This window comes from Rhizophagus irregularis, chromosome 13 (assembly GCF_026210795.1).
Source record: "Rhizophagus irregularis chromosome 13, complete sequence".
Classification (NCBI taxonomy): domain Eukaryota; kingdom Fungi; phylum Glomeromycota; class Glomeromycetes; order Glomerales; family Glomeraceae; genus Rhizophagus; species Rhizophagus irregularis.
The window spans coordinates 2,760,396-3,007,638 of NC_089441.1; the positions used below are offsets into that span (position 1 = coordinate 2,760,396).

The following is a 247,243-nucleotide window of genomic DNA, read 5'->3' on the forward strand; positions in this document are numbered from 1 at the left end:
CATTAAATGTGGCTAAAAAAGATCTGTAATGCAAAAATTAGACTAGTCTCAATTTTAACTAAATTTTGTCAGTATATTTAAATTACAGATTTTTAAACAGCTAAAATTTAGCCAAAATTTAATTTAGAAAAAAAATAACCGATAATTTTTAAAGCTAATGATCATATCTATAAAAATTATCGGTTAAATTTTTTACTTCAATATAAAAAAATTTTTTTTTAGAAATTTATAATCAATCAATTGTTACTATACATAAGTAGTTGAGTATAGAGGTTCTGCACTATATCAAATATTTTAGCAGTTCCACGTATACTTCTATTATTATTTTCATAATAATGCAATATCATTAATTTTTCTCTTACATTCCATTGTCTTCGTTTCTTTTGTGGTAAACGATTGCGTGTTTTTTTATTTTTCTTGTTGCCAATAACTACCATTTTACTTTTAGCAGAAAGAAAAAAAAGACACGTAAATAAAGACATGTAAATCAAACAAAGACATTTTTATGTATTAATAAGGGTATTTAGATAAGTAATTTTATGTAAAATATCTTGAAAAAGTATCAAGATATGAGAAATAGGATACATTTAGAAATTCTTAACGAGAGATTACATCATAGTGATTATCCACAATACCCAGATATTATACACAAGTACCCCAGATATTTTAAAAATCCTGTACCCCTATGTATAGTACCCACTCATGTAATATACCCCCAGATACAGGTCCAAACGTCCAAAATTTGCAAGATACCCGGGGTACTATGACCTGCGATATACGGTAATAGTACAAATATACCTAAAAATAGAATTTTATATACTGTTGATTTTCTTCTCAAATTCGACTATTAGATAGGGGGGTTATGTTAAACATATAATCAAATTGGATCAGCCTTAACCCTTTTTTAATTTTTTTTTTTTTACCTTGACTTTTCTGTTGTTGCTTCTTTTATTTCTTTTTGTTCAGTTTGGATTTTATCTGCAGTAGCAGTGAGTTAAGAAAGGACGTCTCTAAGATATACTTACTTCTCTAGCCTAAATCCTTCACTGACAGTAAGTTAGCAGATAGTTTAGTTCTTACTTCTTAGTGTTTAATTAGAATTTTTGACATGTATTGTATTACTTCAAAATCTTAATAAAGAATTATATGCATTGCAGCAAAAAAAAAAAAAGAAAGAAATTATTTTAGTTGGAATGAAACTATGTCAAACTCACTATAATAAATTTATTACTAATGATTCCAAAGAGATTAATTTCAATTTTAAATTTAGATGAAAGCAATTTCTATTTGTACACAGAATGTTCAAACATGAGTCATATAATCCATGATTTTTTTTCCAAATTAAACGTTAACCCGCTTACTTTTAATAGAGGTCTCCTCACAAAATTTCAGATTTACTAGTAATTTTACCAACCCTTTCTGTCTCATAATTTTACCTTATATATAGTGTGACCTTTTAAAATTATATTGAATTTTACCTTAAATTTTTAAATATCTAAATTTTCTTTAAAAAATATTTAATTATTAAATAAAGTATTTTACAATAGTTTAAAATTTTTTTAAACATTTATTAAATTCTTATTAATATAAAATTTTGGATTAATTTTACATTCATATTCGGTGAATTTCACCTTGATCTGCAATGCATTAAAATTATTAAAATTTTAAATTTACCCTGGTGAAATTCACCAGGTGATTTCATATTACACAAACACGTAATGCATATTTTGTTTTTTGCTTTCTTGTAGTATTGTTTTCAAAATGACCAGCTTTTACTTTTTATTTTCTTATTATTTCGTTAGTTTAATGTTCTTTTTCTCTTATGCTAACTTGTTAACTTGTTTTTCAGAAAACAACAATTTCAAATAACTTCAAGAAGTTAAGGTAAGACTCACTTTTATTGCTAGTATTTTTATTTTTCTACCATTCCCTTTGCTTCCACTTTGTTTTTAATTATCCTTTTTATTTATCATTATCCCTTTCGCTCCTATATTATTTTTCATCACTCCATATCGCTTCATATCATTTTTCATCACTCCATATCACTTTTCATCACTCTATATCGCTCCATATTATTTTTCATCACTCCATATCGCTCAATATCATTTTTCATTACTCTATATCGCTTCATATTATTTCATATCAGTTTTCATCACTCCATATCACTTTATATCATTTTTTATCACTCCATATCGCTTTATATTATTTCATATCGGGTTTCATTACTCTATATTACTTCATATCACTTTTCATCACTCCATATCGCTTCATATCACTTTTCATTACTCCATATCGCTCCATATCACTTTTCATCACTCCATATCGCTCCATATCATTTTTCATCACTCCATATTGCTCCATATCGTTTTTCATCACTCTATATCGCTTCATATCGTTTTTCATCACTCTATATCACTTCATATCATTTTTCATCACTCCATATCGCTTCATATTATTCCATATTACTTTTCATCACTCTATATCGCTTCATATCAGTTTTCATCACTCCATATCGCTCCATATCATTTTTCATCCCTCCATATTGCTCCATATCATTTTTCATCACTCTATATCGCTTCATATCATTTTTCATTACTCCATATCGCTTCATATCGTTCCATATTGGTTTTTATCACTCCATATTGCTCATATCAGTTTTCATCACTCTATATCGCTTCATATCAGTTTTTATCACTCTATATTGCTCCATATCATTTTTCATCACTCCATATTGCTCCATATCATTTTTCATCACTCCATATCACTTCTTATCATTTTTCATCACTCTATATTACTTCATATTGTTTTTTATCACACCATATTGCTTCATATCATTTTATATAAGTTTTCATCACTCCATATTACTCCATATCGTTTTTTATCACTCCATTTTATTTTGCAACATTCCACTTTATTTTTCATCATCTCAATTCACTTTGTATTATTTCATTTTGTTTTACATCATCCCATTTCTGTTTTTATTAACCTATTTCACTTTCATTTCATTTTTCATTATTATAAAGGATTATATATTGTGCATTACTATAGGTTTTAAATTAATAAAAAAGCTGGATTAAATGGTTAGTGGATGGGTGTAATAGTTTAATTAAAGTTATGTTAATTTAAAAAGAAACTTTTTGTCAATAAAACTTTAAAAATTTATGGTCAATAGAAAAAACTTTTTTTTACATGTTTATTCAAACACAAAAAAATTTTGATGTGATGAATTTTAATAAATTTTAATATAAAAATAAATATCATGTGATATGGTGAAATTCACTCCCGGTGAGCATTAAAATGATCCTAAAATTTTATTTTTATTATTTCTATAAATAAATTTTAATATAAAAAAATACAAAATATAAATTTGCAAATTATTGAAAATCCAGTGATCAGATTTTGATAAATTTTATACCATTAGAATCATCTTATTAAGACAATTCTAATGGTAGTAAAATCATCTTTCTAGGTTTAATATTGACTGAAATAAGTTTTAATAAATTTTATTAATTAATTAAAAAATTATTAAAAAAATTTCTATGCTAAAATGAAGTAAAATTAGTTATTTAATATAAAAATAATACTGAGAAATTACAAAATTTTTAAAAAAATTTATGAACAATTTTCTTCTCCTTTACTCCACCACCACATATAAATTTTTGTTGTTACGCTATCATGTCTAAAATAATTTCTATTTCATCTAAATTTGTTTATATTTTAATATTTAAATTTGTTACACCGTTACGTCTAAATCTTATTGTAATTTCATTACGCCGTTATGTCTAATTCTTTTTATAATTTCATTACACTGTCACGTTTAAATTATTATGTGTTATTTATTACAATTAAGGGGTAAATTTTTGTGTTATATTTATTTATAAAATTAAAGATTTAATTTATAAATCAATTTTACCTTATTATATACTTATAAAACCAGAAACTTATTTTAACTTTACCTTACATATCCGGTTTATTATATATATAATTTTACCCTTGACTATTAAAAGACCTAAAATTAAATTTTACTATAAATTTTACCACAGATTTTTGGACACTTATATTAGAAGTAAGCGGGGTTCTAAATGAACATAAAATAATAAAAAATCTTAATAAAAAATCTAACACTTTGTATATACACTACACTTTATTTATTGTAATACTATATAGAATGCTATATAATATAATAAAATGCATATATCTACACAGTATCTACACTATAACGTATTACTAAGCATTTTGACACGTCCTTTGTTCCATCTTCTACTACAATATTGTTGTCCATTACATTAACTCACACACTATCTTTTAACACCCTTTTTTCCAATTTGAAGCTATTTCTATACTTGATTTAAGCCATTTTGGAGGTCATCTTTTATGCTTTACAATATTTGGGTTATTAATGTCTTTCTGAATGTTTTCATTCTGCATATCATAAATGAAAGTCTTTAATACTCTCATTAATTCATGTCATTTGTCAGTCTTAAGTATATAATCAATAGCCTTCCTTAATATCCCAAATAACTCTGCATAAATAGCTTTACTGGAATTTGCAGTCGAATGGAAACTATGTGAATCAATACAAAGTAAGAAAAAGTGTTGAAAATTAACGACTATACTAAATCACACTACTAGTACTCAACACCATAATCACGTGATTACGAAATTTTTGATTGGCTAGTTTTTTGATTTTATTTGATCTGTTACATTACAATGCATTACATGATTTATAAAAAAAATTTTATGATATAACTGATAGCTGATAAGTTATAATTGCATAACTTTAATTTTAATGCTGTAATGCTATAATGCAAATGTGCTGCAATATATAAAGAAAGGACAAAAAAATATAGTAAAAAAGGACAATGAAAAAAACTAAGGGAAATAAAAAAAAGAAAAGATAAATGAAAAGGGTTGAGTAAACGAAAAGTGATATAAGCAAATGAAAGATAAACAAAACATGATGAAGATACATGAAAGATGAACAAAAGAGATGTGAAAGATGAATGAAAAAAATGAATAAGTAAAAATGATATAGGGAAACAAAAGATGAATGAAAGAAGATGAAGAAAAATAAAGATAACCGTAAAGGAAATGAAAAAAAAAGTGAAGAATAGTAAAATGGAATAAAAGAATTAAAAGGGAAATAAAATTTAACAAGAGAAACAAAGGGGAATAAAGAGAAGCAAAGAGAAAATAAAAAAAAACAATGAAAAAAATGAAGGGGAAATAAAAACAATGAAAGAAAAAAGAATAAAATACCATGAGAGAGAGATGAAAAAAAATGAAAAGGAACAATAGAAGAACAAAGAAATGTAAGAGAACAAAAGGGAATAAAAAGCAATGTGAAAGCAACGAAAGGGAATGAAAAATAACAAGAAATGAAGCGAGAATAGAAAACAATAAAAGAAATAAAGGGAATAAGAACAACAAAGGGATGAAGGAAACGAAACATAAATAAAAATCGATGAAAAGAAACAAAATGAACAGAAATGGATAGATAAAAACAAAAATAATGAAGAAACAAATAAAACGAAAGTAAGAAAATAAAAGTAAAGCCAGAACACCATCCATAGAAAAAGAAAAAAATAATTAATATCATTTTAACAGCGATAAAATGATAAGAGAAAAAGATGAAAAAAACTTACTCAGATTTTACTGAAATGGTACACATTCAAAAAAGAAACAAAGGTTAATAAAAGAACAGAAAAAAGAACAAAAAGAAAAACAAAAAAAAAGAAAAAGAAAAGAAAGTAAGATTCACCTTAAATATTTGCTGAAATGAAAACTAAAAATAGCCATGCCTAAAAAAAAGAACAAGCAAGTTTAATGAATGAAAGAAAGGAAAATAGAAGCAAAAAAAAACTTACCTATAACCTAATCCCAAAGCTTAAAGATGGTCATGTCTAAAAAAACCTAATATTTATTTATTTATTTATTTTCTGTTAAGGTCAGAAAAACTAGTTTTAACAGACCATTTTGTAATAAAAAAAAAAACTCCAGTCCAATAATTAGTCTGCATATTCATGCTCTAAGCCTCTAACAGACCTTCTCTAAACAGAAAAAATAATAAATTGTGTCAAAAAAAATAAACTGATCAGTAACACATAATCACGTGATGTGATGTTTACAACATCACTGGTGCATTTTATAATTTCAAAAATTAATACTATTAACACTTTGCTCTATTTCTGGATCATCTTCCATGCCACATATTTGGATAAAAAGATAACGTTGCGAGAGATCATTGGCTTGAATTTCAGTATCCAAATACCATCAGTTTAGAATCATACTTACATGAAATCTTGCATTGTGAGAATAAGTACCAACACGAAAAAAGTGTCAGCATATTAATCCTTTGTTAATTAGGAGAAGACAGGTGCACAAATGCGTTCCTTCATTAAACAGCAGAACTACATAGTGACCTGTTCCTTGCCTACCAGTTGCTCTAACGTTCTATACTTTCATGATAGATTCTAATAGAATAGTTCTAATTAATGAATGAAAGAGAATCTGCTATGTATCTTGTTTCTGTTCTCTGATCCTGATATTCATTTCTTCATCATCAGTTTCTGCCTAAAGTAAATAAAAATATGAGATATGTCAAGATTATGTAATGAAACATATAAAATACTACTTACTTCCAGTAATTGGATACTGTTCTATTAGCTGATTCCATTGGCGTTAGAATAATTCTTTGCACAAAGTGAATTTTGGCAAGTATAAAATTTTTGTTGAAATTCTTCAAACTGTTTACCTAATTTTCCTTTCAATTTTTTTCTAAAATTAAAATTGATATGAAAAATACATAAGAAATGATGGGTATTAGCATAAGAAAGATATCATTAATTTATCAGATCATTGATAGGTCAGAGTCAATATAAATAACTTCAAGTAAGACACCCGTTTCAGTAAGAAGATTATTAAGAATCCGCTGGTATGTATTGGGAATTTCGTCCTCAATAATAACACACATAATGATTTTTGTTCTAAAATTGTTATCAATTACAATTATAATGCAAAGCATTATTTGAAATCAGTTAGTGTTATATGTTGTATCAAAAATAACAACATCGTTATACTTGATATATAATTCTCTTTACATGGAAGACATCCACATAAAAGATACTAATTTCCTTGAGATGGGATCTAATTGAAGCTTTACTACCTAGAGTGGATCAGAATCCTTCAACTCTAATAATTGTTAAACCATTTGGGAAGTATCATTATTTCCTGAGTTGTTTTTTTTGACGAAATTGGTATACCACATTATACAAATTTTTCCTATGGATAGAATGATCTGGATAATCATGCTTAAACAAAGGATATATAGATTTTGAATTTATTCATCCTTGGATAACATACTTCTCTATATCTGCTAACATTTTAGAAGTTAACTTACGAAAATGCGGTGCTATTTCACAAATTGCTAGGTAAGAGGATGATTATTGTGATTGTTGTTAAATGAATTGATCTTTATAACACTACTTGTTTTTGGATAAGTTTCCAAGGGCAAAGAATCCAGCATTACGATGTTTAGTTGGATCAGAACTAACAAGTGGGTTATGAGAACTGGTAACCCTACATGTTATTTCATCTTGGTCCTTTTCACTCGTTCTTATCTTATAATCAAACCCTTCTTTTAATGCAAATTTACTTATCCAGATTTTGAAATCATCCCAACTAGAAAAAGTGAGACCAGGTTCTAAGACTTCTACCACATCATTTTGCGAAGGGTCATATTCCAGAGAGTTATCTTCCAGAAAGTCATCTTGCGAAAAGTTGGTTTGCAAAGAAGTATCAGTTTGCAAAGTGTCAGTTTGTAAGGTTTATATTGCAAAAGGTTGGTTTGCAAAAAGTTAGAAACTATTTTTGAAGACTAGATAGAAATCCGTAAGTAATATTTTGATACAACATTATCATAAAGTAACAAGCTTGAAAATGTAGGCAAAGCCAAAGGGTAATAAATAACGAACTGAATACTAACATTATTACGTGACATCTTGGCGTACTAACATCATTTATAGCATTTTGAACTTCATCATTATTTTCGTGTTCTTCATACACTTTATATGACATTTTCTACAAAATAAAATAACGAAACTATAGAATAAATAGAATGAAAGGTAAATAGAAAAGAGTTGGTCAGTAACAATCAATTCTATTGTTATTAAAGCAATTCAGTATTGTAATGTTCAATTTATACAAATAAGGTAACTACTGTCTTCTTAAAAAAAATGTGTTACCAGTTTTAGCATAGTTATCAATTTATACAAATAAGAAAATTGGGTTTATTGTAATGTTTACATGCTTTACATAATAAATATTTATTTATATCACGTGATATCAGATTTGAACACCCCGTGTAAATTTTAAAATACTCTTAAATGAAACTGCTAAAATTTGTAGCTTATGCAAAAAAAGGACAGATAAGGATCCTGATTATAATAAGTTAGAAGAATATAATGCACCAATTTCTAAAAAAAAAAATGATGATGATATATTAAATATAGGAAATCATACATCAGGAAATTTGTTTAAACGTAATTTAGTGTAATATTTTTGGAGGTGATGTAAAATTTCAATATATTACACTAAAAACGTAATATTACAAAAGTTTGCTCAATCAAGACGATCTATAGCTCATTAGAATCAGCTCATTAAGATGAATTGAATGGTAGTAAAATCACATCTTTATATTTAATAGATGACTTTCTATTAATTTAAAACTTTATTGCATACTATAGAACGTTCTATCAACTGTAGAATGCAATTTTACTACCATTCGATTCATCTTGATAAGCTGATTCCAATTAGTTATAAATCGATCAGTAGATAGTAAAATATTATTAAATTGATGTAATTATTCAAATTTAAAAGCGTAAACTTTTGTAATATTACATTTTTAGTGTAATATTTCAAAATTTTATACCACCTCCAAAATATTACACTAAATTACGCCTAAACAAATTTCCTGATATACTTATTCATTTTAATATTACTGCCCAAAACTCATTTAACAATAAAATTCAAAATCTAAAACTCAAAAACTTTATTTTTAATGAAAAAATTGGTAAATCCAAAACTTTTTTAAATTATAATTAGTTTCAGAAAAGCATAAAAACAGTTTTGACAATTAAGTTTATTGTAAAAAATAGTTTTAGATTGAATTTTGATTTAACTAAAATTTTGAAAAAATAGTTTTGGCAAGCATCCTTAATTTATTTAGAAAAGATATTTTATACAGTAAAGAAGAATTAAAACAGTTTGAATCAGATTATCAAAAAATCATAATACAATTAATTATTTCAAATGAAATAAATTTAAGTAATAAAATCAAAAAAATGTCTAGCATTCTTTACAAAAAACAAAAAGTATTAAAATAAAAAACAATTTATGATCCTAATAAATTTGAAATTATGTTAGAAGAAGCAGATGCAGATTTAATTGGTTTTTTTGATGAATTGTAAAAGAAACTAATCCTAATACAAAATCTGAAAAAACCAATAATAATAATAATAAAAAAAGCTAGTTTCTTTATGTTATTCTTTAGCTAGTATTAAGGTTGCTTGTCTAAACCTCTTCAAAATCCTACGATTAGTTTCGTCAAAATTTTACTATAGATTTATTATAGTTTCGGCAGAGTTTCGGCAGTTTCGGCATTTATAATAAGTTTTGGCAGTTTCGCCATTCTCCAAAGTTTCGCCAGTTTTTTAATATAACTTTAATATAGTTTCGGCAGAATTTCGCTTTTCGGCGAAACGCCATCTTGCCTAAACCCCTAGGTTTCGGCAAGCAACCTTAGCTAGTATTAATAACAAATATATAAATGGAATTAAAGCAGATATTGGATTATATTTAGAAACTTCTGAAGTATCAGCTTCTTCTATTGATATACTTGCAAATATAGGATTATCAGTATCTAGAAAAACAGTAAATCGACAAAAAACTTTTATTTCAGAAAATCATCAGTATACTGTAAATAACTACTGTTTACAAAATATTGAAAATATGTTTATACTTAATATTGATAATTATCATTATATTTATAGAAGAAATCAACTAACTCTATTAAAAATATATGACATTAATCATTTTGTAACAATTTTATTAAATTCAAATCCTAATATTCCTAAAATACCTTATTATGAGTTAAATAATATTCCAATTCATAATCCTAAAGATGTTGATTTTAAATTAATTATAAATTATATTAATGTTAACTTTATAAGTAAATTAGAAAAAGTTTCTTATAAAATAAATTGGAATTTCTTACTGTTCATAATTATAATAGACGTGTTTAAAATCAACAGGAATTAAGATCAATGAAAAATAATAAATTAGTAGATTTTATTTTATATCCTTTGCACAATACAAAAGATTATATTGAATTTGCAAATATTTTATTTAAGGTATTTGAAAAAATAGAACAAAAAGATTATTTTAATAACTTTATAATACCTACAATTTGTGATTGACCTGGTCAAGTCAATCTAAAAAGAGCTATTACACTACCTACTTAAAAGTTTAGGACTACCCTATATTTTGCAATTTTATAATAATTAAATGCATTTATTCAACCTAAAATGTTTTAATTAAAATTTAATAGTAATATTTATCATTAAATGTATATTTTTTTATATTTTTTTATATTATTAATATAAATATAAATTTAAGTAAATTACCAGTCTACTTTTATAATTAACAATTAATAAAAATTTGACTGTAAATAAGATTGTTAAAAAGAATAATTTTAATAAAACTACACTAGATTCAATTTCTCCTAGTTAAGAGGATCAAAATAAGCTAAAGTTTGTTGAAATTGGTGCAGTAGATAAGGAGAAATTGACTGTTTATGACTAATCATTTATATATAAAAATTAAATGTAGATCATTTTATATATGTAAAATATCCTAAAATGTCGATATTTAGCAATCAATTTCTCCTTACTATCTACTGCACCGATTTCAACAAACTTTAGCTTATTTTGATCCTCTTAACTAGGAGAAATTGAATCTGGTGTAGTTTTATTAAAATTATTTTTCTTACCAATCTTATTTACAGTCAAATTTTTATTAATTGTTAATTATGAAAGTAGACTGGTAATTTACTCAAATTTATATTTATATTAATAATATAAAAAAATATAAAAAAATGTACATTTAATGTTAAATATTACTATTAAATTTTAATTGAAACATTTTAAGTTAAATAAATGCATTTAATTATTATAAAATTGCAAAATATAGGGTGGTCCTAAACTTTTGAAAAATTCTGGAATTTCACCTTAAATACTAAGTATAATTCCTATGATTAGTCCACTACATATTTCTTTAAATAGTAAAGAAACATTATTTCAAAAATATCTCTTCTTTTTTGAAATGATATATCATGATCTCTTTGGAATTAACAAGATTTTAGCACAAAAACCAAAGCCAAGACTTATTAATCTTATATTAAATTTAACTTATTATGGATGAAAAAATATTTGTAATTTAATTGTTAACTGTTTTAGAAATATAAAAAATATTGAATATTTAATGATGATAGATTTATTAAACAATTCTTTACCACTTACTTTAGATATATATATTAAACTTTTCAGATGTGGATTTTTTAGAAAGTATTATAAAAATTTGGATTTTATTTCAAAGATTATATAGACATAATTATAATAAAGCACCACTTATATTTTTAAGTGATGTGTTTTATTGGACATTAAATAATTATCCAATACTAAATATTTTAAAAAATAATTTACCAATTTTTAATGATTATTTTGTTAAAAATTTTCATAGTTCTCTTAAATATCAAACAGCTGAATCAAATACTAATAAACAAATTATACAAAAAGCAAAAACTATTAATCTTGAAAGAAACGATAATAGATTTAAAAACACTTTTGTTAATACAAGAGATGTAAATATTTTAAAGGTTAAATTAATATCTTTAGAGAAAAAAGTTTTATTATTCTTATTATTTCTTTTTGACAAAATTTATCATAATATTGGAAAATCAAATAATAGTAACAATTAGAGTTTAGAATCGGTTGCACTAACTGGTTTAAAAATCAGTTTCAACCGATTTTTTGGCAATTCAGTTTGACCTGAATTCATATTCTAAAACTAAAACAGGTGCAACTGGATTTCCAACTCGGTTTGATATTGAAACTTTATAGTGCTGGCCTGAATTACGAATTAAAATCACGTGACCACAGCTAAATAGTTTAACCACTAGGTAAATTATATTACACAAAATTTTATTACAAATAATTTTGTCCCACAAAATTTCATAATGTATTACACAAGGGTTATAATTCTGGCCAGAATTATAACTTGGCCAGATTTATACTAATCACATTTAATTCTGGCCGGAATTATCAAATATATATAATTCGGTTATTTAATTTCAATTGGGTTTTGCAAAATCGATTTGAAATGGATCGAACTGGTTGCATCCGTTTTAAATTCAGTTTTTGAAAATAGAACCAGTTCCAAACTCCAGTAACAATAATATATTTAAACTTCCAAATTTTAACAATAGAAATGTAGAATAAGTACAAAAAAATTTTTTTCATATATGTATAAATTTAAATTTTATATAAAATTTTTATAAAAAATAAAAAATCCAGTAATTTAATATAGGTTTATATATAACTTTATAAATATTCATACTTAACTTGATAAAATTAAATACTTAATAATTCTATATCTGCAGAACAACTTTATTTAACCCTTAAATATGTGTTTACTTTGAATAAGCTGTTGTAATTATATTAATAAAGTTAAAAAATAAGCACGCACTGTAATTTTTACTATAAAAACTCAGTTTATTGTTAAAGCATAAATGATAAATAAATAAAATCAACGTGTGATGTAAGGGGGAATAGGATAAGTAACATATATCCTAGAAACAGGTTAAGATTCCTCCACTGGGATGTTAGATCGATATATTTACCATAGTAACACTACCAATTTTATAATTAAAATTCACTCTCATGTAACCAGTGACATTTAAGAGATTATGAAAAAAATAATTTTGGAAGGCAAAAAAACTAAGTCCCTCAAATAAATATAAATAGTGAAAACGTGGTAGGGTGTGGGTCATGTGGAGGTAAAAAATTTAGTGGTATTACTGGGGAAGATGATCGCAGAGACCCAGATTTATTCTGATATTAAATCACAAATTTTTATCATGATAATGGAAAAAATTCTGATTTTATTCTAATAAAAAATTACCAATTATAGTAAGAAACATTTAATAATTCTAGCCGGCTTACATCTTAATGCAGGCCAACTTAGGTTATGCTAGTAACATGACAATGATTTTAGCCAAAAACTGTATAGATATTGCAAAATTGCAAAATCACATTTTTTTATGATTTTTAACAATTTTATTCCGACACGTGACAACTAGCCAATCATTATTGCATATTTTATTGACTATATCGTGATAGAAGTTTCATTTTATTCCATAATACAGCAAAAATTCCGATATATTCATTTATTATAAAAATGGAATTTTCCCGGGTCTCTGGATGATCGATACACACAAGTCACGTGGGGGTGGGAAATTTGATAAAAAGGCACGAGTGACGTAAATATATAATTAGAGGAAAACAAACAGTTTTTCATACCTATGGCTAATGGCTTTTCGTGGTTATGGAAAACCAAAAACAATTTAGTTTTAAACCTATATCTAAAAATGAAACTTTCCTTCTATCATATGACGAAATGCAGGATAAACTTAGCGAACTAGATTCTGTAAGCTTTTCTAGAGCTCGAAAAAGAAGGGAAAGCGCCGCAATTTTTGATAGATTAAATGAAGGTTTGTAATTTGAATTTGCTTAATCTTTTATTTTATCCTGCCTTATTTTTAATGTATTTTATGAATAAAAATAGACACTAGTATAAATTTGTTGAATGACCCACTTGAATTACGGACATTTGAAGAGGAAGACGTCTTTGAGTTTCTGCCTAAAGAGATTCCTACGCCTGAAGTGAAATTTATTAATTACAAGTATGTTCTATTTTAATGGACTATTTTTTTTAATTATTATATTTGTTTTTTCTTTTAACAAAAATGTAGCCCTATAGGAAAGGACGAGGAAATTACGTGTTCCACTTCGCAAAATGACGATGTAAACGCGTCACAGAAGTATTTAAGCATTTCTTCGAATACTTCGGAAAATATACGTGAAATGCCAAAAAATACATATTTTTCCTTGAATGATGAATATCAGCAAAACGCGCAAGGTATCAATTTATTCACAATATTTGAAATTGGATCATAATATATTTACATGTTTGATATTAATTATCAATTTAGATATAAATAATTCTCTCAATAATGAAACAAGACGAAATGCCTCTACTCTACAAAAACGGTCAAATCAAGGTTTGGCATCAACCGATAACACAAACGACGAATCACTGCTTATTGAACAACGTGCACGAACTACTTTGAACCAGTTTAAAGAAGTGATGTCTAAATTTAAAATGACAAATGTTAATGCGCAACCACTACCCGTTAAATCTGCTTCAAAACCGGAGTTGGTGGCAAACTTGTCTCATATAAAATGTCCGGATGATGTTGTATGTTTGGTTAACCATCATTTGTATTCTCCGATCGGAATACATAGGACTTATCCTGCGCAAGAAATTAAAATACGAGAGCAACTCAACATTGATGTTAATGATAATGATTCACCATTAAGGGAACATGCTACAAAAGAATTTGACCAATCTAGACTTTTTACAAGATATGAGAAACGAGAACTCTCAATTCAAAAAAATGAAATAACAAAGGTATCTATGGATTTTCAACAGCCAGTACTTTTGGGAAATATATCTAGGGAATCAACCATTGATAAAGGGATGATTCTAAGATGTGAAAACAAATTTAGTTTGGATTCTTTGATTCATTCCCAAAAGCCTGAGAATAATTCAAAAAATAAAGGAATGACATCAAAAGCTTTATATAAATCTGTTTCAATATCAAATAACGAAAAGCAAAGAAATATGAAACCAAATAATGAATCATCAACTGAAAATTTAGATGAAAGAAATGAATTTCGAAAAAGAAAGAATGAAAAGCCTTTATCACCACATTTGAGTTATATAAACGATTCAAGTAAGATAGTCTACATAATTAAATTCGGTAATTTGAAATCAATAATTTTACATTTCCCTTTCGTTTCAGATAAAATTCAAGCCATATCAGGCATATCTACAGCAGCCAAAAAAGTGAAGAAGACTCAACCATCAAATTTGAGAGCACCAACTTCCATCTCACGTTTGAAAAAGAAAGTTGGCTCTTTGAATAGCTCAAATATGGATGGTTTTAAAGCCTCAACTAATTCACAATTGCGTCGAACCTCTAATACTAAACAATGGAAATAAGTTTATTGTGAATGAGTTTAGTTAACATAAAATGGGATGTTATTGCTATACACTTTCTCTGACTATTTATAGGGTTAATATTCAATTCGTTAACTCGTTAACCATTTGCAATTGATTAAAAAATAATACGTATTTTTACGACAAAATTCTGTAGAAATTCTTGAACCTATGCTCGACTAGTAACAATTAAAAATCCTAAAAAGAATCATTTTATGGCACAAATTTAAGCATTTTTTTGGTTAAAGTTAATATTATTTATATAAAAATTGAAGAAATAATTACCCATTACGGACCGAGTTCATAATTTCTTTTTTATCTTATCAGGTTTTTGCACTGCCTTCTTGTCTCCTAGATGACAATGAACCAACAACTAAGGCGAAAACCAGTGGTATATTATCGTCCACATATGTGGTATGAGATATACGTATATACACCACAGTTTATCTTTGTTTATTTATATATATCAATCACTGCGCATGTAATAAAATTTAAGGGCAAATTTTTCTTATATTAAAAATTATGGTGCCGACGTGCTGTATAGTTATTAATTATATACGCCCTGTTCGTATCGATCGGATCGGAAAAAAAATTAACCAGTCAAACTACAGTGCACAATTTGTATAGCTCGATCGGATCATATCATAAACAATAAATATGGTTTGTCACTAGGCCAGTTCATAATTGATTGAACGGGATATTTGGTCGGTTGCACTAAAAATTCAGACCAATAAATTTAACTGTAGAATGATCAACTGACCGTTCAACGTGAACCACCAAAAACGTAGGTCGTTTTGGTCGAGTAGACAAAAATACTGACAAAAATAAACAAAGCCATAACTATTGGTTGCCTTATGTTTATCAATCAAACCAACTCAAAATTGAACTTTGATCATGAGATTAGTGTAACATGACCAAAAAAGCCGATCGAACAATTATGAACTGGCCTACTGGCATGCGTCAGTCGCGTTATTTTCGAATCCATAATTCTGACCAAATTTTGCTTAATTGAATAAATTTTTAAATAAACCCAAAATCTAAAAAGAAAAATTTCCTTTTTTTCATTATATTTGTATAATAGTATTATAAATTCTTTATTATTTCAATAATTTTAATTACAAAACAAACTATTTTCTAATTTAAAGAACAATCTGAATATTAAAAAAAGATGAATTAAATAGGAATTTAATATTAAAATATAATTAGACAAAAGTGGATTTACTAAAAATAATGAAAATTTTGTAATTTTTTTTAATTTAAAATAAATATATTATTCAAAAAATAATAAATAAATTTGGGTATTACTTAGGGGATGGCCAGAAATGACGTAATTTAAATTTTAGGATTTTTGACCCCCCTCCTTATGTCATCATTCATTTTAGGAAATGTAAAATTAAAACACAATTCTGGCTAGAATTATATTAACTACAAGTGTCTAAAATGGAAGATGTGTAACATCATCATGGTCTTAATTCCCCTCCCCCCCTAAGGAAATAACATCATTTCTGGCCATCCCCTTATCACCATATGTAAAATATTTTTGAATTTTTAAAAATTTTTGACTGAGATATTATTCTTATTATAATATAAATATCATTACTATTTGCTAATTTATAAGTAGAACAAGTTTCCCTTAAATTATAAAGGCTGTTGTTTAAATAGTTTTTGAGAAAAACAGGAAAGTTTAATTTTATAAGTAAAATACAATTTTTTGTTTTAAAAAAGATTTTTTTTAGTCAAATTTTCAAAATTTTAGTGTGACTAGTATTTACTCAGATTTGTTTTACACATTTATTATTTAAATTGAAATTTTTTAAAAAAATTTATAATGTGTTTTTTAATTTTAGCCAAAATTATAATTTTAAATTTTATCATTATTTCATATTAAATTCAATAATAAACAAAAATCTTATTGGTGATTGAAAAGTTACACCTAAAAATAAAATATTTATTATTAATTAAAGGATTCTTATTAAAATTTTATTTCTTTTTTTATTAAAAAATCAATTTTTTTGTGTTTATGCAAAAACTACCTGAATAACTATTATTAAGCCCTTAGAAAATCTCAAACTTTTAAAAGGATTTCAAAAAAAGTTTATTTTTTAATATAAATTTCAGAAATTAGTAAAGTATATAATGTTTTATCAAATTACTTAGTAATTTCTATAGAAATTTATACATATTTAAAAAAAACCCTAACTCTAATTCTAATCCTATATCATAAAATAAAATAATTCAAATATAATTACACAAATTTTCTTTAGTATAAAAATGATTTTATATTACATGTATGATGATTAATATATATTAATATTTGAAATGTATAGTAAAAAAAAAAACTTTATATTTATCTATTTTATTTGTTTATTTTTAAAAAACTATTATAGCTTTAATTTATTATAAAATATTTTTCTTTTTAAAATTTATAAATTTCCGTTTATACTTATTATAAACTTTTAATTTATTATAAAATATTTTTCTCTTTTTAAAATTTATAAATAAAAAAAATAGGATTAATTTTACATTCACCTCCGGTGAATTTCACCAGGATGAATTTTGCTATGATTTGCATTATGCATAAATTTAATAAATTTTATGGTGAAATTCACCGTAGGTGAATTTCACCTTGATTTTCATAAATTTTTTAAAATGGTTTCCCCTGAATATACCAAGACGCCACTTTTCTCATTTTGTTATTTTTTTAAAGAAAATCCTTCTTTCTTAATAATAAATAACTTTGAATAGTTAGTTTCTTTAATAATAATATGGAATTTAATGCTTTTTGTTCTGATTATCATAATAATAATTATGAGACAAGTGCTTTTATTTCAACATATTCTGAACCTTTTAATGATAATTTTACCAATATAAACCTTTCACTATATTCCGAACCTTTTAATATAAACTTTTTGCCATCATCTTTGGAACTTTCTGAGCCACCTTTTGTATCACCTGTATTACCATTTGTATCACCTGTTGAACCACTTTTAACTTCAGATGATAATTTTACAGATATAGAAACTTCGTTACCTTTAGAACCATCTTTTGGTAATAGTAATTATCAATATAATTTGGCTGTAGGAGATTCTTTTGATGATTGGTTATTAGTTGATACATTTATGCATCAATATTGCTTAGAACGTGGTTTTGGATATCAAATTTTCTGTAATGATAAAGATCCTAATGATTCAACTATTATCAGACGTAAATCATTTCGTTGTTCATCAAGTGGTAATTATGAACCTAGAAAATTAATGGATCAAAAATTACATCGGTTACGTGGTACGATTAAAACCAATTGTGAATGGCATGTTAACTTTACATTTCCTAAATCTGCACATCAAATGAGATTCTTGTAGCCGTTAAAAGATGTGCGTAATCATGAGGTAAATCCTGCACAAATATCTCATATTATTGCTAGATATAGACGTCTTGATAGTGAAATGATTCAAGATTTAAAGTTTTTTTCAGATTGTAAGGTTGCGCCAATTACACAATTAAGAGACTTTAAAAAAAAGTATCCAGAACATGTATTTCACAAGCAAGACGTTTATAATGCAATTTATAAATTGCGTCAAAGTAATAGAGATGAAAAACTGGACTCAGTTTTATTTCTTAATGTACTTTTAGAAAAAATGACTCAAGACCCACGTTGGAAGATTTATATTAAACATTCTGGTAATGAATGTCGTTTATCAGGCATCTTTTGGATGTCTCCCTCTCAACAAGAATTATATCAACGATTTTCTGATGTAGTATTAAACGATAATACTTGTAAGACCAATAAATACAATATGTATTTGAGTGTGTTAATGGTAAAAGACAACTATGGACGATTTCGAAATATAGCAAATGCACTAGTGGAAGACAAAATGGCATCTACATACACATGGATTTTGCAATGTTTAATGAAAGCTACTGATAATATTGCGCCAAAAGCATTTTGGACAGATTCAGAGCCAGGATTAATTAATGCAGCTTCTCAAATTTTTCCTACAACGCCACATTTTTATTGTTTATTTCATATTTGGCAAAATATAATTAAGAATCTTAAATCAAAATTAGGATTAAGATTTCATGCTTTCAGTAAGGCTTTTTATTCATGTAGAAACGTACTAAGCATAGAATTATTTGAGCAACGTTGGGCATTTATGATAAATGAATTTCCAGAGTGTGAACGTATATATTAAGGGCGTTATATGGTAATAGAATCAGTTGGGCTAAAGCTTATATGCCATTCCAGTTTAATGGTGGTATACAAAGTACCCAAAGTGTAGAATCGTTTAATGGTATTATTAAAAGGTCTTTAAATTCAGCAAGTACTCTTTGTGATATTGCAGAAACAATTGATAAAAGACATCAGGAGGAGTTTAAGTACTGTCAATTAACAGATATTAAGGCGAAATATACACCAATTGGATTACCACATCTTTCATCTCAATTTTTTTCAAGTGTTGATGCAATTATTGTGAAATTTTTATCACCTTTTATATTATCTTTACAACGATATCAAATTTCACAATCTTTTACATATGAAGGACAGTTAACATCATACTTATTTGAGGTATGTTAATAACACGTTGAATTAGTTTGTTAATAAGTTGAGATAGAGTTTAACATAAATTTTTGTTATAGAATTTACAAGCTGAAACCATTGATGATAATTTCATAGAAGAAGTGGTAGATGAACCACAAATAACATTGAAGGTTATACTTGATGGTATAGATACGTCAAATATTATTGAAGTATGGAGAATTATTAGAATAGGAGGTATTTCTAGTAAAGAAAATCTGGTGGCTTTTTTTAGTGAGTGGGACTCATATTTGTACGTGTATGGAATCTATTACAAAAGGAATTATTTGCCATCACTTTTGGCGAGTAATGCTTTATTCAAGTACTGCAAGATTCCATATTAGTATTATACCTATCAGATGGTATAAAGATGAAATTTTAATGAAATTAGATGATATTCTTGATAATTCACCAGTACTTACAGCATTAGAGTCATCTACTGAAGTTAATACAACATCACGAACAGTAGATTTTACTCTTCAAAGTCTAAGACAACTTCAAGGATCTTATTCATAAAGAAAAATGCTCAGAGAATTATTCCTCAAAGATATCGTTTTGGCGTAGCATTTTCAACTGCTAAAACTGCAATTAATATTGCATTAGAAACTGGAAGTGATACTGAATTAGTAAAATTATTAAAAGATTTCATTTTGAATAAGCAAAGGAGTCGTGATGGTGATGGTATTGAATCAGAAATTATTAATGTAGTTGTGGAAAGTAATAGTCAAATTGTTTCCTTACAGGAGAATTTGATTAATCAAACTACAAATCCATATGTTACTAAAATTCGAGGAGCTCCAAGTAAAAAAAGAATAAAAAGTGCTATAGAGATTTCAGGAAGGAGTGTGATACATGACATTACAAGTCAAACTAATATTCAACAAAGTAATGATGGTGATATAACGTCAAGATCACAACGAAAATGCAGTCTTTGTGGAAAACCAGGTCATTATCAGAAAAGATGTCCAAATGGTAGAGAGTAGATGCGAAATCAACATATGATATAGTGTAAGTTTGTTAGATTATTTGATTATCCAATAGTTGTTATAGTAATTTATATATGCGCATTACTAATTAATTATTGAATTGCGTTACGTATTACTTAATTAGAGCGAACGCAAAATTGTACAATGTTGTGATACGTTTTTTAGGGGGAATTAAAAAGGTGGGTGGGAGGTTTGGGAGGTTTGGGGAAAAAAATAAAGTCTTTTCCGAATAATTTTTTTTTAATTGATTACTTCTAATGAAACTTGATCAATTTTTACTCAATAATTATAATAAAATATTCATTAGAAAGGGGAGAAAATTTTACATATTTTTATTCATTTTTATTGTACTTTTTATTGTATTTTTAATTACATAATATCATGTTAAAAATTGTACTTTTTTTAAAAACGAATTTTAATATAATAATTATAAATCACGTGATATGGTAAAATTCACCTCCGGTGAATTTCACCTCCGGTGAGCATTAAAATGATCCAAAAAAATATATTAAAATTATAATTAAATCTTAGTTAATAAATTTTATTTATTAATTGCCGATCTGCATGTAATCAATAGAATTTACATAGTAAAATGCAGTGTTATATTAATTAATAAAAAAAATGCTGTTTGAAATCTATGTTTCCAGGACCCTCTTACTTCTAATAGAGATCACCCACAAGCCTAAGGTAAAAATTACATAGAAAAGTCAAAAAAACTGGTTGAATTCATAAGGTAAAATTCTTTATAAATTAAAAAAAGTAAATGTAATTCCATGGTAAATTTTTTTTATGTAACTGTTAAGTATATGGTAAAATTAAACAGAATTTTAAAATGTAACTTGTAATTATAAGGTAAAATTTATGATTTCGTAAAATTTATTAGTATATACTATTTTTAGCACAAAGTTTATTACACAGACACGTAAAATTTTATTACACAAACACGTAAAATTTATTATATTATTTTTAGCATAAGTTCATTATACAGACACATAAAATTTCATTACAAAAATGCAGATACATATAAATTTATTACACAAACACGTAAAATTAAAAAAATAAATATGTAAAAAAGAATTTTTATAGATATCCGTGTAAGGGTGGTTGGGGGTGGTAGGTAGGATAAATTAAAATTATTTTTTTTTATTTTTTTTGTCAAAAAATAATATATATATATCTATAACTATTGATCAATTTTGAATTTATTTTAAATAGGAACTTTTTTACATTTTTTTAAAATAATTATATCTAAAAATTAGGCCAATTTTAAAAGAAATAAAAAGTACTAAATGTATAAAATAAATTATGTTTTATATAATCTATAATTATAAATGTTACTGAACTTGTAAGATAAAAATATATATGATTTAAAAATGTAACTGAAAAGCTGGTAGAATTACTTAGTAAAAGGAAAATTTGGAGTAAAGTAAATTTACATATAAACCTTAAAAATTTTACGGTGACCACTATTAGAAGTAAGCGGGGTCCTCTATTTCCCAAGAAATAACAACGTAAAATACATACATAACACCAAAAAAACGGGTGCTATTATATCAGAATTTCATTATTATGGCTATATTTATATGACTTGTTTATTATTTTTTAAGAAAAATTCAAGATAACTATTCCTATTTTGAAATTACATTAAAACAGGATCCCAGATAATTATAATTGAGGTCATATCTTACTATGTTTTAAATTTTATTTTTCTTTTAACATGTAATTTTATTAAGTTAATATTATTTTTTACCATAGAAAAAAATGTTTCTTTTGAAGAGAAGAATCTTTTGATACCAAAATCTTGCAAATTTCCTTATTAGAATTTGAGATAAGTATCATTACACAGGCAAAATTTGGCAAAAAAATATACGCTTTTTCACTATCAGTATACATGAAAATATACAAAAAAATAAAAATTACTATTATTAAATATTACTTTTTAAGTAACAAAATTATAGATAATAGGAGGGCAATTATTATTACAAAGTTTTGTATTTATAGTTTTAAAAGTAAGTTCAGGATGACAAGGGTAAATTTTTAGCATAGAAAATATTAGAGCTCCGAAACCTGACCCGACAGATCGGGTGACCCGACGGGTTGACCCGAAATATTCAGGTCAGGTCATCAAATTCATGACCTGACACGGGTCGGGTCAGTGCTAGTCGGTACCCGACCCGACCCGTTGACCTGACATATATTTGGGTCAAATAAATTAAATAACGCCGAAACTTATAATGATTCCGGCGTTTTTACATGTAAAATCGAAAAAAAACGCTGGAACTAATGATTCCGGCATTTTTACATGTAAAATCAAAAAGAAAAATGCCAGAACTAATGATTCCGGCGCTTTTACATGTAAAATCGAAAAAAAAACGCCGAAACTATCAGTTTTAGCGTTTTTACATGTAAAATCAAAAAGGAAAAACGCCGGAACTAATTATTCCGGCGCTTTTACATGTAAAATCGAAAAATAAACGCTGAAACTATCAGTTTCGGCATTTTTACATGTAAAATCAAAAGAAAACTGCCGGAACTAATGATTCCGACGTTTTTACATGTAAAATCAAAAAGAAAAACACCGGAACTAATGATTCCGGCGTTTTTACATGTACAATTGAAAAAAAAACGCCGAAACTATCAGTTTCGGCATTTTTACATGTAAAATCAAAAAGAAAAACACCGGAACTAATGATTCTGGCGTTTTTACATGTAAAATCAAAAGGAAAAACGCCGGAACAAATAGTTTCGGCGTTTTATATATAAAAACAAAAAGTAAAAAACATTACAAAACGTTTTTTTACAATATTTAATAATGAAACTTCGGATAACCCGAGTTACCCGAAGTGACCCGAATACTTTCGGGTCAAATGGGTCAGGTCGGGTCAGAACGGTTTACCCGACCCGACCTGACCTGAAAAAAATTTCGGTTCGGGTTAACCAGGTAACCTGACCCGACCCGACCCGTTCGGAGCTCTAGAAAATATGACCTTAATTATAATTGTCCAGGTTCCATTAAAACTTAATAAAAGCCCTTTTATTATTTATATATTTCATTATATTTATATTTTTTACAAACTGAACGTATTTGTAAAAGAAAAAGAGATATAGAAGTGCATAGTGTTATTAAAAATGTAATAGTTAACAGAAATAATAATCAAAAAAGTTTTATAAGCGTCAAAAGAAAGTTAAAGAAATAGAAATCGATTATACCATTTATATTAGTATTCTGCACAAATCGATTCGTGACATGATGTGACTCTGATCACTCCCAAATAATAAAAACGTATTTTACGAATAACTTTTGATCTAGCAGTCCAATTTTGATGATCTTTTTTTATTTTGATCAGGGCCAACAAGACCTATCGATTAAAAAAAAATTATTGAAATTGGATCACTAGATCTTGAGATAATAATTTTTGGAGGTCAAATTAAGTCTGAATCGAGTCTGAATCAAATCGAATTTCAGAGGAGAAATTTGATTCGTGCAGAACACTAATTTATATCATAGAAGTAAAATACTATGAAATTTCTGTTTCCTACATATAAAACTTTATAGATTGCAAAGAAAAAAAAACTTATAAAAATTTTTTTTTCTGAGATCTTAAACGTATATTGCAGGTGTTAAATTATGCAATTGTATAACAATATAGTTGCATTTTATTTGATATAAAAAAATGATCAATATGGCTTATATATAAATGTTACGCCGCATTTTATTATATAAATTCTATCAATCATATGCAAATCAGCAATTAAGTTTTTATTATTATAATAAAGTATGAATATTTATAAACTATAGATTTAATTATTATTGAATTTCAATTTATGCTTTTTTTTAAGATGTTTTCTTAATGCAATTTCATATTTTTTTAATATTAAAATTTACTCTTGATAAGTTCTTCTAATTTAAATGATGATTTATTTTCTTTATATAGTTTGTCATTCTTATTATCATCTATTATAATATTTTTCCTAGGTCTTTCTTACTACTTAATTATACTTTTGCTTATATTTTATAGGAACTGACTTTAATTTTTTAATTTATACTTTAGTAATAATAAATTATTAATTTTAATTAAAAATAAAGGTAATATTATATATAATCAAATAATTAATCAATTTACCTTAACATTTATTGAACTCAATATTATGAATAATGAGTAGTATTCTAAAAGAATTAGGTCAAATTCAGATCATTTAACTTGATTCATGTTTAATTATTTGACATGAGTCTTATATTTAATCTGACTTGTCAGATCAGACCTTTTGCTTAACTTGGGTTGACTCAAATTGACCAAATATTCATATTTAAAATATTTATAAATATTTATATTATATGATTTTTAATTTTTAACTTTATTTATATATAGAATAAGTGAGGCTGAGAAATTAACTTTTGGAAAGCAAACTTATTTAAGAAGTTTAAAAAAGTACTTAATCTTTAAACAGATCAAAATCAAGATGTTCTACTATGATAGAAAATATATGATTTAATAATATTAGTATATTATATTAGATTTTATTAATTCGTTATAAAAATATATATTATAGTTAAATATAATAGAGTATTTACAATTTTATACCTAACAGTAATAATAAGAAATTATCTTGTAATTATTGAATAATATTAAAATTGGTTAAATTTTTTTTACCTGTAATTAAAAGTGTTATAGTTGAAAATTTTTCTGAAAAAACTAGCTAAAAGAAGTAATCTAAAACCAAATACAAATCACATGTGTACTATGCATTTAAAATCAAGCTGAATATAAAAAGAATTTAATAAAAATTATATATTTTAAATATCTAAAAATTTTATTTGGATTTAGATTATCTAGAAATTATGAATGTATCCTCAAATCTAATCTAACTCGACCCTTTTAAAATACTAATAATAAGGTTTTTATTACATTTTCTATAAGATACTAATGAATATACCCTTTTTTTATCTAATTTACATCTCCTATAATAAGAATTATTAATTACATTAATTATAAGTATTACTATAATCAGTGTTATTATGAGATACAGATATGGACATGGGACAGCCGGAATTGGACAGTTCCTGTTTGTGTCCTGTACTTTTTATGTCCTGGATATATTACAGATATTATATATAAATCACATGATTATTTTATTTATGATTTAAATAAAAGTTTATATTTAAAATAATGATTATTGATTAATAATTAGTATATTTATGTTTAAATGTAAAATAACAATTAATTATTTATTATTTTGCAGAATTAACATCAAAGACACAGCAAATTAATTTACATCAATTATTAGAATGGTAAATTTACATTTATATTATTAAAGAGTGTTAACAAATTCCATTTAGCACTAATATCATTAGCAGGATGAGTAACATCACCTATTGGTGTATTACTTTGTTCTTCAGTTTCTTCATCAAGCTCAGCATTTTTCTCGTTCTTTAGCATTTCAGCCCAACCTTGAAGATATTTATTAAAATCATTTTCTAGCTAGGGTTCAGTAATTTCAATCTAGCCTAGCATTACCCAAAAAAAAAAGCACTGGTCATATGACTTTTTAAAAATCATCGCATCTGTCACACTTCTCAGTGTTTTTATTATTTATATTTATCTGAAGGACTTGGTTTTTTTCGAGTTGATAAAAACTTATTCGTCACATGTTATATGTCACTACACTATTCATATGACTATGCATAATTCTGCATAATGCCGGCCACCAGTACTTTTTTTGGGATAACGCTAGTGTAGTTGTAATTTCATCATCTAAATTATCTTCTATTGGTTCAAAATTAATTTCTAAATTAGCAGCTGAACTATTATCTCTAATATTTTCCAAACCATTTATATTATTGAAATGTTGATTAATATCAGTTTCATTTGCATTATTAATATCTAATGTAGGTTTAATAGATAATGGATTATTATGAAAATGATGGGCATATGTAATTTCAGCTCTTAATTTGCAGCTTTAGATGACTATATATTAAAAAATTAATGTTAGAATATATATGTTTTTAATAAAATATAAATATAAAATATATCATTAATCTATTACACCAGTTTGTTTGTAAAAACTCCATGCAGCTCTAAAGCCTTTTTATAGAAGCATTTATACATATATTAAAAATTTTACAAGCTACAAAATCCAATTCATTTGTAGAAACACTAATATAGTACCAATAACACCAAATGTTATTATCAAATTGTCTATAAGCTTCAAGATCAAATGGATATTTAGCTAGCCAGAAATCATTAAATTCATAGAGTATACATTTTGGTTTTTTTTCAGATCATGTACAATAATAGTACATTAGCCACTTTTCAAATGCTGAATAATTGACACTAGAAATTGTATTATTAAATTTAAATTGATTCATTCAGTATTCAGGATATAACAAATAAGATAGTAATAGGAGTGATTATTCCTAATCTTTCTAACATTTTTCCAATTATCTAAAAATTTGCTTAGCAAGTGTGTAATCTGAATAATTCAACTAAAATTGAACCAAATAATTCATATTATATACTATCAGAAAAAAACGCATCTTATCATATTATAGTAAATTAAGTAATTTACAATATAGCAGATAGATCAAGAATTTTATTAATAAGCATAATTTGATCCTAGAATATAGAAAAGTTAATAATCTCAAATATTTCACGTGATAAAGTTGGTGTTTCTCCTTGCTGACAATGTATTTCAACAATTGGTAATTTAAAATTAATAGTTAGAATCTAATAAAAAAAATTAGAATTAAGTTTATATCTATTGCTAATTTTTAATTAATTATTAAATTATTTAAATATGCTTATTACTTGTTGAGTTTTTAAAAGACTAATATATATATTATAAAGACTATATATTCCATCATGTCTCTTTTGGAACAGATATTGCAATATGTTTTTTATATGTTTCATTTGCTGATTTCATAAATGTCCAATAAAGTATTTATGATTTGAATTGTTAAAATAAGTAACAAGCTAAATACTATGATTAACAGTAATTTTAAATTCAGTAGATTCTTTAAAAATTTTGCCTACATAAAGTCAGATTTATTGATTTTCTTGTAAAATTTTTGAAGTTAAAATATAATAAAAGATAAAGTCATAGGACTGTTTGCACAGCAAAAGGATAAAACTTACCAGTATCATGCAATGAGTTTAAAGATGAGTAGGCGGCATATTTCTAGCTTTAGATCAGCCTTAAAAGTAGCCTGATGGGAATGTTTTTTACCACAATTACTGTCTATTTGAGGAATTTATAAAATACTCAGTAATATAGATGACCTCTTGAGGATAATAGGATACTAACCCAATGATATCTCAAAAAGAGGTAAAGGAAGACCTGGCCGTAAACTAATAGCAAAATAAAAAAGTAAAAAAATAAAACTAGGGGTTGATCACTTTAGTGCAGTTGTTAAAGCGGCACTTCTTCATATAGCCTGAGTATGATAAGGTCGCAGATAGTGTTACGTACAAATCAAATTTCTTCTCTGAAATTCGATTCGATTTGGATTTGATTTGACCTCCAAAAATTATTATCTCAGAATCTAGTAATCCAATTTCAATGATCTTTTTTTTAATCGATAGGTCTTATTATCCTGATCAAAATAAAAAAGGATTATCAAAATCAAACCACTAGATCAAAAGTTATTTGCAAAATACATTTTTATTATTCAGGAACAATCAGGGTCATACCATGTCATGTAAAGCTTCGCAACTTAATCTGAAAGATTGGATAACCCGACAGGTTGATCTGAAATATTCAGGTCAAGTTATCAAATTCATGACCTGACACTGGTCAGATTAGTACTAGTCAGTACCTGATCCAACCTGTTGACCCAACATATATTTGGGTCAAATAAATTAAAAAATACCAAAACTAATAGTTCTGGCGGTTTTGTATATAAAATCAAAAGAAAAACTGCTAGAACTAATAATTCTGGCATTTTTACATGTAAAATCGAAAAAAAAATGCTGAAACTAATAGTTTTGGTATTTTTACATGTAAAATCAAAAAAAAATGCCAGAACTAATGATTCTGGCATTTTTATATGTAAAATTGAAAAAAATGCTAAAACTAATAGTTTCAGTAATTTTACATGTAAAATCAAAAGGAAAAATACCAAAATTAATGATTCTAGCATTTTTACATGTAAATTAAAAAAAAAATGCTAAAACTATTAGTTTTGGCATTTTTACATATAAAATCAAAAAGAAAAACACCAGAACTAATAATTCCAGTATTTTTACATGTAAAATTGAAAAAAAATACTGAAACTAATAGTTTTAGCGTTTTTAAATGTAAAATCAAAAAGAAAAATGCTGGAACTAATGATTCTGGCATTTTTACATGTAAAATAAAAAAATACCAAAACTAATAGTTTTAGCATTTTTAGATGTAAAATTAAAAAGAAAAATGCTGAAACTAATGATACTGGCGTTTTTATATATAAAATTGAAAAAAAATGCCAAAACTATCAAAACTATCAATTTCAGCATTTTTACATGTAAAATCAAAAAAAAAAATGCTGGAACTAATAATTCTGGCGGTTTTACATGTAAAATCAAAAAAATACTGAAACAATCAGTTTTAGCATTTTTACATAAAATCAAAATAAAAAATGCCAAAACTAATGATTCTGGCATTTTTATATGTAAAATTAAAAAAAAAATGCTGAAACTAATAGTTTTGGCATTTTTACATGTAAAATTATAAAGAAAAATGCCAAAACTAATAATTCTGACGTTTTATATAATTACATGTAAAATTAAAAAGAAAAATGCCAGAACTAATAATTCCAGTATTTTTACATGTAAAATCGAAAAAAATGCCAAAATTAATAGTTTTGGCATTTTTATATATAAAATAAAAAGTAAAATACTGGAACTCTTGAACCTGACGTTTTTTGTATAATTAATAAAAAAAACATTACAAAACGTTTTTTTACTTGAAATATTCAGTATAATAATAAAACTTCAGGTAACCTGAGTTACTTGAAGTGACCTGAATACTTTCAAATCAAGTTGGTCAGGTTAAGTCAGAACGGTTTACATGACCTAACCTGATCAGAAAAAAAATTTCAGTTCAGGTTAACCAGGTAATCCAACCTGACCTAACCCGTATAGAGCTCTAGTGTTATAAATCAATTCATGCGGAATACTAACACAAATTCAGTTCTACTAATTACAGAAATTAAAATAAATTTTATTGCAGATGCTACCATCAATAGCGTGAAGGTACAGGGATTAGTATAATTAGACTAGAACCCTGCTTACTTATAATAAAGGTCATTGTAGAAAATTGGCCCTTTACTGATAGTTTTTACCTTACTTTTTTCTTAAATTCTATTGGTTAATTAGCTAAAAGGAAAAAAATCATAACAATGTAACATAAAATTTCCTTTTATAGTAGAAACTGCAAAGAATTTTATATATGATTTTTACTTTAGGCTTGGGGTGACCTATCTTATAAGTAAGCAGGATCCTATTAGACTGCATCATCGTGAATTAGTGTGTACAGTTAAGTTGTATATTTTAACAAAGGGTTATAATATCCTTCTAACGTTCCCTAAGAGGCTATTGGCATCTCTATAAAAAAAAATATTACATTTAAAATATATTTAATTTTCTTTAAAATATATTTAATTTTCTTTAAAATATACTTAATTTTCTTTAAAATATACTTAATTTTCTTTAAAATATACTTAATTTTCTTTAAAATATACTTAATTTTCTTTAAAATATACTTAATTTTCTTATTTTATACTTAAAATATACTGAAAATTGAATTTTCGCAAAATTTGAATTAAATTGTATTTAATATATACTTAAAATATATTTAATTTACATTTAAATTTTGCCTATTTCAGTATATTTTAAGGATATTTAAAATAAGAATATTTAAGTATATTATTATATACTTAAATTATACTTAAATGATATTTAATTTTTGCCTATTTTAGTATATTTTAAGTATAAAATAAAATTTTAAATATATTTTAAATATAAAATAAAATTTTAAATATATTTTAAATATAAAATAAAATTTTAAGTTTATTTTAAGTATATTTTAGCAAAAATATTTTTTATAGGGCATGTGCACAGTCTTGTCTTTAAGGTCACTACTATACCTTGGAGGAACTTCCTATTCAAATAGTCACTTCATGATACCGTTTGGAATCTTTAGGGACTAAATGGTTGTCTTAAATGATAAAGCTAAAGATGCAATATCTTTGTGGTAGTTTGACCTTCTATTAGGTCTTAGATCAACCAAGGTGTTTATGCACAAAACAGATAGTTCATGGTTATGGAATTCGATTCCCTACTCTTTGGGTCCTAATTGGTGATTCCTAGTGATTGATACCTATCTAAGTAGTCATTACAAAGTATATTATTTGAGGTAAAAAACTGTATTATCGTTGTTGGGTAATTGTGGACTGTAGTGGCCTTTGAGTGAGACTTCGTATCTAAAATAGTGGTATGGATAATGTTACGATCTGGATGAATTCATCATTTGTTCAATTCAGTCTGAAAATAAATGGATGATCTGGATGAAAATCTGGATTTAATTCAGATGAGAAAGTTATATGTACAATCAAAATGATTCAGATCCAATCTGTTAAAACATAGAGGTAACAGATAACGGATTGATCTGGATGAGCAAAAAACAGATTCATAGATGATCCAGATGGGTTTCAAATCAGATAAATCTGCGGATTGATGAATTGACAGATTAACAGATCGCAACACTAGGTACTATGGAAGGGTACTAAATAGTTGATGTTACCTGTAGAAAGTTCTCCATGACAGTAAGTATTTATTAGTAAGGTCATTAAATAATAATTGAATACTAGTATCATGCAATGGGTATAAAGATAAGTAGGTAGTGTTCCAAAAAAAATCTGATCTGATTCGTATCCGCGGATCTGATCTGAAATGGATCGGATCAGATCAGCTTTTTTATGATCCGTGATTCGATCTGAATCAAAAAAATTTGATTTGTTTCAGATCGAATCGGATTAGATCAGCTATTTATTCAAATCGGATCAGATTGAATCAGATTCAAACAGATTTGGATCGAATCTGGATCAGATCTGAATCTTAAAAAATAAAAAATATTTTGCGCAACGTTTTTTATTAAGACAATTACAAACTGTTGCGAAACAGTTCATTTTAGTTAAATAAACCATTTCGCAACGGTTTATATTAAAACAATTTAAAAAACTGGTGCACAACAGTTTTTTTTAGTTAAATAAACCATTTCGCAATAGTTTATATTAAAATATTTTAAAAAACTGTTGCGAAATAGTTCTTTTTAATTAAATAAACCGTTGTGAAATGGTTCTTTTTAATTAAATAAACTATTTCGCAACGGTTCTTTTTAATTATCGCCATTTTTAAAATGGTGTATGCAATCAGTATGCATGTAAAAAATTCGATTTTGATTGTGATTATTCAAATGATCGACATCATGTGATCAAACAAAAAACTTAGCCAATAAAAATTTATCGATTTTTAATCATAAAATTATTATAGTTCGCGTCTATAATAATTCAAAGACGCGTTTTGCTTCTTTTTACGTTTTAAAGTTCATAATGACCTTTCAAGAATACCTCATTGGCACTTGTCTTAGTTGCAAAAAATGCCTTTACTGTGGAGTTGAATTCAGTATTCAGAAAAAAATGTGTACATGTGATAAAACTATCAAACCAAGTACAAAAAACTGAACGGAACAAGTAAAAATTGCATTTACTCGAATTTCAAAACCTACTTTACCACTGAAACAACGTGAATATATTCAAGAAAGCATAACTCGATTTGGTTATTCTTTAGATATCACTACAACCTTCAAATTTTCTTTTTGTCTTGCATGCAATAGCGCTTTTCAAAGAAAAAAGTCCAATACTAATTCAAAGTCTTCTACTCCATGCAAGATAAGCTTAGAATTTGATTCAAATAGAAATAGCTCAGAAGATGATAAGCCAGCTCAAACAAGAAGCAATAGTATTGATTTGAATGAATCTGATGACAAAGATAACGATAATATTGAAATAAGTGAAAAATCAGATCATTTATTCAGATGCAGAACAAGTGATATCTTTTAACCTAATTATAAAACCTTTTACCGGTCCAGCATTACCATCTAAATGGATGGAAATAGAAGTATCATCATTAGATGATATTCTTGCAGATATTCACCTTTGTGTTAAAAAACTAACTGGTAATAAAAATATCATGCATCCGGATTATTTAGTATCATTTAAATCAGAAAAAGCTATAGGAGCTGGGACGCAACTAGTTGATTTGTAAGATTATAAAAAATTTCTTTTGGATTACAAAAAATTAACAGAAAAGAATACAAATATGGCAGTTATAATGTCTTTAAAAAATGATAAAAAGAAAAAGCAAAGAGGACGAAAGGTATACTAACTATTCAATTATAACATGTTTTTACAAATGTAGCTATGTAAAATAATTGTATCATCTTTAAAATTTTTTAGGAAAATTTATATTCTGAAGATTCAGAAGATGAGAACATTGATTTGCAAAAAAAGAAAAGGAAGGAAATTCCAAAAGTAGATAATTTTTCTGAAATTTTACAACAAGAAGGACGTATAATTCAGGAATTAAGAAAACAATATAAATGTGACCAACATGATGCATGCTTTGTTGATAATGGAAGACATATAAAGCTTACTGCAATGCATCTCCAATGCTGGACTAAGGAAATTGTAATTTTTCACTTTCTATGATCAATTATTGAATAAAACTTTAATTAATATTATTTATTTTTAGATTCGAGGAACTACAGATAATACACAAATGCCTAATTTACCTATTTTTTCACAATCTAATAGCGTTAAAACATTTACATCTACAACTCCATCTACAACTTCAATGCCTATAGCTTCAAATTCAAATTTTAATACACCATTTTTTTTTGCTATTTCACCTCAAATGTTTTCTTTTATGCAAAATCCAACTACAAATAATTCACCAAATTCACCATCAAATGTATTATCTTATCCAAGACAATCAGTTCCATCTCTTGATGAATTTTTTATTAAATTAGACGAATCATTAGATGGTAATGAAGAGTTTACTACGAAATTTAAAGATATTTTTAAAGAAGAATGAATTTCTGTTAGTCAAATTTGTGATCTTACAGATATAGAATTCGATTAATTAGGTGTAAATAAAATAGGATGGCGTAAAGCATTCAGGGCTGTGGCAAAATCTTATAAATAATCTAATCTTTTAATCAATTTTCTTATTGTGTAACAAATAATAATAAAAACTCTGCAAATTTTTTTCATATAATAATCAAATTTTATTTTTTGTAATATTCAAAAAAATTTATAAATTTTTGTCTATAAATTTATACTACATATAAATTGAACTTTTGAAAAATGACTCAGCTATTAATGGAGTAATTTGAGAACATGCTATTAAAAGAGGATATTTAGAATCACTACATGAATTAACAAAATCTCTATATCTTTTTAAAAATGACTTTATAACAGAAAAACAGGTTTCAATAGGGTTAAAGTCAGGAGAATAAGGAGGCAAAAATTCAACACGACCACCAAATGCTTCAATATAATCTATAAGATCGTCATCATGATGAATTCGTGCATTATCAAGTACAAGAACACTTTGTTCATTAGGATATGCATTCATTTGAGGTACCTAACATAAAAAAAACAATCGGTTATTACAATTGTAGTGATAATATTAACAAATAGTAGATTAAACTTAAAATTCAACATACCACATTTGAAATAACAAATTCCCTAAATTTTTCTTTTGTACAATTACCTTCCATTATATCCACTGCAATAATACCTTGTAAAGATAAAGCAGGTAATATTGTATATCGTATTCCTCGTACAAATACATTTTTTTTAGTAGCAAATATATTTTTAAGAGAATATCCATACCCACGAGATAAAGAGCGTTCATCTTTAGCAGCTTCATCCATAAATATAAGCTGTTCAGGTTTATAATTGCGTCCAACTTTTGCAATAAAAGTACTTCTGAGAAGTTCATTTCATTCATAAGCTGTTCGATGTAACTGTATAAAATAAATTGCAATAAAACCCAAATAAATAAATATAACATAAACTAGAAGGAAATCTAAGGATTAAAATATACCTTTTTCCTGCTAATTCCACAATAAACTAAAGATCTCCAAAGAGTTGGGATTGAAATTAGTTTTCCTGTTTGTAATTCAAGTTCTCTTACTAATTCATCTAAATACCAATCTACTTTATCTTTAACTAATTCTTGTAGTATCTAAATTGACAATGTAATTAGTAATATAAAGATACAAAAAAGATGCATTATATTCTTTTCTCATTCACAATTACCTTCATTTCATTTCTAGTTAGTGTTTTATGGCATCATGGTAGTTTTTGCCAAGGATTCACTACAGTTCCCCATTGTACATATATTTGCAGAACTTTATCAACAGTGGCTTTACTTATATATAATAACTCAGCAATTTTTTTTCGTCTATGACCATCATGATAAAGATAAACAACTCTCCACTTCAGGTCTTCGCTGAAAGAACGAGCCATTAGAAATAAAATATGAAAATCTTTTAAAATTGAAAAATCTCTAAAAAATCGCGAACTTTAAGCGAAAAAAACATCAAATAGTACACAATAACTTGGCCTAAAACTCAACAAGAAGCCGTAAACAAACGTAACAATACAAATATTGCTGAATAATCTTAAATATTCACCAAAAAAGACGCGTTTAATTTATGAAATTTAAAATATTCGGCAAAAATTTAAAAATTTTTTTTATTTGATGATCAGCATTGCATATACCATTTTGAAAACGGCAATAAATAAACCGTTTCGCAACGGTTCTTTTTAATTAAATAAACTGTTTCGCAACAGTTCTTTTTAATTAAATAAACCATTTTGCAACGGTTTATATTAAAACAATTTAAAAACCGTTGCGCAACGGTTCTTTTTAGTTAAATAAACTGTTTAAAAAACTGTTGTGAAATGGTTCTTTTTAGTTAAATAAACCATTTTGCAATGGTTTATATCAAAATGTTTTAAAAAACCGTTGTGAAACGGTTCTTTTCAATTAAATAAACTATTTCGCAACAGTTTATATTAAAATCTAAGGTTGTTTGTCTAAACCTCTTCAAAATCCTACGATTAGTTTCGTCAAAATTTTACTATAGATTTATTATAGTTTCAGCAGAGTTTCGGCAGTTTCAGCATTTATAATAAATTTTGGCAGTTTCACCTTTCTCCAAAGTTTCGCCAGTTTTTTAATATAACTTTAATATAGTTTCGGCAGAATTTCGCTTTTCGGCGAAACGCCATCTTGCCTAAACCCCTAGGTTTCGGCAAGCAATCTTATTAAAATCATTAAAAAAACCGTTGTGAAATGGTTTTTTTAGTTAAATAAACTGTTTTGCAATGGTTTATATTAAAATATTTTAAAAAACTGTTGCAAAATGGTCCTTTTTAATTAAATAAACCGTTTTGCAACGGTTTATATTAAAATCGTTAAAAAAACCGTTGCAAAACAGTTTTTTTAGTTAAATAAGCTGTTGCAAAACGGTTTTTTTAGTTAAATAAGCTGTTGCAAAACGGTTTTTTTAGTTAAATAAGCTGTTGCAAAACGGTTTTTTTAGTTAAATAAGCTGTTGCAAAACGGTTTTTTTAGTTAAATAAGCTGTTGCAAAACGGTTTTTTTAGTTAAATAAGCTGTTGCAAAACGGTTTTTTTAGTTAAATAAGCTGTTGCAAAACGGTTTTTTTAGTTAAATAAGCTGTTGCAAAACGGTTTTTTTAGTTAAATAAGCTGTTGCAAAACGGTTTTTTTAGTTAAATAAGCTGTTGCAAAACGGTTTTTTTAGTTAAATAAACTGTTGCAAAACGGTTTTTTTTAGTTAAATAAGCTGTTGCAAAACGGTTTTTTTTAGTTAAATAAACTGTTGCAAAACGGTTTTTTTTAGTTAAATAAACTGTTGCAAAACGTTTTTTTTTTAGTTGAATAAACTGTTGCAAAACGGGTTTTTTTAGTTAAATAAACTGTTGCAAAACGGTTTTTTTTAGTTAAATAAACTGTTACAAAACAATTTTTTTTAGTTAAATAAACTGTTGCAAAACGGTTTACATTAAAATCATTAAAAAAACTGTCGCGAAATAGTTCTTTTTAATTAAATAAACTATTTCACAACGGTTTATATTAAAATATTTTAAAAAACCGTTGCGAAATGGTTCTTTTTAATTAAATAAACTGTTGCGAAACAGTTCTTTTTAATTAAATAAACCGTTGCGAAATGGTTCTTTTAATTAAATAAACCGTTGCAAAATAGTTCTTTTTAGTTAAATAAACCATTTCGCAATGGTTCTTTTTAATTAAATAAACCGTTTCGCAACAGTTTACATTAAATTAAAATCATTAAAAAAAACTGTTGCAAAATGGTTCTTTTTAGCTAAATAAACCATTTCACAACAGTTTATACTAAAACAATTTAAAAAACCGTTGCGAAATGGTTCTTTTTAGTTAAATAAACCATTTCGCAACAGTTTATATTAAAATGATTTAAAAAACTGTTTCGCAACGGTTTATATTAAAATAATTTAAAAAACTGTTTCGCAACGGTTTATATTAAAATAATTTAAAAAACTGTTTCGCAACGGTTTATATTAAAATAATTTAAAAAACTATTGTGAAATGGTTCTTTTTAGTTAAATAAACCATTTTGCAATGGTTTATATTAAAATATTTTAAAAAACTGTTGCGAAACAATTCTTTTTAATTAAATAAACCGTTTTGCAACAGTTTATATTAAAACAATTTAAAAAACCATTTCGCAACAGTTTTTTTCGTTTAAATTAAAATAAAAAATGTTTCGCAATGTTTTTTATTAAATAAATCTTTAAAAAAATATTGCGAAACATTTTTTTAACTTCTGATTCAGATCGGATTCAGACTGGATCAGTTTTATCTGAATTGAATTCAAACCGAATCGAATCAAGCTTATTTCGGATTTAGATCAGATCGAATCCAATTATTTTTGATCTGAATTTGGATCAGATCAAATCCAACTTTTTTTGATCTGAATTCAGATCAGATCGGATTCATCTCAAATCTGATCTGATTCGATCTGTTCAGAATACTATAAGTAGGTGGCGTATTTCTAGTTTCAGATTAGCCTTAAAAGTACACTACTTACTCAAAAGTTTAGGACCACCCTATATTTGCAATTTTATGATAATTAAATGTATTTATTCAACTTAAAATATTTTAATTAAAATTTAATAGTAATATTTAACATTAAATGTATATTTTTTTATATTTTTTTATATTATAAATATAAATATAAATTTGAGTAAATTACCAGTCTACTTTCATAATTAACAATTAATAAAAATTTGACTGTAAATAAAATTGTTAAGAAAAATAATTTTAATAAAACTACATCAGATTTAATTTCTCCTAGTTAAGAGGATTAAAATAAGCTAAAGTTTGTTGAAATTGGTGCAGTAGATAAGGAGAAATTGACTGTTGATAACTAATCATTTATATATAAAAATTAAATGTAGATCATTTTATATATGTAAAATATCCTAAAATGTCAATATTTAGCAATCAATTTCTCCTTATCTACTGCACCGGTTTTAACAAACTTTAGCTTATTTTGATCCTCTTAACTAGGAGAAATTGAATCTGATGTAGTTTTATTAAAATTATTTTCTTAACAATTTTATTTACAGTCAAATTTTTATTAATTGTTAATTATGAAAGTAGACTGGTAATTTACTCAAATTTATATTTATATTTATAATATAAAAAAATATAAAAAAATGTACATTTAATGTTAAATATTACTATTAAATTTTAATTAAAATATTTTAAGTTGAATAAATACATTTAATTATTATAAAATTGCAAAATATAGGGTGGTCCTAAACTTTTAAGTAAGTAGTGTAGCTTAATGGAAAATGTTTTTATATAAGATTCTGTGACTTCTGTCTACTTGAAGAATTAAGTACTTAGTGGTATAGTTACCCTTAGGGATGATAGGATACTGGCATAAGGATGTCGTATGTAATTATTTTTAGAAGGTTGTAAAGTTGCAACAGGACCCCTGACATCACATATATTGAGTTTTAGCAAATTCAATCAAAATTAAGTTAAACTCATAATTTTAGATAGAGCAAATTGATTGAAAATTAATTAATAGTCATAATTATGAGTTTTAGCAAATTGTATTGATTTTACAAAGTCATATTTTATATTTGAGCAAATTGGTACTTTTTTTTAAATTTAACTTATCCTTTTTTTTAAACTTTATAAATAATATTTTTAAAAATATTAGTTTCAGAGTCCAGGTTATATTTTGGCCAAAATTAAGTATAATTCTGACCAAAATTAAGCATAATGCGGGCCAAAAACCGTCCATTTAGTTTCGCAACATTTTATTTTTTAATAATTATTTATTTAATTTATTATTTTTATTAATTATTATTTTATCTATAATCTACATATTTTAATTATAAAAATTGGCAGTTTAATTTATATTAATCATTTATTTTTTTATTGATAATAAAAGAAAAGATTATTAACTCATATTTTGAGTTTTAGCAAATTAGTATAGATTTGAATGTAATAATTTGATTTTTAGCAAATTAGGTCTATTTTAGCAGAAGCAAAAAGTACTTAAATTCATGCAGATCAGTTATGAGTTATATATGTGATGTCGGGGTGACCGTATCAGTTGCAACTATTACTTAGCATATGCAACACTTTTGTTGTAATTATAACACAAGTGTTATTTATGACATAGTGTTGTAATTACAACACAAGTAGTATTTACAACATAAGTAGTAATTACAACACAAGTAGTATTTATAATACATTATTGTAATTACAGCAATTACAATACTAAATTTATGATTTTTTATTATTATTTTAATTAAAACCTATACTATAACAATTATTAATCAATTATTAATATTTCATTATTTTTTTACTAGATCTGCAACATCAAAATCAGATTCACCATCATCATCACTAAAAAATCTGGTACATTGAGAAATAAATGTAAGATCTATTACTACCCATGGTAATAAATCAACTGTTTCTTCAATATCTAATTGAGTAATAGCATTAGTATTTTGAGATAAATTAGCATCAGATCCTTCTTCATCATTTAAATCAGTTAAATCAGAATCATCTGGCAAATCATCATATTCATCATCATTATTAACAGTTGTCATACTCACTAAATTTCTAATGTAATCTTCTTCATAAGTTTTAATATAACTTAATTCCTTTTTTGCATTACTTAAAATATACTGATGTACCTTTCCTAATGATTCTACTGTTTCAAGATTTAATCTTTACCGACGATTACCAAAAAACCAGCCAAATGAAGAAAATTGGCGCTCACAACTTGCTGAATATAAAGAAATACTAAAAAGTTTAGTTGCAAGTCGTTGTAATTGATTATTACCATCAAAAATAGTTAACCACTAGTCAATAAGTGATTCAGAAGAGGTGCTAAAAAATTCAGTATTATAAGAAGCTTTTTTGAGTTTTTATGCCTTTAATTGTTCTAAAAGATCTTTACATGATTTTTGCTTATGTCTTCAAAATTTCCAAAGTGTAGCTGCAGCGGTGCTTAATTGTAAAAACATTTCATCTTTAACTCTGCCATCTATAAATAATATTTAATAATAATAAAGTTAATATGATATTACATAAAATAGACCTAATTTTGTAATAAAAATATTACCTTTCCATGCTGGATGTAAGAAAAATGCCAACAAATATTGCAGATCATTAAATTCTTTATATCTATAATATATAAAAAATTTAGTGTTTCAGTTGTTAAATCAACTCAACATGATTTTAATAAAAAATATCAAATACCTTTTGTTAAAGATATTAATACAAGCCTGACGAAATGCTTTATAATCTACAGTACTAGTATTTTTTACAATTGCTGCAATATGAAATAAATGTACCATACAGTTAACTAATGTTGTTTTTTTGCTTTCTAAACTTAAAATTGCGTTTTTAATAGGTAACAAAGTATTACTTAAAACTTGAAGGTCATCATAAAATCTTCATGCCATTAAAATTTGAACAACAATAAAATTATTAATTTCACTACAGTTGTTTTCAAGTATCTATATAAATGTAATAATTTAATTAATTTTTTTAATAAATAAAATTTAAGTAAATATTAAAATAAAAATAAAGGAAAAATGAAAAAACAATACTAAGGAAAACGAAAAAAAATAAGAAAAAATAAGAAAAATAAAAAATATAAGGAAAAATGAAAAAAAAATAAGGAAAAATGAAAAAAAATGAAGAACAAAAAAAAAAAACAAAAAAAAATGAAGGAACAAAAAAAAATGAAGGGAAGACGAAAAAAAACAAAGGAGAATAAAAAAAAAGAAAAAAAATGAAGAGGTTATGAAAAAAAACAAAGGGAGGACGAAAAAAAATGAAGGAAAACAAAAAAAAAATAAAAGAGGAACGAAAAAAATGAAGAAATGAAAAAAACGAGAGAGGACAAAAAAAAATGAAGAACAAAAAAAAACAAAAAAAATTGAAAAAATGAAAAAAACAAAGAGGCGACAAAAAAAAATTAAGGACAAAGAGATGAAAAAAAATGAGAAGGATAAAACTTACATAATTAAACACTTTTTTGCATATTAAAACTGAATTAATACAGTTATATGTGGTAGTCTACTGGGTTTTTACAAAAGTTTTAAGCGTACCACCTTCGATATTTTTTTTTATAGTATCACGTAGTAATGATGCTGCAATATGCGATGCTTTAAAAAATGTGTCAACTATATTGCAGCGATAAAGTAATTTTTCGGCAAAAGGAATTTTAATAATATCTTGAGAAATAAGATTAAAACAGTGCGCAATGCACCTTAAATTCATAATATTGGGATATTTCAAAGAAATTGCTTTTCTAGCTGCCGAAATATTGGCAGCATTATCTGAAACAATTGCTCCAATTTTTTTTGGTCCAATTTTTTGGATCATTTTATCAATCTTATTTGTTAAAAATTCAGTTGTATGATGTTCTGAACTGAAATTTTGCAAAGAATATAAATATTCTTTGTGTGATGGTGTTATTAACATAAAATCCAAATAGATTGTTGTTTAGGGTCTGTCCATCCATTGATTGCTAAAAAATAATTGTTTAAATAAATAAGATAATTATTTAATTTAATATATATATAATATTCATTATAAAATACTTACCTATAGTAAAATTTCATTTCTTTCAATAATTTGATCAACTTTAGCATTTACTTTAGCAACTTCAGTTTCCAAAAGAATTTCTGTTAAACGTATATGAGATGGTAGATTATAATTTGCATTTAAACTTTTCAATAAGTTAATTATCAAGGGATTTTCTATGATCCAAAATGAAATACCGCAGTAGATGAACGCTCATACAAGTCCACAATCAATTTCATTAATCCAATTACTATTTAATTTTTCCTTTTTCTGAAAGTGATTGTTAATTTTAGCAGGACAAGCAGAAGCTTTATTTTTTTTATTTTTCATTATTTTTTGTTTTTTAAATGCATTTTGATAACTTTTAGCTTCATTATCAGATGAATAATATTTTCTTTTGTTTTCATTTTCATTTGCTACAACTTGGATAAAATATGATCGTACATCAGCTGATATATTTGTAGCAGTACAATGATTTGCAATATGTGCTCTAAGACTAGCTGGTTTTCCTCTACTCCATTTTTTATTACAAAAACTACATGTTGCTTCATAATGATCATTACCACGGCTTTTACCTCTCTTTATATATTGCCAAATATCTGTAAAAGAATATCCAGAATTTTTTTCCTTTGGGTTATTTATTTCATTATCACTAAAAATTACTATATCACCTTGTGATTAAGAGGGTTCTTCCATTAGCTTAAACTTTAAAGTAGTGCTTAATAAATAAAACAAGTAAAGTGATGTAAAACAAGTAAAAAAAGAAACACATAATGTGTAATGGTATAGTAAATCAGTGCATACGTTTATATTTAAATATGTACAGTGTAGATCAGAAAATCAATATATTACAATAGTATTACAATATTACCTTATAGCCGTAATATTACTACCTTAATACAACACTTTTTAGACTTAAGGTAGTAATAGGTTGCAATCTTTACTACCTTAACACAAAGTAGTAATAACTAATTATATACTACATCCTTATACTGGCCTAATAATACTTCATAAGAGGTAAAAAAAAGCCTAATCATAAACTAATAGCAAAATAAAAGGATAAAACTTCTAACATTCTCTATAAGGCCATTGGCATGTATGCAGTCCTATCCTTGAGGTTACTACTATACCTTGGGGAGGACTTCCTGTCTAGGTGGTCTGAAAGTATAATGTCTTTGTAGTAGTTTAACATTCTGTTAGGTCTTAGGCCAACCAAAGTGTTTGTGCATAGAATAAGTAGCATAGTTATGAGATTCGATTTCCTACTTTTTGGATCCTAGTTGGTGATCCCTAGTAGTTGTTAAGAGGTAATTCTGGACAGACACCTGCTACTTACTGTTCAAGTAGTCACTATAAAGTATACTATTTGAGGTTCACATCTGTACTATCAGTATTGGGTAATTGCAAGCTGTAGTGATTTTTAAATGAAATTTCGTACTTAAAATAATGGTATGGAAGTAAAGATGGTCGCCAGTCGTAGAAGATCGCGATGCTTACTGGTCACCTGCCTTAAAAAGACAGACCAGTCCGTCTCGTGTAGAACAGTGTGCTTTCAGTCTGAATTTAATTCTGATCAGATACGTAGTGTTGGCTGGAATTACCAAATATGGCAATCACGTGATCCTGGATAAATAGTTTAGCCACCAGGCAAAAAATTTTTTACTGGTTCTGTCATTGTAACACAAAATTTTTTGTGTTATACTAACTTGTAATTCTGGCTGGCACTATAAGTTCAGCCTGAATTAACAGCAAGATCGAAAAGACTAAAAGACCATGGTCCGTCTTAAGACTGGCAGTCCTAGGACTGAGTAGGACCGGTAGAACTGATAACCATCTTTATATGGAAGGGTACTAAATAGTTAATATTACCTATCAAAAATCCTTTATAAAAGTAGTGCTCAATCTTTAAGGGTTATAAAATAAATTGAGTATTATGAGTAGGTGACGTATTAGGATCCAAAGAATACATATAATACTGAGATCTAATTTTGTATAAACTTACTATGTAATTTCTTAATAAGTCATATGTTTGAAATTGTATAACCAAATAGCAGTTACGCAAAAAGTCAGATTTTTATTTGTATAACAATAATGATTTTTTACTATAAATAAGATTTCATTTTGTATAACAGATATTAAAATTTTTTTTATATACGTTTAAAATTTTTTATTTTTTTTATTTTTTGTTTTAAGAAATTTTTAAAATATTTTTTAATAAAGAGTTTTTTTATTTATTTTAAAAAACACTTGAAATATTTTTTAATAGAAATTGTTTTTTGTTTGAGAAGTTTTTAGAGGTTCGTTTAAAAACATTTTTTTAATAAAAATGATGAAATTTTTTTAAAATTCATTTATAAAATTAAAAAAAATACATTTTATTACATATCTCGGCATCCAGTGATCATAGAGAAATAAAACACAGCTTGTTAGATTTGTCTCAATATGATGAGTTGAATGGTGGTAGTTCATATTTCTAGGTACAATAAATGCCAAATTATGTGATAAAATGTAAAAATGCACAGTAGATGAAATACAAAGTGCCGATGTGTGGTATAGCTCAACACCTATCACACCTAAAAACACGAAACTACTACCATTTGATTCGTCTTGTCAAGATGAATCCAATGAGCTGTGTTTCATCTTTTTACAATCACTAAGTGGTGAAATACATAACAAAATGTATTTTCTTTTATTTTGTAGTATACGTCCAAATTTTTGCATAAAACTTATTATATTATACATATTGGGCATTAATATCTATAAGGTATTTAAAATTTTAACATGCAATTTTGTTTAAAAATTTTATTTAAGTTATTTTTTAATAATTATTTTTAAAGAAATTTTTTAAGTATTTGTTAGAACACTAGTCAAAATAATAAAATTCGACCTTAATAAAATTTGGCCTATATTCGACCAAATTCAAAAAAAATTCGACCTAAGTATATATTCGACATTGTTGAATTATGGTCGAATAGCATATTATAAAAAAATATGTAATGTGTTGATCACGTCGCGTCGCGTATCACTCGTGTACCATGTAATTAAGCACGATTAAAAGTTTAATTTAAACTTTCCTTCATGCTTTTTTCTTTGTCCTTCCCTTTTTCTTCGTCCTTCCCCTTTCCCTTGTTCCTTCTTTCACTTTTTTAAAAAACTTTTATAAAGTTTATTATATTTTATTTTTTTTTTAGGAAATTGGCTCCGAAGTTTAATATTCTAATAAACATTATTAACTTTTCTTTTTTTTTCGGAATGCATTAGGAACGGCCTCTTGGAACGATTTTGTGACTAAGAATGTGAAAAATGTGGAAGGTTAGTATATTCGGTTTTTTTTAAAAAAAATTTTATTATTGTTTTTTACTTACCTTATTCTTATTTCTTTAGGAACGGTCTCTTCTTTTGGGATGGTGATCGGGAATAGAGGTAAATGGGAAGTAGGTTAGCGGGTGTATTGGTGTGTTTATTGTAATTAAGAAACGTTCTAACGTTTCTCTTCTTTTTGTAGGATACTATTAAGCAAGCCGAAAGAACTAAGATTCGTCATAAGTATTACGAATCTTATTTTTTTTTCATTTTTTTTAATAAAGTGTAACGGTTCACTAACCGTTCTTATTTTTTTTATAGGTTTCAGTGGGCTTCTGACGAATGGAGGGACCAAGATTCGTAAGTAAGTACGAATCTTGGTTGTTTTTCTTTTTTTTTTAAGATTGTGAACGGTTACTAACTGTTCATTTTCTTTTTTTAGGTTTCGGGTGTCTCCAACGAATGGAAGAACCAAGATTCGTAAGTAAATACGAATCTTGGTTGTATTTTTGTTTTTTTTTTATAATTATAGAACGGTTTACTAACCGTTCTTTTTTTAGGTCTCGGGTGGGCTTCTGATGGATTTTGTGAGTATGAGTGAAGATGATGCAGATTATGTTATTATATGAAAAACCTATTCGTGTCAATAAAGTAAGCGGAAACATTTGTTGGAGAAGAAGAACCTAATTGAGAAGTTAGTTTGGTTTTATTGTTTGCTGTGTAGCATTGATGCTTCGTCATATTATTATTAGGCAAACCAGATAATCAACAGAAGTTAATTGTCAAATCTGGAAAAGTCTCGAGTTCTATTAAACACGGCCAAAAATCTGAATTATCAATTTATGATGAAGCTGCGGCAAATCAACAAAATCACAGATTCTTAGTCACGCTTCAAAAAGAATAGAGTCTAGAGTGTGTGGGAACCCTCTTGGTGAAGGGCGTTTTGGTCGTGTTTATATTGCAAGAGAAAAAACAAGAAAATTGTTGCTATCAAGTAATATTTAAAAAGAGTTTCGAGAAAATATTATGATAGAACAACTAAAACGTGAAGTGGAGATTCAGTCGTATTTGAAATATCCTCAATACGTTCATGCGTGCGCTTTTGGTGTTATCGTACGGACTCCCAACTCCCAAGGTATTAATATAATAATCAAATATCAAATTTATTTTACATATTTAATTTTATTAAGTCAAAATATTTAATTTAGATTGCATGAGATCCCGATACCGGTAATAGTAAAGGGTATGGGTTTATTTCATATTATAATTTCGATTCTCAGATGCGGCAATTGATGCAATGAACGGGCAATTTTGAATAAACCAATTATTGTATCATACGCATTCAAAAAGGATGATAAAGGCGAAAGAAATGAAAGTGCTGCAACTTCTGAATCGAATATATTACTTTCGATGGGTGACTATTTTTTTTTATTGGCATACCTTAGAACGGTTATTGGCAGCCCAAGTGAAGAAAATCAAAGTCTTTGATTGCAGATGTTCGTCCATCTACTGCATGCGCCAGGGACAAACACAACCATCGCTTAGACTATCTATGATAAACGGAGCGTCAGGAGTATTTTTATTTGATATGTTGTTTATCAAGAAAATGGATATGAAATCTATTATAATATAATTTATTTACATTACAATGCTATATCACTTAATCATCTCCGAAACCTTCTTTCTCTCTTCCCCTCTCACCCTTCCCTCTCCTTTTTTGTTTTTCCCTGCCATTCCTCTATCTCTTACTTTTGTAGGACGTTTCCTTGAAATTTTCTTCAGCTTCGGTAGATTTCTTTAGTAGGATGTGTAGATCAGGCGTCTTGGAATTGGGAAGTTTTTTTTTTTTATTATTAATTTTGATTTTTTTTATTAATTTTTTTTATCTTATAATTTGTAGAAATCAACAGTTTCGCACTTCCCGGATCGAATTGGTAAGTTTTTCACTTAAAAACTTTTTCTAAAAAATTTTTTTTTTATTATTAATTAATTTTTTTATTGTTTTTTTTTGTAGTTTCGGCTTCCTTATCCTGGATGATAGTTTTTAAAGTTTTGTTTTTCCAAATTTTTATTTCAGATCGAACTTGGACTTTATTTTTTTTCTTTAGTTATAGTGAGATGACTTTTAACATTCGTTTTTTTCAAAGATGCGATCATGTGATTGTGAAATTGTGTATAATTATTATATATTAGATAGATGCTAATATACATGTACTGTATATTTAAGTGTTTTAATAAATTAATAAATTTGAAATTGAAACTAAATTAATAAATAAATATTGAGACTTAAAATTTTGTGTCGATAATCATCCGAACTGCGCCTCAATTTGACGCCACTATTAGACCTAAATTCAACCTAGTCAAATTTAGGTCAAATGGTAGTGTAATGATGGCCGAATTTTCTTTCCGAATTTGAGACGATTGGCACCCTAAATGCGCCCGAAAATTCGACCTCAATTTGACACAGGTTAGATCATCATTCGACCTATATTCGACCTGGTCAAATTTAGGCTGAATTGTCCTTTTTCAACTAGTGGAATTTTTCAATAAAATTTATTTGAAATTTTTCTTTAAAAATTTTTTTTTATATAAACTCAGATTTATAATTGTATAATTTATAATAAAATTTGAACTTATGTGATGATTTTGTATAAAGCTTCTAATAAAATTAGACGTATAAAGTTATATTAATATTTTGGGTCTGGATCTGAGTTGTATATGTATTCTTCAGGGTCCTGGCGTATTCCTAGCTTCAGATCAGCCTAAAATGACTTGATGGCTTATATAAAGTTCTGTTTACCTGAGAAATTAAGACTCAGCAGTAGTATATTCTTCCTTAGGGATGATAGGATACTGACCTAATAATCAACCAAAAGAGATAAAAGGTCTACGTATGCTTACTATGAAAGTAAAAGGATAAAATTACCGATTCGATTTGTCTCAGTGAGACGATTCTAATAAGCTATGGTTAGTATGGTACATCTTTGTACAATTATTAGATGCTAAGTTATTTAATATATTCTTTATATAATTGTGATTATAAACAATTCTTTTTAATATAAGATTTTTGAAGATAGATGTGATAGTTAAGGTTGCTTGCCGAAACCTAGGGGTTTAGGTAAGATGGCGTTTCGCCGAAAAGCGAAATTCTGCTGAAACTATATTAAAGTTATATTAAAAAACTGGTGAAACTTTGGAGAAAGGCGAAACTGCCAAAACTTATTATAAATGCCGAAACTGCTGAAACTTTGCTAAAACTATAATAAATTTATAGTAAAATTTTGACGAAACTAATCGTAGGATTTTGAAGAGGTTTAGACAAGCAACCTTAGTGATAGTAACTATAGATAGATTGTGACTATATAGAATAGATTTTAATAATAAAGTGTTTTGAACATTCAATTGGTGTAACTATATAATAGAATGTAACTATAACGGAAGTAATTATAGAGGAAATTGGCTGTATTTATATTTATTTTTTTTCAAACTTTATAATATAATTTTAGCACTTTAGTTAAATAAAATACTGTACTATTCAATCCTTTTTTTACTATGAGATGTTTAATTTTGGGTACTTTTAGATAAATTATTAAATTGTCTTTATTAACATGAATTGTCAATATAAAAATAATTTAATAATTATCTAATAATTATTTAATATTACATTGTGATATTTATTATGTAATATGATACAAATTAAATATGAATACTATACAATTGTCACTGGTTATAATGAACTTGTTTGTATTGAAAATTTGTTATACTAAACTGGGTTTTATAGAACTAATTTTTTTTATAGTAAATTACACTGGATATAACAAAATCAAATAATAAATTGCTATATATCACATCTAAACTTATTATAGCTAATCCAAATATATTAAATGCATATTTAATATACTGAATTGTCACGTGACTTATATAAATAGCTAATACAGTGACATCTCTATAAGTGCATCCTTTATAAGTGCACGCACTATATAAATTTTCTTTAAGTGCATGGTGGCTTTATTGGTGAGTTTAGTTTCAACTTATAAGAACTCTTAATATTTTACTCTCTATAAATGCACATCCTCTCTAAGTGCACATTCTACTATTTTTTTACTATAGTTCTAAGAAAGGTGCACTTAGAGAGGTGTTACTGTATAAAGATAATTGCATTACTAAGGTTTAATAGAGAAAAGAAGTTAGTCTTTCTACTAAACAAAGTGCGAAATTTGTAAAATGAAAGAAAAAGGCTTAACATTTCAAAATGTAAAATTTGTGCAAAAATATAATGTTAGAAAGTTTATAATTACTGATATTTTAAGAAAAAGTAATTATTAATTTACAATTACAGAAAATCAAAAGAATACTAAAAAATTTTACAAATTAAAATGACTACAACTGGAAGATGCATTTAGTTTATAAGTTGATAATGCATTTTTAAAGGTGAAGGCAGGTTATTTTGCTGAACAATTTTCAATAGAAGGTTTTTATCATTTAGAGGGTTGGTTAGATGGCTTTAAAAAATAGTATAATTTATGTCAGTTTAAAAGCAAGGTGAAGTTAAAAGTACTTTTTTGACTGAATTAATAGAAAAAGATTATTTTATTTTACAATAACTCTTTACATCTTACAACCCTAAAGATATTTGAAATGGTAATGAAACTAGCTTATTCTAAAAGATGAAACCTTTATTTTAGAGTTTTAGCATATAATTCTCTATCAAAACATAAAAAAAAGAAATTTTATATTACAATATTTTATACAACTGGCAGTAAACTAACATTTATTTATAAATACAAAACTTCTTGTGTTATGAAAAACATTAATTATAAAAACCTTCCAATTTATTACTTTTGGAATAAAAAGCATGGATTTAAATTAGTATTTTTAATGAAATTTTTCTTAAACTCAATAAATAATAAGACAAAAAAAATGAAAAATAATTTTTTTAATTAATAATGTATCAATACATCTCATTTTAAATGAAATTTAAGAAAGTTGGATAGTATAGATGTGAAATTTCTTTTACCAAATATTACCACTAAACTTCAGTTTTATGATATAGGGATCATTCATTTATTTAAGTATTATTACAAATATTTTTTCATTCAGAATAGAATTGATATATATGATGATGTATAGGATAGTAAAAGAACTTGCAAATTATACTATTTATGATGTAGCTGAAGCATAGTTAACAGTATCTTCTTAAACAATTTTAAACTGTTAGAAAAAAATGGATATTAAATATTAACGAAATTAAGAATTTTCTGATAATGGTTCAGTATTTTCTGATGATAGATATGCAAAACTATATAATATAATTTTTTGAAATTAACATTAACTTCTATTTTTTTTAGTTTTGATATAAATATAATTGATGAACTTGAAGTGTTAATTTTTTAGCTTTCAAATAGTAATCTTAATGCATATGAATATCTTCATATTAAAGGTAGACTTATAAATTTTGAAATAATTAATACTATACTAAATGCAAATAAGGAAGATATGATAGATAAAATCAAATTTATACTTATATTAGAAAAAGTAAATCTAACAGATGCAAAAAAAGCTATAGATAAAACTATAAAATTTTTGTATAAACAGAAACTGGAATTTGATAATGCAAATAAAGAGTTAAAGATTTTAAAAAAATTGCATAAAAAAGTAAAACTTTTAATTGTAAATAATTTTAAACAACTTGTTTTTCATTATTTTCAATATAATAATAATGTTTAAATAGCCAGTTATAGTTGTTAATAAAATAATATTGTAGTACATTGTGCATTTTATTAATTTTAAATAATAAATTTAAATATAATGGTTATGTGCAGCTAAACTATTGGATAAAATTTATATACTGAACAGTTTAGTATATAACATAAATATTATATATTGAATTTATTATTTACTGAACCAAATCTCTTAGAACAGCTAATTTATTATATCCTATATAGCAATAGCAAATTCATTAATTTTGATGAAAATTAATAGCTTTTAAAAATTTAAATAATGATATATAGCATTAAATTGTTTTTATTGTAAATTTAAAATTTTATTGATAAATTCATTACAATTTAGTTGAAATTTAATAAATATTAATTTAATGGATCATTTTAACGCTCACCAGTGGTGAAATTCACCCAAGGTAAAGTTCACCTATATTACATAATTTATTAAAATTTAAATTGTTTTGTTTTGAAAAAAATAATAATTTTATTAATAAAAATATTTATATAAAATATATAGTTTAAATATAATAATATATTATACAATAATTTATAATTTAGTATTATTATAAAAAATGGATAAATCCTATAAGTATTAAGTAGATTTTATACTGCTAAACAACTTTCAATTAATAAAGGAAGTAAATTTCATTTGACTAAAGTGGTGAAATTACACTCTAAAGTTAGTAAATGGAAAAAAGAAAAATTCGAAAGTTAGTACTATGATGAAAATGTAGATTTCTCCATATGTATTATACCTACACCCATGAAAATTAATATACAAGTAGTTTCGACCTTGCTGAACAATTTTCAATTAATTTAGTAAGTCGATTTCATTTGACTAAAGTGGTGAAATTACGCGCGGAAGTTAATAAACAAAAAAAAATTTCAAAAGTTAGTACCGTTATGAAAAATGTAGATTTCTCCATATGTATTATACCTACACCCATGAAAATTAATATAAAAGTAGTTTCGACCTTGCTGAACAATTTTCAATTAATTTAGAAAGTCGATTTCATTTGACTAAAGTGATGAAATTACGCTCTAAAGTTAGTAAACAAAAAAAAGAAAAATTCGAAAGTTAGTACCATTATGAAAAATGTTGGTTTCTCCATATATATTATACCTACACCCATGAAAATTAATATATACGTAGTTTCGACCTTGCTGAACAATTTTCAATTAATTTAGAAAGTCGGTTTCATTTGGCTAAAGTAGTAAAATTACGCTCTGAAGTTAATAAATGAAAAAATAATTTTGAAAGTTAGTACCATTATGAAAAATATGGGTTTCTTTATATGTATTATACCTACACTTATAAAAAATAATATACAAGTAGTTTTGGCTCTGTTGAACAACTTTTAATTAATAAAAAAAATTGATTTCATTTGACTTAAGTAGTGAAATTACACTCTAAAGTTATTAAATAAAAAATATAAAACTTTAGGAGTTAAACAGTTAGTAGTGTTATAAAAACACAAATTTCTCTATAAATTTCATTTCTAATTTATGAAATTGAGTTGTATGGGTTTAATAGTATGTTTGGAAAAAAAGGTACAGTTTAAAAAAATTCATAAAAAAATTTTTATTTACGTGTATGAAATTGTAAAACGTAATACAAACAAAATTAATATAAAACTAAAATTATCATATTACTGGTGAATTTCACCAGAGGTAAATTCACCCCTGGTGAATATAAAATTAATCCTAATTTAATTATATAAAATTTAATGATAAAAGTTAATATTAAATTAATACTACGTACTGCTTAATTTTGGAATGGTATGAACCAGGACCCCGAAGAATACATATACAACTCAGATCCAGACCCAAAATATTAATATAACTTTATACGCCTAATTTTATTAGAAGTTTTATACAAAATCATCACATAAGTTCAAATTTTATTATAAATTATACAATTATAAATCTGAGTTTATATAAAAAAAAATTTTTAAAGAAAAATTTCAAATAAATTTTATTGAAAAATTCTAACAAATACTTAAAAAATTTCTTAAAAAACAACTATTAAAAAATAACTTAAATAAAATTTTTAAACAAAATTGCATGTTAAAATTTTAAATACCTTATAGATATTAATGCCCAATATGTATAATATAGTAAGTTTTATGCAAAAATGTGTATACTACAAAATAAAAGAAAATACATTTTGTTATGTATCTTACCACCCAGTGATCGTAAAAAGATGAAACACAGCTCGTTGGATTCGTCTTGACAAGACGAATCGAATGATAGTAGTTTCGTGTTTCTAGGTGTGATAGGTGTTGAGCTATACCACACATCGGCACTTTGTATTTTCGTCCACTGTGCATTTTTACATTTTATCACATAACTCGGCATCTATCGCACCTAGAAATATGAAACTACCACCATTCGACTCGTCGTATTGAGACGAATCTAACAAGCTGTGTTTCGTTTCTCTACGATCACTGGATGCCGAGATATGTAATAAAATGTATTTTTTTTTTAATTTTGTAAATGAATTTTAAAAAAATTTCATCATTTTTATTAAAAAAATGTCTTTAAACGAACTCCTAAAAACTTCTCAAACAAAAAACAATTTCTATTAAAAAATATTTCAAGTGTTTTTTAAAACAAATAAAAAAACTCTTTATTAAAAAATATCTTAAAAATTTCTTAAAACAAAAAATAAAAAAAATAAAAAATTTTAAACGTATATAAAAAAAATTTTAATATCCATTATATAAAATGAAAATCTTACTTATAGTAAAAATCATTATTGTTATACAAATAAAAATCTGACTTTTTGCGTAACTGCTATTTGGTTATACAATTTCAAACATATGACTTATTAAGAAATTACATAGTAAGTTTATACAAAATTAGATCCCAGTATTATATGTATTCTTCGGGGTCCTGAACCGTATTGTAAGTTTAGAAGACTTAAGTAAAGTTGTTTAGCATATTAGAGATCCTGGGCAAAACTGAAATATTTAGTCATTTGATTAAACTGAAATAATTTAGACATTTAAAATTAAAAGACAAAATGCCAAAATTTAATATTCTATAGTATTTATAGATTTTTTATAGATTTCCATGGATTTTTAATTTTAATAATTACTTATAAAAAAAAAAATTTATATTTTTTTTTTTCTGCAATGCATTTGATAGTTTATTAAACAGTAAAATTGACTTCAGAAAATACATAAAGTATAAAAAACTCTTAAATCTAACTATCTAACATCATTAATTACCAAACCACTCATCATGCTTAAGGTTACTTGTCTAAACCTCTTCAAAATTCTACGATTAGTTTTGTTAAAATTTTACTATAGATTTATTATAGTTTTGGCAGAGTTTTGGCAGTTTTGGCACTTATAATAAGTTTTGGCAGTTTCGCCTTTTTCCAAAGTTTCGCCAGTTTTTTAATATAACTTTAATATAGTTTCAGCAGAATTTCGCTTTTTGGCAAAATGCTATCTTGCCTAAACCCCTAAGTTTCGGCAAGCAACCTTAATCATGCTATTAAAGCACCCCACGTGTGTACTGTTAGGTGAAGTTTTTGCTCAAAGGGTATAGTTTGTGTCGTCGTGTGAAATGGCCATTCCCAGCGTAAATGCCGTTTTTATTGCCAAAGCTTATCGCAAGACCCTACTTTACATTGCAAATAAAAAAGAAAAAAAAAACAAATTTTAACATTGTGAATGAATAAGACCCTGATGTATAAATTCCATTTAGATTGATCCTTTCACAAGTGTCCTGAAAGTGTAAGGAGAATAAAGCTCTGCATGAAATGAAGTCAAGCTATGGTAATGGGCTTTTCGAAGCTCAGCTGAACCTGAACCGAGCCATGACAATTGGCTGAGAATGCGAAACCAACTCGAAAAGAAGCTCGAGAATAAAATAGCTCAAAAAAGTTCAAAACTGTATAAGTCAGCTCAAAAGGCTCGAGCTGACTTGTAAGTTATCATACAAAAAATGTTGCGAAACGTTTTTATATTATAATATATTAAAAAAATATTTCACAACGTTTTTTTTCGATATTCTAATAAAAAACAGGGTGAAACATTTTTTCGTAATAATATATTTAAGAAAAAAACGTTTCGCAACATTTTTTTCGATATTTTAATAAAAAACGTTGTGAAAACGTTTTTTCAAAATATTATATTTAAAAAAATGTTTTGCAACATTTTTTTTGATATTTTTAATAAAAAAACATTGTGAAAACGTTTTTTATTAATAATATATTTAAAAAAAATGTTTCGCAACATTTTTTTTCAATATTTTAATGAAAATGTTGCAAAACATTTTTTTCAAAGTATTATATTAAAAAAAACATTTTGCAACGTTTTTTTCAATGTTTTAATTAAAAAACGTTGCGAAACGTTTTTTCGTAATAATATATTTAAGAAAAAAATGTTTCGCAACATTTTTTTCGATATTTTAATAAAAAACGTTGCGAAAACGTTTTTCAAAATATTATATTTAAAAAAAACATTTCACAACATTTTTCGATATTTTTAATAAAGAAATGTTGTGAAAACATTTTTTATTAATAATATATTTAAAAAAAAACGTTTTGCAACGTTTTTTTTCAATGTTTTAATAAAAACATTGCGAAAATGTTTTTTTCAAAATATTATGTTAGAAAAAAATGTTTCACAACATTTTTTTTCAATGTTTTAATTAAAAAACGTTGCGAAAACATTTTTTTCAAATATTATATTAAAAAAAAAACATTTCGCAACATTTTTTTTGGATGTTTTAATTAAAAAACGTTGCGAAAATATTTTTCTTAATAATATATTTAAAACAAAAATGTTTCGCAACGTTTTTTTCAATGTTTTAATAAAAAACGTTGCGAAACATTTTTCTGAAGATAAAGCTTGAGCCTAGCTTGGCTCGAGCCAGGTTTTTAATGGCTGACTCACTTGCTTCGAGCCAAAATTTTTTAAAATTTTTTATGGCTCAGCTCATTCCGGCTCAGGCCAGAATTTTTTTTTTGAGCCAAGCTGAGCCAGACTGTGGCTCGGCTCAAGCCAGCTCGTGCGGAGCTTTAAAGGAGAAAGTAGCATTTTCTATCCGAGTCATAGGATCTTAGAACGCATTATAAAACCAGAACTGGTCAGATAAAGCGAAACATTCCCAATTCTTGGAATTGTCCAATCGTATTTGGCCCCATTACATTTGGACCGTTTACAAGTTGTATGTTGTATAAAAAGGCAGACTCTAACATCAGATGTCTATTGTCATGACTTAAATGTTTGAACACTGTAAGCTGCCAACCATCATCATTCCCATTCAACCTAACAAGGTAAGCTCTATCCAAATTTATAAGGGAAAGTAAAGAAATAATGCTATAACTATATCTAAAAAATTTTACTAAATAAATGTAGTGAATAATAGAAAAAAAAATTAAAAGATGAACAAAAAAGAAAATCTGGGTGCCATAATATTGAAGTTTGTTTTTATCCTACTTTCTCTAAGGTGTATATGCATAATCGAAAATGAGATCTAAGGTCTTTATCAAAGGTTGTTTAAAGAAAAACCAGATTCAGTTAGTTCCACAATATCGGATAAAGGATGGACCAAACATTATACCAAAAAAACCATCAAAATTCCATAAAAAGTAATCCGTTTTGTAAGTTGTTTCAAAATAGAAGTTTTCTTTCAAGTTGTGAGTTATTTGTTGTTGTGCTAGCAATTTGCGAAAAGCAACCAAAAACACGTCAAATTTATAATATGATTTGATCTAAAATTCTTCAGATGGTGTCCTAATCGGAAGTCTTATGACTTGATGAATAGAAAATACTGACGGGTATGAGTAAATAATAGGCATTGAAGAAGGTGTAGAAGGAGGTAAAGGTATGTATAGTTTAAAACATTCGAGTAAGCTAGTTAAAATCTCCTAGAGATAGTATTGTGTATAATGCTTAAGTTGTTGTAGAGCTGTCACGTATTTCTTGATAGCCTGGTTGAGTATCTTGAATAGCAAGAGTCCGTTGGTGTAAAGAAAATGGTTGTGGAGAAAGTCCACAAAATCTTTATTATTTAGAAGTTCGTTGATTATTCTTTCCATGTCCAAGGTTTATTTATTCCGCTTAAAAAAGATAGTTTAAGTTTGTCCTCATCTCGTCATTATCCAAAGCTTGCTTATTCTGGACGGTACGCCTCTCCAAACTGTCTTGAGTCCAGAAACCTCACAAAGAAAAGAAAAACGCGTAAGATAAGAAAAAGGTGAAGAAAAAAATTTTCTAACTCTAAAATAAACCACTACAGGTTCTTTGCTATCAATCAAGGCTATGCTTGAAGTGTATAAAATAAAATAAAAGTGTATAAAATATAAGCGAAAATAATAAAAAAATAAAAAAAATTATATTGAAAAAATATGGTCTAGACGTTTAGGAAAGAGTTCAAAAAAAAAAAATTTATATTAAAATATAATATTTTTTAAAGAAATTTATAATATATGTATAATATAATTTCATATATTTTTATAATAAAACTATAATTTTATATAATTAAAATTTAAACTTAAAAATTATTACTATATAGTTTAGTTAATGACAAAACTGAAACTAGTTGGTGATAAAACTGAAATTTTTGGCAAAAAGAGTTTAACTAGGTATCACTATAGCATATACAGAATTATTCTATATACTGCTAAATAGATTTTTCACTTTATAATATAAATTTAGGTTTAAAAATTAAAGTAAATTCATTCTGTTTCAAATATAAATTAGGGGCGTGCCAGAAATCAGCTGATTTGAAAGGGGTGGGGGAGTCGGCCATCCTTAACCTGATCCACCGGTCCAGATGCTTATTCTGGACCAGTCAACTTTTGATTGGCTAATCAGCCCTTTTATTACATAACTCCGGCATAATTTATTTTATCTCTTACTCTTCCTATCTTTCACTCTTTCTCTATTCTTTTTTGTGGTATGTTAGTACTTAGTATTTCATATTTCATTTCAGTTTGTATATTTTAATTTTAGTTGTATTTATTGTAGTTTTATGATAATACTAAATGTTTTTTATTTTCTTTTTGAAGAGTTTTATGATATATTGATATTATTCTGGAAATCAAGTGTTTTTTTTTTAAGTTTTGGGGTTAAGCAAAGTTGTTGAAAAAAGGTTGTAAATTACGCATTTATAACAAAACTTTTAAAGCTAATATAATACTATTACTTTGTACTTTTGTTTTGATATTAACGTTAAAATAATTTTAATAATAAAATTACAGTAAAAAATAATGTAAAGACCTTTTTTATAAAGTTATATATGCAATTTTACTTATTTATTAATAAAGTTTAATAAAATGCATACCAGAGTACAAATTTTAAATAACATATTACTTTAAAATGGTAGTATTAAATGCTTTAAAAAAAGGCATTTCGTACCTTTTTTTTAAAAAAAAACGCGAATTGTTTTTTTTTCCAAGACAAATGTTACACAAAACAATCTCATCCAATTAGATTTGCTGGTCCAGGATAAGCATCTGGACCGTGGCCCAGGATAAGGATGCTCGGGGGAGTCAAGCTTTAGATCAGGTCTATATATATCACATGACATTTATATATTTAAATATAGGGTATTGCTAAATATCACCAGTGGTGATCATTACCACATGTAAAATATTTTTTGAATTTTCAAAAATTTTTGACTGAGATATTATTCTAATTATAATATAAATATTATTACTATATGTAAATTTATGGGTAGAACAAGTTTGCTTTAGATTATAAAGACTGTTGTTTAGATAGTTTTTGAGAAAAATAGGAAAGTTTGATTTTATAAGCAAAATACAATTTTTTGTTTTAAAAAAGATTTTTTTTAGTTAAATTTTCAAAATTTTAGTGTAATTAGTATCTACTTAGGTTTATTTTACACATTTATTATTTAAATTGAAATTTTTGAAAAAAAATTTATGATGTGTTTTTTAACTCTGGCCAAAATTATAATTTTCGGCCAGAATTAAGTGGTGTGGTGACGATCACCACTGGTGATATTTAGCAATACCCTTAAATATAAATGTAAGTAATTTAATTATTTTTATATAATTATTATAATGCAATTATCTTGACTTCTAGTGATCCAATTTTAATAAACTTTTTTTTAATTTATAGCTCTCATTTAGCTCTACAAATCTAGCTTTACAAAACAAAAAAAAGTTTGTTCAAATTAAATTGCTAGAAGCTAAGATATTTGTATTTACATTATAATAATTATTATAATGCAATTATCTTGACTTCTAGTGATCCAATTTTAATAAACTTTTTTTTAATTTATAGCTCTCATTTAGTTCTATAAATCTAGCAATATTTAATAGTAATAATTTTTTTAGCCAATCAGATTTCAATCAGGGTTAAGGCTACTAATTGAGAGAAATCAGCTGATTTCTGACACGCCCTTTAGATATTAATTTTATTAAAATAATTAAATATTTATTTAGTAATTAGCATTTTTTTTCAATTTTTATTAAAGATTTTAAATAATATATTTGCTTATTAAATTTAATAAAAATATTATTTTTTGAATTTTTTTATTGTAAAATAAAATAATAATATTCTATTCTATAGTTAGTTTAAATTTATTTTAATATTTAAATAGATAACTTACAAACTGTATCTTAGACTTTTTCTTTTTTTCTTTTTTTTCTTTTCCTTTTTTTTGTCTTCTGATAAATATGTACAACATAAGCCAATCAAAAAATTTGAATGCCTATTTGTCACCTCCTGTAAGTTGTATGAATTTTATGCATATCCTAAATGTGTGACAGATTATGCCGATAATAAATTTTACTTTTTTTGGAAATGATTGACAAATGTGTCACAGACAGTTTTCTACAAAAATAAAAAAACTTATGTTCAAAAACCTTAAAATTATATAGAGGGATGTAATTTTGCCTGCTCTGCAATTTTATTTACATACTTAAACAATATGTTCGGCGTAACCAGTCACACATTTAGGACGTGCCATTTAGGACGTGCCAATTTAATTAAATATTACGCCATTTATATAATCAATTCAAAATTAAATTTATATTTATACAGTTACAGTATTTTGATAATTCCCCTCAGCTTTTCAGAATTTATGTTGTCATACATTAAAGTAGTTAGCTAACAAAAACTTATGAAATTATTTTTTTCTAAATATAGTAAAACATCCGTTAGACAATTTAAATCCTGTACTTTAGTATTCAGTCAGGCCAACATTGTTTAGATTTAAATGACATAATTATTTATTTTTAGAATATTCATCATTGAATTCGATTTTGCCGTAATACAAATATTGCGTGTTCTTTCGTGATTTTCTAATCATAGTTCGCACTTTCTCTTGCTACATAAATTCAAAAAAAAAAAAAGATTATTTGAATAATAAGCTTATTATAAAATAATAAATTCGAGTATCGGATATTTGCAAACTATAAAATAAAATGTTCAGTACACGCGAGAAAGTAAAGTGGTACGATACAATTTTACCTTGTAAAAGATCTGTTGTGCATATGGATTGCATCGAGACAGGTAATTTATTTTTCTTTGTATGGTAGCTTGATGCACAAGGTAATTTGGTACTTGATACAGTAACACAATTTCAGGTTTAAATTTAGAAATAATAACTATTGTGTAATTTCTCGCCTCTAATTTATATAAATATGCATCAACCCCTCTATCAAACTTCGAGTAAAAAAAATTTTAAATCTTTTTCAACCGTTTAACAACTTTTTATAGCTTATCGTTATAAAAGTGTAAAATATAGAAACATCGAATAGTATTTGAGAGAAATTTTGTATCTCTTATCTCTTGTATATAAAACTAGATTTCAACATTTTTGCCTTCCTGACATTACTTTGAAGCATTTGCTGGACAATCGCATCATCCCTTATAATATCCATTATATCACTCCTAAAATTTTTTCATTAAAATTATGCAATTTACAAACGAGGGACAAAAGTCTGGATGGTTGACAAAGCTTGGAGGAAACTCTCTAAGAAAAACTTGGAAGCGTCGATGGTTTGATTTAAGAGGAAGTTATTTATATTATTATCGACAACAGGTTTGTGTAATTTCGGGTGGCTTGGTGAAGTTTACATCTATACCTAAAATACTTAAATTATTTAAATTTTCAGAACGACACAGAACCTTCAGGAGTGATAAATCTTTCATTATTTAACTCAATATGCCAAGATTCGTCCGCCACAAAAAAATCACAATATTGTATACGTATCGAAAAGGTTATACGTGAATCTGATTCGATTAATTCTAACATAAGCTATCGAGAAACAATTTCCATAAAAAAAGCAACTTTATTTCTTGCATTCGCCGATAGTGAAAGTGAAATGCAGGATTGGATTACGATACTTGAAAAACGTTTGGGTGGACGAAATATTGTTGATATTGTTCTAGATAGATTAGAACTTTTTAACGGTATGGGAATACATAGAAGACAAGGAAGTTATGGTTCATTGAATTCGTTTTATTCCAGGAATAGCAGCTTTTATTCTTCAGGTGGTTCGACATCTGAATCAACTTTATCTTCTAGACGTCCATCTTTGGATTCTCTCAGCATAGATACTCCATCTTTAGACTCTAGGAGTTCAATTGATTCATTTCATAATGGACAAAGTAGTGTTGCTAGTACAACTATTTCACAAAAACAATCATTTTCTCGCCCAGAGACTCCTTCAAGTTTAGTTGAAAGACTTGGAATAGGACAACCAATTCTTCGTAAACCTGCTTCACACTCATGTTTGCAGGATAGACGTAACGTAAATGGTCACAATAGTTCGAATAATAGCAAACTTGTTCGTAAACTCTCTCTTACTTTCAAAGAATCACCAAATAGAATTCCGTCAGCTCCACTAATTATGGTACATGGAGAAAACTCGAAATTTACATCTTCGCCCGATGTCGTTTACTTTCCAAAGCATTGTAACAAAAAGAAAATAGAGGAAGATAAATTAATTGGAAATCCGAGTCCACCTTCACCTGCTACTCCAATTGCGAATGTATTTCCGAGCCATTTAGCAGATAATTAATGAACTTGTCAAAATATAAATATAAATACAATATGTTTATTTTAAAAAAAAAAAAATTTAACCATATACATGATTTTTGGATTTTAAGGGGATAAATGAACAAGATGTCTCTCCTTTTTTTTCATTTGCAAAGTTTGTACATATGCAATACCATTAATACCATTTTACCAGTTTGTAATTTGCTTATCATAAAATTTTTATTCTAAAGTAATGTTTCCCTTTATATAGACTTGTTAAATATTATATTCCTCCAAAAGCATTGCATGCATTTTAGTTTTCTATTTTCGTCTACTTTATCGACGACAGTTTAAGATTTATCTTCTTAATAGATTTTTTATTATTATTCTTCAAAAAATTATCATCAAATAAAGCATTGGTGACTTTGTAGAAAGGTTGAATAAAATTTATAATGATAGTATTTGCCTGTAACAAATCTTTCTAATTTCTAATATGCGTTTTTTTATTTAATGATACAATAACTTTTATATAATAGTTATTGTGTCAGACAGTCAGACAAGATCATGCTGAAAATATAATTAGGTGATGTTTTGATGAAAATATTATCTGTTATAGCCTACATGATTGCAAATATTTAGCCATTAACAAAATCACTATCCTAATAGACTGACCAATAAATTATTTTTTTAAAGCATTATAAATTAACTTAAATAAAATAAATAAAATACAATTATTTCATAAAGTAATAAATCACACGAAATATTCTGATAATGATAAACTAAATTAATCTATCAAAATTGGTAACCTATTATTATATAATGAACTATTTTATTTAGTATTAGTTTTCGCTAAATCCCGAACTTCTAATATCATAACTTATCTCGTTACAACCTCATCGTAGGCAGGTGGCAGCTCATCTGGAGCTACTGGTGGTTGTCTAGCTTCGGTGGAAGTAGAAATGTTACGAGAAGTTGTAGCGTCAACAGATGGCTCAAGGCTATTGAGAGGAGCTCCTGATGATACAACATTACTGCAAGATGACGTTGATATTTGTGCTGATGAAGAATTGTCTTGACGCGGTGTATACATTGGCAACGGTTCAGTATGTTCTACAGGAGCGGTTCCCTCGTTCTCTATTATTATTGAAGATATTACTTGATATGCATTATGGATTGTTAATAAAATATCATTTTAAATATAAACCCTACCAAATAATCTCAACATTAAGTTTTTATAAACTGTGCTGAATTCAAATCCGCCTATATAATTGATATTGATATATAAGTACTATATTAATAATTATTTTATTAAATGTAAAGGATCGAATAATAATTTATACCTCCTTCTTTGAAGGTAACTTTTAATTGTCCTGGAGCTGGTAATCCTCCATTCAGAACCTAATATTATCCAATATAAAGTTTTATTTAAACAAATATCAAAATAGAAAAAATTTTTCAATCGCGAAATACATACCGGAGTTACAACAGCTTGATAATAATTTGCCCCAAACCAAGGTTGTTGAAGCTTTCCTTCTTTTAAATTTAAAAGAGGTATACTCAAAGATTTAAAGTGTTCCAAGGATGGTTGTGAAATAAATATTACCTAGAGAATGATAACTTTAAATACTCTGAAATTCAACTTAAAGCGAATCTAAACTATACTTTTGGAAATATACATACGCGTTGGTTTGTTAAATATATGCCTCCGTCGGCTTTAAGAGTCTCTGCATTACCTGGGTAACCACTAGCATATTAAGTAAAAATACATAATAGAATAAGTTTTTTCTTAAAGGAAAATTAAAAACAAATAAAATAAATAAACAAGTGTATACCTTCCCATGTCCAAGATAAGGGAAACTTTGTCCTGTCTATAGTTTAAATATATGTATGAGTTGTAAATCATATTTGATTTCAAAGCGAATTATATGGCTTACTCTAAAAGAATCTTCTCTCCAGGAAGAGGTACCGGACTTTTCCCATCAGAAGCGACCATAGCCCAATTCAACGCCATTGTGAATTAACTAATAAAAAAGAAGTGTGTCAATAAAAGTATTATTGACATCGTACAGATCAGTGACTTTATTAGTATCCGCAGTAAAAATTAGATATCTTTGATCGGTCTCCATTTTTTTGAAAAGCAATTTTTTTTTTTTAAAAGTCGAGGTATATATTGATTATTTTTTATTTGATACCCAAATTTTATATGATGATATGAGTCCATATAGTTTCAGGTGATTTTAATGAGCCAAGAGACAAGTAAACATGCACTACCATCTGAATAATAACAAATATTTTGAACAAATACAATCTTTTAAACTGTAATTTAATATTTTAATATATTGAATTTTTTAGGTTTTCAAGAAAATTGTCTTTATAAAGGTATTTATTCGAAATAATTTTTTTCACATATTTTTGATCCTTATGATGATATTCATAATTATACAGTTCTGCTTCTGATATATCGTGAAGTAACAATTACCAAACTCAAGTCTGATGTTGAAATTCATTCGTAATAATTATCTTTGAAAGTGTCAGCATAACTAATAGTACATTTATTTATTCAGGAACATCGTATTAAATTCGCTTTCATATAGGTACATATTTAAAAAAAAAAGTTTTTTTGATTAATTCGAGATGATGTTTTTAAATCAAAATCCGTGTTTCAGATGAATTTACCTTTATGATTATATTTTTCTTGATTCCTGATTGTAATGATTACCTTTGGTTTCTCTTATTTTTAATTATTATCACTAATTCATTTTTATTGCCAATAGGATGCATAAAGATGAAAGTTCCTCACTATTTTGATCACGGTTTAATTGTATTTTAACTAATTCCATCATTTTTATAATTATCCGTCGATAGCAATGTAAGTAGATAATTTTCTTTGAATTGTCTATTTGATATGATGAACTATAGTTACATCCATTCGATGATTGGGAATCACATTGCGTACAACCATCAGAGTGACATTTTTTCCATCGAAGGTTCTCTTTGATAAATTGATGAAGCTTACTGGCTAATCGCGATGGGAGATTTGTTTAGTTCATTCTGATTTTTATGAATTTTCAGATCTCTTCTGTATTCCTGCAAGATATGAAATAACTTCTGAGATATTTATTAATTCATTATTAATTTTTTTTCTTTTCGAAAAATATTAATAAATTTTATCGTTTTTAGGTATTAAATTTTAGTCAATTATTTTAATACGAAGTTAACTGTAATAATTTATTAAAAATTATAAAAATAACATGATTACAGTAGAAGTTGTGACTATTTTGGCGCTTTTTTCTATATACTGTATTAACTATTAAATTATCATCAAATTTGGGTTATGAATTGTGATATAATTTCTGCATAATTTGATTTCGTCTACGTGTCTAAACTCTAAAGGAGGTTTATCGACACATATTTCTTCATTTGTGTTTCCTCCGCTCTGCAAATCTATAACCAACAAGGTTAGCTCGGTCATAAATAATCACCTGTCATTAAGGGTGTTTATGTTGCCATATCTGGAATTTTCTCAGCTCGTTCATTATATATAAACGAAAGGGCGCTATTACCTTTTTTTTCATACCTTTAGTTAAATAAATGATCTCTCATTTCTTACACTTCAATTAACCTTTGTTGCAAGTTTATAAAGGTTTATTGCTATTTATTATTATTTTTTTATACATATATCTTTATTCTTACATTTTCGACAATCCGTTTCATTTATTTTTTTTTATTCTAGAATGGGTGTAATACTTTCACGTTTTCGGTCGCAAAGTGATGATAATTATGAAAAAATTCTTTCAGAACTCGACGATGATATTGGTCGAGCTGAGGTTCGCTTACGTGAGATAAGAATTCGTGAGCGTAGTGCGTTGATAATTTGGATCGTGTATTCTATGTTGGCCTACGTTGCATATGTGGCAGGTTATTGGTACTTTGTTTATATGTCTATTGAAGAAGAAGGGTGGGATTTTATGAAAATTGCACCAGTCTTTACTGGTCCTTTTTTCATAGTAATTGGGTATAGATTTTTGGCCTTATGGTATAAACGAAAAGAAACAACTGAAATATCACAACTCGAACACCTAAGAGCTAAACAAAAGTTAAAAGTAGAAGAGCTTAAAAAGAAAACCGGATATTATACAACTAAAACTTTACTGGATCGTTATGATTCGTCTAAAGGGCAAATAAATCAACAAAATGTACCTGTACGTCCCGTACAATCTATTAATCCTAGTCTTCGTCAACGAAATGTTCCCAATCCTCAAGTACCAGAAATTAATAGTATTAATGGAGATTCAAGAAGTAACAATATAGAACTTAACATTGGTGGTAACGCACCACGTCCTAATTCTTACGATCCAAATAGTCCAAATTCAATTACACCTCTTCAAAGGCGGTGGTATGATAAGTTAGTGGATGTGATTGTTGGTGATGATGAACAAAAGTATGCATTAATTTGTCAAACCTGTTTTACGTGGAATGGATTAGCTCATCCCGCAGATTTTGAAGATGTTCAATATTATTGTAAAAAATGTAATCATTTTAATCCATCTCGGCGAAGTCAACGTAATGAAACATCTTTAAGCGCACCATCCAGTCTCACAAATGGTAATGATAGTAACGGTAATAATAATCATCTTAACATCACTAATGGTCACTTCAATAAGTCAAATGATCCATCTCAACTAGGTGACCCTTTAACCCCGCGAAGAGGACGTTCAACCACGCCAAGACCCATGAGTCGTAGCAATTCTTCGGACCCCGAAAAAGTAATCGATAATGATGATTATGATGATGATGGTGTAGCTGTTAGTAAAGCTTTGGCCTCTAGATCTAGCAGCCGGAAGAGAAGGAGCAGTCGAAGTCAAAATAGGGTTGGAGATAGTCGTCGTGGAAGTAACGATGACGTTAAACCATACTCAACCAGTGATGATGAAAACGTTTCTCGCGAAGAGTAAAATTTTTTTTTCTTTTGTTGATAACCTTTTACAAAAGAGAGGGAAAATGTCAAAAAAAAGGAGAGAAAGAAATTAAATTTTACGATTTAGATTTATATAGCATTTTGGCGCGGCAGATGAAAATATATTCAAATAGTTCTTTTTATATTTTATGTTTTTTAATTCCTAAATCAAAGAAGATAAGAGATAAATTTTCATTATTGAAATTACTACATTCACAATATACTACATATTTGCAAGAAAACAACAATAATCTTATATATATATACATATGAACTATTAGACGAGAGGATTGTTCGTATAAACGATTAGACCTATATACTAGGCAAGATACTGATTTTCATAATATAATTTAAGGTTCGTAAAAAAAAAATTCTCTCTCTTGTTTATTTGAAAATTTGGACCTATTATAAGTAATTTTATAAATAATAAGAGCCGAGAAAAATTTACAATCAATTACCCGGACAAAAGAAACAATAAACAAAAAAAAATCAATTTGTAAAAATTATAAAATTATTTACATTTATAATTTATAACAATGGCAATAAATACATAAATTTATAATAAATTTTTCAAAGTGCGATCAAGTCATGACATTTGAATTAAATTTTGTTGACTAACTTATTTTTTTTGACTTTTTTTTAGTTCGAACGAATATTAATAACCAATCAGGAATTACAATTATTAAGGGGTTAGTTGTCTTCTTTGAGGCAGCCTAGGTCCGTTAAGGCCGTCTTCTAATATAGAATGCTTAAAACTTTCCCGTGTTTCCTTTAGCGGTGCAATAGTTATACTCGCACATGGACGTATACTCCAATGATGCAGTTTATTCTTAAGCCGGATAAGCCGATTTCTTAAATAGAACCAAGCTAGTCAACCAAAAAGTATAGTATGTCACGTGAAATAATCTACTCTACAAGACAAAAAAAGTCTTTCTCGTTCCACATAAAAGGAACTATTATTTTCGCGTATATAGAATAATATTTCGCAAAGTTACACACCCAAAAGAAAAATATCATCACTTATTTTACACGAAAGATATTATTATCATCTTTGCTCATTGTTTCACACGAAAAATATTATCTTGCACTATAACTACAGTCAACCCTCTCTAAGTGCACCCCCCTTAGGACCAGACATGAACGTGCACTTATAGAGGGTGTGCACTTATATAATTTTATAAAATTTCATGTGATATATAAAAAAATTATACTTTATTATTATTTATTATATTATTGTTTATTTTATTATGTTCAAAACTATTATTATTAAGATCATTATACTAAAATTAGTTATACCAAAATTATAATTATTAATTAAAATATTGATTTATAGTAGTTGAATTTCTCTCTTTCTTCCTGATAAATTTTTCAATCGTATTCACCAATTTAAATGTTCATATGCATATTCTTGCTGTGTATGCACTTTTTTCAAGCTTTTTGATGTAACACTAAAATTAATAACTTCTTCTTCAATACTATTATCAATTTCATTTAAATCATCATTAATATTTTTCTCATTTGGCTTTTTTTTCAATTTCTGTAATAATTTCATCATTATCAAGAATTTATTCTCTTCAGGAATATTGAAAAACTCTTCCAATTCCATCATATCAGAAAAATTAAGAGTTTTAAGAGTATTGGTAAACTCATTAGACATTTTGTAATCATCCAAAGGAAAATTTGGGTTAACATTAGTATCAATAGAAAGAATCTTTGTATACTGCCAGCAATTATAAATAGTTTCAGCTGTAACATTATTCCAACCTTGAATAATATATTGAATTGCTTGCAAAATACTCATCTTTAAATCTTGTACATATTTACTAGTTTGAACTTGCTTCAACTAATATTCAGCTAAAATCATAATGTTAAATTTAATGAAATAAATAAAATAAAATAAAATTTATAACTTACTGAATAGGAAAATAATGGTAATGTTTCTTAAAAAATATGATAATTCTAGCATCCATTAGTTAAATCTTTGAAGTTATATTTGAAGGTAAAAAGTAAACTTCAATATGTGAAAGAACTAAACCTTTTAGTTTATAACTTGTACAATTATCAAAAAATAGCAAAATACATTGATTTCCATACCTGATAACTCTTTAAGCCACTCTTGAAAAAGAATAATAGTTATTCAAGTTTTATTATTGTCTGATACATTGTTGGTAAATTGTTAAGATTAACATTTTTAAAATATTGTAGCTTTGCAAATTTTTCAATTATTAAAGAATCCAATTTATGCGACCTATCAGCATTTGCACATAAAGTAATTGAAAAACACTCCTTATTTTTTTCGTTCAAAAATATATTTTATAGCTAGTGTTTAATCTGATTCTAGCTATTTAAAAGATTATAATTATAATTCTAATAAAATTGCAAAAGATATATATAATAATAATAATAGTTCTGATTCACTATTACTTTCTGATTCATTTTTTTTTTTTTAACTGCAATGCATTTAGTAGTTTATTAAATAAAAATTAAAGCAAAATACATAAGTAAATATAATCTTAAACTACAATCTAATATTATTAACTACTAAACCATTCGTCATATTAAAAAGCACCCCACATATACATCGTCAAAGTGATACATTTTACTTGTAGAAGAAAAATGTTTAAAACTTTCTATTTTAATATAAACACCTTTCTTTCTTTATAAGGTGATTACAGGATTCACTACATCATGATTAACCAAAAAAAAAAACATTTTTTATGCAAAGCAATTGATATTAAACAACTAGATAGATCTTTTCACATATACTCAGCTAAAACTGATGTTAAGCAATTTCATTTAATCAAGTTATAGAATCCTGCAAGCATAGTGTAATAATCAAGGACTAACCAGCTATAAACAGAAGAATTCATACGCTTACTAGTACCCTATAAAAAGTATTATACTTAAAATATATTTAAAATATATTTAAAATATACTTAATTTAAAAATTGCAAAATACTTATCCCTTCGTTTGTAGACCTTGGCAGGCAAATTTGCCTGCCAGCAAAATCATGAGCCATTTAGCAATCATAGAAAAATGAAATATATCTTATTAGAATCGTCTCACCAAAACGAATCCAATGGTGGTAAACACATGCCTTTAGGTGTGGTAGATCAGTTGCAAATTGGGAAAAGATTAGCAGATCAGCATAATTATATGCTTTATATTTTTTCAATTTATGACAGATTTATCATACCTAGAAATACGTGGTTACTACCATTAGATTCGTCATGATGAGACAATTCTAATGAGCTGTATTCTACATTTTTATGACTAGAATTTTTGCTTAGAAATTTTACAGACAAATAAGTTTCAAATAAGTAGGTAAATTTGCCTGCTAAATTTCTAAGCAAAATTATGAGCCATCTAGTGATCATAGGAGGATGAAATACAGTTCATTGGAATCGTCTCATCATGACAAATCTAATGGTAGTAACTATGTATTTCTAAGTGCAATAAATCTGTTACAAATTGGAAAAATATAAAGTATATAATTATGCTGATCTGTTAATCTTTTTCCAATTTGCAACTGATTTATCACACCTAAAGGCATATGCTTACCGCCATTGGATTCGTCTTGATAAGATGATTTTAATGAGCTGTATTTCAGTTTTCTATGATTATTGGATGGCTCATAATTTTGCTGGCAGGCAAATTTGCCTGCCAAGGTCTACAAACAAAGTGATAATATATTTTTAATATATTTAAACGACATTACTAAATCACACCACTGGTGCCCAACACCGCAGGTGTTTAGCACCACATTTTTTTTTATAATACATTTTATAATAATTGTAAAATTGTGCGAAACTAAATTATGCATTGTAAATTATTTATAAATTATTTAATAAAATAAATTTTATGAATCATTCAAATCATATTTTATTCAAAAAAACTATGCAACACATTCTTCATCTTTTTTATTCGACAAAGACTTTAATTGAATTATGACCTTTTTGATTACAAACACGGCATTTTCTTACATTGCTTCTGCTATTTTCTTCCATACCATCATCTAATCCAGGATCTGTATTATTTTCATTTGACTTGTCCCTTAATACTATACAAATTCGTTTATGAACTTTTTCTTGATTTTCTCTATCACTATCATCCTGTTTATTTTGATTAAAATTTTTGGATATCACTCTTTTTTTGCCCTTATTTGTAGTATTTGTTTGATTTGAATCTTTGGGTTTTCGTTTTTTTTTCCTGATGTGAATTGGATTACTAATGGTATTAGCAAAATCGTTGCAATTACCTCCATTTATAACTTGTTCTGAAATTTCATCCTCAATCTCTTTGGCAAATCTTGCATGTATTTCATAAAGTTCATCTATTCTACCAGCTGCAATTGCCAAGTTTAATGTTTTCTTCATTATACCAAATCCTTTTCCCCATTGTTATTTATGTGTCATTTCTTGACGAACTTCTTCTGTAAAAACATAACTACCACGAATACTTTCTAGATGTAAGAAATCCATTTGTATAATATATTCAATTGTGTCAAATTTATCATTTGAACATACTGAAAGAGCTGGTTCATTTAAAAAAGCTGAATTTCCTTCCATAATTAATGCATCTGCATTATAGTTGTTTCCGAAATTCAATTGGCAAATCCGAAATCTGAAATTATGAAATCGTAATTAATTACGTATTCTGAAATTCCGAAATTTGTATAATAGTGCGAAATTGCGAATATCTCGAGATCTAGTGATCAGATTTCGATGATCTTACTACCATTCGATTCGTCTCATCGAGGCGAATCTAATGATATGTGTTTCATTTCTATAGCACCGATATTGATGGAGTTAATTTACTATAAATATTTAATGAATTTTGGTGTCGGAGCACGATCTAGTGATTAGATTTGAATGAATTTACCACCATTCGATTCGTCATGACGAGACGATTCTAATGGCGGTAAGATCATCTTTCTAGCATTGAAATTAACGGAACTATTATGCTATAAATATTTAAAAGTTATTGGTATCGGAGCGCGATCTAGTGATTGGATTTAAATGATCTTACTACCATTAGAATCGCCTTATCGAGACGAATCAAATGGTAGTAAGATCATCCAAAACGGATCACTGGGTGCCGAGTTATTATTTATTAAAGTTTTTATATATAAATCGGCCAAAATTAAGCTAATTCTGGCCAAATATTTTCGTAATACGAAATTAATTACGGAGTCTGAAATTAATTACGGAATACGGAGTTTTTCTAATGAATTACTTAATAATTACAGAATTACGTAATTACGTATTTCTGTAATACTAAAATAATTTCGGACACAAGTATAATCTGCATACCAGCGTTGTGATATAAGACCAATATGAAATTTAGCATTTGGGGATAATAACATTAATGCAAAGAAGTGACGACATACAAGACCACGATTGATTAGTGTTAAACATGTACACAAGTGTGCAGCATTGTCATACAATATAATAAAGTGTTCACTTTTCCTGTCTATTGAAGAAATGCGCCAAAGTTCAGTAATTCATTTCATGTCAAGATCTGCGATTAGCTGTTTGAGTTCAATTACACATGCATCAAACATTTCTTCTGAGAAAATTCCATTTGGTATTTCAGCAGTAAACTAAAGTACATGTAAATTTATAAAATAAAAGGTTATAGTAAGGAACGAGCAGGATAAAAAATAAAAAATAGTTAATACCTGCTTTTCAAGTTCATTCTCCAAATTAGTAATGCAGCATCGATAATGCATACTGCGATTCATTTCATGTCGCTGAAGTTTAAGAAGAGCTGGCGTTAAATAGCGTTGGCAATATATATCAATTTTTTTATAGTAATAATCATGATAATCCTCTTCTCGGGATACAGGAAGTTTTCCAATTGTATTGTTGAGTTGTGCATATCGGCTTTCTTTTATGAGTAGCCTTTCAATAGTACGTTCAAGTTCTATAAGAGATGATGATCCATTAATGTTATTCTTAATTATACCATTATACGATTCAACACGTTGTGTACTCTGCACCCCTGCATTAAATGCACAATGTGTAAAATATAATGCCCAAGCTTCTCTACACTTATAAAGATGACGTTGCAAATAATTAGCGGCATCATCATACTTTTGTAATAATGCAGCCCACTTTTCTTCAAAAATAAACTCAACATGGCTATTACGTGTACGACAGAAAGCTGTAAAAAATTCTTTCCATTTCTCTCCACCATATTTACCAAGAAAATGTTTTTCCAAATTTTTTCGGATATGGAACAGGCAAAAATGATGCTTTGTTGTTGTCCAAGTACTGCTTGCTGCTGTAACCATCGCTGGGTCAGCATCTGTGTAAAGTAATTTTGGTATCAATCCATTTGTTGCCTTAGAAATACTTGAAAATAACCATGAAAAAGTTTCTTTTGTTTCGTCTGAAACAAAAGCAGTTGCTACAAGGCGGGAACGATTGTGATTATCTATCAGAATAACAACACACAGTATCATGGAATAACGATTTGTTTTTGCTGTCGTGTCAAGTAAAACTACATCATGAAAACAACTCTACAGTTGTAGTTGACTAGGACTCATCCAACAAAGTCTTGTGAGATGATTATCTTGACCTTCAAAACACACGTTCACATGAAAAATTGGATTTTCTTGTTGTTGTTTCATAAGTTCAAGGTACATTGAACCTGCATCACTACTTGTATTATTTTGGTTTCAGATGGTTTGAACCATATTATAAATGTTTCGAGAATAGATGAACTTGTCCGGATATTTAACTTGCAAAACTTCTATAATTGCGTCAGCACGAACACCACAAGTTGCAAGAAGTTTTACATCGTCATGCATCTCAGGAGTAAGCTTACGATAGTGGGATGCAACTATGTTGATATTTTCCACAAGCGGATGATTATATTCACCATTGATTTTCGTGATATAAACAAGATTATCTCTTTTTCTGCGGTAAGCATTAATATAAAATTTGCAATCACCCGAATGATGTCCTCTATCACGTTCTTCATTGATATGTGCTTCTTTTTGTGGTACATATGCTCGACCCTTTGTACATGCATAAGTACGGCGTCTAGGGAAACTGTCATGTTTATCCCCCATCGCTATGAGTAATTGTAAAAGCAAAACCTCGCTAATCCATGCTTTATCGCCTACCCAAGACAAAATGATAAAAAATGTTAGTCTATTACAATACGACTGAAATTTGCACTTTATATTTGAAAATGTGAAGTATAAGAAATTTGAACTGTAACTATTGTAGTTTTCTAACAATAAATTTAGTTCAATTATATCGCTAGTGTACAAAAACAATGTTTTTGACTGTTTATTTTTGCATTTTTTGTGAAATTAGCCAGTATAATATGCTACGTTTAGTTACTTACTTGTCAAGTTTTTTCCAATCTGTAAAAGCCATTTCCGGTGCCACTTGATACAATTTTTCTTAATTTTCAACTTCATTTTCACCAAAAAATTCATCAAAAGACTGTTCATTATCAGTTAAAAGGTCTTCCAGAATTTCAGTTTCGTCAAGTTCGTTAAGTTTATTAAGTTTGTTAGACATTATTAAGTGGAAAAGGGAAATAAAATATCCAATAGAAGGGCGGAGAAACGGATAAAATTATCTGATAAACAAATAAAATACTGACACGTTTTATTTCATGATGTCATAATATAATCAAATAATCACGTGATCACGTGGTGTGGTGTTTTCGACACCAGTGGTGCGATTTATAATTTTCGTATTTAAAATAGATTATTGCTAAATCTCGCCAGTGGTGATTTTCACCGTTATTAATGTTGGCAAAAATTATGATTTAGCCAGAATTATAAAAAATTTTTTTGCAAATTTTTACCGAGAAAAAAAATTAAATGTAAGTAGTTTTTTTAAATATTGAACTAGTGTTTGGAATCGAATATATTTGAATATACTCTAGTATTCATTTAAATTTATAAAGTGTATTCGAATAATATTCGAATAAGTTAAATTTCCTTTTATAGTAATGATTTACATAATTTTTAGCCTGAATTATGATTTTAACTCAGTTAAATTTAAGGATTTAATGACAAATTAGAATTTTAACTATACTATATCTGGCTAAATGAATACTCAAATAACCACTATGCTTATTCGAATACTCGAATATACTCGAGTTATTCGAATAACTGTTACATGATTCCAAACACTATATTGAACATGTTTTACTTAATAAAAAAACTTAATTTATTTGACCAAAGTAAGGAAATTACACTTTAAATTTAATAGACAGAAAAAAAAAATTTGAAAGTTAATACTATTATGAGAAATGCAATTTTTTCCAAAAGTATTACATTTACACCCATGAAATTTGATACACAACTAGTTTTAATCTTGCTGAACAATAATTTTATTTGACCAAAGTGGTGAAATTACACTCTGAAATTAACAAATAAAAAGAAAAATTTGAAAGTTAGTATCATTATGAAAATGCGATTTTCTTCACAAGTATTACACTTACATCCATGAAATTTTATATACAACTAGTTTCGACCACGCTGAACAACTTTCACTTAATAAAGAAAAACGATTTCATTTGACTAAAGTGGTGAAATTACGCTCTGAAGTTCACAAACGGAAAAAAAATTCAAAAGTTAGTACTGTTATGAAAAATGTGATTTTTTCCACAAGTATTATACTTACATCCATGAAATTTTATATACAACTAGTTTCGACCTCGCTGAACAACTTTCAATTAATGAAGAAAGACGATTTCATTTGACTAAAGTGGTGAAATTACGCTCTGAAGTTCACAAACGGAAAAAAAATTCAAAAGTTAGTACCATTATGAAAAACGTGATTTTTTCCACAAGTATTAAACTTACACTCATGAAATTTGATATACAACTAGTTTCAACCTCGCTGAACAACTTTCACTTAATAAAGAAAGCTGATTTCATTTGACTAAAGTGTTGAAATTACGCTTTGAAGTTGGTAAACAGAAAAACAAATATTTAAATATGTTTTTTTTTTCATAAATATTATATCTAACTTTATGAAATTGAAATATACTCCTATGGGTTTAATAGTGTAACAAAAGTATTAAAAACACGTAAAATATCAAAAGAAAAGCAAAGCAAGCAAAGCAAAAACAAATTTCATAAATACTAGTGTTCACTTGTTGTCTACGACAACAGTTAATATGTAATTCCGGCCAGAATTAAAAGATCTGCAAAGAATTTCCTTTTTTGGAAATTTGAGCAACACAATTTTTTTAATTTCTCTGAAAAGTAACAGAAGACAAAATTTCCTTTTTTGGAAATTTGTGTAACCGACAATTTCCTTTTATGGAATCCTGTATAACTCAAAATTTCAGTTTTTCGCAAGAAATAAAATTCCTTTTTTGGTCTTGTGTAACATTGGCGACGAATAGGAGTAGGGTTACACAATTCAAATAACTTATTTATATGGTTAATCTAAACATAACGCCCACGTGATTGCAGTGTTTTTTAATATATAGAAGAAGATAGATAGATAGATGATAAATATATGCATGTTATGTTGTGTAACATAAGTAATCACATGATCACATGACCGGTGAAATTACCACCAGTGAAAATTTTAAATTATACTTAAAAAAATACATTTATATCATACTTAAACTTTAATTTAAATATATTTTAAGTATAATTTAAGTATTTGGATAAAATACAAGTATATTAAAAATATATTTTGAGAGTATTTTAAATATATTTTAAGTATAATATAAGTATAATTATAACTACCTATTATAATTTGTAAATGATATCACCTGATTATTTTTTTGTTTATCAGTTATTTATTTATCAGATAATGAATAACCTATTTTTTAATGTTCTTTAATATCTTTTACCATTTTTGATAACCTTTAACATTTTAATGTCTTTTAATATCTTTTAATGTCTTTTAATACTCTTTAAAGTCTTTTCTTTCTTCTTAGACTTTTGAAGGTAAGCTTTTTTTTATAATATTTGTTTATTTTTTTATTTGCTATTGTTCCTTAATTACCCATTTTCTTTTTGTAGATTTTTTAACTTTAGCATTCTAGTAAATGTAATAAATAGTAAATTTCAAGTTTTTCAGAATTTCAGAAGTCTAGTTTCTTTTTGGCCAGGTTTTTTTTTTGGACTTCTTCTTTGTATTTATTTTTGGATTTCATTGTATTTCTTTTGGATTTTTTTTTTCAGGTTTTTTCTTTGGATTTCTTTTTGGGTTTCATTAAGTTTCTTTTGGGTTTTTTCTTGGATCTTTACTTTGGATTTTTTATTTATTTTTCTTTAGATTTCTTTCATATTTCTTCTTTGAGTTTTTTTTAATTTTTTCTTTGAGTTTCTTTTTGGATTTCTTATGGACTTCTTTTCCTTTGGTTGGGATTTTTTATTTTCTTTATAAGATTTCATTTTTACTTATGTTTGATTTGGTTTTATTATGATTTTTTGATTCATTCTAATCTTATATATTTTTATTTCTAATTTCATTTAATCTCATTTAATATTATCTTTAACTTCAATTATTTTTAACTTTAGTGGTGGTATTAAGGGTTATCATATGAACCATATAGCATGATTATAGATTTTTCTATTCACAATAAATGTGTTTGCAAAAAATTTATTTTTATATGCCAAAATTAAGATTTTCATAACATTTTAATAAGAATTATGTTTCACAAGCTTAAATTATATGTGTTACATAATCAGATGATCTAAATCTATCAAAAAATAAATAAAAAATTTTTAATGTTTATTCAAAAATAACAATGGCAACTACTTTCTTTTTCAATCACTTTTCAATCACTTTTCAATCAGATTTTTGTTAGGTGACTTAGAAAAGTTTATAGGAATATATAGCAGGTTTTTTTTAATCAGTAAGTAAGAAAACAAATATTAATAATTTATATTAATAAGAAAAATCTTTTTTCATTTATTTTTAACCTTAGTTCCTTCTTTTTTTTAGTAAAAATATATACAAAATAAAAATGTGAGTTATGATTTAGAGTTTTTGAGATGTTTTTTTTGTTTTTACTATACTGATTTTATTCTACTTGTTAATTACTTTTTAAAATTGATTTTATTAATTTATTCAATTTAAAACAGAAATAGCAAATAAAACCTTGTTAAGTAAAGTAAAAAGAGCTCAATAATACCTGTAAAGATCATCTTTTGGTAAGAATTATAATTTTAAAAATTTTTGTGTCGGAGTTTTATTCAATTAACAAAATCGTTAATATCTTGGTGTACATGCATGCTAAACACATATATTTATATTCATATGAAAGCTCAGAACCTACTCTACCTGAACGAAAAAAGATCATTCAGATCGAATTACTAGATGTGAAGATATTAATGATCAAAGTCAAAAGTTAAAAATAAATATATTGAACGTAATTATTCAGCAACTTGTGATTCAATTAATGTGATATTTGGTTTATGGATAGCTCTTGGTTACCTCTTTCTAATGAATATAAATTCATTCATCTAGCACATATACACGTTAAGTTATTCAATATTTTGTCATGACAATTATATTTAAATTTTTTAATTTTAATGATATTATTAAAAAAAATCAAAAAATAATATAATTAAATCAATTTTATTTATGTCAGCTGGTGTGAATCCATCATTTTCAACTTATATTTGCATTTGCTTAATAAAGTTAGTTTTTTGAATATAAAAACTTAATTCCATAAATCAGCCCATATGTATTACAAATATATTCACGTTAAAAAAAAAAATGATGATTGATAAATTTCGTATAAATTACTTTTTTTGAATGGAAACCAAACTTTTTTTTGTTTAAGATAAAAAAATTTTATACATGATTCATTATGTGTGAAATCACTTGATTTTAATAAATTTATATATAGGTGAAATCACCCGGAGAGCAAATTAGCAAGATTCTTAATGTCCAAGGTTAAATTATAATACTGTATAATTAATTACATACTAACCGTTCAATTATCTGTTAAAGAAGAAAAAAATTTTTTATATAATAGTAATTATTAATTTTTTCGTGCCACAAATAAAACATACTGTCTATTCAAATTCTGAAAATAATTTGCGATTTTAGATATTTAATATAAAAATACAATTATGAGTAATAGGAATTATTTATGGAAGTTAACACTATATATTATAATAAAAAAAAATATTAAATGATATGAAAATGCAAATTTTCAAACAAGTGCATTAACTGATGATGATATATATTTTCTCGTGCATGCAAATGAAAAAATTAGTTTAATTATAAGTTTGATATAACAGAAGCGGACACGGTTTTGCAGCACAAAATTTTCTCTGATACAATTGCTACTTTTCCCTTATAAAATATCCTAAACGAGCTGCAGCTGCAGTGAAAGAAAAAAAGATAAGTTAATAACTTATGGAAAGAATTTTTTTTTTTTTTTATATTTGTACATACATAATTGCTTGGTGCTATACCAGTTGAGCCATCGGCCTTTCTTGCTTGCCACCATTTGCCTTTGTTGTCGGCAATATCAAGTATTTCTCCCTTAGCAAACGAAAGCTCACTTAAATCATCTGGATTTGCTTGGTCTATTAAAAAAAAACATTGGAGAATGTTCAATAAGCATTCCTCATCTTTTATATCAGATTTCTGGTATAATAATCTATTCTCGTTAATTTCTTGTATACCTTTCACCCAAAATAATAACATCAAGAAATGGACTTACAATCATATAAAGCCTTTGCTTTGTAAGCATAATCAGCATTTGGAGAAACAGCAACTGTATTGTTTACTTGTTGCTCCTGCTGTATCGAAGTTGGCATCATTGCAATTGGACCAGATGGTGGGAAACCACGATGATGTGTTGTATTTCCGTCAACTTTATTTATAGCTAATGAATTTATGCTGTTTACTACAATAGAACCTTCCTCAGATCCAAAACTAAATATCCATACAAACTATTTTAATTATTAGAAATTTAATTAGTATAGATATACATATTTACATACGTAAATATTCCAAACCATTTATAAATACCGTCACAATAGAAAGGAAAATTGAACCAGCCGCAATTGCTTGAAATGCTTGAGGATTTTGAGCACTTTGAGCACTTATGTTAATAAAACTGGGTGTACCATTAACTGAGTCAATAGTTATTACATCTGCTGCGATTATGAAGGCAAGACTAACACCTAAAAATGTTAAAATCTAAATTGCAATTAAGTGTTCAAGATAATTATAAAGTATCGTCGAGAAATAAACTATTTGAAAAAAATCTCTTTAATATAAGGATACAGCAAAGCGATAATACTTGACAGAGTCTGTTGCGATAGCAGCAGCAATGCCCAAAATGATGAATAACTCGAAAATTATAAAGAACCATGGAGCACCTGATATTTTGGCTGCGGCAGTACCAGCAAATGTAATGATCCAACCAATCTATAAGAATTTAAAATGAATAATTAAATGAGGTAAATTTAAACATAAAGAATTAAACACCAATTTACCAAGGATAACACTAATGTAGCAAGGTAAAAGGGATTATTGGCGATTAATGAAAAGTCAAACATTTTGCGTAGTCTTCCTCTGAACAGCTTTTTTTAAACAAGGAACAAAGGAATTCGAATCGTTACAGGAGGAAAGAGAAAAGGAAAGTATTAAACCAAGGAGTCAACCTTGTATTTAGTTGTGTCAAATAAAGTAATACGTAAGAAGGAGCAATAAATAATATACGGTCTGCAATAAGTAAAAATAAAATAATTGCAAATAGAAATATAAAGTAAGTTTAAAACGCTTTCAAAGGAATTTAAAAAATAACGCTATATGCAGCGTAACGGTTTTATTAAATAAAAAATGAATGATTACTATTAAAGGAAAGCATGAGAATAGAACAACAAATATATTGTCGCCCACTTATGTAAAATTTTTAGAATATCATTTGAAACAAATGAAAAAAAAAATTCTTACGTTTAGCAGTATAAAAGGGAGTCGGATTTAGTGGAATAGTTAAAAGAAAAAAGTGAAGACAGCAACTATATAAATAATAATAAATGTCAGTAACGAATGAAAAAGATATGGTTTTCTTTTTTATGATGTAATAGAAAATGAAACGTAGCTATGTCCACAAACAGGATAGAAATTTTAAATTGCTGCGGATCATTGGTCGTAAATTGCAAATTTCTTTCACAAAAGGGAATACACAGGAATACACATGGAAATTATTATGCTCACATGACTAATGATTACTTAATCTTGTAAGTAAAACTGAATTTACATATTTAACAGTTTTTTCAATATACATTTAATTTACCAATAATGAGTCAAATTGCACAAGTTATTCTAGAAACTCTTCAAAATAATGGTATTTGTACAAAAGTTTTGAATAAAACGGCTTTGTCAGGGGGTTGCCTTAATGATGCATTTAAGCTATCCACAGACACGGGTAATGTGTTCGTAAAGACAAATAGTGGGTCAAATTCTCGTCTAATGTTCGAAGGTAAGTTAAGCTACCTTGAAAAGCCCATGTATAACAAATAGATTATTTAATAAATAATAATTTATTTAGGTGAATCAGAGTCGTTGAACGCGATACATGAAGCAGTTCCAGGATTTGCGCCAAAACCATTATGTTTTGGAACATTGCCTAACGAAGGTGCATTTATTGTGACGACATATATACGACTCTCAACCTCGAATTCAGCGTCGATACAGATATTATTTGCTAGGAAATTAGCTGAAATGCACTCTTCACAATCTCCAAATGGAAAATTCGGATTTCCAGTTATGACGATGTGTGGCATTACAGAACAAGATAATACATGGGAAGTTGATTGGCCAACATTTTATAAAGAACGAAGATTAAGACCTATATTAGAGAAATGTCTACAAAATAACCCAGGGGACAGTGAATTACGTAGACTTGGTGAAATAGTGATAGATAAAGTTGTTGATCATATAATGAAAGATATCGAAATTAAACCTGTATTAATTCATGGAGATTTATGGAGTGGAAATTGGGGCGTTAATTTAGATGCAAATGAACCAGTTATTTATGATCCTTCTTCTTGTTATGGTCACAATGAATACGAACTTGGTATTCTGACTATGTTTGGAAGTCCCGGAAGTGGTATTTGTAATCTACTATATATTAAAATATACTTAATTATATATACAGTATATCACAAGAATTAATTTTGGAACTGATTTTGTTTCGTGTTTATAAAAGAATTTTTCCGAGAATATCATAAATATCATCCACGTCAGGAACCTTACTTTGAACAACGACAAGGTACGATTTATGAATACCTTTTATTTATGATATGCTTATTTCATTTAATAATTTGTATGAAATCTCAGAATTGTACCAATTATACCATTACTTGAACCATTACTATTTATTTGGTGGAGGATATCAACGAAGTGCAATTTCGATCATGCGAAGGCTATGTGATTTGGTATAATGAAATTTGTACTTAATTTTTTTATTCATCATACAATTTAAAAGTCGAAAATTCCTAATCTTGGCAGCAATGAGGGCGTAAATGTCATGTGACAACAGAACACCATTTGAATAAGCACAAATAAAAAACCAAAGGATTTACATTTTACATAAACCTAAAGTCGGCTAACTATATAATTCGTGTATTTTATCATTACCGCAGTAATTGTGAGATGCTGTTTCATCATTTCTTGGTATCTTTTTGTGAACACCTAATTTGTCAGTATTAAAAGTTAAATGTAAAAGTTCTGAATGGAACACGAGCGGTCATTTCACGGTATCACGAATATTTATAATTATTACACGACAATTACAACATCTCCTACAATTAGATATCAACCATCTGTTAACAAAGTTGAGAAAAAAAAATTCTCTTACACAAAAAAATGGACAGATCAATAAATCTAACTTTATTTTCTTTTCTTTGTCCATTGTAAATCACGGAAAATATGGTACAATAAATCAAATCACTTCCTTTGAAAAAAAAATTTCTTACTATACAAAAATACTTTAAATATCGTTATCTCTATTTCTTCTTTAAAAGAAATGAATAAAAAAGAAATGAAGAAAAATATATATATTATAAATTACTTGAATATTCGGGAATCTTTAATGTATTTATACTTTATATTTTTTTTTACACTGCACTCGTTACACAATTTGCTTAGACATTTAATCCAAATTTGATTTAGTCCAATTTTATTAAATAAACCTCAAACAAGTTAGAATACAAACCTGCGAAATGTTACAATTAGAATTATTTTTATTGTTGAAAGGAGAGAGAGAAAGTGAAAGTGATGGTGGTAAGACTTGCAGTAATTTGTTTGGTCTATTATCTTCTAATAGAACTCGTTAGTCGTTACATAGAAAGAATAAATTTTCTATTCAATAATGAAATTTGTTCTAACCTATAAAGAGATAGCAACAAATGTAAAATAAACCGATTAAGTAATCCGGCGGAAATTTTACTTTATAAACTCATTAAGGCACAGAGTAGTTTTATCAACGTCTCATCTATCTTTCTATCTGTTGTTTTTTTTCTGTTGTCTGTTCTAATATAAAAAACAATGGCGATCACATGATTATACAAAAAAGTCGGGCAATTTTTTTATAAATTTACTCATACAACCAACGCGTTTCCTTACATAAAAATAAACCCCCTTCTCTTTTTTTTTTCGTGGAACTCAAAAGTCCCACGAAAAAAAAAACTAATCTTTATTATAAAACCACCACATATTATAAATAATTTCCCGCCACAAAACTGACCCATCTATTACTGTAAAACGATTTCTATAAGAACTTATAAATACAATCATCATTTCAATTATATGATTCAAGCATTCCTTTAATTATTATTAAAGAAAAAAAAATTTTTTTATAAAAAATTTTTTTTTCTCCTTTATTTTTTCTGTCTATTATTTACTAATGGCTCCTCGCCAAGACAGAACACATCCTCTATTTGGTCATTCGGCTACTAATGCCCGCTTGACTTCTACTAAAGGAGGATATTATGGTTGTGGTGGCTGCGGAGGTATAGAAGGTGGTTTTAGAGGGTTAAATGACTTACGAGACAACATGTTCTTTGACATTTTAAGCAACGTAAACTTTGAGCCAAAGAAAAAGAACATCCTTAACAATAATAACCTGCTGAATAAACGTAAAGTCAGGTTTAATTTGGCTCATCGTGCTATCATACAGGAACGAAAACATAAAGTAAGTTCACTTGTGAGCTAACATCTAGGCCAGAAGTTGTTTTTAATATATGTTATTCGCCTTTTACTTGAAAACTTTCAGTATTGCGTATTAGTTGTTACATCTGTATTCTCAAAACTAATAATATTTTACTTTCCCTTATATGTAGGGATCTCTTCAGGAAAGAGATGAAATAAGGGCTTTGGAAAAGGAAGCTATTATGTATAAACTTAAACGTCAAGAAATTCAAGCTCAAACTAGAGAATGTAAGTTTTTTTTATTCGCAATTATGATCTAATTAATCTATTTTTTCTAAATTTCTCCGTTTAATTCAAAAGTACGACGTGAACTTTATAAAAAAAATCAAGAGATCCGTCGAAAGAAACAAGAGGTAAAGTGTTTAAAAGCACTTGAAAGAGATTTAATAAGATTCCTCGACAAATGTGACAATCAACCAGCAGATATACAACAGCCCTTATCAAATAATTTACAAATCGCTGCTGTTGCCCCTTCCGCATTCAGAGTTAGTATTTTATAGCTTTCGTAAAGAAATAATTTTGCATTAAATGTATTTATTAACAATTTCTTTAATCTAGGCCAATCTATACAGGATATATGTATTGTGCGCTGCTTTATTTTCTTTCCTCTTAGTTCGAGTTGTTTCATATGGCTCTATCGTAGTCAACCGTGTGTGAAACACTTGAAGTGCTATAATAAGCATTAAAAATCCCTAATCAATCACCACTTTCAGCATTATTATACGATAAGTGTATTCACTTCTTTGTATCTCAATATGCTGTTTTACGCACTGTATATCAAAGGTGCTATACTGTTTATATTCATTATTTTTATATAACCTGGTGCTCATGTTATTCGTGCAACATCAGTATCGCCTTTGAAACACCTATTCACATATATACATATATAAATATACATATTAGATAATTTTCCTTGATATTATAGTTAGCGGATATTAATAATATAGTCTTTAATGGGAAGTAAAAAACTTACTTTTGGCCTTAGATCTGGTTCTTTGATTGTGGCCTTATTTTTTCCTCTTGTCATCCGCAAATTTATTTTTTTTTTAAAAAAAAAAAAAAAAAAAAAAAAATTTTGAAATATTGAAAAATAATATTAAAACCGTTTGTTCAAATTTATTATTGCCAGTAATTTTTTTTTGGTTCATTGCTATAGAATTTTGACATTCAAAATATTGTTAATGTACAGAATGGTGTGTGTATAAATTATTATACACATCATTGCGAAAGAACTTAATATTGCACGCGTTTTACAGATTTTTCTCCTTGTTGAATCTCGACATCCTCATCAGTTGACAATGATCTTTTCAATTTAGAAAATCCTGGCTCCCAACCTTCACTTTTTAATTTTTCCAATTGGTATTTGGTTTCCAATGCCGTATGGCGTACACGTAAATCCTGCAAATTAGAGGGTAATTTTACATCATTGATAGAATTTTGAAACAAAGTTGGATTCAAATATATATAATCTAAAAGTTATCAAAAAAAAAACTAATTTAACAAAAATAATAATTATGCAAATTTATGGACGCTAAATAAAATTGTCTTCACATTACCAGGTTTCATCTTATGTAATGATTTGATAACATCTACGACAAGGTTTAAATCAAAAATACCAGGATTCTCCAATACCATACCAAAAACATAAATTATTCGCATTTCTGACTTCTCTATAATGATTTCTTGAAAATTAGAAATTAACACATCTCGTAGATTTTGATGAAGTGTGTATTGAATATAAGTTTTATCCTAATGAGAAAGGGATGTATGAAATAGTATGTAATTTTAAGATAATATTTATTTACTTATAAACATACCAGGTAAGCAAATACGCTGCCTAAAATATCTGTAGCTCTTGCATGATTAATGGATATCTTAGCAAAACTAAGAAACCAAATATCTAATTGTTGAACATTATTCAATTGGTTACCAAGTAAGTGAAGAGTTTCTTCGATAATTGAAGTCAAGTCTGAAAAAAGTCTTTTATGAAATCCTTGCCAACACATCCAATATATACTCCTAAATAAGATGAATAAATAATTAATTTAACCACCAAATATGATAATTTGTTTTCATATCGAATACCTGTAAAGTTCTTCATGTGAGTACGTGTGCAATGGTCGGTCAACTTGAAGATCAGCTTGCAATGCATGACGAACAAATCCTGAAATTTGAGGCCAAAACGTAGATTCATATGTACATTCCGTAATTTGAACTAAGAGTTTTTGGTGGAATTTAAAGAGACGTAAATTAAAGCTTTTGACGACTTTGACTTGAAAAAAAACGAAAATTAAGTATTATACACACCAGGATTCATTCCAAAACTTGGACCAATAGTATTAGATGAAGTTCTTTCGTTCATTACAGTATCCATCGAAAATTTATATTAAATATGTATTAATGTATTATTAGACCTTGAAAGTTGCTTGTTCAAACAAACGCAAAAAAAAGCAAAAATTGAGGAGCCGATCATTTTGATCAAAAAATATTGATTTCGTCATCATTTCATGTGATTGATTTCTAATACGCAGAATTAATAGAGCCTTTTTCACAATTTTAACCCTGAGAAATGAATAGTTCGAAAATAATCTTTTACGTTTATTATATCAATTAAATCAAAGCATATATACTATATCTATCTTAGATACAAGTTACTCTAAAATAAGTTTTATAATAAATCTTTTCGATTGATCATTTGATCACATGTTCAACAAATAATCAAATAAAAGTACAGAAGTAAAGGACAGCTCATTAGAAAATATCGTGTAGTCGATGTTTTTTTAACGGGAGGAAACATATACACGTGAAGAAACGAAAATTTCGGGAAAATCTTCAATCAGTCGTTTAATTATTAGTGAAACACGCAGAAATAATTTGAATTGCGTGTTAGCTTTTATTGAACATGATCCCAGAAATATTTGGTTTAATTGATTTATGTTAGTTAAATGAAAAATTTTTTATTGTTGGGAAATCTTGCGGGAAATAAGTATATATATGTAAAACCAAATATGTAACTTGTTTTTTTTATTTGTCTTCTCCTTAATTTTTTTTTTCTTTCTTTCACGATAACATCCATCGCGACTTTTTTTCTTTGGAATTATTTTAATGATTTTATAACGTGAGTTTTAATGATTAATGGTATAGTTTTTTTTATTTCATTACTTTGTTCGTTGATATTTTTTTTTCCATGATAAAACATGTTTTAAACTTGCTATTAAAAAAAAAATTTTTTTTTTGTAACAAATGAATTTATTGTGCTGCTTCTTTTTTAAATTAAAATAATTATAATAAAATTTTTATAATAGAAAAATGAATGAAAGCAGTTATGTATATGTGTGTGCGGCGTTTTCTGCTATTGGTATTGTATTAAATTTCGAATAAATCTTATAAATCTTGGAATTTTTTTTTATTTTTTGATAAATAAAAATTTAAAACTTATATAGGTGGTTTACTTTTTGGGTATGATATCGGTAAGTAACGAAATTTAGATTTTTGGCGGGAATTTTTTTTTTTTTAAGAAAGAAATGATGATCGATAAAATGAAAGTGTCAAATTAGACTTTGCATGAAAATTTATATACAGTATATGTAAATCCTTTATTTCGACGATCAAAAAAAAAAAAAATTTCTGTTAATAGGTGTCATATCCGGAATCCTTACTATGTCTCACTTCCGCGAAAAGTTTCCCTCTGGACCTGCAAAAGAAGGATCAATTGTATCTTCGCTGTTAGCAGGATGTTTTTTTGGTAAAGTACAATATTAATTTATGAGGCGCAGTAACCAGGAAAAAATCTAATTATTTCATGTTTCATAGGCGCACTTGTTTCAGGATATTTTGCTGATAAAATTGGTAGAAAATTCTCGATTCTTGGTGCATCTATGGTGTTTATTGTCGGTAGTGTTTTGCAAGCAACTGCTACGACTTTTATTCAATTGTATTTTGGAAGAGTCGTTGCTGGCGTATCAATTGGGTAAGTTTATATTAACGTGTCTGTCTTATTAATCACAATTAGAAAATTGAGTACATAAATAATATTTTATGCACTTTATTTTAGTATACTTTCTATGATCGTACCTCTGGTAAGTGATAAAATTAATTGCATTCTACGAATTACACGTATTTAAAAATATAAATAATAACCTACACCTACGTAATGTAATTATAATAAAGTATCAATCTGAAATAAGTCCAAAAGAAATTCGTGGTCGTTTAATATCTTTTCAACAATGGTCAATTACTATAGGGTAAATACAGTATATATTTACATTTCGTTAAGTGATTTAAGCGAAATTTTGATTTTTACTTGTATTTTTTTTTTAGGTTTGCAATTTCATTTTGGATTAATTACGCTACAGAAAAATTTGATTCATCTGCACAATGGAGGATTCCATTATGGATACAAAATGTTCCAGCATTAATACTTGGTATTTAAATAATACTTTTTTTTGCTCATTGTTCATATTTCATGACGATTCTTTTGTTCGTTAGCCTTCGGGATGCCTTTTCTTCCATTTTCACCACGCTGGTTGGTACATTCCGATCGTGACGAAGAAGCAATAACAGTATTAGCAAAATTACGAGCCGGTGGCGATAGAACTGCAGTGGCTGTACAGAAGGAATACACGGAAATCAAAGATAATGTGAGATTCGAACGAGAATTTGCTGCAAAAAATTATTCTGAATTGGTTAAAAGAGGGCCCGAAAATATTCGTAGAAGAGTATTATTGGGAATCTTTATTCAGATTTTTCAACAATTGAATGGAATAAATGCTATTATGGTAAATAAAACAAAAATTCGTTTTTTATTTCTCAAAAAAAAATCTACATTGCTTATTTGCTTTCGATCTTTTGTAGTTTTATGCACCTCAAATTTATAATAATGCCGGAATTGATCTTTCTACAGGAATTAACGGTAATCACGTGATCACAAAAAATTTTAGTATGCCATGTTTTCATTAGATATATTTATTTTTGTAGGGTTTGTAAACATATTAGCTACAATTCCTGCAATACTTTGGGTAGATCGTTGGGGACGTAGACCAACTTTGTAAGTTAAAAGTAATCGATAAATGTGGTTTCATCCAAATTTGTTTTATATTTTGAAGTGACTCAATATTTTTCTCCAAGAATATCGGGAAGCATAATAATGGGAGCATCAATGTTGGTCATAGGAAGTATATTAGCAATAAATGGAACAAAGTATTTTGATAGTTCACTAGGAAAAAATTTCATAAAATTAGATAATAAAGCAAGCTCCTTAGCTGTTATTATTTTTATATATATTTTTGTGGCTGGTTTTGCTTATTCATGGGGTCCGGTAATACAAAATTTACATTTCTATAATATATTAGTTTTTTTTTAGATAAAATTTATTAAATTACAATTGCTATTCCTAGACCAGATGGATTTATCCTGCTGAAATCTATCCATTACGGTAAGCTTATATAGTTTTTTCTAATTAGTTTACTTATAATTAATTGAAGCTATAATATTAGTATTCGAGGTAAAGCAATGTCTATAACAACTGCGTTTAATTGGTTATTTAATTTCGTTCTTGGACAAATTGTACCGATTTTATTGAATAGGTAAATTTTTAATTCAATACTATACGAATTATTTTCTTTTATTAATTTAATTATTTATTTTATAATAGTATTACATGGGGGTAAGAGTTTCTTTTGTTAATTAAAATTTTTTAATTTAATAGTTTATCTTTATTAAAAGTTTTTTTTCTTTAAAGTACATATATAATTTTTGGAATATTTAGTATTATAATGGCAATATCTGTACACATATTTTACCCAGAAACAAAGGGAAATTCATTAGAAGAAATGGATAGTATATTCAGTAATATTCATCCAAATAATATTTCTATTTCAAGACAACATTATCCACCATCTCCACTTAATAGTGAAAGTATTAATATTGGTCAACAAAGAGAAAATTTTAGAGACCTGGAAAGTGGAATACCCGAAGAAGAGGAAGAAGAGATTTATTTATCTACTTAACAAATATAATTAGACCTTTAAAATAAGATAGCTGATGAATTTGAACCAGTTATTGGTATTACATATTATCATTATAATACTTTAATTAAATCTTAGATTCAAGATTGTTACAATTATATATACTTGTTTCAACAAATACATCAAGATTGTATATTAAAAGGATATATTAGGTGATGGATTAAGAGCAGACAAATTATATATATTATTGTAATTACATATATATATTAAAGTAATTTTTTTTTAACAATTTGTAACTACTATTTTAATAACTAATTTTTTAATTTTATTTCTATTTTTATTTTCATTTTTAGATAAATAATTTTCTATATAATTAATCAAAATATAAAAATAATTATTAAAAATATAGAATGAATATTATTTTTTTTAATTACAGTACATTTATGAATTTTGTAATAAAGAACTATTTAAATACATTTATTGGTCAGTTTAATAGGATCATACTGATTTTGACAAACTGATATTTTTTGTTAATAGCTAAATAATTGATATTTTTTTTTTATTGGCTAAATATCAAATATATTTGCAATTACATTACAGTTTAATTATACTTTTTATATATTCTTACTATTAGGAAATGGAAACCATTGTAAGTCTGAAGCAAAAACTAAAATTTGTAATTTTATTAGGTAACGATTACATGGTGGACAGAAAAATTCATATGATCAATTTTTTTTTCATAGTACATAAACATATATATATTATTCTTTACTTTGCTTTGAACAATAACACAATAATTATTATTTATAATAAAGCAAATATTAAAATAAAAAACTAATTTAACTATAAATTATCTATTGGCTATTATTCTAAAAAATCCTATATATATACTGATATACTGTTAAATAGTTAGTTTTACTAAACAGGTAAAATGAACCAATTTAGCTAAAAAGTTCTGACTTTTAAGTAAGGTCAACTAGATAATTACAAAACTTGCTATAGCCTTACTTTATAATTTTTATTGAAATATATTATTTATATATTCAAAATTATTCTATAACTTCTATTAACATTTATTTCTTTGATAAACTTAAAAAATGGTTTGTATATATATTATTAAATTTAAACATACTTCAATAGGAATTATAGTAAACTAATAAGCTTTACAGTCAATTCTTCTTATAACAAATTTTGATATAATGAATTTTATAATATAACAAATCTTCAGTATGATGCAGATTTTAACATATGAAAAAATCTCATTATACCGAATTTTACTAATTAAATGCCACATATCATTTAATGAAGTAAAATTTATAAATTGTATATGAAAAAGGGTTTAAAATTTGTGCGCACCTGCGCATGTGCGCACCCCCATGGATATATTATATATAAAAGTCAAAAATGACATTCTAAACCCTTCATGGCTCATTAAGTAAAGTTGTAGAATGGGCAAAAATACGCATAATAAATAAATTTTAAGGCTCTATAATATGTACGTGAGAGTTGCGGTATGAATATTTAAAAAAATCGAGATTTTACTAAAGTCACGTGATAATTGATGATTGACAAATTTACTATATAAAAATTACCAAAAATGGAGGGGTGCGCATATGCGCGGGCGCGCACAAATTTTATTTCCTATGAAAAATACCTCTTTTAATAATGAATTTTCTTTTATAACAAATTTTTTTTTAATATAACAAAATATTTTATGTAATTTGTGGTTTTATATTACAAAATACAATTATTATACAACAATATATTCTAATATACCAAAATTTTTCAGGTTATACCAGATTTTCCCATTATATTAATGAATATTCCTATAACGAAAGCCTGATTAACTCAGACATCCACTTCATTATATTAAGAGTTGACTGTATAGATTTTTTTTACTTTTTCAGTTAAATAGATTTTAAATAAAGTTATGATACTATTAGTGATAAGACAGAATTTCACTTACTTTAATAAAGATTTTTAAAAATATAAGATAAATTTATATTAAAAAAAAAAATTAAATCTCTTAATAGTTTAAAGTAAAATTATATATACAATAAATAAAGATCTTCAAATTTATAAGATAAAGTCAAAGTAATTCTTTAGTATTATAAAGTATATATTAAATATAGTAATGAATACAACATATTATTATATTACCATCAGATCTAATTTTTATAATATAAGTTATTTATTTAAATTGAAAATTTTATTTTTATTTTATTTTTTTTTTGGTTTATTTAAATCAAAATTTTTGTTTTTTTTTGATTTGTTTAAACTAATAATTATTTAAATAAACAAAATTTCCATTTTTGCACATTAAATTAAAAGCTAAAAAAACTAAATAAACTTAATTAAATAAAATTTTTCTATTTTTTTTTTATTTATTTCAGTTTATTATTTATTTTTATTTTTTTTTTAATTTATTTAAATCAAAATTTTATTTATTTAAAAAACTCTTTTTTATTAAAGTTTTAAATAAATACTATTTTTATTATTTCTTTTTTTTAAAAGAATATTTCTAGTATTTTTTTTCTATTTTATCCCTTAAACTGTTTTGCAGCCAAATTTGCCTGCAATTTTGTTTTTTAATTAAAGACACTTTTAATATCTTAAAATATTTTATTATATAAACCAATATTTTTTTAATAAATTTTATAGTATTTTCTAAGTAAAAATAAAAAAAAAGTTCAATTTGATTAATGATTTGTTAAAAGTAAATGATTGACAAATTATAATAAATAGTAGTTAAATTTTTCAAATTGAAATATCTTTTTATCCATTAACCCTAGAAATATAAAATTACCACCATTTGATGCATTTTAATGAGAAGAATCTGATAGAAATAAAATTGTCCTTCTACAAATATTATGTAACAGTATAACTTATAAAATCTAAAAATTTATAAATTAATATAACTTTTTATCTATCAATTTTAGAGTTATATGAGGACCCCGCTTACTTCTAATAAAGGTCTCCGGGCAAAATTTCAGATTTACTAGTAATTTTACCAACCTTTCTTATCTCATAATTTTACCATATATATATAGTGACCTTTTAAAATTATATTAAATTTTACCTTAGATTTTCAGAGACCTAAATTTTTTTAAATATTAAATAAACAAAATATTTTATAATCATTACAATAAATTTTAAAAATTTTTTATTTTTACTAAGTTTAATTCTTATTCTTTAAAGATAAATAACTTTTATTAGTAAAAAAAGTACTTTGAATTACAAAAATACTATAAAAAAAATCTTAAAGACACACATCTTTAACTTTACTTCGAAACTATTATTCACTTACTTTCTTTAAAAAAATCTAATTAATTTTTTTTTAAAAAAAATAAATTCGTAATTGGTATTATTATGAAAAAATGCTCGTACCCCATAAGTATTAATCCAACTGCTATGAAAATATTTATCTAAATATTTTCGACCTTGCCGAACAACTTTACTTAAGCATGAAAAAGTGATTTCATTTGACCAAAGTGCCCAAATTACGCCCTATAATCACTGATCGGGAAAATAAAAAAAAATTAAAAGTGCGAAAATTGCTCGTATTCCGTAAATATTAAACTGATTCTTATGAAAATTAATATTCAGGTAGTTTCGATCTCGCCGAACAATATTACTTAAGCTTAAAAAGGTGATTTCATTTGACTAAAATGCCCAAATTACGCTCCGAATTTAATAAACAAAAAACGTAAATTTTAAGTTAATATTAAAATAAAAAAATGCTCGTATGCAATAAATATTACTCCAACTGCTATAAAAATTCAAATATAAGTAGTTCGACCTTACTAAACAACTTTCTTAGATAGTAAAATATGATTTGATTTAACCAAAGTACTGAAATTAAATTCTGAAGTTGCTAATTGCTGTACGAATTTTTATATTTTAAAAGCTAATTTTTGTAATAATTTTCAAAAAGATAGTGCTAATGCAAATAAAATTAAAAATATAAAATGGTTTTTACAAGTATAAAGAAGAGAATAAATTTTTTATTTTGAGAAAAAATTATAAAACGTATATTACCAAATATTGTAATAATTGTTGTACAATATTTCAAATTAGTATATATAAGGTAAATATTAAATTTTATATACAATTTTACCTTATTATTTACCGAAACATTTGTAAACTTATATTTGATTTTACCTTATAAAACCGGAAACCTATTTTAACTTTACCTTACATATCCGGAGACCTTTATTTGTCATATATATAATTTTACCTTTATCTATTAAGAGACCTAAAATTTTTTTTTAATATAAATTTTACCTTATATTTTTGGAGACCTCTATTAGAAGTAAGCGGGGTCCTGTTATATGATTTTATTACTATTAAATGCGTCTTAATAAGAGGAATTTAACAAATATAATTTCATCTTTCTATGATCACTAGATCTTAAGATATTTTAAAAATTCAAAAATTTTTAAAATTAATTTTAACCCCTACAGTTTAAGAGATAGGTTTTTGTATTTCAAGTTTCCAATTATAAAAAGGTAAATTTTACAGTATTTTTACTGTAAAACTTTTTTTTTGTTTTTTTTATTATTAAAAAAGTTATTTAACTATTTTAAAGTTTTATTTTTTTTTTATTTTATAGAAATAGACTTTAACCTTAATTTTAACATAGCAATAAATATTAAATTCATTAACTAGACTTTAATCTTGAGGTTGAATTTAATGAATTATTATTTATATTTATTATATTATTATAATGTAAAATATAAATGATATGTATATGCAATACATATATTTAAAAAAAATATCTAAGTTAATTAAAAAATCTATCTTTAGAAAATACTATCATAATAAAGATTAAATTAGCATTTTTTGTAATATTAAAATAGGATTTAGTTTATTTGAGTTTTTAGAATTTGCAAAAATAACAGATATATCTGTACAGTAAATCTATAAAAAAAGGATTTCATATATGCCGATTTTCAGAATTAGTCTAAATTAAGATTTTTATAAAAATTTAATATTTTAGTAAGATTAACATTACACAAATCTAAATTAAATATGTGTTGCATATTTACATAACTCAGATTTAATAAAAAATAAAAAAATTTTTTTAATCAATATTTAAAAATAACGGTAATAACTACTTCTTTTATCCCATCACTGCCCGTCACTTTTCCATCATTTTTCTATTCACTTTTATTAAATGTGACAAAAAAGTTTATAAGCATATATAGCAGTTATTTTTAAGTGGTAAGTAAACGAAAAAACTTAATATTTTATATATATAGATAAGACATATTTTTTCATAATTCTTAGCTTTAATTTATTGTTTTTTCTTTGTAAAAAATACATGCAAATAAAAAATAATTATGATGTAAAATAGTTGTAAAATGAATAATAAGATATTTTTTTTTTAAAATAACTAATTATATATTTGTTTTTTCATATCCGCTGATTTGCAGAATTTGCCAATCATCAGTTATGTAGTGCAGTACTGATTAAAATCGATCAAAACCTGTTCCTACGTAAGAAAAAATGTCAAAAAATATATAAAAAAAACTTTTAAGACCTCTCCCAAAATATTTATCTCTTTAACCTGAAGCCAGTAGAAGGAGTTTCTAAAAAAAAAAAGGAAAAAAATATTATAAAGTTAGTTTATTAAAAAAAAATAAAAGAAAAACTTTACAAAATTCAGAATATTTAATGATTTAACGAAAAAAAATTAACTGAAAAATAATATAAATTTTAATTAAACAACTAATCAATACATAATCTAAATTCGCTAAAATATCGTTATTAATATTTAGAGTTATTTATTTATTGAAAAGATTTTTTTGAATGATTTTGCTTTCTAAATAAATTTTTTTTATAAACTATAAAAAAAAAATAAAAAAACAGCTCCAAGTTGTATCTAATATAAAATAATTACAAATATACTTGCAAAAATTCTCAACTTACTTGATGTAAAAACTGTTTGAAAAGTTGATGGGAAGTTGATGGGAAGTTTAATAGGGAATTTACAAAAGAAAAAAATTTTTTTAATGCTACTTTTTGTTGAAGTAATTTCTTAATATCTGTCATATAATCATATAGCACAAGTGTGATCATTTTTGCAAAACTTAATTTACCTAATTTTTATTAAATTATTGTCAAATTCCTTAATTTAGACAAATTTTGTTAATTTCGCAGATCGGCAGATATGTATCTTTTAAAATTATTTTATTAGATTTATTTTATTAAAATCCTTAAATGGCAAATAAAATCTTTTAAATAAAGTAAAAGAATTTGGGATTCTCTTATGAAAGTATTTTTTGGTAAGAAATAAAATTTTCAGATCAGATTTTATGCAGGTGATAAAATTGTGTATTATTATTCCTGAAGTATACATGCTACCCAAATTATTTTGGGCTGCCGTAATTATAAGTAAAATCCCAAATTCAATTATGATATCCTAAATTATTTTGGCATTTTATATAGTAAATTATATATAAATTGCATGAATTACGACATTCCAAATTATAATTATGGCATTCCAAAATAATTTGGGCAGCATGTATATCCTGGAGATATGTTAACATCATCATTTTACATTCATTTGAAAGCTGAGAATTTGCTCTATCATAAGAATCAAAGATCAGAAAAATTAGATTACTGGATAAGGTGTAATTAACGATCAAATCAAATCAAATTTAAAAATTAAAAATAAATATATTGGATGTAATTATTCACAATCCAGTGATTCAATTCATTCAATTTTAGGCTTATTAGATAGACCTCAATTTTCTTTTTCAAATGAATATAATTTCATTCATGTAGCTTACATCTACAAGTATTTAATAAATTTTTTTATATCAGATTTTATCAAATTTATAAAATTTTATATTAATAATATAATTGATGATTCCTGAACATCTACATATATTAAACGAATTATTTTAAATTTATTTTAAAGATAAAAGTTGGCATTACCTTAGGGAGCAAAGATTATTCAAATTGAATTACTACATGTGAAGTAATTAATGATCAAATATAGATAAAATTCAATAAATATACTGAATGTGATTACTGAACAACTAGTAATTCAATTTACTTAATTTTAGATTCATTAGATAAATCTCAATTTTCTCTTTCAAATGAATGTAAATTTATTTGTATAGCATATTTTTACAAAGAATTATCAATAATTTTGTCATAAGAGTTATATTTGATCTTTTAAATTTTAATAATATCTTATTAAAAAAAAATTAAAAATTATATAATTAATTAGTTTTTTTTGCATTATTTAGTATAAATTTATTATTCTTATATAAATGATAATTTATATTTGCTTTAATAAAATTATTTTTGTGTAAAAAAATTAGATTCCAAGAATCAGCCCATATGTTTTAATATTTAATTTAAAAAATGTACTAATATTTTTTCTTTATTTTATAAAAATTGTTAAAATAATATATTCTGTTTATTATAATATATTACATTTATAAATATGATTATGATTACATTTAATATAGATGTTATAATATTTGGCAATTCAAATTTTAATTTACAAAAATATATAATATACAATAATGAGCATAAATACAATACAATAAATAAATAAAAAACTTCTATAATAATTAATAAATAAATACAGTCATCCTTCCGTATAGTCTAAACATGAGGCCCAAAACCTCTGAGAGAATTTCTAAAAGTTTCAGGTTTTGAAATATATGAATCAAAACCTCACCTGAAACCTTAAACAAGTTTCGAAACCCTAAATAAATCCCAAAATTCGAAATTAATTTCGGTTATCTTGAAACTAATCCTGATATTCCAAACTCATTGATTGGATAATTACGTAGCAATTTAAATAATTAATAGATCAATATTTAATATATCGTGTTTGATAACCATTTTTACTTTTTACATTCAAGCCTTTGGCTGTCTCACATTAATTCACCTGATATAGTTTTTCTTTGAATTTTATTAATTTTCATTCTTCTTTTAATATAGATATCATTTCCCTAGTATAGTTTTTACTCCTTACTATGTTATGGACTAGCAGGCCATGCCTTCTCGTTTTGAGAATAACTGAAAAGGTGGGCAGCTTCTCAAGTGGAAGTTTTATGCAATTATATATTTTGATTAGTATTCATATTTTATTATGTAATGTCTTAAATCTCTTGTATGACAGTTTATCTATAACATAAAAATAAAAAATAAAAATAAAAATGTTTGGACTTAATTGAGAAGTCTTTTTAATAAAATGTCAGATAGTAATTCAATATTGTTATAATTTTAGTTATTTTAATAAAAATTAATTAAGTAAATTAATAGGTTTCAGTTATATTTCGGTATATAAAAGTTTTGGGAATTTTGGGTCAGTTTTGGGTTTTGAGTTTTGGGAAAAAACACCCATCCCGAAACTAAGTTTCAGTATATACCAAAATCTAAAGGGTTTCAGAAGGTTTTGGTTTTAGGCTCCATATTTAGTATAGTCACCCCCTATATAATCACAACTTCCTTATAAGCATATTTCAAGTTACTAATAAACTTATTAAAAAAACCTTCCCTTTAATCACATCATATATAATTTTTATAGTCACACCATTTTTTTTTTGGTCTTGAAGGGTATGACTATATGGAAGAATAACTGTATTATTAAACTATTATAAAATGGTTTAAAAAAAGGTCTATTTAACTTTAGTGCAGTTATTAAGATAGTACTCCTTTATATGGTTTAAGTATAATGAAATTATAGCATTAATTACAGAAATTAAAAGAATTTTATTATATTAATAATATGAAAATATAAAGATTAAAGTATGGTAAATAAGTACTTTTTGGAAATAACTTTTATTTTTACTTCAAAGAAGTATTATATTTCTCTGCAAAAGTATAAAAAAAAAAGTAGCTGAATTTATTTTTATCATTTATATCTAAGTACTTAAAGTTATTTAATAGAAATTTATATTTTTTCAAAGTGATCAAAATTTACAAATTTCAGACAATTTTAAAATAATTAAAATATTAAGAACTCATTATTAATAATCCTGTAGAACTGAAAAGATACTTTAAAAAACTGCATAAAGACTTTTTCTAATATAGGTTTAATACATTTACAATATTTATATATTCTATATTTAATAGCAAAGTAGCTATTTTTCAATAGTTTTTTAATAAAATACTAAAAAATTTTTTATGAAAAAATAGTTAATGTGATTATTAAAAAAAATTCTCTGAATATTAAATATAAGAAAAAATGTATTTGTAACAGCCTGTTATATATCTTATTTGTAACATCCTTTTTTTATTTTTTTTTAATAATAAATTTAATGTGTTTCACAAATAAAATTTTTATATGCAAAATTTAATTTGAAAAACTTTTACTTAATGTATTTAAGACAGTTTCATAGACAAAATTTTAAGTTATAAGCAGTTTCTTGAAATTTTTTAAAAAATTCTTTTGTCTTAGTTACACAACTGATCTTTTGTTTTTGTTTACATTACGCCTGATCTTAAATTTTAATTGGATAAAATTGGGGTTATTACAAATAAGATGCGTAACAGGCTGTTATAATTAGATTTATCCTAAATATAATACCTATTTATATAAGATTTATAATAAAAAGTATAATTAAAATTCTTTTAGTTTTAGCCAAGATTTTAGTTTTAGATTTCAGCTAGTTTTAGTTTCAAAACTTTTTTCAAATCTAAAATTCTGGCCAAAATTCAAATTAACTGATTTAATTTAAATTTTTTTTTACATTCTATTATAAATATTTCTTTTAAATTAATATAATTCTTAGCACTTACTATATATGTTAAAAATTTATATCTTAACTTAAAACGTAAATATCTCCAGATCCAGTGATCTAATTGGCAAGCTCTTTTTTCGTTCATATAGACCAGATCAAGGGCTTTCCAAAAAGCCTAAATTTATACAAAATAGATCAGTGGATTCCAAGATATTTGCATTTAAGCAAGTTAAAAAGTTCATACCTCAACTTTAAACGTAAATATCTCCAGATCTAATGATTCAATCGGTAAGCTCTTTTTTTGCCTATAAAGTTCAGAACAAGAGCTTTCCAACGAGCCTAAAATTATAGAAAACGAATCAGTGAATCTTGATAAATTTGTGTTTAAAGATGGTAATACAAACTCTGACATAAAATAATTATTTTTATTGTTTGAAAATATTTATTATGGTACTATCTTTTATATGATATTTTTATTATGGTTACAGTACGATTTTCTGAATGCCTTTTTCCTGAATATATCTTTTCCCAAAGTCATTTACCTGAATGCCAATTTTCTGAACTGAACATTTTCTTGAAATATACAATTTACCCAGAATATTTATTTCGCAGAATGCCCATTTCCTGAAGTCTAATTTCCCAAACCCTAAATCCCAATATCCTGAATCCCAATATCCCGAATTCAAATATCCTTAATTCTAATATTCTGAATTCTAATATTCCGAATGGACAATTTCTTTAATTATATAATAAACTGTATATTTTCGTATGATTTATAAATAAACTATATAATAAATTTAAAAAATAAAGAACTATTAATAACTATAAGTTTTATTATTCAAATATACAGTATTCATAAGCAGATATAATCACAGGTCGAAATGCTAAAAATCGGCAAAAAAAATGGCGTGAAAAGCAGTGGCTATTCTTGGCTATTCTTGGCTATTCTTGGCTATTCTTGGATATTCTTAGCTATTTTTGGCTATTTGCGAATTAACCTATACTATTTGTAAATAGTTTATATAAATTTGCGAATAGTTTATGCAATTCTAGCCATTTTTTTTGCCTGTTTTTGGTCATTCGACGTGTGAATGTTAACAATTGTAAAAAATTTTTTAAGTACTGATTATTAAAGACTGTTAAAATTCGATTTTCATGATCTATTAAATGCTTGCGTTTGTATGGTAAAGGTTCTTCACAAAGAATACTTTCTGCTAGCAAATGAATTTGATGTTGCTCTTTGCACATCTCTGCTATAATTGTATAAATGCCGACATGTTATATGTAATTTGGTGAGTGGCTTTTTCAAGCATCTCTTACCTGTACAAGTATTACAATCAATTAAAGTAAATATAAAGTAAACATACTAAAACAATATACAATCAATTAGAAAATATTACATTTTTAGCTAATAAAATTTTTCTCCAATCTACTGAGTTTAAGTACTTGATAATATTTTCCTAAACATCAAGTAAATATAATTAATTTGCATTTTAAGAGAAAAAGATTTGGTACAGATATAAATTTCAAATAGATACTTTGATTGAATAATAAAATCTACTCGCTTTTGCATTATTTATTTTAAGTATTTGTTTTAATACAAGTTATTACATATTATATTTATATACATTATATATAATTTATTGATTAGTATACTAAATAAAATAAAGGTTGAGTTTATGAAATTAATAATTCTAATTTATGATGTAAAATTATACAAAATAATATTAAATTCAGTAAAATGTCTATTCAGAATATTAGAGTTTATGATATTGGAATTTTGGATAAAATAATTCAAGATAAAAGAATTCGGGAAATTGGATGTTTCCAGAAATTGAGATTCAGGAAATTGGCATTCGGTAAAATGGAGTTTCAGGAAATGATCAATTTCTAGAAATAGGCATTCAAAAAATTGGATCGGAAAAAGGTATATTCAGAAAAATGGTATTCAGAAAATGGTTTGACAAGGTTTTATTATACTTTTATAAACATTTATAGCTATTAAGGCTATAAAATTTTTATTTTACTTTATATTTTATTAAAATATACTTACTTTTTAATAATATATGTTAAAAATTCCATATATACAACTTTTTTACATTTAATAATTTAAGTTTCACAAATATAAATTTTTGTTCAATTTATTATTTAGTCAAGTGATTATCAATCAGATGATTTTTTGGTATTACAAAACAATTTTGAGTAACAAAAATTGTGAAAATCAATTAATAACTCTTTTTAATGCAGGGTAAACAAATCAGCACATATGTATTAACTAATATTAGTTTTATAAGAAGTCTAATTCTTTACAACTTTATCAAAACCCTACATTTTCCATTTACTTATAATAAAAGTTACTGTAAAAAATTGGCCTTTTACTAATAGTTTTTACAGAACTCAGAAATATATATATAGGGGTCAGATAGTGAAAAATATTTTTACTATAAGCTGTATACAAAGACTTTTATATGAGTAATATGTATAATGATTGATACCTGATATTGAAAATCCTGCAAAAATACACAAATAAAATTTCAGACATTAAGTTATTAATTATTTTATCATGGCTTTTATATTATTTATAAACCCAAATACTAATATGAAAAAATAGAATTTACCATTTTTTTAATAATATTTTTTTAAAATTTCACTTTTTAACCCTTAGAAATTTTTTTAATTAATATTAAATATTACAATGTGATTAATTAAATAAGTACGTACAGTAAATATAATATATATATAAGATTAGCCAAATTTAGGCCAAAAATATGCAAACTAATTTTTTACATATAAAAATTTTGATAAAAAATATGCAATCTTGATAACCTAACTATAAATGAAAAATTCTAAAATTGTACGCAAATTAAAACTTTATTCTATCTAATTTCACCATGATGGTGACACATCTGTATATCCTACTCCTATATACAGTAACACTTCCATAAGTGCATTCTCTATAAGTGCACATCTTCTCTATATTAAGGTTAGCCTAAACCTCTCCAAAATTCTACAATTAGTTTCTCCAAAATTTTACTATAGTTTTATTATAGTTTTGGTAAGGTTTCGGCAGTTTCAGCATTTATAATAAATTTCGTCATATTTCACTTTTTTCCAGAGTTTCGCCAACTTTTTAATAAGACTTTCATATAGTTTTGGCAAATTTTTGGCATTTCGGCATTTCGCCAACTTGCCAAAACCCCCTAGTTTCTCCAGCAACCTTACTCTATATGCACTCAATAGTTTAGTCCTAAGCTTGAAATTTAGAGCTAAGTGCATTCCCCCTATGTTCTACACGTACAAGTGATTTTGAATCTTGGGTATATTAAAATACCCTCTATAAATGCATTCACATGACTATTAACCAATTAGTGATGGCTGTTTAGTCACTATTAATTTTTTTTAAAAAAAGATAAATTTATTTTTTTTTAAATTAGACAAATTTATATTAGAAATTAGATAGTTCATAAAATATATTGGTTTTTATTGATTTAAAATGTATTAAAAGTACTTTGAATTTAAATAGTTAAAAAGAAAACTTTAAATTAAAAGTTTTGTAAGATTTTTAATTGTCTATTTTTCTATTGGCTGTTCTTTAAATGTACACCCTCCTTAAGTATTCTATTGGCTGTTCTTTAAATGTATATCCTTCCTAAATGTACATGTATAATCAGCCCTAAGATGTGTGCACTTATAGAGATATTACTGTATATATTTCTGAATCTTGTTTTTACCTTACTTTTTTCTTAAATTTTATTGGTTAATTAATTAAAAAGAAAAAAAATCATAATAATATTACATAAAATTTTCTTTTATAGTAGAATCTGCAAAGAATTTTATATATAATTTTACCTTAAGTCTGGAATAACCTATCTTATAAGTAAACAGGATTCTACTTTACCTTAAGTAAGATTTTTTTTAATTAATAATATTTTAAAAATGTTTAATTTTGTATTATTAAGAAAGGAGAAAATGTAGAAAAGGAAAGGAAGAATAAAAGGGAAGGGAAGGGAAAGAGAAGGAAAAGGGAAGGACAAAAGGTATTATGTAAAATTTTGCTTTAAATTAAAATATTATTACTAATTTAATTATTATTTGAAATATTATTATTATATTTGTTGTTTATTATTGAATTATTATAAAATATTATAATATAAAAAAATTCATTGTATTTTATTCATATTAATTTTGAAGCATAAGATCAAATTATATAATTAAAGGAAAACTTTTGCATTATATTAGTAATATTTAAATTTAAATTAGGCATAGTAAATTGAATTTTATTGGTTTATAAAGAATCAATTGATATTCAAAGGTAGTAAATATAGATGATAATAGAAATAAAATAAATGAAAAGGTATAAAATTATTCCATATCTTACTATTAATAAATGTAAAACTTAACAATAACTCTTCTAATTTAAAATATATATGACTTTTATTTTTTATATGACATTTTTACTTTATTTTAATCAAAAGTATATAAATCAATTTTTTTATCTGTCTTTATCTGAATAAGAGTAAATTCTATTAAAATTAAGCTTTTATCACCACCAGATAAATAAATTCTTTTTCCATAAATTTTTAAATTGAGAATTAAACAGAATGTTTTAATATTTTTAAAATATTAAAATATTTAATTTAATATTTTAAAAACTGATACTTTATTAAATAAAAAAAAATAAAGAGTAAAGATAGCAATTGGAATACTAAAAACTAATATTTATTTATAATGTGATTTGTTTTAATACGTAATTTGTAAATTCAGTTGTAATATGTTAAATAAAATAAATTTGAATTTTTATAATTAATTATACTAAAAACAATAAAACTATATGGGCTCTTTGCAATAGAAAGAGGGAAACTACCAAAAAAATTAAATTTATATTTATATACTAAAAATGCTTTAAATATGATTATAATTTGTTCAGAATTAATTATATGGGCTGATTTGTCTACTTTTAAATAAAATATTGATTTTATTACATTTTTATTATACAAAATACTATATAATATACAGTAAATTGGGGGTGAGTATTAAAAACTTTTATTTAATGTTATTATACTATAAGTTGGTAAATATTTCTTTTAAATTAATATAATTCTTAGCACTTACTATATATATTAAAAATTTGTATCTCAACTTTAAACGTAAATATCTCCAGATCTAATGATCCAATCGGAAAGCTCTTTTTTCGCTCATATAGACCAGATCAAGGGCTTTCCGAAGAGCCTAAATTTATAAAAAACGGATTAGTGAATCCCAAGATATTTGCATTTAAGCATGTTAAAAAGTTTGTACCTCAACTTTAAACGTAAATATCTCTGGATTTAATGATTTAATCGGCAAGCTCTTTTTTCGCCTATAAAGTCCAGAACAAGGGCTTTCCAACGAGCCTAAAATTATAGAAAACGGATCAGTGAATCTTGATATATTTGCGTCTAAAGATGGTAATACAAATTCTGACATAAAATAATTATTTTTATTGTTTGAAAATATCCATTATAATACCATCTTTTATATGATATTTTTATTATACTTTTATAAACATTTATAGCTACTAAGACTATATAAATTTTTATTTTACTTTATATTTTATTAAAATATACTTACTTTTTAATAATATATGGGGACTGGTCTAGCAAAACAAGGGATTTGGTCTCAAAAAAAAATTTTTTTGTTTATATGATAATTATATGTCAATTTCACTAAAAATTACAATTATAATAAAATCTCAAAAAAAATTTTTTTGGTCACAACTCCTTGTTTTGCTAGACAGGTCCCCATATGTTAAAAATTCCATATATTTGAGAAATGGGTTTTTTATTAGTGAAATGGGTTTTTTCGCAAATGTAAATTTTTGTTCAACTTATTATTTAGTCAAGTAATCATCAATAAGATGATTTTTTGGTATTACAAAACAATTTTGAGTAACGAAAATTGTGCAAATCAATTCAATAACTCTTTTTAATGCGAGTAGACAAATCAGGCCCATATATAGGGTTGATCGCTTATCTCGATGTTGGATTACTGAGACCTCATTAAGCCTCGAGTATGGTGAGGTTGCAGGTTCGATTTCCATGATCACAGAAATAAAAAGAATTTTACTGCGGATGCTACTACCAATAGCGTAAAGATACAGGAATTAGGTAGTTGGACTGCACTATGGTGAATTAGTGTGTACTATTAGGCCGCACATTTCAACAAAGGGTTATGATATCCTTCTAATGTTCTCTATGAGGTTATTGGGATGTTTGAAGTCCTGTCTGTGAGGTCACTGCTTGCATACCTTGGGGGTAATTTCCTGTCCAGGTGGTCACTCAAATGATACCGCTTGGGGTCCAATATAGCTAGATGGTTATTATAGATGGTAAAATTCTGAGTGCAATGACTTTGTGGTAGTTTACCTTCTAATAGATTTAGGCCAACTAGGATATTCCAAAACAGACAGGTGTACTAGGTGAGGTATGGAGGTTAGAGCTTTCCCTTAAGGCGGGTGCGGATGGCAGGCTTGGGTGGTAGAGACTACTGGAAATAATTCCAAACAAGCAGCCTGCATTATCTCATTGTCTTCTTCGTCATGGCGTACTACTATACCATTGGGGGATTCACAACTGTACCTTGGGGCTAAGGAATCATGGGGCTGGTATTAGCGCTTAAGTGGCTTGGATTCAGCTTGAAGTGTGAATGTTAAGAAATACGGAAGGATTTCTAGATAATTGCCATTACATCTGACACTGAAAGTCCTCCATTACTAAGACAGGCCAGGGTGGCATAATATAAATTCAAGCTTGTCTTGCCTTTAGAATGGATAAAGAGTTATAGCTAGCCAGTTAGTATTCAGTTAATGGATAGGAACTATCCTGAGGCCAAATTAAAATGGCAGTTGTAGTGATAATTGGTCAGGTTGCACATACCAGTTGGTTGGTATACATTAGTCAACTAAATATACCTATCTACCATGCTATAAATAGGTTCTTAAATGTGAACCTTTACCTTGAGTCAAATAACAAGACAAATCAGCCCATATGTACTAACTAAAAAAATTTTTTTTTATCAGTTTTCTCTCTTTTTATTACAAAGAGCTCATATAATAAAATGCAATCTATATATAAAATTAATTACACCAATTATGCAATAAATTGTATAAAATAGCATTAAACTTTCCAATTTTTGTAGTATATATATGAATTTTTTTTATTTTAAAAAATATACTAATAAAATATATTTAAAAGTATATAAATAGATGCATAAATAAGTAATTATGTCATTTAAAATTGTTTAAAACTTATACTTAATTTGGATATGTATTTTTATTGGTAAATTTTATACACAAATATGTGATGATAATACTATTTTAATTTAATTGTATTCCAAAAAATTTACAATTGCAAATAATCTGTAAATCTGCAAATAATTTACAAATCTGTTAAAAATAAATCAAAATATATTAGTATCAAAAAGTTAAAAATTATAGATCATCTTTACATGATTATTTTTTTGTAAAAAATTTTTACTGAAATGAAAAAATTTTTTCGCTAAAATATAAAAGTATTATTTTCAAATCCAATTAAATAATAATAATATATAAGATTATTCAGCTATAGTTAATTATATTATACATTTTTTTAATAATTATATTATATCATTATATTAAATTATAATATATATAGTTTAGTATATTAAAACTTTACTATATACAGGTTTATTATATCAAAAATTGACTGTAAATTCTTTTTTAACAATGAATAGATTTACCAATTTTAAAAACTAATGAATTTATGATTTTAAATAATATAAAACAAATTGTAGATTTGTTTTTATATACAGTATATTATTTATTTATTTATTTTATGAATAGTAAGAAGAAAATCATAAAAATATTCTAATAATAAATATAACTGGAAAACATTATAGAATTTTCCCAAAACATTAAATTAAAACTTGCTAAAGCAGGTTCTTACTAGTAAAAGAAGAGAAACTATCTAGAACCTAAATAGAAAATTTATATATATATATATATATATGTAGTAATCTTTTAAAATTATATTGAATTTTATATTTCCAGAGATATAAATTTTTTAATATTAACACATTTTATAATAGTTTAATAGTATTTATTTAAAATAAGATTTTAAGTTTTTTATTTATTTATTTTTTTATTATATTTTTGCCTATTATTGTATATTATATATTTTTGTAAAATTAAAATTTTAAATTGCTAAATATTATGACATTTATATTGATTATATTGGATAAAATATGATACCAAGAAGCTGTTGGTTTAAACTAGTAAAAGGTTAACCTTTTGGTCTTAGTTTCTTAGATATAGTTTTAATCTTTATTTGTATTAGCAGATGGAAATTTTAGTTTCTTTTGGAATTTTTTCTTTTTTTAGTTAGTATTCTTTTTCTTACAAAGCGTTTTTTTGTTTTGGTTTGAATGCTCATAAAGTATATTTTATTTAACAATAGATCTTATAAGGTAGAACGCAAATTTTATTTTTCATTACACCATTTGGGATTTCTAATAAAAGAAGTGTTACTCTTTTTTCAAAAAAGTTAAAAATGTTAAATTTGGCATTTTTAAATGAAAAAACTTTTTGTACTTAAAAATGTCAAGTTTGATAGAAATTTCTGAATGAAGAATTTGGTTAAAGTTCATTAGTTCTTAAATTTGTGATGCTTTAATTTCATTAATTTGATTTATTTTTCATTTATTTGGATATTTTAATTGATTTCTTTTTAAAAATGTATCAAAAGGTCTTAGAATAAATTTAATTACTTATTAATTTAAGGATTAATTTTATATTCACCAGTGGTTAATTTAAAATATTTGATTATTTATTAAAGTTTAATAGTATTGAGACTTGTTTTTATGAATGGTAAATTTTTTTAAAATACTGTTTATCGAACAATAGTATAGCAGATAATGATTTGAGTCAAAATTACAGGTCAAAAATTAAATCAAAGGTTAGCTTAGAAGCCGAATATTCTATTAAGACTGGGCTCAAAGCTCAGTTCTAGAGTCAAACTAAATCTAAGATTTTTTCAACTATTATTTTATTTTCAAATTCAAAAAAATTTTTTTTACACCACCTATACTGTATATTAAATATATATTAAAAAATTTATTAATACAGTATTACGTTACTTATTAGTAGGATCAAGCAATAAGTGCTTTTATCTTGCGAAGTATCATTTGAATATATTCATTCCGCGTTTTATATTTTATGGCCTATATATATAAGAAATACAATTATTTAAAAATATTATAATTAAAATATTATTAATATAAAATTGAACTTACAGTATTCTTCTCAAAAGATTCTAGTTTCTCTAATATGTCTGTCAAGACTAATTTTGCGTCTTTTTGTAAAGCCGTTTTATCAGTATTCCCAAGCGATGTTGTAGAGATTCCTCGAGTAAACTTTGTCATCATATAATGGTCAAGATGCCGCCATATTAAAAGTAAAGAGATCTCTACGTCATCTTAATATTAGGAAAATAGAAATCAGATTGCTTTAGAAAAATTATAAAAAGTATAGTAAATAACAAAGTTCTTACATGAATGTTGTGTAATACACTTCGACGTTTTACTAAGCTGTTCCTGTAAAGTACGCAATGCTAAACTCTTTCGTTGTGAATCATTTAAATCATCAACATCTTCATTACGAAGCCCAGATAGAATCTGAAACAATAATATAAAATTAAAATAAGGAAATTTTGTGGTGCAATTTTGAAATTACCTCTTCAATGTTATCGCCTTTTTCAAGTTTGATAGATATTCTCCCGAAATTTTGCATATGGTGATTTAAAATATCTATAGAAGTGCGAACGTAATTTATGCATATTGAAAGTTCAGGTTCCTCTATATTAAGGATAATAATAAGATTAAACTGAGTGTATCAATAAATTTTAATCTTAAAAAAAAAAACTTACTAAGATCGCCACGATAATCATTATCAGGCCTTTTGGCGTATTCAAGGATCGCTGTAAAAATCGGTCTAAAGTCTATTATTTAGATAAATAAAATAAAAATTGATATAATTACAAAACTAAAATAAATTTAAACAATTAGATTAAACTTTTACCTTGAACACCTTTTGTGCTCGCAGTCACTATTTGGCACCACCCCAAAAAATTCCTATTAATATTTTCAATTTGTTCTTGCGCATCTTTAAATAAAATTAATTAATACTAGTTAATAATGTTGTGAATTATCATTTTAACAAGATCCTTATATGTAATTACATTTTATGTCGGCTTCATTTCCTGTTGTCATTGTCACCAAACTTTTTCGCACCGGAAAAAATCGTATCATTAATTCTTTTAAAATTTCTTGAAATGTCCGTTGATGTGTCTCTCGACGCTATAACAATAAAAATTTCAATGTGATTAATAGTAAAATAAAAGAAATTTATACTATAAATGTACTTACTACTTTATCGATAGCTTCTAGCTTAACACCCAAAAAGTAAAATATACGAGACATTTCGTGAACAACTCCAATACTTAATATAGCATTATCTTTGACTTCTACATTTGGTGAAACTAATAAATCGACTGGAGAAATATCTGTCAATATTTCTAACATCAATCCTTGATGTCTACTTACGAATCTTGATGCCTAAACACGAAAATAAGATCAAATCATTGAGATATATATAAAATCTGAAATTCAGCATAAGAAAAAAATCATACTTTTATTAAAGCAGGTCCGCTTTCATGTCCTATGCTCGTAAGGATACAAGCAATAAGACGTAGGATAATGATTAAAAGCTCATGATACCGTTTGAACTCAGGGTTATCATCGGAATCTAAAAAAAAAAAAATACCGGATATTTATTATTATTATTTTTAAAATATATTTGTTCAATCTTAAAATTTACCATTTGCTGTTTTATTAAATTTTGGTCTTTCATCTAGAAATGTTAGTTCATCCAAGTACTCAAAAACTCCCGATTCCATCAATTTAAGAGCGCAATCACGACGTTGTGCTATACGAATTAACAATACCACTCTGGATTCAAATACATGTTTTGCTTGCAAAGCAGATTGCTCTAAAGAAACAATTTTACTAAGTATGATTTATCGTAATTTTTAAAATGAATAATATTAATGCTTACCAGGCCTTGGTCTTATTGCCTTTAACAATAAATCATTATGATTCTTTAAACTCTTTACCACAGTACTTAGGAAATGTGTCCGTACAATATAATCAATGATGAAATTACTCTTTTCGCGTTTTCCCAGACTGCATAAAGCGGTAAGGATATTTAAGGAACAAAGTTTCCCTTCCACAGGTCCTTCGGATGCATCTAAGCGTATAATTTCGAGTAAACGATCACCACAACTATGAAGTACTGCAAGGTTACCACCATCAAGCGCAGATCTAGCACCACCTAGCGTTAATGCAAATTCGTGCTGAGGTCTCGATCCCATCGTAAAATTCGGATCAGAGTCGATATAATGCAAATAATTGAACATTGTACAATATATATGGTTGCGTACTTCAGGTGGAAATCCTGGCCCAATGAGACAATCAAGAATCAATTTGAATATAGAATAAAGTCGTTCAGAAGGAACCCTCAATTGTGCAATATTCGAAAGGCTTGTCAGATGTAAAACTGATTGACGCTTGCGATCCAAACGCAGTGCGGTTATTATGGTAAGAACAACTTTACTAAGAACTCCCGCAATAACATCATTCTCATTTTTCATTATCGTTAATAATCCCATCAGAATATCATGAAATGTAGATTCTCGAACCTCAAATCGCAATAAATTATAATGTTTAATAACTGTCATTTCAATAATTTCTCTCCAAGCTTTAAAACATTCGTTCCTTGCATGAACAAATTCACGATTACGATTATGAAAAAAACAAAATTTCATAATTTGTTTTATTTCGTTTCGTAAATTTTTATCATCGAATGTAACTCCTCGCTTATGGAAATGTTTATATAGTTGATATAGCTCAGAGAAGACATCTTGCAAGCGATATACTTCAATTCCTCTCTCATTACGATATAACCATGTCTCGATATTAACTTTCTCAAAATAATGTTGCTGGGGTGGTTGCATTTGCCATGAATCATCCCAGAAAAATTCCAACATATTTAATATATCGAGGATTTTCATAGTTGAGGGACTATTAACATCTAAATCCATAGAATTTCTGTCTTTCGATTTAACTACTTCAAATCCATAAATTAAAGCCAACAAATTTTGGATACCACTACGAGTTTGAACCTTACGTAACTCTAATGAGACCATTTTCATCAACCAAGTCCGTTCATCAAGATTGGCACAAAGACTGACCCAATCGATTTCAATTTCCTGTTTATCCAATCTTGTCATAATCCCTTGATCCCATTTTGGTTCTAAATCCGGCTGAACAATATACAGAGGCATTGTTCTAAATTGATTTGAAATAAACTTTTGACTTCGCAAAAATAACATCGTAGCATCTGAAGTGGTGTTATCAACACAAAGTCTATAAAGAATTTGATAACAACGTGCTACAAGTGAAGGATAATTCAAAAGTTGTTTATTGATCTTATTACTTTTCTCAGTAAACTTATTGATGGGATGACCAAGAATTTCCATTACTTTGTGTAAACAAGACTCTCTATAATCATCAGCAACATATTTAATTACTGGGACTTGTAGTGATCCACGGATATCATAACCCAGAAGAAAATGTGAAATGGTAGGTTGAATTCTACCGGGTCTAAGATTTTCCAATATTAGGTCTAATATAGCACAACTGACTGTGGAAAGTGAAATATTATCTTCTTTTGACAATGATTCTGCGCTAAATTCTTCCTCATCGGGTTTTGACAAAGATTTAAGGCACAGTTGAACAAGCTCAAAATTTCTTTGATCAATACTAAAATCCCAGTAATCGTCACCCCTTAATTCTAATCGTTTGACAAAATTATTTAGAATTTCATTCGCAAATTGACTAGTCTCCAAAATACTAGACAATCTATTAACTCTACTGGCTCCAAGATTATCCTTGGAATTAAATATCGTTGACTTGGAAAGACAAGTTAATATTTTGACTGCATAAAAACAGATATCGGCATTCTCACTATCAAGTAATAATGCAATCGATACAATGATTTCTTTCTTTGAAAGAAAAGCATGTTCAAGATATCCTGGAGTATTGCCATTAACAAGTGGAACTAAAGTTTTCAAAAATCTATCTTGTTTTTCCAGTGCAATCCACAGAATCTTTAAACAACGTATAAGAGGTTCGATAATGTCAGAAGATGCTTCGTATTTATCAACCAATATATTCTTTCCAGTGGCTATAATTTCTAAAATAACTTCCATAAGTCGAGAATTAGTCAGAAGCCTTTTCATAATGTTATATCCAGGATGATTTCTTAAATATTCTATTTCGTCATTATTGAAGACTAGATCTTCTTCTTTATTCATTCTTTTTTGTATTTGTATTTGTTTTGTAGATTTTGCAAAATAATGGTTTTTTTCAAATAATGGCCCGGTTAAATCAAAAGAAATCAGGCATTTTTCAATAATTTCTAAAGAATTTGCTATAATCTCCCATTTTTGGGAATTAAAAATATATTCTCTCGTAGGTGCTTTTACAAAAATATCGTCTACTATAAAACTGACATAAGGTGTGATTCCAGGTGTTCGATAATCAAATCCTAATTGTTCATGTATGGTAGGTGAACGAACTGGAAATCCACACCGTAAAGTAATATGCTGTTCAGGAACGTAAATCAAAGTGCTAATAAGCTTAATAAATGCCAATGTTTGAAAGAAAATTTTTTTAGAAGATTCTATCTCCTCTATCTCCTTCCTGATGGCTGACATATCATGCGTTTGAAAGTTCGAAGGCTCCACCGTTGAAGTTGTCCCTATTTTAAGATTTTTTGGTACAGTTGGAACGATTTGTTCCTCTTCAAGTATTGTCCAAACTTTTAAAATTAATTCAAGATATAAATCATCGTTCGGAACACAGAAAGCAGCAACAGCATAATAAAGTTCAGCCTTTAATTCAGTTGGTATATGCTGTGATACCAAACTAAAAAGAAGCTTTAAAATATTACGTTTAATAAAATCGACTCTTGCTTGAACACAGTATTTAACGACTTGTCTGAAAACACGTAAGAAAGAGATCAAAAGTTGCACTTCTTCTTTAGGAATTTCCACCATTTCATCAACCATATCAATATTATAACTCTCCATAGCATTGAACAAAGTTTGCCAAGAACACCATCCTCCGCTTGTTGAAGCACGTGAAAGAAATTCATAAGCATATGTACTACATTCATTACCGGTTGCAAGTGAACTTAACATTTCCAAATAAGCACACATCATTCCAGTTTCTTGAAAACTTGCTCCCCAATTAATCAATGATTTCGTTTCTACCCAACATTTTAGACCTTCGTCAGGAAGATTACGGAATAAAGTCGCAATTAAAATAAAAAAGGCTTCTATATCATGACGTAATACTGAAGTCTTCTTTGGTTTCGAGCTAGGAGTGGAAGGAAATTTACTCGTGCTGGGAGTAGCAGGTTCTGTTGTAGCTGATTGAATTGCATCTTCCTCTTGTCGTCTAATCTTTTGTAGATAACTCATGTTCTTACTAACTAGTTTAAATACAAAATGCTCAAGCTGTTTACGAAGATTATTTTGAAAGTCCTTTTCAAGCCCACGAATAGTTTTTGGTGTTTTTCCCGGAGGTATAAGTATAAGGCCACAGAAAGATATTTCACCGTTGTTTGTTTTATGCCAAACATTTTCAACGTTTGGGAGATTCTCCATAAAAATAGATTCCGTTTCAGTCTTTTGAAATGAAAGAAGATAATGTGTTATAAATTGAAAAGCATCGTTAACTACAGCTCGATGAAACATTTCTGATAAATGTTCTGACTTAATATTCAAATTTATTTCTAAACCGGGATTTTTTTTTATCGAATCCCCTATAAATATACTCCATTCTATCAAAACAGCTGCTTTAGCGGCATTAACCATCCATGTATCTTGATTTATAATATTTGTAAAATTATTGATAAAATCCGTGTCTTTCATTAACTCTTCAAATTTCTCTTTTGCGGTTAAATCATTAAGAAAATGATCCGATGAAGTGTTGATAATTGCCAATAGTGCAGCGATTAAATAAGGGTAGACATTATCTTTAAGATCAAGATTTTCAAGCATTTTGCATAAATACAAAATTTCTTGAGTTGAAAAAAGATAAGTAAAAGCCATCTTCCATATAATATATGCAAGATATTTTCGATGTGTGGTAATTGAGGCCATTCTTTGCAAAATGACTTTCTCGTCAACTGAGGGTAGAATAGCACCTTCATTTAAATATAAAAATTGCTCTGAAGTTATAACAGAACTTCTATTGTTAATGAGTTGTTGATAACGTCCTTCCAGATCTAACATACGAGATCTCAAAATCTCAATAGTTTTCATTAATTTAATACCATATAAAAGACCTTGATTTAAATTTTCATATGATTTGAACAAACCATTAATGAATGTTTTTAAAGCATCTCTTACTTTTTCTTTAATCTCAGTATCATAAGCTTTACTGAAAATAGTCAATAAACTTAACAACATGTAAGTCTTTTCATCATAATAAAGAGCAATTGCAGTTTCAGCGACTGGTTTATTATATCTTGACTTAAGTTCCTTTGCATGTTGGTGCATTGTAGCTGCAAAATCTTCACTGATATTGAGACTGTGAGCGATATCAATAATTTCGTAAATTTCTGTACGTGAAAACCTATATGGTTTGCCTTTTATGAACACCGGTTCGCCTAATATATTATTGATGTAAATGATCATATTCCTGAATTATAAATATATTTACTCTTCATGAATTTACTTGGAATAAATAACCTGCTTTCGATAATGTAAACCTGCGGTTTATAAAAGGAAATCGGTATAAAATATAAAGACTAACCTTGCTTAATTGCATATTCTTTCTCTAAATCTGGTTTTGGTTCGTCAAATAATAGAAGAAACCATGGTTTATATTCAATTAAACGAGGATTAAGTTCCATTAAGACATTATCGGTAGCAATATTTATTGCCTGTTGAATTTTATTATATAGGATTTTGAAACTATCTGGAGACCATTCTGTGTAATCAAGCATTTTTTTCGTAATATAAAAATTCTAGGTAGTGATATTTTATGTTCTTAGTTCTTATAAACCTGGTCGTTAGACTGAAGGGATCAAAATCAATTTTTAATCAGATTTTATTTACGTCACTCGCAATCTTTGTTCCCCCGCAGATAAAACGCGTATAAAGGAACACCAGAATATTGCAAATCGTTGCCTTTTATGTAAAGTTAATTTATAATTTATCACATTTTTTTTATTATTCATTTTTTTAATTTTTCCGTCAATTCAGGAACAGCAGTGAATAAGTCCGCGACGAGTCCATAATCTGAAATCTATAAATTATTGAATTCATGTTATATTAGATAATAAAAAGGGAATGTCGCAAGTTACATGAAAATGTCTAATCAAAATACCTGAAAAATAGGTGCATCAGGATCACTATTAATTGCTGCTATCACTTTACTGTCCTTCATTCCAGCTATGTGTTGTATTGCTCCACTAATACCTACAGCCAAGTAAAATTCTATAAAACGAGATATATCATTTAGAAACATACTTTTTATTACAAAAATGTTTAGAAATAAGAAACCGTACCTGGCGCGACAACTTTTCCTGTTTGTCCAACTTGTATAGCATTATCACAATATCCTGAATCTACAGCAGCTCTTGAACCTCCAACTAATGGAATTTAAAAATTATGATGTTGAAAGGAATTATATATCATCAAAAAGAAAAAGCATCAACTTTACCAGCAGCTCCAATTGAATCAGCAAGACTAAAAATTAACTTATCGAAATTCTCTCTACTTTTCAAAGCTCTACCACCCGATACAACTTTTGTTGCTGTGCCAAGTTCTGGTCGATCGCTTTTTTGAAGTTCTTCACTAACCCATTCAGTCAAAGCAAGTTTCTCGGATTCAGGCGCGGCCTCAGATGAAACTCCTGCCTGATCTCCTACAGGAACGGGAGGAAATGCTGTTCCTCTAATAGTTAAAACTTTAATAGGATCTTTTGATTTTACCTTAGCGATAGCGTTCCCTAAATTACAACTATATTTTAAGTTCATTTATTAATCTTAGCGTGATGTTGTTAGTAAAATTAACAAACCTGCATAAATTGGTCTCACAAAAATGTCTGGCGACTCGATATCAATAACATCCGAAATTTGAGCAACATCTAATAATGCTGCGGCGCGAGGCATAATATTTTTGCCAAATGCTGAATGAGAGGCAACCAAATGTGTAAACTTTAGTTGTTTCTGTGCAGAAGCTAGCAAAGGCGCATAAACTTCTGCAAGTCCGTGTTCATAAGCTTTATCTTTTGCTACGAGAACTTTGGAAACGCCATTAATTTTGGAAACCTCCAAAGCTACATGCCCGGGATCTTCACCGGCAACAAGAGCAGTTATATTGTTACCGAGTTTTGAAGCAGCTGTGAACGCATTGAGTGTAGAAGAAGCAATAGATTTATCTTTGTGTTCAACTAGAAGTAAGGTCGAAACGTCTTGAGAAGTTGCATAACCACGAAGGACAAGAAGAGGTCTAATCTATTTTTTTTAAAAAAAATGAGCACGGGTTCGATATTGATCACATTTAAGTTAATTACCGCGAATAAGGATCCTTTGCTAGCGATTTGAGCAGAGATTCTTCGCAGGGAAATCATTATGGTAAATTGCGTAATTTCTGTGACAGGGCTTGGTGAAAAATCCGATTTACAGCTGTCGATCATTTCGAAAAAAAAAAGTTTATCGTCTAATTCTAATGTCACGAACTCGCTCAATATCACAAGAAATTTTAGTTCATTTTGCATCAAAGATCCCAGAAAAACTTTCTTCAAAATGGACACGTTTCGTTTGTGTTAGCGATACTCATAATAAAATTGATCGGGATAAATATCAAGTTCCTAACGGAGATGTCTTTCGTAAATATTTAACAAGTATAAGTTTACAAAAAAAATTTTTGATTTTAATGATTTTTAATACTGTAGTTCATGCGGGAGATATGACCGGTTTAGGTAAGGTGGAACAAGTAAGAGATACGGTTAACTGGATTAAAAATCTTCCACATAAGTAAGTGGGAATTCATTTTTCAGATCAAATAATTCAATCTTCACTCATGATAATATGATGTTTTAGATATAAAGTTATCATTGCGGGAAACCACGACTTAACGTAAGTTGCATACGTAAGTGTTTTTATCATTTGTGTTAAATTTGTAACTGATCTTAGTTTATACTTTCATATCAGGTTGGACGAAACTTTTTATGAAAAAAATTGGAATAGATTTCACTATAATAAAGAAGATCCTAAAGAAGCAATTAACATAATAAAAAACGCTGGTAATGGAGTTGTATATTTAAATGAAGAATCATTTACAATTCCTGACAAGGGAATTCAAATATGGGGAAGTCCATGGACACCAGAGTTTTATGAATGGGCTTTTAATGGTCAACGTGGACAATGTTTAAAAGGTAAGTGAAAGTCATGGAAAAAAAAATATTTACTATATTTTATAATAGAATACATGTTAATTTGCTGCAGAAAAATGGGGACAAATTCCGCAGACTACACACATATTAATGACACATGGTCCTCCTTATAATATATTGGATAAGACACATCATAGTGGAGAAAACGTCGGTTGTGAAGATTTATTAGAAAGAATAAAGGTTATAAAACCTTACGTTCATATATTTGGGCATATTCATGAAGCTTATGGTGTACTCGAGAAAACTTGGGAATCTACTGATCAAGATAGGAAAAAAACTATATTTATAAATGCTTCGACAACAACTATAGAATATGAACCTGAAAATGCTGCAGTTGTTTTTGACTATCCTCCTACACATCCTTTATAATTCATCAATAAAATATTTTTAATTTTATTATCAATTAATGTTATAATAAAGTCAATAAACGTTGTTATAATCATTTTGATTTATTCAAAGATTTTCTTCTTTTTATCTCTTTCTCATAAATATGGAGGATTCTATCTCACCTTCATCTACGCCACCCATTCCACCATTACCACCGCCGCCTCCTCCTCCTCTTCCCGAACCTCCATTAATTTCATCCTCATTGCCCACTACTAGCTTAACCTCTAACTGTATAGTTCCTGACGAAGATACAAAACTTACCGAAACTCAAAAAATGTTGCAACAACTTTTTCAAGATCCTTTGCTTTCAGATCTAACTAAATACATTAGTAGCGATAAAAATAACCGTGCTTTACTCAATAGAGGCATAAATAAGAACAATTCTAGTATGACTGGCGAAAGTTCTCTAACTACTACGACAACTTCTTTAACTCTTGAACATGTTGATACACTTATTGCTTTGGAAATGGGAACTGCATTTGAGATTACTATTTTGAGATGTGGCCTTGAAACATTAAGTAATTTTCAAAGAATTTTTTTTTTATTTGTAAAGAACTCGATTTATTTCTGATATGTATAAATATATATTTTTTTTATAGAAATGGTGGTACGACAAAATGCTACCATTTCAGATATAAAAAATTTAATTGTTTTACAAGTAACAAGAGATCTTAAAGAAAAGGGCAGAAGGAATAAGAAAATAAGTTGGTATGAAATATTAGTTTCTATTTCTTAATAATATGTATACGTATATTAATTATTTTTTCATTACTTTTTTTTTAGGAAATATATATGGAAAACTTATTGTCTCATGTTTGAAGGACAAAAATTATTGGAAGATAAAGCTAGAATTCAGGAGATAGGTATTCGTAGTGGAAGTGTTTTGAGATTTTCAAGATATGTCAATAAAAATAAGACAGAACGCGGAAAATAATTAAACATTTATTTGTATTATTTGTAAACTTCTAATTTAATAAAGTATCCTTTTTCAAAATTTTAAAATGTAGCATTTATTGACCTTTAGTTGATTTATTTGCATCAAAATTATTTCTCAGTTCTTTCCAAGCTTTCCAATAATCATGTTGAATATCCACTTGATTAGACATTCCCCATTCAGTTATGCCGAGCATTAATGATGACTCAAACATGAATGCTAATTTAGTAGATATATATATTAGTTGCACATATTTAGAAAAGAGCGGAAAAATTATTTCGTACTACAACATACACATTGTACCGTCAGCTACACGAACGGGCTTGAGATCATCGTTAGACGCTTTTTCAAAGGTAGCTGAATCAGGACCGTGCGGAGTCATATGACTATGAAGGCTATCGAAAAGATATTAATAGCAATTTCAAATTTAAGAATATACATAAAAGCAAATATACATAAATATACCTAGCACCACCAGGTAAGAAACCTTCGGATTTAGCCTCATAAGCACCGGATATTAGTCCCATAAACTCAGACATACAATTGCGATGGAAATATGGCGGTCGGAACTTAAGAATCATTCGAACTTTTTTTTATTTATTCTCATGTAATTTAAATGTTAAATTATATGTTAAATTATTATTTACTCACGGTATGTTCTTGGACAGCCCATCTAGGTGGGAAAATTACAAAATCTGCGATTGCAGTACCAGGAAAAGCAGATTTTGATGTAAGTACTGTAAATATGGATGGATCCTTTACAAATAAAGGGGGCATCAAAATAAAATATAATTCGATTAAAAGAGATATATTCCTTCAGGAATTCGATCTTATTGAGAAAAACTTACTATATGATCAAAGGATACCGAATTTACTGTATTAAATTTTCCAAGATCATATTTATAGGGAACATAATTTCCATGCCAAGCTACAACATCAAATGGCGAATGATCCTTAAAATATAATCATGGAATAAATATAATTTTCCGTTTAGGACTATAAGACAAGTTAGATCTTTCTTACTTGTTTAGAAACAAATAGCTGTCCAGCATATTTATTAATTATCGTATAATCGCATTCTTTTTCCTCAAATGATGCTACTGGCGTTAGGAAATCACGTGGATTTGCTAGTCCATTTGCTCCTATTAATAAATCAAAAGACTATTTAGTAGCGAAAGATTAATAAAAATAAAATAAACAATATGAATATTAGCGCTTAAACCTATCGGTCCAAGATCAGGTAATTCAAAGTGATTACCAAAGACTTCGAGAACATATCCACGGCTTACGTTATTAAGTAAATATATATTTTTTTTTAGTGAAAATGAAAAGAACCATAAATTAATTTAATTTGTCTAGATACCTAGGACCGTCTGGAAAATTAATGGAATATCGAATTCCGCGTGGAATAACAACAATTTCATTAGAAGCAACCATCAAACAACCAAATTCGGTGATGATATCAAGTCTTCCATGTTGTGGAACAATCAAAAAATCACCGTCAGAGTTATAAAAGGCCGTGTTATCCATATTTGCATTTGCGGTGTAAATATGAATTGCTAAACCATTTTTGATGGTTGGGTCACCCGCGCCAGCCAACGTATGTAATCCATGAACAAAATCTATATCATTAGAAGTTTTTTTATTGTCTTCTAACAAAAGTTTATTAAAAGGGCTCCAGCGAATTTGATTTGGAATATGATGAATGTCGCCTATGCCGAATTTATTAGCGATATGATGGGATTTTGAATCGAGTTTTGTAAATGGCTGATGACAAACTGAAGGACGAATTCGGTAGAGCCAGCTGCGCTCAAGACACAATTAAATAAATCATGGATCAGGCCGACCAGACCGATAAGAACGATCATTGAAAAAGATTAGTATTATTAAATCTATACCTTCGTTGATTGTTCTTACGGTCTACGGTAAACGCCGTTCCTGAGAGTTGTTCGGCGTAAAGGCCATATGGACATTTTTGTGGAGTATTCTGGCCTAATGGAAAATGTAGAATGGTTTGAAAGTTATAATACAAGAAATAATTTGTAAAATAATGTAAAATTGCACCTTTTGGTAAAGCATCTTGCAATGCTTCGGAGGAGAAATGATTTCCAAAACCTTTCATGTATTTATATGGATCAATTTTATTAGTCATTTTATTTAAAGGGTACGTATAAAAATGATCTAAAGCCAATAAATATATATTCAACCTTGTGCAACAATGTGCAGGTTTATGAGTATTGCAACTAACTTAAAATTAGTTTGTGTGGCTGATTTTAGTTTTTTTAAAAATCTCACATTTTGACAAATATTTATTATCCCATCATATTTGTTTATATTATATTATTTATTGCCAAATTATAAATATTCTCTAATAAAATTTAATTTACTTAGAAAATTTTATTATCTGTTACTTGTAATAGGCTAATAGCATAAAGTAATTGACAATTAATATATGTTACAAATGAAAATTTATCCAATAATAGTGTAAAACTTAATAAATAATAATATAAAATGTGGCATTAGTTAATAGAAATATTATTATATGTTCATTAAAGAAATTAAAATCTAAAAATTAGAATTTTTTAGGCCATTTTTTATTTCTTACCTTAAAAGAGCAATAAAAAAACCGTTACAATTTAAAATAGAAATTAATTTCGCTATAATTAAAATTGATTAATAGATCCAAGTCTGAATAATAAATAAAAATTTTCTTTTTGCGAGAAAAAGTAACGGAATGTATTTCCGGAATCAAAGTCTTATGTAAGATCAAGCAAGTAGTCGTAGTAGATCTTTTCTTATTTGATGTTACGAAGTACACGGGATCTATTTCGATCCAATTTGGACACAGCAGTATATCGGTTGCAATATATTATCATGTATTATTATAAGCATTTTATTTAATCGTTATATCCACTGTATCAGCTTTTAAAAGTATAAAGCGAATTATTTTGTGAAATCTTTTTAATTAGTTATTTTTAGACAAGTTGGTTAAACTAGCAACCATTTAATACAAATTTAATTGCAACGAAGGATAAAAAGAAAACCTAATTTTTTGAAAATACTTTTTTTTTAACAAAAGAATTATAAAGAATTTTTAAAGAATTTTTTAAAGAAAACAATCAAACGTCTCAAATAAAATAATCCAATCTCTTGTTTCGTTATCATTATAAATGAAGATAAATTAAACAAGCGATGTTAAATCTTAACAAAGGCAAAAAAAAGAAAAATTGCAAATAATTAATGTTAATACACAAATAAAAAATCTTTGAATACACAATCAACTCAACCATTCGTATTTTTTTTAAAAAATAACGCATAAAAGAACCAAAGAGGTCATTTTAGCACCAATTCATAATTTGACAAACTCCTCTCTTAAATGATCATGAACTCCATCATCTTGCAACGACGAAGCATCATTCTACTTAATAAACAAAAAAAAATGATTTGAGAAATTTCAGTAAAAGAGAAAAATTTAAATATAAAATTAATTATTTTTAATAAATACCGTTGCTTTTGAAGAAGAATTAGCTTCATCAGGTAGAAGTAAATTAGATAAAGACATAGCACTAGAACGATTAGCAGCAGTAACATCTACGACATTTGAATTTGCGTCGACTAAATATCCATGATTTCTAGCTTGATTTGCTAAAACAAATAACTGAGCAGCTGCTCTAACTACTTCCGGATCAACTTTTGCTTGAGCTAATGCACTTTGTACCAATGCATTAATATCGAAATTATAATAATTTCCTGCTGTTTGTTGTTGTTGTTGTTGAGCACTTACTGTTGTTGTTGTTGCTTCTTTATCAAGTTGTTGCTGTTCTTGTCTTTTTTGTTGTTCCTGAGAAGTCATTGTTGTTGTACGCGAACTTGAGGTATTAGTGGAAAACGTTGTTGTACTTCGAGGGGTTGATAAATTTTTTTGTTGTTCTCCAGAATCCATATTATCATAAGTTTCTTTTGTTGCTTCGTTACGAGTAGTTTGTTGTCGCGAAGGTGACATTTTACAAATGAATATTTCAAATAAAAAAACTACTAAACAAAGACAATATAATTTCTTTCTTTATTAAATAAACAATAATAACTTTTTTTTTCTTTTAACTTAAGAGAAAGAGAGAGAGAGCAAGAAATAAATTTGCTGAAAGGTTTTTTCTGAAAAAAGAACCGATCATTTTATATCAATTCTACTGTGATCAAATAGAACTAGTAGAATTTCATTCAACTGTCGATGACGGGATCGTCAATAAACATGTGTTACGTAATACACTTGTGTTACTTAAGTAAATAAGTCTGAAATGAGAATTAGAGAATATCGAACAATTTTAATTGTCTATCTGTAAGAACATATTCTTAGTATAATGCTTTGTCGATTCTTTTTTCATTATCTACGCTATCATCTGATCGAAAACGTAATGGTTCTCTCCATTATCAACTAAATCAACTCGCATTAAAAAAGACTAAATGGCTACAAAAAGAGAATTTGCTATTGTTCTATTCTTTACACGTGGTCGTTGTGCTAATAAAAGTACCACTGCATAGAGTATTGTAATGTTGGTGAATTTATTAGGTTTTGTGGAGAGGACAAATTTACTTAAACAATGAACACCCAATCATTTATCGAAATATGTTTTCTAGATCCTAACTAATCGGGGATAGTTAATAATGTAATTTATTGGTGCATTACTAATACACTAGATGACGAAATCATTTAACGTTTCAAAAAAATCACGTTTGATCGGATACTCCTCGATTTAAAAAATCTGGAAATCAATTTAAAATTTCTCGTTCTTCACTGCAGTACAAATAAATCATGGTGGTGTGTATTAATGATTAATTTTTGATTTCATTGAAAGAATTTTTTGATGGTTGGCATTAAAAATTGGATGATACCAATTTTTAGATCCTCCATTTAATGTTAAATTCCGGCTTAGATATTACTACGAATTTTTATTCTATTTATAAATTTAAATCAAGCTTAACAACTTTTTTTATTATGTAAAATAGTTAACTGTAGATCTTCTCAATCCAACTCCTGAATGCGAAAAGCGCCAGCACAAACTTAAGAGACTTGTGCAAAGTCCAAACTCTTATTTCATGGACGTAAAATGTCCAGGTATACTACAAAATAAGATTTAATTTTTTCGATCATTTTCTTACTAATTTCTCATAATGATTATAGGTTGTTTTAGTATCACAACCGTATTTAGTCATGCTCAGACTGTCGTGCTGTGTGGTTCTTGTGCCAATGTATTATGCCAACCAACTGGTGGTCGTGCTCGTCTAACTGAGGGTATAGTTTGATGAGAATTAATTAAATGAAGTTATATAAATTTCTAACTCGATTCTCATGGTTATTATATAGGTTGTTCTTTTCGAAGAAAAATAGGTTAAAAATCATCGGTTTCCATTAATAATAGTAAAAAATGTATAAAAACCAAAAATTATTATCTTGATATTTTTTTTATTATATTTCTAATAAAAAATTTATGGTTTCTTTGTAACGAAATAAACCATTAACTTGCGACATTAATTGGCTAATTTTCCTTATTTGACAAATTTTAACATTATTGACTAATTAGTAAATTTGATTATTAAGATGTTAGGATGGGTTGAATTGATCGTTAATAACATAATAAAATAGTAATTACTGTAAATGCACTATATACAAACAGTCCCATCAAACAAAGCTAAAGAAAAATCTTCGAGCGCCATTAGAATCCCTATCCATCATTGCTTACATTTATCACATCTTTTTCGCTTTATTATACCACCGTATATTTCGGTCTTCATTTATAGATAACATCCAGTACAAGGATCTCAGATATGACTCTCATTCACGCAGATACAAAGTCACCAAGAAATATCATCAAGCACAGACGGACAAAAATATCAAGCACAGATGGATAAAACCATTAAGCACGTACAGATAAAAACATCAAGCCTTTTTTTTCTTTTTTTTTTATATAATCCGATTTAGCTCCGGAAACCACGTGATCTACCTAGGATTTTATCTACCCTGTGAGGTACAGATAATTGCCAATACCTTGCTGCGTCAACTTTTGGATCTATCGAAGCAAATGTGTTCTTTTGACGATGCTCATGATGCAATAGAAAGAGAAGGGGATTATCCTCTTTATGATGAATTGATTTGATAATCTTTTTTTATAGAGGAGACAAACGCCAGTTCAGAAAAAGAATATTAATAATAATTATAATGTCTTTAGAAAGTTTAAATATGAAAAACAATTTTTGTGAACAGTTATTGTAACATATACCTTTCCTTTAGAAATGATGACGTTTGTTGCTATTGAGTTCATTAATTCGACAGATAATTTCATCTCGGGCTTGAATAGAAATATGTAATAGCATGCTCAAGTACTTAAGTACTTCATAAGTAAATGAAATCTTGAGGCTAAAGAGAAATCAAACCCAAAATTTGGGAATGCAACCATCCTTTATTTAGTTTTTTTTATGATGAATTCGAGTACATTATGATCTTTAAAGAGCGCTTTATTTTAGAATTTTGAGCGGCAAGTTGATTTCAATGGTTTCCTGTCCATGCCATGCTCTTATCAAGAATGAACAAGATGTCAGACGTTAGAAGAAGCGCGCAATTATTAGGCTTCAATGTCTACAGTGAATATCAATATTATAGGATAAATAAAGGCTGAATAGACAATGCCCGTCTGCTTTTCTTGAAAAACATAATTGCGCGATTTAAAATATTTACGGTGCCAAGAAATATACATGCTGATCAAGCTAATCATGATTGGTCAGAAAATTTATTAAGTATTGGTTGCTTTTTTTTTAAATAAAATTTAAAACAAAAATGATAATTCCGGTACGCTGTTTTTCTTGCGGGAAAGTCATAGGAAATAAATGGGAGTTATATCAAACGATGTTGGAAAATGACTATACTGAAGGGTAATTTTTCCTTTGTTTAAACAATTTTCTTCCAAAAACGTGTTATATTTGCCAGTAAATTAATATTTGAAAAGCTCTGCAATGGACGCGATCGGACTTCAAAGATATTGTTGTCGGCGTATGATCTTAACTCACACCGATTTGATCTCTAAACTCCTTCAATATAATCGTGAGTATTAACTAAGTTGACGCACTTATTTTTATATAAATTGGCTAAATTTTCTCAACTAATAACAGCTCAGGAAAGAAGTCGTGAACAATTCAGAGCACAATTCCGACAACAACCAAGTCAAATAATAGCTATTAGACCTGCTGCAGGTTCAGCTACCCCTGCAAGGCCAACATAAACTTAATTTTTATTTAGGGTTCCTTTTTTTGTTTCTTTTTCTTTCTTTTTTTTTAAAAAAAAAAAACAATGGAAAACAATTGATTTCAATAATTTGATTAAAAGGTTATGATTATGTTTAGTCAGTGTTAACAAAATATTGAAAATTATATCAGTAAATAAATAGTAATTAATAATATGCTATTTCTATAGTGAAATCTATACGTTCCAATACAAAATGTGTTTTTTATAAAGTTCTTTTGAAGTTAAATAATTAACGCGACTTGGGCGTTTCCCGTACCTTCCCTTTTTCTCTTGTCTTTTCCAATAATAATTCTTGTTCTTCTTCCTCCTCCCCCTCCTCCTCTTCCTCTGATGTTTCTTCTTCATTTGTTTCTTCATCTACAGAACTTTCTTCTTCCCCTTCGGAGGACTCACTCTCATCCTCACTCTCATCCTCACTCTCATCCTCATCATCATTACTTGTCTCCTCATCATCGTCTTCCTCATTTTCTGAAGTTTCGTCTCCGATAGAATCATAACGAAGACCTAATTTTGATAAATTTATAAAGTTAGAATATGATAAATTTGAATAGGTGTGCTGAATTTCAAATCATACAAACCTGAAGCTTTTGCACGTAAATTATCATCGTCTGAAGAATTTTCTGAATCATAAAAGCGGTCAAGGTCATATACCTCTTTTCGGTTATTAGTGTTTAAAGGCTTATCGTAAACAGATGGTGTATAACCACCAAACGAATCGCTTCCGAACCCTTTCACAGCCTGTGATCGGCTGTATGTTTCATCCTAAATATAACGATTGTCCTTAAATGAAAATTATATATAAATATATAAATATATAATGTTTTATTAAATTACCAAATTGTTCCGCGCCGAGCCATCAGGTTTTTCAGTCGGCCAATCAGGTAATGGCTCATAGCCAGGTATAGAATGATTTAGGACGAGAGCCATTGATCCAATGGTGAAACGATCTCGCCCTTTAAAGAAAAAAAATCATATTATAAATCAGGTAAATTCTCTTCGTGAATACTTTGCACGTTCTGAAAAATGAAATATAAACCTGCAGATGGACTCTCTTCGGACGGAGCTTCTTTTTCACATAGAAGAATTTGTTTTAAATTCTCTTTCAAAATATTACTTTTAATTGAATCAGAAGACTGTACTTCCCCAATTTCTCCATTATCAGATGTTACATCCTTCTGTTCATTTTTCAAAATTAAACCTCGCAGAAGTCTTGCGCGATCCCTGATATCGTAGTTCAGATCATATCGTGCAAGATTGAGAACATATTGGAAAAGCAAGTTAAGAACCTGATCTGATGGATTAAGTGAATATAATTTTGCGCCTAAATTGATAATCTGTAGTTTAACTATATCATCCTCATTTATGAAAGATTTAGCAGAATTCCTAAGTACGTCTGGAGCAACTTTTTCAAGGTTTTGAGCATATTGACCGACTAGCCAAAATATGCTAGCTCGAGCCATTGGCACAGTAATTTGATCAAGTGCTTTAGTCAGTTGTATGATTAAATCTGCATTATCCTGAGGCCTTAATTGTAAAAGTCTTTTGATAACTACAACAGATTCTGCAACAACAGCATCTTAAATTAAGGAAATACAGAGATGAATAATTAATCATTTTAATATAATGATATTCTTGTAAATAAATATTTACCATTCTTACTCCACAGCAATTTCATCAACCCACTAAGGCAACTTTCCGCCATATCTGGCATCCCGATTGCACATCGGCCAATAGCTTGAATAGCCGCAGTCGCAAATTCCTTGTTAGGACTTTTGACATATTCCTGCAATTCTCTAAGAAGAACCGTGATATTGTTTTCAGTTGCAATTAATGTCATAATTTCCAATTTAAGATTTCGAATAAAAGCTGAATCTGTTGAGCGAACAAAAAATTGCTGAAGGTGAGGTTCAAACAGGTGCTATTCGAGTTACCATGAAAAATTAGTATAATGAATATGAGAAAAATGAAAATAAATTATTCTCTACATACTGGTCTTTGGGTTGCCATAGTAGCGATATTTGCCAGTACAACGTATTGAATTTCTCGATGACTACGTAGTAACCTCACGAGGGGCCTACTCAATTTATATGTTTCTTCAACTGGAGCCAAATGATAGAAAATTTTCGCAACTGAAAGAACCACCTGCAGATATTAAAAAACGATTGAATAAAAAAAATAATGCTTTTAGGTAAAAGAACTTGCAATTTTATAATTCAAATAGTTATCACAGTACAGCACTATTTCGGCTTTGCAAAAGTGGAAGACAAGATCGCAACAGTAACTCATGATCTGGATCAAGGATAAACGAATTTTCAAGGGAATCATCTGACTTTTCTGAATCCTCATCCGAATAAAAAGCTCTTGATCTTTTCTTTTTAGATGCACGTGGTTCCTTCAAGACAAAATATCGTTAATACAGGAAAAGCTTATATCAAATTATATTAAATTGTAAATATTTGACTTACATTAGGATTTGGATTCAAGAATTGAGTCCTATGTACCATAAAAGCAATTCCATATTTTAATATCTCACGTGACAAATATAAAATGCATATAGTGCCCATACCTAGCGTATCTTAATAATAATCCAATAATAGCAACTTGCCCCCATTCATCAGCATCAATTAACATCCGGCATAATTTTCGAAAATGTGGATGAATTAAATCAAATCTATGAGGACAAACTTCATTAAAAGCCATTATTACACTTCCAATTGTAAATGAAGAATTATCTTTTAGTAGGGTAGTGATTATATCAACCAAAGCATCTTTCTGAGAAGGATCCAAACTATTGAAAAATGAGTAAATGAATGGAGCAATAGAATATAAATTCTTAAACAACAATAATAAAATGATAAAGTTACAATACCTATAACACTTTGGAATTGCGTGGGCTGCAGTCTTTCTTACATATGCTGATAAATCAGTCACACATTTCTTAATTGCCAATAATACTATAGGACTTATAACGGGCACTCGGATACCAGACATAACTCGTAAGGCCATCGCTCTGATCAACTGGTTTTGATCAGTCAAATCTTTCTGAAAGGTATTGATTGATAAAAGTGCAAGATCAGGTTCTTGCTCAGCATATCGAAGGAGATATATATACACTAGTTTTCGAATTTCGAGGTTTTGAGATGCCACATTCTTTACAACATCAGGAAAGAATTCGGATACATCACGTCCTTTAGAGATCATCTAAAATTTAGTTTAATTTCGGGAATTTTTTTTATTATATTGTTTTAATAGGTATAAATACGCGTTAATTAAACTTGACAGATTATTCCGGAAATTTTTTCGTTTCCATGAATAATATTTCTTATTAATACATACCGCGATCAGTCTTTTCAGCCCATCCATTTTCTCTCTGTCATGCCTTGAATCTAACTGTCGCTTAATATCTCTCATTTTTTCCTCGGAAGTATCAAAATAATGACCTGAGGAAGTAGCTTCCAGCCCAAATTCACGCGCATTTTCCACAATACCTTCCGAAACTTTTTTAGATAATTTGGCTGCATTTTGCGCAAAAGCAGCCGCTTTTGATAAGTATTCTGACATGCTCGTTAAAAATTAATATTAATAAGCTAAACAGACGTTAAAATTTATCAATTTATCAATAATTTATACTATCAATTTGATCAAGTGCATAGATCATCAGTAAATATCTAAATTGCCACGCCCACCTTCGGAATAATAATGGTGTCGGATTAAAGATTTTTTTCGTGTATTCTGTAGAGAAATTTTTTTTCTGTTGGTAAACACTTCCAGAACTGTACATTAAGAGTCGCCTTTTGTGTTTCCGTTTCAACCTTAAAATTTACAGATAAAGATAAAATTATTGAAATTTATCTCATGGTTCGAAGGAGGTGGAAAGCTCAAGTGGCAGTATCATAGAACTTAAAAAAAGAAAAGAAAAAAAACTTTTAATGGGTTTTCTTGAAACGGAAGAGCGAGAATCACTCGAAATAAAGTCACCTCGTTATGAAGTCGACACCTCACAAAACGAACAACATCAAGGAGATAGAACTCCTTCTCCAGCATCATCGGAGAATTCAGCACTTTTAAATAATAATTTTCCAAGTAATATTCAAACTTTGACAAACTCTTTTATAAGATATTCTTCTACCCCGCGGAAACTTAGTGCTTCATTATCAATGCGAAATGCTTCAGCTTCACTTTCATTTTCTTACTCCATGATAATTATAGGAGTATTAACAATTATTTTGGTTGGGATGATTATGGATTCATTTTTTAACCGTCAAAAAGACTCCAAAGGGTGTCATGTTTCGAGAATGTACCCTTGGTTCATCAAACATGATAACTTTGATAGTGAACAATCAAAATTTGCCGGAAAGTATGGCTTGTATCTATACAGAGATAGAGTATACGATTCTAATGATCAGGTACGAAATCGTTGTTAAAAAATTAGACAATTTAAAATGAATAAAAATTTATCTAAATCTTTTTCAACAAAAAGCCAACCGGCATTCCAGCCCTTTTTATTCCAGGCAATGCTGGTAGCTATAAACAAGTTCGTTCAATAGCTTCAGAGACATCAAAAATTTTCTCCGAAATTGTTTCGAGAGATCAGAGATCATTAGAGATGGGAGTTAGAGCACTTGATTTTTTTACAGGTAAAGAATCTGATTTTATCGCATTGATTTATACTTTTATTTATTCAAGATAGTTTTTTATTCTTTGACATCACATCCATAGTTGATTTTAATGAAGAATTTTCTGCACTTCATGGACATTCTCTGAATGAGCAGGCGGAATATCTTAATGACGCTATTCGATATATTTTATCATTGTATCCGTCAACACGAAAAATTCTGAATACTAATTCACCGCATCCGGATCCGACTTCTGTTATTATAGTCGGACATTCAATGGGTGGTGTAGTTGCTAGAACTTTATTTACGATGCCAAATTATCAACCTGGATCCATAAACACCATTTTGACATTTGCAACACCACATGTTTTACCTCCTGCCCCATTTGATTGGCAAATAAGTAAGATTTACACCGATATTAATGAGTTCTGGAGAAATGGATATTCTCAGAGTGCAACTTCCGAAAATTCTTTGGCGGAAGTTACTTTGATATCTATCGCCGGTGGGAATTTGGATACTGTCGTATGTTCAGATTCTGCAAATATAAACTCAATCGTTCCTGCATCTCATGGCTTCACTGTTTTTACTACATCTATTCCTAATGTATGGACTTCTATGGATCACCAAGCCATTCTATGGTGCGAGCAATTAGTCAAGGTTGTAGCGACCTCTTTATTGAGTATTGTTGATATTAGGCGCTCCGGGCAAACGAAACCAAGCGCAGAAAGGATGGCGGCATTTCGAAAATTTTATTTAACTGGACTTGAAGATCCAATTGATTTAGGATTGAATAAGTCAAAAAGAGGTAATTAAATTAAAAGTTTCTTTTTAGAAAGTAATATTTTTTCTTAATATACATGAATTTAAATTTGTTTATCAATTAGAATTTTTTGGAATAGTAAATTTGGAGAAGGTGCCCCACAAATTTTTAAACATGGGCCAGAGAATAGTTTTAAATCATTTAAATCTAACAACACAAGTATATTTAATGCCAATACCACCACCAGAACCACTTTCAACATTTTCTTTATTGACGGATCAATACTTGTCAAAAAATCCTGGAATAGAAATTCTTTTATGTGATGTTATGCCAACAGAAGTTCCCGATCAGCAAAATAAAAAAGATCTATCTTTAAACATAGATTTACCCACAGCACCAAGACTTTCTTGCCACATAGCATCTAATGAAGCATCTTTATTGCCAGCTTCAAGAAGAGATTTGAAACATCCATTTTCTGGTTTAACCTTCAATTATTTAAAATTAAATGTCAGTGATCTGGGAGATTATCAATATATTGCTATTATGTTTTATAATAAAGTTTCTATGGAAGGATTCTTAATTGGAGAATTCTTTGATGAAAGATTAACGATTATGGAATTAAATAACTCGTCTATGAAAGGTTGTAGATCTTTTCTTTTCTTTTTTTTTGTTTTTTTTTGTTTTTTTTTTTTTTGAAAAAAAAAATAATAATTTATGAAGTAAAAACACATTATTTTTGACCGTTCAGATCTTATAATTGATGGCATTCATATTGATGAATTTCCTGAACATCAAACCATGGTATCTTATTTGCATATTCCAATTATTGATAGTAGTTTAATGACATATAAAATGTCAGTTCGACGTGTGGGATGTGTAGGTAAACTAACGTTTTCAATAATCTTTAGGTAATGTAGTGGTTTATTTATTAATTATGTTAATTTATATGGTTATTGTTTTTTAGAACATTTTGCAACATTTGCACGTCAATCTATTTCGTCCATGTACGAATCTAAATTTCTGGTCAACGTCGATAATGCGGATTTGAATATTCATGGACAGTCTCCTTTTGTGACACCTGTTAGTGCGCCTAATTTTCGTAGAGGACTTGAATTACAATTTTGGATGGATCCTACGTGTTCAATTCCATTATCAATTGATATTGAATGGGATTTTTATGGAAGTCTTGGTAAAATAATTATGCGATTTCAAACTGTTCTCGTTGCTTTTCCTTTCATAATTGTGATTATGACTTTAAGGACACAATTTAGAGAGTACGATCATGGTGGCAAGTTATTTAATTATAATTATTACTGTTATTATTTAAGATATTCTCTTTTTTGTTTACTTTATTTTTCATTTTTTGTAGAGACCTTTATAAGCTTCGGGCATGGGTTAGCACTTTTCATTCGACAAACATTCTTGAAATTTATTATTTTTGTGTCAGCATTGTCTATTTACCAATCAGTTACTCGAGCTTCAAAAACATATTCATTAGCAGATTTATTTCCGATGGATTATGCATCAGGAGACATGCAAAAAGCTATTAAAGCCAAATCGTCATTTAATGTGAATGATACATTACTTGGAAATCAGGATCCATTTTTCTGGTTTCTACCACCGTTATTTTTTATAATGAGTATTGGAATAACTATAGTTAGTTGGATATTATTAGCATTTATTGTAAGAGTTTTGGCTGGAGCTGCTGTATTTATGAGTCGACGGGATTTATTTGTAAAAAATATAGTTAATAAGTAAGTTATTTATGAGTTGATCTGATGTTAATTATGTAAAAATAAATTAACGTAAAGTTTATATATATAGGCCTTCGGAATCGAAGTCAAGATTGCGAAGGCATGTAATAATAACATTAATACTTTTTATTCTTGTTGCTTCTTTTGTTCCGTACCAATTCGCGTTTATTGTCGCATTTTTGGTGCAAATTTCATCGTGTGTGAAGTCTTTAATAATTGCTCGATCAGTGGTAAGAAAGTTGTTTGTTCACTTTTCTTATTTTTAATTTGTACTGATATTTTTTTATTATTTTTAATAAATTTTTTAGTATAAATCGACATGTGTACAAGAAAGTTGGGATAATTATCATTATTTACAATCAATATTAATCTTATTTTTTATGTTATTGCCATTTAATGTACCTGTGTTAATGGTATGGATAAGAAATATGTCAGTTAATTGGTTTGCGCCATTTTCATGGGATCATAGTATATTGGCCATAGCGCCAATCATATTTTATGTTGAAATTATAACCAATGGAAAAATGCTGCCTAGATCAACCGGAAGGTGTTAAAAAAAAAAATTTTTTTTCTTTCTTTTTTTTTTTGATTCTTTCGATTGATTCTAATTTATTTTTAAATAATTTTGTAGAAAATCAAGATTTGTAACTAATGCAATACTGTTAATAATAACTATTTATTCATTATTATATGGAGTAAGATATACGTATTTATTATATTTTTCCTCACTAGGATTTATAACATGGCTTATTATATTACATGTTAGAGATTCATGGATTGGTAAAACAATGGACATTTATATGCAAAGTATATTCAAACGTAATATGAAAATTTCATGACAATGTGAATTATTTATTCTAATTTTTATTAAAGAAAATTAATCATATTAATTATATTTTAATATATTTTTTTTTTGTCTTTTAAATAATAAAAAACAATAAAAACAATTTTGGAAAAATTTAATTGACGACGTATTATTCTCTTTATTTTGATAAATGAAACGAGTTATGATGATTCAAAGCTTATCCCCAATTAAACTAGTATCTATACGTCAATCGTACTATACCTGGTACCTTGATAATTATTCACTAGTTTTTATCAAACGTAACTACAGAAAGTACTTGGAGAATTCTTATGTTTTTTTGAAGATATATCGTCATTATTGCTATCTACATATTTTCTTTTAGTTCGTTCAAAATGGACTTCTTCATCATCCAAAGTATCACTTCGGTAATTTTCTCTTTCCTTATAATTTCCTTTCATTATAATAGCAATGTCTTCTTCATTAAGACTAATGGCCCCATCTGAATCATGTCGTGGTGCTAAATAAAAAATTATTTTATATTTTATGTTAAGATAAATCGACAGAAAATTACGATAACTTACATTCAGGAGAACCAGGACTCCATTCATTTGATTCAATCTTAACTTTTGTACATCATGTGATTTAGTATATATCATAATGTAAAATATGATTAGGTGTAAGAAAAATACACAAACCACATAAATCATTGTTTCTATGGTTTCTCTGTGAAAAATTCCATCCTTATTAAAATTAATGAATGAAACCGCGTTAAAACGCGAAAAAAATAAAATTATAACAAGATTAATATTAACATTAATCACCTGGAATATCACTCATGAGTTTATATTGATGCAGCGGAACAGTTCGAATATCAACCGAATTACTATAAAACGTATATCTAAAACCCTGTATGATATTTGTGTTAGAACCCTTTAAATTTCAATTTTTTTAAAAAATATTCTTTCTAAAAAAAAAAAAAAATATTCACGTTCCAACCAGGATGGTCAATATGCTTCGGTGTCTCTTTAACTTCCATTTCTTCGCAAATATATTTTATCTGTAAAGAATGTTCTTCTAAATCGGTTATATTTTTAGTGTAAGTGAAATTTTTTATTGTTAAAAAACACTCGTGTTTGTTTTTTGAAGAATCGATTTCGTGAGAAAATGTATAATCTCTTATAATGATAAGCGTCCCCACCATATAATCAATACTATGTCTATAATTATCCGACGCGTCGTAATAATAATAAAAAAAAATCTTTTAGTATAGTGAATTTAGTGAATTTCACCGCAGTAATCAATTTCAGGTAATAAAATTTTTAAGGTTAAAATTCTCGTGTTTTTTATTAAAGATTAAAAATTCTTTCTTAATTTAGATATAAAATATATAAAATCATGATTTTAATTATGAATTTATAATAGGATCTTAATAAGAAAATTATTTCTATAATAACTTAAATATTGGATTGTTATAAATTATAAAGTTAAACAAACCTGTTGAATTCATAAAGACTTTCGTCAGTAAAAAAACATTTTATATAATATTGATTATCATGAATTTCTGCCGACATAAGCTCATTTGGTTCTAATTCTTCATAATTTATAAACTAGAATATGCAAAAAAAAAGTTTGAATTCAACATATTCAGTATTGTCAGATATACATGCACCTTTAGGAAAATAAAAAACTTACTCGTATAACTTGTGCTCTAATTGCTCTAACGGGTGTTTTTTGATATTTTTCCTTATCAAATAGATAACTTAATACTTCCTTCTTTATCCAAGGTCTTGCAAAGAAATCTCGAAACATTTTAAGGATGTTAAAAAACAAGAAAGTTAACTGATAACGAAATAGTAAAAAAAGAAGAAACGCGAAAAGTTCTTCGCAAACACGTCGTCACCATAAAAAAGAACGAAAACAAATTACTATCAAGTATCAGCAGTAAGTAAACCAGTAAACCCCTTGTTAATTTGGGGAAAAGAAATTTAACCTTTTCGTTTGTAGAAATATTACATGATAATTAACCCTAACCCTACATCATGATCCATTCGATTTTATTCTCTTAATCTAACTTTTTTTTAAATTTAACTTTTATATTCTCGTATCGAAGTTTCTTTTTCATGACTCGCACTATATTTTTTTCGGGCTATTCATTTATCATTTAATTTATAGTCGTTCAACTATTATTACATTAAAACAAAACATCTTAATTAATAATCGCAGCTTACGTAAACGGTCAATCAATTTATATAATTCTCGTGACTCCATACTTTGGTAAGTTAACACACGTCTAATTAAATTCGAAGTTTCTTGCCTGAAACATGAAGTAAAATCATGTGAATCATACTTGTTGAATTCTTTTCTCGTGTTCATCACAAGTTAAAATTCCGGGAGACCAAGTTGTGAAATCTCGGAAATGTCATTCAACCTAATTACAATATTTTACCACGAGGCACGAGACAGATACAAAGGCATCCTTAAAAGTCTTAATTAATAAAATCAGGAAGGAGGCAGGAAATTACGTCTCATATTCATTCCTCATAGTAATAGCATATTCACTTATTCACTAATACATTTCTTTACTGATCTGCAAAAAACCTGTATTTTTTGTATAATTATTGACCAAATTCAATTCCATATTTATACAATTTGAAATTTAGATCTTTTTACATTGATAATTTTTTACTAATTCTATTACCTTTTCGCTTTCTTTTTGTAGTTGGTCCTATCATACTTCCATAATTCCCAACAGAAAATTCGTTCATTATTTCAAAGTTCCTTTTCTTTATATTCTTTTGATCATCATATGAATTCTTTTTTTCTTTATTAAAAATCTTTTCCTTTTTATGATCATTCTTGTTATCTAACTTCTTGGAGGAAACAAGATTGTTATTAACATTTGATGGCGCTTCTCGTAGACCAAAACTTTTTGCTATGTGACCCAAATGTAATTTTTTTACATGAAAAATATGTTTTTCTGTGGATACGTGCGTTGCATATGCACGAATATGTGATGAATACGCCTTTTGGGCTAATGTGGTGCGCTTTAAATAATAAACAATCCCTTTAGTTGAAAACAACATTATAATTAAGTTTATGGAAAATTTGATTTACCTTTGAATTTGAAAGAACATATCTTTCAAAATTTAATTGAATATCTGTCGCTACGACTTCATATTCATTTTTGTTCCTCTTATTTTGAGTTGCCAAACTTTTTAATAAAGTTTCGACTCGAACAGGCTCGGCAAAAATTTCTTGTGACTTTAAAACATTAATATACTCAATTTCACTTGGTAATATGAACAATATAGCTTCACCTTCTTTACCTAACCTTGCAGTTCTACCAACTCTGTGAACATAATCTTTTAAATCTGTTGGCGGATCATATTGAATAATCTCTGCGACGTCAGGAAGATCAAGACCTCTTGCAGCAACATCCGTACAAAATAATATTCCAGAATTTGAACGACTAAATTCATTAAATATTTCTGTACGAACATTTTGTGTAAGGTCACCATGTAATCGAAATATTTTCGCAGGGATAATAGTAGAAATTGATTGATCATTATTCTTTAGTTTATCATCATCAGAATTTTCATCATCTAATTCGTTAATTTTTCCAGCATTCATAAATAAATCAAAATGAAAATCTACAGAATCACAACATGATACAAATACTATAATTTTACGATTCATTAAATTTCTAATTTGTTTGAAAGTTGATTTAAGGATTGCTGTTAAAGTAACTAAACGTAATTTTGCTGGCGTTATAATATATGATTGTTTTAATTGATTTGGTGTGTTAAACTTTGCATTTTTCTCACTTTTTTCTTCTATAAAGGAAAAATCGTCATTTCCTCCAATAAAAATTGGATTAAATAAAGTATATCCGGCTAAACGTTTAACATCATCTTTTAAAGTAGCAGAACAAAGAATAATTTGTCTTCTTTTTGGCCAAAATTTAGAAGATGAGAAAATTTGATTTTTTGTTTCCGAGTTAATAGTCTTTTCATCTAAAATTTTTATAATTGATTGAAGAGTTTCTTCAAATCCTAACTCTAAAAGACGATCAGCTTCATCAAGTATGAGCCAACATAAATTTTTTACCAGAAAAGATTTAGTATTTTGTAAATGATCCAATAATCTACCAGGAGTACAAACTAAAATATTTATTCCTTTACGTAATCTAGCTTTTTCAGATTGCTTTTTTTCGCCCCCAATAACATTGCCAATAACAATCCAATGATTTAAATGACGAGAAGTAAATTTTGAAGGTGGAATATTAATTAAATATTTCAATACTGATACAACCTGAATTGCTAATTCACGTGTTGGGGTTAATATAATTGCTAAAGTTCCAATTGAACGTGAAAGCAATCCATTATTTTGTATATCAATTGTAATATTTATTAATCGATGCACAATTGGAAGTAAATAAGTTAATGTTTTTCCAGATCCTGTCTCAGATTGAACAATAACATCAAATTCTACGTTTTTGTTGATAGAAGACATTAATATAGGAATTGCTTTGCTTTGAATATTTGTTGGTTTCTCAACTCCTAATTTATTTTTCATGTTTTCAACTAAATCATTATCTAAGCCCATACTTTTAAATGATGAAGTATCATCAATTGGTGCATTACTTGGTTTATGATCCATTTGTTTTGAATTATTATCATATCTAACATTTGGTATTTCAGGGTTATAGCTAAAAATAGAAGAAATAATTTGTGATTTATTTATTAAATTCTTTTGAGAATTTAAATTATTTTCTTGAATTGAATTATTGTTATTTACTGCTATTGTTGTTGTTGACTTTTGAAAAAATTTATGTTTATCGGTTGAATTATTCTGAATCTCTTTTTTTAAAAATTTTCGAAATTTTTTTTTTTCCTTCCAACCTCCTCCAATGTTCTTTAATTTTGATCTCAAACTAGCTCTTTCATTATCAGAAGAATTTTCTGTAACTAAATTTAATATTAGATTATTTGACCCATCCATAATTTTTAATAAACCAGAAATTTTTTTTTTTTTTAATATCAAAAATCTGATTATGCAGTGACTTTTGAAAGATCTGCATGCAATATGCATGTATGGATATTATAACACTAAAAAAAAAAAAAAAAAAAATATTTTGACAGCGAAATGTCAAATTTAATACCAATTTCTGAGTTAAATGAACTATCATACGAAGAATTTATTAATAAAATCAATATATTATTTGAAACAGCTTTACCATTAGCAAATGCATTATATTCTTCTCGCCCATTCGCATCTTATACTTCTTTAATTTCTTCAGCGACAGAATTTATTCAAAATCCTGAATTACCATTTTCACAAAAACTTGAAATAATTAATGCACATCCACGCTTAGGTGAAAATAAAAAAAATCTTTCTTCATTATCTTTAAAGGAACAAGGTTATTCAACAAATAATGATTTAAGTCAAAATGAATCAAATACCGTAAATGAAGATGAAATTGTTAATACAATACTACAGGAATTAAATTATAAATACGAAGAAAAGTTTGGTTTTCGGTTTGTTATTTTTGTTAATGGTAGATCAAGAAAAGAAATCATTCCTATATTACAAGATAAATTAGAGAATGGAAATCGAGATGATGAATTAAAAAGAGGTTTATTAGATATGATGAATATTGCCAATGATAGATTAAGACGTTGCCAGAATTAGCAATGGAAATATACATATATATACAGTATATTTATATATATATATATCAATATATGTATATAAATATACAATTTAATTGTAACTTTACTTTTATTTTTATTTAATTACTAATTAAAGTAACTAGTTTTTATGATATGAAAAATTTTGAAGTATTGAAAATAATCATATAAAACATATATATAGATTCAATTCAATAACTATGTAAACCATCTTATTTATATAAATAAATTAATTATCTAATATTCCGAAATATTTATATCTATATTAGTTATAATTGTTATATATATTATGTAAATAAAATTATGTTGTTCAATGGTATATTCAACTATTTACAATTCAGATTCGTTAAAACATTTAAAAGTACAATTTATTTATTAGCTTAATGGTTTATAACTAAATCAAAAAGGTAGATAAGTATCAAAAAATTTTATATAATCGAAAGTTTAATCAACATTATTTTATTAAAAAAAAACAGATAGGTGACATAATACATATATTATTACAATATTACGCCCACAATGCTGATATAAACCATTCAGCAACATCAGACTTTCTTTTCTTTTTATCCAACGATTGACTTGGAACCGCGTCACTTTTATCAGTTTCTTCCATAGGACCAATTTCTTCCTCTTGTTGTCGTTTATCCTCTTTCTCTATGTTTTCCGAATAAACAAATTCCACAATTCCTTCATTTTCAATAGTATAATAAATTGTAATATTTGCAGCAATAGGTGATTTTACAATTGTTAATTCTTGTAAATTTGGCGGAAATAAATCATTTAATATTGTAAACTTCAAATTCGATAAATTTCTAATGTGAAATTTATTCATCATTATACGTGTAGTAACAGAATGTGCCCATGTATTTCCTAATGCTGCTGTGACTTCTGGCCCTATTCGCAATTTTTTTTTAAAAAAAATAATCAATTATTTTTTTTTATTTTTCATTTTTTTTAACAAAAAAAAGAAAAAATACCTTCCTCGCGTGATTTTTTTATTGGACGGAAACATTCTCTTGGTAATACCGTTTCACTTCGATTTCTGGTGATTACTTGATTAGTTACTACTACAGGTATACGAAACGATTCAGCTAGATATCTACGAATAAAGAAATTACGTCTTAATCGCATATACACGAAAAAAAAAAAATAACTCAAATCGAAATTTTAAAATTAATAAATTCTTCAGTTTTGAAGCCTGTTGAAGTAATATATCGTTTCTTTCCATTAAAGGTCCTCCCCAACCACATTTCTTTACAGGATTCTGATATTCTTTTCTAACAAGAGATCCAATCGAATCTACTATTAATAATTTAACATCATTTTCAATTATGAATTCTTGAAGCTCATCCAATCTAGAAAAAGAAGATAACTTTAATAAGCGTAAAATTTTTGATGTAACAGTTTCTTTTTACCTTTTTGTTAATTCCTTTGAAGACGTGATATCCATTTTATGGATGGATGATGTCATTTTATCAAGATTGGCTTGACCTCGTTCATCTTTACCAAAGTACTGAGGAAATCGGTTCTCAGCTATGACTATTAATCTAAATTAAACAAATTTTCGCATAAATAACCAAAAAAACTGGTTTTTTTACGCGTTGTTCGCTTTTTACCTATCCGCATTAAAACTTCGCTCGGTGTCAATGTAACACACTCCTCCTCCAAGTCCACCCATGGTTTCTGGTAATGTCGTTAACATTGAAAGTGTCAGACAGAGTTGTGTTTTACCAGATCTAGTTGGACCAACAAGTTCAGTTATGGAAGAAAATGGTATTCCACCACTTAAAGCTTCATCTAACCCTTTTAATGAAGTTGCCAAAAATGGTGAATTATTTTCTGTCATCATATCCAACACCTATTACAATCAAAATATTTATTTATTTATTTATTTCATATATAAAGTTATTTAAATTTAAAAACGTGATATCATACGGATACGAATTCCGGTACGATCCATTTGGCAGCTCGTTTTTGGATATTTCTTGCAGTTTCGACTTTAAAATTACAACATTCTACTAACTCAAGTTCAGTACGACTAAACAATTCTTTTGTTGTATTAACTGGTGTACGCGGAAAACTATTGAGTTTATATATTGTTTTTTTGCCTAACTTAGGATTAAGTCGCGTCAACTTTCGAGTCGAAGACATGTTTTAGAGATAGAAGTCATGTGATAAATTTAATTTTACTCGCGAAATCTTGATGATCATACTGTAAACTGAAATCATAGTTATCTGTTTATAAAATAATGGCTTCAATAATACCAAGTATACCAAGTAAAACGCGCTTGTCACAATTAGCACAATTATCCGCTAAAATATTTAATAATGTATATAATCCAACAGGGGAAAGAACTGGAAATAAAATACTTCGCAAAAGACTCATTGGATCTACCATAACAGGGTGGTATCCACATAGAATAATAACTTTACGTAAAATTACTGATACGTTTCCGGGTATGAAATTAGTTAATCAAGAAGAGAAATTACGACTAGAAGAAATTGCTAAAAGAAAGAAACGTGGTAAAGGAGCTCCAAAGAAAGGTATGTTAAGTTATTTTAACTTGTTATATACATTGAATTATATCAATTTATAATTTGTATTTACAGGTCAAGGAAAGCGTGCTTCTCTTGGAACAAAGAAGCAAAAATAATTTTAATTTAATTTTCTTGTAGTAAAATTAAAAAAAAAAATACATAAAGAAATTCCTAAAAAATCATTAAATAGTCGGTCTATAGACTTTTATTTGAGTTGATCCTCTCTTTGTAAAATTTCTTTGTCTAATTGGATAAATATAGTTGTGCGTAAGGGGAAACCATCAATTGGCAGCGTATGAGCAGTAACTCGAGAAGGCTAAATAAATAAACAAAATTAGATATTTAAGGAAAAAAATTTAATCAAAAAATTAACTTACGAATTGAGCCCCATCCAATATTGCTTCAACAATTCCTGCTAGAAACGAATTACAATTTAATTCAGATAATTCTTTGGGTACTGAAATATACTTACTTATCAAAGGATCATTATCTGAAATCATATCTGTCCTCATAGTTAAGATATATAAAATTATTATTTAAATATTTAAGAAAACCTTATAATAATATCAAGGATACATTCGTTTTCATTTTCTGTACTCTTTTCTAAAGTATCTGCTTGTTTACCAAATAGTGTTTTCCAAACCGTGGTATGAATAAAATATAATATACCTAAAACACGTGTCTCCCTTTTACTATTTTTATCTCTCCAAACAATTAATTCTAATAGACGAGTTCCTACCCGATATCCAAAATCATTCAATCTTTCGTTAATTAATTAGGTAATTAGTGAGATAATTGTAATTGATTGTTGACAGATAAACTTCCTTTAAAAACTCACTTGCGTTCAAGATCTTGAATCCCATGTACTCTTTTTTGTGCATACTGTAGCATTTCTGAAAAAAGAAACGCAAAAGCTCCAAGCCCAACCTATAAATTAAAAAGAGTAAGAAGTAAGAACAATTAAATGTTGAAAACTCGAACATAAGCTTTTTTTACCTCTGCTCCTTTTGTTTTATTCAAATTCCTTTCTACAATCGAAACACGCTTAATTAAGCGAGTCTCATTTGAAGATAGTACCGACGATATTCGGGAATTTTGAGACATCGAATAATTTATTCTCTTTAAATTGAAATTGCTGTTGTATAAAGCTACTTAATGATTTACGAAGAAATCACCTTATTTGTTATAAAAACGTGACTCAAAATCGGGTCGATAAAAATTGAGAAATTTTAAATTTTCACAATGCTTCAAAAATGAATAAACGTGAACAAACTCAAAGGTTTAAAATCGATGTTAATAAGAATAATGATATAGCTAAATATTATGAAATACCAAAAATCAAGATACTATTTCATAATGAAGAATTCTTGGTTATAGATAAACCGTAAGTAATGAAAAATTAATGCTATTTTAATTAATATAATTAATATTAACTCCAGTATATAGCTATGATGTTAGGATTGATGGTGATACGTCGAAAGGACATACAGGTAATCAAAAAAAATTTTCAATTTCGAATTTATACATTTTTTTTAAAGGAATATACAATATTATTTATTATGTATATAGTTTTATCCCTTCTTTATAATCAAATTCCAAATTTACCAAAACCATTAAGAAATGTACATCAACTTGATCATGCAACATCAGGTTGTTATTGTTTAGCATTAACAAAAAAGTCCGCTGGTATAGCGAGTGTTGCTTTTGCTAAACGTAAAGTTGATAAGTATTATTTAGCTATCGTCAGAGGTTGGATGAAAAATGATAGGTAAATTTTAAAAGAACAAACACGAAAGGATGATCTCGTATTAATTCTTTTTTTCTTAGTTATGTGGTTGAACAACCTATTGCAGATGTACCAAATAATAGATATCGAATGTGTATTGGTACAGAAGATAATCCAGGAAAGGTAATATATCAAAAGTTATATATTTTATTTCAATTCGAACTATTTCATTCTTACGTTTTAAAAGTCCTCAAAAACAGAAATAAAAGTCCTTCGTCGAGGATATTTTAATTCTTCTTTACCGCCATCCTCATCAACAACACCGCCACTTTCACCTTCAGAATATATACAAGTAACATTAATTAGACTTCACCCTATAACAGGCAGGAGACATCAATTAAGATTACATTGTCAATTTTTAAATCATCCTATTGTAGGCGATTGGCATTATGAAAGACAAATTATGGATTATACCGATACTTGGCGTATGATGTTACATGCTCAGAAATTAGTTATACCGTTAAATAAAAATGAAGAAGTTTTGGATGTTGATGCTGGAGATCCTTTTTCCGAATTAGTAACTGAAAATTCTGGATATGATTACGTTGATGAAGTTCAGCGAGAAAATAAATAAATATCGACCTCATTTTGCTGCTTGTACTTATTCTTAATTAAAAATGTTAAAGCGAAAAATGTAGATGGGTCTATCCGGCTAATCAGCCACTTTATTCTATCCATATATGAATATTCCTTTTTGAATATTACACCGTTTTAAGGATAACTTGGAGCTAACCGGATTAACCGGATTGATATCCGGACAACCCAGCCATCGATATCGGCTTATCCGTCATACGGGTTACGGGTATACGGATAGATCAATGTATTTTTGCAAAAACACGGAATAATCGAATTTAGTAAATTATTTTATATGCTTTTTATTTTGTATTACCCTCAATTACAATTTCTAATTTTTTATCAGTAGCAATTTCTTTTGCCATAATTATACACTTATTGTCTATATTCACCTCAATAGTAATATCAATTTTTAATTCGTTAGTTTTTTTCTCTGGTAAATTTTTTAAAACCATTTCAGCCAATAATTTATCCGGTACATTTATAGGACGTTGTGGTATCTTAATTTCTCCTTCTCCTTCCTCCTTTTCATCATTCTTTTCCTCTTCGGCTTTTTTTTCATCTTCCTGGTGTTTTTGTACACCTTCCCAAATAGTGATATAAATTTCTTTCTGATTTTCTAAATAATTTGAAAATGTAAAATTACGACGAACTGGTAAAGGAGTATTTTCTGGTATCAATGTTATAAATTCTTGCTTAGCATTTACGATTCCAATTGATTTTAACAAGTGTGGTGTAAAAGTTGTTGAAGAGTTAATACTGTCATTAATTAATGTGTCCGCATAATTCGAGATTAATGAACCTTGAAATGCACATCCATATGCTACAACTTCTTCGGGTTCAAAATCTTGACGAATTAATGTAGAAGGATTTACGAACATTTCACGTATTTTCGATTGAAGTTTTGGAATACGTGAAGCTCCTCCACAAAGAATTACCTATATAATAGTAAGAGAAATCTGTTAAAAAGAAAGAACAAAATTGTTCTGGGGTGGTTTCGCGTACCTATTTTCAATAAAATTTTAAAAAACTTTCATTAATTAACTTACTTCGTCAATCGATTGAGGTTCGAGACCATTTTCCTTTAAAGCCTCGGAAATAATTTCCAAATTTTTAGAAAATAATTTATTTGCCATAATTTCAAATCTTGTCCTATTTATATTTCCATGAAAATCAATTCCTTCAGCCAAAGATTCAACAGAACAAGGGGCAGTTGAATTAGAAGATAAAGTTTTCTTTGTTATTTCTACAGCATTTCTCAATTTAACTAAAGCTCTTTTATTATCCATAATATCAATTTTAGTTTTTCTTTTAAATTCACTAGCAAAATGTTTTACTAATAATTCATCAAAAGCAGCACCACCAAGATCAGGACCATGAGTTGTTCCTAGTACAGTGTACATTCCTGATCTAACTGACATCACTGAAACATCTAAACTATCAGATCCTAAATCTACAATAACATCGGTCCTATCATCATATTTATTAACTGTCATTAATTTTTGTCCACTATTTGCGACATATCCTAATTCATATGCTAATGCTGCTGCACTTGGTTCATTAATTAATTGTAATACTCTCAATCCTGCTTTTTCTGTTGCTATTTTTAATGAATCTTTTTGTTCTTCAGTAAAATAAGTTGGTATTGCTAATACAGTTCCAGTAACCGATTGACCTAAAAAATTCTCGGCACTTTCTCTTAAGCTTGTTATATACTTTGTACATACTTCTTGTACTGTTACTATTGTTTCTCCTTTAAATTCCACTTTATATGCTGCTTGTCCATCTTTGTCAACTAATTGTGCTGTGCCTGCATTTGCTATTGATTTACATTCTTCATAACTTATAAAATAAATGGAATAAATAAAATTGAAACAACTTCTAAAGAAAAGACGTGGAATAAAAATACCTTTTCCCGATAAAATTACGAAACTGAGTAATTGTATTTTTTGCATTACTTAGTAATTGTACTCTAGCCTGAGTTCCAGTAAGCTAATTAAAAATAAAGAAAAAGCTTATGATAAATTACAATTAACTATTACTTGATTCAACTTTAAATAACTCACCTCTTCTTCACCGGAAAATGCTACCATTGTAGGTATTTGACGTTCTCCGTCCTCATTAGCAATGCAATCTGCTCTTCCATCCTTGAAAAATTTGAAAAATTTTAATTCTACCCGATTAATACTTAAAAACATAAGTGTATACGACGTACCTTATTAATGATTGCGATACTAGAATAACTTTGGCCTATTCTTAGGCCTATAATAACATGTTTAGAATCCGTTGCTGAGGGCATTTAAAGATTTAAATTCAAAAATGTACTATCAACCTATCAACAAAATAAAAAAAAAGGATTTTCCTGATAATTAGATCATTACTATATATGTAAAAAAATATTTATTTCTTATTGGCTAACAAATTCTGGTAGTTGTTGCATTACGTACACATAATATAATATCGAACTAGCGCGTCATGTCTTGAGAACGATTTTAATGATTTTAATTATTTTTAAAGCGCGATTCGAAAAGTAAAAATGATACAAAAGTAAATTAAGAATTTAATTGTATTAGCGAATAAGTTAAATTATTTTGGATAAAATAATCTTAAAGAAATTCTCATATTACATTTCGGCATATTACATTTCACTTTACGACACGAATTCTTTCTTTTAGACACATATACATAAAAATATGAAAAAGAATTATGGGAATTTTAATTTGGAAAAAATTTACATTATTTCCACCATCCAGTATTTTTTCTAAGCTTTGGCTTTTCCTTTTCCATCTTCCAAAATAGTATCTATATCATTCTTTTCATTCATCTCATCATCCTCATCCATAGGTTCATCTTCATCCTCAACAGCTTCGTCATAAGGATCTGGATATTCCACAGAAACATTTTCCCATTGGCCTTTTATATTAATCATTTAAATTTTAACTCGTTAAATAAGATCTCAGTCGAACAAGTATCTTGTTTTTATAATTAAAAAAGTTAAAAGAAGAACAAAGAAATTCTTAAAGAATTCATTAAACATACCCAAATTATCATCCCACAAGCATAAAAATAGAACCTGCTCATCTTTTAACCCTGATTGAGCAACAGTATCTTCATCTCTATCCAGAGAAGAATAAGAAAGTGGCGGTTCAGAATCATCTGTGGATATCAGTAATTTTATTTTTTTTGAATCTAATTTTTCGGAATCTAATATTTTTATAATATTTTTCTTTAATGTTAATATTTTATCAGTTGTTTTAGCCGGTAAAAATATTGTGGATTTATGACGCTTGACGCGAAAGTAAACCTGATTTGGAGGATGCTGTTAAGAGTTAAATATCAGAAAGAGAATGAGAAAGATAGAAAGTAGGAAAGTAAAAAGAACAGAGAATAAGTTAAAGAAGATAAAATACCTCCATTGTATAAATTTTTTTTTAAAAAAAAGAAATTTTTAATACATTTATATAATTTTAAAATTTATTAGATATATTTTACTAATTTAGTGTTAGTGTCACCTTGATTAAAACTTGTTATCCTAGATTCAAAAATTTGTTCTCGCCCATACAAAAATTATGTCTTCACAAATTTTAAAGTTAGCTTTCGTGCATCCGGACCTTGGAATAGGTATATATCATTCGAATTTTTTAGTTTTTAACTTATTAAACTATTTTTATAATAATAGGTGGTGCAGAGCGACTAGTAGTCGACGCAGCTGTTGGTTTACAAACTAAAGGTCATCAAGTCGTTATTTACACTTCTCACCACGACCCAACACATTGTTTTGAGGAAACCAGAAATGATACACTTGAGGTCCGAGTTCGCGGAAATTATATTATACCACGTACATTCTTTGGGTCATTTTATATTATATGTGCTATATTAAGACAAATTCATTTGACCCTTTCGATGATATTTTGGGATAGAGCAAAATATGACGTTATATTTGTGGACCAGTTATCCGCAAGTGTGCCATTATTAAGATTGACTGGTGCAAAGGTACTGTGTATAGCAATTTATTTTTAAGATTTAAAAAAAATCATTCACATTCTTTTAATTCTCATAAACAGGTTTTATTTTATTGCCATTTTCCTGATAAGTTATTAACACAAAGAGAATCATTAATAAAAAAAATTTACAGATATCCGGTTGATTTAATAGAAGAATTGACAACTGGTAAGACTTTTTATCCGGAATTAGGCTATATACTGTACTGCATTATTTATTCATTACCCATTTTATTAGATATGGCGAATTGTATAGTAGTTAATAGTAAATTTACTGCAAAGATATTTCATGAATCATTTCCCCATATAAAACGTACACCACGAGTGCTTTATCCGGGGATACATTTTGATTCATACGATAAAAAAGTTGATTTAAAAGATAAATCTGTTGAGATATTAGAAACGTAAGTATTAGAACTCATTTATTTTCTTTTAAGAATATTAAACAATTCATCCCTTTTTTAGATCGAAAAAGATTATATTATCAATTAATCGATTTGAAAGAAAAAAGAATATCATACTTGCAATTCACGCCTTTGCAAAATTACGCGATGATAATTTAATATCAGCCAATCAATTTAATAATTTACGGTTAGTTATAGCTGGTGGATACGATTATCGTGTCCAAGAAAATGTGGATCATCATAAAGAGTTATATCAAGAGGCATCAAAACTAGAGCTAAAGCCTTCTACATTAATGCCAGGTTCAGCAGAATTACTACCAGAAAATTCAGAAAATTCTCAAGTCATTTTCTTATGTTCTTTTAATGAACCACAACGAACTTATTTGCTTTCAAAAGCATTATGTCTTTTATATACTCCATCAAATGAACATTTTGGAATTGTACCTGTAGAAGCAATGTATGCTCGTTTGCCAGTTATAGCAATTAATAATGGTGGTCCAAAGGAAACAGTAAAAGATCGCATCACAGGACTCCTTTGTTCATCTACTCCTATGGCATTTTCACAAGCAATCGCTTCTTTTATTAATGGTGAATATGATCGTGACAATATGGGAGATCAAGGAAGAAAACATGTTCAAAAAATATTTTCTTTGGAAGCTTTTGTTAATACTCTAGAAGAAATTCTTATGCAATTAATTAAAGATTCTTCCCCATTTTCTTTACTGAACCCTTTGTCATTATGGCTCTCATTGACTATAGCTTTAATTTTATATTATGTTTATCAATATCCTTATATATTCTAAAATTACCGGCATAATATAAATATGATACTGTTATCGGTTCTTGGATTTTCCTCTCCCGCCACCGCCACCACTACCTCCTCCACGGCCACTAGAGCTTCCGGCTCTGCTTCCTCCTATAAAAATAGCTAATTAGTTTAATAAAAAAAAAATTAGCGACGAAAAGGACAAACCTCTACCAGTATTTCCACCACGAGAACCACCTGTTCAATTAAATTTTTTTTTTTTTAATATAAATAATTAGATTAAGAATAATAATGAATATTCAATCGATTAGAACTACTTACGTCCTCGATTTCCACTGCTTGGCCCTGGTCTTTGTCGTAAAGTATCCTCCTTTACCATTTCCATGATCTGAAATATTAAATAAAATAATTAAATAATGATTAAGAGAAACCATTTTAAATCAATTAAATACAATACATACCTCATCTGGTACACGCAAATATTTAATCTAATTTAATAAAGATCAAAACAATGAAGTCAATACGGAATATAAATTTCAATAAAAATAGTAATATTTACCGTATTCCCTCTGATATAGCATTCAGGTAATCGCCAAAACCTATCTCCTTCCTGTTTACAAATAAATGAAATGCCCAATTAAGATAAGGTTCTAATTTTTTGGATCAAAATTATATGAATTTTTCAAACGATCTTACCGGAGAGGTTTGTATAACTTCACGTAAAGTTAAATTCATCCAATTGTCACAATTTACTAAATGACCATTAAATGTTTCCCCGTTTTTTAATTCTACCAACTAATCAATATAAAGAAAGATTAGATCAAATTAATTTGGTAGATCATCGACTCTATTTTAAAATGTTACCATAGGGTGTCCTTGAGCTGTGTTTAACAAAGAAAGTGGCAGCTATAGATTTTTTCCAAATCAATTTTTTTTTGGAAATTTTAAATGAAAGTATTAAGTATATGGCCATTGAATGTAATAAGTATAGATTAATTGGAAATAAAATACCATTTTTGAAAAATAATCTTCAAAAATATAAATAAAATGATTAGTAACGAAAAAAGAAAATTAAACTTTGTCAATGGTGATAGATTAATTTATATGATAATACTAATTATGGTAATGACTAAAAATTCACAAAAAATGAAAATGACCTTTTTCGGTAAATTTTATACTGTTGCTTTCTATAGAATTTTAATAGTAAAAAAAATTCATAAATGGTGGCTATGGGAGGCTTACACGATTTTGATGAACACGAAATATGACTCATAAATTGTCGATAATCTAATATTGTTCTGTTATCAGGTTTATCTAAAAAAAATTTATCTTAATTAAAAAAAATCTATTTAAATGATGAAATTTTTTACATTGAAATCTAATAAATTTTTTTTTCCTAAAATATACTTAAAAATATTAAAATAAAATATGTCAGAAAATAACAGAATGGCTGTTCGCGATGGTGTGTTCATAGGAATAAATTAATGAATTTTCTTTTTTTAAAAAAAATTTACGATTAAAAAATTAATCTAGTTTTTCTAATTGTTCCTTAGCTCTTAATGAGCTTGATGATAAACGTATCAAACAAATTAAACCTCTTATTCCACCTCAAATCTTGATGGAAGATCTACCTTTGACAATACAAGCAGCTCAGAGTGTTATAATTGGTCGTGCAACTGCCGAAGCCATTATAAAAGGACAAGACGATAGATTGATCGTAATTGTCGGCCCTTGTTCTGTACACGACGTCAGAGCTGCTATTGAATATGGTTCATAATTGTAATTCTTGCCCATTTTTTTAGTCTTTATGTAAAAGTTACTAATTATATCAAAATCTCGTTATTCTTATGCACTTAGCCGGAAGATTAAAGGCTTATGCTTCTGAAGCTAGTGAACTTTTCATTATCATGCGAGTCTATTTTGAAAAACCAAGAACCACAGTGGGTTGGAAAGGATTAATCAATGACCCTCACTTAAACAATAGGTACATGACAGTAAACATATTTATATCAAACAGCGAGATTAAACTAAATTCTAAACCAATTTTAACTTTTTCAGCTTCCAAATCAATAAAGGATTACGTATTGCTCGTAATTTGTTGTTAGAAATAGTACGCGGTTTTTTTTGTGACTCATTTTGACTTTATATTGGTATCATGTGATAAATTTATTAACTTTTAAATAGAATAAAATAGGTATTCCATGCGGATGCGAATTCCTTGATACAATTACTCCTCAATATATAGCAGATTTAGTATCTTGGGGTGAGATATTTAATCGAATTTTAATGTTTTTGTTCGCTTAACTTGAAATTATGTTTAATTGATTTTCATATAAGGAGCAATTGGAGCGAGAACGACAGAATCTCAGGTTCATCGTGAACTTGCCTCCGGTTTATCTGTTCCCGTTGGTTTCAAAAACGGTATAAATGAATAATATAATAAAAATAATAAAAAAAAGTAAATTGGAAATTTTCTGAAAAAAATTTTCCTTTCATAGGAACTGACGGAAACATAGGGATTGCTGTCGATGCCATAAAAGCAGCCCGCAGCGGGCATCACTTTTTATCAGTCACAAAACAAGGATTAAGTGCAATTGTGGAAACAGATGTAAATATTTTTATTTTAACCTCTTTACCTTTAACTTAGATTAAAACTTTTAATTTTTGTACATTAGGGTAATGAAAGCTGTCACGTTATTCTAAGAGGTGGCGCCCAAGGACCAAATTATTCAGCTGAGCACGTCCAAAATGTGGTTCAAAAATTAGAGTCAGAAAAATTACCTGCTCGCATAATGATTGATTGCAGTCATGGAAACAGTTCAAAAGTATTCAGTCGTCAAGTTGATGTGGCTAAAGACATCGTAAGTTCAACTTTGCCACTTGGGAATCGTAATATTTAAGGAATTTGAGGCATTAAGTTAATCTGACAATTTCTTTACTTAACAGGCCGAACAATTAAAATCATCTCCAACAGGACATAATATTGTTGGTGTAATGATTGAAAGCCATTTAAAAGAAGGTAATGAATGCAAAATTTTCAAAATCTTTGCTTCAATTCCAATCTCACACATATTTTATTAGGTCGTCAAGATCTTCCAGTAGAAGGACCATCCAATCTCGTTTATGGTCAGTCTATTACAGATGCATGTATTAGTTGGGAAACTACAATTCAAGTTTTGGATCTTTTACGTGAAGGTGTTCGTGCAAGAAGAGCACGTAACAATAATAAAAATGGATATAATGCTTTTAACGAATAAAAAAATAATTTTATTTTTCTTTGTAACAAAAAAAAAATTAATAAAATTATGATCATATTTATATTTTACTTTCGCACGATGCACGTGATACAAGTATTTTAAAAAATGTATGATACACAAACAAATATAGTAAATTGGTTTTTCGAAAAAATGAAATTTTCCGAAATAATAAAAGAACTTTTACATGATAAAGCACAGGAGAATTCGGATAATCTCGTATCGTGGCCATCACTGTGTAAAGAATTGTTGCGAGAAGAAAATCAAGTATAACTTATTTTTATCAAAATCCTTGTTAGTTTATGCTTTTGTACTTAAATTACTAAATTTATTTTATCCAGAATGAACAGCAATTTGACGAAATTACAACACATTTATTTGATTGTATAAATATTCCACAACGAAATCAGAATTCAAGATTTAAAAATGGAATCATTGAAAGACCATTTTATTTAGCATTTATAGAATTGCTTTACAAATGTTTTGAAAATGGTAAATTTCCAGTGGAATTTAAAACAAGTCAGTTATCTATGTTAGAAAATAAAAATTTATCAAGGTAAATTTTTTTTAAATTTTCTGAACTCTTTAATAAAACGTATATGTTGAACGGAAATTAATCGTATAAAAAAAAACATTTTCGATTAATCAAAGTCTAGATTGGAACAAATAGAAGATGAAATTAAACGTATAACAAATGAATTACCTCAAATTTCAACTTCACTATTTAATGAATCGCATAAAGAGATACTTCAAGAATTTCTATTTACGTTTTTAGATCCTAAAGATTTAAATACATTTTTAGGATTACGTACTACAGCAGGATCATCTAATCAATTACCTCCTTCATTGAATGATTGTATAAAATCTTTTACAAAGCGTTATAATAAAAAGAATGCCAAGCCACGAATTAAAGGTTCGGCTGCAAATAATTTTCTTACCGTAGGTGCTAAAGCTTTTTCTAAACATTTTCATAGAGATCTTTCAAATTCTTTTTGGGGAACTTGTAGTGGAAGTAAGTTATATTTGCTTTATAAGGATAAATCATATTTAAAATTGATTCAATTTTTAATTTTAATTTTAGCTGAAAAACAAAAAAATGAGCAAGCTAACCGAATTTTGGCAAAAATTATAATGGATGCCGCATGGATAAATTTGCATTCAATGGTGGTAAGTTGAGCAAAAATTCATTTAACATTTCATAATTTCACTAAAATTACCAAGTATTCGATTATAGCATGATACACGCGTTTTTGAAATTCGTAATTCGGAAGGTTATGGTGCTCGTTGGGAAATTCAAGATTCTAATACACAACCGTCATCTCAATCTTTGCAAGGTACAATATCATCTTACGCGAGTGATGACAAACCAATAATAATTTTTCGCGGATTTCTAGAACCTCAAATGAAAGATGGCCATATTAAAGGATGGATTCATTAAATATATCAAGGATGTAAATCATATTAATAATTAATAGTGTAGTAGATTTTTTATTCAAGAAGATTTTACACTTTTTTTGTTAATTCACGCCCCTTTTGTATTTTAGAATTTTAAATATTTTCACGAGGTAAAAAAATAAAAATGAAATTTCGCAAATACATTTATTAAAAGGAAATTTTTTTTTTTAAATAAAATGTTTATAATTATTAATATTTATTTAACCCACTATTACATTTTTAAATTTGGGCACAAAATGATTGGATCACGTGTTTATAACTTATCAAGGTATTTATCCAAGCTAGGAATCTATAAATTTTAATTATTAATTTGAATATGATCACGTAAATGAAAAAAACATAAACATTCGACATAATGAAATGTAATACATACTTCTTCGCTGAGTCCTTTTCTCTTTCTTATTCCCCTTACAATATCTGCTACTTTACCGGCTTCTAATGGATTTCCATTCATAAGTTGCCAATGAGAGAATACACATTGAGGGAAAGCTTGTCCTCCTGTGTTTGAACGAAGATCTGCGGTGAAACCGAAGGATTCATTTACCTACAGCATAAACATTTTAAAAAATTAGATTAAATTAAAAATTACAAATACACATTTATATAAACAAATTACTACAATAAAACTTGCACTTACGGGTAAGTAAGCTTTTACGTTGTACAATGGAGTACCAGGACGCTGTTCTTCAGTAAAAACGTGGCCACGACGTCTATTCAAGACTCCATAGATACCGCCCATAGCAGTTTCTGGGCATTGTATTTCTGCAAGAAAAACAGGTTCCAAGAGACCAGGAATAGCTGTTAAAGCTGCTGCATATATAACACGACGACAAGTAGGGATGATTTGGCCACCACCACGATGGATAGCATCAGCGTGTAACACAACGTCAAGAATATTGAACCGGCAAGAGCGCATGTTTTCTTCAGCGCAAACGCCCTCCTTTGTAGCCCATTGGAAGGCAGCAATACAAGAGTCCTTAATTTCATTAAGATATTGGACTCCCTTAGTCACATCGACCAACAAGTTTGCACCAATAGTTTCAGGACCAAAACACCAAATCTTACGAGCATCAGTAACTTCCCAACCGAATTCTTCAGCAAGAAGACGTGCACGTGCCTTCAATTCATCACGTGGAGTAATTTTTCCGTTTTCAATAGCATTAGAAAGTTCCTCCTGCATTGGTAGAGCTTTCATAAATATACGATTATGTTTATTTGGCGACTTAGACAAAGCTGTTATTGATGATTCAGCTTGGACAGTCTCTCTATAAGATACCACTGGTTCACCAGTTTTGATTGGGACTTGAGCATGATCTTCTTCTAAATCCTTTAAGCAAATTTCCAAATGTAATTCTCCTGCGCCGGCTACGATATGTTCACCGGATTCAGAAGTACTAACTTGAACACAAGGATCTGATTTAGAAAGTCGTTTTAATCCTTCAACTAATTTAGGTAAATCGTTTGCATTCTTCACTTCAACAGCAATTTTGACGACAGGTGATACTGAAAATTTCATAACTTTCAAATTATGAGCAGCTTCCGAGGTGGTGATAGTACCGGATTTAAGTAAATATTGATCGACACCAACGAGACCAATGATGTTGCCAGCTGGACAATCTTCGATAGGTTCAACAGAACGGCCCATCATAAGAATTGTACGTTGAATAGATTTAACGAACAAATCGTCTTTTTTACCAGGTTGATAATTTGGACCTTGGATACGAACTTTAAGACCAGATTTAACGGTTCCCGAGAATACACGTCCAAAGGCATAGAAGCGACCCTTATCAGATGTCGGTACCATTTTAGATACATACAACATAAGAGGTGCATTAGGATCGCAATCACGTATACCTATGGCACACTCGTCATCAGCAGGACCTTCGTACAACATTTCAGCACGATATTTTTGAGCAGCTACAGGCGATGGAAGATGAATTACTATCATTTCTAGTAAAGCTTCTGCGGCAGGCAAGAATTTTTTCATTACGAGCTTAAGAAGGGGTTTCCCTTCTAACTCTTTTTCTTCACTTTTTAGGGTAATTTCCAACTTTTCGAGCATTTTTGTAGCTTCCTCCTTCTTAAAGTTCATAATAGCATCAAATAATTTAAAGATAGGATCCAAAACGAATGTACAGAAAGCACGTTCAGATAAATCGCCTTTATCATTTACAGCCGTTGGTTGTTTGGTCCATTTCTTTGTTTTAGTATTAAAATAGTTTTCACCCCATAGTTTTTGCATCATCTTTTCTTTGTCAACACCGAATTTTTTAGAATAACGTTGGGCAAATTGGCGAAGAGTGAAACCCCAACCATGAAGACCGGATCCAAAAGCAACAGTACCCTTTTCAGGGTAAACTTGAATATCACCAAGAGCCTTATCGAAGTAAGTTGAAATGATGACGTTTACTGATTCGATTGTACGTTGGAAAGACTAAATACAAATTGATATATATAATTAAATATATATGTATTCGTATTAAAGAACTACAGGAAAAAAATTTTAACTTCATATACAAACAGTATATAAATCTTCTTTTGTAAGCTGTAATTCCAACAAGGCACGATCAACTTTGTTAATAATTACTACGGGCTTGATTCGTTCGGTAAGAGCTTGACGCAAGACGGTCTCAGTCTGTACACATACACCCTCAACACAATCAACAACCACTAGGGCGCCGTCAGTAACTCGAAGGGCAGCTGTTACTTCAGATGAAAAGTCTACGTGTCCGGGAGAATCGATCAAATTGATTAAGAATTCATTACCTGATCAAATAAAGATAACAAAAATATTATTAGTAATTCTAAGTTAGCATTTAATCTCAAATTTAAGGAAATTGATGATACCATCAGTCTTTTGTTTTACATCTGCTAAGTCATCCTTTTGCAATTCAAAATACATTGAAATTGCCGTAGATTTAATAGTGATACAACGTTCTTGCTCATCTGCACGAGTATCTGTGAAACGTGCTTCACCAGCTTTCTGCGCAGAAATAATACCGGCCTTAGATACCAAGGAATCGGTAAGCGTAGACTTTCCGTGGTCAACGTGTGCGATGACAGACATATTGCGCACGTTGGTAGCCCGATCCATCTAATTCATTTGAATTCAATGATACTCAGACGATTAATTTTTTTTTTTATAATAATTTGCTCTTTTTAATATTTTATATTTTATTGAATGCAAAAAAGACTTTTTTTAATTTATACATACAAGACCGCGAATTTGGTCGACTGTAAAGTTCACCTAATAAACATTTTTATCAAACAAAAAAATTAAGAGAAAATAGTCAGTGTGATGAAATAGTCTATTTCTTTTTATATGATATTAAGAAATGAAGAGTACATTTTCCGCACAAAAAATTAAATTGTAAATAATATTATAATGAAAAAGAAAACTCGAGTGTGATATCTTACCATTATAATCAACAGATAAATTAGCCAAAGAGATAAAAAGAGGATGGATGGGACCAAGTGAAAGGTACTGTTCGTATGAGTATTGTACGATCCACCTTTTTATATCAAATACGAAATCTTCCGCAGTATTAAAAAATTTTTTGTCATAAAATTGTTCTAATATCATATTCTCCGAAAATAAGCAACCCCAAAACAAGTAATCACAGCTGGAATTTGACGATAAATTCTGCCAGAATTATTTATTGCTTATTTAAGAGGAATACCTATAAATCACGTGGATAATTGCGCACTCAATAAAAAATTGAATATAACCGCTGCGGATTTAACTGCGGATGCTTACTGCGGTATTTATTATACTTCATTAATTTGTAATCTATTATTATTTTAATAATATAACAATTGTCTTATACAAATTACAATCTGTTTGATTAATAATTAATAGTTCACATTCTCTCTAATGGTTTTAACCCTAATAACTTAAGGGCATTCCCGAGCGTTATCCGACTAGCCCAGTACATTAATAGTCTAGCCTCTGCTACTTTATGTTCTTTTTGTCCAACGACCCATAAAGTCTCTAAAGCAACAGATATGGTATGACTTAACTTCATTGCATATGTTACAATCGTACAAGGTTCTAAAGTATTCAATGCACCTTTGACAAAATCAGGATATTGTGCAACCATGTCGATAAGATCTAATGCCGATTTTTCTGAAAGAAGACTAATATCAATATTAGGATTAATTCCAAATCCGCAGTTTCGCTCTATTGAACAAAGACGAGCGTGAGCATATTGAAGATACGGCCCAGTGTCCCCTATAATAAATTTTAATATATTAGTATGAGCTTATAAGGAAAAAACACTAAGTCGTGCGTACCTACCTTCAAAGGAAAACATTCGATTCCAATTAAATGCATAATTACGAATTCTAAATAAAGATATTTTTAAATATATAATTATCAAGTGAATATAACTTATTAATTACGATCATTACCTTTTAGCGGCCATATCCTGAATCATTACCGCAGAAATACCAATTATATCCGCTACTTTATCAGGATTCTCAACTTGTGAATACTTTTTTTCGTTCTGCTTCATTACTTCATGCATAGACTCCTTAGTTTGTTCTAAAATGTCATCCAAAAAAACTGCAGTTCCTTTACGAGTGCTCATCCCACTAACCATACCAAAATTAATATGTTTACATCGTCCTACCCACTCAATGCCCATTAATTCTAATATCTTAAAAAGCTGCTTTAAATGTAAATCTTGTTGTGAAGCAACAAGATAATACATTGCATCAAACTTATATTTTTCATATCTTTCTATAGCAGCTCCAATATCTCTAGTAATATATAATGTAGTACCATCCTTCTTTTGTACAACGGCAACATCCAGTTTATACTGATTCAAATCAATAATTAATGCACCATCTGATTCTTGTAACATTTTTTTCTCTTTTAATATCTCCAAAGCACGATTAATGCTTTCATTGCTCACTTGAGATTCGCCAGAATAAATATCAAAATTAATATTGAGGCGGGCATATGTATCCTTATATTTTTCAATGCTGAGATTTCTAAACTTTTTCCATAAAGAAAGTGCCGCCTCGTCACCTGAAAATATATCAAAAAAAATATTAATAATTATTTCTAAAAAAAATAAATTTTAATTCAACATACCTTCTTCCATTTTTTTAAAATAAGCACGAGCTTGATCATTTATTGTTTCATTCTTATCAGCATCTTCCTATAATTTATAAATAAATTAGATCTCACAATTATATTAAAACTAATAAAATTTCAATAAGAAAACCTACATTAATTTTCACATATACATCATATAAATGCTTAATAGGATTATTAAGTAAATCTTCCTCAGATCCATATTTTTCAAACCCAACAGCCAAAAGACCTTAAATCGGTAAATAATATACGTATTATATGTTAAAAAAACATGTAATGTTCAAAAACGCGAACACAAAGAATATTCATTAAATAAGTTTACCATATTGTTTACCCCAGTCTCCAAGATAATTTAAACCAATTGTTTCCCAGCCATTTGCATCATGTACATTTTTAACAAAGTTGCCGATAATAGTACTACGCAAATGACCGGCATGAAATGGTTTCGCGATGTTTGGACTACTAAATTCTACAAGAGCTTTTTTACCAGCTCCTGACTGATTTGTTCCATACTTTTCTTTTCGTTTATATATATCATCAAGAAGAATATTAGCAAGGAGTAATTTATTGATCTTAAAATTTAAGTAATGTCCTGTTGCAGTACATGAAGTAATATATTCATTAGGAGAAAACTATAAAAAAAGAAATATATTAACAAATAATAAATCACAAAAAAAATATATAAGCAATCAATAAATGTTACCTTTTCTACCCATTGTTGGGCTATTTGTGCTGGATTTCCTTGTACACGCAATCTAGGAACTGCAATGGCAATATCCCCATGTTCAGGATTTCTCGGGACTTCTAATATTGCTAAAATATTATCAGCTGATATCCCAGAAAACTCAGCAACTATTGATGCTACAAAGCTACGAAACGAATCTAATTTATTATTCTCTAAATCTGCTCCCTTAACTTGAGGAACAGGTGTCACCGGGTTAAAACTCATTAATAATGGTTTATTCGCGTTCACCGAATAATTATAACCGCGTTCTTTTATACTTTTAGAAGCTAAAGAACTTATAATGCTCGACGTAAGGTTTACTGTATTCAAATTTAGCAGATCTCGAGCATATACGAACCGCGACGCAACTTTTTTTAGTGACCCGTAGAGTCGCCCGACCATTTCTGGGAATATTTATATTATTGATTTTTAATATGAATAATTATGACTCATAAATTATAAGCCATAGTCCAATCGAATTATTATAAAAAAAAAATTTCATTAACTGCGGCGTGATAAAATTTTTTCATAATTAATGCAACAATTTTGATAATTTATTTATATAACATTGAAAATTAAGAATATCGAAGTAAAATTAAGATTAACCTACAGAAAAAATAGATAAGTAATTTAATTAATGTATTTACGAAACAGGAATATAGTAAATTTAATATATTTACGGTAGGATTTTTGATAGCTATTTAAATATTTAAATTAAAAAAAAAAAAAAGAAAATATTGTAAATAAAATAAATATATCAAATAAATAATAATAATTGCAATAAATAAACATTATATACCGTGCACGAGCACCTGGACCTCCAAACTTCTTTGGTTCACAACGACGAGGATCAGCAACTAATAAACTTCTGTCATAATGGATAAGGGTATCCTTGATTTCCTTTTTCTGAGCTTCATCTACATACTTTTGATAGAAGGCAACGATTGCTTTTGCAATCGCCTGGCGGATAGCATAAACTTGGGAGGTATGGCCACCGCCCTTTACTCGAACTCTGATATCTACACCAGCGAATTTTTCTTGTCCCAAGATTAAAATAGGTTCGTAAACCTTGAACCTTAAAATTTCTGGCTCAACTAGATGAATTGGAGACCCATTAATCTTAATAAGGCCTTTACCACGTTTACAATGTGCAACAGCGGTCGCAGTTTTCTATATAATAAATTAATGAAATTAATTATACGAAAATAAAAGTAGGATTGATCTTGATCATTCTCATTATAAATCAATTAAATATCTAACATGATAAATTTAATCATAACCATGATGTTCTTATTTTATATGAAGTTATAAAGAAATGTAGAAATGTGGAAATGGAATTAATACTAACTTTACGACCATAAGTCTGTACAGATTCCGTCGTCATTCTCGCAACTCTTAATAAACAAAAATAAACTGTTCTATATTCAATAGAATAAACAAAGTCGTAAAAGTAAAAAAAATCTGCTGAACGATGATGAATTTGCCCGGGATGGATTATTACAAATCACACTAACCTTCAGTTTTTGCGATATTTGAAAGAGGAGAAAACTTTTTTTCTCGATATAAAAAAATAGAATATGTTAATCGAAAAAAAAAGGGTCCTAAAAATTTGGGGTGATGATAGATTTGATTGGCAGATTGGTCACCGATAGACAATAGTTTTTTTTCTTTACAAAATGTTGACTCCACCTGAACAATTTGGAATTATTGAAAAGGGCGTATATCGCTCGGATATGTTACACCCCTCTCATTTTTCTTTTATTAAAGCACTTCAACTGAAAACAGCTCTTGTATTATCTCCCGAAGTTCCTACTCGTGCTGTTTTGAACTTCTTGGAGGAAAACAATATTAAATTGGTAATTTTTTACCAATTCTTTTTTTTGCATTCTTTTTATTACTTAATATTACGTTATAAAGGTTCATTTAGGCCTAAGTATTTGGAAACCGAATCTCGGATGGCGACCTGTTAGTGAAGAATTAATAAAGGATGGGTTGGAAATGGCATTGGATGTTGGAAATCATCCAATACTTGTTCTGTGCACGTAATATTTATACAAAACTTGTTTTCATTTGTTATTTTCTTTATTGAATTATGAAGTTTGAAATATAAATGCATGTAAAGGTCAGGTATCCACGAAACTGGAACATTTGTTGGATGTTTGCGTAAATTACAAAATTGGAATTTTAGCTCAATTGTTGCTGAGGTAAAAATTGTTATATTAGGCAATTCAATTATTTTTGCAAATTATAAAAAATGATCTGTTATTTTATTTAATAAAGTATCGAAGTTACGCAGGAAATAAAGTTCGTTACGTAAATGAACAATTCATCGAGTTATTTGATATGGATTTAATCACTTTGCCTCATAATTTGCCTTCCTGGTTTATAGAACAACAACAACTATTGGTAATTATATTTCATAAAATTTGCAACGTAATTAATATGTACGTTATTAAATTATAATTTAATTTAGCAACAAGAAGAAGGAAAGGAATCATAAATCTTTAATGTCTGTCTGTTAAAATCTTATTATTATCCTGCATTCTTGAGTTTCTTTTTTTTAACAAGTATTCATTAATAGAAAAGATGTAGTCTGTATGGTTCAAATTAAATGATTGTAGACTAGATAAATATAAACTATGTACAAAAGTTTGTAGCATCACGAGGACGAATCACTCAATTTGGTTTTGTACTTGTGAAAATGAGATGCCATATTTATGTTCATTCAGTGCAACTATACGTTCAATATAATATGTTCCATTGTCTTGAAAAGTAATTTTAACTCATTTTTTCGAGGACGCGTATTTTTTATTTGAAGAATTGTAGGCTTCTATTATTAAATTGAAAACTTAAACTTCTTAGCAAATACGACGATTTATATATTATTTATTATTCACATTACTTCACGCGAAATATTCAATACGAATGGCTATTAGAGAAGTTTGGGAACAATACAAAAAGCAACGTGATGGTGATCATTTCACTGACAATGCTTCATTTGTTTTCGTACCAACTGCTTCTGGTGCAAGAGGTTATGATGCTGTTAGGCAGTTTCTTTCTACAGCATATGACTCTCGCATAATTAGTGTAAAAGAAAAAGTGATTATCCAAACTATTGGAGAAAACTCTGTTGTTGAAGAATCGGAAACTACGATTAATTTTATTAGTGGCGATGGTGCTTGGCTCGTACCAGGCGTTGATAGTCGATATACGATTGAAAATCAAGTTGTAATTCCTACCGTAAGTTCTATGTTAAGATTATTGTTTTTTATGTAGTACATATTAGCTGACCGTGATATTAATTTATTTTTCATATCGTAGATTACTTCTGCATCATTTGAAGGTGATAGAATATCTTCCATAGTATGTGATTATCTCGTAACATGATATTTTAATTATTTTATGATCTTTGTGACTTATGTAAAATTCTCATTTATCTTATTAATCATAATTTATTTTATTTATCATAATTAAAAGCGTGTATATTGGGATCAAGCATCTGCTTTGAAACAACTTAGATTGTAAATATTTGAATTATCACGCAGCAAAATATAATATGTCACTATAATTAACTATTCAATATATCATACAGAATTTCCGATAAGAACTCTTGGCCTATTGTTAGTGATAGACAAGTTGATGCAATACGCGATATATCATCTGCTCATCTCAATCCATTTGGTAAAACTGATCATTTGTCTGCTGGTATTGGGAAAATGAACCTTAACCGTAAGTTTGGTAAATCATTTTTTTTTTAAGAAAAGAAAAAAATAAATTATATAATTTAATATGAAACAATAAATATAGAACCGGCTGGTCGTCGACCTGTTCATACGTCTAGTCGCGTCAATCAACCCGGCGGTACTGGCGGTAAATCTACTATTTTCGATGATATGAGAAGTGATGCCCATGAGGATAGTAAGTAAATACATCATTTAATCATTATATAATTTAAGTTTGATCATTAAATACTTTTTAAAAATTTCAGTTGTTCAACGTGGCAAGCGTCATACTAGTCGCGTCAATCAACCTGGAGGCACTGGTGGTAAAACATCTTCGCTTTTTGGTGATAGTGATACCACTTCCGAAGATAGTAAGTAAATATGTTAATATTTTATTAACTTAGTAATTTAAGTTTGATATTAACAAGCAAATTTTTTTTTTTTTAGATACTAACCGCAGGTTCAATTCAAATAAGAATGTTTCTCAGTTCTCTATTGGAGGCGATGATGATTCGCAACATGATACTTCTTCCATAACAGGATCTTCAAGAAGACGAGGAAAATCTCAGATCGAATCATCCGTTGAATTGGGTGACGATGGAGGTAATCCACCACCGCAACGTTCTTCTGTTAAACCTTCAAGTCGGTGAGTAGAGAGTTATGTCGTTTTGATGATAACGTTAATTTATGTTAATCAAATATTAATCCAAACTTTGTTATTAGTATTTTGAGACCTCCCGGTGGTGGTGGTTCTCAATTTACTTTTGGATAAATGAACTCCTTTATTTTCATTTCATCCTTTAAAAACAATTTTATTTAAAAGAAAATTTCTATGAAATAATAAAATAATAGACTTATCAATGAATAAACTAGAAGTGATTACTACTGTATATAAATTTAGTTACAGTGCTGGCAAAAAATGCAAAAAAATGCGATAAACGAGAAACCAATGATTAAATTGCTTCAAATTTTGTAGATTTGTTGCCAAATGTATCACTATTACGTATATAAATTATCAGCCTTTTATCTTATTTATTTGTCTCACAATTGATTTTTTAATTCAAAAAAAAATTGTAAAATATTTAGTCTGAAATTCTGATTTAAAATATATGAAAAATATCAATTAAAACAAGTGTAATATATCTAAAATCTTTATTTTAATGATTTTTGAGTCAACTTTAATGTCAATTTATAGAAAAACTAACTAATTAAGTAACAACCAAATTTTTTTAATAAATCAATATTTTTATGTTTATAATTTTTTATTATAATTATATTTTATTAAATTTTTACCTTGCTTAAAACTTTTAATGGGTTGTTTTGAAAAAAAAAAAAATCGATTATGAGACAAAGAAATAAGATAAAATTTTATACAATTAGTTCATTTGGCAAATTTCCGATTACTTTTTTGCCGCATATAGTAGCAAAAACTAATCAACTAAATTGCGCGAAAAATTTTACTTAAAATATCCTTATCATAATGCATCCGCGTGATTATTGATTTTTCTTTACTTTTCCTTTACCCAAAATTTTTCTACGTTGACCAATCATATGATTATACATTGTATAAAATCCTGGTACATAAATTAATAATAATATAACCAATATCCAATAAAAAGATTGACTAATCCTTATAGCGAACCGTAATGATTCAAATACTAAAATTGATTCACTACCTGCCCCAACAGGATATAATATAAAAAAAAATGTATACCTTTACGAAAGGACAGATTTAATTAATAATTTATCAAAGGCAATTAAAAAAAAAAGGATAAATTACCTGCACCATAACAACCAGCCTGGTTGGTTTCCTATAAGATTTAAACCATAAAATGCATACCGAATACATTCAGTTATACTCCATGCAATTGTCATGCTTGTAAATGCCCAATGAGATCTTACCTAAAAAGAATTAATAATTTTAATAATCTTGGTCTAAATTTTAAGTAGGAATGTATTTTACCTCTGGAAATTTATTCACAATTAACCAAACGAGAGTTAGACGTGAACTAACTTGAATCACTGTAGTTATGAAAGGAGATCTTACAAGTCCTATTAATATTAAAATAAGATCAATGAATAGATTCATCTTGATATATATATATATATATATATATCGATTCGAGATTTATTTGAATTCAAAATTTACCTAAAAGAACATGAAATATCTGTAGTATTGTATAGCGAAATCAAAAATTGGTTATTTCATAAAAGCTTAATGTACAACAATCATTTGAAAATACCTCCAAGATAGCAGCAGTTTGTACTAGTGTTAATGTCCACCCAATTCTATCATATAATTTTGTAACGTCCCCTCCATTTTTAAATAACTCCAACACAGATACTGTAAGAACGTAAGTCCAACCAGCCCAGGAAGCTGCATTATAAAGTAATAAATAACTATTTAAATTTCCTTTAGCTTTTCCGTTAATTTTATTGCTACCGCTTGAAGTTTCTGCTTTAGTTTCTGAAGACATTATGGAACAAAATTTTTTTGCAGCGATACAACAAAATTGAATCGTAACATCATTTTTAAAGATACGAATTAAACGAATTAAATAAAGAAATGATTTACATTTGGCAACGCGCTGCCGCGTTTTTAAAAGTTTCGGCCCGAACGGCCCGAACTATATTATTAACAAATAGGAATCACGTGAAATAAACTTTATTTATTTAAATTTAGCCGTTTCAAAATTTTTTTTGTAAAAAAATTATAAATATGTATAATGCTACGCAATCCATAAATTACCTTTTAATCTCTCATTGTCCTTCACGTTTCCTATATAGTATATTGTTTCGTTAATAATTAAATTAAGATGTATTTACGAAATAAAATTTATCGTACCTTGGCGCACATCGAATAATATCATCTACGCGTAAAATCATTTCTGCAGCCTCTGATGCACTAATTAAAATTTGTTGCTTAAGCTTAAATGATTCAGTGACCCCTTTTTCACGCACATCTCCAATATTGTTATTTTCCATATCTAAAAAAAAAGAGTAAGCATTAACATATAAACACATAAATAAAATATATTACTATAAAATTGCTAACCTAAGCCGTACGTCGACTTTCCCTCGTTATGAGCAGCACGCAGTCTAGAAACTAGATCTGCACTATCATAACCAGCATTATCAGCCAAAATAGTAGGAATCTAATTTGAAATGATAAAATTATATATTATGATGAACTTTCATTAAAAGAACATTATAACCGTACTTACTTGTCTTAAAGCCTTTGCAAAAGATTCAATCGCAATAGCTTTCTTACCAGCAGTTTTTGCTGCCATTTCATCAACTGCTTTAGACATTAACATTTCTGAACAACCTCCGCCTAGCACTGTACGTGTTTCCTTTACAGTTTGTGATAACACACTCAATGCATCATGCAACGATCGTTCAGCTTCATCTAACAATTGATTTGTAGCTCCACGTAGTACAATCGTACAAGCTTCGCCGGCGGCTACTCCGGAAAATTTTATCAACTATAATTGTAAAACTAATTAGAAAAGTATAGGAAATATACGATGAAATTGAAGGATAAAAACCTTGTCTTCTCCAATAATAGTTTCTTCAATAAGATCACAATGACCAAGTTTTACAAGTTCGGGATGATCAAATGTTGATGCAATTTCACCGCCTAATTAAGTATATATAACATTATAATGGAGATCTAAGAATACTCCGAACGTTTATGTCCTATAAACTTACCGGTAACTAAAGCTAATCTTTCAACACCATCAAAGTCCGCATGCTCAATTGACACGATACTAGAATCAGCAAATAGTTGCTCGGGCCAATTATAGATTAATTGACGATTGACAAAACAATTTATGCCATGCGACTTGATCTTTTCAACTTTTTCCTTCATTTTGTCCTGTCAATTTTTTTAAAAAATAAAGGTTATTTATTAAACCCTATTACATAAATTGTATAAATAATTTCAATAGAGACATACACGTTCAGCCCTTTCCAATTCTGCTAATTTGCCAGTAGCATCAACGCGAACACGCGCACCAAAGATTTTAATCTTGTCGGTATCCATCGCTAATTATATTTTATCGTAAATAGCTAAGCATTTTATGAAGTAATTTTTATTCAGTCAAATAAATAACACAAACGTGTATTTGCAATCAAAATTTTTGCGTTTTCAATCCTCTTTGGCTGGTTTACACCGATTTTTTTGTCCAGAATAAATCCTATAAAATAGGAAATAATTGAGTACTTTGTTCATAAAATGAAATAAAAATATAATAATGTACCGACCTTCATCAAGATAGGAATCAATAAGTCTACCACCAACCTTTTTGATGATTTGAATGTGTTCAAGATTTGTACTGCCCTATGTAAATTTATCACATTATATGTAAACCATTTTGATAATTTAAATATATGTAACATTAATATACTTTAAACGTAGAAGTTAAATTTTTACTTTGAGCCTTAAAACAGCGTCAACAGCAAGATTAGCAAAATAATCTTTATCTTGCGATAAAACTTTAGAGCTCAAAGTAGTTCGAGCAATGTTAATTAAATCCCTGCGAAAAATTTCCGGATTCGCTCTAAAAACAAACGTTAGAGCTGACAAAAACACTAATATAATGAGTACAAAATAATTATCCAGGAATTACCCGTTATCAACAGCGGATGCCTCTAAGGCCTTAAATGCTGCAGCATTAGCAATACGATAACCTTCAATAATAGTTTGAGGGTGGATTTTTTGGTTTACGAGCCTTTCAGCTTCGCGCAATAACTCCGCTGCAAGAACGCAAACAGATGTTGTTCCGTCGCCAACCTCATCATCTTGAACTTTAGATATATCTAAAATTAAAAGTTAAGGAGTTTACGAGTAAAAATGAATCTCCATCGTAATAGTAATTAATAGTAATTATAATTCTGTGATGCATCTGAATCTCCAGGACTATTTGTACTATGTAAGTCATTTTAGACGATATAAAGATTTATTCATAAATCGCATAGATTCATGTCAAGGATACTAACTAAAACCTTAGCAGCTGCGTTATCAAGAGCGATATTTTTGAGTATTGTGGCACCATCATTCGTTACCATTATATCGCCTTGAGTCACCGATTGTAAGATCTTATCCTACAAAAAGAAAATTATTTACTACAAAATAAATATTGGACATAAACTCATGCGATAGCGCCAACCTGTTCAGTTGATTTCTTCATACCATTCCCTTTGGTCCCAATGTACTCTTTACCAGGTCACCAATAGCGATCGCCCCAATGAAAGAAGACTTAAGTAAAAAAAAAATTTTAGAGTTGTTGGATTTTGATTATATAAAAAAGCGATGATAACTTACCAAACGCGCGTTCTCAGCGCGTTCCTCCGTTGCTTCATCCTTAAAAATTTGTACTGGTGCTAAAGACTGTAATTGTAAACTATTAAGATCTCGAATAAAGAGGATAAAAAAAATTTTTTTCGCTAGGCACTAACCATGATATAAAGAAAAGTGAAAAGATCTAATGTTGTTAGATTAGAGGTTACTTCAGTGCATCAGAATTGGTCAATTGTGACATTGTGAATCACGTGATATAATAATTTTTCTTTCATCGAAGTTTCCTGAATTAGCTAGAAAAACTCGCGCGTGATAATATTACAAATAGTGATAAATCTCTTTCTAGCAATTTCTAGTTGATGATTTTTATGTACATATAAATAACCTGAACTCTAGAAAAAAAAATCTCAATCGAAAATATAAATATATATATATATATATATATATATAAAATCAGATCAAAAAAAAAAATTTAATCAAAAACAAAAAAAGATTAAACGTCGTATTTTATCAAAATGTCTCTTATTAATCGCGTTCTCCCATCACTCGCCAATGATATTGGTCGAGCATTTTCATTATTAGACGAACCACTGTTTAATGTTGCTCGTCGCTTCCCTGCTTCTTTTCCTACCTTATCTGATCAACAAAGCTTCTTTCGCCCTTCTGTTGACGTTTTAGAAAATGATAAAAACTATGTCATTGAAGCTGAAGTACCTGGCATGAAAAAGGAGGATTTATCCGTAGAATTCTTAGATGATGGCACACTAATTATGAAAGGTAAAATTGAGCAAGGAACTGCGCCCTCTACTGAGGGAATGCGAACTGTTGATACTGGTGGTACCACAACAGAATCCACCGGAACTGACACTTCTAGTGACGTAGTTGCAGCAGATACTAGTGGTATTGTTAGTACTGGAACCAAACCAACTTTTTGGACTTCCGAAAGAGTAAGAGGTCATTTTCAACGTTCATTCCAATTTCCTGGCAGAATCGATCCAGAAAACGTAAAAGCTTCTTATAAAGATGGCCTTTTGTCGATCGTTGTTCCCAAAGTTGAGAAAAGTGGAAAACAAATTACAATTGAATAATTGAACAAAAAATTGCGTAAATTAACTTCCAATTCGTATATATCAAAATTTATACAGTAATTGTAATTCAAACTCTGGTGGGATAGCTAGAATGGCAATGGAATTAGAATAGCTTTTTTTTTTCATTTATAAATATTCTTTTTCTTCAAAAAAAATTATAGTTACGTAAATTTTGTAATAAATTATAATTAAAAATTCACGCAAATAAATTTTTTTACGATCTATTTTTTATATCGTAATGATAAAAAAAAATAAAATAAAGTTGTACTTTTATATTTTTTATTAAGTATTTAAAAGACATCATGAACGATTCCCCAACAGGATATTTGCAGACCAGAGTTGGTGATCAAGTGGCCGGCGGGAAAATGTCCTGTCGTGAAACGATTTTTGATAATGATTGTTTATAAAATATAAAATTAACGGATTGACGTTAAAGTTTATTTCGAAAAAAATCTTTTTTTTTGATTCAGTGGCGAACCTTAATATTAGTTATTAGGCAACGCGCCATTACTTATGCACGCGTACCTTCTGGGTACCATAGCCTCTTTTGGAGTCGGTTATATTGCTTGTCACAATAACTTGGTGAATAAGTTATACGAAACATTCAACGACATTCCGTCAACTACACATAAGGTATTTATATTTCTGTATCGTAGTATCAGTTAGACCCGCCTTAAATTGGTATTTCAATATTTATTATTTATTTATTACTCTAGCGTCACCTTCTTTACGTACTGATTGGACTTAGTTTACTATTCCTTCTTATACTTATTCCTCTTTACAGAATTGCAGATTACGAGTCAAAAAGAGTAAGCACTGATTTTATGGTTTAATTGTTTAGTAGATATGGTCAAGTTTTTTCATTTTTTTTTTTTTAAAAGAATAACGGTTACCCATATAGAACTTCAGCACGTGAACATCTTCAAAGAAGGGGAAGTTTCTGACAGAAAGAACTATTGAACTTTTTTGCACAACTATTTTGGGGTTAGTTACAAAGATAGTGTAAACGCTATTATATATTATATTAATAATTCTTTTATTTTCTTAGGTTTATATGTAAATTTAGAAACAGTAATAAATGAACACGCCGGGAGCTGTATCAAAAATATTTTGGCCGGCGCATGTATGCACTCCTCGAACTAAAGCAGGATTCTTGGTCGGTTGGAACATTCGTAGTTTTACCACTTGTATTGCTGCTGTAATCTCGGATGTGAAAGTAAGCAATATTGACAATTTAATAAAGGTTTAATTAATGTTAATATAATTTACTTATTATATTCCGAAATTGATTTAAGCTTAATGACCTGGAATCCACATTATCTGCTTTATCAACAGATACTAGTTCATCTTTTGTATATATGGGCAAGGTGTGTGGTGCACCCCCAATAGTTTTGGGTGTTTTGACTACTTTATATGATACTAATGGAGAAGGAGGAAGTATACTCAATGCAGAAGGTAAATAAGTTTTATTATAATTATTTTAGGTTAATTTATTGATTTCCTTAGTGGATCATCTATTTATATAGGCGTTGCAGATAAAAGGAAAACAGCGAATTTATGGATGACAATACAACTGCAAAGTAATAACATGCCTTTCTTAAGGTAAGAGTAATATTTTTTACGCCAAAACTTGACAATTTATTAAAATTTTTTTAATAAAATTATCAAGATCAATTTACTGTTGTGGATATCGTTATTCAGATGTCAGTTCGGAAATCATTTTCTATAAACAACCAAATCCAACTAGACTTCAATACATCTCACTTGAACCGTTAGTATTAGATATTCAACAGAATAGCGGTCACAAAGTTGGTCAAGATTCATTTACTATGAAAAACATGAAAAAAATAATTAACACTCGTTTACGTTCGGGGAAGCAGCGAACGCAAATAAATGACATGAGACTTATTTTAAATCAGGTTAGTGACAAAAATTTCATCGTAAGTTGCATTTAATTTGAGCTTAATTTGTAAAATTATTGTTTCTCTTGGTTTAGATAAATTCTTCTTTTGAGACTGAATCAGCCATCGTCACTAGATGCCGTTTTTTCACCAATAGACGTAATTGCAATAGCATTAGTGTTTCTGAGACAATATTGCAATCAGCGATTTTTATTAAAAAGGGAGTTCTTTATCCCATAAAATATATGCTGCCCTTTATTCGACCGATTCTAGTACAACCCATAATTGTCTTTCTCATGTTAGTGAGAATATTTGCCGAGATGGTTTTATGGATTTTGAATTTGCGATTTCCCCATTCTATGTTTAATGGAATGGCATTAAAAGATTTATCCGCGACATGTAAAGCAAAGTTGTTAATTTTTGCGACTCTATTATTAAAACATGTTAAATTAATTAAAAATTTTATTATTAATAAAAAAATTTATAATATTTTAATATAGCACAACAAATTGATTTACGACTTCAACAGGCATGCTTTTGGCCTTGGCAATATATGCTACTCAGGAGAAGGGATTGGACAAATACTGCAACAACACGAGCACAATATATTAGGTGAGAAGCCAAAATGAAATGCATTAAATATTTGTTTGTTTATTTATTTATTTTATTTTATTTTATTTTTTTAAAAAAAAATACTCATTATTTTTAATTTATAGCTTTTATAACAGCATGTGGCTTGTGGCCAATGATATTATTATCGGACTTACGATCGGTTCTTTTCTTGTCAATAATAGTGAGTACGTGGCTAACATCATTTTGAGGGACTATCTTGATGTAAGAAATGTCCTTATTAGTTCAATTCAAGTTTTAATTTAAAATTAATTTGATTAACTTATATTAATACTTTAGCGCTATACGATAGAAAAATTAGTGTCGATGATAGATTGGCTAATGGGTTGGCCGGCTGGATTGAAATTAAATAGTGAATTGGACAGTTTTTTGGGGGAACTTTTCCTTCGGCTGATTGAACTTTGGAAAGGTATTTCTTTTATTAAGATACGTGACTAAATTTTACGATGAGCTAATAATTTTTTCTATATAAATAGACTGTGCGGGAATTATAGGACCGTTGACACCATCTATTATCGGGATTATTGGATTATCTGGAATATTTGGTGGATCAATGGTTTTGTCATTACTTTCAGACTTTTTGTCATTCATGACAATTCACATTTACTTGTTTTATATGGTTGCTGCAAAAATTTTTAATTGGCAACTTACTATACTTTATTCTTTATTTAATTTATTTCAAGGTATTAATTTTAACTTAGTTTTAAAATTTAAAAATGATAAATTATCTAAATTGTTTCTTCCTGTATTTTTTAGGCAAAAAATGGAACACTTTACGTAATCGTATTGATTCCTGTGATTACGACTTGGATCAATTGCTTTTAGGCACTATATTATTTACATTATTAACATTTTTGTTTCCTACGGTTGTAGTTTATTATGCTACATTTGCAACTGTAAGTAATTATGGATATATTAACATATTATTACTTATTACTTATAAAATTTAATTTTTGTAGAGTCGTGTAGCCGTTATTTTTTTGCAGGCAGTTATGGAAACGTTATTGGCGTTCCTAAATCATTTTCCATTATTCGCTATTATGTTGCGATTCAAAGATCCAGATCGATTACCGGGTATAAATTGTAAATTGGATTTATTTGTTTCAAGATGATAAAACATTTGCTCATTTATATATTTCTTTTATTAGGTGGATTAAAATTTATTATATGTGATCCAGATTATTTTGCAACTTATGGGGTTGCTAGAGTTATTAGAAAGATAAAATCATTTTGGCCTTGGAATAGTCGATTACGTAAAATGTGTAATTCTTCCATCAACACTTCAACAATTATTAATAAAAGTGGAAAATTAGCATCAAAGCCTGACCGAAACCCCCAAAACGAAGAGGAATCTGATCAAGTTATCAGGGTTAGAAAAAATCGAATAAAGGTTGATGTTAATAATTCAAATTTTACATCATTGTCAACAATTCCTCCAACTTCTCCCATATCTATAAATCCTTCAATGTCAGCATCATGGCCACCAAGAGTGAGCTATTTGTTCATGCAGGTTTGAATTCGTTTTGTTTAATATGTGATGTGATACATGAAAATTTAATTAATTTGTAACGAATTTGTTTCGATTTGGGCTATTAGAATTTACCTATTCCGTTATCAGCAATATTCTTCCAATATTTGTTATTATGGAAACGATTAAGTTCGCACTATTTTTCTTTCTATGTATTACGATGCCTTGTTAGTGGCGAGACTATAAAACCAATAGCCAGACTTCAATACCCTATGTTACCTGAAACTAGGTATAAGTCATAAAAGTCAAAAATGTCATCAGTCATCGTGTTTTATTTACATGTTCTAACGATATAATTTTTTATGCAGACCCAATTTAATGAACTTCTGGCTATTTCTTAAGGTTAGTTTCGCTGTACATGATGAGTAAAAATAATATTGTAAAATTCACCTATCCTTATATGGCAACTTTTTCAGAATTACTATTAATTCCGGCCAATAGATAATTAAATATTTTTTTGTCTATTTGAAAAAAATAAAATTTACATATCTCTGGATATTAATACCCTAGGTTAACAATAAAAGCTATACTAATAACGTCTTATTCGAAGTGTTTTAAAATTAACAATTTAATCGGAAATCGGTATTATTTATTACATTGATTCACAAAGGTTGTGCGTAACCGTACATATCCCGTTCTTGGCCGCTTTGGATGTATATTACATAATGATCAGAAATAGAAAATAATGAACCTAAGTCTTAGTATCGCAAATGATAAACTAAAAACATTGTTATAGCCAAGCTTATATGATATCATAAATAATCATAAATAAAAATGTTTTTTTGGGGGTTCGTTGTACAGATGTACGTTTCACTTCATGTAAAAATTTTGTATAATAATGTATAAAAAGAGACTTCGCCTTACTGCTGCTGTCAAAGCCTTTGTATTATAGTCCCGTGTAGTGCCACTTTCCGTTTTTTTATTACGTTAAAAGTTACTTCTTCAAACAAAATTTTGGTAATTGAATTCAACGAAAGGTAAAAAGAAAGTACGTTTAAAATATATTTTACACGTCAAAATATGCCTGTTATACTTGAACCTAGAGCTGTTACAGGTCAAGACGTGGTAGATAGGTTAAGACCTACACCAGAACAAAGAATCACACTCATTATTATTGGAGCGTATGCACTAGCTATACTCATTCTATGGCACTTACCTGTATTAAAAATTATTTTATATCCGTTCAAGGTTTGATTTATTATAATTTCTTAATAATAACATTCGTAATCGATTATTAATTTAATTTAGCTATTTTATATTAGTTATTAACAGTTGCTTTACATGAATTTTCGCATGCTGCGGCGGGATGTTGTACTGGAGCTAAAATTGAGTCAATTCAACTCGATCCCGATGAAGGAGGTGCAACAAGGATGGTAACTAATCGCGATTGCATTTGAAAAGCTTTAGTATTAGAAAACGTTTACTAAATTAAATTATTTTAGAGAGGGGGAATGTCATGCTGTACTTTACCAGCTGGTATGTTAAGATTTAGTTCGCAAAGATCATTGCATGGCACTAAATTCTTTTACTTATTATTCCTAGGGTATCTTGGGTCATCTCTTATAGGAGCAATATTTATATTTTGCGGGTTTGATGATACTGACAATAGAATCGTATTAAAAGTTGCATCGATCGTTCTTGGCATAATATTAATTGCACTTTTATATTGGGCAAAAAATTGGTTATTAAGAGGGCTTACTATATTCTTTGTTGGTGTTATTGTGTTATTATGGTTTATTGATAAGGGTGCTGGATTAAAATATTTCGTGTTATTTGTTGGGTAAGTTTTAATTTTACTACATGTTTGCAGAATTAATAATTTTTATTTATTAACTTTTTATCTTTTCGAAAAGTGTAATGTCTTGTCTTTATTCTCTATGGGATATTATGGATGACTTGGGTAAGTTTATTTCCTTATAACTACAACGTTTAGTGATTTTCAATATCTAAAAAAAAATAATTTTTTTGTTCTTAGTTTTCCGTAAAGTTAATGAATCAGATGCTAGTAAATTTGCTAAAGAATGTAAATGCTGTCCATCTCAAATATGGGGAATTATTTGGTTGATTATTAGTTTTTTATTTTTAGGGATTGGTGTTTTAGCTGGATTGGTTGTTTTCAAGCAACATAATGGACAAACATGATTTTTTCAACTTAATTATAATCTCTTTATATTAATATATATTGAATAATAATAATAATAAAATAAGAATCTAATAAATAAAGAAATCTGAAATTCTGGAATTTGAAATTGTAATTGATTTTGAAAGGTTGAAATTATTTGACGGTTGAATTTAATGTGGATATTTTAATGATAAAGCAGTTATTTTTGGCTATTACATTTCCACTTCTTTTCGTGAACTAGATAACCATATAATACTACAATATCATCAAAAACGAAAGTACATTATCATTAAAGATAATTAATAAATGCTATAATTAATATTTTCTTAAACGTAAAATATTCCCTTAAATATTATGAATATCCGCCTCCAAATCGAGTGTTGTTGAGAGTACCACGTGTACTTGAAAAATATTTGTATTGTATTCGGGTATTTAAATAGTGCTATACATTATCCTTATTTTTAGCTTCAACCATTTCTAAAGTACGCTTTAACATTTCATTAATATTATTAAAGCAAGGGATTGTTGGCATAGATTCTATTACTTCACAAGAATCTTTCATATCTTCTAAAGTAACTTCAACATCTTTAGTTAAACTAGTTAATACTTTCTAATTAATTAAAAATTAAGGATATTAATTATAAATATTGCTAAAACCTAAATGATTTAAAAAGAAAGTTACCTTATCTTCCACGATTTGTGGCACTCTTTTACGAATATGTTCACTCATATGGTACAATCCGAGAGAAGAATCATTATATAATTGACGACCATATATTTCTAAATCTATGTAAGCTGTTTAATTATTCAGAAATTAATTTTTTTTAACAAAAAAAAAAATTATTACATAATATGTACGAATTCACAAACACCTTTCTTAACTTTTTCCTTCAAATTTGCATCTTGAATAACAGGATCCGGTGAATCAACATTGTTATTCCCGCCCGCCATACCAAGCCAGTTTAAGCTAGAACTGGACGTTTTTTTAGAGTTTAGAAAAAATTGATCAATAGAAGTCAGAGAACCAAAAGAAGAAGGAGCCCAATTGCTAACTAAAGAAGTTGAAGGTTTTTGATCTGCAAATACTGAAGAAAGCGCTGAAAAAGAAACAGCATTATCATATTTTTGTGAAGAATTAGGCCGTTTTATAGGAAGTGCTTGAACTGAAACAGTATTTGTATTAGAGGCTGAAAATGCCTGTTCGTTTGGCGAAGTGGCCGAAGTGTCCATTTTTATGAGATTATCAAGAACTGATGGATATCAAATTCGTACGTAACATGGTACAGATCACCTGATCGTACAGATATACTAACTTATTAGTATCAATTAATTAATATTTGTTTAAAGTAATGGATTCCGAAGAAGATCCACCGGTAAAATTAACCATAAATTCAGAATTTGCTAAAAAATATGAGGAGAGAAAAAGAGGCGAAGAACTTTCAAAACGTGAGCAGGTTTTATAACTTAATTTCAGTGTTGTCGTAATACTCTATTTATAAATTGAACTGACATCACAGAACGGTGTATCCGACATTGACAAATAGTCAAAGAAAAGTATGGTGATGTCGCCAACTTCGATTCCGATGAGGCTGATGAATCTTCAACTTCTGAAGAAGAGGACGAGTTTGGAGAATTAGTTACTCCAGAGGTAGATGCGCAAATTATGAAGACGATTATTGCGATAAAATCAAAAGATCCAAAAGTCTATGACTTTCAATCAAATTTTTTTGCAGGTAATTAATTTTTTTTTAATAATGTAATTAGCGATTCTTTTGATATAAAATATTTAAAAATTTTCTAAAACTTAGAAGAAGAAATACAAAAAGCACGTGAGCAATGGTTGGATAAACAACGAGAAAAAAAGGTTAGAATTCTCGTGTGAACAAAAACAATGAACTGACAAATTTGTATACTGAAGTATCCATTATTTTATAGTTAGAAGCAAAACCTATGAATTTAAAGGATTACAATCGCAACATATTATTAGAAAATGGTGGTATAATAGATAATTCTAAAATCAAGGGGAATATTGAATTAGCACCTGTACAAGAAGAGCAAAAGTTGAAAGAAGAATTTAAGGCGGCTACTTCTAAATTCGATTTTTCTGATAATGATGACGATTTTTTGGTTCAACGACATAAATCGGCTGAAGAATTGAAAGCCGAAGAAGATGATTATCAAAAGTTTTTACTAGAAAGTATGGCGGATGCTAATGATGCGGAAACTCTTAAACAATGGCAAAATTATAAAAACAATCCAAATGTAAATGAGGATGAAGCCTTTTTAATGAAGTGAGCTAATTTATATATTGTATGTAGGTTCCTTGTTTTAATATAGTAATCGTAAATTTTACCTTTTAGTTTTATCCTTAATCGTGGTTGGATTGACAAAGAATCTGATAAAATTCCGTCGTATGAAGAACTTATTGCAGAACATCACGATGAGGAAGATAGAAAATTTGAGGAAGCTGTCGACCAGTTCGAGAGCAAATATAATTTCCGTTTCGAGGAAGAGTAAGCAATTAATATGATACATATGGCTATTAAAAATTTTGTATCATGAATGCATTAAAATCGATTTTCATTATTTTTAGTGGGAGTACTAAAGTAATTACATATTCTCGTAACCTTGAAGGATTAATGCGAAGGTTTGTTATTGAAGATTATTATTAAACTTACATACTCAATATATAGAGTAGTAACCATTGTTATTTAATTAAAAGAACTGATAATACGCGTAAACTTAAACGTCAAACGCGTTCAGATCGAAAAGAAGAAGAGAAAAAACGTAAGATAGAAGAATTAAAGAGACTCAAGAATCTCAAGAAGAAGGAGATTTTTGAAAAATTACGAAAAATAAAAGAAATAACAGGCAATGATAGTATGTATTATAATTTTGTAGATTATTTTGACTAAGCAGAAAATTGATGTCATTTTGATTATGGTTTAGCTGTTGGTTTTGATGATGTTGATCTTGAAGAAGATTTCGATCCTAATAAATATGATAAAAAAATGCGTAAAATATTTGATGATGATTATTATGCGGGAGAGGTCAGTTGCTTATGTTGCTCTTTCTAGAATAAACGATGTAATTTAAATAACAATCTTTATATTCACTAAAATTAGGCTGATAATGAAAAGCCAGAATGGAATGATGATATCTGCATAGGTGATATCATAGATAGCAATAGCAACGATCAAAATATTAATTCTATAATAAATGTTGTTAAAGAATATAATAAATATGATGGTGACGATCAAGAATCTGAAGGCGTTATTGGAGACGATTTTAATATGGATGCAGATTATTTGCCAGGTGGAAAGAAATATGACGAGACCAAATCCCAAAAAAGTAAGTTACTTCGTCGTCTATTTATTTATTAAATAAGACAAAACTAAAAGGTTTCTAAATATAGAGAAGAAAGCTAAAAAGAAATTTGATGAATATCTGGATGAATATTATCAATTGGATTATGAAGATATTGTAAGTTTATATTTAGTTATCTGTGAAGAGAAATAAGTAAATAATCATATACTTTTTAAATATAGATTGGTGATACTCCCGTAAGATTCAAATATAGACAAACTAAACCGGTTTCATTTGGTTTAACCGCCGCCGAAATATTATTAGCGGACGAAAAAGATTTAAATGAATTTGTATCACTAAAAAAATTAGCACCGTAAGTAAATAGTTTAATATTAATTTATAATTATTTAATTATTTTTATATTTATTAAATAAATAATTGATTGATTATTCAGATATCGACCTGAGCCTGTTGTGGAGAATGATCTAAAAAAATATTCTAAAAAGAAAAGATTAAGGCAGTTTCGTAAAAAACTTGACCTTTCAGAAAAAAGTCCTCCAAAATACAAATCAAAAAATTCAAAATCAATTAAACGTAAAGTTAATGAAGAAAAAGGAAAACAATTGATTGGAATACAACAAAATAAGAGTAAAAAGGGTTAAAATACATGATAACGATAGTAATATAAAAAAGAATAAGAAAAAAAATGGGTAAAGAATAAAACATTACATATTAATCCAAAAGATCTAAAGAACATAATTATCCTACTTTTAATATTATTATTAAATTTGATTGCATATCGAATAAAATTCAACTTTTTTATTAATGCCTCAATCTGTAAATGTTAGACAGTATTCATACCTCAACGCTCAAGAAATCACAACAGATCATGACTCTCTTACGAATAAGGATGAATACATGAAATAACCGGCTATGAATTCACTTTAGAAGTTTGGCGGGAAACTCCTATAAACAACCGCAGTTTCATCATAATTACCAAAATCATTGAATATAGTTACGATGAACAAGTTTATGAGAATGACGACTTTTAAAAATTATACATAATGATATATTCTCAACTTAGAACAAAGCACCTTATTCTTTGGTCCGGGAATTTCATTTGACTTTTTTATTATTATTACAAATTAGAAAAACTCCACTTTCAGATCTGCTTTAGAAGTCAGACAGTGCGAACACTTAATAGACAACTGCAGCTTCTCCGATTTAACCAACTTTGGATGCTAGGTGGTGGTTGCGAATAGCAACCTGTTTAATTATTTTTAAATGAGCAAACGTGGTCATAAAACTCATTAAAAAGGTAGGCTACAAACTGCAACCTACCTAACCCACGAATGGGTCTAAGGGTTAGGGAATAAAATATACCCAAAGCACCTTTTGCATCTTTGGCATGAAGTAAATCTTACAAACTGTCGCGACTTCCAGAAAGAAGAAAAAGGTTATAAATACTATAAATACTCCTCGCGCCAGTATATCGTGTATTGCTTCTATTTTTGTTAGAAATGCAAACAGAATTTAACCTTAAAAGGTTATCGAGCATCTCAACGTTTTAGCGCGTTTTACGATATATCACGTGAATTTAGTATTAAAATACGCGATCATTAAAAAATAACTATTAGACACCACATTATTTATTATTGGCAAAATACATGATGTGTATAAAATTACAAATTAAAAAGACAATTAGAATATTAGATATATCATTTCTCGTTTTTTTTCTTATAATAAATGCGTGATGACCGTGACTGCACAAAAAAAAAAAAAAAAAAAAATTGCATAATTGATGCGTATATACATGATACTTTTAAAAGTAAAAGTTCAACCTGCAAACTTTTTACCTCTAAATTAATATATTAACTACTCTAAATGCATTTCATGCTGAAATATCAAAGAATATATATATTGTCCCACTATCAAGGTGAAACTTCATATTCATTTACGAATACACGGGCCAATTATATAATCTGACCAGATAATGCTACAATTTTGCAAGCGCCTCTTTGTCAAAAAGTAATTTACCAGGCGTGAAAGAATATTCTTCCGGAGCAAAAGAAGCGCCAATACCTTCAACCAGCTTTTTACGTTGGTCAAGAAGTGACTCGACTTCTGAAAGTAACGGCGTCGGTTTTTTGTTTTTCTTGGTCTTTGTAATTTTTGATTTATCCTTTTCAGGCTAAAAAGTGTTGTATAGGGATAAGACTATAAGTCTATATACGTGTACATACATACGTAGTGAAAAGAAGTTACTCACAAATCTAGCCAAGTAAGCTTCCTCGATTTGTGTGTCAAGGGTCTCTAAATATGATTGGTACTGTTGCCAACCTATTTGGGCTTTTACCTTTTCGATCAAGATCTGTTTACGATAATTGTTCCGTTTGCTTTGTTCACGGAGTTTTGCTTGCAATTCTCGCAATTTAATGCTTATTTCATCGTCTTCTCGTTCGTCCCATTGCACCTATATAATAATAGATTTATGTTAATTCATAAATAATTATAATAATTGATGACTATTACTAACATCGTTTTCATCCATTAAATCCAATGCTTGAAGCTCTCTTTTGAGTCGATCGTCCATGGATTTATCTCGGTCCATTTCAACCCTTTCGTAATGTCCATTCTGACCATTTACTTGTGACTCATCAGGTTGATTTATGAAATTTGAGGCTTCCGGATATTCAAGAAAAGCTGCTAATAAACGGTCGACTATGAAATTAGCAGATCGTTGTTCATCATCACCATCATGGGACTTTGGAGGTCCATCGATATCCATATGATCATCTCGGCGCGATTCTAGTTCATCCGGTGTCTGAGGAAGAAGGTTACGTTCTTCTTCAGCCCAAACTTCTACGTAGTGTCTTCCAAGTTTCGGAATTTCGTAAGGCGTTATATCGTCTCCCTTCAAATTAAAAAATTTCTTATTAGACTAAAAAGACTAAACAAAGTTATAATAAAATTTACCTTTGCTTCCAAGAATTGTACATCTTCATCTTTAAAATCTCTAACATAAGGTTCAACGTAGTCATAAAATGTCTTGATCGCCACATTTGATTTGACAACGGGTGTATCATCCGTTGCCGCATTCGTAACTTCTGAAGTACTACGTTTTCTCTTTTTAAAGGACCCTGCATTTCCTGACTTCTGTAAAAAAGATTCCCAATTTATTGAATAACAACAACTTGGTCATATAAAGCTTTATACTTTAAATAAAACAACTAACCAAAGTCTTATTTTGGGCAGTACGATTTGGTGTCGAAGTTCTTGAACCTTTCACTTTTTCGAAATCTGAGAAATCGCTATCATCTTCGCTTAGTGTGCTTCTTTTTAGTATCTTTTTCTTCCTATGTGTACCGCTATAAAAAAGTAAACCAAATTATTATCATCATATAAAGGATGTACAAACTATAAAGAAAAATATGTTTCTTACGAGCTAGTCTTTGAAGACTCTTTTCTCTGAGGTCTAGGATCATATAGGTCATCAAAATCTGTGCAAAATTGAATGATCATCAAAACCAACATCAAAGAGTATAAGCCAGATCAAATGATTATAAAAAAATAAATTTACCTGAATCTTCGGTTTTTACTTTAATACTAGCTCCTTTTTTCTTGGATCCTTTCTCTTTCGAATTTTTATGTACATTCGGGCTCCCTATTCGATTATTATGTGGGCTTCCTACCTTAGGTATAGTGGGACTTGCACTTCTTTTTAAATTGGGGCTTCCTAGCCTTGCTACAACTCCACCAGCATGAATTACACTTCCAAATGAATTACTTATTGTACTACTACGTTCATCCAAATTTTCTATACATCTTTCAAATTCTTCTTTTCTATCTAATGCCTTATTTCCTATGGCTTTTAATTCTTTTTTAACATTCTGTAAATCAGATTTATCAACTCTGGTATTAGTAGATAATCCAAAAGAGGCAAAAGACGAAGAAGAATTGGTATGATTTGATACCGATGAATTTTTATGAAGTAGCTTTTTTAGATCTCGTTTTTTAATTGGACGGATAGTTGAAAATTTTTTTTGACCGTTGATCATGGTTGTAGTTTATTACTTCGCGGCTTTGAACTAAATATAACTTTGCGATCAGTAAATTTTATTAGTTATAAACTGAGTTCATTACTATTAAAGTATAAGAAAAAATGTAGATCTTGAAAATAAAGATAAAAAAAGTATAACACTAAATTAGCTTAATCTGTAAATTAAAAATGTTTTAAAACAAGAATTGAGAAAATGTATCGGTTTTTGTGAATCGATTTCACTAAGTGAAAGTCAAGTATGTATACTGTATGACAAGTCAAATGACTATATATTATCAATCACCCAACCAGATCTTATAAAACATCCAATTTTTTTTTTTTTTTCACTGGTCATGAAAAATAGTTTTGGTATAATATTATATACGAGCATAATAATATTTCTTATGCTTTTGACCGTTGTTACTGTTGGTACTTCTGCGCTCGATATTATTATTCAAGCTGTAGCGGCAGATCCTACAAATAAAACGTTTGTCATAATTGCAGGAGGAAGTTACTTTTTAACGGTAAAGTTTTATTTAACAAGACTTATTTTTTAAAGTTATTAATCAAAGCGTACTTTTTGAAATATATTTGATAGGGTATTGCTGCTTTTATTTTGGGTCTTGGCCGCTTATTTAATGTAAAAAGAGCTTTAAATGATATACCAAAGTCTCACATCCCAAAAGACTCACCAAAGGTATAAGATGTTTAAATAATAAAGCTTCATTAAGAATAAGATTTTAACTAAATATTAATTCCATTCTAGTCTGTGGATAATCTTATTGTTTCAGAATTAATACGCGTTTCTAGGATTGATGTAAAACCGAGACCTGAGGACGGATGCCAACCAGGGTGGGGAATACCAGGTATTATCTTATTTTGGGAATTCTAAGATATCTGAGATATATATTATATATTGCGTGAATTTTTATTTCTGTTCAGGTTCTCCTTATGATAATATACATTTTAGATCTTCAATCATTGAAACATTCTCGGTATTAGGTAAGCGATTTCACTAAGCTAATACATAAATTTGTTATTATTACTAAATTTATCAATAAATTATTAAAGAGAAACAAGTTGTAAAAAATTCGTCCTTCTTGACACGTCAGCCGTCGATGTCCGTTCAACGATATATTGATTTTTTGGTAGAACATGGAATCATTGATCGCGAATTGGGAAATGCTTACGTTGAAGGTTATGAGCGAGCACGTTTCAGTGATGAAGAAGTACCCGAAGAACAATACATCAAATTTATGAAACTTGTTATACAGTTGTTACGCCCATTGGGTTTCGATGGAAATTAATTTTTCTTAATACATTGAACTTTTTTTTCGTATATTCATTTTTATTTAATTTAATATTTTAATTTTTTAATTTAATTTTTAATTCACTTTAAATTTTATCATAACTATTTTATTCTGTCAACACTTTATTATTCTTTGACCTGAACGGAAAGCTTGTGTTAAGGGAAAACATACGGACAACGGATTTATTCCGCTGTCACTTTTTACCCTTGGGAAGGTCTGAGAAAAACTATAAAAGTCTCTAGCTGAGACACTCATGAGAGTGAGTGCGAACAACCAGAAACGGTACCCTCCTTGGTTTGTAAGTGTGAAGTCTTTATGACTGATTATTTTCTTACCAATGGAGTGTTGAAACGCGGTTCGCTGGTGGAAGTTCTATGAAGTGCAATACACAAGACATTACAATGTGATGTAACTCAATTCAGACTACTCTTTTGTTCGGGTCACATGATTTTTTTTATTTACATTTTTGAGCATTTGATAGATTACACGATTCTTTTAGATATATTAGATTCTAAATTCAAAAGACTTTATATTTATATATCTTTTTTTTCCTTTTTCCTTTTTACCCATAACCTTTCTATTAAGTTTGACCCATGGTAAAATTTTTTTATATTTTATTTTTTTTGATTTGATTTGACATGAGTGGAAAGATTTTATCAAGCATACGTTTCATTCGTAGCCCTTGAGATTTATTACGGTTTCATCAATATCTTTTTACTAAACAGATCTTGGCGAATTACGTAATTTTCCAGATATGTTGAATTCTATACAATTATTAATCACATTTTTTAATCAAGATCCTAATCCTTTCTTTATGACAGCAAATTTAATTTAATTTGACCTGAACGGAAAGCTTGTGTTAGGGGTAAACATACGGACAATGAAATATATTTCATTAGTCCTTTTAAATAACCCTTGGGAAGGTCTGAGAAAAACTAAAACTAATCAAGTCTCTAACTGGGACATTCATGAGAGTGAGTAATGAATAACCAGAAATGATATCCTCTTTGATTCAAAATATGAAGTTTTAAAAACTGATTTTAATTGGATCAATTGAGTATTTAAACATGATTCATTAGTGGAAGTTCTATGAAGCGCAATACACAAGACATCACAATATTCGTGATATAACTCAATTCAGACTACTCTTCCGTTCGGGTCATATAACCATATATATTTAATGCGGGATTGTTATCAGATAATTACGATAAGACTCGTCAGGCGACCAGTAATAAAATTAAGGCTTTGTAAATGTTCCACGTCCTCCGAATGCTTTATGATTTATAGAAGAGAGATGAAAGCAAGGCAAGGATTGAGCTTTGTAAAGAACGGAAGTCGATATCTAGAAAGAAATCGATAAAAGCATCTCAGATTTCGATCGATCGACACCTTAATAGTGATATGCAATTGAAATATAATCATTAATTCTCATTAATAGTTTCCTCCGAAATAATTCAATCATTATGCTACGGACAATAATCCATGATCTTTGAGGCAATTCTTCCTCAAATTTCAGAAAAAAAAAAATTTTTTTTATAATGCGTTGAAATAGAATATATTACATTATTTTTAATTTATGAAACGAGTATTGTATATATTGTAAAATTTAAACAATAGTAAATTTATTATATAATACGTAATAGAAAAAAAAAGTTTATTATTACATCATTATTTTAAAAAATTTTATTATGTAAATAATATTTTCCTTTTGAATTACAATATTAAATTGGCATAATAATATAATAAATAGAATGAAATAAAAAAATCAAATCACTATTTTAAAAAATTTTATTATAAATTATATAAGTATTTATGTTTGTATTGAAAAAAAAATATATTTTTTTTTCCCCAATTGACCTGTAATAAAAAAAAAATAAATAAATTGTAATGTAAATATAATAATTAATATACTTCTACAAAAAAAAAAAAATACAGTGTATAAATATTTCTTTAAAAATTGTATAAAAGTAATAATAAAGAATAAAAATATATTATTTATTTTAACTATTTTAATTATTTTCTTGAGCTTGTGCCAATCTTGCCTCCAAATTTCTTAATGCCTCCTCTTTAGCCAAAAGTTCTTGTCTCTTTTCAGTAATTTCACGTTGAACTTTCAATTCAATTTCTCTCAACTAAGAAAATATTATAGAAAATAAATTAATTCATGTTATAAATAAACAAATTTACTACAACAAAAGTAATAATTCAAAGTGTTTACCTTCTCTTCTTCACGTTTCAATTGTTCTTCCTTCAATCGTACACTTTGAGAAGCAAGATCTTCTGGCAAGATAGTAGAGTCCCTGCAAGTACAAATAAATAATAATATTAGATATATTCAATAAATAATATATTTCATACTTATGAAGATACTTACTCAACAGGGTTATCGGCACTTCTACTAAGTTTCTCAGTACGATAATTTTCGTACAAGAAATCGTGAGTAATTTCTTTCAAGTCTTGTAAATGAGAGCTAAAAACAATTTAAATAAGGTTTAAAATCACGCTATATTGGTACAAGGCTAACATTAATAAAAAAAAAAGTGATTTTTTACCTTAATAGAGCTGATCTTAATCTTGCAAAATCCGAATGTTGCGGATTATCAACTATCAATATAAATAAGTATATTATTAAATAGGAGATGAAAAGGTAAAAAAAGTTAATAATAATATAAAATAAAGTTACCTTCGACAACTCCCCATGGATATTGACGTCCACGTACAGCTCTTCCATTTACCATAATTTCTTCTTCACTACCAATAATGGCAAAAGGTAAAAGTGCCTAAATAAATATAAAAATCATGGTAAATAAATAAACTTGTCAAATAACCAAAAAAAAAAACTGATTATACATACTCGCAATTCACTATTTTCTTCAACTGTCTCTTCATCATCCTCTTCTATATCGAATGGAAAATTGTAAATTGGGATATTATAATGATCAATGTCTTCCATGATCTATAAAAGTTGAATAAAGTATTAATATAATACAAAAAATAAAAGACTATCTCAAATTAAAATCATTACATACCCTCTTTTTGAATTCAGTCAATTCAGTTGGTGTGCAGGTATCAGCTTTTCCAATAACGGGAATTACATTGACGCGTGGACTAAGACGCTTCATTAATTCAATGTCAATCTCACGAAGACTAAAAGTTATCAAAAATAAAATAAATAAAATATTAAAATTACACAACATATACTTTTTTTGAAATTATTAATAATATACGTACGAATGGCCTGTTGGGGTAATGAAGTAGAGAAGAGCGTGAACCCTATTGTCTCTGAATCTTGGGTTACGTTTAATCCGTGATTCTTCGGCCAAGATATCATCATATTGTCTTTCAAGATATCCCATAATTTCTTGGAAACTTATTAAAAAAAAAAGATTAATTAATTATCATTAATTACGTGACGTGATCTATAATAATAGAAAGTTTTTTTACCAAAATTCATTATCAATATTATCTCCAAATCCTGGAGTATCTACAATTGTTAAGGCAATTCTGACACCATCTTCTTCCAATTCTATATACATATATATATATATAAAATTAAAATATATATACAATAACCAAAATTTTTAATATTACATAATAAATAATTACTTACCAACGGTGACAGGTTTAATACGGATGCCTTCCTCTACTTGTGCTTCATCAGGTTTATCGCATAATTTTTTGGATAAAACCTCACTTCCACAAAGCGTGTTGACAAAAGTAGTACGACCAGTACCTGACGCGCCTATATTTAAAAGATTTTAATTAAAGGTTAAAAATTAAAATAAAATACATTTTTTTTATTACTCTAGCTAAAAATAATGACTTGTTTTTTTAAAAAAAAGTCAAGAAAATTATGTCCAAGATTTCGTTTCAAGTATAAAGTACAAAGAGATTGTCATCTGTTATGAGTTACGGTTCTTTTAAAGGTCAAAACCCAAGTATGCCTTAAAAACTTTTAGAAAGGATAAATAACTTACCGACAACCATAAGAGTGAATTGAAATCCCTTTTTAACATTTTTTCTACGACCACCCAATCTCTATAAAAAGAAAGAGAAAAAAAAAAATCAATTATTAAACGAATTTCTAAATAAAATGATAATTTTAATATTGAAAACAACAGTTTACGGATTACTCACATGTGCCATGATAACCTTTCGATTTAAATAAGTTTTACGGTGTAGTAAATGAAATTAGATTTAAGCAAAACGAATTGAAAGTATTTTAAGAAGAGAAGCAGATCTAAAAGGAGCGAATGCGTTTTAATAAACGAATGTATGTATTAAACGCTAAGAAGCGACCCGGTTCAAGGAACGGCAAATTTAAGAGATGTGTTTGGTAATGATATCGAATAGCAAAAAAGCTGGCAGCAGCAGAAAAACAATCTCGACATTATGGGACGCATAAAAAAAAAATAAATTATTTCCAGTCACACACAGTTACTAGAATTAGTAGACTCGAACCTATCAATGGATAATTTTTTGTGTGCTTCAAAAAAAGTTGAGTACCAATTTGTAAATCAATATTGAAATTTGTTGCATGGTATGTTATGTAACAAACATCTTTGGGCCTGAAAAGGTCAAATTAATTGCTAAAAGTATATCTGTATTACCATGATTTAATTTAGTACAACTCAAAAAAAATGTTCCATTATCTTTGGAAGAAAAAGATGTCAAAGTAAAATAAATAAAATTTATTAAAAATAAGATCACACACGATTTTCTGTAAATATTTATATACCCGTATATATATATATATATAGTATATACCAAGAATAAACTGAATTAACTATTCTAAATTATCTATATTGTTTTATCAGGATCCCAAGTACCAGATATTAATTTTGGTTTATCCCATTCACGAATAGATATAGGTTTCAGATCAATATCATCACTTTTTCTGTGTTTTTTTTGATCTTCTTCAGAATCAGATGATATTTCACTATCAGAATCTCTTTTCCGTTTTTTCTTAGATTTATTACTACTAGATTTATGTTTTTCCTTTTTATGTTTAGATTTTTCCTTATGTTTTTTCTTTTTTTTCTTATTATCATCATCATCAAGGGATTGGGATTTTTCTGTTATAATTTGATCAAATACATTATAATTAAACCAATTATTTTCACCAATAAATGGTTCTATGTCAAACATTGGATTATAGTCTTTTCTGAAATATTTATCCATTTTTGATCCATTACTAACTTCACCACGACCTTTTTTAATAATATTTAGTTGCGACGTACTCTTATTATTTGATGAATTTGTTTGTTCTTTTCGTAATTCGTTACTAACTAATCTAGTTGACGTCTTGTCAAGATAATTTGATGATGATGATGATGAAATTGGACTAACGGAACGTCGAGATGATTTTGTCCTCGAAGATGATGATCTTATATCATCATGTTTTGGGTTTCGAGAAGAATATTTTCTCTCTTTATGACTTGACTTTCGATCCCTTTCATCCCTTTCACTAATAAATAATAAAAAAAATTAATATTAAAAAATAATAATAATAATTATAATTATTATTATTTTTTTTTTTAAGAAGAAATTTAAAAATAAATTCGGCATACCTATCTGAATAAGTATCGTCATCACTATAATAACGATCATAATCATCTGAAGTATTACTAGTTTTACGATCTTTCCTACGATAACGGTCACTATGCCTCCTTCTACTATATCTTCTTCTTTCATCATCCGAATCATGCCTACGTGATCGATTTAAAGCTCGTCTACGAGCGGCTGCTTCTTCTTCTATCTTTCTAAGTAAAGCTTGATTATGACCATCCACATTTTTTACCACATTAAATAAAAACCTTTTATTAGTTCTTGGAAGGGTACATGGCGGACTATTAAAATAAAAATTAGTGTTAAATGTTAACGTTCTACTAAATAAAGTGCTACAAATTTCAAAATATACTTACGTTCCAGTATGTGGTAAATATGCTCTAAGACCATCTTTATTATATTCTTTATTCTTTGTAGCAGCTTCTTTTAAAATCAAGTCCGCAACATACTTGTCCAGGCTCTCATCGGAGATTGTAGAAGGTACACCACCTACTGAGGCTCGAACGAGTTGATTAACCGCAACGTCCAAAGCTGATTTCGGTTTAGTCGTTTCATTTTTTGGAGGAATTTGCGACATTATTGAAAAAGTTTATGTTTTATGAGTAGTACTTTGTTTATTTATTTACTGTAAAAAAGTTGAAAGAACATTTTTTTCATTCATTAATTACTTTATATGTTATGCTCGCCATATGTCATGTGAAAAAAATAGTCAAATTTTATTGGTCGCCCGGAGTTTAATTTCCAGCGCTAATGTCAAAACACGCGAATTAAAAAAGGTGATATAAATCTGACCGGGAAATACGAAATTTGTGTATGCTATTAAAATAAAAGAATTGATTTGTCATTTATATACTATCTATCTTCTTAAAACATATCATCGCGAGATATCTTAAAATGCATCTCAATATATATCCCTACAAGATATATCAACCCAATATATATCATTCATTTATGAAGAACCTTGCTTCCATTTTGTAAAAAAAAGCTATATATGAAGCAAAGGGGATTGATGTTGACGGTGGTGTATAATCAGGATAAATAATAACCGCGTAACCTCCGTCCATTGTTGCAACTGTATCGATGATTTTATCCCGTTCAACCCACTAATGATGTCTGTTATACATTCACATTATTACACTCAATCTTATTCACATTATTACATCACAAAAAAAAAAAGCAAAAGCGAAAGATTTCTTTTTGTATTCAAAAAATTTCTTTATTCCAAAGCAGCCAAATAAAGAAAAAAAAATAACCATTACTTTAAAAGGAGACACCCTCTAAACAAAAGCAAATCTACTACTATAAATAACCAAATGTAATTTATAAAAGAAACAAAAATCCTCAAATCAACCACTCTTAGTACTTATTCATAAAATATTGGAAATTAATCCAAAATAAAAATGCATAAAAAGTGCCAAAAAGAAAGCTACTAAATGTGTAAAATCAAATTGACGGTATACACTTCTATAAAAATAGCACTTTAAAGGATATCATAAAAAAAAAATATATATATATAACATGAAGTTAAGAAGATCAAAAACATGTCTCAACAGACTAATTTTTTTTTTCAGATCTCTTTTCCTACAATAATAACTAAAATATAAAACATAATCGAGTCTTTAAAAAAGGAACCAAATATAAAATAAAAATAAAATTACATTATATACTATTAAAACTTTTTACAAAAACTAATATAAAGATTTGTTTTTTTTTTATTTTTTAAAAAAAAATTTCAAATTTTTTTTGAATTTTCTGGATTTTATGTATTTTTTTATATTTTTTTTAATATTTTCTCTATAATATAGAAAAGAAAGAAAAGAAAAAGGAAAATGAAACAATATATAAGACTCGATTTGTACGTAAAGAAAGTAAAGTAGTTAAAAAGAAATGAAAAAAAAGGGGTTTTATTATATTTTGAAATGTGTAAAATGTAAAATATTATTTTTTTTTTTTTTTTTTTGACATTTATATGTATATAAAAAAATATGATTTTTTTTTGATTGAGATATAAATATATAACCAACTATAACTAACGACTGACCGAACAACTTTTATTAACTTTATTATTATAAGTCAAAAATACCAACATCGAAAGCAACAAAATAAAAGTTCGTAATAAAAGAGATTGTTTGTTATGTCTTAATCATCAACAGCAGCAAATGAGTATTAAATGTAATGTGAATAATATATGATATAAAATTGCGGAATGTTTATAATATTTTTTGTTTTAACGAGATACATCAGAGTTTGAAGGAGAAAGAGGTGGAAGAGTAACGTTCATGTAAGATTTTTGGCCCATACCAGCGTTAACAGGTGGAGAAGGTAACCCAGTGTAAGATTTTTGCCCATTATAAAGAGAATTGTCGGGAGATGATCCAAAATTCATTGAAGGTAAAGCACCATTATCAATGTTACGAGCTGCAGCATTCGAAGCCATAGCTTGATCCAAACCAACTAAGATGGCAGTTGTTCTATTGAGTAACATACTCAAATGTGATACTTCACGTTGTAATTCTTGTCTATGTGCTTGCAAAACTTGTTGAGTAATATTTGGATCAGTAACTGCAGCACTAGATAAAGGTGCAGTTTGTGGATGATTATTCAATGGAAGTGGCAGACCGAGATGAGATGAAGTAGTATTACCAACTGAAGGAGGAATAGAACTGATCGGTGGTAATTGTGGGGGAACAGTTGTTGGAGAGCTAGGGTTCAATAAAGCGGAAATGGAACTTGAAGATTGACTTGGAGAAGTAGAACCATCATTATGGAAAACGGAAGGAAGAGGAACAGATGGAGTTCCCATAAGACGACCACCATTATAAGAACCAGTGTTATTTTGATGAATATGAACTTGTGGTAAATTAGAATTCAAAGAAGGTTCGACAGGAGTTAAACTGCGTCTGCGATCATCATCATAACTATTATTGGAATTCCACATTCCTTCAACGTGATGAAAAGAGTTGCGTTTTGAGGAAATATAATCCTCAATAGGAGGGACTTGTCTACCATTTCCACAGCGACGTTTAGAATTAGCAGTAGAAATAATTCTACCATCATCATCCGAATCAGATTTTCTCTTTCTGCAAGTATTAATTTCTTCGACCGAACAAATATCATCATCAGATGAAATATATTCACCGCGTTCAGAACCAGAGGTTGAAGCGGGAGTAGGAGGATGATTTACTCGGCCTTTTCTTGATTGATGTTCATTATCAGATCCACCGGACTGATTATGAGATGGTGACGGAGAAGTTGCCAAGGCAACACGTTTACGGCGCTTGATTACAGATCTTTTCATTGTTACAGGACGATGTACGTTATGTAACTTAAAGTAAAGACCTAAAAGAAAAAAAAAGACAGAGAAAGATAAATATCATATTTATATATATATAATATAACTTATAATAAAGTTTAAGTATTGATTTTTGATATTTACCACAAGCATTACAGATTGTGTTACCAGCTTCATCTCGACGCCACAAAGGGGTAGTATTTGTTCCGCAATTCGCACAAAGCAAGGCTTGACGATTAACTTGATGTTGGTTGTAAGCCGGACAACCATCACATGAACTGGATCCGCCTGTACCATCGCAATGACCATCACCTGGACAAGTACCACTGTTATTATTTTCGGGAGTCTCTGGAACAACAGGAGGAGCTTTCTTAATTGCATTGCGTTTCAACCATGGCGGACGAACTGTGTTTCGAGCCTTGAGATAAAGTCCTAAAAAATAAGGAAAAATTATAATTTAGTATAACTTGTATATAAAAGAACAAAAAAATCAAGAAAAAAAAATTTAATATTTATCCTCACCACAAGCGTTACAAATCGTTTCTCCACTTGGAGCTCTTCTCCACAATGGTGTCGTGGTAGTTCCGCAGTTTGCACAAACAGTAGCGGACACACCATGACCTTCCGTTTTACAAGAACGAGATTGAATGGAACCTGAAGAACCTTTACGGTTGAGCAAGTGTATGGGCTGTTGAATCATTTGCTGTTGCTGCTGATGAGATTGATGATGATGAGTGTGATGATGACGAAATAATTGTTGATTACGCATAAGATTATCTGAAGTCTTTTGAGTATTTGGTGGCATATTTGCAGCTGTAATATGAAGGTTTGAAGTTGACTTAACCTCCATTAACAAGTTCAAAGGTTTTTTTTTGGAAGGAACTTTTTTTTTAAAAAAAAAGTTGTTGGTATGTCTTTCTTTTTTAGTTAGTTGCTTAGTTAATTAATAATTATTTCTCACGTCCTTTTTCTTAAAAAAAACTGCGAAAACTTTTTTAAATGTTGGTTGAGTTGATTTGTAGTTGTTTTGTTGCGCGAACCAAAAAAAGCAGAATGTAGTATACTTCAAAAGAAGTATAAAGGAAATTATTTGCAGGGTGTAACTTGGAAAGTTACGGTTAAGATTTTTTCTTTCTCTGACTTTCTCCAGAAAAAGGATTTAAATAAAGATGGAAGTTGGACTTTCGATGTGGTATAAAGCGAGAGTACGGTCAGTAGTTGCTGGTCTAGAATACTTTGTAGCAGTCCACTTATGCATTGGACGAAAAAAAAGGATAGTACCGCTAACTAATTAGCGAAAAAGACCTTGTTTTTTTTAATAAAAACTTTAAAAAAACCTCAATACAATAAAAAATATAAATTAATTAATTAAAAATAAAATAAAAGAAAATAATATTTTTTTATTTTTTTCTTTTCTTATCTACTAGAAAGATTATTGAAAGGTGTGTTTTTTAAATGCAAACGCAGTCAGTTTAAACTAACAAAAAAGCATGAATAATTTTCTTTGGTAAAAAAAAAAATTTTTAAGTTCCAAAGATGTAAAGTTCACGGAGCTTTTATATATTTTGATAGGAAAGAAAAAAAAAAAAAAAAAGGCGTTATATGATGAATGTTGTAATAGATGTTGTAGATAAAGATAATAAAATAATATTTATATTACATTACTTTAAAAACTGATAAAAGAACCAAGGTTTGATTGTATGATTGTATAAATAAAATTTTTTTTTAAAATAAATAAAAGATGATGATGAATTTGATGATAAACCAAGATTACAGTAAAATATGGCTAACTCCTTATTTCACATTACTTAACTTGCATAGATAAGAAATTTTAAGTATTATAACACAAAAGATAAGTAAATTTTTTTTTTGGATCAATCAAAAAAAAATGAGTTATACAAATGTTTATATATAGTATATCAAAAAAAAAAAAATATGTATATATATATAATATATATATATTATATATATATATATATACAATATGATAAATGAATAACCCAAATAAATAATTATTTTATTCGGTTTTTTTTTGTCATTCAAAAGAATAATAAAGATGTTGTAATACCGACCAATGGATGTAAGAAGATTGAAAAATAGAATAAGTAAGGCCGTATAAAAAAAGAAGATCTTTTTTTTTTTAATAAATAAATAAATAAAAAAAAAAAGAATTTATTTAAAATATATTATTTTTTTTTTTTGAATTTAAAATTCAAGTTTTTTTTTTTATTTTTAAAGTTTTTTTTTTTATATATAAAAAAGAATGCAATGATATGAATAGTGATGTACATGGCGAATACATGAGATAAAGAATTAAGATTAGATAGTAAATATTACTTCTTTATTAAAAATAACGAAGACCGAACGTAACACAAGATAATGTGCGTGAATAAATTCCTTTAGGAAAAATATTACCTTTTAATGCGAAAATATGCCAAGAAAAGTTGTGAAAAAAGAAATTTGATCCATTAAAAAAGGGTTGATTCTTGATATATATAAAAATTTTTTTTTTTTTTTTTTACCTCGAGATTTACTACGGCGAGAATCGTATCAAAGACTAATATCTGTAATGGGAGATAAGAAAAAAATTCATTACAGGGGATTACAGGTGATTTTCTTGACAAGGGTGAATACAAATAATTACATGCATTTTCACACAATGATAAGTTTAATTCGTAATCTGATAAAAAAACTCGTATTTCTTCCTTTGTAACACGCCTTTATCAGAAAAATTACACAACTAAAAGTAAAAGGATTTGATAATTTTTTATTATGGCGAATTATAGCGCCATCATTTCTATAAAGGAACATTTAAAGTAATATTTCTTAATAGATTAAAGTGGAAAAGATAGACGGTTAATTGATTGTATGAGGATATGAGCCTCAACAAAACATGTGAGCTGTCAAATAACTGCGCATATAACAAACAAAAGCTGATATAAAGTGGCTTTGTTAAGAAAAAAAACTAGTTATTAAACGAGGTTATATTATCTTGCTTAAATTAAAAAAAAAAAGGGTTTTTTTGAATTTCCTTTAATGGTTACTGATGCGAGATAATGCAATGCTCATATGAATAACAACCAATTTTGACGTAATATATATATTATATATATTATATTATATTCTCTTGAATTCCGTTTTATCTTTTTACCGTTTTAAAATAAAAATTCTAAATTTAATAAACTTCGAGAAAAAAAAAGAAGATAAATAAAGAAGGTTCCAATAAAAAAGGCTTCCTTATCAACTAGATAAATATCAAAGAAGAAAATCTCATATGAAATTATTAATTTTGACTGATTATTAGATGAATATTCACAAGAATTTCCTGATTATTATTATAAATAATATGTCATTAATCAAAAAAGGATTATCTCTTGAAACACAATATAAAAAAATTAAAGAAAGAGGCTTTAAAAGAAATCCGAAAAAAGAAAGAATAAAAGTTAATCTTTAAAACTTGTCAAGTTACAGAAAAGAATTTTTAACTCTGAGAATATCGGGCGAAATTTTATATATATGGTGTTTGATAATGTATTGAAATTTTAACTATTGCATATTTTGATGCATGCTCTGCATTTTTGATTATTTAATTTGATTACTAATTAAATGAACAACAAGTAATACTCGTTTTTTAATTATTACTTATTATTATTATTTATTATTATTATTTTATCATCCTTTTTGCTTTTTTTTTGCTTATCTGCTTGTCTGCTTGTCTGCCACCCCACATTCTTATTATTTCCTTTTTCTTTTTTTGATAATCTGTAAAAATAAAATTTTTATAAAACAAAAGAATAACTTTTAAGTAAATAGGAAAATATGTATGGAAAATCTTTCTTCCATTTTTTTTTTTAAAAACGGTTCCGGCCGGTCCTATTTGGAACCCGAAAAATTATATATATATATTAGGATGAAAAATATATATATTTGGTTAATATATATATTTGGTTAATTTGAAAAAAAAAATATTCCCCTTATATGTTCATTAAAAAAGATAAAAAAATGATAAATCATTGGGTCGTGTGGTAAAATTGTTTGTTATTCGATCAAAAATAAAAAATCGAGTTTTTTTTTTTAAAAATGGTTAAAAATAGATTTTCATTGGGACCCATTAATTAAGCTATACACTAACAAATATATAAAATATATAATAATAATTATGTCGGATACCACATTTTTTTCTTGGGAATCACCCCTTAAACAGGCATATCAATCAGATCATTATCTCATCACATCTTGTACATCTTGATTATCAATAATCACATTATTCCCAATTTTATTTTCATCATTCCTAATTCAGCTGATTTAGTATCATCGCGTGCCCTTTTTATATTTATATTTTAATTTTAGATAACTTTGTTTTACAAAGGATATCATGTTCGGCATATTCGGGCCTACTAATTCTCATAACTAATATTCTTATATAAATATGTGCATTATTATTAAAAATTATTATCGTGAATTTCACTTTTATGGTTAATACATAATAATAATAATATATCTTTTTTAATTTTCACGCGATTTTAAATGCGCGTTACCCGTTTTTATTATGATGTAATTATTATTTTTAAAACAAAGGGGATAAAAAAACATTTTCTTCTAATAGATGAAAATTTAATCCATAATGAGAAATTTATATACGTAATTGTTTAATTTATTGAGGCGCATGTCAATAGGTAAAATATGTAATGTTATGTTATGCCGGATTTCGAGCAATGATTTTAGGAAATGGCTTATACCGTTACACTCCCGTATCATTCCCATTTAAAATCATTAATTCCAGAATATTCCGTCAGAAGGAAAATCCGGAAATCTACCCCAAATTTTCTAAATGTTCCTTGCGTCATTGATATAAATGTTACACCACTTTATCAGTTATTTTATTTTTTCCTTCTTATGGTCATTAAATTATGCGGAGTGTGAAAGAAACGCGGGATAAAATGTATTGGTTGATTTTTTTTTTTTAAAAATAAATTCATTGAATGGCTTAAAAATAAACAATTGATAATGTGGTGTAAATATAATATAATATAATATATATTCGGAGAATTTATAATGATGTTTTAGTAAAGATAACCGGAATCAATAAAAAAGATAAGATTTTGTTGGGGAAGAATGGCATTAGCCGAAATCATTATTTTTCCTTATTTTTCCCTTTCAAAAAGTGAAAAAAGATCTTTTTTTTGTTTATTTACATTACAATATATTTGGTAATTCTTGAACGAAAGACTTAATAAGTAAGGAATTGATTCACATATTGAAATGCACAAAAGTACACAAAGAAGTACAAAGTAATTTATTGGTTTGTAAATCTTTTTTGATACGTAATAAATTGTTTACATGGCATATTCGTGGAATTCCCGTGTATTCCGAACTAAACTAAATATTGTATTTTTGATTGTTATTGAAAGTATTACAATTTATAATAACCAATAATATTAAAAGATTCTTCACGAGTTAATTTAATTGGTAAATAAATATAAATATATATATATATATATATATAAATTGAAAATCGGTCATTGAAGTCCGTCAAAAAAAATTTAAGGATTATTGAAAATCATTTATACTAAAATAATTTTATAATCACCGAATAAAAAAAGTGGGCTGATCGATCAAAAAAAAAAAATTGGGTACTTTCCTAATTTAAACCTTTTTTTCCTTATGAGAATTTTGATTTTTTAAGATTCAAGGCGTTTTTGTTGTGAATATGAATTTTTGTGAATTTTTTGAATTTTGTGAATTTTGTGAATTTTATGAATTTTATGAATTTAAAATAAAAAAAAACGAAATTTCCGGCCGGCCTATTTTTAGCCTATTTTTTTTTTTAATACAGTATAAAGTAAAATAAGTAAAATTATTATATATTATATAAATTAAATAAATTATTATGTATTATATAAATCATATAAAATTATTCATATAAAAATTATTTAAATCATAATTATTTAAATCATAATTATTTAAATCATACAGTATTCATATAAAATCATATAAAATCTAAATATATACCATAATAAATTTACTATTTATGATACGTTCATGAATACGGTAAAATCGGAACAAAAAATTATCCAAATTTTTACACTCTAAAACCAAAAAAAGAATATTTATTGTAGATCTAGAATATAATAGAAATTGTACAACATCTTGAAACAAAAAATAAGAACTGATATTATTGAAAAATTCAAAACTTGATAAACTTTCATATCATAATATTGATTCTTTGTTATACAAAGAATCGAGATAGAAGAAACGATTAATCTATTAAGGTAATTGAATTAAAAATTTCTCGGACGTTTAAAAGAGAGAAACCTAATATGTTAATGATATATGTAATATACAATACCCTTTATGGATATAATATTCGGATTATAGTTTATTCTTTAAATCATCTGATTCTTTAATCATAATTAACTAAATCACAATATTCTCTTTGAAATCATGCATATTAGTGCTTATAATTAATAATTAAAGCATGATTTCATTAAAGACTTTATTACTTCTTTATTTGTAATTGATTAAAAACCTAGTAATTGTTCTCTTAATAAAATTTTATTGGCCAATATTGATTTGTAATAAGGAGAAAAAGAACCAATTTAGGTCTTTGATAGAAATGGTTCGAACAAATACAAGGTTTGGATCTAGTCCAATTGAAAAATTTTTGAAGATACCTGAATTATGGTTTGCGAAGATAAAAAAAATTGAATCAAGATGATCTATCCTCAAAAATATAATTACATAACTTATCTCATAATATTTTTTTTGTGATACAAAGTACAAACCAATAAATTAAATTCCTTTTCTTTTTTTTTTGATTATTCCATAATAGGTAATCAATATGTAACGCCAAAAAAAAAAGATTTTAATAGATAAGGGTTTTTATTCTTTTATGGATGTTGATCCTCATAATAAGATTTTCCTAGTTTGGTTTATCTCTAAGAGATTGTGAGTCGTTGTTTGAGACACAAAGAAAAAAAAGAAAAAAAAAAATTTTTTTTTTTATCAGATCAGAGGGATCATCTTTTTATTCTTTGGATAAAAACTTTTTAAAAGTTCTTATTGTGGAAACTAATAAGTGGGGGTGGCGTTTTTTTTTTTCGTTTTTTTCTATTGTCTCAGTTATTTTTTTGCATATTACTTTAAGGAGATTAGAATGAAAACATCCGTGAGATTTTTTTTTTTTTTTGGCAAAAATAAAAAGAGTCAGATGATTAGCTACAACATTTCATGAGAAAGCAGGTTACCCCAAAAAACTCATGATCGATCAATCGGAACCGAGTCATTGAAAGTCATGAAACTAATATTAAAGATGAACCGTCTTATTCCGAATTAAAAAAAAAAAAGGGAATAGGGGAAATAGGGGAAGAGATTAATTTATTCAATTTAATTTTGATTGGATAAAATGATATTCAACTGCTGCGTACGGTTAATTATATGCGCACTGACGTAACATAATGACTGCGTAATAATATGATATATTTATATAGTAAAATATATAATTGATATAATTGAATATAATTGAATATAAATGATATAATTGATTTAATTGATGTAATTGACGTTTTTTTTGACATTATTTTAATTTATTTTATTTATTTGATTTCTTAAAAAGGAAACCAAAATTAATAAAGTATTGACATGTGGTTTCGGCAACGTTATATAAATATATTACTTTAACAGTTTAAATCACATGATATATAAGAATATACTGAATTGAATCACAATATCACAATATCACAATTATAACAATTATAAGAAGGATATGTATTTAAAATTAGCTTTATTATGGGAAAAATGATAATCAACTGTGATCGCGCTATTATAATTCGTCATTTTGACACCATAAGATGGTTGACGCGTTTTTTTTTTAGTAAGAAATCTAATTACAAACATTAAAACAAATCCACATGAAACAACAAATATTAAATGTATAGTATCACCGCATTGAACTTTTTTCTTTTAGGATCTTACCGAAATCGCCGATTATTAGACAAAAAAAAAAAAGATTTTTGACCTTTTATAAATGTTTTATTTACAAATATGTTATAATTAGTCAAACAATTCCCCCATATTTTAATCTTTCTTATTTTGTATGTTTTTACCTCACATCTATTTTTACCCCAATAATGTTCTACTTCTAAACCAGCCTTTTTTTATTATTTACTTATATTATTCTCATGTATGAATGAATGATATATATACACAAATATGTAATGCATGTAATAATGTAATAATTTGACTGTCATTCTTATTTAATCCTTATCAAAATAGTTATTATGACACCATCATACATTATTATTTATAAATACGATATAAGACCCATTATAGTTTTATAGTTTTATAGTTTTTATAGTTTTTATAATTTATGGTTTTATGGTTTTACGATTTTTATGGTTTTAATTGTGATCATGGGGTAATTAAAAATATGAACATATGAACAACATATTGTTAATATAATATTATAAAACCTTTTTTTTAAAATTTTCTTTATTCCGTTAAATTTTTTTTTTTAGGTTTTATAAATTCAGAAAATTTTTATATTGTGCGCCAGTGAAAAAATCTAGACGATCTAACAAACAAATCTTGTAAAATCGGGAAATCACCGAGTCATTCAATTAATTTCATTGAAGCAAATTTTTAGCCCGTTTATACCATTTTTGTTATAAAGGGAAATAAGATCAAAATGATAATGTACTAATATCAAACAAAGTTGGAAAAATCAATCAAGTTACGTCATGTTCTGACCATTTATATTTTTCTCATGTTTGTTTGTAAATTTTTTTTTTTTAATGAATATTCATTACAATAAATATTCAATAAATTATTATCTTACATTATCTTTTGATCATCTTGTAACTTTAGATAAGGCGTTTTTTGGTGACTCGTTTTTTTTTAGTATAGCCTCTAACATGAGTACATGTTAATTACTTTATTTGGTTATTTCATAATTTGATTATCTGTTGCCAATGATATTCATTTTTATAAGCCAATCAATTTCTAAATATTAACAACGTGATAATTAAAATTGAATTATTATTTAATTATTAATTATTTATTGTTTAATTTATGTTGGTAATTAAAAATGCCGAGAAGAGAAATTATTGTCCTACTTTTTTTTTTATTTTTTCATAAAACAACGACCTTCTTAACAACGTCCTTCTTAACAACGTCCTTAACAACGTCCTACTTACAACGACCTTTGAGAGATTAATATGATAATATGAATAAATTTTACTTTTTTTTTTTCCGGTTTATTAATTATTCTTGTTTAAACCGCTTTTTTTCTTTAACATACTTGTTTACCATATTTATATAAATTATATTATTTATTTATTTATTTCAAAGCCTTAAACAACAATAGTAACAATGTTTTTTTTTCTTGTTATTTAATATTTGTAATAACCTAATGTCCTTCTTATAACGGATTTACCGTCCGTGTTTTAATTTAATGTTTAATGTTTCGTATGTTTTCGTTATCGTTAAATCTTTTACAATTTTGAAAATTTTGAATGTAAATAATAATGTGCTTTTTTAAATTGAGTTTTAAAAAAAAAAAATTAAACAAATAATAAAATATTAAATATTAAAAATATTAATATTAATAATAATAATAATAATAATAATAATAAAACAAACAAATAAATAAATAAGATAAAATAGGTTAAATAAAACGAAGAGCCCTTTGGCCCTTTTTCTCTAAATTCTTTTAAATTTTATAAATTTCAATACAATTAGTTCAAAAAGGTTCAAAAGAATGATTAAAATGACCAATAAAATCGATTTATATCATTGTGATCACATGATATTCTGTACGAAATATCTATAATTCTTATAGTTCTATAGTCCAAAAAAAAAATTTTTTAAAGTTATTAACATTAATATTTCCTAATTGTTCTTTATATTAGTATATTTTGCATTAATGTAATTTAGAATCTCATTATTACATTGGTTTATACCATAATAAAATCGATAATTTTGGTGTCAATGTGTCATATTCGTATTATACTATAATTCAACTCGGATATTTTACGATTGGAACATTGTAATATAAAGTATAACATATTGGAAATATTTGTAATATACACAATGATACAAATGTGTTCAAAACGTCATTTTATCATTGATTGATTGGTACAATTACAATTAATTCCAATTTATAAATATTTGGTAAAGTTCAAAAAGGATTTCGGATCAGTTAAAAATTGTATATTTATTTTTATCATTGAAAGATAACTATTTCTAGTTAGTCTATTATACAAGTTCTATTATACAATAAATATCTTAAATTTTTAATTACTTTTTTTGGAAGATTTTTTTGACCTTTTAAAAAATATTATTATTCTCATTGTAATTGATTGATTTGATTGATATAGTATTTATATCAAAAAAAAATTCTATTTGAAGTATGGATTAACATATTTTTACTTCAAAATTAGAAAAACTTATTTGGAATATGAATTGACACAAAAATATTATTATTTAAAATATATCAATATATTATATCAATTGATTTTTTATTTCTTTAAAAGAGTTATATATTTAAAGTATAGATTAATACTCATATTTTATATTAAATCAGAAAAACTTATTTGAAATATAAATTGATACAAAAGTATTATATTACTTAAAAAGAGTAATACTTCTTATTTAAAGGAAAAATTACAAGAATCAACCCTATAATAAATAATTTGCACCTTACCCACCAGCAATTATATTCCATAAATATATCAAATATCAATATATTATATCAATTGATTTATTTTTTTTAAAAAAGAGTAATGTATTTGAAGTATAAATTAATATATATCAGAAAACTTATTTGAAATATAAATTGATACAAAAGTATTATATTATTATTATACTTAAAGAAGTGACTATACTTCTTATTTAAAGGAAAAATTACAAGAATCAAATTTATAATAAATAATTTGCACCTTACTAAATATATTTCATAAATATATCAGATATCAATATATTATATCAATTGATTTATTTTTTTAAAAAAAAGTAATATATTTGAAGTATAAATTAATATATTTTATATTAAATTAGAAAACTTATTTGAAATATAAATTGATACAAAAGTATTAGGGCACTGTTAGATATTATCTAATATCACTTTAATATAAGAGCTTACCCCCCTCTTCTAGGTAAGATATGTTATAATTATAATTCCTTATATAGTATTATATGTAACCTAAGATCTTTAGTTATCTCCCTCCCCTTAAAATATTAGGTAATATCTGACAGCATCCTTATATTATTATTATACTTAAAAGGAATAATACTTCTTATTTAAAGGAAAAATTATAAAAATCAAATCTATAATAAATAATTTGCACCTTACTTACTAGCAAATATATTTCATAAATATATCAGATATCAATATATTATATTATATCAATTAATTTATTTTTTTTAAAAAAGAGTAATGTATTTGAAGTATAAATTAATATATATCAGAAAACTTATTTGAAATATAAATTGATACAAAAGTATTATATTATTATTATATTTAAAAGAAGTGACTATACTTCTTATTTAAAGGAAAAATTACAAGAATCAAATCTATAATAAATAATTTGCATCTTACTAAATATATTTCATAAATATATCAGATATCAATATATTATATCAATTGATTTATTTTTTTAAAAAAAAGTAATATATTTGAAGTATAAATTAATATATTTTATATTAAATTAGAAAACTTATTTGAAATATAAATTAATACAAAAGTATTATATTATTATACTTAAAAGGAGTGATATTCCTTATTTAAAGAAAAAATTACAAGAATCAAATCTATAATAAATAATTTGTACCTTACTTACCAGCAAATATATTTCATAAATATATCAAATATCAATATATATCCTACAGCCAAATAGGATCATGCTTTTTTTATCATGCTGATATTTTTTTATTAAGCTATAAATAAACTATGATAGTATACTAATTATTATTGATATTTTTTCAAATACTAAATACCATGTACTAAATATCATACTTAATATCATACTAAATATCATAAATATCATGTACTAAATATCATGTACTAAATATTATACTGCAAATATAGATACTATTTTAATTTATAATAAATTTGCTATGACAAATTAACCTTTCTTTTAAGCTTGAAAATTAAATCACAATTAAATAACTCTTTAAATTAATCAATATTCATTAAAATTTCTAATTGTTGATTTATGTCAGTTAAATTTAATGGCTTTTTTAGAGAATTTTGTTGATTTTCGTAAAATACTAAAAAAATAAATTAGACAAATTAATAAGTTACAAAATAAAACATATTAATAAATAAAGAATTACCTTCTTTTGCAGTTTTAATATTATTGTTTTCTTTTCCAATTACTTGTTCATTATATGAAACTTAACCATTTAATATATCTGGTACTTTCGCCTTATCTAATAAATAAAAATCAGATATTTAATTATATATTTAGTTAAAATATTAAGTAATTATGATAATTGAATAAATTCTATATACCTAAAGTTGGTTTTCCATGAATTTTATCCATAAATATTCCAATAATCTCGTTTTTTTTATCATCAGGAGATAAAGTGTATGATAATAATCCAGCATCAGAGCAGTGACAAGAAAGTAATTTTATTTCTTCTTTAGGAACGCCCATTTTTTCACAATTTTAGATAAGTGCACGTCACCCAGAATGGTTAGTGATTTTCCTACCACTAAAGTTAATGCCAGTAATTTTGCAAATTTCATTTAAAAATGAATTTAATCTTCTGAATCCTACGTGTTTTAGTTTATATCAAATTCCCATTTTCAAAGCTAAAATAATGAAGTGTATTAATTTTTATTAATAAATATTTATAAATATTATTATTAAAATATATTACCAAATTCTTCTTCAACTTCTTGAAGGTAGAAATCAGGATCTGTATCATAGGGACATGATGATAAATATTTATCAAGAAATGGAGTAACTTCTGGATGATTTGCTAAAACCAATTTATCTGCCTTTCCTCGATTTTCAGTAAGACCACATTGGTTGTTTTTGGAACAATAAATAAAAACATTGTATCCACCATCATTACATTTAACAAAATCAGTTCCATTAAGTAATGCATGTTCTCCTCCACGAAACCCAAGATATATTGCATTGATAAAGAACACTCTTCTCAATAATCTTTCAGGTGTGGTACCATCTAATAATCTATGATTTAATATTTGGGTAATTTCATTAGCTTTTAGCGAATCTGTTCCTTTAGTTTCACCTTTCCTATTTTTAGATAAAAATCTAATTTTTCCATTAACAACTTCTTTTATAGCTTTAAAACAAGAATCATTATATAAATCAATATTTTTAATTCTTGATTTTTCTTGAAAAAAATGATTAACAGCTGCAAGAGAAACTCTAATAGAATTAACAGAATAGTCAGCACCATTTTTCTTCTTCATATTAGCAAAAAAAGAGCATAATTGTTCAATTAAATCTTGTTCAGATTCCACTTCCTGAATCTTTCCTATATATAACTGTTCATCTCGAAACTTCTCTAGTAAGCCTATCCATATATCTGTTGCCTTAACTGTATTTTTTACTTTTGAAAATTCACAATAAAAGTCAACCTTGTCTTTTACTGGAGTAGTGGTCTCTTCTAATTTTTCCTAAAAAAAGACAATACAAAATGTAATTATAAAGAAAGAAAAATAAAGCAATAATATTAATAAATGAATAATACCTTATTTTTTGAACCTAATCGTAGCATTTTATTTGAATATAAGTGAAAGAAATAAATGAAGAAAAAGAGAGGAAGTAGTTTAAAAAAGGTTAAAAAGACGCATTGTATTAAACTGGAAATAGTTTAATATCGTATTTATAAGCAGAAATAGTTTAAAAAAGGCTAAAAGGATGCGTTAAACCAAAAATAGTTTAATATAGCATGATCATCAGTGGCTGCAGGATAACACAGTTATTTGATAGGGAGTTAAAATATCATCTGAACTGCTTCGCAGTTCGGTGATATTCTAACCCCCCTATCAAATAACTAATATTTAATTGATTTATTTTTTTTAAAAAAAAAGTAATGTATTTGAAGTATAAATTAATATATTTATATTAAATCAGAAAACTATAAATTGATATAAAGTATTATATTATTATTATACTTAAAAGGAGTAATACCCCTTATTTAAAGGAAAAATTACAAAAATTAAATAAATTAATATATTTTATATCAAATTAAAAAAACTTATTTGAAATATAAATTGATACAAAAGTATTATATTATTATATTTAAAAGGAGTGATACTCCTTATTTAAAGGAAAAATTACAAAAATCAAATAAATTAATATATTTTATATTAAATTAGAAAACTTATTTGAAATATAAATTGATACAAAAGTATTATATTACTTAAAAAGAGTAATACTTCTTATTTAAAGGAAAAATTACAAAAATCAAATAAATTAATATATTTTATATTAAATTAGAAAACTTATTTGAAATATAAATTGATACAAAAGTATTATATTACTTAAAAAGAGTAATACTTCTTATTTAAAGGAAAAATTACAAGAATCAACCCTATAATAAATAATTTGCACTTTACCCACCAGCAATTATATTCCATAAATATATCAAATATCAATATATTATATCAATTGATTTATTTTTTTAAAAAAAAAAGTAATGTATTTGAAGTATAAATTAATATATTTTATATTAAATCAGAAACTTATTTGAAATATAAATTGATAGCAAAAGTATTATATTATTATTATACTTAAAAGGAGTAATACTTTTTATAGGACCCCGGACATCACATATATAACTCATAACTGATCTGCATGAATTTAAATACTTTTTGCTCCTGCTAAAATAGACCTAATTTGCTAAAAATCAAATTATCACATTTCAAATCTATACTAATTTGCTAAAACTCAAAATATGAGTTAATAATCTTTTTTTTTATTATCAATAAAAAAATAAATGATTAATATAAATTAAACTGCCAATTTTTATAATTAAAATATGTAGATTATAGATAAAATAATAATTAATAAAAATAATAAATTAAATAAATAATTATTAAAAAATAAAATATTGCGAAACTAAACGGACGGTTTTTGGCCCGCATTATGCTTAATTTTGGCCGGAATTATACTTAATTTTGGCCGGAATTATACTTAATTTTGGCCAAAATATGACCCGGACCCCGAAACTAATATTTTTAAAAATATTATTTATAAAGTTAAAAACAAAGGATAAGTTAAATTTAAAAAAAAAGTACCAATTTGCTCAAATATAAAATATGACTTTGTAAAATCAATACAATTTGCTAAAACTCATAATTATGACTATTAATTAATTTTCAATCAATTTGCTCTTTCTAAAATTATGAGTTTAACCTAATTTTGATTGAATTTGCTAAAACTCAAATGTGAGTTATATATATGATGTCCGGGGTCCTCTTTTTATTTAAAAAAAAAATTACAAAAATCAAATAAATTAATATATTTTATATTAAATCAGAAAACTTATTTGAAATATAAATTAATACAAAAGTATTATATTATTATACTTAAAAGGAGTGATATTCCTTATTTAAAGAAAAAATTACAAGAATCAAATCTATAATAAATAATTTGCACCTTACCTACCAGCAAATATATTTCATAAATATATCAAATATCAATATATTATATTAATTGATTTATTTTTTTTAAAAAAAAAGTAATGTATTTGAAGTATAAATTAATATATTTTATATTAAATCAGAAAACTATAAATTGATATAAAAGTATTATATTATTATTATACTTAAAAGGAGTAATACTCCTTATTTAAAGAAAAAATTACAAAAACCAAATCTATAATAAATAATTTGCACCTTACCCACCAGCAATTATATTCTATAAATATATTAAATATCAATATATTATATCAATTGATTTATTTTTTTTAAAAAAAGTAATATATTTGAAGTATAAATTAACATATTTTATATTAAATCAGAAAATTTATTTGAAATATAAATTGATACAAAAGTATTATATTATTATTATACTTAAAAGGGAATAATACTTCTTATTTAAAGGAAAAATTACAAAAATCAACCCTATAATAAATAATTTGCACAGGACCCTGCTTACTTATAATAAAGGTTACCGTAAAAAATTGGTCTTTTACTAATAGTTTTTACCTTACTTTTTTCTTAAATTCTATTGGTTAATTAGCTAAAAAGGAAAAAAATCATAACAATGTAACATAAAATTTCCTTTTATAGTAGGATCTGCAAAGAATTTTATATATGATTTTTACTTTAGGCCTGGGGGTAACCTATCTTATAAGTAAGCAGAATCCTATTTGCACCCTACTTATCAGCAAATATATTCTATAAATATATCAAATATCAATATATTACATCAATTGATTTATTTTTTTTAAAAAAAGTAATGTATTTGAAATATAAATTAATACAAAAGTATTATATTATTATTATACTTAAAATAAGTGACTATACTTCTTATTTAAAGAAAAAATTACAAAAATCAAATAAATTAATATATTTTATATTAAATCAAAAAACTTATTTGAAATATAAATTAATATAAAAGTATATATTATTATACTTAAAAGGAGTGATATTTCTTATTTAAAGAAAAAATTACAAGAATCAAATTTATAATAAATAATTTGCATCTTACTTACCAGCAAATATATTTCATAAATATATTAAATATTAACAATCACCGGACAAATCCAGTTATACCAATTTATTAATTGTTATAATTTTGTATAATATTAATCTTTAAAACTTCGTTCAAAGATAACTTATTTAAACATAATATAACGTCATGATTTTATTACAGAAAATCAATTCTCAACTTCCATTTTAGATATTAAATTCCCTTCTTTTGAACATTAATTAATTAAAATAGAAATTCAAAATATTTGAATTTTTTTTCATTATTTTAGTCTTTTTCTCAAAATCCTTTTTAATTTCAAATCGTTAAATATTAACAATAGCTGAAATATATGTAAAAAGATATGCTAGTTATATTTACTTTAATTTATGAAGTTAGTTTATACACTAAATTTTTTTAAATAAGTAAAAACATTTTTTCGTAATAAAAATGCATTTTTTTAATATTACAAATCAATTTTATTGCCCTTAAATTATTTGAAAAAAAAGATATTACTTATTATTTATTTTTCTTTTTATGTCTAATATTATTATTCCAATACCTTTTAATGCACTGAATATTCCATTCTTATGGCAGTTTACTTAAAACTTCATTAATTTCAGCTTCTAGAATGTTATTTCTTTTTATAACAAGCAACTTAAGATTTGTTTTTCTTCTTCAGTTTAAGGATGTAATATGTAATTAATTATTACTACTTTGTGTTAAAGTAGTAAAGGTTGCAACCTATTACTACCTTAAGTCTAAAAAGTATTATATTAAGGTAGTAATATTACGGCTATAAAAGTAATAATATTACGGCTATAAAAGTAATAATATTACAGTTATAAAAAAAAGGTAGTAATATTATAGCTATAAGGTAGTATTGTAATACTATTATAATATATTAATTTTCTGATCTATACTGTATATATTTAAATATAAAAATATGCACTAATTTACTATATTATTACACATTATGCATTTCTTTTTTTACTTGTTTTACATCATTTTACTTGTTTTATTTGTTAAGTGCTACTTTAAAGTTTAAACTAATGGAAGAACCCTCTTTAATAGCTACAAGATGATATAGTAACACAGGTCAAAAAGTGAAAAATCAGGCATCAATCAGTCACCAATCGGTGACTGATTGGCATTTTCGCCAAATACCGACACCAATTAGGCAGTTTGCTAACTTTTGATCTAGTGATCAGAAAAAAATGAAATATAGCTCATTGGAATCGTCTCAACATGACGAATGTAATGGTAGTAGAATCAAATTTTTAGAATTAATAGTTAATAAAAAATTAAATAAAATATAAATGATACATTTTTATTTTTATATTTTACTTAATTTCTCATCAAGTATTAATCATAGACATGCGATTTTACTACCATTAGATTCGCCTTGTTGAGACGATTCCAATGAGCTATATTTTATTCTTTTCTGATCACTGGATCAAAAGTTAGCAAACTGCCTGATTGGTGACGGTATTTGACAAAAATGCTAATCAGTCACCAATCAGGCACCAATCAGATACCTGATTGGTGCCCGATTGGTGACTGATTGATGCCTAATTTTTCACTTTTCGACCTGTGTAATTTTTAGTGATAATGAAGTAAATGACCCAAAGGAAAAAAATTCTGGATGTCCTTTTACAGATATTTGGCAATATATAAAGAAAAGTAAAAGCTGTGGTAATGTCATTATGAAGTAACATATATGGGCCGATCCTTGGAATCTAATTTTTTTACACAAAAATAATTTTATTAAAGCAAATATAAATTATCATTTATATAAGAATAATAAATTTATACTAGATAATGCAAAAAAAACTAATTAATTATATAATTTTTAATTTTTTTTTAATATAAGATATCATTAAAATTTAAAAGATCAAATATAACTCTCATGACAAAATCATTGATAATTCTTCGTAGAAATAAGCTATACAAATAAATTTACATTCATTTGAAAGAGAAAATCGAGATCTATCTAATGAATCTAAAATCAAGTGAATTGAATCACTAGTTGTTCAGTAATCACGTTCAGTATATTATTGAATTTTATCTAAATTTAATCATTAATTACTTCACATGTAGTGATTCAATTTGAATGATCTTTGCTCCCTAAGGTGATGCCAACTTTTATCTTTAAAATAAATTTAAAATAATTCGTTTAATATATGTAGATGTTTAGGAATTATCAATTATATTATTAATATAAAATTTTATAAGTTTGATAAAATCTGATATAAAAAAATTTATTAAATACCTGTAGATGCAAGCTACACGAATGAAATTATATTTATTTGAAAGAGAAAATTGAGGTCTATCTAATAAGCCTAAAATCGAATGAATTGAATTACTGGATTGTGAATAATTACGTCTAATATATTTATTTTTAATTTTTAAATTTGATTTGACTTTGATCGTTAATTACGCCTTATCCAGTGATCCAATTTTCCTGATCTTTGATTCTTACGATAGAGCAAATTCTCAGCTTTCAAATGAATGTAAAATGATGACGTTAGCATATCTCCAGGAATAATAATGCACGATTTTGTCACCTGCATAAAGTCTGATCTGAAAATTTTATTTCTTACCAAAAAATGCTTTCATAAGAGAATCCCAAATTCTTTTACTTTATTTAAAAGATTTTATTTGCCATTTAAGGATTTTAGTAGAATAAATCTAATAAAATAATTTTAAAAGATAAAAAACAAATATATAATTAGTTATTTTGAAAAAAAAAGAATATCTTATTATTCATTTTACAACTATTTTACATCATAATTATTTTTTATTTGCATGTATTTTTTACAAAGAAAAAACAATAAATTAAAGCTAAAAATTATGAAAAAATATGTCTTATCTATGTATATAAAATATTAAGTTTTTTCTTTTACTTACCACTTAAAAATAACTGCTATATTTTTTATAAACTTTTTTGTCATATTTAATAAAAGTGAATAGAAAAATGATGGAAAAGTGATGGGCAGTGATGGGGAAAAAGAAGTGGTTATTACCATTATTTTTAAATATTGATTAAAAAAATTTTTTTTTATTTTTTATTAAATCTGAATTACGTAAATATGTAACACATATTTAATTTAAATTTGTGTAATGTTAATCTTACTAAAATATTAAATTTTTATAAAAATCTTAATTTAAACTAATTCCAAAAATCGGCATATATGATGTAGTTTTATAATAAAAAATGGAGTAGAGGAAAACCAGCTAGTCTTAGAACACATATTGCAAATCATTGTACTTAAGGTTGCTTGCTGAAACCTAGGGGTTTAGGCAAGATGGCGTTTTACCGAAAAGCGAAATTCTGCCAAAACTATATTAAAGTTATATTAAAAAACTGGCGAAACTTTGGAGAAAGGTGAAACTGCCAAAACTTATTATAAATGCCGAAACTGCCGAAACTCTGCCAAAACTATAATAAATCTATAGTAAAATTTTGATGAAACTAATCGTAGGATTTTGAAGAGGTTTAGACAAGCAATCTTAATTGTACTGCTACAAATATATCAGTTGATATATGATCATATTTTATCTGAATTGTAGCAAATGAAAATGAAAACAAAAGAGAATATTATTCATTTGATAATGAAGCTGAAAGTTATTAAAATGCATTTAAAAAACAAAAAATAACAAAAAATGGAAAAAATAAAGCTTTTGCTTGTTCTGCTAAAATTAACAATCACTTTCAGAAAAAGGAAAAATTAAATAGTAATTGGATTAATAAAATTGATTGTGAACTTATATGAGCATTCATCTGCTGCGGTATTCCATTTTGGATCATAAAAATCCCTTGATAATTAACTTATTGAAAAGTTTAAGTGCAAATTATGATCTACCATCTTGTATATATTTAATGGAAACTCTTTTGGAAATTGAAGTTGCTAAAGTAAATGCTAGAATTGATCAAATTATTGAAAGAAATGAAAATTTTACTATAGATAAGTATTTTATAACGAATATTATATATATATTAATTAAATAAGGGGAGTTACACATATCACGTAATATTCATTTTATTATAAACCTTACCCCCCCCCCCTGTTAGATTTTATAACCAATCAAATTATAATATTTATAAATCATATGATTTAAATAAGTGTAACGTAAAATTTTAACTACCCCCCTCCCCCCCTATAATAATTACATAATATGTGTAAGCTCCCTAATTATCTTATTTATTTAAACAATTATTTTTTAGCAATCGATGAGTAGACTGACCTTAAATAACAATCTATTTGGAGTTTTATATTAATAACACCATCACACGAAGAATATTTATATTCTTTGCAAAATTTCAGTTCAAAACATTATACAACTAAATTTTTAACAAATAAAATTGATAAAATGATCCAAAAATTGGACCAAAAAAAATTGAGCAATTGTTTCAGATAATGCTACCAATATTTTAGCAGTTAGAAAAGCAATTTTTTTGAAATATCCCAATATTATGAATTTAAGGTGTATTGCGCATTGCCGCATTGTTTTAATTTTATTTCTTAAGATATTATTAAAATTCTTTTTGCCGAAAAATTACTTTGTTGCTGCAATATAGTTCACAGGTCAAAAAACGATCTATCTCACACATATCAGGTACCTATATATCGGTGACTAATTAGGTACATATCGGGCATTTTTACATATTAACAACATATCGGGTACCCGATTTGTCACATAATGCGCAAATTTCGAATATGGTTAAAAAAATGTAAATTACCAAGTGTCCAATATCCAAACTATTAGTCACCGATCCGTTATCTAATATATATCGGTCACCGATATTTGTACGATCTTTAAAAAATTTGTGTGTTTATTTAATATTATCGTAGTGCGACCAGATAATACCTAAACTTCAAACCTGTTATCAAAAGCATATACAAATTATTCAAATTACCGCGATTTTCTGAAATCCACTTATTGTAATTAAATTTCTCATGGCAAAAAAATAAATACGTTCCCCTTTTTTTCTTTGTAAACTATTACACTGAATTTGCAAAATGGCGTATAAGGTGTATTGTACTATTACCATATTAGGAATCTTTCCATATAGCCAGGATACCTGAAAAAAATAAATTTTAAGGAGATATTTTTTTTACCCAAATCGTAATAAAATTGTAATACAAACTAATTCCATATAAATGACGGATTTTATTTCTCCAACATCTTTAGTTCAATCATTACTAATAAGAGTGATTATTGGTATCTTTGATTCTAGCGATCACTTCTGATGGAAGTTTGATAACCGAAGGCGATCGATTCAGTCATATTGAATTTGGATCCTATCTTTCAATTTAATTAATCTTTAAAGAAATACGTAAGCCAAAATGCCTGCGCTGATCCCTGTCCTTTTGGAGTTTATAGGGTGACGATAAAGATCGGCTATTGCCCAAGTATACTCTTTATTGATTAATTTCTTTGAGAGACGTTTTCGTCGATGTGCTTTGTACGATAACAATGTTGCCTCTATAATTCTGGGCTGGATTAGAGGAAAAAGTCCTGATTGCACCTCACCCATTTTGTCGTCAGGCATAGTCTGAAACTTCCGTTTGTAAACTTTTATTTCTATACCAACTGCGTGGGTTTAGGGTATATTTTATTCCCTATCCCTTAGACCTACTTGTTAGGTTAGGTAGGTTGCATTGCACTCTGTAGCCTACCTTTTTAATGAGTTTTATGGCCACGTTTGCTCATTTAAAAATGAATTAAACAGGTTGCCATATCATTAAACACATCGCAGCCATTTGGTGATGAAGCTATAATTGTCTAATAAGGGTTCGCCCTGTCTGGCAATTTATGGTGGATTCAAATGGATCAAATTACAAACAATAATAATTTAGTCAAATGAGAATTCCAGGAAGGAACGAGGATGCTTTGTCTAATTGAAAATATTTTTTTTATTTTATTTTATTTTTTATATTTTTATTTTTATTTTATTTTATTTGTTTATTTTTTATTTTTCTATTTGAGATTATTCATCGTATCCTATGTTCATTCATAAATGGTATTTTCGAATATACTTATCCTTATTATCATAGCGAGTTTTCTTAAAGCGTACCTGTGGCATCTCATCTGACTTAGGAAGTGTCGCTGAATCTAAAGCAAGGTACCCGGTTAATCCTCAACTTTGGGTTATGAGTTATGATTTAAGCATATAGTAATTTAATTTGACTTACATACCAAAAACAAAAATTTGTGTATATTTTCATTTTAATTTTTTTGAAAAAATAATATTATCGTATTTAGCTCATTAATCTAATTTATCGTATGTTAATATAGAAAATTTTATTAATCAGTTTTTGATATCTTATTAAATACCTTATCCGTAATTAAATTGTTACTGTAATAAAGTAATCAGTACCGTAACTTGTTTATTAATAAAAAATAAACTGTAATCTATAGCTTTATCAAACCATGATATTTTTAATTTAATCAATCAATTTTTAAAAAAATTAAATGAAAATGTTTGAATTCTGATTTTTATTAAAGTCTGATTAGTATTTTTTACGATAAACCTATTTAGGCAAAAGTGTAATAATTGTAAAATTTATTTTTTTGATTTTTTATTTTTTGATTTAGATTTATTTTTCTTTTTTTCCTTTTGTTATTATTTTTGTTATTTACGACGTTATTATCAACATCATCATCGGCACCATTGTTGTCTTGAATAATGCTTTCATCAGTATCATAATCATAAACCGGGATATTTTTGGTTAAACGGTTGAATTTTTCAAGTGCTTCTCTATTTAAACACCAGCTTGGTGTGCCGGCAGGTGGCACACTAGCTGTTTCTGTTTTGTCTAGAACTCTTTTACATTTTAAGTTTGGTGGTTTTTTCCTTAATAACTCTACCGTTAGATCAATACGATCATGTAATAAACGTTGAAGCTTAAATAAAGAAATTAAACTATAAATTAGTGTTTATACTTTGATAAAAAATAATAAAATATACATACAGCAGGAGATCTCCACCATCTTTCATAAATATATATCGAATTTTTTTTTGTGACTACTTCTTCTTTATCATTTTCATCATCTTCATCATCTTCGTCGGTTTCCTCCCATTCTTCGGAATGGTAGCCTGAATCTTTTAAAATTTGAACTAGATCTTTTTCAGGATATCGGCAAATGTACTTATCTTTGTTTTGTATTAGGTAATTGGCCACGTTTGTTCTTCTTTTTTTTTCTAACAATGTTAATTATAAAGCACAATATAATTAATTTAAAAAAAAAACTAAATTTAATAGCTTCTGTTAATTAAATAATTTACATTCTGCATCCTTGAATTCTTCATTGCTCTTCTTTTGTTACGTTTTATTTGGACTTCCCCTTGCTTTCTAATATTACTAACGCGATGGTGAGATCGCCAATGTCCATATAACATCTTTAATAAATCACTATTTCGAGACTTTATATTTTTTATTTACAAGTTTGTAAAGCTGGTGGAAGCAACTTGGTGACTATGTTATCTTTTTGCTCAGCCCATGTGAGCTCATAGTTAATACTGTATACGTCTTTTAGCTCAGAGTCGCTCCAAATAAACACTTCTTTCTGTAAAATAATAGATAAATGTAAATAGGATAAAAGCAGAAATAATATATAAAATAATCAAATACTTGCTTTTATCGTGTTATAAGAACTTTTAGAAAAGGAAGAAGAAGAGGAGGAGGAGGAGGAGGAGGAAGAGGAGAATGATGATGATGATGTTCATCACTAGATGATACATTATCACTATTCATTATTACGAAGTATAAAATCTTTTTGTTATTTTGTAAAATAAAAAAATCCCGTATAAAGTAGAGATTTCAGAATGCGAGAAAAGTTGATTGTGTACAAATTTATAATGATTTCGGAGATTTCAGGATGCAGATCAAGGCTCAGAGGTAGCAACGCGTTTGCGCAATTCTCACCAGGTAAAAGTAACGCGCTCATAAAATTCTTGTGCAATTCTTTTGTATGATAAGGATTATTAAAAGCTCGTTTCGAACGTCTTGATTACTAACTATTAAAAGTGATAGAATAAAAAATATATTTTATACATTTTAATAAAAATGAGTAATAAAAAATGTAACTCTGTATCTGAATTAATAAAGAGTAATAAAAAACGTAAAGTTGAAACCTCTGAAACCTTTGTGGCTGATTTAATAAAGCCCAAAAAAAAGTATTTGTATATTTGCAATTGTGCTCGTTGCAAAGGTGCAGAAGTTGATTCTCGCACTCAAGAGAAACATACGTATGATGATAGTTTGTGGGAATCGAGATCAAAAAATTCTAGAAAAAATCAGGAAAATACCATCATGATAAGAAAGAAAAAAACATCATCTGTTAATAATACATATATAAATACAGAAATAAAATTGAACATATCAAAAAAGCGAGAAAGAAATAATTACTCTGGTACATCTAGTCTGGATCAGGACTTTTCCCATCCTGGTCCCTCTTTCCAATATATTGAAGAAAATATAACATTATTTTCATCAAAACCTTCATGTTTTCGTATTCCAGATTTACAATCAATCGAAAATAAAAAAGACGAAATCAATTATTTTGCGAGAATTATAATGTAGATAATATAAATGAGGGGGAAGAGAATGATGATGTAAATAATATGGATAGGAGGAAGAGAATGATGATGTGGATGAGGAGAGGAGAATGATGATGTAAATAATATGGATGGGGAAGAGAATGATGATGTGAATGAAGGAGAGGAGAATGATGATGTAGATAATATGGATGAGGAAGAGAATGATGATGTGGATGAAGGAGAGGAGAATGATGATGTAGAAGATTTTTTCGCATCTCCTAAGATTGACAATGACAATGAAGAAGCATTTATAGTGGAAAGCTTAAGTGATTCTATTAATACTGAGATTATAATATGGCTATTTAAATTTCAACAAAGATTTCGATTGCCTGATATTGCACTTGAATCCTTAATAAAATTTTTTCATATAATTCTTATGCGCTTTGATAAGTTGCAATTTGAAAATTTTCCTACCTCATTATATATGGCAAAAATATGGTTAAACATTTTTCAACCGAAAATGCAATTAGCTGCATGTACCGATTGCCATAAATTGCATAATGTTAAAGATATTATTGCATATAAGGAAGAAGGAAAAGTTGCTATAATGAATTGCCCGTATAAAGAGTATCCAAATAATCCAATATCAAGTCGTAATCACCAATGCAATAATCCACTTTCCATTCTCAAAAAAATAAAAATGCAACAATTGCGGTACCTCGCATGCTTTATCCTAAAGCCAAACATTCGTCAGCAATTCGAGCATTTTATATCAACGACCAGATTTTGAGAACATGTTAAAATTATCAGGACTCAAAGAAACGAAAATAATATCTATTCAGATATTTACGATGGTAAGGTATGGAAAAATTTTCCATTTGATGGTAGTACCTTTTTTACAACAGAGACTGCCACAACCCATCTAGGTCTTCTCCTTAATCTTGATTGGTTCCAACCATTCTTTTACACGCAGCATAGTACTGGCGCTATTTATGCGTCTATTTGCAATCTTCCAAGGTCGAAAGAAGGTAAGCCCGAAAATATTATATATTTGGGTTTCTTACGGGACAAAAGAGCCAGGGGTTGGAACGCATTAATCGTTATCTAGCTCCTATTGTAGATGAGTTATTAGAACTTTGGAAGGGGTGGAAAGTACCAAAAACTCACCAATTTTCCAATGGTTTAGAAATAAAAGTTGCGTTAATTGTTGGATCGTCTGATACTCCAGCTACACGAAAGTTATTTAGTCATGGATCTGCAGTAATGAAATGCTATAGGTGTGATAAACGTACCACTTATAGCGAGAAATTTAGAAAAACTCATTACGGAGGAATGCAAGACTATAATGAATGGGTAACAAAGCCTGCAGATCTTTTATTACATAGGCAATATGCTCATGAATGGTTGCAATGTAACTCAAAGTCCTCCAAAGAAGCGCATTTTAAAGTACATGGTATAAGATGGACTGAAGTGCTTCGCCTACCATACATGGATCCTATACGATTTGCTGTAGTGGATCCTATGCATTGTCTTTTCCTCGGCGTTGCAAAATGGATAATCAAATCCATTTTTGTAAACCAAAAAAAATTAACTATGGAACAACTTCGTGTAGCAAAAACAGAATGGATAATATTGATTTACCTTCTGACATTGGTAGAATTCCTCCAAAGATTGCAATCGGAAATGATGGGTTTTCTAACTTAATGCTGATCAATGGAAGACCTTTATTATGATTTATTCTACATCTATATTATGGGATATGCTAGATGATAATGATAGAAAGATCTTAGGGCATTTTGTTCGAGGCTTGTAATCTTTTAAGTAGCAAGATTTATTACAGATGATGATTTGAAGGAGGCGCAAGAGAGGATAAAAGATATGGCCTACCTTATAGAATATACATATGGACCAGAATTTATAACAAGCAATATACATCTCGCACTTCATATCCCTGATTGCTGTCGTGATTATGGTCCTATATATAGTTTTTGGCTTTTCCCGTTTGAAAGACTTAATGGATATATAGGTAAATTTACTTCAGTGTCTTTCAATTAACTTTAGTACCTTTATTAAAAAAATTCCTGTTATTTAGGATCATATCCTAATAGTAACCGACAAATAGAACCCGAATTAATGAAAATTGTTCTTAAAAACACTTTGGTGGATTATCACTTATCATGTAAATGGACATCTGGCCTTCTAGATGAATCTCTCCATCTTTTTGTACCAAAAAAAGCTGTAGGAAGTTTAGCAATCACAGCAGAAAGGGAGGAACTGCAGCATTTTCTATTCATGAGACATAATACGTCTATGATTTCCAAAATATATGGCACTGAACCATTACCTGGCCAAATGCTTAACCCATCATAGGATAAGGACTGATAAGGACTGATAGATCTCTTACCACCGATCTATTGACCAAAAATTTTCGGAAAGAAAATTTTATATCTTCGTACTAACAACTCTTATATTTTACCCAACTCATACCTTCTAACATGTCTAGAAACCTTGCTAGAAGAGGTGGCGGCAGCTATAATCCTAACAGTAATAAGGCTGCTCGTCAAGAAAAGAAAAATAATAAAAAACAGCTCTCTGATAACTCTGGTTCTGATAGTGATAACACTTCTCAAAAACGTTCCCGTATACTTACAAAAGACTCCATGGATGAAGACTATGAAGATTTCGTTGCCGACGCGCCGGCTGACGGTGGTTTAGTTGGTTCGAACTTCGACCGCTATTCCTCAACAAAATAATTCCCGCAGCACCGCCCAAGAAAATACTCAAGCTTCTACCCCGAATAATTCTGCTGCGCCTACTGCGCCTGGCCAAGACGCGTCCTCTGGAGCTAACGCGTCTATTCATGCACCTCGAAACAAAGAAAATAACTCATCCCCTAACGCGTCCCTAATATGGACGTGAATGATGGTACATCGCCCGATCAGGCTGTTGATCCCTCCCCTACCATTACCATTAATCGTCAATATTTCCTGGCTGCGGCTGCGCCCAACTCCGCTCCCCAAACTCTAGAGAAACTTAAAACTAATAAGGCAATCATTGATGCCGTTAACAATTTGTTTTTAGAAACATATGAATCATATACCGGTCGGGCTCGTATGACTGGTTCAGGAGACGCTAAACGTCTCATCATTCACTTCCATACTGCGGAGGCTCGAGACTTGTGTATTGGTTCCACACACTCTGATTTTCCGGACCTACAATTCCACCTGTACGATCCCAAACAGCTCCGGTCCGATGAAGACCTCTGTGCAATTCAAGTCACGGATATACCGTTCTTCATTACTAAACCCCAACTACAATCCTATTTCAAGAAATTTGGCAATCTGCTATCCCTTCATCTCTATTCAAGGAAAGGTGCCAAAATGCAACAAGCCCGCATCGTTTATGATCATGCCGATGCCATCGCCCGTTTTACCACCCAGTGGGCAGTTTATTGTTTTTCCACCTGTTTGCGCGTTACTCCCTGTCACTATTCAGTGGATCAAAAAGCTGCTCGTCGTGAATTTGTTGCTGTCCTTTCTGGACTCCCTGCTAACACTAAAGATATCCATCTCGCTCCGTTAGTTAAAGAACATGGAGCTAAAGCTATTAACATTCCTCTTTCTCTAAACTCCTATAAACCTAAACCATGGGCTTATGTTACTTTCAATTCACAAGCGACAATGGATGCCGCTATGGAACAAACAATTGGATTCCAAGGTCGTACTCTTCGGTGGGGTACTTCCAATGATTCGAAAGCCCTCTGCCACAGATGTGGTAAGCTCGGTTGTGCTCCTACCTCCTGCCCGCTCAATCAACGCCGCGGACGCTCACGTACACGCGACCCTGTTGCCGCCCTTAAAGAACGTTTCAACATTGGCCAAAAACCTGCTCAACAAAGAGCTCTGCGTAATAATTCTCGGTCTCGCTCTCGCTCTAAATCCCGAGATCGTTCTGCCTCTACTCAACATCCGAATTCAAACTCTAACCGCTCTAATAATAATAATAATAGCTCTAACAATACTAAACCCTCCTCCTCTGGTCCAGTTAACTCCTCCTCAACTGCTCATGGACGCACGCCTTCCAATAATCGAAAAGGCAAAGATAGATCTGTTTCTTTTTCGTCCAATGCTCGTGCTCCACTCCCGGATCCGAATTCTCCTAATGCTCTTGAGGCTGCCCTTAAGATTCTTAATGTTTTAAAGAATCTTCAACAAGATGTTGCTCGTGTGGAATCCCGCATTTCAAATCTTGAACTTAACAATCAACGGCTATCTGCTATTGAAGCCCATTTAGGCATCAATCCTCCCTCCGCTCCTGTTGTCAATTCTGAACCTGATCGGATGGAAGAAGACCCTCCTGAAACTACTGGTACCTTAATCCCACATCCTAATGCTCCCTTATCTTCTGGTGCAAAGAATTCCTCTTCCCCCAAATCTACACTCAATAATATTCCGCACTCAACTCTTACATCCACTTCTACCCCTTCCCTGCAAGACGAATTGAACTCGGTTATTCAAGATCAAAAAGCGATTAAAGATACTTTGCAATCGCTCACTGGTTCCATTCAAGGTTTTATCGCTTCTCTTGGTGGTTCTCCCTCCGATCGAGCTTCAGCTCCTTCGCAATAACTGATTTCTCAACTCTCCTCCCCGTTTATAATTATCATTGTGTTTTAATGACTGACAATTTTGATTATGATACGTTTGTTCGAAACCCCCCCAACTCTGTAGATATTTATAATTTTTCAGCACATGAATCTTTATTTACTACCTTAAATGTTTCTCCTATCCCTAATTCTTTTAATATTTCATCCTTTAATGTTAATGGTCTTCGCCATAATAGTCAAGTTAAAATTGAACAAATTTCAAACTTTTTTAACCTCAAACATATTTCCTTTGGTGGTATCGTAGATACCCATTTATCCCCCAAGCAAATTCATTTTTTATCTAAACGCCTTCCTAATTATACTGTCTTTTCCTCTGACATAGATAAAACTAAACAAGTCAAATCTACTGGTGGCGTTTCCCTTTTTATTGAAAAATCTCTTGCTTCTCATGTACAAGATTTTGTTTCACATTCCTCACGTATTTTATCTGTTGACCTTTATTTTAAAGGCAACATTAAATTGCGTATTTTTGTTATATATATCCCTCCTATTTCCGATTCTAAATTACGATCTGAAACTATTGATCTCCTTTTACAATTATTAGTGCAAACTAAACAACAAAATTTTTATCATGCCATTTGTGGCGATTTCAATATGCACTTAGATACTTATTACCCTATTTATTTTAACCGCCCTTCTGTTGCTTCTCAACGGTCTTATCGTTTGTTGCATCACCTTTTATCTCATGGTTATGAAGAAACCCTTCCTGTTAATGCTTCTGATTCCCTAGGCACCTTCCACCGTGATGACCAGATTACTCGTATAGACTATGTTTGGTCCTGCCCGATGCTAAAAAGCTTTGCTCTCACTTCCTACATATTCGACGCCCATGATACCTGCTCTTCTGATCACAATCCTGTCATCACGTATTTTGATGATTCACTCTTGGCTGCGTCTATCAAGGTTGCTTGTGCTAAACAACTTCAACGTCGAACTCGCCGCATTTTCAAATTTGATTCAGTCACTACTCAACAATGGGAATTTTTTTCCACTCACACTGACTCATTTTGCGACGTTCTTCCTTCTACTTTTTCAACATGGCACATCAATCAACAATGTGAATACTTACATTCTCGTATCGTGAAAGCTGCTAATGCTTCTCTTCCATCTGTCACGGTTGGTAATCAACACACATCTACGGTGCCTAAAGATTTGGAAGCTTTAACTCAACATTATCGTTTCCTCAGCCGTCTTTTGCATTCGATACGCTTATTGCGCAAATATCCTTCTACATATTTTAATAGATATGAACATGTTTGGTCCATTCATTTCATTCGACTTCAAAAAATTCTTCATCTTTATAAGAAGGTTATTCCTTCCCCTCCTATTTTACCTACATCTTTAACCACATGTAGGCAAGACGGTTTTAATTCTTTATTAGAATCCTTAAAGATTATTTCCAGTGCCCTTTATGGCCTCCTTCTTCTCAAAGAAAAAGATTTTCAAGACTCTTCCATTCGTGCCAAATTGGATGATAGGGACAACAATTTTGAATCTGATATTTCCTCATTCATTAATTCAGCTCTCTCAAGGACTCGACGTCGTATCACATTGGATCGTGTCTTTATCGACCACCCTACACAACCTAAACTTCTAACGGACCTGCATGATATTGATGACGCTGTTATCAACCACTTCCAGAATTCCGTACCTATTAAATCATCTCCTCCTGATAACATTTCAGCTCTTCCTGAAAAATGGTCTTCTGCTTATCGCCCTATGGATGATGTGAACTCTTCTATTTATGATTCTTTGTTGGATCCTCCTACTCTTGAAGAATGGTTGTCTACGGTCTCTTCTATGCCTAACGACAAAGCTCCTGGTCCTTCTATGATTACATGAGATGCTTAAGCATCTGGGTTCAAACGCTTCTGCTCTGGTTTTAATCTTGGTCCAATCATGTTTCCACACTGCAGACATTCCTGATTTATGGCGTCAAGCTATGGTTTTCCCTATCCCTAAACCTCACGAATGGAAATGTCAACTCAAGAATACACGACCTATTACTTTACTTGAAGTAATTAGGAAATCTTTGGTCAAACTCTTTTATAATCGTCTCGCTTCCATTTTGGCTTCAAATGAAGTTCTCAAAGGAGGAAACTTCGCCGGTCTCCCTGGTGGTTCTTGTCGCGACCCTATTGTCGTCCTGGAATCTATTATCCATGACGCTCATGTCAACAAATCGCCACTTTGGATCCTTTCACAAGATATTTCGAAGGCTTTCGACTCGGTTGATCTCAAGATGTTGCGTTTTGCTTTAGAACGCATTAAACTTCCTGCTTCTGCTACCAAGTTTATTTTATCCCTTTTTATGAAACGCTCTAATCGCGTTTTTACTGCTCATGGAACTACACCTTCTTACCGCGTTCGTATTGGTATAGATCAAGGCGAAGTTATCTCTCCTTTACTCTGGGTTATATATATAGACCCTTTATTGACTGTTCTTAAGAATGAAATGATGGATCCATATATACTTCATGCTCCTTCTTTATCTAATCCCTTGGCTGAGACATGTCCAGATGGATTACGCATCAACAACTTGGTCTTTATGGACGATTCCACTTTAATTTCGTCATCTAAATCTGGAATGGAATCGATGCTTTCTATTACGGAAGAATTTTATCAGATCAATAATACTTCCGCTAATCACAACAAATATGTTTTAATTACTAATTCGTTGCCTCCCACTTCAGCTCCTTCGCCTTCTCCAGTCGTGTTTGACTTGCAATTATCTGGACTGAACAAAGTTCCTTCCATTTCTATTGTGCCTATTTCCATGAATAGTTCCTTCCGCTTCCTGGACGTCTGGTTCAATGTCGCTGGATCTCGTGACTTTGTCAGAAAGCAAGTTGCTCGAGAATGTAACTCTTTCGCTGCTACCGTTCGTCCTGCCAAATTATCTGCTAAACAAGTAGTTTATTTACACAACACTGTCCTTATTCCGAAATTGGAATATCGCATGCAAGTCACACACCTCTCTGAATCTGAATGTGCCTCGGCAACCAGCAGTATCCGTTCCTTGGTTAAACATAAGGCCAACTTTTCACGTGTTCTCCCTGATTCTATTCTGTTTTTGTCTCAAGGCTTGGGATTAATTAATTTATTTTTTCACCAATCACAAACGCACTTAACTAATTTGTTTTTATTAGCTAATTCTTCTTCTTTTTTTATGAAAAATTTATTTTTATATAGATTACGTTTAATTCAATTTTCTTTTTTGATTCCCATTTCTCCATTGTTAGTTAATAATTGGACTTTATGGTCTAAACTTTTCGCTTTTAAACAGGATTATATCGCTTGCACTATTGCTCTCCTGACCACCACTCCTTTCAAGTTGTCACGTTCTCGACTTTCAACCTCGTCTGACCTCACTGTACCTGATGGTCACACGCCTTTATTTGAAGTGATGACTCCAAAAATTTTTATATCTTACTTCCGACGTTTAAGAAGTTTGCAACTTTATTACCTATCTCAATTCATCACGCCTCAAGGAACCCATATGATCACTTGGAATGTTTATTTATCCAATCTATCAAGTAGGAAAGGCCATCGAGTCCTCCCGCATAAATGGTTCAACGACATCCACCAATGTGTCACTGTTCCAAATTCCAATTCTCTGCTCTTGGATCAATTCTCTTCCGAAGCTATTCCTTCAAACATTGATTTGGCTCCAGCTTTTGGTTCCTCTAGAAAATCCATGAAATGGATCGTGACTTTAAACGAAGATGGCTCTCCTCTTTTTGGAAAACAACTTAGCAAACAACAATATTCCTGCAAGATTGTCCATTGGACCTCTGATTGTGTGACTCGACCTAATGATGTTATCACGCTTACCTCACTGCAACAGCCGAAACATGCATCCGGTTACCCATACTAAAAGCAACCCAACAGATGTTACTCCTCTATGTATCATCCCAAAACTTTCTCCTCTTAGATCTTTACTTCTCCCAACAACGCAGGAGCGTATTAGACATGACACCACCACTATTACTTCTCCTTTTACTTGGGCGGACCTTGACGAGATTGTTAGATCCTATTATGGTCGTTTGGACATTCTACCTAATTTTTCACAAGAAGATGTGGTTACTCTCCCTTCTCTTTCTCCTTTTCCCTCCTTGGGTTCGGCTGCCTCTCTTGCTTTTGCTGCCTCACCGTTAGCGACTCCTCCTGATAATCATTATTGTTTTTATACTGATGGTTCTTTAATCAACCTTGGCACTCCTGATGTTTCTATGGGTTGGTCTTGGGTACAAGTCCTAGATGGCGCTGGTTTTTTCCAATCTATCGCTGCTCACGCTCATGGAATTTTTCACAATTGGCTTCTTCTACAAGAGCTGAAATTGCCGCTATACATGCTGCTCTTACAGTCACTCCTCCGTCTTCAACGGTCACTATTCATACTGGCTCCCAATCTGCCATAGATGGTCTTCGTCTATGTGCTACCTTTTCTTATTCCAATAGTAGGCTTTATTACAAGCACACCAATTTTGAACTCTGGGCTATTATTCAACGTCTCATTTCCTCCAAATCTTTATCCGTCACGGCTGTTAAAGCGAAAGGTCACTCTGGTAATTTCTATAACGACTACGCGGACTCTCTGGCCAACTCTGCGCATACTTCTTCTTCAGCAATTCTTCTTTCTGATCTGGATCAAGTATCTCCTCACGATTTCTTATTAAAATATGATGATATTTTATGCGAATCCAACCCACGACGCCTATTTAAGCAATATTCGCAAATGCTGTGGATGCATAGATTAACGCGTTTATCGCGTTTTAACTTTACCATTGCTTTATCCTCCATCTCAGATTTCGTGATTGATTGGGATCTTACCTGGTTCTCGCTAAATTCTGAACCTCAGCATGATGCTTCATTTACTCGTGCTCATGCTTCCTTTCATCGCACCTTCAAATTCAAACTCTTTTTGGAAGATTTGCCTACCTTGGAACATCTTAAAAGAATTCGCCCGGACTTGTATATCGACATCTTATTGTGTCGTTCGTGCTTCGACTCCAAGGAAGATTTCATGCACTTGTTTATGTGCAAATGTAGACGAATCGCTATGGAACGGATTCTCCTCTCCTACCAACATCACTTTATCAACAAACTTCAAGAAGCTGGTGATCTCGTTAAGAAAGATCCCTCTTTAATTATTAACAAATTTAAATCTCTTCCTTGTTGGTCCTTTTCTTCTTCAAATTGGACTTCATATAGCCTTGTCCGTGGCTGCCTTCCGAAATCCTTTGTCAAATTTTTGAAGAACTTTCTATTCCACGTAACTCTGCGATGAAGGTTATCTCTGCTATCCACAATCACTTTATCCAAAAGATTAGAAAACGAATTTGGCTACCGCGCTCCTATGATAAATCTAAATGGGAAGACGCGATGAATATTACTCATAAACTTAAACTTTCTCGGCCTTCAAATTTGCCAAAGTCTACGTACTTACCTTTCTCAACTTTACCTCCTCCGACCCTTTCCGACGCTGCACGTGACTCCGACGTTGATTATTTAAAGAACTCGATGAAATATGGTTTGCCTTGGTTTAATCACTATTCGGGTTTTATGGGTCGTCTAACGGTGCAACTTACTAACAGCTTTAGCAGGGTGGTGTGTCGATTTTAACAATGGGCGCATTGTTCGTTGGTTTGTTTGCATAGTTGCCTCTTCTTAGGTTGAAATATATTTAGGCGGGGGATCAGGATAGTTTTAGTGTTATGCGATTTTTCTTTTTGAATTATTTTATAGCTTTATTACTGTTTTGGAGACTATATAGTTTTGTTTTTAGTTAATTTTATTTTTCTTTTTTGTACTTTGAAAATTTTATTTTATTTTTGTAAGTTCGTTGAATAAATTTAATAAAGATAAAGGCTACTATACCATATTTGCCTTAACCCATCATATATCAATGTCGTTATGCCTTTGGAGTTGCGAGGATTTCTATGTGAATGGTATGCAATATTATATGAAAGGGAAAAAGAAGATGTGTTAGGATTTATGGATTTGCATATGAATCAGCATGCAAGACTACAAATTGGCGCCGAAATATTTGGATCTATGATTTCTGGTCGCCATGAAAAAAATGCGAATATATTTGCAAAATGGAAAGCAGCTAATGATGATTCAGTTGACACTTATCCGGGTGAAGTCCAATATTATTTCGAGCATGCCCTTAGATTTCCAGAAGGAACGAAAACTCACCTCCTAGCATATGTCAAGTGGTATAAACCTGCACCTTCTTCTAGTATTCGGTTTAAACATAGTTTTATGGAGCCAGAAATATCAAATACCGAATTATGGAAAGCCTCAAGAAGGTTGTGATTCCCTGTTAGCGGTTCATAGGATATTATGTCGAGCTACAAAATTTAGAAATATTATGGTAGGAAAACAAAAATATTTGTCGATTATACCTTTGAATAGAAGATTTAACTTGTAGTATACCACACCAAATAAAGAAAATGATGACACATTTGATTTCCATTTCAAGCTTAGTGATAATCATGTATAATATAAGCAAGAAGATAGTATGTCTCGTGACTTTCATCAAATGAAAAATTATTAATCGCGTATTACATAAGCATAATTTTTGCTCAACGAATTCGTTTAACGCGCTCAACATTAATTCAACATTTGAAAATTAACATTAAATCAATCCGAGATGTAAAATTAATAAAATTAATTAATTTTTTTTCGCATTAGTAAGTCGTAATAAATAAATGTTAATTTTTACGTAAGAATAATACCGGGCCTAATTTACAAAATTTTTAATCACTTTTAATGGCTAATTTTTTTTTTGTACGATAGAAAACAATGGAAGATTGACATTTTAATCACTTTTAATGGACAAGAGACGGAGTTTTACGAAATCTATGTTTTGTGAATTTTATGATATAATATCATGAATCAACGAAATCATTTTGAAATGGTGTTACATTAAAAATTGTACTAATAATTAAAAAATGAAATGATGTAATATCATGATAATTGAATGGCATAATTAGAATTGTTACAAGAACTTTCTCGCATTTTTTTGATAATCAATACTAATTAATAATCAATACATATTTTTTTTTATAATCAATACATTTTTTTTTATCAAATATGTTTCCAAATATTCTAAACAATTTTTTAACAAAATTTCAAACAATGTCCTCATCTTCAACTGATTCAACCACCGTCAATGGTACCAATACCATCAATGTCAATACTACCTCCATTTTCGACACTATAACTTATTCTTCCGGCCGGGTGGAGTGGTCGGATGACCAAATCGCTGCTTTGATTGAGCAGCGGAGGTCAAAAGAAACTTCGAGTACCATTATCAAATTGCAGGAAGAAGTAGAAAAAATTTCTGGAATTCCGTTGCGAATAAAGTAAATGAGAGGTGTGGGAGCAATTATTCGGGCAAACAGTGCCAAACAAAATTCAATGGATTAGTGACCGGTTATCACGTGAGTTAAATATTAATAAAAATTTGTTGTAATAGTAATTTTAATACTTATTAATACTTATTTAACACTTAATACTTTAGGATCAATTATTAGTGATTGCAAACGATCCGAGAGGGGCAAGAAGCCGTGCTGGTGCCATTTTTTTTGAAGTCATGAATACACGGTTTTGGGAGAAACCAGGTAAGAACTTTTAAATCTAACAACATTACATAATCAACAAAATGATTATATTAAAGAGGTAAATTGTTTTATTTAATATGATTTAATATGTTTCTAGATGATCAGTTTGTACAGGCTTCAATTGGTGTTAATATAACTCAACGCAGACGAAACAGAAGGAATGGTATGTAAAGTATAAAAGTTTAATCAAATTATAAATTTTTATTGATTTTCTTAATTATTTTATAGCACGTGGGAGCCGGAATACTCAAAATACGAATACTCTAAATACAGAAGATCGAAATGGTAAGTACAAAATTTATTAATTTTTTTTTCTTTTTTAGTCGTAAATACAAAATTTATTAATTTCTTTCCTTTTTTAGTCGATAATGATGAATGAGTTTTTTATTTTCATTCACGGAATAATAATTCACATTCCGATATCCTTCAAAGCTATAATAAATACATAAAATAATAGCATGTTTGTAATTATTATATTAAATAAAAAAGTCTTCAAATAATGCTAAACTTAATGATTTGATGCAAGAATCAAATAATACTTAATAATTGATACATGACTATCATCAAAATTTTCAGCGCCGCTAAAAATTAAAGCCTTTTCTATAAGATCCTTAAATGATATCCAATGCTCTTAAAAATTGTTTTCGTTATGCTAATTAATTTATTGGTCCCTTTCAATTACTGATCATCTGGCAGACTGCCATACACCAATTTTTTTTCACACATGGTTTATCCATAGTGCATAAATAATAGTGCACATTTTCGTGCACAAAAAATTTTATTCCGTGCACAAAAAAATTTGATATGCATCGTATATATATTCGTATTAGATAAATGATATGATAATCTAATTTTTCTTTTTTTTTAAGCGTAATAAGAATGGAAGATATCACAAAATATCTAAATAATTATACTCCTCAAGAGAAAAAAACTGACAAACCAACAAAAAAAAAGAAGTCGAAATGATAAAAATACAGAGGTTATTCAAATTAGTGATGTTGAAGATAATGAAATTAATAGTGAAGGAGAATTAAATGAGATTATTTAAGGCAAAAAATAAAAATAAAAAAAAATAAATATTCACGTTTAGAAAAAGATAACCTTAAATGGAATCCATCTTGGCCTTTCAAATATCCATGGTTATATTGTGAAAAAAGAAATGGAAAAGAAGTTATGTTTTGTAAAATATGCAAAAATGCAAATAGTTCTAGTGTGTGGACAACTACTGGTTTGGAGTGGTTAAAGGAAGATTGTATTGAAAGGCATATAAAAGCAATTAATGCAAAAAATTCAGATCAGTTGACAATTAAAGAAGGCTTTATGCAACAAATGAACCATAATCAAGCATTAATTATTTGTTGTATGCGTAATGTATATTATTTAACACAACGTAATATAGCACTTAATAATTATGGATCTCTTTGTGATTTAATTACATATCAAATTAATTATCAATATCAAACTGGGGATGAAAATTTTATCCAAAATCTTCGTCCACCTCTTCTTCAAAATCATTCTGAAATTACAACTTCATCATCTTCAACTAATAATTATGCACTTTATAAAAATGCAGTTCCAGAAAGAGAATTACTTTTTTCTATATTTACTATTGTTGAAGAAAGCGTTGTTGCTGAGGTTAAAGAATCACCATGTTAGAGTTTACTTATTGATGAAAGCAATACAAATGTTATATCTGAAAAAACTATTGCATTAGTTTCGAAACATTTAGTAAATGGTGGACCTATTTTCGTTTTCTTGGATTGACACAAATAACAGATGCATCGGCTGATGGAATTATGAATGTAATAAACCTTTTTATAACTCAAAAAGAACTGGATATAACGAAATTAAGACATTTTGGTAGTGACGGAGCTGCAACCATGACAGGTAATTATTAAATAATAATTAATTAATCTAAAAATATATAATTTAATAATATATATATATATATATATTTTATCATTTTACTTAGGCATTCGTAATGGTGTTGCAACTCAACTAAAAAAACTTAATAATTTTATTACATCAACACATTGTGTTGCACATCGCTTACACTTAGCTTCAGAAGAAGCTGCAAATGAAACACCATATTTCGCACATTATAAAACTATAATTAAAGGAATTTATTCTTATTTTTCTAATTCATATAAGCGAATGTATGAATTAAAAAAAATCAAAGAAGATATGGAAGTTTCTGATTTAACAATTCTTAATGTATGTGATACACGATGGCTATCATGGTCTAATGTAATTAACAATTTTCACCAAATAATTGAACCCATTCAAAAAGCATTACAACGTGATGTTAATTCATCTAATACGGCTAAATTCTTATTTAACGCAATGTGGATACCGAATTTCTTATTATTACGAAATTTTTTGCTGATATTTTTTTTTATTTTAAAAAAAATTATATTGGTTTTTCAATTTGATTATATTTCTTTATGATCACAACTCGAAATGGCATATGAATCTATAACCGCAAATTTTATTGGATCTGCAGATGTCTTACCGAAGTATGGTACCCATTTGCGAAAGTTAATAGATGAGTTAAAATTACACCCTGAAGATTTGCCAGGCTAGTTTATTTTTAACTTATTTATTAAATTAATTACTAATAAATTTTTGCTCAATTATGTTTGTTAATTAGATTTTATTAAACATTATGCTGAAAAAGTTATTACAAATTTGTGAAAAAGATTTCCTAATGAAAATTTATATTATTCTTTACGAATTTTTGATCCTCATGAAGTGCCGCTTGATAAAAATGCATAAAAATGCTTTACAAAACTGTGAAGAAGAGCTTTCGGATCTTATACATTTTTATGGAAAGAAAAAAGAATTAATAATGATGAGCATTCATTAATTGATGACGAAGAAGTTAAGAAAGAATGGGATTTGGCTAAAAATCTAATTGCGTCATATAGATTTGCCAAAGGATGTAAATTTACTGAATGTTGGTATAAGATCTTTAATACTACTCATTTCTGAAACCAATTCCCTAATCTTATTATTCTTATTGATTTGTCATTAATTATACCTTTTTCTAACACTGTGGTGGAGCGTGTATTTTCTAGGCAAAATTTAATCAAAACAAACTGACATTCGAAACAGAGTGCATATTGATACTCTTAATATGCATTTACATGTTTCTTTAAATGGCCCTCAAAATTTTGAAAATTTCAATTATTTAGCAGCTTACAATCATTGGGCTTCTTAAAGATCGGGCAATTTAATAATTATAGTGATTTATTTTTCATTTTTTTGGAACATTTTAGTGTAATTAATTATATTTTATAAATAAAATCTATAATATAATTAGGAATTTAGGATTTAAAAGTTAGGACGTTTTATATTATAAATTAATATAGTGCACATTTTTGTGCACAAAAATTTTTAAAAATTGAGTTCGTGACGTGCGCAAAAAAAAAAATTATTCTTATGTGCACGTGAGCACATTTTTTTTCCAGATTTTATACACTGGTTGGAAGGTTGGAAACATATTTTTTGTAAAATAATTTTTATCTTTTGTATAGGTCACTAAAATCACATGACATTTATGCATGTATATTAATAACCAATTAAAATCGCTTTGATTACATACATGTGATATCTAAAATTAATGCGTGATTTTTTTTGTTTATTTTCAAAAATACACTTTTCTCTTCTTACTTATCTTTTATTAACGCTTTACGGTTCGTCTCTTCTTTTCTCTTTTATCCAAGTATACTTTACTTATCTTTTACAATATTAACAATACTTTGGCACTTTAGTTTATATATTTAATATAGTAAGACGTACTCATCTACCATATACAAAAGAAAAGAATAAAAAAAAGGAAAAAATGTACCCCTACCCACATACAAAAAAGAGAAAAGTCTCTTTTAAATAAATAGTGGAACTGTTAAGCAAGGTATGAAAATAGGATATACGCGTATTTTTCATATTTTTCTTTACAATAGTGGTTTGAGCCTTTCTTTGTGGTAAAGTGTGAATATATTTTTCAACTGCCATGTATCTATTGCTTGTTAAATATATTTGCTTTCTTTGTTAGACTGTGGTATTACAATATGAAGTGTGAATATATTTTTCAACTGCCATGTATCTATTGCTTGTTAAATATATTTGCAATTTCTTTTGTAATATTTGCTTTAGCCTGGAGGAAAATGTTATGAAATAGGGCTGGATATTTTATGACATTTTCTGCCTTCCAATTACTTTGTCCGGGGGTAACCTGACAATTTGTCGTTGTCCGTCAGTTGTAGCAACCAGCATTTTTTTACGATTTTAAGAAACAAAACTTTTTCAAAAATTTAATAAAGAAAGAACTAACTTAAAAATATTATTTTATTATTCTTTACAAAACGCTGGCGCTGGAGTTATTTTTTCTCTTACTTATCAAATCCCAACATGTCCAAAGACTAATCATGTAGTACGCTGTGGTCTGGAACCACCCGAGATTTTTGACTACCTAGGGATGAAGTTTCAGAGGTACTTGTGACCCGATAAAAGCAAATTTCTCCCTTCGACTTGCAGGCTCATTAATCGGGAGACGAGGTGGTTCCTAAGTACCTTCCACATCAAGGGCGGACATTTTTTGATACTGTGCGTCAAGATGGTAATCCTATATCTGCGAATTCAAGAAAAAAAACTCTAAATCAAAAGAATTTGAAAGCAACACATATCAAGGTAATCTAAGCATTCTTTTTAAAAAAATTTAATCAAAAATTAATTTGGTTTATATATAGTAAACTCAAGAAAAGAAGATCTAATCATATATCTTCAGAAGAATATGAGAGTAACGCACATCAAGGTAATTTAAATATTTATTTTTTTTATTTATTAAAGAAAAATAATTAACAAGATCTATTTTCTCTTTAAACAGCAAACTTCAAAAAAGAGGTGAAATAAATACAAAGGTATATTTTTTACTAATTTTTATTTATATTATACACTTCTTTTCTTTTTTTCTAACCTACTAACGTTTGTTTTTACTAATATATTTTACTACTAAACATACTAATAACATTTTCTATTACTAACCATTTTTTACTAACATTTTTTTAATACTATTCTTTTTCTTTTACGAATACATTATTCATACTAATATCTTTATTACTAAAATACTATTTCTTTCTTTTAAATATTAAACAGATAAAAATAAGCGCTATTTGTAGATAACAGATATCTAATTATTTATATAGCTATATAGAATAATATATTTTTTTGTAATCTTTTTTATTATTAATTAAAAAACAATAAAACTTTTAGTTTAATTGAAAATAATAAAATTTGTGTAATAAAATTTTACTTTAGCCCGAATTAAAATTAAAAATTAATCTGAAATTATAATTTTGCCCAGATTAAATTATAATATTATATGAAAAAATTATCTATCGTATTGTCAGATAAATGTACGATATGTATCCTATATTTACCCGATATCTATATAACATGTGTCCGATATTATACTGACCAATATCTATATGATATTTATACAACATGTATAAGATATGTGCCCGATATTATACTACCCGATATATGTGTAATATGTGCACGATATCTATAATATATATCACCGAACTTCTGCATAAACATTACAGATATCAGGTACCCAATATGTGTGTAATTGTTGCATATCGTATACATATCATATACATATCCTACATATATCTGGTACCCGATATGCAACCGATAGCCTCGATTTTGACCTGTGTAGAGTATTTTTTGGAGTGAATTAGGAATGTTAATTTCTGAAGGAAGAGGATTTCCAAGCCTAGTTTGCAATCTGGATATTATTGATTCTCGCAAATCTTTAATTGACAGAACTATTGGCATATAAAGAGTAGAACCATGACACCTATCATCTACAGCAGGTGTATTCTACATAAATTAAACATTAATAGAAATATGCCATTAGTGTGTGTGTAATAAAGTTGTAATTTAATCTAAATTACCTCATTAAAGTATGAATCAACTTCTTCCCAAAAAATATCAAATGATGTTCCTTTGAATCCATTATTAATTCTTAAGTTTACTGTGATATTAGGATCCAATTCTTTTGTGATATTATTTGGTGCAAAACTGGAGTAACTTTAGCAACTAATGAATACTAATAATAAAATGTTTACATTAAAAAATGATAAAAATGATGGACATATTGATTGAGTTGTTGGCTAAACTTACATTTGACGTGTAAAATAATGAGGTATAAGGTCTTGTTTAGATAATAATGTTTGTATTTTGTGTTTCTGTATAATCATTAACTTCAATTGGTATTTTCCATATAAAAGTTGTAGTTCCAAGATAATTACCAGCATGATACTGATAAAAACCTATTAGGAATATCAATTCTAAATTCTTTATAAACCGATGCCTTTTCATTCCTGATTCTGAAAGATATCTTTCAATATTAATATATTTATTTAAGTCATCATAGATAGAATCTGATTGGTTACAAGCTTCAATAATTTTAACCATAATATTTTCTACCCCATTCCATGCTGGTTCTAATGATTTATGTAATTTATTCATTGAATTATTGACTTGTTTAAGATATACCATATATTTTTTAACCATTTCTATTAGCTTATACAAATCTTCTATTAATAAAGCCTAAAGAGTATCTTGTGTCCAAGATTATGCAAAGCTAAGTTCAAAAGACTTTATTAGCTTATCCAATTTTTCATGTAAAACTTCTTCATGTTTATGATGTGCAAATTTCTTAAGATATGGATCAATATACCACAAAAGTTTGCTAGTCTTTCTAAATGTAATCCACCAGTCCAACCAACTTTTTATTTTCATTTCATGTAACTTGGGGTTGCTTTTGATTTGGTAATTTTAGTTGTAATGCATTTTGCATTATAAGGTCTAACGCATTTCTTCGAATGATAGACTAATAAACAAATTTTAAACCTTAATTCCGTAAATTTAAATCCTTGAATCATTTCTATTATAAGATCCACCCTGTTGGATGCATTGCAACGCACCTGTGTAAAATTATTATTTCTTATTATGTATTTTTTTAGCTAAGGCTACTTCAAGCCAATTCTTTATTTAACATAATATAAGGAGTTCCAATCTAGGGGAGAGGGAGAATAAAAAATAATGCATAAAATACAATACATAGTCAGAATTACCATTACAATAATTTTGGATAAAATTTTGACCAAAAGAGTGAGCAAAAATTTTGGATAATAATTCCGGCCAAGATTTAAAGATTTGTCTAATTCTAGCCTAAATTACATGTATTTTTTTTACATAAAAAATCCAGAAGGGGTTATGTTAAATGAAAAATTGAATTAGTGCGATCTAATTAGAATTCAATCACATGGTGGGTAAGGGTCAGATCTCTAATTAAGCATAATTACATGATTTTTGGAAGACTCTGAACATCACATATAGTTGACTTTCCAGAAAACATGACATAGTGCCTTTATCTTTATTAATTTTATTAGAAACATTTACAATTAAACAAAATATAATAAAAGAAATAAACTAACTAAAAATAAAGCTATATAATCTTTTAAAGAGTAATTAAAGTTAAAATAGAAAAAACTAAAATAAAGAAGATTATCAGTATACTAATACTCCTTAAATCATCCTTCGTGTCATATTTCAAATACAGTAGATGTAACTATGCTAATCAGATAACAAAAAGTGCATCCATTATAAAAATTGAAACCTGAAAAGTGATTAAACCAATTTAATTCTTGAATGATTGAATTCTTAATTTAATTTTTATTAGCATCATGTGACAGCTTGATTTGGGTCAGAGATGGTAAAGTAGAGACAGGTAAATACAAAGACTTAGGCAAATTAGAAGGCTTTGGGTGGATTTTAAGAGTAGTAGAAATATTAACAGAACATTCTCAGTGATTTTTTTTATAGTTACAGGCATCCTAAACACTTCTACGCAGCTTGTGGATAAAGTTATTATGAGAAAACCATTCTTAACAAAAAAATCTAAGTGTTGTGTAATATTTTGAAAAAAAATAAGACTAAAGTCAGAAACAAACTCTACAACTTGTTCGTTTTGTATTCAGCTCTTATCCATGTTCATTTTTTGTATTGTTATAATAAAATTTAATAAAGGGGATTATTTTTAAAAAAATTATTATGCAGAAATTTTTCATAAAAGATGTTTTCAGGAAAGAGTTTTTAGTTTTTTCTTATATTGTACTTAAATTCTAATTTAAGTATATTTTAAGTATAATTTAAATCAGTGTTGGCACTTGGCCGTTTGGCCAGGGTTGGCCAAACTGGCCAAAAAAATCTTTGGCCGCAGCCAAATGCTTAATAAAGTATTAGTATTTTGTTATTTGGCCAATATTTGGCCAGGGTTGGCCATTGGCCATTTTGCCATTTTGGCTGGCCAAATCGGCCAAAAAAATTCTTGGCCGCGGCCAAATGCCAACACTGATTTAAGTATTTGGGCAAAAATCAAGTACATTAAAAGTATATTTTAAGAGTATTTTAAGTATAAAAATTTTTCATAGGGTGAGATCTACAGAATCAAAGGCTTTAATATATCTTGAAAAAGAATCCATAAAGGATTATTGTTAATTACTGAATCATAAATAAATAAATAATAACTCCAATATAATGATAGGATCACAACAAGAACCACCAGGTAAACCAGCAAAATTACTACTTTGTAACACATGATGTTGAGTTAAAAGTGAAGCAAAACGATTATACAAAAGTTTTGCAATAGTCTTTCAGATTACTTCAAGTAAAGTAATAGGTCTAGTATTTTTGAGTTGCCATTTTAGGAAAGACCATAGCATACCACCATAAATCAGAAATATTGGCAGAATTAAAGTAAGAATATATCAGAGTTAATAATAAAGAGAAAGCGTGTGTACTTGCTATTTTTCCATAAAAGGTAGGTCCAATAAAGAATCATAGATTGAACAGGTAAAGAAGAAGGTTTACTGACATAATTTTGAAAATGGTTAACAGCTTTAGACATAATGTCTTTCAGATCAGTGACCAAACATGGTCAAGTAAAGTGATCAATAAATACACGATCTAAAATACTATAGACATCACATATATAACTCACATTTGAATTCAATCAAAATTAGATTAAACTCATAATTTAAGATAGAGCAAATTAATTGAAAATTAATTAATAGTTATAATTATAAGTTTTAACAAATTGTGTTGATTTAATTCGTAATTCGCCTCAGAACCAGTGAAAAGTACTAATATATATTGGGAAACTATTATAGAAATTAATTATTTCTTAAATAATTTTTTCGTGCAAATTTATCAAAATTTTTTTAAATAAAAATGTTTGAAATGTTTAAAAAATATAATAAAATTTTAATATAGTCTTTGTAACTGTTGTATCTTTGGGCAAATTCAACATCTATGCATTATTAAGGGTTAGGGCTGGAATCTGACGTTGCTAAAGAAAAAATTTTGTAATTAATGGTGCTATGACAAAAATATTGTTATATTAAATTTTTGTAATTTTAAGCCATCATTTACATTACTTTTGGATTAAAAATCTTCAAATAATTTTAGCTCAAATTTAGTTATAATTTGTTATATTTGTAAATGTGTGATTTCTCACCATCTAGTGATCCTATAAGGATGAATTATAGCTCTTTGGAATCCTCTCATCATTAATAATTGAATGGTAATAATTTCATATCTCTATCATCGATATATAACTGGTTAATAATATGTTAATATTAAATAATTGCACATAATTGTTGTGTTATATATTGATTATAGATATAATTCCATTCAGTTTCAATTCTAGCGCAGTAAGGAAGATGCAACAATGACCTGTCTAGGTTGGGGGAACCAGGTCAGGTTGGGAGCCATTAAGCCCAAATGTTATTGACAGCAAGGCATGACGTTTGCCATCTATCCCCCACACATTTTTGGGCTAAACAGATGTGCCAATCTGTGTGTTATTTTATGCGTCAAGTATCAATTGCAGAAGCTCCAACATTGGATGATAATTCATTTGAGCCAATCTTTGATGGAGAAGACTCTGCTGAAACTTTTGCCAAAATAGATAAAGATAGGGAACTGGACTTGCAATTGCTAATGGCAACGGTTAATATTGATGATATTATTGAGATATGAAAGATTTCTAGATATAATTATCCAAAGACCTACCAATTTGTTATTCTTCTTAGTACCGGTGAGTATTTATGTACTTGTTTTATGCTCATCACTCATGGTATTGTGTGTCAGCATTTTTTTAAAGTATTTGTTGAATCATCCAAAGCACGTTTTCATCTAATATTGATACCTTGCCGTTGGTATAAAGATGAATATATTAGTTCAAGTAAGGGTTATTTTAATGAAAAGGTTATAGGCAACAGAAATTTTAATCATAGTAGCACCTTTAAATTTACCAGAAAGTATACTATAAATGATCTTTCAGAAGAATACTCCAAACAAATAATGCGAAAACAACTGAAATATGGCATTTTAATGGGTGAAGCAAAAAAAGCCATTCAGTTTGCAATTTGTGATGATGATGAAGAATTAATCAAACCTATAAAAGAGTATAATGAAAGGAAAAACATTCAGGCGGAATCACAAATCGATTAGCAGAAAATGACAATCAAGTTATTTGTAGGCCAAATGGAGTACTAATTGAATCTAATCAAGTTTTAGATCCATTAAAACATCAACCAAAGGGAAAACCACCTGGAAAACATTTTAAATCATCCACTAAATTGAAAAGTAAAGGTAAAAGTGAAGCAACTGATGGGGCCACAAGTGTGGTTTATGTGGAGGAAATGGACATTATCATAGCACTTGTCCTTCAAAGTAGTCATTTTATATACAACAATCAAATAGCACGTATGACACAAATAACAAAATAAAAAATTAAAAGGCACAGTGCAGGAATTGAACCTGCGTCTTTAGGATAAAATAAAAATTATTTGCTTTTACAATTAATGTTTTTATTTTATTTATTTATTTATTTTATTTTATGTGAAGTTGGCGAGGTATACAAAAAGATATGAACAATCTATCGAGAGTTACTGATCTACTTAGAACCCACCATCGAAGACCAGAGGAGCTGGCACCCGATCCTAACTTCTTAAAAAAAAAGACCTGTACCACTACCCCGTCTGATAAAGGTCCAGGCAAACACACTGGGAATAATAAAAAAAAAAGTGGAGAGGACAAGTCTCCTTTCCAAGAAATTGTGGCACTACACATAAACCTATTCTATCCTAAAAAATAATAATACAATTCTGAAATTCGTAAAACCGCTAATAAAAGCATAGGCTAAACTAGTCTCTGTAATAAAGTTAAAATTTCTGCTAAAACCGCCTTGTTATCTTTATTACCACCCTTAATCTTCGAGGTATTCTTTGCCTTCTTCTGATTCTTCAGGTTTTTCTCCTCCTGGTTATTATTTTTTGGGACTATCTTCGAGGATGTAGGTTTATCCTTCTTCTTAGGCTGTTTACTTTCCAAATTCTTATCAGACTTACCTGATTTTTTCAGATTCGGTGTATTTTTAGCCTTCGGTTTATTTTGTGCTTTCTTCAAGGTGGGATGGAGTGTCGACACCATTTCAACTCCTTACCATCGGGTACAAAAAACTGTGGCGTATCTAAGGCCCTTAGTGTGGTCTCCCAATTCTCGAAATAGGCCACAAGTTTCCTCCTTCCTTTACTTGTTTGAATTACTTTAAATGAGCTAGCACCGCACTTCATTAAAAATTCACATGGTTTACGGTCCATCCACAAGGTAGCCATCGTCATATCCTCCGGAATGTCATGAATAACGGCTTGGAACTTTTCACATTGTTTTCTTTCTCGTAAAGTCCAACTTGCAGGGAACCATCTAACGGGTATACCTCCCAGATCTGTCTTCCAATATTTATTAAACTGGGGAAGGACAAATGAGGATAGTGCTATCTTGACTCTAAGAGTCTGATACTTGTGTTGACGTTTAACGGAACACTTGATAGTATTACCCCAAAATTTTAACTCTGCTATTATTTTCTGCAGGTTCCAGGTATACGGGATATCGTAAACTATAATATCTCGGATTCGCTCAAGCTCCTCTCCAACAGCTTCATATCCTGTCAGTATCTGTGTAGACAATTAATGTTTTTATTTAATTTTATTTGTATATTATAATAATTATATATATCACATGACAGGGTGAGGAATAATTGGTCTCACCTGGGGTGAGGAATAAATTCACCCTTTTGAAAATAAAACTCTTTCCCAAATACATTTTTTACAAAAATTTTTGCGTAATAATTTTTTTTAAAAAATAATCCCCTTTATTAAATTTTATTATATAAATATAAAAATGTCTATGGATAAGAGCCGAACAAACGAAGAAGCTTTAGACTTCATTTCCAAATTTAACGAACAATATTTTCACACCGTTACATATCACTTAAGTTCTTTTGTACAGGACGGTTTCCTCAAGGACTTATTTGAAAAGAACCTCTCAGTATCTAAGGACAAAGTCCAGATACTGATAGAGAGCATTGGCGACTCAGCCAACCCTGCGAACTTCGCTTCACAAGTACCAGCTACGAATATGCAACCCAGTCTGCTTTCGCTAATATTTTCTATAGTGCTCTATGCTGATGATGACGATGACGATAATTCTCAGAATACTGATGATTACCTAATGGATGCGTCACCTTTTCTTGAGCAAGATGTAGATGATCTAATACGCCAAGGATTTCAACGCCCACCAGATCTGGTACCTATCAAGCTTCCATCAATGCCTGATATAGTAATGCCCCCTGTTGATCAAACTGTAATACCGAAAACTTCCAGAAAAAAGATAAATAAAAGGCGCGTGTTACAGATGATAAACAAGTCGCGAACCAATCAACAAAGGCAAAACCTGATGTGAAAACATCAGCCAAAAATTCCCATAAGGGAAAGAAATCATCCGAACTGGAAGCTACACAGATACTGACAGGATACGAAACTGTCGAAAAGGAGCAAGAGCGAATCTGAGACATAATAGTTTACAATATCCCGTATACCTGGGACCTGCAGAAAATTTTAGCAGAGTTAAAACTTTGGGGAACGCTATTAAATGTTCCGTTAAATGGCAACATAAGTATCAGACTCTTTGAGTCAAGACAGCACTTTCCTCTTTTGCCCTTCCCCAGTTTAATAAATATTGGACGACAGACCTGGGAGGTATACCCGTTAGATGGTTCCTGTGAGTTGGACTTTACGAGAAAGAAAACAACGTGAAAAGTTCCAAGCCGTCATTCATGACATTCCAGAGGATATGACAATGGCTACCTTGTGGATGGACCGTAAACCATGTGCTAGCTCATTTAAAATAATTCAAACAAGTAAAGGAAGGAAAAAACTTGTGGCCTATTTCGAGAATTGGGAGACCACACTAAGGGCCTTAGATACGCCACAGTTTTTCATACCTAATGGTAAGGAGTTGAAATGGTGTTGACACTCCATCCCTACCTTGAAGAAAGCACAAAACAAACCGAAGGCTAAAAATACACCGAATACGAAGATATCAGGTAAGTCTGATAAAATTTTGGAAAGTAAACAGCCTAAGAAGAAGGATAAACCTACATCCTCGAATAAAGTCCCAAAAAATAATAACCAGGAGGAGAAACACCTGTTAGCAGAGATTTTAACTTTATTACAGAAACTAGTTTAACCTACGCTTTAATTAGCGGTTTTACAAATTTCAGAATTGTATTATTTTTTAGGATAGAATAGATTTATGTGTTCGCACCACAATTTCTTGGAAAAAGGACTTGTCCTCTCCACTTTTTTTCCCCCCTATTTTTTACCCAGTGTGTCCGCCTGGATTATTATCGGTAGTGGTAGTAGTGCAGGTCTTTTATTTTCAAGAAGTTCGGGTTGGGTTCCAGCTCCTCTGGAATTCGATGGTAGGAATCGTTTAGGTCGTGCTCTGCCGGCTTCACATAAAATAAAATAAAATAAAATAAATTCACCCTTTTAGAACAACTCTTTCCTGAATACACATTTTTATGAAAATTTTTGCAAAAATTTTTTTTTAAAATTTGTTATTTTATTATAAAATTTTTATTAAAATGTCCAGAAAGACCGAAGTTTCACCTTTTATCAAAGGAGTTTACTCCCTAATAGCTGACACTATGTTTGAAATATTTTTTGACAGTGCCTAAACGGCTTTAGCAACTTTTATAGAAAACAGGTTTCTACAGACAATGTTTTCTAAGTCTAGTGACAGTACTTTAGACAAAGCTACCCTCCTAACGACTACTTTCAGTGAAGGTTCTGACCCAAAATATTTTGCAGAACAGTCCAAGGCCACAAATATACAACCTATAACTCTTTCATTAATAATGTCTATAGCCTCTTATGCTGTGGCTGCAGGTGGAATGCCTATAAAATGGTGGTTAATTTTGTTAAAAATTTGCAACACTTTTATTTGCAATTTTTTTTTGTACTATAATGGTTTAAAAACATTTAATT

General features: G+C 27.9%; 64 protein-coding genes across 70 annotated transcripts; 33 read left to right on the top strand and 31 right to left on the bottom strand.

Annotated features, from left to right (window-relative positions):
* The first annotated feature begins 13,609 nt into the window (after window positions 1-13,609).
* Window positions 13,610-15,619, top strand: OCT59_005180 (uncharacterized protein). Its single transcript, XM_066138205.1, has 5 exons — window positions 13,610-13,825; window positions 13,900-14,017; window positions 14,087-14,253; window positions 14,327-15,130; window positions 15,200-15,619. Exons 1-5 carry the CDS (start codon window positions 13,660-13,662, stop codon window positions 15,397-15,399), a joined length of 1,455 nt encoding a protein of 484 aa, XP_065997372.1. The 5' UTR covers window positions 13,610-13,659; the 3' UTR covers window positions 15,400-15,619.
* Window positions 15,620-18,161: 2,542 nt separating this feature from the next.
* OCT59_005181 (uncharacterized protein) lies at window positions 18,162-18,755 on the top strand (the record flags this gene model as incomplete). The annotated part of the gene is made up of 1 exon (XM_066138206.1): window positions 18,162-18,755. One exon carries the CDS (start codon window positions 18,162-18,164, stop codon window positions 18,753-18,755), a length of 594 nt encoding a protein of 197 aa, XP_065997373.1.
* A 1,595-nt stretch (window positions 18,756-20,350) lies between these two features.
* OCT59_005182 (uncharacterized protein) lies at window positions 20,351-20,952 on the top strand (the record flags this gene model as incomplete). Its single annotated transcript, XM_066138207.1, has 2 exons — window positions 20,351-20,434; window positions 20,500-20,952. 2 exons carry the CDS (start codon window positions 20,351-20,353, stop codon window positions 20,950-20,952), a joined length of 537 nt encoding a protein of 178 aa, XP_065997374.1.
* Window positions 20,953-25,939: 4,987 nt separating this feature from the next.
* Window positions 25,940-26,393, bottom strand: OCT59_005183 (uncharacterized protein; the record flags this gene model as incomplete). Its single annotated transcript, XM_066138208.1, has 2 exons — window positions 25,940-26,044; window positions 26,256-26,393. The coding sequence occupies 2 exons, from the start codon at window positions 26,391-26,393 to the stop codon at window positions 25,940-25,942; spliced, it is 243 nt and encodes an 80-aa protein (XP_065997375.1).
* Window positions 26,394-32,542: 6,149 nt separating this feature from the next.
* OCT59_005184 (uncharacterized protein) lies at window positions 32,543-33,257 on the top strand (the record flags this gene model as incomplete). The annotated part of the gene is made up of 3 exons (XM_066138209.1): window positions 32,543-32,660; window positions 32,781-33,002; window positions 33,082-33,257. 3 exons carry the CDS (start codon window positions 32,543-32,545, stop codon window positions 33,255-33,257), a joined length of 516 nt encoding a protein of 171 aa, XP_065997376.1.
* Window positions 33,258-33,311: 54 nt separating this feature from the next.
* OCT59_005185 (uncharacterized protein) lies at window positions 33,312-34,085 on the top strand (the record flags this gene model as incomplete). Its single annotated transcript, XM_025311320.1, has 3 exons — window positions 33,312-33,368; window positions 33,449-33,679; window positions 33,744-34,085. The coding sequence occupies 3 exons, from the start codon at window positions 33,312-33,314 to the stop codon at window positions 34,083-34,085; spliced, it is 630 nt and encodes a 209-aa protein (XP_025173028.1).
* A 625-nt stretch (window positions 34,086-34,710) lies between these two features.
* OCT59_005186 (uncharacterized protein) lies at window positions 34,711-35,323 on the bottom strand (the record flags this gene model as incomplete). The annotated part of the gene is made up of 3 exons (XM_025311319.2): window positions 34,711-34,938; window positions 35,103-35,243; window positions 35,318-35,323. 3 exons carry the CDS (start codon window positions 35,321-35,323, stop codon window positions 34,711-34,713), a joined length of 375 nt encoding a protein of 124 aa, XP_025173027.2.
* Window positions 35,324-39,948: 4,625 nt separating this feature from the next.
* OCT59_005187 (uncharacterized protein) lies at window positions 39,949-40,206 on the bottom strand (the record flags this gene model as incomplete). The annotated part of the gene is made up of 1 exon (XM_066138210.1): window positions 39,949-40,206. One exon carries the CDS (start codon window positions 40,204-40,206, stop codon window positions 39,949-39,951), a length of 258 nt encoding a protein of 85 aa, XP_065997377.1.
* Window positions 40,207-40,578: 372 nt separating this feature from the next.
* OCT59_005188 (uncharacterized protein) lies at window positions 40,579-40,959 on the bottom strand (the record flags this gene model as incomplete). The annotated part of the gene is made up of 3 exons (XM_066138211.1): window positions 40,579-40,646; window positions 40,725-40,786; window positions 40,862-40,959. 3 exons carry the CDS (start codon window positions 40,957-40,959, stop codon window positions 40,579-40,581), a joined length of 228 nt encoding a protein of 75 aa, XP_065997378.1.
* Window positions 40,960-61,125: 20,166 nt separating this feature from the next.
* Window positions 61,126-62,640, top strand: OCT59_005189 (uncharacterized protein; the record flags this gene model as incomplete). Its single annotated transcript, XM_025327087.2, has 2 exons — window positions 61,126-61,254; window positions 61,328-62,640. 2 exons carry the CDS (start codon window positions 61,126-61,128, stop codon window positions 62,234-62,236), a joined length of 1,038 nt encoding a protein of 345 aa, XP_025173025.1. The 3' UTR covers window positions 62,237-62,640.
* Window positions 62,641-62,674: 34 nt separating this feature from the next.
* OCT59_005190 (uncharacterized protein) lies at window positions 62,675-64,242 on the bottom strand. The gene is made up of 7 exons (XM_025319765.2): window positions 64,128-64,242; window positions 64,026-64,061; window positions 63,874-63,937; window positions 63,668-63,796; window positions 63,534-63,591; window positions 63,403-63,453; window positions 62,675-63,327 (listed from the first exon to the last, which is right to left on the bottom strand). Exons 1-7 carry the CDS (start codon window positions 64,202-64,204, stop codon window positions 63,071-63,073), a joined length of 672 nt encoding a protein of 223 aa, XP_025173024.1. The 5' UTR covers window positions 64,205-64,242; the 3' UTR covers window positions 62,675-63,070.
* A 1,485-nt stretch (window positions 64,243-65,727) lies between these two features.
* Window positions 65,728-67,372, top strand: OCT59_005191 (uncharacterized protein). Its single transcript, XM_066138213.1, has 3 exons — window positions 65,728-65,836; window positions 65,927-66,798; window positions 66,880-67,372. Exons 2-3 carry the CDS (start codon window positions 65,928-65,930, stop codon window positions 67,146-67,148), a joined length of 1,140 nt encoding a protein of 379 aa, XP_065997379.1. The 5' UTR covers window positions 65,728-65,836; window position 65,927; the 3' UTR covers window positions 67,149-67,372.
* A 3,699-nt stretch (window positions 67,373-71,071) lies between these two features.
* OCT59_005192 (uncharacterized protein) lies at window positions 71,072-71,527 on the bottom strand (the record flags this gene model as incomplete). Its single annotated transcript, XM_025311318.2, has 1 exon — window positions 71,072-71,527. One exon carries the CDS (start codon window positions 71,525-71,527, stop codon window positions 71,072-71,074), a length of 456 nt encoding a protein of 151 aa, XP_025173021.2.
* A 7,569-nt stretch (window positions 71,528-79,096) lies between these two features.
* On the bottom strand, window positions 79,097-81,198 carry OCT59_005193 (uncharacterized protein). Of its 2 annotated transcripts, XM_066138214.1 has the most exons (7): window positions 81,071-81,198; window positions 80,611-80,839; window positions 80,399-80,542; window positions 80,141-80,311; window positions 79,830-80,061; window positions 79,555-79,692; window positions 79,097-79,484 (listed from the first exon to the last, which is right to left on the bottom strand). In XM_066138214.1, the coding sequence occupies exons 2-7, from the start codon at window positions 80,671-80,673 to the stop codon at window positions 79,447-79,449; spliced, it is 786 nt and encodes a 261-aa protein (XP_065997380.1). In that variant the 5' UTR covers window positions 80,674-80,839; window positions 81,071-81,198; the 3' UTR covers window positions 79,097-79,446. The 2 variants fall into 2 exon arrangements, with proteins under 2 accessions (XP_065997380.1, XP_025173019.1); XM_025319764.2 differs by lacking the exon at window positions 81,071-81,198 and having other exon boundaries at window positions 79,559-79,692; window positions 80,611-80,937.
* A 220-nt stretch (window positions 81,199-81,418) lies between these two features.
* On the top strand, window positions 81,419-82,708 carry OCT59_005194 (uncharacterized protein; the record flags this gene model as incomplete). The annotated part of the gene is made up of 3 exons (XM_066138215.1): window positions 81,419-81,599; window positions 81,669-82,391; window positions 82,460-82,708. The coding sequence occupies 2 exons, from the start codon at window positions 81,419-81,421 to the stop codon at window positions 82,292-82,294; spliced, it is 807 nt and encodes a 268-aa protein (XP_065997381.1). The 3' UTR covers window positions 82,295-82,391; window positions 82,460-82,708.
* Window positions 82,709-83,744: 1,036 nt separating this feature from the next.
* OCT59_005195 (uncharacterized protein) lies at window positions 83,745-85,450 on the top strand. Its single transcript, XM_025319762.2, has 4 exons — window positions 83,745-84,314; window positions 84,463-84,559; window positions 84,632-84,816; window positions 84,890-85,450. The coding sequence occupies exons 1-4, from the start codon at window positions 84,027-84,029 to the stop codon at window positions 84,986-84,988; spliced, it is 669 nt and encodes a 222-aa protein (XP_025173017.1). The 5' UTR covers window positions 83,745-84,026; the 3' UTR covers window positions 84,989-85,450.
* Window positions 85,424-86,781, bottom strand: OCT59_005196 (uncharacterized protein). Its single transcript, XM_025319761.2, has 5 exons — window positions 86,639-86,781; window positions 86,417-86,546; window positions 86,149-86,350; window positions 85,888-86,080; window positions 85,424-85,800 (listed from the first exon to the last, which is right to left on the bottom strand). Exons 1-5 carry the CDS (start codon window positions 86,703-86,705, stop codon window positions 85,565-85,567), a joined length of 828 nt encoding a protein of 275 aa, XP_025173016.1. The 5' UTR covers window positions 86,706-86,781; the 3' UTR covers window positions 85,424-85,564.
* An 859-nt stretch (window positions 86,782-87,640) lies between these two features.
* OCT59_005197 (uncharacterized protein) lies at window positions 87,641-90,339 on the top strand (the record flags this gene model as incomplete). The annotated part of the gene is made up of 15 exons (XM_025319760.2): window positions 87,641-87,689; window positions 87,775-87,801; window positions 87,969-88,076; window positions 88,145-88,301; window positions 88,386-88,410; window positions 88,502-88,575; window positions 88,652-88,755; window positions 88,820-89,109; window positions 89,186-89,243; window positions 89,309-89,378; window positions 89,459-89,648; window positions 89,728-89,765; window positions 89,827-89,916; window positions 89,985-89,996; window positions 90,072-90,339. 15 exons carry the CDS (start codon window positions 87,641-87,643, stop codon window positions 90,337-90,339), a joined length of 1,560 nt encoding a protein of 519 aa, XP_025173015.1.
* Window positions 90,340-109,044: 18,705 nt separating this feature from the next.
* Window positions 109,045-116,226, bottom strand: OCT59_005198 (uncharacterized protein). The gene is made up of 12 exons (XM_025319759.2): window positions 115,962-116,226; window positions 111,133-115,815; window positions 110,896-111,066; window positions 110,708-110,823; window positions 110,445-110,633; window positions 110,258-110,375; window positions 110,098-110,181; window positions 109,946-110,017; window positions 109,753-109,874; window positions 109,571-109,694; window positions 109,314-109,495; window positions 109,045-109,241 (listed from the first exon to the last, which is right to left on the bottom strand). The coding sequence occupies exons 1-12, from the start codon at window positions 116,152-116,154 to the stop codon at window positions 109,170-109,172; spliced, it is 6,126 nt and encodes a 2,041-aa protein (XP_025173014.1). The 5' UTR covers window positions 116,155-116,226; the 3' UTR covers window positions 109,045-109,169.
* Window positions 116,223-117,799, bottom strand: OCT59_005199 (uncharacterized protein). Its single transcript, XM_025309462.2, has 6 exons — window positions 117,729-117,799; window positions 117,231-117,669; window positions 116,874-117,161; window positions 116,719-116,802; window positions 116,538-116,647; window positions 116,223-116,456 (listed from the first exon to the last, which is right to left on the bottom strand). Exons 1-6 carry the CDS (start codon window positions 117,783-117,785, stop codon window positions 116,385-116,387), a joined length of 1,050 nt encoding a protein of 349 aa, XP_025173013.2. The 5' UTR covers window positions 117,786-117,799; the 3' UTR covers window positions 116,223-116,384.
* An 84-nt stretch (window positions 117,800-117,883) lies between these two features.
* Window positions 117,884-118,979, top strand: OCT59_005200 (uncharacterized protein; the record flags this gene model as incomplete). The annotated part of the gene is made up of 5 exons (XM_066138217.1): window positions 117,884-118,043; window positions 118,110-118,191; window positions 118,258-118,293; window positions 118,369-118,592; window positions 118,663-118,979. The coding sequence occupies 5 exons, from the start codon at window positions 117,884-117,886 to the stop codon at window positions 118,977-118,979; spliced, it is 819 nt and encodes a 272-aa protein (XP_065997382.1).
* Window positions 118,980-119,017: 38 nt separating this feature from the next.
* On the top strand, window positions 119,018-119,931 carry OCT59_005201 (uncharacterized protein; the record flags this gene model as incomplete). The annotated part of the gene is made up of 3 exons (XM_025327084.2): window positions 119,018-119,515; window positions 119,597-119,705; window positions 119,781-119,931. The coding sequence occupies exons 1-3, from the start codon at window positions 119,101-119,103 to the stop codon at window positions 119,929-119,931; spliced, it is 675 nt and encodes a 224-aa protein (XP_025173011.1). The 5' UTR covers window positions 119,018-119,100.
* OCT59_005202 (uncharacterized protein) lies at window positions 119,899-122,083 on the bottom strand (the record flags this gene model as incomplete). The annotated part of the gene is made up of 10 exons (XM_025319758.2): window positions 119,899-120,150; window positions 120,226-120,326; window positions 120,397-120,500; window positions 120,583-120,687; window positions 120,780-120,884; window positions 120,955-121,073; window positions 121,154-121,215; window positions 121,295-121,735; window positions 121,830-121,923; window positions 121,996-122,083. The coding sequence occupies 10 exons, from the start codon at window positions 122,081-122,083 to the stop codon at window positions 120,008-120,010; spliced, it is 1,362 nt and encodes a 453-aa protein (XP_025173010.2). The 3' UTR covers window positions 119,899-120,007.
* A 775-nt stretch (window positions 122,084-122,858) lies between these two features.
* On the bottom strand, window positions 122,859-124,116 carry OCT59_005203 (uncharacterized protein). Of its 2 annotated transcripts, none has more exons than XM_025319757.2 (2): window positions 123,437-124,116; window positions 122,859-123,352 (listed from the first exon to the last, which is right to left on the bottom strand). In XM_025319757.2, the coding sequence occupies exons 1-2, from the start codon at window positions 123,932-123,934 to the stop codon at window positions 123,350-123,352; spliced, it is 501 nt and encodes a 166-aa protein (XP_025173009.1). In that variant the 5' UTR covers window positions 123,935-124,116; the 3' UTR covers window positions 122,859-123,349. The 2 variants fall into 2 exon arrangements, with proteins under 2 accessions (XP_025173009.1, XP_065997383.1); XM_066138218.1 differs by having other exon boundaries at window positions 122,865-123,349; window positions 123,437-124,072.
* A 534-nt stretch (window positions 124,117-124,650) lies between these two features.
* OCT59_005204 (40S ribosomal protein eS27) lies at window positions 124,651-125,469 on the top strand. The gene is made up of 4 exons (XM_025319756.2): window positions 124,651-124,747; window positions 124,936-125,044; window positions 125,111-125,221; window positions 125,294-125,469. Exons 1-4 carry the CDS (start codon window positions 124,742-124,744, stop codon window positions 125,320-125,322), a joined length of 255 nt encoding a protein of 84 aa, XP_025173008.1. The 5' UTR covers window positions 124,651-124,741; the 3' UTR covers window positions 125,323-125,469.
* Window positions 125,470-126,740: 1,271 nt separating this feature from the next.
* OCT59_005205 lies at window positions 126,741-127,415 on the top strand. 2 transcript variants are annotated; one of them, XM_025319755.2, is made up of 3 exons: window positions 126,741-126,855; window positions 126,930-127,024; window positions 127,093-127,415. In XM_025319755.2, exons 1-3 carry the CDS (start codon window positions 126,761-126,763, stop codon window positions 127,200-127,202), a joined length of 300 nt encoding a protein of 99 aa, XP_025173007.1. In that variant the 5' UTR covers window positions 126,741-126,760; the 3' UTR covers window positions 127,203-127,415. The 2 variants fall into 2 exon arrangements, with proteins under 2 accessions (XP_025173007.1, XP_065997384.1); XM_066138219.1 differs by having other exon boundaries at window positions 126,741-127,024.
* Window positions 127,298-130,811, bottom strand: OCT59_005206 (uncharacterized protein). The gene is made up of 11 exons (XM_025319754.2): window positions 130,562-130,811; window positions 130,095-130,426; window positions 129,792-130,013; window positions 129,691-129,718; window positions 129,459-129,617; window positions 129,215-129,367; window positions 128,876-129,143; window positions 128,262-128,801; window positions 128,060-128,178; window positions 127,804-127,987; window positions 127,298-127,729 (listed from the first exon to the last, which is right to left on the bottom strand). Exons 1-11 carry the CDS (start codon window positions 130,784-130,786, stop codon window positions 127,455-127,457), a joined length of 2,505 nt encoding a protein of 834 aa, XP_025173006.1. The 5' UTR covers window positions 130,787-130,811; the 3' UTR covers window positions 127,298-127,454.
* Window positions 130,812-130,929: 118 nt separating this feature from the next.
* OCT59_005207 (uncharacterized protein) lies at window positions 130,930-135,324 on the top strand. Its single transcript, XM_025319753.2, has 10 exons — window positions 130,930-131,631; window positions 131,706-131,862; window positions 131,945-132,646; window positions 132,726-133,241; window positions 133,350-133,481; window positions 133,566-133,889; window positions 133,971-134,355; window positions 134,426-134,585; window positions 134,664-134,902; window positions 134,987-135,324. Exons 1-10 carry the CDS (start codon window positions 131,155-131,157, stop codon window positions 135,192-135,194), a joined length of 3,300 nt encoding a protein of 1,099 aa, XP_025173005.1. The 5' UTR covers window positions 130,930-131,154; the 3' UTR covers window positions 135,195-135,324.
* On the bottom strand, window positions 135,313-137,068 carry OCT59_005208 (uncharacterized protein). Its single transcript, XM_025319752.2, has 7 exons — window positions 136,853-137,068; window positions 136,655-136,767; window positions 136,149-136,377; window positions 135,982-136,066; window positions 135,856-135,900; window positions 135,742-135,783; window positions 135,313-135,677 (listed from the first exon to the last, which is right to left on the bottom strand). Exons 1-7 carry the CDS (start codon window positions 136,967-136,969, stop codon window positions 135,454-135,456), a joined length of 855 nt encoding a protein of 284 aa, XP_025173004.1. The 5' UTR covers window positions 136,970-137,068; the 3' UTR covers window positions 135,313-135,453.
* A 258-nt stretch (window positions 137,069-137,326) lies between these two features.
* On the bottom strand, window positions 137,327-140,537 carry OCT59_005209 (uncharacterized protein; the record flags this gene model as incomplete). Its single annotated transcript, XM_066138221.1, has 6 exons — window positions 140,397-140,537; window positions 138,275-140,268; window positions 137,859-138,204; window positions 137,734-137,758; window positions 137,431-137,474; window positions 137,327-137,340 (listed from the first exon to the last, which is right to left on the bottom strand). The coding sequence occupies exons 2-6, from the start codon at window positions 140,249-140,251 to the stop codon at window positions 137,327-137,329; spliced, it is 2,406 nt and encodes an 801-aa protein (XP_065997385.1). The 5' UTR covers window positions 140,252-140,268; window positions 140,397-140,537.
* Window positions 140,292-141,112, top strand: OCT59_005210 (uncharacterized protein). Its single transcript, XM_025319750.2, has one exon. The coding sequence runs from the start codon at window positions 140,306-140,308 to the stop codon at window positions 140,849-140,851; it is 546 nt and encodes a 181-aa protein (XP_025173002.1). The 5' UTR covers window positions 140,292-140,305; the 3' UTR covers window positions 140,852-141,112.
* A 168-nt stretch (window positions 141,113-141,280) lies between these two features.
* Window positions 141,281-143,001, bottom strand: OCT59_005211 (uncharacterized protein; the record flags this gene model as incomplete). The annotated part of the gene is made up of 6 exons (XM_066138222.1): window positions 141,281-141,744; window positions 141,828-141,949; window positions 142,005-142,205; window positions 142,266-142,397; window positions 142,467-142,708; window positions 142,786-143,001. 6 exons carry the CDS (start codon window positions 142,999-143,001, stop codon window positions 141,359-141,361), a joined length of 1,299 nt encoding a protein of 432 aa, XP_065997386.1. The 3' UTR covers window positions 141,281-141,358.
* A 65-nt stretch (window positions 143,002-143,066) lies between these two features.
* OCT59_005212 (mitochondrial 37S ribosomal protein mS33) lies at window positions 143,067-143,947 on the top strand. The gene is made up of 2 exons (XM_025330579.2): window positions 143,067-143,394; window positions 143,461-143,947. The coding sequence occupies exons 1-2, from the start codon at window positions 143,100-143,102 to the stop codon at window positions 143,502-143,504; spliced, it is 339 nt and encodes a 112-aa protein (XP_025173000.1). The 5' UTR covers window positions 143,067-143,099; the 3' UTR covers window positions 143,505-143,947.
* OCT59_005213 (uncharacterized protein) lies at window positions 143,467-144,531 on the bottom strand. The gene is made up of 4 exons (XM_066138223.1): window positions 144,385-144,531; window positions 144,227-144,315; window positions 143,766-144,149; window positions 143,467-143,704 (listed from the first exon to the last, which is right to left on the bottom strand). The coding sequence occupies exons 1-3, from the start codon at window positions 144,490-144,492 to the stop codon at window positions 143,933-143,935; spliced, it is 414 nt and encodes a 137-aa protein (XP_065997387.1). The 5' UTR covers window positions 144,493-144,531; the 3' UTR covers window positions 143,467-143,704; window positions 143,766-143,932.
* A 101-nt stretch (window positions 144,532-144,632) lies between these two features.
* On the top strand, window positions 144,633-145,773 carry OCT59_005214 (uncharacterized protein). 2 transcript variants are annotated; one of them, XM_066138224.1, is made up of 6 exons: window positions 144,633-144,772; window positions 144,835-144,878; window positions 144,958-145,156; window positions 145,216-145,297; window positions 145,362-145,466; window positions 145,552-145,773. In XM_066138224.1, the coding sequence occupies exons 1-6, from the start codon at window positions 144,642-144,644 to the stop codon at window positions 145,603-145,605; spliced, it is 615 nt and encodes a 204-aa protein (XP_065997388.1). In that variant the 5' UTR covers window positions 144,633-144,641; the 3' UTR covers window positions 145,606-145,773. The 2 variants fall into 2 exon arrangements, with proteins under 2 accessions (XP_065997388.1, XP_025172998.1); XM_025311316.2 differs by having other exon boundaries at window positions 145,362-145,772.
* Window positions 145,774-146,022: 249 nt separating this feature from the next.
* OCT59_005215 (uncharacterized protein) lies at window positions 146,023-148,067 on the bottom strand. The gene is made up of 5 exons (XM_025333358.2): window positions 147,963-148,067; window positions 147,814-147,894; window positions 147,657-147,739; window positions 146,797-147,589; window positions 146,023-146,685 (listed from the first exon to the last, which is right to left on the bottom strand). The coding sequence occupies exons 1-5, from the start codon at window positions 148,044-148,046 to the stop codon at window positions 146,050-146,052; spliced, it is 1,677 nt and encodes a 558-aa protein (XP_025172997.1). The 5' UTR covers window positions 148,047-148,067; the 3' UTR covers window positions 146,023-146,049.
* A 157-nt stretch (window positions 148,068-148,224) lies between these two features.
* OCT59_005216 (uncharacterized protein) lies at window positions 148,225-149,206 on the bottom strand. 2 transcript variants are annotated; one of them, XM_066138225.1, is made up of 3 exons: window positions 149,158-149,206; window positions 148,787-149,066; window positions 148,225-148,660 (listed from the first exon to the last, which is right to left on the bottom strand). In XM_066138225.1, exons 1-3 carry the CDS (start codon window positions 149,161-149,163, stop codon window positions 148,509-148,511), a joined length of 438 nt encoding a protein of 145 aa, XP_065997389.1. In that variant the 5' UTR covers window positions 149,164-149,206; the 3' UTR covers window positions 148,225-148,508. The 2 variants fall into 2 exon arrangements, with proteins under 2 accessions (XP_065997389.1, XP_065997390.1); XM_066138226.1 differs by having other exon boundaries at window positions 148,225-148,719.
* On the top strand, window positions 148,840-150,955 carry OCT59_005217 (uncharacterized protein; the record flags this gene model as incomplete). The annotated part of the gene is made up of 6 exons (XM_025332360.2): window positions 148,840-148,915; window positions 148,997-149,368; window positions 149,427-149,740; window positions 149,812-149,917; window positions 149,987-150,152; window positions 150,214-150,955. Exons 2-6 carry the CDS (start codon window positions 149,317-149,319, stop codon window positions 150,953-150,955), a joined length of 1,380 nt encoding a protein of 459 aa, XP_025172996.1. The 5' UTR covers window positions 148,840-148,915; window positions 148,997-149,316.
* OCT59_005218 (uncharacterized protein) lies at window positions 150,707-152,158 on the bottom strand. 2 transcript variants are annotated; one of them, XM_066138228.1, is made up of 9 exons: window positions 152,076-152,158; window positions 151,930-151,946; window positions 151,783-151,824; window positions 151,615-151,713; window positions 151,478-151,528; window positions 151,380-151,406; window positions 151,240-151,306; window positions 151,132-151,155; window positions 150,707-151,068 (listed from the first exon to the last, which is right to left on the bottom strand). In XM_066138228.1, the coding sequence occupies exons 2-9, from the start codon at window positions 151,930-151,932 to the stop codon at window positions 150,986-150,988; spliced, it is 396 nt and encodes a 131-aa protein (XP_065997391.1). In that variant the 5' UTR covers window positions 151,933-151,946; window positions 152,076-152,158; the 3' UTR covers window positions 150,707-150,985. The 2 variants fall into 2 exon arrangements, with proteins under 2 accessions (XP_065997391.1, XP_065997392.1); XM_066138229.1 differs by having other exon boundaries at window positions 150,707-151,155; window positions 151,930-152,158.
* Window positions 152,159-152,288: 130 nt separating this feature from the next.
* On the top strand, window positions 152,289-154,251 carry OCT59_005219 (uncharacterized protein). Its single transcript, XM_025319746.2, has 10 exons — window positions 152,289-152,380; window positions 152,472-152,687; window positions 152,776-152,902; window positions 152,977-153,028; window positions 153,103-153,181; window positions 153,256-153,339; window positions 153,417-153,526; window positions 153,594-153,779; window positions 153,865-153,937; window positions 154,000-154,251. The coding sequence occupies exons 1-10, from the start codon at window positions 152,347-152,349 to the stop codon at window positions 154,173-154,175; spliced, it is 1,137 nt and encodes a 378-aa protein (XP_025172994.1). The 5' UTR covers window positions 152,289-152,346; the 3' UTR covers window positions 154,176-154,251.
* A 74-nt stretch (window positions 154,252-154,325) lies between these two features.
* OCT59_005220 (uncharacterized protein) lies at window positions 154,326-155,763 on the top strand (the record flags this gene model as incomplete). Its single annotated transcript, XM_066138230.1, has 5 exons — window positions 154,326-154,439; window positions 154,514-154,728; window positions 154,829-155,184; window positions 155,254-155,339; window positions 155,407-155,763. The coding sequence occupies 5 exons, from the start codon at window positions 154,326-154,328 to the stop codon at window positions 155,608-155,610; spliced, it is 975 nt and encodes a 324-aa protein (XP_065997393.1). The 3' UTR covers window positions 155,611-155,763.
* Window positions 155,616-159,110, bottom strand: OCT59_005221 (Elongation factor 2). The gene is made up of 7 exons (XM_025323305.2): window positions 159,045-159,110; window positions 158,842-158,874; window positions 158,475-158,721; window positions 158,149-158,393; window positions 156,265-158,061; window positions 156,001-156,171; window positions 155,616-155,916 (listed from the first exon to the last, which is right to left on the bottom strand). The coding sequence occupies exons 1-7, from the start codon at window positions 159,045-159,047 to the stop codon at window positions 155,881-155,883; spliced, it is 2,532 nt and encodes an 843-aa protein (XP_025172992.2). The 5' UTR covers window positions 159,048-159,110; the 3' UTR covers window positions 155,616-155,880.
* Window positions 159,111-159,346: 236 nt separating this feature from the next.
* Window positions 159,347-161,854, bottom strand: OCT59_005222 (uncharacterized protein; the record flags this gene model as incomplete). The annotated part of the gene is made up of 7 exons (XM_025323304.2): window positions 159,347-159,858; window positions 159,925-159,971; window positions 160,038-160,659; window positions 160,726-160,792; window positions 160,863-160,957; window positions 161,051-161,360; window positions 161,432-161,854. The coding sequence occupies 7 exons, from the start codon at window positions 161,852-161,854 to the stop codon at window positions 159,488-159,490; spliced, it is 1,935 nt and encodes a 644-aa protein (XP_025172991.2). The 3' UTR covers window positions 159,347-159,487.
* Window positions 161,855-161,959: 105 nt separating this feature from the next.
* On the bottom strand, window positions 161,960-163,002 carry OCT59_005223 (40S ribosomal protein uS9). Its single transcript, XM_025319745.2, has 5 exons — window positions 162,967-163,002; window positions 162,801-162,865; window positions 162,252-162,622; window positions 162,133-162,149; window positions 161,960-162,058 (listed from the first exon to the last, which is right to left on the bottom strand). Exons 2-5 carry the CDS (start codon window positions 162,834-162,836, stop codon window positions 162,054-162,056), a joined length of 429 nt encoding a protein of 142 aa, XP_025172990.1. The 5' UTR covers window positions 162,837-162,865; window positions 162,967-163,002; the 3' UTR covers window positions 161,960-162,053.
* A 126-nt stretch (window positions 163,003-163,128) lies between these two features.
* Window positions 163,129-164,067, top strand: OCT59_005224 (uncharacterized protein; the record flags this gene model as incomplete). The annotated part of the gene is made up of 7 exons (XM_066138231.1): window positions 163,129-163,308; window positions 163,370-163,494; window positions 163,575-163,656; window positions 163,733-163,756; window positions 163,842-163,858; window positions 163,926-163,961; window positions 164,034-164,067. 7 exons carry the CDS (start codon window positions 163,129-163,131, stop codon window positions 164,065-164,067), a joined length of 498 nt encoding a protein of 165 aa, XP_065997394.1.
* A 130-nt stretch (window positions 164,068-164,197) lies between these two features.
* On the top strand, window positions 164,198-165,946 carry OCT59_005225 (uncharacterized protein; the record flags this gene model as incomplete). Its single annotated transcript, XM_025319743.2, has 8 exons — window positions 164,198-164,692; window positions 164,774-164,815; window positions 164,930-164,973; window positions 165,045-165,181; window positions 165,260-165,370; window positions 165,441-165,545; window positions 165,622-165,820; window positions 165,898-165,946. Exons 1-8 carry the CDS (start codon window positions 164,378-164,380, stop codon window positions 165,944-165,946), a joined length of 1,002 nt encoding a protein of 333 aa, XP_025172988.1. The 5' UTR covers window positions 164,198-164,377.
* Window positions 165,947-166,403: 457 nt separating this feature from the next.
* Window positions 166,404-167,698, bottom strand: OCT59_005226 (uncharacterized protein). The gene is made up of 5 exons (XM_025319742.2): window positions 167,418-167,698; window positions 167,324-167,342; window positions 167,138-167,226; window positions 166,955-167,076; window positions 166,404-166,888 (listed from the first exon to the last, which is right to left on the bottom strand). The coding sequence occupies exons 1-5, from the start codon at window positions 167,649-167,651 to the stop codon at window positions 166,669-166,671; spliced, it is 684 nt and encodes a 227-aa protein (XP_025172987.1). The 5' UTR covers window positions 167,652-167,698; the 3' UTR covers window positions 166,404-166,668.
* Window positions 167,699-167,803: 105 nt separating this feature from the next.
* Window positions 167,804-170,676, bottom strand: OCT59_005227 (T-complex protein 1 subunit beta). Its single transcript, XM_025319741.2, has 15 exons — window positions 170,635-170,676; window positions 170,501-170,566; window positions 170,369-170,434; window positions 170,172-170,280; window positions 169,806-169,995; window positions 169,610-169,736; window positions 169,441-169,516; window positions 169,296-169,373; window positions 169,133-169,221; window positions 168,886-169,051; window positions 168,723-168,814; window positions 168,399-168,659; window positions 168,230-168,329; window positions 168,020-168,161; window positions 167,804-167,953 (listed from the first exon to the last, which is right to left on the bottom strand). The coding sequence occupies exons 1-15, from the start codon at window positions 170,635-170,637 to the stop codon at window positions 167,935-167,937; spliced, it is 1,584 nt and encodes a 527-aa protein (XP_025172986.1). The 5' UTR covers window positions 170,638-170,676; the 3' UTR covers window positions 167,804-167,934.
* A 159-nt stretch (window positions 170,677-170,835) lies between these two features.
* On the top strand, window positions 170,836-171,826 carry OCT59_005228 (uncharacterized protein). Its single transcript, XM_066138233.1, has one exon. The coding sequence runs from the start codon at window positions 170,992-170,994 to the stop codon at window positions 171,562-171,564; it is 573 nt and encodes a 190-aa protein (XP_065997395.1). The 5' UTR covers window positions 170,836-170,991; the 3' UTR covers window positions 171,565-171,826.
* A 251-nt stretch (window positions 171,827-172,077) lies between these two features.
* On the top strand, window positions 172,078-172,508 carry OCT59_005229 (uncharacterized protein; the record flags this gene model as incomplete). Its single annotated transcript, XM_066138234.1, has 3 exons — window positions 172,078-172,197; window positions 172,281-172,373; window positions 172,446-172,508. 3 exons carry the CDS (start codon window positions 172,078-172,080, stop codon window positions 172,506-172,508), a joined length of 276 nt encoding a protein of 91 aa, XP_065997396.1.
* Window positions 172,509-172,642: 134 nt separating this feature from the next.
* On the top strand, window positions 172,643-176,051 carry OCT59_005230 (uncharacterized protein; the record flags this gene model as incomplete). Its single annotated transcript, XM_066138235.1, has 15 exons — window positions 172,643-172,780; window positions 172,860-173,019; window positions 173,091-173,166; window positions 173,234-173,483; window positions 173,561-173,864; window positions 173,966-174,077; window positions 174,194-174,299; window positions 174,375-174,504; window positions 174,572-174,778; window positions 174,852-174,991; window positions 175,055-175,169; window positions 175,244-175,605; window positions 175,692-175,852; window positions 175,932-175,965; window positions 176,040-176,051. The coding sequence occupies 15 exons, from the start codon at window positions 172,643-172,645 to the stop codon at window positions 176,049-176,051; spliced, it is 2,307 nt and encodes a 768-aa protein (XP_065997397.1).
* Window positions 176,052-176,488: 437 nt separating this feature from the next.
* On the top strand, window positions 176,489-178,073 carry OCT59_005231 (uncharacterized protein). Its single transcript, XM_025319740.2, has 6 exons — window positions 176,489-176,811; window positions 176,886-176,996; window positions 177,066-177,099; window positions 177,166-177,403; window positions 177,477-177,523; window positions 177,599-178,073. Exons 1-6 carry the CDS (start codon window positions 176,644-176,646, stop codon window positions 177,763-177,765), a joined length of 765 nt encoding a protein of 254 aa, XP_025172983.1. The 5' UTR covers window positions 176,489-176,643; the 3' UTR covers window positions 177,766-178,073.
* On the bottom strand, window positions 177,905-178,975 carry OCT59_005232 (uncharacterized protein; the record flags this gene model as incomplete). Its single annotated transcript, XM_025319739.2, has 3 exons — window positions 177,905-178,355; window positions 178,428-178,540; window positions 178,618-178,975. 3 exons carry the CDS (start codon window positions 178,973-178,975, stop codon window positions 178,188-178,190), a joined length of 639 nt encoding a protein of 212 aa, XP_025172982.2. The 3' UTR covers window positions 177,905-178,187.
* A 109-nt stretch (window positions 178,976-179,084) lies between these two features.
* On the top strand, window positions 179,085-182,492 carry OCT59_005233 (uncharacterized protein). The gene is made up of 13 exons (XM_066138236.1): window positions 179,085-179,191; window positions 179,290-179,478; window positions 179,554-179,609; window positions 179,681-180,036; window positions 180,106-180,258; window positions 180,339-180,392; window positions 180,468-180,625; window positions 180,695-180,795; window positions 180,871-180,913; window positions 180,977-181,096; window positions 181,161-181,228; window positions 181,294-181,424; window positions 181,506-182,492. The coding sequence occupies exons 1-13, from the start codon at window positions 179,095-179,097 to the stop codon at window positions 181,711-181,713; spliced, it is 1,734 nt and encodes a 577-aa protein (XP_065997398.1). The 5' UTR covers window positions 179,085-179,094; the 3' UTR covers window positions 181,714-182,492.
* Window positions 182,493-183,047: 555 nt separating this feature from the next.
* On the bottom strand, window positions 183,048-185,325 carry OCT59_005234 (uncharacterized protein; the record flags this gene model as incomplete). Its single annotated transcript, XM_025319737.2, has 8 exons — window positions 185,026-185,325; window positions 184,632-184,941; window positions 184,494-184,551; window positions 184,287-184,419; window positions 184,028-184,207; window positions 183,588-183,965; window positions 183,321-183,524; window positions 183,048-183,242 (listed from the first exon to the last, which is right to left on the bottom strand). The coding sequence occupies exons 1-8, from the start codon at window positions 185,107-185,109 to the stop codon at window positions 183,048-183,050; spliced, it is 1,542 nt and encodes a 513-aa protein (XP_025172980.1). The 5' UTR covers window positions 185,110-185,325.
* Window positions 185,326-185,440: 115 nt separating this feature from the next.
* OCT59_005235 (uncharacterized protein) lies at window positions 185,441-186,425 on the top strand. Its single transcript, XM_025319736.2, has 5 exons — window positions 185,441-185,614; window positions 185,689-185,787; window positions 185,857-185,956; window positions 186,033-186,092; window positions 186,162-186,425. The coding sequence occupies exons 1-5, from the start codon at window positions 185,444-185,446 to the stop codon at window positions 186,395-186,397; spliced, it is 666 nt and encodes a 221-aa protein (XP_025172979.1). The 5' UTR covers window positions 185,441-185,443; the 3' UTR covers window positions 186,398-186,425.
* Window positions 186,426-188,409: 1,984 nt separating this feature from the next.
* Window positions 188,410-190,771, bottom strand: OCT59_005236 (uncharacterized protein; the record flags this gene model as incomplete). Its single annotated transcript, XM_025319735.2, has 12 exons — window positions 190,538-190,771; window positions 190,378-190,438; window positions 190,011-190,142; window positions 189,845-189,926; window positions 189,632-189,769; window positions 189,430-189,547; window positions 189,255-189,356; window positions 189,084-189,180; window positions 188,953-189,004; window positions 188,775-188,870; window positions 188,619-188,700; window positions 188,410-188,532 (listed from the first exon to the last, which is right to left on the bottom strand). Exons 1-12 carry the CDS (start codon window positions 190,544-190,546, stop codon window positions 188,410-188,412), a joined length of 1,092 nt encoding a protein of 363 aa, XP_025172978.1. The 5' UTR covers window positions 190,547-190,771.
* Window positions 190,772-191,056: 285 nt separating this feature from the next.
* Window positions 191,057-192,607, bottom strand: OCT59_005237 (uncharacterized protein). Its single transcript, XM_025319734.2, has 3 exons — window positions 192,325-192,607; window positions 191,971-192,249; window positions 191,057-191,867 (listed from the first exon to the last, which is right to left on the bottom strand). The coding sequence occupies exons 1-3, from the start codon at window positions 192,543-192,545 to the stop codon at window positions 191,201-191,203; spliced, it is 1,167 nt and encodes a 388-aa protein (XP_025172977.1). The 5' UTR covers window positions 192,546-192,607; the 3' UTR covers window positions 191,057-191,200.
* A 1,236-nt stretch (window positions 192,608-193,843) lies between these two features.
* Window positions 193,844-196,748, bottom strand: OCT59_005238 (uncharacterized protein). The gene is made up of 3 exons (XM_066138238.1): window positions 195,783-196,748; window positions 195,405-195,692; window positions 193,844-195,307 (listed from the first exon to the last, which is right to left on the bottom strand). The coding sequence occupies exons 1-3, from the start codon at window positions 196,108-196,110 to the stop codon at window positions 194,196-194,198; spliced, it is 1,728 nt and encodes a 575-aa protein (XP_065997399.1). The 5' UTR covers window positions 196,111-196,748; the 3' UTR covers window positions 193,844-194,195.
* An 11,380-nt stretch (window positions 196,749-208,128) lies between these two features.
* On the bottom strand, window positions 208,129-209,012 carry OCT59_005239 (uncharacterized protein; the record flags this gene model as incomplete). The annotated part of the gene is made up of 2 exons (XM_025311314.2): window positions 208,129-208,911; window positions 208,986-209,012. The coding sequence occupies 2 exons, from the start codon at window positions 209,010-209,012 to the stop codon at window positions 208,129-208,131; spliced, it is 810 nt and encodes a 269-aa protein (XP_025172974.2).
* Window positions 209,013-222,976: 13,964 nt separating this feature from the next.
* On the top strand, window positions 222,977-223,234 carry OCT59_005240 (uncharacterized protein; the record flags this gene model as incomplete). Its single annotated transcript, XM_066138239.1, has 1 exon — window positions 222,977-223,234. The coding sequence occupies one exon, from the start codon at window positions 222,977-222,979 to the stop codon at window positions 223,232-223,234; it is 258 nt and encodes an 85-aa protein (XP_065997400.1).
* A 156-nt stretch (window positions 223,235-223,390) lies between these two features.
* On the top strand, window positions 223,391-224,229 carry OCT59_005241 (uncharacterized protein; the record flags this gene model as incomplete). The annotated part of the gene is made up of 2 exons (XM_066138240.1): window positions 223,391-224,058; window positions 224,199-224,229. The coding sequence occupies 2 exons, from the start codon at window positions 223,391-223,393 to the stop codon at window positions 224,227-224,229; spliced, it is 699 nt and encodes a 232-aa protein (XP_065997401.1).
* An 18,401-nt stretch (window positions 224,230-242,630) lies between these two features.
* On the top strand, window positions 242,631-242,888 carry OCT59_005242 (uncharacterized protein; the record flags this gene model as incomplete). The annotated part of the gene is made up of 1 exon (XM_066138241.1): window positions 242,631-242,888. One exon carries the CDS (start codon window positions 242,631-242,633, stop codon window positions 242,886-242,888), a length of 258 nt encoding a protein of 85 aa, XP_065997402.1.
* Window positions 242,889-243,212: 324 nt separating this feature from the next.
* OCT59_005243 (uncharacterized protein) lies at window positions 243,213-243,640 on the top strand (the record flags this gene model as incomplete). The annotated part of the gene is made up of 2 exons (XM_025324502.2): window positions 243,213-243,316; window positions 243,391-243,640. 2 exons carry the CDS (start codon window positions 243,213-243,215, stop codon window positions 243,638-243,640), a joined length of 354 nt encoding a protein of 117 aa, XP_025185925.2.
* Between the last annotated feature and the right edge of the window lie 3,603 nt (window positions 243,641-247,243).

Coding starts and splice junctions, on each gene's coding strand:
- OCT59_005231 (XM_025319740.2), top strand. CDS start 176,644: ATGCCTGTTATACTTGAACCTAGAGCTGTTACAGGTCAAGACGTGGTA. Junction 176,812..176,885: donor TTATTTTATATCCGTTCAAG/GTTTGATTTATT, acceptor ATTTTATATTAG/TTATTAACAGTTGCTTTACA. Junction 177,404..177,476: donor TATTTCGTGTTATTTGTTGG/GTAAGTTTTAAT, acceptor CTTTTCGAAAAG/TGTAATGTCTTGTCTTTATT.
- OCT59_005191 (XM_066138213.1), top strand. CDS start 65,928: ATGGGTGTAATACTTTCACGTTTTCGGTCGCAAAGTGATGATAATTAT. Junction 66,799..66,879: donor ACCATCCAGTCTCACAAATG/GTAATGATAGTA, acceptor CATCTCAACTAG/GTGACCCTTTAACCCCGCGA.
- OCT59_005215 (XM_025333358.2), bottom strand. CDS start 148,046: ATGCCCTCAGCAACGGATTCTAAACATGTTATTATAGGCCTAAGAATA. Junction 147,895..147,962: donor GTATCGCAATCATTAATAAG/GTACGTCGTATA, acceptor AAATTTTTCAAG/GATGGAAGAGCAGATTGCAT. Junction 147,590..147,656: donor CGTAATTTTATCGGGAAAAG/GTATTTTTATTC, acceptor TTATTTTATAAG/TTATGAAGAATGTAAATCAA.
- OCT59_005233 (XM_066138236.1), top strand. CDS start 179,095: ATGGATTCCGAAGAAGATCCACCGGTAAAATTAACCATAAATTCAGAA. Junction 180,259..180,338: donor AATTTCCGTTTCGAGGAAGA/GTAAGCAATTAA, acceptor CATTATTTTTAG/TGGGAGTACTAAAGTAATTA. Junction 180,796..180,870: donor ATGATTATTATGCGGGAGAG/GTCAGTTGCTTA, acceptor CACTAAAATTAG/GCTGATAATGAAAAGCCAGA.
- OCT59_005199 (XM_025309462.2), bottom strand. CDS start 117,785: ATGATTTCCCTGCGAAGAATCTCTGCTCAAATCGCTAGCAAAGGATCC. Junction 116,803..116,873: donor TGATTCAATTGGAGCTGCTG/GTAAAGTTGATG, acceptor AAATTCCATTAG/TTGGAGGTTCAAGAGCTGCT. Junction 116,648..116,718: donor AGGAAAAGTTGTCGCGCCAG/GTACGGTTTCTT, acceptor CTCGTTTTATAG/AATTTTACTTGGCTGTAGGT.
- OCT59_005212 (XM_025330579.2), top strand. CDS start 143,100: ATGGCTTCAATAATACCAAGTATACCAAGTAAAACGCGCTTGTCACAA. Junction 143,395..143,460: donor TAAAGGAGCTCCAAAGAAAG/GTATGTTAAGTT, acceptor TTGTATTTACAG/GTCAAGGAAAGCGTGCTTCT.
- OCT59_005207 (XM_025319753.2), top strand. CDS start 131,155: ATGGGTTTTCTTGAAACGGAAGAGCGAGAATCACTCGAAATAAAGTCA. Junction 134,356..134,425: donor GTAAAAAATATAGTTAATAA/GTAAGTTATTTA, acceptor TTATATATATAG/GCCTTCGGAATCGAAGTCAA. Junction 134,903..134,986: donor CTGCCTAGATCAACCGGAAG/GTGTTAAAAAAA, acceptor ATAATTTTGTAG/AAAATCAAGATTTGTAACTA.
- OCT59_005226 (XM_025319742.2), bottom strand. CDS start 167,651: ATGTCTTCAGAAACTAAAGCAGAAACTTCAAGCGGTAGCAATAAAATT. Junction 167,077..167,137: donor TTGTGAATAAATTTCCAGAG/GTAAAATACATT, acceptor AATTCTTTTTAG/GTAAGATCTCATTGGGCATT. Junction 166,889..166,954: donor GGCTGGTTGTTATGGTGCAG/GTAATTTATCCT, acceptor CCTTTCGTAAAG/GTATACATTTTTTTTTATAT.
- OCT59_005205 (XM_025319755.2), top strand. CDS start 126,761: ATGATAATTCCGGTACGCTGTTTTTCTTGCGGGAAAGTCATAGGAAAT. Junction 126,856..126,929: donor GAAAATGACTATACTGAAGG/GTAATTTTTCCT, acceptor ATATTTGAAAAG/CTCTGCAATGGACGCGATCG. Junction 127,025..127,092: donor TAAACTCCTTCAATATAATC/GTGAGTATTAAC, acceptor AACTAATAACAG/CTCAGGAAAGAAGTCGTGAA.
- OCT59_005223 (XM_025319745.2), bottom strand. CDS start 162,836: ATGACGACGGAATCTGTACAGACTTATGGTCGTAAA. Junction 162,623..162,800: donor TACAGACTTATGGTCGTAAA/GTTAGTATTAAT, acceptor TTTATTATATAG/AAAACTGCGACCGCTGTTGC.
- OCT59_005216 (XM_066138225.1), bottom strand. Junction 148,661..148,786: donor CTTGTGGGATGATAATTTGG/GTATGTTTAATG, acceptor TTAATATAAAAG/GCCAATGGGAAAATGTTTCT.
- OCT59_005237 (XM_025319734.2), bottom strand. CDS start 192,545: ATGTCGCAAATTCCTCCAAAAAATGAAACGACTAAACCGAAATCAGCT. Junction 192,250..192,324: donor TATTTACCACATACTGGAAC/GTAAGTATATTT, acceptor TTATTTTAATAG/TCCGCCATGTACCCTTCCAA. Junction 191,868..191,970: donor GACGATACTTATTCAGATAG/GTATGCCGAATT, acceptor ATTATTTATTAG/TGAAAGGGATGAAAGGGATC.
- OCT59_005213 (XM_066138223.1), bottom strand. CDS start 144,492: ATGTCTCAAAATTCCCGAATATCGTCGGTACTATCTTCAAATGAGACT. Junction 144,316..144,384: donor ATAAAACAAAAGGAGCAGAG/GTAAAAAAAGCT, acceptor TTTAATTTATAG/GTTGGGCTTGGAGCTTTTGC. Junction 144,150..144,226: donor ATTCAAGATCTTGAACGCAA/GTGAGTTTTTAA, acceptor AATTAACGAAAG/ATTGAATGATTTTGGATATC.
- OCT59_005210 (XM_025319750.2), top strand. CDS start 140,306: ATGTCAAATTTAATACCAATTTCTGAGTTAAATGAACTATCATACGAA.
- OCT59_005227 (XM_025319741.2), bottom strand. Junction 170,435..170,500: donor GCGCTGAGAACGCGCGTTTG/GTAAGTTATCAT, acceptor TTTTTACTTAAG/TCTTCTTTCATTGGGGCGAT. Junction 169,052..169,132: donor AATTGGAAAGGGCTGAACGT/GTATGTCTCTAT, acceptor AAAAATTGACAG/GACAAAATGAAGGAAAAAGT.
- OCT59_005204 (XM_025319756.2), top strand. Junction 125,045..125,110: donor CATGGACGTAAAATGTCCAG/GTATACTACAAA, acceptor TAATGATTATAG/GTTGTTTTAGTATCACAACC. Junction 125,222..125,293: donor TCGTGCTCGTCTAACTGAGG/GTATAGTTTGAT, acceptor GTTATTATATAG/GTTGTTCTTTTCGAAGAAAA.
- OCT59_005214 (XM_025311316.2), top strand. CDS start 144,642: ATGAATAAACGTGAACAAACTCAAAGGTTTAAAATCGATGTTAATAAG. Junction 144,773..144,834: donor TTCTTGGTTATAGATAAACC/GTAAGTAATGAA, acceptor TCCAGTATATAG/CTATGATGTTAGGATTGATG. Junction 145,298..145,361: donor CAGAAGATAATCCAGGAAAG/GTAATATATCAA, acceptor ACGTTTTAAAAG/TCCTCAAAAACAGAAATAAA.
- OCT59_005218 (XM_066138228.1), bottom strand. Junction 151,307..151,379: donor ATTTGCGTGTACCAGATGAG/GTATGTATTGTA, acceptor TTAATATTTCAG/ATCATGGAAATGGTAAAGGA. Junction 151,156..151,239: donor AAGCAGTGGAAATCGAGGAC/GTAAGTAGTTCT, acceptor TTAATTGAACAG/GTGGTTCTCGTGGTGGAAAT.
- OCT59_005190 (XM_025319765.2), bottom strand. CDS start 64,204: ATGGCGTTGAATTGGGCTATGGTCGCTTCTGATGGGAAAAGTCCGGTA. Junction 64,062..64,127: donor GGAGAGAAGATTCTTTTAGA/GTAAGCCATATA, acceptor TTTAAACTATAG/ACAGGACAAAGTTTCCCTTA. Junction 63,328..63,402: donor CTTAATGTTGAGATTATTTG/GTAGGGTTTATA, acceptor CAATAATAATAG/AGAACGAGGGAACCGCTCCT.
- OCT59_005193 (XM_066138214.1), bottom strand. CDS start 80,673: ATGTTTGACTTTTCATTAATCGCCAATAATCCCTTTTACCTTGCTACA. Junction 80,312..80,398: donor TCAAGTATTATCGCTTTGCT/GTATCCTTATAT, acceptor ATTGCAATTTAG/ATTTTAACATTTTTAGGTGT. Junction 79,693..79,829: donor AGCAAAGGCTTTATATGATT/GTAAGTCCATTT, acceptor TTTTTTTAATAG/ACCAAGCAAATCCAGATGAT.
- OCT59_005228 (XM_066138233.1), top strand. CDS start 170,992: ATGTCTCTTATTAATCGCGTTCTCCCATCACTCGCCAATGATATTGGT.
- OCT59_005221 (XM_025323305.2), bottom strand. Junction 158,394..158,474: donor TGTAAAACAAAAGACTGATG/GTATCATCAATT, acceptor TTATTTGATCAG/GTAATGAATTCTTAATCAAT. Junction 158,062..158,148: donor CAAAAGAAGATTTATATACT/GTTTGTATATGA, acceptor ATTTGTATTTAG/TCTTTCCAACGTACAATCGA.
- OCT59_005198 (XM_025319759.2), bottom strand. CDS start 116,154: ATGCTTGATTACACAGAATGGTCTCCAGATAGTTTCAAAATCCTATAT. Junction 110,182..110,257: donor AAATGAAGCCGACATAAAAT/GTAATTACATAT, acceptor TTTTATTTAAAG/ATGCGCAAGAACAAATTGAA. Junction 109,242..109,313: donor AATCTTTTGAGAAGAATACT/GTAAGTTCAATT, acceptor TTATATATATAG/GCCATAAAATATAAAACGCG.
- OCT59_005196 (XM_025319761.2), bottom strand. CDS start 86,705: ATGGATACTGTAATGAACGAAAGAACTTCATCTAATACTATTGGTCCA. Junction 86,547..86,638: donor AAGTTTTGGAATGAATCCTG/GTGTGTATAATA, acceptor AAAAACTCTTAG/TTCAAATTACGGAATGTACA. Junction 85,801..85,887: donor ATTACATAAGATGAAACCTG/GTAATGTGAAGA, acceptor GATAACTTTTAG/ATTATATATATTTGAATCCA.
- OCT59_005206 (XM_025319754.2), bottom strand. CDS start 130,786: ATGTCAGAATACTTATCAAAAGCGGCTGCTTTTGCGCAAAATGCAGCC. Junction 129,618..129,690: donor TCTTGAATCCAAATCCTAAT/GTAAGTCAAATA, acceptor TTTGTCTTGAAG/GAACCACGTGCATCTAAAAA. Junction 127,730..127,803: donor TTTACGTGCAAAAGCTTCAG/GTTTGTATGATT, acceptor TATCAAAATTAG/GTCTTCGTTATGATTCTATC.
- OCT59_005238 (XM_066138238.1), bottom strand. CDS start 196,110: ATGGAGGTTAAGTCAACTTCAAACCTTCATATTACAGCTGCAAATATG. Junction 195,693..195,782: donor AACGATTTGTAACGCTTGTG/GTGAGGATAAAT, acceptor CTTATTTTTTAG/GACTTTATCTCAAGGCTCGA. Junction 195,308..195,404: donor CACAATCTGTAATGCTTGTG/GTAAATATCAAA, acceptor TTTTTCTTTTAG/GTCTTTACTTTAAGTTACAT.
- OCT59_005235 (XM_025319736.2), top strand. CDS start 185,444: ATGAAAAATAGTTTTGGTATAATATTATATACGAGCATAATAATATTT. Junction 185,788..185,856: donor TCCCAAAAGACTCACCAAAG/GTATAAGATGTT, acceptor ATTCCATTCTAG/TCTGTGGATAATCTTATTGT. Junction 186,093..186,161: donor TGAAACATTCTCGGTATTAG/GTAAGCGATTTC, acceptor AAATTATTAAAG/AGAAACAAGTTGTAAAAAAT.
- OCT59_005180 (XM_066138205.1), top strand. CDS start 13,660: ATGGAAAACCAAAAACAATTTAGTTTTAAACCTATATCTAAAAATGAA. Junction 13,826..13,899: donor TTTTGATAGATTAAATGAAG/GTTTGTAATTTG, acceptor GAATAAAAATAG/ACACTAGTATAAATTTGTTG. Junction 15,131..15,199: donor GAGTTATATAAACGATTCAA/GTAAGATAGTCT, acceptor CTTTCGTTTCAG/ATAAAATTCAAGCCATATCA.
- OCT59_005208 (XM_025319752.2), bottom strand. CDS start 136,969: ATGTTTCGAGATTTCTTTGCAAGACCTTGGATAAAGAAGGAAGTATTA. Junction 136,768..136,852: donor TTAGAGCACAAGTTATACGA/GTAAGTTTTTTA, acceptor TGCATATTCTAG/TTTATAAATTATGAAGAATT. Junction 135,784..135,855: donor TAGAAACAATGATTTATGTG/GTTTGTGTATTT, acceptor GATGTACAAAAG/TTAAGATTGAATCAAATGAA.
- OCT59_005203 (XM_066138218.1), bottom strand. CDS start 123,934: ATGTCACCTTCGCGACAACAAACTACTCGTAACGAAGCAACAAAAGAA. Junction 123,350..123,436: donor ATTCTTCTTCAAAAGCAACG/GTATTTATTAAA, acceptor TTTATTAAGTAG/AATGATGCTTCGTCGTTGCA.
- OCT59_005219 (XM_025319746.2), top strand. CDS start 152,347: ATGTCAGAAAATAACAGAATGGCTGTTCGCGATG. Junction 152,903..152,976: donor GACCCTCACTTAAACAATAG/GTACATGACAGT, acceptor TAACTTTTTCAG/CTTCCAAATCAATAAAGGAT. Junction 153,182..153,255: donor AGCAGATTTAGTATCTTGGG/GTGAGATATTTA, acceptor TTTTCATATAAG/GAGCAATTGGAGCGAGAACG.
- OCT59_005195 (XM_025319762.2), top strand. CDS start 84,027: ATGGCTCCTCGCCAAGACAGAACACATCCTCTATTTGGTCATTCGGCT. Junction 84,315..84,462: donor TACAGGAACGAAAACATAAA/GTAAGTTCACTT, acceptor CCTTATATGTAG/GGATCTCTTCAGGAAAGAGA. Junction 84,560..84,631: donor TCAAGCTCAAACTAGAGAAT/GTAAGTTTTTTT, acceptor TTAATTCAAAAG/TACGACGTGAACTTTATAAA.